General features: G+C 43.1%; 5 protein-coding genes across 9 annotated transcripts in view; 2 read left to right on the forward strand and 3 right to left on the reverse strand.

Moving 5' to 3' along the window:
• Nucleotides 1-19,446: 19,446 nt before the first annotated feature.
• On the forward strand, nucleotides 19,447-123,583 carry FHL2 (four and a half LIM domains 2). 4 transcript variants are annotated; one of them, XM_040336397.1, is made up of 7 exons: nucleotides 19,447-19,545; nucleotides 51,182-51,271; nucleotides 76,990-77,168; nucleotides 110,327-110,501; nucleotides 115,278-115,447; nucleotides 120,177-120,363; nucleotides 123,330-123,583. In XM_040336397.1, the coding sequence occupies exons 3-7, from the start codon at nucleotides 77,013-77,015 to the stop codon at nucleotides 123,479-123,481; spliced, it is 840 nt and encodes a 279-aa protein (XP_040192331.1). In that variant the 5' UTR covers nucleotides 19,447-19,545; nucleotides 51,182-51,271; nucleotides 76,990-77,012; the 3' UTR covers nucleotides 123,482-123,583. The 4 variants fall into 4 exon arrangements, with proteins under 4 accessions (XP_040192331.1, XP_040192330.1, XP_040192332.1 ...); XM_040336396.1 differs by lacking the exon at nucleotides 19,447-19,545 and adding an exon at nucleotides 39,899-39,991; XM_040336398.1 differs by lacking the exon at nucleotides 19,447-19,545 and adding an exon at nucleotides 39,920-39,983.
• A 16,301-nt stretch (nucleotides 123,584-139,884) lies between these two features.
• Nucleotides 139,885-167,374, reverse strand: C2H2orf49 (chromosome 2 C2orf49 homolog). The gene is made up of 4 exons (XM_040336401.1): nucleotides 167,221-167,374; nucleotides 148,644-148,807; nucleotides 147,366-147,705; nucleotides 139,885-140,774 (listed from the first exon to the last, which is right to left on the reverse strand). Exons 1-4 carry the CDS (start codon nucleotides 167,323-167,325, stop codon nucleotides 140,718-140,720), a joined length of 666 nt encoding a protein of 221 aa, XP_040192335.1. The 5' UTR covers nucleotides 167,326-167,374; the 3' UTR covers nucleotides 139,885-140,717.
• A 237-nt stretch (nucleotides 167,375-167,611) lies between these two features.
• Nucleotides 167,612-211,156, forward strand: TGFBRAP1 (transforming growth factor beta receptor associated protein 1). 2 transcript variants are annotated; one of them, XM_040336399.1, is made up of 12 exons: nucleotides 167,612-167,702; nucleotides 174,701-175,438; nucleotides 178,891-179,085; nucleotides 181,866-182,020; nucleotides 183,068-183,150; nucleotides 185,118-185,459; nucleotides 194,864-194,921; nucleotides 196,718-196,861; nucleotides 200,173-200,319; nucleotides 202,429-202,588; nucleotides 203,586-204,031; nucleotides 209,363-211,156. In XM_040336399.1, the coding sequence occupies exons 2-12, from the start codon at nucleotides 174,730-174,732 to the stop codon at nucleotides 209,546-209,548; spliced, it is 2,625 nt and encodes an 874-aa protein (XP_040192333.1). In that variant the 5' UTR covers nucleotides 167,612-167,702; nucleotides 174,701-174,729; the 3' UTR covers nucleotides 209,549-211,156. The 2 variants fall into 2 exon arrangements, with proteins under 2 accessions (XP_040192333.1, XP_040192334.1); XM_040336400.1 differs by having other exon boundaries at nucleotides 203,586-204,019.
• Nucleotides 211,157-235,645: 24,489 nt separating this feature from the next.
• On the reverse strand, nucleotides 235,646-237,284 carry GPR45 (G protein-coupled receptor 45). Its single transcript, XM_040336403.1, has one exon. It carries the CDS (start codon nucleotides 237,144-237,146, stop codon nucleotides 236,025-236,027), a length of 1,122 nt encoding a protein of 373 aa, XP_040192337.1. The 5' UTR covers nucleotides 237,147-237,284; the 3' UTR covers nucleotides 235,646-236,024.
• Nucleotides 237,285-267,076: 29,792 nt separating this feature from the next.
• MRPS9 (mitochondrial ribosomal protein S9) overlaps nucleotides 267,077-288,358 on the reverse strand; it is a 112,421-nt gene continuing 91,139 nt past the window's right edge. Inside the window, exons 6-11 of the mRNA XM_040336404.1 lie at nucleotides 282,990-283,075; nucleotides 281,261-281,336; nucleotides 276,748-276,916; nucleotides 271,485-271,593; nucleotides 270,285-270,454; nucleotides 267,077-267,253 (exon numbers count right to left, since the gene is read on the reverse strand). Coding sequence (XP_040192338.1) covers nucleotides 267,162-267,253; nucleotides 270,285-270,454; nucleotides 271,485-271,593; nucleotides 276,748-276,916; nucleotides 281,261-281,336; nucleotides 282,990-283,075 — 702 coding nt within the window. The 3' untranslated portion in view covers nucleotides 267,077-267,161. The remainder of the gene's footprint in view (nucleotides 267,254-270,284; nucleotides 270,455-271,484; nucleotides 271,594-276,747; nucleotides 276,917-281,260; nucleotides 281,337-282,989; nucleotides 283,076-288,358) is intronic.

A 288,358-nucleotide genomic window follows, 5' to 3' on the forward strand; every position in this document is an offset into this window, starting at 1 on the left:
CTCTGCAGTGTGCACCTAAAGCTACGTGGTGTGTGTACTGTCTGTGTCCTCTGTACCTTGTGCACCTAACGTAAAGCTGGTGTTTCACATATTTACTCCTAGAGGCAGGGATCTTCTCATATTAATACTACAGGCAGGGGATATTTCTGCAAGTACTTTCACGTGGTGTACTGTCTGTGTTCTCTGCAGTGTGCACCTAAAGCTACGTGGTGTGTGTACTGTCTGTGTCATCTGCACATTGTGCACCTAACGTAAAACTGGTGTTTCACATATTTACTCCTAGAGGCAGGGATCTGCTCATATTAATACTACAGGCAGGGGATATTTCTGCAAGTACTTCCACGTGGTGTACTGTCTGTGTCCTCTGCAGTGTGCACCTAAAGCTACGTGGTGTGTGTACTGTCTGTGTCCTCTGCACATTGTGTACCTAACGTAAAGCTGGTGTTTCACATATTTACTCCTAGAGGCAGGGACCTGCTCATATTAATACTACAGGCAGGGGATATTTCTGCAAGTACTTACACGTGGTGTACCGTCTGTGTCCTCTGCCGTGTGCACCTAAAGCTACGTGTTGTGTGTACTGTCTGTGTCCTCTGCACATTGTGCACCTAACGTAAAGCTGGTGTTTCACATATTTACTCCTATAGGCAGGGATCATCTCATATTAATACTACAGGCAGGGGATATTTCTCCAAGTAATTTCACGTGGTGTACTGTCTGTGTCCTCTGCCGTGTGCACCTAAAGCTACGTGGTGTGTGTACTGTCTGTGTCCTCTGCACATTGTGCACCTAACGTAAAGCTGATGTTTCACATATTTACTTCTAGAGGCAGGGATCTTCTCATATTAATAATACAGGCAGGGGATATTTCTGCAAGTAATTTCACGTGGTGTACTGTCTGTGTTCTCTGCAGTGTGCACCTAAAGCTACGTGGTGTGTGTACTGTCTGTGTCCTCTGCACATTGTGCACCTAAAGCTATGTAAAGCTGGTGTTTCTCATATTTACTCCTAGAGGCAGGGATCTGCTCATATTAATACTACAGGCAGGGGATATTTCTGCAAGTGCTTTCACATGGTGTACTGTCTGTGTCCTCTGCAGGCCATTAGTATGTCTGGAAGGACAACAAGGAGAGGCAGAGAGTCACGAGCCGATAAAGAGGGCAAGCAGGCTCTGCGTCTAGAGGCAACAGTGCTGGTCGTGGACACGGTGCATCCTCATCAGCACGTGGCTGTGGGACACGCTTGTCCTTTTTTTCGACAGCTGGCCGTGTTGAGCCGCAACATGCCGAAGACTTGGTAGAGTGGATGACCAAGCCGACCTCCTCCTCTTCATCCTCTCTAACCCAGGCTCAGGGTACTTTGTCTGGCAAAGCAGCTGCCAACGCGGCCTCTTCCCTCTGCTCTATGACATCAGTCACTCCTTCCGTAGCCCCACCATGTCCTGCTGAGGAGCCCCCCGAACTGTTTGACCACAGTGTTGGGTAAGGCTGCACTGATAAGGCGGCAATGATAAGGCGGCACTGATGGGCACTGATGAGTTGGCACTGATAAGGTGGCACTGATGAGGAGGCACTGATATGTAGAATTGATGGGCACTGATAGGCGGCACTGATATGCAGCACTGATGGGCACCGATAGGCAGCACTGATATGCAGCACTGATAGGCAGCATTATGGGCACTGACATGCGGCACTGATAGGCGGCACTGGTTGGCACTGACAGGCGGCACTGATTGGCACTGACAGGCGGCACTGATGGACACTAATAGATGACACTAATGGACAGCACTGATGATGAGGTACTGACAGGTGTTACTGCTGGGCACTGATTGCACTGTGATGGGCACTGATTGGCAGCTGATGGGCACATCTGATTGGGGGCTGTGCTGATTATCAGCACAGACCCCCCTCTGACAGGGAGAGCCACCTTCTCTCCCTGTCAGTGCAAACCGAGGAATGCCATTTACTGGCACTTCCAGGTTCACATGATGATCAGCTGTGATTGGTCACAGCTGATCATGTGATAAGAAGCTTCTGTCAGAGGCTCCTTACTTCAATAGAAGATGCAGTGTGTCAGACTGACACGCAGCACCTCTGATCATCATGCTGTGCGCCCCCGCGGGCGCGCGCCAGCATGTTATCCTGCAGGACGCCATATGACGCCCAGTCAAAAAAACTAAACCACCGCCCGGCCGTCATTCTCCTATAGGCCAAGCGGGAAGTGGTTAAAGAACAATTTCAAGTAATTTGAAACCAATTAGTGAACACTATTATCCAACAAACACTGAAGCTTTTTTAAAGTCAAATTAGATCGCTTTAACGTTCTTCAGCCAGAGCTATTAGAGGCACTTACATGTTCATTATTGGTACGGAAGCACACTAATGCTTGCATGGTACATCACTGCACATTGCAGTTACTGTGTCAACACAGTGTTGGCCTTGGGTGAATGGACTCCAAATATTTCTTTACCAGTTTTTCTGAAACAATGCTGGTGTTAAGTAGTTATTACTAACATCTGTTAAGATATAAAATGTGCAGTCATAAATGTGTAGTTTGCCACATTAAATAGGGATTACCTTGAAAAGAAAACCTCAGAGTCCGCGTTTCTACAAATAGCATTCGTGTAGCATTTATCAGCATTTCACCATGGATGTCAGCGTGAGATGTAGTGTTCTGTTAACACCTTTCTTTGTTAAAGCTATTGAAGTGGTTGTGTGCTGATGCCTCTTATGTCAAGTGACAATTCTGGGTATTACCAAGCTGTTGATGAAGCCCCAAACGTTACTATGAAAATACAGAAAAGCCATCTGATATAAAAGTAAAAACCTTTAATGCAATTTGTAATGTGCAAATGTTTTATGAAAATATGAATTCGAACTTTCGAGTCCCATATACGTCAATAGGGTTCTAAATGTTTGCGCGAACGTTCGGTCCGTTCGAAGGTTCTGGTGCGAACCGAACGGGGGAGTGTTCGGCGCATCCCTAGTGCTGATGAGTGTATTCTGACAGCAAGGAAGCCTCCTCTGCCCCCTCCGTGGTAGGGGTTCCCCATCCACCTCAAATCTGTGGATGGGAAAATCGGCTAATTTTCTTTTGTTCATGTATGGCTTGGCTAACACATTTCACTCGGTAGGGAACTTAATGCAATCATTGTGTGAAACCCTTGCAGAAATTTCAAGGAAGACAGGTGTTTCCAGAAGCAGGTAGTGACTGAAAACACAGTGGTTGGCCAAAAATACACCATACTGACAATGACCCCCACAAACATACAGCCAAAGTCATAAAGAACTTTAGAGAAAAAAACAAGTAGTTCTCGAAGAGACAGTATGGCTTCACGGTGCCCTGATCTCAGCATCATTAAGTCGGGGATCAAATGAAGAGACAGAACAACTGAGACAGCCTAAATTAACAGAAGGACTGTGGTTAGTTCCCCTATTTACCTGCTGAGCCCCTTGAAAAAACTGTGTGCAAGTATACCTAGTAGAGTTGTTTTAAAGGCAAAGGGTGGGCACACCAAATATTGAGTGACTATATAGATGTATTTGTAATATATACATATTTATTAAAAGCTACTAGATACTGGTGAGCATTTCTAGATACTGGGAGTAAGGGAGAGGGGTTTGGGCATAAAAAGCCCTTGATATCAGTGCCATATGGTACAAGAAACCCTTCAGGCCAGGTAGATATGGGCACAGAAACACTATTTGATAGGTGTGAATAGGTACAAACCCCTTTAGATGTCAGGAGTACACAGGTCTGATAATACTAGACTCTAAAGCATACAGGGAATGCCAACCAAAGACAGTGAGACTGGAAAGTTCTCTTTCCAGCCTATGGAGTTCTGAAGCCTCGTACACATGACCAAGGAACTCGACGTGCGAAACACATCGTTTTCCTCGTCGAGTTCCTTGTTAGGCTGTCGAGGAACTCGACAAGGCAAGTGTCTCCATTCCCGTCGAGGAAATAGAGAACTTGCTCTCTTTTTGGCTCGTCGAGTTTCTTGACAGTTTCCTAGACGAAAATGTACACACGACCGGTTTCCTCGGCAAAAAAACATCTCCCAGCAACATCTCCCAGCAAGTTTCTTCGTGTGTACGAGGCCTAATGGTCTGTGACAACACAATCTTCATCTTGAATAAGTGATGCTCTGGGATTCAATTTGCCGCATCATATCCATGTCATCTTCCTAAACATATGTCTTAGTATCATATATTTTCAGTATGGGATGCTGTGGTGAATTATTATGGTTTATACTGGCAGTAAGAAGTTGTATTATCATCGAATAACTGCACGTATTGTTTACTTTTAGGGAAAACCCATGTACGAACTACTCTCTGAAATAAGTTTCCTGTGAAATGCACTATTCATCATTTAGTCTAACAGGGTTTGTCATTGTATAGTTGACAATATTGGGAAATGTGTTAAGGAATGTTCTTTGTGATAGGGGCATATTATGTTATTTACTAAGAAAATTACCTTATTGACCTTGAACGGCAATATACAAATATGAGAAATGCTCAGTTCCATTCCCTGGATACATATTGCCTGCCAGCCCTAATGTCCTTGTAGATGTCATGATAGGGATTTCACAATGCTGCTTTTGAAACTTTAGCTCTTTTTATATAAAATAAAAATAATTACAACTCATGAATTCCCTATTTTCTCAGAAACAAACTAAACATTTTGCTGATTTATTTTTACCTGTTTTTCATACAGATTTTTATATTTATATAGCTTTTCTATGTGAATATTTCTGAAAAAAGCAATAAAGAAATCAAGATCCTTATAGCGGTGGTTCACCCTGCTGAACAACATTTCAGCATAAAATTCGGCATCGTAGCGCGAGCTACAGTATGCCGGTCTTACATTTTTTATCCCCGTACTCACTGTTTAATCGTACATAGACGATTCCGTCTGCCGCGGGGAATGGGCGTTCCTAGCAAGAGGGAGGGTGATTGACGGCCGACTCTGGCACGTCACGCTCCCCGAAGACAGCCGGAGTAGGTCTCGGCTCTTCACGGCGCCTGCGCACAGGCTATGCGCAGGCGCCGTGAAGAGCCAAGCCTATTTCGGCTATTTCCGGAGAAGCGTGGCGCGCCAGAGCCGGCCGTCAATCACTTTCCGTCTGGATTGAAACGCCCATTCCCCGTGGGCAGACGGAATCGTCTAGGTAGGATTAAACAGTGAGTACGGGGATAAAAAATGTAAGACCGGCATACTGTAGCTCGCGCTACGATGCCGAATTTTATGCTAGAATAAAAAATAAAAAATTTTTTTTTTTTTTAATAGGGTGAACCCCCGCTTTAATCTCTGTAATTAAATATTTGTTATACTTCAGCTTTTTTTTTAGTCTCTAGCTTTCAAACAATTTATTTTCAAGTTACTTTATGAAATTATCATCAGTCTAATTGTTGTCTAAGAAGACAGTACAGTACACAAAAGTCAGCTGTGCAGCCCCCCCTAAATAATTTCTGTAATCAAGGATAGTTTTCAAAATATATAAATTTGCATCATGCAAACCTACATGTTTGAGCCTATAGGAAGGGGGATATATTTCATACAAATCCTTGATGCTAGCACACAACAATTTTGTAAACTGAGTGGTGTCAGTTCTGCCCAGTGGTCTTTTGCTAAACTACTCAAACCCTCCCCCTCTCCTATTTTCTGTAACAAAGATATGAGAGCTGTAAGGACTAATCAGACTCCTTAAAGTGGAGTTCCACCCAAAAGTGGAACTTCTGCTTTAAGCACTCTTTGCCCCCTTTCATGCCACATTTGGCATGTATGTTTTTTGGGGGGGAGTGGGGGCTTCAGTAGAAGTTGGACTTCCTGCCCTACTTCCTCCTTCCGCCCAGGAACTGCCTCGGCGACTTCTCTTCTCGCCTTAGGCGGCCCCTCCCTTTAGGCGATCTCCAGGGCAAACGTGACAGGTCCCAGGAGATCACCTGTCCATTCATATAGTGCATCGCGACTCGCGTATGCGCAGTGAGTGCCCAGCCGTGAAGCCGAAAGCTTTTACGGCCGGGTGTCCACACTATGAATGGAGGCGCCGGCCGGGGAGGGGGTGAAGCTCCGGGCAGCTACCTGTTCTGTGATGTGATCAGGCTTCAAAAAAATAGTTTGAATGCTACTTGACGATCTGTGGTGTGGTGGCAAATATCCTCTTTGTGGCTTTCTGATCCAGTTTCCAGGTGGTGGTTGTTGCAGCACCCAAATCTTCTAGAGCTTTATCCAGGAATGTGTGCGATGGGAACATGGAGTATTCCTGAATTTTTAACATGATCAATAGAGATTGATTTTCACACATTTTGAGCACATATAACAAAACACTTTGAATTGAGTATTTAACGGACCAAAAGATAGCAAAAAGGAGAAGTTCATTGTAAGGGTTTAAATACACTTCAAACACTTGGTATTATTGAGGAGAGTGAACAGGCAAAAGAAGCTCCAATGAGCAGAGCCCTCCTAACCCTCTTGTTTTGAGTTGTATTGTTGCTGTATTGTCTCCCTTTATATTGTAAGCGCTGTGCAAACTGTTGGCGATATACTGTATAAATCCTGTATTATACTAATAATAATTTCTTAAATTTGATTGTAAACTGCCTAGTCAGATATCGGGTTATTGCGCTTTTATATCTAGGCTACTTAAAAGTTTATTTACTTATTTATGATTTTCTTCTCTTTCTATCTATCAAATCTCTCTCTCTATATAAACTCTATACTTGAAGAAATAATTATTTCTTACTGTTGCCCATATATTGTAAATTGTATTCATATCTGCACTCGGCTATGTTACTGATTGCAAACTTTTCTTTGTCCACAAGATGGCGATGACAGTTATGCCTTACTTAGCTTTGACTAACTTTACACAGGAGTTGGCTTAGAGATGTAGTCATGGAGGAAGATCTCAACTATAATCATCCCTGGACTGCAACTACAAGGCCCATAGTTACCTGGGAGCAGGAGGGGTCATATATTATTATTCTTTTTGTAAATTATTTTTTGTTGGATTTCAAAAGGCATACCCAAGGAGGGGTCATAGATAAGTGAATGACTGGGAAAGAGGCGGGACAGTTGGGGGAAATGCATCAACCAAAATGACCCCCAGATGATGATCGTTTAGATTGAAACATGTCGGGAATTTGCTGACAATACTGCTCTTTGTTACATGCCTGTTACCAATGCTGAAAATGTGAGTGTAACCCATTTTTTGATTTTGCTATCAAATAAACTTTTAAACGGATTTACACTATGTGCATTTTTGCCTTCTTTTTTCTAACTTCCGTTGTATTGAGTGTCTGAACCTCCATATGGACCCAAGTCTACAACCTAATACAAGGTGCTTCTGAACCGACTTTCACCTGATCCTGTGTTGGACTTCACCTCCTCGCTGGTATCATCAACTTTAAAGCGCAAATGACCCACTAGGTATATGCCTATTCTGGGTCCACAGCTTCTGGTAAGCCTCCATTCATTTTGGTGCTGGATTTATACATCTTTTTTACCTATGAAGATTTATTACCATTTCTTTATTGAAGTTTATTTTGCACATTTATCCACTGTGAACTGAATTTTGAGGATTCAGTTATTATTAATTTTTTCACAGTTTTTTATGGACTACTTTAATGTGTTTCATACGGACACTTTTCAATGATTGGTTAATTATTAATATACCCAATCCTTTATCTCACTTATAATTAGCGCTACACTTTATGTTTCATCAACCAAAATGGACTAAGGAGAGAGAACTGTGCTGTACCAAGCTGTATTGTGCCCAGAGAGCAGGCTGCTGTGCTGGATCCGCTGGATTCTAGAACCAGGGAGCTCAACCAGAAAGTGACTGCAGCCACATCCGTAACACCTGCATCTAGAATCTGCAATAGACGCCATTGCATCTGCTGACACTTTCGCTGTACCTCCAAATAAGGGGGCCCTCCCCCCGGTGAGATCATCTCTGGCACATAATTCAGTTATAACAACCTGTTGACCCTTCCAGCCCAGACCTAACTATTCAAACCAACTGCCGTTCTTACTTATAATACCTGTTGCTGCATTCACAGCAACTTCACGGCCAGCAGGGTTTTGTTATGTTAAAGCTCTAAGGCATATATGAAATTATATATCTGTTGAGCTCAACCTATATAGTTTACTGCTTTTGAACGCAACCCCCTGACTCATCCTCATCAGCTTGTGCACCAATGGTTTTAAAGGGCCCCAATGTAGCTGGCAGAAGTACATCATAAAGACTTGCCTATGTCGCTCCACTCGGAGGGCAGAACTGTGTCCTATTATGAAAGCTTAAGTGCAAAAGCCACTTGAGTTATAATATCTCATACAGAGGTCTACTGTTTATGCTCCTTGTATTACAGTAAAAGCAGGGGATTTGGCCTTAGAAGTGCCCTTGAGGAGTTTATTGTACTATTACTGTTGTGTTCATGTGTATTTACTTTTATGTACCAATCTGCTTTGTTATATTTTATGATATTATTCTGCCAATACAGTATACTTATCTTCTAAAAGGTGGTGCATATCATTTTTGTGCATCTGCTGGGTGTTTCCGGATGAGGTATTCTGGTGGTATCTACGAAAGTGAGGTCTTTAGACAAGAACAAAGGACCCAAAACTACTACGCTACACCACCTTATCACTTTAAAAATAAACATTCAAAAAGAAAATAAGAAATCAGATCGAAATAGAAAGCCTGTTGAATGTGAGACACAAATATTATAGAGATTTCGTTTTAAAGGCTTAGGGCCAGATCCACGTACCCTGGCGCATATTTCCGTCGGACGTAGCGTATCTAAGATACACTACACCGCCGTAACTTACTTTTTTTTTTTTTAATCCTCAAAGAATGCACGCCGTAAGTTACGGCGGCGTAGTGTATCTTTGGCGGCGTAAGGGCGTGCAATTCAAATCGATGTGATGGGGGCGTGTTTTATGTAAATACGTCGTGACCGGACGTAAACAACGTTTTTTTTTAATGGCTCATGCACCGTCCGTGGGGGGTATCCCAGTGCGCATGCTCGAAATTAAACCGGAACAAGCCAATGCTTACGACGGTGACGTCATTCTACTCAAATCCCTATTCGCGAACGACTTGCGCAAACGACGTAAAAAATTCAAAATTCGACGCGGGAACGACGGCCATACTTAACATTGAGTACGCCTCATATAGCAGGGGTAACTATACGCCGGAAAAAGCCGAACGCAAACGATGTAACAAAATGCGCCGGCCGGACGTACGTTCGTGGATCGCCGTATCTAGCTTATTTGCATACTCAACGCGGAATTCGACGGAAACGCCACCTAGCGGCCGCCGGAAAAATACTAAGACGTACGCCTGTCGGATCGAGCCCAGATGCAGTCGTATCTTGTTTTGTAGATACAAAACAAAGATACGACGCGGGAACTTTGAAATTACGTTGCGTATCAATAGATACGCCGGCGTAATTCTTCTGTGGATCTGGCCCTAACGCTGTTATTTGAATACAATGTTATTTTCTAGGATCAGAATTTCCAGGGAGCTAGACTTAAGATGCAGCACATAATTCACGCTAAGACAACATACTGAAGTCATTACTGTGTTGGGATATTTTTGGATAGCTTGTTTGTTGTCCTAGCAACAATGCTATTTTTTAACAAAAGAACATTGCTGTAAATTTCATTATCATTGTTACAGTTTTATCTCTGTGTGTTCACTGACTACATTTATCTCAGCTAAGAGGTTTGTGTAAGCTAGTCAGCGTAAGTGTTTTATTACATGATTTCCCTAAAGCTGACCATACATGGCTCGAATTTTGGCTGATTCATGCTGAATTGGCAGAAATCTGAGCCATGGGTGGGTGGTCATGTCGGCACCACCTGGCTTGACACATTTTGAATGAAGGAAGGAGCCCAGTGGAAAATTGCTGGCTAAAAAATAACTGCAGCCAATCAATTACAGACATTTCAGATATTCAGAGAGCTACAGGCACTGCCAGGGACATGCTAAATACATAGGATGCTCTGCCAGGGGCATCCTGAAAAATGTGCTTTTAAAAATCAGATACTTACCAGTACCAGCATTGTCGCAGTTTGTTCTTCTTGCCCGCAGTCCCGTGGGATCGCTATCCTGCTCATGGGAGCTAGCTATTGTTTCATAAGGAACCACAGCTGGCTCCCCTGATTGGCTGAAGCACACTGGCGGCATTTTATGGGGCACACTGGCGGCAATTGATGGGGCACACTGGCGGCAATTGATGGGGTACACTGGCGGCAATTGATGGGGCACACTGGCTGCAGTTAATAGGGCACACTGGCGGCAATTTATGGGGCACACTGGGGGCATTTGATGGGGCACACTGACGGCAATTGATGGCGCACAATGGCGGCAATTGATGGGGCTAAGTGGCGGCAATTTATGGGGCACAGTGGCGGCAATTCATGCGCATAGTGGTGGCATTTGATATGCTCACTGGCAGCAATAGATGGGTACAGTAGCTGCGTTTGATGGCACAGTGGTGGCAATTTATGGACACAGTGGCTGCGCTTGATGGTTTTTCTTTCAGTTTGTTTGCACCCCCCCCAAAAAAATGAGCACCAGCTGCCACTGGGGAGCAGGTACCAATAAATATCAGTACTCTCTTTCCCCTTTCCCATAAAAAAACCTGTAACTCAATTATAGGCTGGGGGGAAGGAGCAAACCAGTGGGACTGGCATTCTCTGCCAGGACAATATTGGGCAATAGGAACCACTTGCTAGGGATATGGTGAGTGCATGCAGCATTCATTGATAAGATGACTTGATTTGCTAAGGGGGAAATAGACTGTTTACTTTGCAAGGGAAGTTGCACTTTGCAAGGGATTTATCCCTAGAGCTCAGTAAATATGGTGAAGTTCTGTTGACCTCCACCGTTCAATCATGTGCAAGCAAAGGCAAAGCTGTTTATTTTCCTGTGTGAGGGGTATTCTTTGCAAAGTGAAATTTCACTACAGTCAATAAGCTCTGGGGAAATGTCCTTAAAAAGTGCAACTTCATTTGAAATATGAACAGCTTATTTGCCTTAAGTAACTCAACCCCGGTGTGTTCTGACATTTTAAAGCTGGCATCCATCTTGACTGTTGACATGTTCTGTTTTCTATCATAATTATATGCACTTCTCCCTTCTGACATACCAGCATGCTTTCATGGTGCCATATCTGGGGCACATTGAAAAAAATATATTTTTTCAATAATTCTGCTGTTTGGGCAAGAACTGTTGAGAAACCTGGGCAAGTAAACGTAAGTGTTAGAGATGAAGCTTGATTTCATTGTGACAAGTCCTGGGAGTGCCTCCATTTCCCCCATATTAACTACATATTAACCCTATTAACATGTGATGTGTAGATGTGGCGCAGTAAATGTGCAGGGGAAAGTGGCCAAGAGAAGGAGCCGGAGTTGCTGTTATTAAAGCATTTGTAAAGGCTCTGTTTAAAAAAAAAGCCTTTTTATACTAATCTGCTCTGTGGTATGGAATTGTACAGAGCAGCCCTGAACCCACTTTTCTGGGGTCCTCTGCCAGAGCTTCTGGCTCCTCCTATTCTCAGTGTGCCACTACAGGAAGCCACTTTTTATAGGTGTGCACATGCGGGCTCACTCCCAAGCTGGGCTGTGTTTATCTATAGACACGCACAGCCTGGTTTAGCCACACCCCCACTTCCTCTCTCAGCTCACAGGATCTGATAGACAGAAGCAGGAGCTAATTGCTCCCTCTGCTGCCTCTCTGTCCTGTGAGGAGAGTGAGAGAGAGACCATATGGGCCCAGCAATTGATTGAGATAGGACTCAGGTAAGTATGGGGGGTGGGGTTGGTGAGGGGGGAGATGTTTCCACTTGATAATTTTTTACCTCAAAGTTATTGTAAAGTCAGATTTTTTTTTATCTTAATACATTCTATGCATTAACATAAAAATCCTTCTGTATGCAGCAGCCCCCCTCAGCCCCCCTAGTACTTACCTGAGGTCCCTCTAAGTCCAGCAATTTTGCAGGAGTGTCTCGGCTGTGGTTCCTTATGACTCCCCTTCTCAATGACTGAGACAGCAGACATCAAAGTCAGTCAGCTAACGAGGAGAGAAAGGGGGCAGGGTGGGTTGTGGTTCTGTGTCTGAATGGACATAGGGAGTGGCGGCTCGGCTCGGGTGCCCCATAGCAAGCTGCTTGCTGTGGGGGCACTCAACAGGAGGGAGGGGCCTGGAGTGCTGAAGAGACCCAAGAAGAGGAGGATCTGGGCTGCTCTGTGCAAAACCATTACACAGGGCAGGTAAGTATAACATGTTTGTTATTTTGAACAAAAAAAAAATGACTTTCCAATCACTTTAATGCAGAGAATGCATTAAGGTAAAAACATGTTCTGTCTTTTGAACCACTTTAAGCTGGTCATATATGGTTGTAATTTTGTCAGATTCCTGGGAAAAGGCTGAAATTTGATCTATGGGTGGCCCTGTCGACAGCACCCAGCTTGAAGCTTGTATGGCCAGCTTTAGTTTTATAAAAAATGGAATTAGGCTCTATGTAGCTCAAAGTATTAAACCTAATTATTAAACTGAAGATGCCCCTAAACCCAATGCTTGCACCCAATATTAATATAATAATAATAAAAAAAAGGGTATCATAACCCAAAGAAGACCATCAAATGCATAACAATACTACCAAAATGACCTTGCGTCAAAATTCCAAACATTTGAAAATCCAAACCATCGCAAGTTTGGAACAAAAATGATAAATACAGCTAAATATGAAGTGTAGAAACACATCGGACACTTGTTAGTAACGTTCTAAAGTAAGTGACGTTCCCATTTGTGGAAATCCTTTTGGCTACAAGTACAGTAAGTCACAATGGGTTACATTGGACAAAGCCCACATAAGCGGCCAAGTAGGATGATACCTGCTTTGGTTGGTCTATGTAATTCATAAAATATGTGTAGTACAGTAGGCAAGGGGCTCACAAGATATGTACTATATATATAACCTATACATTTTTCAAAGAATATACCCAGCCTTTTGAGGATGTCGTGTGATGTGTCAGACTCTCTGTACCTGACAGCTTAAGAGACGAAGGAAAACCTTGTGTCATCATCAAAGCATTTGAGTAGTACCTATTTACAGGATAAGCGTGACTCTTGCATAAAGATTAAAGACAGATATACTGACCCTGTCTTTTTTATGTTTTACATATGGCTTAAGTCATTACCTTATCGTCCAGGCACCATGCCAAAAATTATTTCAAACTTTCTTTATACCTTGCTAGAGCTTAAAAAAATGCACTAAATATATGTGTTGAAACTCTGCAAAAACTATACTCAAAACAAGTCATAGCAGATTTCCTGGAGAGAATTACTACATTTAATTACAAGTTATTAAAGTACAGTACTATATATACATTTTCAACCCCCCCCCCCCCCTAGTGGTACAGCCTTGAATCAGAAAAAATATGTTTTTAATGGGAATTTTATGTCACTGTTTTTGGGCTCATTCAGATGCGTGGCTAGGGGGTGGTAAAGACAGGTGGTTCAACTTCCCCCTAACTGCCAACCTAAACATGGATGTGCAACTGCTTAGGGCTGTACACATGCATGGACCTTGATGCTTTGCTTAAACCCCTGTTGCACCTGGTGGGCAGTACCACCACTGAGCACTACCCATTGAGGTGAATAGGGCTGCATGCAATGTGCATGTGCAATACACACAGTTGTGAAGCAGTAGTTCTGTCTTTTCAGGGTAAAACAGACAGTGAGGAAGCAACATATCACCTTACAGCAGCCTGTCAACTGCCCTCTGAAGGTGATCCACTACAGATTACCTTTTTGGGGTGGCAAGGGCTACCACCTGTGTAGGTGAGCCGTTAGGAGCCAATTTAACAATTCGAAATTTGTTTGTTACCATGATATTTAACAAACTGTGTACAAAATAACCCATATAGCTTATTTAAAAGTAAAAAAAAAAGTTATGAGGAAATGCTAGATAAGCTCTGGTGCAACTAAGTGCCTTCAGAAGTCACATAATTAGCTGAATAAAGAATGGTTAAAAAATTAGATACAGTAACCTGTTACAAATGTAGTAAAGACTTACATCAAAAACTCACAGCTGTAAATGCCACCAAATGGTGCTCTACTAAGTACCAAATCAGAAGTAAGTATACTTATGCAACTATCAAATGTCTGCTAGCAAGGTTTAAATTTTACAACACAATAAGGCCTCATTCACACAGGCCTTCTTAAAGCGGTGGTTCACCCTAAATAACAACATTGCCATTCAGCATACTAGCGTCAGCTAAAGTATGCCTTTATTATTTTTTTTTGCGCCGTACTCACAGTTTAATCCCCTAGTTACATTTCAGACACCCGCTGGGAATGGGCGTTCCTATGCAGAGGGGAACATGATTGACGGCCGGCTATGGCGCGTCACGCTTCCTGAGAAGGGCCGGAGTAGGACTCGGCTCTTCACAGCGCTATACGGCGCCTGCGCACAGACTAGGAGCTGACTGCGCAGGCGCCGTGAAGAGCCAAGTCCTATTTCGGCTATTTTCGGGAAGCGTGATGCGCCATAGCCGGCCGTCAATCATCTTCCCCTCTGCCTAGGAACGCCTGAAACTTAACTAAGGGATTAAACTGTGAGTACGGCGCCCAAAAAAATAAATAAAGGCATACTGTAGCTCGCGCTAGTATGCTAGATAGTAGGGTAGAATTTTTTTTTTTTTTTTTAGGGTGAACCCCCGCTTTAAGCGTACACCCATGCTGGTGTCGTGTTTGCCCACAAATAGAGCTTTCTTTTGGTGGTATTTGATCACCTCTGCGGCTTTTATTTTTTGCGCTATAAACAAAAATAGAGCTACAACTTTGAAAAAAATGCAATATCTTTTACTTTTTGCTATAATAAATATCCCTCAAAAATATATAAAAAAAACTTTCCTCAGTTTAGGCTGATACGTATTCTTCGACATATTTTTGTTAAAAAAAATCACAATAAGCATTTATTGATCGGTTTGCGCAAAAGTCATAGCGTCTACAAAATAGGGGATAGTTTTATAGCATTTTTTATATATATATTTTTTTTACTACTAATGACGGCGATCAGTGATTTTTATCGTGACTGCAACATTATGGCGGACACATCGGACACTTTTGACACATTTTTGGGACCATTGTAATTTTTACAGTGATCAGTGCTATAAAAATGCACTGATTACTGTGAAAATTACAATGTCAGTGAAGGAGTTAACCACTAGGGGGCGCTGTAGGGGTTACGTGTGCCCTAGTGTGTGATTCTTACTGTAGGGGGCGTGGCTGGGTGTGTGACGTCACTGATCGTCGTTCCCTATGACAGGGAACAGACGATCACTGACAAGCCACTAGGAAGAACGGGGAAAGGTTTGTTTACACTCACCTCTCCCCATTCTTCAGCTCTGTGACCTGATCGTGGGACACCGGTGGCGATCAGGTCCACTGGCGCCGCACTCGTGACCCACGGCTTGGTTCTTAAATGGGACGTATTTTTCCAATGAATGTAATAACAAGTTAAAGCATCCTAAAGGTATAATTTACTATGCTATATATATATATATATATATATATGTATATATATATATATATAATAGTATATATATATGCAGACCATGCACGACCAATTTTTTAAAGCTGAAAACATTCACCAAACATTAACTGCAGGTAAATAATTCACTGTAGTTAAAAATATATGCAGTGAATGTTTGGTGAATGTCACAATCACTGCTTAATAAATACAATCCCAAATATGCTCTGGGATATATGTATTAACCCAAGATGGCCTTTTGTTGGATCTGAAAGCCCATGATGTTGATTGCACAGTGCGTTTTTAAATCCAATGGACAAAACTACATTTATGTATAGGGTGTTGCTAGAGTGGTAGAGGTGAGATTTTTGTTTAGTGTAGTGTACATAAATTTGTGCAGGCTTGGCTGGCAGCCAAGCCTGTCTGTGTTTTTTCCTGGGTTGGGCAGAGATCCAGGGAGAGCAGGATGACTCACAAACATCATCACTGAGACCCCCCCCCCTATTTCTAAAATGTACTACTGGAACCTTGTAGAAAGATGGGAGGGGAAGTAAGGTGGAGCTGCCTGGAGTATTTTGAGGGCCCTGACCAATCGCCAACTTGGGTTTGCAAATACTCTGGGTCAGCCCAGCTGGGGAGGAGAGTTTGGTTGGAAGCTGAAGATGGAGTGTAAGGCTGACGTAGCCTTTAAGGGAGCTCCCCAGTCTGTGGGGGGGGACCTTGGGCCTGGGCTCAGGTGCGGATGGGACCTTCCCAAAACCCACGGAGGTGTCCTGGCCCAAAGGCACTGGGAGCAAGGTGAGGACAGTGGGAGAACACTGCCGGGAAAGTCTGCAAAAGAAACAGGAACAGTCAAGAGGGCTGGTGAGTGACACACAGTCAGGAGAACTGGAAGGCACACCTGAGAGGACTGGGATGGAGCAGTCTGGGATGGATGCAGAGCCTTTTAGGAAGACTGTGGTGGCATGGGCACTGGAAAGAGGCATCTGCAGCCAGGAGGGCTGGCAGGGCCTGAATAGGTGGTACTGGGAGCAGTAGCCTCATATAGGACAGCTAGCACCAAAGACTTCCATTTTTGCTACACCATAGTGACCCACAATCCCTGCCTGCAAAGGGCATTTTCTTTTGGTCTGACAGAGCCAGTCAGATCTCCACATCAGTGCAAACTGGTCTTGGGAGTGATAGTCTGCAAGCTAGTGTATGTGCTGGAGGTCAAGGAGAAGAGATTGTATATAGTTAAGACTCTACTAATTTACTTCAATCAAGTGGGCATCCCATATGCACCCTATCACCATCCAAGTTCTATTCCCCTAATTAAACCAAAAAAGTTGCAATGATTGCTTACTGATTCTGTGTGACTGGAATTTGTGTGCCTGGCTCTGCAGGGTGGGAGACGAACCACATTCACCAGCGGCCCATATAGGGGTAGCGATACATTTACATTTGCAAAAAATACAGTAACCAGATACTTTGTATAGGAATATAAATTAAATTAAATAAAAAAATAATATAACATTTCTTAGTCTGCCAACACACATTTATTTTCAAACTACATAAATTAAGGAAAACAGGTAAATAAGGGGCTGCAACCTTCCCACATAAATGCTCCGCCCGGTGCTCAGACCTTGAGGCTGCTGACACCTCCAATGTACCAGAATAAGGAAAGGGATGGTCGGCACTTTGGATGACATCCAAAATAAATAAATAATAATCTATATATATATAACTCAACGTGTGTGTGTGTATGTATGTATGTATGTATGTATGTTCCAGCATCACGTCCAAACGGCTAAAGATATTAACATGAAACTTGGCACACATGTTACTTATATGTCAGCAACAAACATAGGATAGGTGGTTTAACCCTTACCCACCCCAATTTGCCATGGTCGGGGTTTTTCTTTAAAGTCCCATTCAACTCTATGGGAAATACATGTTACTTCATAACTTCCAAACGGCTGTACATATTTCGATAACACTTGGTCACATGTTACTTATATGTCCACTTAAACTATAGGATAGTTAATTTATCCCTTAACTACCCCCATTTGTGAGGGTCTGGGTTTTTGTTTAAAGTCCCATGCAAATCAATGGGAAATGTATGTTCCCACATAACTTCTGTACACCTGGAGATATTTCAATAATACCTGGTACACATATTACTTATATGCCAAATAAAAATATATGACAGTTAAATTAACCCTTACCTACACCCTTATATAAAAGATGGGTATATTTATATTACCATGATTTTCCTCCCCAAAAGGTTAAGATAGGAAGACCGGCAACGCCGGGTATTCAGCTAGTAATAAATAAATAGGAGCTGTGTATCAGATAGTATGAGATAAAGGGGCGTCTGGGGCGATGATGTATGCAATTATTAGCAGGAATTGTGTGATGTAGGTTAGAAATACATGCAATATATTAACTAGTGCACTATTGGCTTTTCTCTGGAAAAAGAAAAACCTTGCCAAGTAGATACTGAATACAGTTGGATTTTAACATCGTGGAGAATCACAGCCCAGAGCGATCGAGAGGAGCTGCTCCCTATTCATTGGGTTGACTAAGCGCACTTGACCCACCACCTTACGGTGTTCCCGGGTCCACCATATCCGGTAAGAGTATTCAATCTATTCTTACCTTATGAATTGGGAATATTTTGGAATTGGATTCCAGATACGGTGATATTGGGAAGATAACAGACATCATCTCTCATATATGCTCTGACGGCTTGATTACATATGGATGGACACTATAGAAATATATGTACCCATACACGCACTTCCTATTGTGTTTTTACGAATTTCATTATTTGATTACACTGTGGACTTTATTATTAGCACTAATTCTCACAAATTTCATTATTTGATTACACTGTGGATTTTATTATTAGTACTAGTTTTTGCAACCTTACATGTCAGACGCATGCCTGGATTTCTTGCAATGCTCTTTTTAGTTGTCTATAAAGGTGGCATTAATCCTACTGACAATCCCTGAATTATTTTTAGGGGTTTCTCTGGGGGAAGAGGTTGAGAAAAGCTGTTGTGAGGGCTCTTTTACACTATATGTGCATAGAAAACTCATTACGGCCCAGCCATTCATGTGGCCAAAGAATCTGAATCCGGAAGGAAGACTGGGAGAAGATGGATGCTCCCATTACTGCTGAGACTGCTGACACCACAGCGCTAGAAGGGATCGTTTGGCAGGCAAGTCTTCCATATTTTGCTAATATGCTGTGCATACTAGTATACATTATTATGGCATAAAGCTCACAAGGGACTTAAAAAAAATGTTTACAAGGGTAAATTCTGCTTTAAAATGACTTGTGTGACTGTGATATCGGATCTTGTTAGATTGATACTTGGCTACCCATTGAACAGGAGGAGGAGGCAACACAAGACAGCTGGGCTATGGGAACAGTAAGCATGAACCCAGTCCTGCTCACATCATCTTATCTGCATACTGCAAAACTAACGTGCCCCAACATTTTGAAGCCATTGGGTCATCAAAAAAGCTAGACAATAGCTGCCTTCTTTCCTTTAACTTTGTATGAAGTGTGTCTTCAATACACGTTATCTCCTTTAATAAGCCCAAGCAAATCAAAAAAGTTTGAAAATGTAACTTTCCATCAATTTACCATTTTTTTGCAGTCTTGCAAAATGATTACGTTAGCCTAAAATCCAAACTTCTGTGCAGCTCTTAGAATCAGAACAGAGCAACCGCTTGTGTAGTGGTAATTCTTTCCTTGATCTACAGTATCACATTGTTTTAGATGTCTTATTAAACTTCTGTGGCTTTGATGCCTTAAAAGGATGGTGACATTGAGGTGTTTGCATCCCTTATCTTGCATAAAAGATACAGTATTTATAGCTCAAACGGGCAGAAGAATGTCATCCTCCCTATTACTAGTGTCATTGTTGATAATGCGGACCATCAAAACTCTGCAGTAGTTATTTTCTCTCCCTCAGTCTGCTAGGAGAAGTGACCCAGCACACAGCAGGTGAGTGGTACCCAACTGTTAGATCCTTATAACACCTACCAGGTTTTCAGATGTCAGGATATTTTCTCCTGTTCAAGAACTGATTATTTGAAACAAAAGCAGCTTTTAATATTTTAATTTTATGGAGTATGCTTAATTTTGCTCTTGCGTTAAAGTGACATTAAACTATAGTTTAAAAAATATATATACTTAACTGAAAAAATACATCTTGTATTGCTCTCAACCTCCTCCACGTCTCCAAATTCTGAGTGTGGCCAAATTCATTCTTCTACTCTTAGCTACCATCTCTTGCTTACTCCAAAATTGTTTATGGAGTATGGGGTTGGTATTGTGCATAGAGTAGTGCACATGATCACAATTAATGGCCACGGCTCATTCCAAACAATACAGAAAGCTTTAGCAGTTACTCAAATTTTAGTTCACTGAAATGATCAGCGATACATGGAATTTTACTTCATTACAAGTTTTTTTTATTGTGCCAGTTTTTATTTGTACTGTATTCCATACTCTCTTCTTTGCTTGATTAAATAAACTTGAATGATTTGGAATATGGTACCATATTATGAAAATAAACCAGGTAAAAATGGACATTTTTGATTTTGCTCATCCAACCACCAAAACTTTATTTATGAGATTTGTACATTTACTGTTTTGTTATACTATACAAGCTCACAATAAGCTGTGGCTAGCTTATTCTCTTACCGGAATGCATAATGTGGTACAAAAGATAATCTGACAAAAAAATTCAATATGATCATTGAGCCAAATCAGATAGCTGCTATGATATATTTAATACCAAAATCAGATTGAGAGACTTTGGACCTGAAGCTATTTTTGTGCACAGTGTTCTATACATACAGAATATAAAAGTACTACATTAATTTATTGCATGCTGAAAAGCAACATTAGCCATGTTAAATGTTTCCAAGAATCAAAGAACAAGAACAAGGTAACAACGTTTAACATTATAATGTTGCAATAATATTTAAAGTACAGAGGTAAGATGTGCAAGGCCAATGAAAAATATATTGCCGCTTCTTAAACATTAAAAAGATAACTAAAGTAATATTAGGTATAATTTTTCACAAACTATTTCAGCATGGTTTTTAATTGTTCTTTTCTTTTCAGACTCTTATAACTTAATTATGTATTATCAAATATTAGAAATGTAAAGGATTTTTTTTTTTAATTAGAACCAAACATGCATACACATCACATTTTTCTTTAATCTTCAGAGTACACTACTGTAACATAGCATTACAGTATATGTAATCATTTATGGAAACTATAATGCTATATAAAAGAAACACACAAATGTAGCTTGACTGTGAGAGTTCACAAACTGATAACTAGCAGATTTTTGGCAAACCTGTAATTGGGATAGGCAAATAAAAGGAGTACTTGCTATCAGGCTTCATTTGAAGTCAATGGTTACCAATCGCACACTGTTTAGCTGCCCTGATCAGTCTCTAAAGATTCATGTGCAAGTTTTCACATTCAAAAAGTTGAAACTTGCTAAGATCATGCATGCTTACCCTCCTCCTTTCCTGTTCCCCAACACTCCTATTAATTTCCATGTGGCAGTGTTGGACCTGGCAGCTGACAACTCAGCAGGGCAGGACTTAGGGTGGTGGGGGCCCCTGGGCTTGAGTGTTGAAGGGGCCCCCTGGAGCCGAGAATTGGGGGGGTCGAATACATTGAGCGAGGGGGGGATCATAGTTGTTGAGCGGGGGGGTGCGCATTAAAGTTGTTGAGCGGGGGGGCCAATTGAAGTTGTTGAGCGGGTGGGTGCGCATTAAAGTTGTTGAGCAGGGGGGGTGCCTCTCACCTGTGCACGGAATGTGTCGGCTCTCTTCCCTTCAGCAGACATCCACACACCGCTCCGGTTCCTCCTGGGGGGGGTTTTGCAGTTGTTGAGCAGGGGGGAGTGCCTCTCACCTGTGCCGACAGCCGGGGCCACAGACTGTCATTAGCCCGGCTGTCGGCTTTCTTCCCTTCAGCAGCCACAGTCCTCCACAAAACGCTCCGGTTCCTCCTGCTTCCGTGCTGCCTCCTCTTGCAGTGCGGGAAAATTAATCCTTTCGCGGGACTGCGGGAAGAAGCCTGCGGGAAAGTCCCGCAGAATCCGTGCGTGTTGGGAGGTATGCGCAGGCCTGCCATCAGGAATTTTGGGACCCCTTACACAGCTTAAGGCATGGGCCCCCTGGAGCAGAGAACCGGGGGGGGGGCCTTTACAAAAAAAGAAGGAATAAAGAAAAAAAAAATATATATATATATATATAAAAGGGGGGTAGCCATCCGGGGCCCTGGGGACCTCTGGGGCCTTTAATAAAAAGAAAAAAGAAACCTCTGGGCCCTTTAATAAAAAAAATAAACATTTATAAAAAATACATAAAAAAGGGAGGTTGCCATCCAGGGCCCTGGGGACCTCTGGGCCTTTAATTAAAATAAATAAATAAATAAATAAACAAGACAAAAAAAAACATTTCTAAAATAAAAAAAAGGGGGGGGGTAGCCACATGGGGAACTGGGGACCTCTGAGCCCTTTAATAAAAAAATATATATATATATATATATATATATATATAAAAAAAATGTAAATTTTTTTATATAAAAAAAAAGGGGGGGGTTGCCATCCGGGGCCCCCTATTGGGTGGGGCCCATGGGCTTGAGCCCAGTGAAGCCCAATGGTAAGTCCGGCCCTGCAGCTCAGGCATCAGTACCTGGAACCAAGTAGGTGAAGTTGAACTAAAGTCAACAATGCTTATTTTTCCTTCAATGGTCCGATGTCTATCTTTGGTGCCAGCATCTTCTACATCCTTCTGGGTGCCGGACTGCAGCTGTCTTCATTATTGGTCCCTTACACATGAGTTCAGTTATTTAAGCACACAGAATCAGGGCATGCACAGCACAGTGTACATTCTAAAGAAGACTGCAAGCAGGCAGGTAGGCCGATTTTATTGCAGAAGGACATTACATATCTATATTGCAATAAAGAGCCTGCTTGCTCCCAGTTTTTTGTTAAAGACTTTAGTTCTGCTTTTAAGTGTTTGTAACCCTAAAAAAATGTATCATGTTCCCTTATAGTAGGTTAATGCTTGTGCTGTCTAACCTCCCCCTCTCTTAAATGTAAACAAACCTGGCTGATCCTGATTTTTTCTGCCCTCCCTCTGTAAACTGACCACAATTGACCACAATTTATCATGGCTGCTGAGCCCTGACACTGTGGTCAGTTTACGTGCCTCCATCATCTGCAGCTCTCCTCTGTCCTCTCCCCCACCCCCTCCCTGTCTGTCAGCTCAGTGTATCTGTGTGAGCTGTCTCCACCCTTCCCTCTCCTGTCACTATTCATAGTACATTCAACTTTAACAAATTTCACTGCCTGCCCCTCTCCTTTATCTAACAATAACTCACAGTGAAAATGTTTATTGAAAACAAAGCCTCTAAATAATTGTTTCAGATATCTTCAGGCCGGTCACGTGACTTCCGGCCACTCTGCTACTCAAATCCAGGGCTACAGCAGGAGGGGCTGAGCAACTAGCACGGCGGTCACGTGACCTCCCAACTGACATCAGGGGAAGAGCTTAGTACATGAGGTGACGTTCTGTGCTCTTCCATCATCCAATCATGCACAAGTAAATAATAATAAAATAAAATAAATCCCTTGCATGTTATTGGGTATTCTTTGCCAAGTAAGTTTTTGATACATTCATCAAGCTAAGGGAAAATTCACTGGCAAAGTAAAATTTCCCCTGCAAAGTGAACAGCCTATTTTCCAACTGGAGTGTAACACAAGTTTTGATGCAAACTACATCAAAGATGTAAACAGGGCTTTAGAGGGTAATTTTCACCAATCCCACAATATAATGGAAGAATAGGAGACCATAATCCAAAATATTTCAATGTAGTCAATTGAACAGATTGAAATGTGATTAATGAAATTTGACTGGTGCAGATGAAAAAAAGAATTCTAGGTGAAAATGTTTTGATCAGCTGTATATCCGTGTCTTGAGCAAGCCCTAAGAGAATAATTATTTTACTTCACTTATTAGTGTGCCCAATAGTTAAGAGACTTGTGCAGTGGTTATCTGAATGCCTAGCAAAATGTAGTCAATACATTATTGAAAAAATACTTATGTAGCCCCATAGGTGTGCACAGCCTATTGCATTGGGGTGTGCACCCCAAAGCAATAGGGCAATGAACAGTGTCGGTAGCACAGTGGACGATGTCAAAAGGGCAGAGACTGGTGTCAGTTTATTTTTTTATTATGACCTTTTTACAATTTTATTATTTTTTACAATATATTCAGTTTTTTTTACAATATTATTTTATTTTTTACAATTATTTTTTTTGGGAGCCTAGGTGAAATATAAGGGGTCAAAACCGACCCCTGATGTCTCACTTTTGAGACAGAGATTCCATAGTTACTTTCTCTGCAGCCAAGTAGCAGAGTGAATTTGCTCAGCACAGGGTCATTAGGGTGTGCCCAGGCACACCTGGCACACCCTGTGCGCACGCCTATGTGTAGCCCTGGTTATGGTTATGAGAAATGCCCCCCCCCCCCCCAGACAGGATAGTGTTCTAAACCTGTAAGTATATAAGAGTACCAGAACTTTTGCTAAGTGGAAGAGTAGGATTGATAATACAGTTGGCAGTTTCTCCACCTAGGACAAGGCCTCTGTGAACAGAGCAGATTCCTGTCCTGGGAAATTAACCAGCAATCTAAATAAAGTCATTAGGAGCAGAGAAACTACTACAACCAGCATATAACATTAATAAACAGACTCCCCTTCTAATATACTGGAAGGTGACCACTACACACATACAGTAGCACAAACCTAGCTATCTGGCACTGTGGGTGTGAGATAATAACAATAGGACAGAGATATGGCTTTTCAGAATGATTTTAAAACACACTGAAAAAGCTTTGGGCAGCTGCAGTTAAACTATTAGAAAATAGGAATATTTGCCTAATAGTCTCTTCTTGTGGCCTGGGTGAAATACAACAGCTCCTGTGTGTGTATATATGGGTATGTGGCTCAGCTCTCTGGCTCTAATTCCTGGAAACTCCCCTTTAAATTACATTGCATTTGCAAGGGTTGCAAGAAAGAAATGTGCGCAATTCCCCTATCAACACAGGCAGTGCTGACAGGGAAATCCTTCCTGCCGAGACATTGTAGGGGAAGCCACCCCTGTTGGGAGAAGAAAGTGATTATTGCTAGAGCCTATAGAAGCCACTAGTGTTAATCGCAAGTATAATTCGGCAGGCTGGTTGTTCCCCAGTTGATCCATCGATCAACTTGGTACATTCACATATCTCCCCCTGAGAATGAGGGACACCTAGGGATAGAGAGGACATGCGTAGCGCACCGTGGCAAAAATGGGTGTGGCTTAAATATGCTGAATACTGAGGTGGCTTAAACACTTGCTTACCGGGCACATATACCCCCCTCCTGCCCAGGTGAAATTTCAGCTTCCGGCACTGCGTCGCTTTAACTGACAATTGCGCGGTCGTGCGACGTGGCTCCCAAACAAAATTGACGTCCTTTTTTCCCCACAAATAGAGCTTTATTTTGGTGGTATTTGATCACCTCTGCGGTTTTTATTTTTTGCGCTATAAACAAAAAAAAGCAACAATTTTGAAAAAAAAAACAATATTTTTTACTTGTTGCTATAATAAATAGCCCAATTTTTTTTTCCAAAAATTTTTTTTTCTCAGTTTAGGCCGATACGTATTCTTCTACATATTTTTGGTAAAAAAAAAAAAAAAAAAATCGCAATAAGCGCTTACAAAATATGGGACAGAATTATAATTATTATTATTATTTTTTTTTATTTATTTTTTTACTAGTAATGGCGGCGATCTGCGATTTTTTTTATTGGGACTGCGACATTATGGCGGACACATCGGACACTTTTGACACATTTTTGGCGCCATTCACATTTATACAGCGATCAGTGCGATAAATATGCACTAATTACTGTATAAATGTGACTGGCATTCAAGGGGTTAACACTAGGGGGTGAGGAAGGGGTTAAATGTGTGCCTGTATTGTGTTCTCACTGTGTGTGGAGGGGGGGTGACTGGGGGAGGTGACCGATCTATGTCCCTATGTACAAGGGACACAGATCGGTCTCCTCTCTCCCCTGACAGGACGTGGAGCTCTGTGTTTACACACAGAGCTCCACGTCTTGTCCCTGTAGCCGCCGATCCCGAGTGCCTGGCGGACATCGCGACCGCCAGGCACGCGCATCGGCATCTCGGGGACGCGCCGGGCGCGCTCGCGCGCCCCCCAGTGGCCGGAGGAATCCAGCACGTCAATTGACGTCCTGTTGAATATTCAGAGCCACCGTGAGGCCGTCATTTGACGATGGCCCGGGGCTCAAGTGGTTAAAGAAGCATGGTTAAATAGATTTTAAGCCTACATATGGTATATACTGTACACAGTCTGAAATTCTTGTACCCACAAAATACTTCATAATTACTGTGTCTGTCTCAGTAACCCTATACTTCTTTTACAGCATTAGTCCCCTTCTTCACATTAAAAGACCCCTCACATCAGGTTTCCCCCTTTAAATTAGGAGCCCCCCTTCATATCAGGAGTCCCTCTCTTCACATCAGAGCCCCCTGTTCATGAGGAGTCTCCCGTTTCACATCAGAAGCCCCCTCCTTCAAATCAAAGCCCCCGTCCTGAACATCAGGGTATCTCCTTTACATCAGGATTCCAACCACTTGCATCAAGAGCCAACGTTTAAATCAGGTGTCCCCCTTTCACATCATAGTCCCCTTTGACATCAAGAGTCACCCCCTTATAACTAGAGACTTCCCTTTACATTAGAAGTTCTCCCTTACATCAGGAGCTCCCTTTTTAGCATCCGGAGTCTGCCATTAACTTACCCGCTTTACATCAGAATTCCCGACATCAGAGCCCTCTTTACATTATCAATGGTCATTTAAATGAAGGACCCCCTTTACATCAGAATTCTCCTTTTTCCCATTAGAGTCCCTCACTAACACCAGTAGTCCCCCTTTACATCAGTAGTTCTCCTTATCATTTTGTGTCCCTTCTTACATCAGGGGTCGTCCCTTCACATCTGGAGTTCCCCTTTACATCAGGAGCTCCCAACATTAAATTATCTCCTTAGGTCAGGACTTTCCCCCTTACATCAGGCACCCCCACTTACATCAAGAGCCCCCCCCCCCCCTTTACATTAGAGTGGATGGGAGCATTAACTAGGAGTGTTGGGAGGTGTGCTCCAGGATATGATTTAAATAGATAGGGGCCGCATTGTGCTGATTAGTAGACAGTTGGGGCATAGCTGGTCTGTGGATACAAACAGCTTGGTGCTGGAATGCAGGCAGAAAAAAGGGAGATTCTGGGGACTTGATTATAGTGCTGTGGACTGGGTGAAGTATCTGGGGAATAGAGGAGTCCAGCAAACTACTGGCAGGAAAAGAGAGCAGGTAGGTCATGGTGATTGAACCAGAGTGCCTGCTGGTGAGGAAATAGAGCAGGCATCAAGTGGAGAGGAAAGAGAGGTCTGGTGTGTCGGGACAGGACTTGCTGATGACTGGGAAGGGGAAATGTATATCAGGATCGGGGAGGAGAGCTGGAAACAAGGTAATTAATTGCAGAGAGAGGAGTAGCGGAACTGGAACTGTCAGTGGTGGGTAAGGAGAAGAGGAAAGCAGATAACAGAGTGGATACAGTGAATCTGGATAGGCCTCTCTCACCAGCCTAGCAGCCAGAGTGTCACTCTGAACTTTAGGTGAAAGTCTCTGCCACAGACCCTCCTAAAGGTGGAGATAACTTCAGTCCAAAATCCCTCTCAACTGGATTTAGCACCCGGATCTCCTTTAAATAGCTTCAATTGCATCAATAACTGACAGGGGACCATCGTCCAGCCTCTCAGGTACAGAGTGTCCTTTGATGAGCAGGTAGGCCTCTCCTGCTACACCAGCCTTGTACTTGGTATCCCTCAGACAGGTTCCCCATCGACCGTCTTCCTCCACTTTGGACGGACAGCAGAGGACCACTTGTAGGTTTGTAGACTCAGTCTGCTTACCAAGCCTACTAGGCAGGGGTCAAGTCCTGGGGGAAAAAGTGTGGGAACTCCCACCCAAGATCCACTCCCCCACCCAAAAAAAAAATTATACGCTCATATGCATAATTACTAAACCGCTTCTTTCTAAACCCCTTGATAACTCGCGCAGACCTCCACAATGTCTCCTGGGAACAATGACAAAAGCTCCCAGGAGACATTGCGGCATCGAGGAAGTGACGGAATACCCGCACACTACCTGATGAATCCATATACAGGAAGCGGCCAGTAACATAAAGGATTACTAAGGTTCGTCTGCCCCTGACAGTGACTCGAGCTGGGCATTGCCGATTAGTGAAGGATTGGCTCGGGCGGCTCGGCTGCTCTAGTCCTGCAAAGGGAACTGAGCCCTGCTACTAGGTAGATCAATGCTCCGGACCAACGTGGTCCCGGAGCCAGGAACACAGCAACACACGCACATACCCTGGCCAGGAGGGCCATTTACGGGGTGGGGGACGGCGTGGGGCGACGACAACCCACACCAATGGCGCCTGCCCCTTAAATACCCCTCCCAGCATGCACAGCAAGGCGATCAACCCTCCTGTTTGACTGCCGAGGAGAAGTATCCACAAAACCCGGAATTTACTGCTGCCCCCTACCGTCTGGGGGTGACTGAAGTCCCCAGACAGGAGGATATGCACACAGCACAGCCAGGGCTGGAACAGAGGCCTTAAATTTAGCCAAATTAACATGGTCAAGGTTAACTAACTCTCTGACCCCCTTTCTAAATTTACAATAGCACCTGCCATAAAAGTAGCCAGGCGCTACACACCTTTCTCTGCTCCTTTAGTATATCAACCACACAGTATAAAAACCATTAGGTGAATGCATTTAGTATAAGAATTTTGTACCATACAGACCCTCCTGTATGGTGAATACATTATGACAGATACAATTTTCTCTACTATACCATACCTGATGAAGGATGAAAGGAATCTGGCTTAATATAATGCAGCTTTTTTTCCCAGCTAATTGAAGTATCATTTTCTAAACACTGTAAGTATGTTACAATGTTAGCACTGGGAGAAATATTTATTTCTAAGCATCCGACTTTCTGAGATGGACACTCTTAGTGGCAAAAGGCTTAGACAAAAGCTTAACCCCCTCAAAGTTGTCCACCATGTAAGAAAATACAGACAAGACTTTGTGTTGAAAAAAATATATATTTTTTTTTCATACCCCCTACCATCCCCATCTTTAAAAATATGCATATTTAGAAATGCAAATTATTTTTGCATCGAATGGATGTGTAACTAAGTAACTGAAAAACACACTACTTTGTTTATAATATAGCTATGTAGCAAAATTCCACCATATTTCTAAAGTAAAGCTGTGTATACACACACATAGATTATTTTTATTCAAGCTAAGATTTACGTGTGGCTGTGGAGCACAGGGTTTAAGCAACACACATTTTCCTACTAGTACTTTCACACTGAGGCCCTTGAAAACTGACCCTAAAACGCCAGACGATTTTGCGGTGCTTTTCAAGGACTTTTAAAACGTGGCTCAAAAGAACCAGGTGCTGAGGAGGCTGCTACATATAGAAGGTTTTTTATCATAGAATGTATTAAGATAAAAATCCTTCTGCCTTTACAACTCCTTTAACTGCTTACTGACCGTAACCTCTACTGTATATATCCTCCTGCGCAGGTTCACATACCTAGTCTGATTGGACACAGTGGGAGCCAATCATTGGGTCCGACGGACTCCATTTCTGCCGGGACACGCCGTTTGTTCGGGACGCAAGCAGAACAGCAGTCTGCCTATATAAACAAGGCAGACTGCCATTCTGTCAGTAGGGAAGGTATTGATCCTGTATTTCTACAAAGCAGGAACACATATCTCTGCTTTCCCCTAGTACCAAGCACAGGTTAGCCACACATTTAACCCCTTGATCGCCCCTGATGTTAACCCCTTCCCAGCCAGTGTCATTAGTGCAGTGACAGTGCAAATTTTGTTCCCCAAAAAAGTGTCAAAAGGGTCACTAAGACCCCTTTCACACTGAGCCGCTCATAGCATCAGCGGTAAAATACCGCTATTTACCGCCGACGCTATTGGGCGGATTTGCGGCGCATTTTGGCCGCTAGCGGGGCGCATTTAACCCCCGCTAGCGGCCGAGAAAGGGTTCAAACCGGCCGCAATGTGCTGCTGGAGCAACGCATTGCCGGTGGTATAGCCGCGCTGATTTCAATGGGCAGCAGCGGTGGAGGAGCAGTATACACACCGCTGCTTCACCGCTCCAAAGATGCAGCTAGCAGGACTTTTTTTACCGTTCTGCTAGCGCAACACTCCAGTGTGAAAGCCCTCGGGCTTTTACACTGGAGACAATAGAGCAGCACTTTTGGGGCGGATTGCAGGCGCTATTTTTCACGCTATAGCGCCTGCAATACTCCCTCAGTGTGAAAGGGGTCTTAGTGTCCGATTTGTCTGCCGCAATGTCGCAGTCCCGCTATAAGTCGCTGATCACTGCCATTACTAGCAAAAATACAAAATAAATACAAAATTCAATAAATATATCCCATAGTTTGTAGCTGCAAACCAATCAATATATGCTTATTGAGATTTTTTTATACCAAGAATATGTAGCAGAATACATATTGGCCTAAATTTATGAAGAAATTAGATTTTTTTTTATTGGATGTGTTTTATAGCAAAGAAAGTAAAATATATATTTTTTTTCAAACTTGTTCTGTTTTTGTTTATAGCACAACAAATAAAAACGGCAGAAATGATCAAATATCACCAAAAGAAAACTCTATTTGTGGGGGGGGGGCAACATACATTTTATTTGGGTAAGCATTGCACGACTGCACAACTGTCAGTTAAAATAACGCGGTGCTGTATCCCAAAAAATGACCTTGTCATGAAGAGGGGATACCTTCCAGAGCTAAAGGGGTAGAAAGTGAAAACTACACCCAGAAATATCACTATAGGAAAACAATGTGAGATAAATACTCTCCTAGTGCCACTATTGTATTGTGACAGCTGTAGCTGGCACCTATCAGAATTCCCAAACACTGCTTGGATGAAGCCACTGTTCCATTGACAATTTTCCACCTGCCTGCTTGTCGGGCGGGAGGTGGCTGGCAGGACCACCCACATACTGAATTGTGGCCTGTTTTATCATCTATAATACCCATGAACATTTTACTGTTTACTTTGAGAGAACAATACTATTTATTCTTCTTCGAAAAGAGCAAAATAAAAATTGTATTTAATAGTACATTAATGTATATATTACATAAATGAGTGATCGTAGTGAAGGAAAGAAGTAAAGAGGATTTAAGGTGGACTTTGCCTCCAAAAGATGAACAGTTGGGAGGTGCGTGTAGAGAGTTTATTGGATCACACTGGTATTTAGGGCATCTACTATATTTATATTTCATGATGACTTTTAAGCTATGCTATGTTTGGAATCTTTTCTAGCAGTGAATAATCTTTGTGCATGGGCATGTATATATGCTGAATGTGTGTTTAACGTTTCTTTGACTAGCGGTTAACCTTGAAAAGAGTAATAACTGTACAATATCACACAGGGGTGATGGAATTACTCATTTAGAGTAGTATTTGTATTAGGAATATTTTAATGAGTCCTTCAGGGGATCATTTATTAAAGACTATTATTTAACTGAGCACAGCTATCAATGTTTCCTTTCAAAACCCCCTTAGAGTATAAAAAATTCTCATAGCCTGAATTCCTGTTTGCCTCTGTTTTATACTGGATATCTGTAAAGCAGGACAAAAAAGAATCATTTTATGGACTAAACTGCTCTTGCCTTAGTACCTCCTGGCTCTTATGTGCAATGTTTACCCCTGGACAGTGTTACATTCCCCTCCCTTGAAGGCAACAAAACAACCCCAACTTCAGGCACCCCCAGAGTAGGGTGACCACATGTCCTGGATTGCCCGGGACAGTCCCGCATTTTGCAAGTCTGTCCTGGGTTCCAGGCACCTTCAATACAGTGTCTTAGAATGAAACTGACACAGCCTGACCACCCCCCCCCCTCCCGGGCCGATCTGACGCCTCCAAAAAAGACCACCACATCCAGTGGCGGCTGATGCTCAAAATTTTTGGGGGGGCGCAAACGGAAAAAAAAAAAAAATTGCAGCCTCACTGTGCCCATCAAATGCAGCCACTGTGCCATTAATTGTCACCACTGTGCCATGCCATCAAATGCAGCCACTGTGCCATCAATTGTCACCACTGTGCCATACCTACCATCAAATGCAGCCACTGTGCCATCAATTATCACCACTGTGCCATGCCATCAAATGCAGTCACTATGCCATCAATTCGCACCACTGTGCCATGCCATCAAACGCAGTCACTGTGCCATGCCATCAAACGCAGCCACTGTGCCATGCCATCAAACACAGCCACTGCGCCATCAATTGTCACCACTGTGCCATGTCATCAAACGCAGCCACTGTGCCCCTCAATTGTCGCCACTGTGCCAATTGTCGCCACTGTGCCAATTGTCACCACTGTGCCCTTTAATTGTCGCCGCTGTGCCCATTGTTACCACTGTGCATGTCACTGTGCCCTTTAATTGTTGCCACTGTGCCCATTGTCACCACTGTGCCCATTGATGCCACTGTGCCCTTTGTCACCACTGTGCCCATTGATGCCACAGTGCACTTTGTCACCACTGTGCCCATTGATGCCACTGTGCCCTTTGCCACCTCTGTGCCCATTGTCGCCGCTGTGCCCTGTAAAATGCACTTACTTTACTCTTTCCACGTCCCTCGATGTCTTCTCCCGCCTTGGTGACGCTTCAGCCAATCAGGTTACCGATAACCAGAATCGGGGAACCTGATTGGCTGAGACGGCCGTCAGTCTTATCCAAGTTACGCACCCCCCGTACGTTCCGAGGATAAGACATCCGGGAGCCGAGGGCTGTACTCGGAAAGCCTATCAGAGCCGCTGGCTCTGATAGGCACTTCCGCACAGCCAACCAGCTGCCGTTATTCAGGTGGCCGGCGCTCAAGTTCCGGCCATCTCTGAATAGACCAGCGGCAGCTGGCAACAATAACATACATTCATGCAATGCATGAATGTATGTTATTAGACTCTGTGGCGGGCGAGAGCCAGAGGGGGCGGCGCTCCAGCACCCTCTATGGACGACCACATCGCCTCACTGACAGTACTTGTCCTGCCCAGTAATGTCTGGAGAGGCACAATCCCCTGCCCCCTGCTTGTGATTGGAGAAATCATAACCTCAGCCTCTTGTGTCTAATCACTGCAGGGCAGTGTAGAGCCAGAGTTGGAACAAGGTAAAACGGGTCTCAGCCAGGCCAGGATAAGTACTGTCAGCGAGTAAAGTGGCGATGTAGCGGCCTTTTTGGGGGCCTTATCAGTGTCTCTGGGTAGAGCATGCACCCGCTGCCCCAGCTGTGCTGTGATTTGTTACAGCTCAAGCTGATTTTTGGGAAGGGGGGAGTGTCCGTGAATGGAAGTTTGGAGTGTGGTCATCCTACCCTAGAGTCACAGTGTCACGTCCTCTTTCATCCCCTTTCTCACACTGCAAGAGTTAAATTCTTTTTAAGTCTAGGGGCAGAGAAATAAGGTGTAGTACCTTATACTTTGCTTCCCCCATGGTGTGCGATCAGTCCCTCAAAGTCTTTTCTCGAAGGTGCCCTGACTGGCAGTCAAACACTGACATTATCAAGTACAATGCAGGATCAATACTGCTGCATTGAATGTTGGGAAGGTCGGTTCAGCTTTAACTTTAAAAGCAAACCCATGCACTACTCATGCAGGGCACAGGTTTGCTTTACTGCCCCCCTCTCAGCAGCACATACTCCTCCTAGCTTCTTTTCCTCTCCTCTCGGTTCAGATGCTTATACACAATTGAGGACTGTCTTCCTACCCAATAAAACAACAGCGGGCCAATCACCATTGTTGTCTCATGGGAGGGATGGAGGTGTTACACCTGGTCCTCTATACCCGGAGGTAACAGATATTTTCTCTGTGCCTGAGGATGAACAGAGCAACAGAGGAGGGGGGGTAAGGTGGGTATGTTCCTGGGGACAGTGGCATTAAAGTGGACCTGTTACTTTACACTGCACGAACAAAGCAAATTAAACCATTCATGACAGAAGTATACTAACTGTCATTGCTGACCTCATTCTGAAAAGGTCGTTGCCAGGCTGATGAAAGAATTATGCAAATGAGGAAAGTTGAAAGATTTCACCTGCATTATTAATCCAGGTTGGAAGAAAAAGACCATTTATTTTGAGAACCACCCAGAGTGTAAATCGGACAAATTAAGGTGAATAAAGATATCCTCAACCGAACATCAACTTACTGGGCCTCTTACCGCAAGCAGTGGACCACTAAATTATAGGTGATCAAACAGGCATAGTATATCCACAAGATGGTCAAGTTTCCACCAAAGTAACAGGCACCGGGATCTTGTATAGCCCTCATGTATAATAAATCAGCAGGTTCATACATTAAATGAGAGAAAATTACATGACATGGTGCAGTATATCAAGCCAATATGAATTTATTCCAATAAAAATGTCAAAGTACTCACATTTTGCATGTAAAAAACGAGCATGTCATAAGGTAAAAATCATCATATGTGTCCAACCAACAAGATGGCAGTGATCAGCGCATGCATTGTTGTGATGTCAAACCCCAGGCTCCACCCTACGCATTTCGTCCAATGAGGAACGTCGTCGGGGGCATGGTTTACTGGTCATCACTTCCTCTATACACAGGGAGGAGGCAAGAATCGCCTACTCTCTGTTGTGTTCCAAGCCTCGGTTTCGACCATTGGAAGCGAAAATGGCATCATATTAACGAAGACCAAAAACCTAAGCTAGACACAAAAGACCGAACCAAATAATAAAAAAAAAAGAATATTAGGACTACAAGGAACCTAAAAAAAGATCGTTGATCAATCATTCATCTAAAAAGAATTCTATCAAGGACCTAATAAAGGGATAAAAATGTGCTGCCATCTTGTGGTTAAAAATAGACGTTACAACGATAATAATAAAGCAATAAAAATATATGAAACATAGCGTAGGGACGCATTTATTGTTAATTAAAGCGTTGATGTCCCATTCAATATTCAAACCGTGAGGTCCATAAGATTTTAAAGAGAAAATCCATCAGGTTTCCATCTTGGAAATTTTCCCCCTGGTGTGGGTTAAATCAATAGCCATAAATGTCGTACCTTTGAGACTTTTGCCATGACATCTCAAAAATATTCCAATTGCACACCTTCCGGAGAAATGGCCAATAAGTAAAAGGGTGCTGAAACGATCACCGGCTGAGAACCGGAAAGCAAATCATATATACATATTCGCCAGCACACCAGGGATCATTTAAAAAAACGTCCAAAAATTTAATGCATATCTATTGATCCAAAAGAGCAACGTTTCGAGGCCACGCAGGACCTCTTCGTCAGGCGAATATGTATATATGTTTTGCCATGACATAACACATAGTGCTTAGTCAGACTATGATTTAAAAAGCCCTTTCGTATATTGGCTAGATGTTCTTTAAAGCAGAGTTCCACCCAAAAATGGAACTTCCGCTTTTCGCATACCCTCCCCCTCCGGTGTCACATTTGGCACCTTTCAGGGGGGAGCAGATGCCTGTGTAATACAGGTATTTTGCTCCCAGTTCCGAGCACAGATACCCGAGCCACCTGCAGGGAACCGACGGTACTTCCGGCACCTTCTCTGTCCCACCCGCTGTCTTCTGGGAGACTTCCTGATTCCCTTACCCGAAGATGGCTGCGACAGCACCCGAGAGCCGAGCGATAGATCAGCTTTGGGTGCCGACATTGCGGGCGCCCTAGACATGTAAGCGTCCTTATTTTAAAAGTCATCAGATGCAGTATTTGTAGCTGCTGACTTAAAAAAAAAAATTGGCGGACCTCCGCTTTAAGTCTGACCTCTAGTTTATGAACAGTGCGGCCTACATGTACCCATTTCTTTACCCATGTTATTGTTACCAACAAATCTATGTCAGCTGCTCCTTGGAATCTAAGCGCAGTGAACACTTCTCGTTTTTATTGATCCAGGTTAGTGACACAAAAAATTAAGACAGAAGGTCAGCATTATAGCCAGGCAATTAACATGTTCAGAAAGAGATTTTAGCAGTGGGGACCTCCATTTTTTCTATTCTATTCTATTAATTTAGTCACCTTTAGGGGTGTTACTAGGACTGTAAAAAAAACTGAGGCACCCAGTGGCATACTGAAAAAAGGAATTCTCTGGCATGCATACCGCACTAAGGTGATTAGTGGTCATCAGGGCTGGAATTACATTTCAGGAGCCTATAGGCAGAGAATTCTGAAGCGCCCCCCCCCCCCCCAAAAAAAAACAGTACAGTAAAACCAACATTTTTTTCTTGATGAAATATTTATACTCCGAACAAAAATAAAATAAGTATTACAAGAGATTGCAGGGATCAGGAGTGCATTAAACTCATAATGCAGGGTTAAGCAGCGTGTTATGCTCGGGATGCAGGGATCAGGAGTGCGTTGCGCTCAAATTGCCGGGATAATGGGGTGTGTTACGCTCAGAATGTAGGGATCCTGGAGTGCGTTGTGCTCAGAATTCAGGGTTAAAGGGTCACTAAAGGAATTTTTTTTTTTAGCTGAAATGATTGTTTACAGGGCATAGAGACATAATAGTTAACTGATTCCTTTTAAAAATGATTAAAAAATAGATAAAAAACAATCATATAATGTGCCTGCAGTGTAGTTTCGTTTTTGTTGTTGTTTCCTGGTTCTCTGATGTACAGAGAGCCACTAGAGGGCAGTCAGCCAATAGAGAGCAGTGATACTTTGTCTAAAACTCCTCAGCACCAATCCAGTTTCGTTTTACACACAATAATCACATTAGTGACCACCGTGAGAAATCTCCCAGCACTGTGGTTATCAGGAAACAGGCAACCAGGAATTGTCCAGAACAGAGAGGATTTACAGCAACATTAAAAGCAAAAACGAACAATGAGGACATGAAACCAGGACTGCAGTAAGGTAAAGGAAGCTATTTAGCTAAAAAAAAAAATTCCTTTAGTGACCCTTTAAGGAGCGTGTTCCGCTCAGACTGCAGGGATCAGGAGTGCGTTACGCTCAGAATGCAGGGATTCTGGAGTCTGTTGCGCTCAGAATTCAGGGTTAAGGAGTGTTTTATGCTCAGAATGCAGGGATCAGGAGTGTGTTATGCTCAGAATGCAGGGATCAGGAGTGTGTTATGCTCAGAATGCAGGGATCAGTAGTGCAATACGCTCATAATGCAGGGATCAGGAGTGCGTTATGCTCATAATGCAGGATCAGGAGTGCGTTATGCTCAGAATGCAGGGTTAAGGAGTGCATTACACTCAGAATACAGGGATCAGGAGTGTGTTACACTCATGAGAGAGAAAGTACTGTTAGCTAGAAGGCACGGTAGAGGAGGCTGGAGGGGGGAGAAGGACCGGCAGCTAAAAGATGCAGCGGAGGAGGCTGGTGGAGTAGAGAGAAGGACTAGATGAAGATCGAGGGGGCTGCAGGCACCTGTTTGCAGTCTATCTGTCCGCTGGTCACTGAAAGAAAAACATGAGGGAAAAAAAACGTATACAGACATGCCAGGCACCCCTCTAGGAAGGGTGGCTGTTAGAGCCGATTCAAAAGGGACAAGTCAGTAGAGTCTGAGTCTTCTTGCTGTATACATATGCTAAAGTACTTGTGCCACACAATATGCCTTTTTTACTTTACTTCAAAGACACACCAACCTTAGCACACAGGCTTGTCTAAAAGTCTAGAAGTGCAAAAAATGTACTTCTTTCATTACATATGTTTTTCTGCAAAAACAATATACACAGAGTGCTAACTCTTTTTCTGATCTTTCCTTAACCTCTTGCCAACTGCCAACCGTCAAACGGTGGCAGAATGGCTCCCCTGTGCAAATTGCCATAGCTGTATGGTGGCCGCTTTAGGGGTATAGGGGGCGCATGCGCCCGCATGTCACGGAAGCCGAAGCGGGACCCTGGCGGCCGCAATGTCTGCCGTGCACCTGTGATTGTGAGAATTTACAAATGCAGCAATTTAGAAATCAGATGAAAGTTTAGTGCTGGGAAACACTTTTTGATAGATAAAAAGTGCATTTTATATACATCTATATCAGGGGTCTCCAAACTTTTCAAACAAAGGGCCACTTTTATGCCCTTCAGACTTTTGGAGGGCCGGATTGGGGCCAGCAAGGGAAGAAAATGTCATCAGTGAGAAGAAATATGGCCTCAGGGTTGGTGGTCAATAGGAAGAGGAGCATTCCCCCTATTAGTGGGAGGAATAGTGTCCCATCATTGGTATCAGTGGATAATATAGTGCCCCATTGTTGGTATCAATGGGAGGAATAGTGCCTCATATCAGTGGAAGGAATTGTGCCCCAAGGACCAGATAAAGGCTAGCAAAGGGCCACATCGGGCCGCAGTTTGGAGACCCCTGATCTATATAGATCAGACCAAAATGAGGGACAAATGAGGAGAATGAGGGACAGAGGGACATTGCTCCAAATCAGGCACAGTCCCTCGAAATCAGGGACAGTTGGGAGGTATGCCTTTGTGGGCGCTTTTAACCCTTTTTTGGCCGCTAGCGGGGGGTTAAAAGCGCCCGAAAAGTGCCACTAAAACGAGGGAAAAGTGCTGCTACAACTAGGGGGGGGGGGGGGCAGGCCTAAAGCTGTGTAAGGGGCACCAACATTTCTAATGGCTGCCCTGGTCAGTGCTCAGCAGACACCCTTAGGCCCCATACACACGAGAGGATTTATCCGCGGATACGGTCCAGCGGACCGTATCCGCGGATAAATCCTCTCGAGGATTTCAGCAGATTTCTATGCGATGGCGTGTACACACCATCGCATTGAAATCCGCGCCAAAATCCTCTGGCGATGACGTGTCGCGCCGTCGCCGCGATTATGACGCGGCGACGGGCGCGACGCTGTCATATAAGGAATTCCACGCATGCGTCAAATCATTACGACGCGTGCGGGGAATCCCTTGGGACGGATGGATCCGGTGAGTCTGTACAGACGAGCGGATCCATCCGTTGGGATGGACTTCAGCAGATGGATTTGTTGAGCATGTCAGCAAATATTCATCTGCTGGAAATCCATCCCAGAGGAGATTTCTCCGCGGAAACAGATCCGCTGGCGTGTACACACCATAGAATCTATCCGCTGAAACCCATTCGATGGGATTTATCTGCGGATAGATTCTATGGTGTGTACGGGGCCTTAGGCCCCGTACACACGATAGAATCCATCCGCAGATAAATCCCAGCAAATGGGTTTCTGCGGATAGATCCTATGGTGTGTACACGCCAGCGGATCTGTTTCCGCGGATATATCTCCCCTGGGATGGATTCCAGCAGATCGGATATTTGCTGACATGCACAACAAATCCATCTGCTGGAATCCATCCCAACGGATGGATCCGCTCGTCTGTACAGACTCACCGGATCCATCCGTCCAAAGGGATTCCCCGCACGCGTCGTAATGATTTGACGCATGCGTGGAATTCCTTATATGACAGAGTCGCGCCCGTCGCCGCGTCATAATCGCGGCGACGGCGCGACACGTCATCGCCAGAGGATTTCCGCGCGGATTTCAATGCGATGGTGTGTACACTCCATCGCATAGAAATCTGCGGAAATCTTTGAGAGGATTTATCCGTGGAAACGGTCCGCTGGACCGTATCCGCGGATAAATTCTCTCGTGTGTATGGGGCCTTAGAGTCGTTGTCACACTGGTCAGTAGTACTCAGTGTGCACTTTTTAATTGGCGGTCAGTAATTAGCGGGTCCATAAAGCTACTGAAATGGATAGCAAGGATTTTCAAATCTGGCTCAGACCATTTTGAAGGGTCGTACCACCAGACGAGTATTTTATTGAATTGCATTAACTGTGTCCTAGAAGCTCACAGTGAGCAGTAAAATCAGCGCCTTCCACTCTGTCCTCCATCAAACACCGAGCAAGCCATTGTCTTCATCCAGGAGGACCTTCACATGGAGGATCTTCTCTATGGTGCTCCCCTGATGGCTATACTGGAAGATGCACACCTATCTGATGTTTGTGTACAGGACAGTGACTGACCTACACATTCTCACCATGGCTCAGCAACCCACAATTTTCAGCTTTAAGTGATAAAATTGTGGGTTGCTGTGAGAATGTGTAGGTCAGTCACTGTCCTGTACACAGACAGACATCAGATAGGTGTGCATCTTCCAGTATAGCCATCAGAGGAGCACCATAGAGAAGGTCCTCCTGGGTGAAGACAATGGCCTGCTCGGCGTTTGATGGAGGAGGACAGAGGGGAAGGCGCTGAGGTGTGACGGTAGGACACATTCCAAGACACACGTCTATCTTTCCCATAATAAAAGGGGACAAGCTCTGCAAAAGAGAAAGTGTTAGACGGCAGATGGGATGTAAAAGAGTGAGAGAGTGGGATGCTTCGTCTCCTTATATGGGCAAATGATATGGAGGGCTCCCGGGGCGCTGCTATCCGAGTCTGCCTGTACACACCGCACACCCGCCCGGGACACACAGCCGACACCGCCAGTGACACCGCACCGCCGCCGCCACCGCCCAGGTATTGTGTCTATGATCGCACACAGGGCTGAGCATTTCACACCACCAGCTTCCAGCATCCGTGCTTTGTACTGCTGGCTGCACGTGGGTTGTGTCAGTGTGCTCCCCCCGTGTGTGTGTGCGGCTCCTGGGCATGCATGGGGGTATATATACTGGGCATACATGGGGGTATATGGTGAGGGCAGGTGACAGCCCTGAAGATCCATCTCATACTAGATGGCATAGGAGATTTAGTCATGATGATGGGTGTCATGCTGACATCTGGTTTCAATTCATTCCAAACATTGCACGGAGCCTGATGTGTGGAGGCTTCATTCATAAGCGGAGGATTGGTGTTGCAGATGGAGAAATCCATTGCTTTCATTTACAGACTTGTTATAGTATATATAATAGATCTACTGCTAGTTATATGCAGATTGCTTTGGCAATTGGGGTATTTAATGCAAGGTCAGGTGTACCCCAGGAGATCAGTGTACAGGAGGGGGTGATGGACTCAGGGAGGGCATGTGTACGTTGTAGAGGGCATCTTCGTTTACAGACGACTGAACATGGCATTTGTCATTTTAAACCCATACATGACATTTATTGTATATGGAATATACATGGTATTTGTAGTTTATACAAGACACCTCATTTATTCGTTTATTGTTTATAAAATATAAACAGAAATGATCGTTTATAGAATTTAGATGGCATTTATTGTTTATAGAATATCGATGCCAGTTATAGAATATAGCGGGCATTTATAGTTTATAGATGGCATTTATAGTTTATAGCATATAGATGCCATTTATAGTTTATAGACCATAGATGGCATTTATAGTTTATAGAATATAGATGGCATTTATTGTTTATAGAATATAGATGGCATTTATTGTTTATAGAATATAGATGGCATTTATTGTTTATAGAATATAGATGGCATTTATTGTTTATAGAATATAGATGGCATTATAGCATATAGATGGCATTTATAGTTTATAGACCATAGATGGCATTTATTGTTTATAGAATATAGATGGCATTTATTGTTTATAGAATATAGATGGCATTTATTGTTTATAGAATATAGATGGCATTTATTGTTTATAGAATATAGATGGCATTTATTGTTTATAGAATATAGATGGCATTTATTGTTTATAGAATATAGATGGCATTATAGCATATAGATGGCATTTATAGTTTATAGACCATAGATGGCATTTATTGTTTATAGAATATAGATGGCATTTATTGTTTATAGATTATAGATGCCATTTATTGTTTATAGAATATAGATGCCATTTATTGTTTAAAGACTATTGGCCAGATTTCCGTACGGCGGCTTAAAGTTGTGCGGGCGTAGCGTATGCAATTTACGTTACGCCGCCGCAAGTTAGAGAGGCAAGTGCTGTATTCACAAAGCAATTGCGTCCTAAGTTACGGCGGCGTAGCGTAAATGTGCCGGCGTAAGCGCGCCTAATTCAAATTGTGAAGAGGTGGGCGTGTTTTATGTAAATAAAGCATGACCCCACGTAAATGACATTTTGAACGAACGGCGCATGCGCTGTCCGTGGACGTATCCCAGTGCGCATGCTCCAAATCACGTCGCAAATAGTCAATGCTTTCGACGTGAACATAACCTACGCCCAGCCCTATTCTGAATCGACTGACGCAAACGACGTGAAATTAGACGGCGGTTCCGACGTCTATACTTAACATTGGCTGCGCCATCTTTTTGGTGGTTTATCTTTACGCCTGAAAACGCCTTACGTAAACGGCGTATCTTTACGGCGACGGGCGAGCGTACGTTCGTGAATAGGCGTATCTCGCTGATTTACATATTCTAGGCGTAAATCAGCGTAAACGCCCCTAGCGGAAATAGACAGCTAAGATACGACGGCGTAGTAAGACTTACGCCGCTCGTATCTTAGCAACATTTAAGCGTATCTCAGTTTGAGCATACGCTTAAATGTAGTACGGCGCAAATTCAGAGTTACAACGGCGTATCTACTGATACGCCGGCGTAACTATACCTGAATCTGGCTATATACATTGCATTTATACTTTAAGGATGGTATTGTTTAAAGACTGTAGGTGGGCATTTATCAATTTAGAATATACTGTAGATGACATTTATACAGGGACTATACATTACATTTTTAGTTTATAGAATATACATGGCATATTGTTTAGTTTAAAGATTATACATGTATCATTTCGTTTATAGAATAGAATATACATGGCATTTATAGTTTATGGAATATACAGGGATTTCAAGTTTATGTAATATACATGGTATTTATACCTTAAGGACTATACAGGAATATCTAGTTTATGGAATATACATGGAATTTTACAGGCATTTCTAGTTTATGGAGTATACATGGCATTTATACCTTAGGGACTATACAGGCATTTATAGTTTATTGAATATACATGGCATTTACACCATAAGGACTATAAAAAACGAACCCTCAAAGCAAAAAAATGGAGTTTACCAATCCTTAAAGCGGGAGTTTACCCGATTTTTTTTTTTTTTTTTAAAGATTAGATTGATGCTCATTTTGTCAAGGGGAATCGGCTAGTTTTTTTAAAATCCGAGCAGTACTTACCGTTTTAGAGAGCGATCTTCTCCGCCGCTTCCGGGTATGGTCTTCGGGAGTGGGCGTTCCTACTTGATTGACAGGCTTCCAGCGGTCGCATACATCGCGTCACGAGTAGCCGAAAGAAGCCGAACGTCGGTGCGGCTCTATACGGCGCCTGCGCACCGACGTTCGGCTACTTTCGGAAAATCGTGACGCGATGTATGCGACCGTCGGAAGCCTGTCGGAAGACTGTCAATCAAGTAGGAATGCCCAGTCCCGCAGCCCATACCCGGAAGCCGCGGAGAAGATGTATCTCGAAAACGGTAAGTACTGCTTCGATTGTAAAAAAAATCCGATTCCCCTTGACAAAACGAGCCTTAATCTAATGTTAAAAAAAAGGTTTTTGGGTGAACCTCCACTTTAATGTGACAACTACATGTGTTTTCCTTTTTAGACTGTTTCCCCCTGTATTTAACAAACCTAGCTGTCCAGAAAAAGTGTCAGTTAGAGGTTTGAGACAAACCATTTCACACTAGGGATGCATTCAATGGTCAGCCAACTTGCCATCAATAATGGTTGTGTCACAGAAGAGGATTATTTGTTTTGTCTGCCATCACATTCACTGTTTTACAACCTGCAAATTCTATGCTTATAAGTTTTGGCTTGCTTAAAGCAGTAATAAACTAAAAAACAAAAATGAAATATATTGTTTGCCAATTCTCACATGTGAAGCTGTCCAGCAAAAGTAGTAGTTAAAGGGCTGAGACAAACCATTGGGGTGCATACAATGATCAGCTTTTATAAATCTATGTTTATTTAACTGATTAAAATATTTTAGCAGGAGTCCACTTTAAAGTGGTTGTAAAGCCTCGATTAATTTTTAATTTTTTTTCACCTGAAAGGCAAAAGCCATAATGAGCTAGTATGCACCACTTACTACTTACCTCGGAACGAGGTGAAAAGAACTTACTGGTCCATGCCGAGCGAGATGTCATCTTGACTCGGCGTGTCTTCCGGGTATCGCCGCTCCATCGCTGTGATTGGCTGGAGTGGCGATGTCGTCACTCCCGCGCATGCGCACGGGAGACTACAAACCGGCAAGGTCTGGCGACTGCCGGCCCTTTAGCCGAGGATCCCCGCTGTGCATGCCTTATTATAGGCATACCTGTAAGTAAAAGTTACAAAAAACCCTATACAACCACTTTAAGGTGAAAAAACTTCTGTGCTGCAGCCAGGGCTGCTGTTTAAAATCATGGGGCCCCGTACAGGGCCCATCTTCCCCCTGAAAATAATAAATTTAATTTTCGCTAAAAATAATCTAAAATCATTATTAGTGGACACAAATACAACATAATTCCTGCTAAATCTAAAAGATAAAACTGTATTGAGTTAATAAATAAAGTCCTGTGTGCGAATGAGATTTTCATCCTAAAATGACCCCACCGTGCGCCCTTAGCAGCTGCCGGCAGGAGGGAGAAAAGAGGAGGGAAGCTGGCAGTGTTGTGAAGGGAAAGGGCACACGGGAGAGTACACAGGGGGATGGCGATGATCAGAGCGGTGGAAGGGGGGGGGGGGGGCGGGGTTGGAGGTGCCTTTACTAGAATTAATCCCTCTACTGTGAAATTATAGAGAGAGAGGAGGTGAAGCCGCCATCGCTGCATGGGGAGCCACAAGAGGTGTCAGCAGTAAGGCAGTAATTGGCAGGTGCTCGGGCCCCCTTTTGAACTGATGGGGCTCGGTACAGGAGGGCTGGTTGTACTGCCTTATCAGCGGCCCTGGCTCGAGGCACCCTTTAAAATTTTGGACACTCTTGAGGCACCCTCCAAAATTATGGACACTCCTGAGGCACCCTCCAAAATTATGGACACTCTCGAGGCACCCTTCAGAATTATGGACGCTCTCGAGGCACCCTCCAAAATTATTGACGCTCTCGAGGCACCCTCCAAAATTATTGACGCTCTCGAGGCACCCTCCAAAATTATGGACGCTCTCGAGGCACCCTCCAAAATGATGGACACTCTCGAGGCACCCTCCAAAATTATGGACGCTCTCGAGGCACCCTCCAAAATTATGGATGCTCTCGAGGCACCCTCCAAAATTATGGACGCTCTTGAGGCACCCTCCAAAATTATTAACGCTCTCGAGGCACCCTCCAAAATTATTGACGCTCTCGAGGCACCCTCCAAAATGATGGACACTCTCGAGGCACCCTCCAAAATGATGGACACTCTTGAGGCACCCTCCAAAATGATGGACAGTCTCGAGGCACCCTCCAAAATGATGGACACTCTTGTGGCACCCTCCAAAATGAGGGACACTCTCGAGGAACCCTCCAAAATTATGGACAGTCTTGAGGCGCCCCATTCTAAAATGTAAAAACTATTCTGATAGTTTTACATAATGCAGCAACATCAATACACGTAGGACACCCAACGTTAAAGGTGATTTATTCTTCCAACGCAATAATACTTTTGCACACTGGTACTGACTAGTATTCCAATATTTCTCCTCTTCCTCAGTTTTTCTCCATCACTTAGCTTATGAGAACCCAAAGCTGATGGAGAGAGGCAAGGGAGGGTCAAACAAGGATGATATACAGGCAACTGACACCCTCCCTCCATAGCAACTATTTCCTGTAATTGGTTGTGAGGAGGTTGGCAATTAGAAGGTTGCATAGGTGTATAATGAAAACCTGTGGCTTTGTGTAACTAAAAAGGCAGGTTTAATCCATCCACTGGCCTGTATACAATCCTGGGGCAACTGTTAGGCATTTTGCCAAGGCTCCCCTGAAGAAACCTCAAGGCACCCTGAGGTACCTGGGCACACTGGTTGAAAAAGGCTGCTCTAGATTAGTCCCTCAGAACCATAAAAGTATACGTAAAGGCAAAAATTGCTTTGTTTTTGGGGATAAAGTGGGATTAGAACACCTGGTTGGTTTTTATTGCTGTGTGTGTCTCTGTTGGGGTCCACCCTCTTTATTTGTCCTACTTACCATTATCACTGAGAGCGAAAGTCAAAGAAAATCCCACATTTTGGGTTGTCCTCAGAACAGGGATAGAGGAATAATCTTCCAATGGCCAGTTAGTTCAGTGTCCCTGGTGACACCACAGGCTTTCCTCACTTTGCAGGGATTTCCTTTAATTTCCTGTTCTGGCTATAAAACAGGAAGTGAAGAGAAATCTCTCAGGCCTCGTACACACGACAGAGTTTCTCGGCAGAATTCACCGAGAAACTCGGTCAAAACCCAGATTCTGCCGAGAAACTCTGTCGTCTGTACAGTTTTGGCTCGATGGAGCCGCCGAGGAACTCGACGAGAAAATAGAGAACATGTTCTCTATTTTCTCGTTGTTCTATGGGAAAAGGCGGCCCGCCGAGCTCCTCGGCGGCTTCATCCCAAAACTCGACGAGGAACTCGACGTGCCAAGCACGTCGAGTTTCTCTGTCGTGTGTACGAGGCCTGATAAGGAACACAGGTGGGTAAAGACTGTCCAAATTGCAATTATTTATTCAAGTCACAATTGATTCATCAGTTATGTTTTGAAAGCAAAATATTGCCCACAACAAGATGCTGTGCTTTAAATATTTTAAATATCCATGTCTTAAGCCCATAAAAATGTTGTGTGCTATAATTGCAACCATACATGCTCTTATATCTATCAAACACTGTGGATAATGATCACTGGGGATCTGGCTTTTAATGTGTCAGCAAGTATTATAAATGACTGATAGTAATACTGGCTGCCAATTTTTCTTCACTTTTCATGATGACACATTGAGGAGCCAAATCTATTATGTGTTAAACCCACAGCATTTTTAGCTTAACCTGCTGAGCACATTAAAATAAGCCTTCCTTAGTAAACTATTTGTAAAAAAAACCTTACCCCAGCACTTACAGTTTACAACTTTCAATGGTGCTGGCTCCTGTTCTCCTAGTGCTGCTTTCCTGAACGTCACAGGAAAGAGTTAACAGTGGACAGTGCAGTCTCCAGTCAGTCTGTTAGCTTTGAGAATGGGGGCGAAAGTGGAGGAAGGAGCAAGGGAGTACCTTGTCATACTAGGCTATGGGGCTATGTGTTTCTATTGATGTACAGTGTAGAGAGACACAGCTTTAAGCCTCGTACACATGATAGGTTAACCAGAGGACAACGGTCTGAAGGACCGTTGTCATAGGTTAACCGATGAAGCTGACTGATGGTCCGTCACGCCTACACACCATAGGTTAAATAACCGATCGTGTCAGAACGCAGTGACCTAAAACACAACGACGTGCTGAAAAAAACGAAGTTCAATGCTTCCAAGCATGCGTCGACTTGATTCTGAGCATGCGTGGGTTTTTAACCGATGGTCGTGCCTACTAACGATCGGTTTTGACCTATCGGTTACCAATCCATAGGTTAATTTTAAAGCAAGTTGGCCTTTTTTTAACCTGTGGTTAAATAACCTATGGGGCCCACACACGATTGGTTTTGACCGATGAAAACGGTCCTTCAGACCGTTGTCCTCTGGTTAACCTATCGTGTGTACGAGGCTATAGTCCCTGCATGTAAGGGTGACTCTATAGGATGTTGCAAGAGAGAGGAGCTAACCTAAAATAGGAACAGTCACTTGTAGCAGGGGGCCCGTGGAAACCCAGGTTCCCTTGAAGAGGTTGGGAAACCCTTGTCTCAGCTCCCCATGCCCCTCTTATGTCGAAGTCACCCTATTAGGGGCACAGGGTGGCCGAGAAAAGTATGGACAACTACTTAATTTGGATCAACTGTGGGTATAGAATTGGGTATATGGGATTGTACGATATTTTTTTTTTTTTTTTATGGTTGAACTGGATGGACTTGTGTCTTTTTTTAACCTGACTAACTATGTAACTATGTTAATGGCCCCTGAGAATTTGGTCCAGTAATATTTATCAACAATATCTCTCAAAAAACATATAAAGACTATTCCTGGTTTTGTTGATTCTGAACTATACATGTTCATTGAAAGAGCTGGTCACATTGGCCTCCGTTCCATGTAGGAGTCGGACAGTCTGTTCCCGGGAGTCTCCTGCTATTGTTTGAAGGTGCTATGTGTTTTCTGCTAAGTATGTCTGTCCCATTGTTAATTAGGTCACCTATTGTCTGAGTAATCACAACATTGTCTGGGTGGGCATTGAGTCACCTAGGCTGGTTTAAATGACAAGTTAATTAGCTTATGTTAATTATGTTCTTGGTTACAGTTTGTATTGTTAGGGTATATATATTCTGTTTCTATAAAAGTATTCCATGTTCATACAAGCTATTGTCAGCTAGTCTTGTATGATCGGCTATAATATCTGCTCTCTATGTTCAGACTGAAGAAAGCAGTATACTGACTGAAGCAATTAAGCGGAGTGTCCAAACAGGGGTCCTGAAAATATGTAAAAAAATAAAACAAAACAATAAAAATAAACAAAACAAAACAAACAATAAATAATCAAAAATAAAAAACACCAGTGATGGAACTACCAGGATCGCAAAGGTTGCACGGCAGGAAGTTGGCCCGCTACGGGACCGTAATAAAGGGTCCCACAATGGTAAAGGACCCTTGGATCAGTGGGAAAGGCTCCAGTTGGGGGCCAGGGTGGCCCTTCATGGTTTCTTTCATCAGGCCCTGAAAGTTCAATTTCTGATCCACGGTATCCATCTAAAGCCTTTTCCAATAACCAGTATGAAGCCTCGTACACACGATCGGATATCTGATGGAATCTAATCCGATGGATTTTTTCGTCGGATATCCGATGAAGCTGACTTTCATCAGTCTTGCCTACACACCATCGGTCAAAAATCCGACCGTGCCAAAACACGGTGACGTAAAACACTACGACGTGCTGAGAAAAATGAAGTTCAATGCTTTCGAGCATGTGTCGACTTAATTCTGAGCATGCGTTGATTTTTGACCGTTGGACTTCCACACAGACGATTGTTTTTTTCTATCGTTTTTTTATCCATAGGAAAAAATTAAAACATGTTCTATTTTTTATTCACCGATGGAAAACAAACCGATGGGGCCCACACACGATCAGTTTGTCCGATGAAAACAGTCTGTTTTCATCGGACAAACCGATCGTGTGTACAGGGCTTGAAGCTGTCACTTACAGTACCATTTCTGATTCTAGCTTTGTCCCTGAACTACCTGGGTAATGTTACAGAGGCTTAGGCAAGCCATAGACGATTCAAACCATGTATGGACAAGCTAAATATACCAAATTGATTAATCGATCAAATGGGTACAACCAGCCTGCTGGATTTACTTGCAATTATCGCTAGCAGCTGGTTTAGACGTTAGCAATAATCACTGGCTTCATCTGCCTTTGTGGTTGCAGGAAATAAATTTTCTCTGTGTGGCTTGGCGGAGGGAAGTGTCTCACAAGTACTTTTCTTAGCAATGCTTCCACGCTCGCCTTCCAGACAGAGGGTGTTCTCCCACACACTGTTGTAGGCATGACCTAGTATGAGATTTTATCTGGACTGATTTATTGAAACATTTATCTGATATTGTCAAACTTCCAGTATACACTAATTTATGGGGGCAGAACACAAGTAAAACACATATACTATATAAGGGTCCAGTGCTAAAAGACCAAGTGACAGTGCTTCTTTTACTGTTTTATTTTGCTTTGAAGGCCTGTAGACCCAAATATCTTTACCTATTTTCGCAGGCATTGTCACACCTCGCAATTCGGGATTGTGGGCAGAATTACAATCTTGCCTGTGATCCCAAAAGTTTGTTTCCTTTAAGAAGCAGCCATAACCTGAGTAGAAATGTCAGTTCCCTGTGTGGAAGCACTAATCTCTCTGCTGAGGTCTAGAACACCACCCTAATGAGTACCAACTAGAGATCTACATTTAGGGGTAAGCTTGATCTTTGCTGAATGCAGTGCTACAGGTTACAGGTCTCACTCAGTAGGGGGCATGATGGGCTTTTGCAGGAAGGGTCCCACCATGTAGTATTCTGACAGGCAGTGACGGCTCAATTTATTTGGGGGGGGGGTGGCAAACTAACCCCCCCCCCCCACTGTGCTGGAGATGGACGGGAATGCGGCGCTCAACCCCACCCCCCTCTGGAGAGGGATGGGAAGGTGGCAATCAGAGGCCTTACCTTAGGAGGGGGAGGAAGACCCAGCTGTTGCTTCTCCTCCCGGCTGAACAGAAAGTGTGTGCTGAGGCACGATTGGCAAGGGAGTCTTAGGACCCACCTCCTGATTGGCCGGGAGGAGAATCAGGAAGACTGAAGTGAATATTAATTCGCTATTGTCGCACAACTGGGTGGGCTCACGGCGCAATATTCTGTGCCCCGAGCCCTCCCTTTTTTTTAAGCAAATTAGAGCCTCGGGCTCTAATCTTGTGCTTCAAAAAAAAAACAACACATTGAATTCCATGCATCCCGCACCCTGCATGTAGATTGGAGCCAATGCATTGATTAGGGGGTGGTGCCCCTGTGCCCCTTTTGGATGGCTGACAGGCTTTCTACTCTACTTGGAAAGAAACACCTTTTGATTTAATGCCCTTGCAAACCTCCCAACTTTTTAAGATGGGAATGAGGGACACCTATTACCAAAAGTATGTAGGCACAAGACACACCTTCTGCCACGCCCCCTTAAATTGATTGTAAAGTTGTATTTTTTTTCATTAAAATAATAAACATGTTATACTTACCTGCTCTGTGCAGTGGTTTTGCACAGAGTGGCCCAGATCCTCATCTTCTTGGGTCCCTCGCCGGCTCTCCTGGCTCCCCCCTTCTGTCAGGTGCCCCCACAGGAAGCAGCTTACTATAAGCCAAGCCACTGCCCTGTGTGTTTATAAACACATGGAACCACAGTTTGGCCTAACCCCCTCCATGTTCTGATTGGCTCACTGGCTGTGATTAACAGCAGTGAGAGCCAATGGCTCCCACTGCTGCCAATAGCCAATCAGGAGTGTGAGTCCCCAGAGAGGCAAGGCTCTTGTGGACATCGCTGGATCGGGAAGGGGCTCAGGTAAGTATTAGGAGGGCTGGGGATGCATGAAGGTAAAAAAAACTTGTGCCTTTACAACCAATTTAAAGAAAAAAAAGATTAGTTAAACCCACAAGTGCCTTTTTTTTACCACTACTATTCATGTATACTGGCTTTTAAAATTTACAAATGCAGCAATTTAGAAATTGGATAAAAGTGCATTTTATATACAACTATGTAGATCAGACCAAAATGAGGGACAAATGAGGAGGAAAGAGGGACAGAGGGAGATTGTTCCAAATTAGGGCCAGCCACTCAAAATCCGCCGCAGTTGGGAGCTATGCACCTGGAATGTGTTCAACTGATTTAAATGGAAGTTTCAGTTGTGTTTTAACTTTAAGTTTCCATTCTTCTTCAGGACAGAACCACTGAACACAAGGGGGACCAGGAAATTGACACTCCTGGAAGAGTCTTCAGTCGATTATTTCCTTTCATTAGAGTGGTAGAAGTGAGTACTGTATTTACTATCTCCTTTGAAAGGCACTGTTTGCACTTTTTGTAGCAAAAGATGTTAGCAACTTTTCCGGAAACATTTGCTAATATCTTGTGTTTTTAGGTAGATGTACATGTCCATGTAATTTGTAAAATATGTCATAAGTATATTCGATTTTTTTTATTAGGTTGTATACCGGGAGGGATTTTTTCAAGCAGACTTTAGATCACAGACCTCTGTAAAATGACCATGCAGCCGTCAATGTTCAGTGTCTAGGAAACTACAAAGCTTTCATTGTATAGCCATACCTTAGGCTGTGGAATGTGGTGTGGTCACCGTAAAATAGTAACCCCCACATAGTTCCACAGTGGAGAAAGGGAGCTGCCTTTTATACATTCTTTTATACAAGCTAATGCATGAATGGCAAACATATCCACATCTGCACTTTCTGTATTACTTTCATTCATTGCACTCTGCTTGGGGAAAAAAATGCAGATTCAGCAAGTTTAGAAGCTTTTTTTCCCTGTATTTCCAAGGTTCTATTTCCAAAGCAAACAACCCATTTAGTCAGTTATGTCACAGAATTTCAGTTACCTCTGGAACACATTCCACAGTCTCATTGTTCAAGTGGTTAAGGGGGCTGTTGTGGTTTCCAATCCAAACTTCTCCTTCCCCTTTCTAATTTCAATGTATATTCTCAGATTCCTCCTATATAAACAGTGTACTTGTTCTTCGTGATTACAACCATATTTTTAAGTTCAGTGCATGGAGTCTGGTCACTAAAGTGCTACATACATAGAATAGTCTTTTGTCGCTGTTTATGCTGGACAACTGCTTTCAGTGGAAAATATCCTGGGACTAAAAATGTAGCAATACATTTTGGAATGTTGTCACCTTATACAGCTCATTCTTCATCTTCCATGGTGGTGGATGCCATCAGATTCCTTGGTGGATATTTTGGCCATTCACTAAAGTAGGCTTCCCTACTTCTCTTGCGTGAATTGAGAATAAAATGACTGCTAAAGCCAACGCTGTATCCTGGCCTAAGCCAACAAAGCCCAGGCTTAGGGCAGCACGGAAAGAGTCCCCGCCAGCTTGCAGTCTTATGGGGTGAACTGGGCTGAGAGGCAAATTAGTCTAGCGCCCCCAAAAATCGGCTACACTGCAGCTTCTAATTTTGACTTTCCTATCAGCCTGGACCACAAACCTTCCTCACTTTGCTATATGTTTTCTGCTGCACCATTGGCATGGTTATATCTTCTTAGTCCCCTCAATAAAATGATCAGAAATTTGTGCTTAAAGTAGAACGATATGCAACACTTGTATTTTCCATTCTGGATAGAGTAAGGGAGGGTTATAGCCCCTGTCAGTTTATTTTTTACCATCCCTGTCCCATTGCAGAGATTTCCCTTCACTTCTTGCCCCATAGACACACAGGAAGTGAGAAGAAATCTATGCAAATGAAGGGAATTCATTCCCCCCCCCCCCCCCAGGGCCTCAGAACTAGTGTCCCCACTCGAAAATGTCTTTAACAGCAAAGGGTGTGGCCTTTGTCAGGAAGGGGTGGGTCATATTTAAATTAGGGGGTGCACGAGTTTAGTCAGGCCTGGGGCAGCACAAAACCTAAATACACTACTGGCTAAAGCAACCGAAGCATACATTTGCAAAAAGCAGCCTTTTTTCCATTACAAAATGAATTATCTGTTTCTAATTGGCACACTCTGTGGTTGGGACCATGGCACAGAAACCTGAAGTATCTATAAAAAAATGTGCTGTGCTCCAGTAAAATAAAGTACTTATTTTGTGTATACAAAGTAAAATTTTAAAATGTTATCAAAATATGTGAAGAAAAAATTGGAAAAATGTACAGGGTGGGCCATTTATATGGATACACCAAAAACAAAAGTTGGATTCAAAATGGCCGACTTCAAAATGGCCGCCACCCATCTTGAAAAGTTTCCCCCTTTACATATACTAATGTGCCACAAACAGGAAGTTAATATCACCAACCATTCCCATTTTATTAAGGTGTATCCATATAAATGGCCCACCCGGGTGGATACATATAAATGGCCCACCCTGTATTTAAAAAATCCACTTATAACTCAATATCCACTTATCAGTCTCGATATTCCACTCTAGGAATGAGATTGAGCCCAGGTTCACACTGGGTACGATTTCCTTCGATTTGAGATGCGATTTCACATGTGAAATCGCATCTCAAATCGGCGGCATTTGCCGGCAATTGTCGGCAATGACACTGTCCTAATCGGTGCGACGCCGCATCTGCGGCGCTGCACCGATTTCAAAAAGTAGTTCCTGTACTACTTTTTGCGATTTCTGGCCGCGATTTACATTGACATCTGTGCAGAAACCTGCACAGATGTCTCTTAAATCGCGGCCGAAATCGGGACTGCCAGCGGGAGTGAAATCATGCGAGTTCAGCTGAACTCGCACGGCTTCACTCCCGCAGCCCAGTGTGAACCAGGGCAGAATAGTGCATCCCACAGCAGTGAAATAAGCCACCACCAAGGATAGATATACAAAGGCTTACCAGAATTCCACGACCCTCTAATTTAATAGAAAGATCATAGACCGCATGAGTTAATATCCCTGGCACACTTCAAGTCACACAACTTAATTGTAGATTAAGCCCGGGCATACTCAACACATAAAGGTGTTCAATCACTTCCACATAAAGCCAAAAAGGAATACCAATAGTTGTTCAGTAAGGCCGGGTACTCACGACCAAACATGTATGGTGAAAGCGGTCCGTCGGACCGTTTTCACCATACATGTCTGCCAGAGGGCTTCTGTACGATGGTTGTACACACCATCGTACAGAAGTCCGCGCGTAAACAATACGCGGGGCGTGTCCGCGGTGTCGCCGCGTCGATGACGCGGTGTCGCCGCGACAATGACGCGGCGACGTGGGCGGCCCGCCTTTAAAATGCTTCCACGCATGCGTCGAAGTCATTCGACGCATGCGAGGGACGGCGGGCGCCTGGACATGTACGGTAGGTCTGTACTGACGACCGTACATGTCCGAGCGGGCAGGATTCCAGCGGACTGTTTTAAAACAAGTCCAGGAATATTTGTCCGCTGGGAAAAGGCCCGGCGGGCAAATGTTTGCTGGAATTCGGCCCGCTCGCGCCCACACACGACCAAACATGTCTGCTGAAACTGGCCTGCGGGCCAGTTTCAGCAGACATGTTTGCTCGTGAGTATGGGGCCTCAGACTTCTGATGGTTAATACTGATGGCAGACATCCATACGCAAACACACAGAGGAAACACAACAGGGGATCCACGCTCCAGTGTAAATCAGTCGCCACTCTTTTATTATAAACTAAAATTGCACTCACATGTAAAAAAGGATAAAATACTGCTCTGCACAAACACATCAATCCAAATTCCATCTTGAGGACACTTCCAGTGCAAGCTGATTGTTATCCCATAAATGTCTTTCTTCTTCGGCAGTCAGTTCATCATTTATAGACCCGTATGTTGTCTTTATATAAACCTATGCTTTCAGCGACCTATACATATGTCCCATTTTCTTCCTGCTTGTGGACCTTCTATTTTGTCCCTGTTGTAATTTTTCACTTTGTCATGTTAAAAACATAAAAAAAAAAAAAAAAATAAAACTTTTCTAATGCTAAGGTTTAAAGACAGGGCCAAAAAAAAGTTAAAAGCAAAATACAGCAGCCAATTGGAGCCAATCAACATTGCTCTTTTAATGATCTGACTGCAGAAAACCCATCTAATCTGCTATGCAGTACTTCACCAAATTAAAAACACAAACATTTAATATAAGTGGTGGGTGCATTGTTTTTTCTTTTTATATTTTTTATTTTCACCTGCTGATTCTTGCACCCTGAAACCATTTTCTTGTTTGATTTTAAACGCTCGTTTGTGAGTATATTTTACCCTTTTTTTAAAATAAAAGTGTATGTCACAGAGTCACGCTATGTGCGCCTCTTTTCTTATTTACATTTAAACGGTGGAGCTGAGTTACATCACGCTCAGGGGACGGAGGGCTTCCTGGTGGAAACATCCGAGGATTAAAGGCCTAGGCTGGGTTATAGCCATCTGCCCTAACCGCTTGCCTTCTGGTAAGCGGCTTTCCTTTTTCCGGTGGAGGGTCACTTCATGTATATGTGTCACTGGGTGGTGTGGAACGTAGGAGTTGCCAATTCAAGGATTGTATCCGAATAAACCTGTGACCGTACAAGTGCCGTCTAATCAACTACGGACCAAACTACACCTTTATTGATTGTGACTCAATAGACTGTCCGTGGCGCGGCTTTCTTGTGTCCATTTTCTTGTTTAGTCTATTCTAATGTACTTTGGGACAATTAAGACTTCCATTAGCAGATTTTAAAAGACAGATATTTATTTTTTAATTGGACGAGGAAAAGTCAAAATTTGAGTCCAAATTTTACATCGTTATCACAATTCTGCTTATATCCCCTAACATTTATTAAAGAAAGTCTGCCGACAGCAAGAAACCACAATTCATACATAGCAAGGTGGAGTGGTAAAGCTCAGTGTCAAAAGTTTGCATTTTTCCCTTACATTATGATGCATGCAGGAAAAATAATCTGTTTGCCTAAATCATGAGTGTGACATTGGGATAACACCACCAAGTCAGGTTTGTATAGGCAGAAATGAGAATGATTCGATTATTTTCAGAAGTGCGCAACTGAAAAAATTCTGAATTACATTGTACAGTCACACACTACTGTAAATGTTGATTTTATTTTTTTAATTTTCTTCATGGGGGGCTGGATTAGGTCAGAGGGATAAGGGGAATTTGCTGGATGTCTGCTTGAATGGCTCCTAAAATAGGATAAGCTTTAGGAGTCTAATGGGTTCACACACACTTTTTCAAAACTGTATAATTGCTGTACTATAATAGAGCAGGAAGAATTTTTAATTTCCGCAGATACCTCACTTTATATAATTTTATACCTATTATAAACCTTTCACTGTAGTAGACAATTATAGGGCTATGATTTGGCAACAATCCATTCATTAACAATGTATATTTGTCCACTATATCCCTTGCGCCATCTGGATATTATTATTATTATTATACAGGATTTATATAGCGCCAACAGTTTGCGCAGCGCTTTACATCAGGGAAGACAGTACAGTCACAATACAAATCAATACAGGAGGGATCAGAGGGCCCTGCTCGTTAGAGCTTACAATCTAGATATGTTACAATAACCACTTCAGCCCCCAAAGGATTTACCCCCTTCCTGACCAGAGCATTTTTTGCGATTCTGTACTGCGTCGCTTTAGCTGAAAATTGCTCGGTCGTGCGACGTTGTACCCAAACAATATTTATATCCTTTTTTTCCCACAAATAGAGCTTTCTCCTCTAGTAACCATAATGATCTTAGGCCTCGTACACACGATAGGTTAATCAGAGGACAACGGTCTGATGGACCGTTTTCATCGGTCAAAACCGATCGTGTGTGGGCCCCATAGGTTATTTAACCATCGGTTAAAAAAAAGCCAACTTGCTTTAAATTTAACCGATGGATTCCTTACCGATAGGTCAAAACCGATCGTTAGTAGGCACAACCATCGGTTAAAAATCCACGCATGCTCAGAATCAAGTCAACGCACGCTTGGAAGCATTGAACTTCCCTTTTTTTAGCACGTCGTTGTGTTTTACGTCACCGCGTTCTGACACGATCGTTTTTTTAACCTATGGTGTGTAGGCGCGACGGACCATCAGTCAGCTTCATCGGTTAACCGATGACAATGGTCCTTCAGACTGTTCCCATCGGATGGACTGATCGTGTGTACGAGGCTTTAGTATTTGCACAGTTTCAGAATACCACACCCCTACATCTTGTAACCTCTCAATTCCAAGACAAAAGCCTATATAGTCTAAAAAAACATTACCAGTTGATTTTGAAAAGTCCATCTGGGAGGAAATGTTTGTAAAATGTACAAAACCTCATTTGAGTGAATGTAATCACCCTACCATTCAAATTGGATTATTTTTTTTTGGGGGGGGGGGTTAGTAAATGACCTACATTGAGTATTTGTGATTCAGAAACATTCATATGGTTTCATTTAGCATTATTTTCTGGTAGGTTTGCAAATGCTAATATTTAGCAGTCTGTCTGTGACATAAGTTCTTATAGCAGTTGTGGATAGGCTAGCCAAGTAAAGTGGCAATACAGAAGAGACCTAGGAAAATTAGGTTTTATTTTTGGCTGTGATCTCTGAAAGTGACAAAACAGGAATAGAGGAAAGGGAGATATCTCGAGGGCCTGGAAGTTAAATCATTTCCTTGTGTAATTCCTGTAGTATTTCAGTGAATATCAGGGTGTTAAAGTAGAAATCAAATTCTTTCTTTGGGTAGAATAAGGAGGTGCTGGGACCCCATATAGGGACTGTTGCTATGACAGGGAGGCCTTGTTTGGCTGCAAATCATAAGCATAGACACAGAGATTTCTCCCAAAGCCAGGATAAGTATAGGAATGCCTAGGAGTAATTATCTGTTTCAAAATGAAAGTGTCTGATGATGATGATAGCACACAGGTTTGAAAGATCAACTGAAGATATATAGTTTGTCATATAGGACCATCCCACAGCGTGCTAGCCAAAGAGTTTATAAGCCAAAGATCCATATAAAAACAAAAAAGGAGACACCCTAAATACTGCTGCACAATTTTATTCATAACTAAAAATAAAATCCTAACCCATAAAACCACTTAAAACAGGAGAACAACTTCCCCATATGCATTATATAGGAACAAAATCTCCAGGGATATAAATGAATAATTAAGAGGAGATATGATCACAATATACAATTATCTAAATGGTGATTCTAGCATAGGGAGAAACCTATTTGGTCTCTGGTTACTTAAATTGACACTTGCCACTTAAAGTGGAGGTTCACCCAAAAAGTTAATTTTTAACATTAGATTGAGGCTCGTTTTGTCAAGGGGAATCTGGTGTTTTTTTTTAAATCGAAGCAGTACTTACCGCTTTAGAGAGCAATCTTCTCCGCCGCTTCCGGGTATGGGCTGCGGGACTGGGCGTTCCTATTTGATTGACAGGCTTCCGACAGGCTTCCGACGGTCGCATACATCGCGTCACGATTTTCCGAAAGTAGCCGAACGTCGGTGCGCAGGCGCAGTATAGAGCCGCACCGACGTTCGGCTTCTTTCGGCTACTCGTGACGCAATAGATGCGACCGTCGGAAGCCTGTCGGAAGCCTGTCAATCAAATAGGAACGCCCAGTCCCGAAGACCATACCCGGAAGCGGCGGAGAAGATCTATCTCTAAAACTGTAAGTACTGCTTCGATTTAAAAAAAAAAAACACCCGATTCCCCTTGACAAAATGAGCATCAATCTAATGTTAAAAATTTTTTTTCGGGTGAACTCCCGCTTTAATGTAGTTGGACAGAAAGAGATTTAAGCTGAAATTGTGTAAGAGGTTCCTTACTGTTAGAGTTGTAAGGATGTGGAACGCCCTTCCACAGTTGGTGGAGTCAGCAGGAAGTGTCGATAATGTCAACAAACTTTTAGATGGACATCTCAGTGATGGGACATGGGAAACGGTAGCAATATAAATTCAAACATACACACCCACACAGGTTAAACTGAATAGAATGATGTCTTTATTCAACCTTACCAACTATGTAACTATGGTGTACAAAACTTTCTTTTAGATGGAGAAACTAAACATTTTCAGGATGCAGGCCAGATTATCGAAATTCAATACCAGAACATTAGATAAGATTGTAGTCAACAGGCAAATCTGACGCCAGTAACAGGGGTGAGAAATCAAGATACCTAATTATCAGACAAGAACAAAGTCATTAGGAAGGCCAAGGTGACAAAAGGGAAGTCAGAAAAGGCAAATAATGTAGGAAATACAAAGGATAGGGCAATATGAAAAAAGGGGCAGGTTCACTTTTTAAAAGTTGGGGATACAATGAATGAGGAAGAGGTGCAAGGCTTGTTAAAGGGGTTGTAAAGGTTTGTTTTCTAAATAGTGTGAGGGGTTAGCTCGGTAGCGGGGTGTGTGACCCCTTGGATGGGTTCACCACACACTGAATTTATACAGACTGGCAGTCGAAGATAGGTGAAAACAAAGTTTTTGGTTTATTTTTCCATCTTGCTGGAAAACAATTGCAAGCATCCAAACAGCATAAACAAAATCAAACATAAAATAAATCCTAGCCACTTTGGGCGTCTACCTTCCACACAGGAACCTATCTATGAAGTCTAACACAGCCTACTGCTGGGTAGACAGTGCTGATCATACAGCACAAAACAATAGTCTTTTGATTTTTATCACACAGAAAAATCAATCCTCTCCTCACCTCCACAGAAAACCTTCTGGCACTGCTCTCCTACTCACAAAGCCTTAGGAATGATGCAGCCATTCAGTGGTAATCCTTTGGGCTACTTATAGAGGCCTTAATTGCCTCATTCTGAACAGCTGAAGTTTTTCAACGGCCTTTAGCCTTTCCCTGGCTACGTTTGTAGCCGACGCCCGATAACCATCTGTGTATCGTCTAAACAAGGCAGAAATGTATGTCCCATCAGTGACAACACCCACAGATTTACCTGACTTCCTGTCACAATAGGTTCCTTTAAGCTAGTGCATTGTTGGTTCACTTACCTAAATGTTTTCTTTCTTTGTCTGAATTTCTCACTTCCTGTTCCTCCTCAGTAAGCTGTTCAGTAAGCTGTTCTGGCTGACTAACCACCGCTCGGATGATTAAGCACTAGCCAATAGTGCGAAACGCGTCAGTTGTTTTTCCTTGTTGTTCTGCTGCGATTTTGTAGTGCCGTTTCGTCCTTTTTTTTAAAATAAAGACAACTTCAAAAGGTTTTTTGGAGTGCGGCTGTCCATACATTTTCCTGTCTCATTGATTGCCTAGTGCAGGGATATGCAATTAGCGGACCTCCAGCTGTTGCAGAACTACAAGTCACACAATGACACCCAGAGGCAAAGGCATGATGGGACTTGTAGTTTTGCAACAGCTGGAGGTCCGCTAATTGCATATCCCTGGTCTAGTGTATTGCCAGCACCCTTGCTTTCCTGGGAGGACATTGATCACATAAGCGGAACCACCTGGAGCGGTAATTCCCCTTCCCCACCACTCGGATGATGGTGGCAAGCTTACTGAGGAGGAACAGGAAGTGAGAAATTCAGACAAAGAAAAAAAAACATTTAGAAGGGAAATCGAAGGAAAAGGTAAGTGAACCAACAATGCACTAGCTTAAAGGAACCTATTTAGAAAATAAAAAACCGAACCTTTACAACCCCTTTAAGGCAAATAGTTGATACACAGGTGCTGGTAAAACCAGACACTACAGTATTAGTAATGCCAGTTAATAACGAATGTGGCTAAAGCCAAACTCCCCAGCATCATGCCAAAAGAAACCTGGGTTTGAACCTAGGTGGCACCATTTGGTGTGTAGAGAACTGCATATAAATCTGTGTACCTACACTAGGACTGTTCTGTGTCCTGTTCCAGTAAGGATTGTATGTACGGTACTGCTCAATTATGGCATGTTTGCATGAGCATTAGCTGACTTAAGTTACAGTGGCACTGTCATACAAAGTACTCCAGCTGGGATTATGTATCCTGCACATCTGTAAAGCAAAGATATTGCTGCAAACGGGTTACTGGTTTATCCCATTGAAGCTTTGCAATAAACTTGTTAAAATGGTCAAATTTTTCTGTGTGTGCATGTGTCTCACACCCTTCAACATCCACCAACACCTCATAACATATATAGCCTGTAAATACTCTTATCAGTTATGATACCAAAAGTTTTTTTTTTCCTTCAGAATTTTCAGTTGTGAAACTAAGGAGGTGACAGAATGATATCTAACATCCAAAATGAGTGCCTTATAGATTTGAAGCTAAGCGGACATTCCTGTATGACATAATGTTTGTCAGAGCATGCCCACACATCTGTAGATACAAAAATGTTAACAGTTGCATCTTGTGTCATCAGAAGCGTGGGCCTGTGATGACACACTCTGTCATGTTGGAACCTCCAGTCATCCTGGGGATTAAGAAATATCTTCTGACATCCAGCTACCACTGTAATGCCGCGTACACACGATCAGTTTGTCTGATGAAAAAGATCTGATGGACCGTTTTCATCAGACGAACCGATCGTGTGTGGGCCCCATCGTTTTTTTATCCATCGGTGAAAAAACGTAGAACTTGTTTTAAAATGATCTGATGGTTAAAAAAACGATAGAAAAAAACTATCGTCTGTGGGCACGTCCATCGGTTAAAAATCCACGCATGCTCAGAATCAAGTCGACGCATGCTTGGAAGCATTGAACTTCATTTTTCTCAGCATGTCGTAGTGTTTTACGTCACCGCGTTCTGACACGATCGTTTTTTTATCTGATGGTGTGTAGGAACGACTGATGAAAGTCAGCTTCATCGGATATCTGATGAAAAAAAACATCAGTCCGTTTTCATCGGATGAACCGATCGTGTGTACAGGGCATAAAAGTAGGTTTATGTTTCTGTATGTTGAGCTGACACATTTTTCAATAAAGTTTTGTCTTATGTACTGTTTAACCCTTAAAGTGTAACTGTGGCCAGGGTATGGACATTCAAGTATTTACATATTTGTAACAAGCAGTAAATTAGCCCTCACTGACCAATAAAATAAGCCCTCACCGACCAATAAATTAAGCCCTCACTGACCTTTCTACAGTAGGTGCAGGTATTGTTAAACAAGTTTTCTCAGCAGCTCAACTCACCCTGCTTTCCCTCCCAGCAGTGACTCAGCAGCCTATCGGGCTTTAAAGCGGTAGTAAACCGCAGCATTTATAACACGAAATTCCCTGCCAGGCAATGGCATAATGTGCTCTCCACTGGTGCGCTGTCAATAATGACAGGGCATTCATCTTCCCCTGGTCTTCCTTCCGGGGTTTGCAGGTCTCGGCTGTATGAGCGGGAGCCCTCAGCTGCGGCATTGAACTCTGAAGGTCCAGTGCGGTATGCCGGACCTTCAGAGCACATGCGTTGGTGACATCACCAGCTGTATCCCGTGTGGATATCTACTAAACACAGCAAGTTTAGGAGATATTAACTGTATCTACAGGGGTAAGCCTTATTATAGGCTTACTTGTGTGTACAAGTTAAAAAAATTACTTTACTTAAATTTTAAGGAAACCATCACATGGGGTGATTCCTTGCATGCCCTGTGCAGGGCCACGTTTTTCTGGCAAGGGAATGTGCTGGTGTTCTGTGCATCCCTATGCCGGCAGTCCCATAGATGTCTGCTGAAACACAAGGCTACATGGACACAGCCGCTGTGGCCTAATATGAAATCTGGACAGGCACAGGTGCATGGCCTCGAGCACACTCAGGGTGAGGTCGGGGACAATCATTTGTGCCCACATGGATGTCACATTGGGACAAAGCAGCTGTGTCTGTGCAGCCTCATGTCCCAATAGACATCTATGGGACTGCTGAAACAGGGATGCAAAGAACACCAGCATATCCCCTTGCTGGAAAAACATGGATCTATACAGGACACGCAAGTAATCACCTTGTATAATTGGGGCCTATATATCAGGTGTAAACACAGGCCAGGGGGAGCAGATTGAGCTGCTGATGTCTTCAGTGCTTCTGCACTAAACTTTTGGACTGAATTGCTCCATAGTGTCTGCAGCTACAAACCTCAGTGAGGCCTTACTGCAAGAACTATAAATATTCACAGCCTGGCCACAGTTACACTTTAAAAGTGGTATGACTAAATCGATCCTTTAATAGCTGCACAAAGTAAAGGAACATTTATTTTTCCTTATCTTTTCAATTTCCCTAAGCTTTTCAGGATGTAGTAAAAATAAGAATATCAGAGGGCTAGGCTAGCAGCCTTACAGTATAGATATACATAATGTGAGGGTAAGCTCCTCACAAAGCCCACATTACTTTTACCCTGCTTACACCCTGATGGTGCAAACAGCTCTATGGAACACCATTTTACCTTTTGTGATGACTTTACATAGAACACAAGGCAGCCAGCATGAACCCAGTAGACACCAGACTGTGGTGGACAAGCTCAGGAAGTTTACCCACTTGGAAGCCCAAATTGGTCGCCGTATCCCTGCCAAAGTGGATGGCACGAAAGCCTCCTCTTCTTAGCAACAAAAGGAATCTGAGCAGGAACCTACATTAAGGCAAGTATCCAAACAACTTCTTACAGCAATTAGGGTATGTAAAATCTCATTAAGCGGGAAAACAGAGGAAATTAAAATTGACGCTGGTCTGTTGTGCCAAGATCTGCAAAACAGGGGAAAGAATTACTGCTACGTAGGATGAATGGAATTTCAGATCTGAAGTATCAGTTTATCCTCATACCTGCTAAACTTTTCAAAACCTAAGTCAGATCGATATGACCTATAAAACAGGCTTAGAATAAAGATCAGAATTTTCAAAGTCCTTAAAAGGGGTGAAGGGCAACACCAAGACAGCTTTGTGTAATATTGGTTAAAAAGCACTTTCGAACAAATGACTTTCTTCACAACCTTCACTGTGGAGAATAGCTTCCTAGGAAGGACTCCAGGAGTCCTTCCTAGACCCTTGCTAACTAGAATATTCAACAACAAGGATAGCGACCTTGTTCTCTACTTAACAAGACAAAAATGAGAATTGAAAACAAGAGTTTTTCTAATTTCCTGTATTTTTTTTAATGAAATTGAAGTTAAACATAAGCTTTGTGAAACAAATACCCAATACACTATGGCTTACCCAGCATGTCTTTGCATAGTGACAGATGGGGAATCACTGTTTTTCTCTAATCTCTAATTGGTAAGAGGCATTGGATTGGCTACAATTCAGAAATAAAGCACCTAAACGAGTTAAAGAGTATTCCTGTAGTCCATTCTAATCTGGACATTTGATAACCATGTTTTGTTAGCATGGTCTCTCTTTTGTTCCCTCCCGCATTGTTTATACTCCTACGTGCAATGAAATTCTTTCTTTAAGCTTCACAACTGACGTACCTAGTTGGTTTATGAATCAAGGGACACCCCTTTTGTTGTTTATCTTTTGGTGTACAGTATATGCCACTTCTTAATTTGACTGGCTTTTGCTCACATGTTTCATTAGCAGCTCTTCAAGTACTGTATATAATTCACCCAGCGGGAGTCACCTGCATTTTGCTACATTGCACAGTCATCTATGAGTTGTTCTGGGAGAAGGCAAGCTGTTTTGTATTATTTCTATGCAGGTTTTAAATGATCTCCTCCACTGGATGACCTGGTTGGATTTCATATTTGGGTTACTACTCAGTAATACAAGATGGTGCCACAGTTCATAGATCCTTCAAAGTGCTTTATTTTACTTATTGCATACAGGTTTCTGCATTTAGATTTTTCTAATTCCCTAGTTCCATTTTCCTTTACTTGGTGTATATCTACTGCAAGAGCTAAGCTGGTATTCTTCTCATTTACTCTGAGCCAAGTACCTTACCCTTTTCTTCTCTTTTTCGAAGACCCATATGTCTGTACCATTTTCACCTTAACTGACTATTGGGCTAATAGAAGGACACAACTTACTTGACTTGGCAATGGCCCTATGGGATTTCACACTATGTTACCGTGTGTGAGCAGTAGGGCTGCAACTAACGATTATTTTCATAATCGATTAGTTGGCCGATTATTGTTTCGATTAATCGGATAATAGCCTTTAAAAAAAAATTGCATTTTTAATTTTTTTTGGGCCAATTTGTTGTTGGGCAGATTACAAAACACAAATTGCCGCAAAAACACATCACATGCTTTTCTGCAGCTTCTCCATTGAACCAGAAAAAACAAAATGGCACCTTTTGCGTTAAAACGTCCTTGCCCTTTCCAAATACGCAGCAGTTGAAAAAAAAACATGGATGTGAACGTGTCCCATAGGAAAACATGTAAATGAACTCTAGAGTGTTTCTGCAAAAAACACCAAAAAAGAGGTGTGACCCAGACCTGAGATGTTTAGTAACATAATGGGGGGGTTAAAAAAACTAAAATAAGTACAAAAAGAGCAAATAATCGCTACTGTAAGGGGTTCATTTATTTACTGTGGGACAGTGAAAGTGATATTTACAGGAGCGATTTGCTTTTTTGTACTATAAAGGGCTAATTTTAGTTTTTTTAACCCCATTATGTTACTGGCCGATTAATCGATTATGAAAATTGTAATCGATTATTTTCATAATCGATTAGTTGCCGATTAATCGATTAGTTGTTTCGGCCCTAGTGAGCAGGTACCAGCAAAGTTTGGAGGGTCAGGTTGGACCTTGATTCTGTTTATGGTGAACATGCATGAATATTACTGCATGTCTATGTAACTATTTGGCACCCAGAATATTCTTGTTTACTAATATTTGTAGAATATACACATGGCTAATCCAACATAAGGAATTATGCCATGGAATGTTCAAAGTCTTGGTACCTTCCTAATAAGAAAATGGGTTATGGCCAAAATAAAAAGTATTCACCCACAGATTGTCAGTATCTATCAAACTCATCTAACCAAGATCACTTTCCGTTTTGTTAAATAAACAATGGACACAGGAGACTGTTAACTCTGGTCTGTTTTTGAGGAGTCTAAATCTAGAACCTTCATAGAGTTGCTATAGATACCAGTGGCACATTCATCTTTGTCTATGCCATGACCCAAAATGTACTGTTTGCAATGCTGTGTATTTACAATCCTTCTCCAGCATTCATAGAAGTATGCCACAAAGTGTCACACTTTCCCACTGACTAGCTTGATGCTAGATTGATATGTATGAGGCATTTCAGTATGGTTTTGTAATAAATCGCCACCTTCCACTCAAACCCATACAAATATTTACATGTTTTTACTGGATGAATAGATATTTGGAGACAATTAGGCCTTCTTCACACAGTTGATTACCTGCAGTTATCTGCATACACTGACTATCTGTTGGGACTGTTAGGAAATATTACTTATTTTAAGTCATGTTCTTCCTTTAAATAATGTTCTTTCTTCTTCATTCTTCTTCTCATATACAAACTGGCAATTTATGTGTGGCATCAGACCTACAGTACACTATAATATTGAATAAGGTTCAGCTGTGGGGAAACCCAGGACTACCTGAACCTTGTCAGATTCTAGTTGGTGGAAAAAAATGTAGGACAATGGTTTTCTAGTGAACACACTGTTTAAAGTATCATTATGAAATCATTGTGTAAGTATTGAAACCGATTGGACAAATCACAAACCCAAAGCCTAATATTGTATACTCAGCTTTATTATAATCATTATGAGAATTTGTTTTCCATAAATGTTTATTGATTATTGACATAAAAAATAGAATAATAACTGTTGGGGTTACATATGAAGAGTGAGATCCTATCCTCAACCTTCATATCTACACCACAATGGTAGAATGACGGTTATACCTTAAAAACTACTACTATAACTACAATATTTCTTTATATTATTATTGATAATATAATCTTTATTATCATTCATTATTATTCCATATGATTCATATTAATTACCATTTAAGATTTTATGTGATTCTTTAATTTTCCATTATAAATGTACAATTATTGTTTGAATTTTCCATATTCATATACACTATATTACCAAAAGTATTGGGACTCCTGCCTTTACAAGCAAATAAACTTTAATGGCAACCCAATCTTGGTCCGTAGGGTTCAATATTGAGTTAGCTCACCCTTTGCAGCTATAACAGCTTCAACTCTTCTGGGAAAGCTGTCCACAAGGTTTAGGTGTGTCTATGGGAATGGTTGACCATTCTTTGTGCTTTGTGCACTGGCGTTCTGTCGCGCGGGAACAGGAAGGGGCCATCCCCAAACTGTTCCCCCAAAGTTGGGAGCATGAAATTGTGGTATTGGTATGCTGACGCCTTAAGAGTTCCCTTCACTGGAAATAAGGGACCAAGCCCAACCCCTGAAAAACAACCACACACCATAATTCCCCATCCACCAAATGATTTGGACCAGTGCACAAGGTCCATAAAGACATGGATGAACAAGTTTGGGGTGGAGGAATCTGACTGGCCTGCACAGAGTCCTGACCTCAACCTTTGGGATAAATTAGAGCGGAGACTGCGAGCCAGGCCTTCTCATCCATATCAGTGCCTGACCTCAAAAATGTGCTTCTGGAAGAATGGTCAAACATTCCCATAGACACACTCCTAAACCTTGTGGACAGCCTTTCCAGAAGAGTTGAAGCGGTTATAGCTACAAAGGGTGGGCCAACTTAATATTGAACCCTGAAGACTAAGACTGGGATGCCATTAAAGTTTATGTGCATGTAAAGGCAGGTGTACCAATACTTTTGGTAATATAGTGTATATTACCTTATAATTCTGAATACTGTGGATCTTCAAAAACAATCTGATTGTTTATTGCACCATGGTTTTTGGTTTTCTTAGAAGATTTTATAGTTTGCATTCAGCCTACTTAATCTATTATAATACTTTTAGTAGTCTCATGCATCCTTTATCTATTGTTCATCTGCACCAGCGATGCTCTTAATAACATGTTATGATGCATTACCTTTCTCTTAGCATGCTTTTACCAATAGCTATGTCTTTTAAACCCTGTTTACTTGTAGTTTGTACTGATGGTAAACAAAATAAGTTAAAAAGAAAGGTAATATCAAGCAATAGAACTGCTTTCAACTTGGAAAGGTATGAGGTAGACCGTAGTAGACTTTCCTGGACCTGTACACATTGTTATAAGTATAACAGGTTTTATATTTTAAAAATGATTAGGCTCTGTTAACATACTGCCAATCTTAAATTGCTGGAACAGAACCTAATTATTTAAATATCATGTACACGGGTTTATATATACTGTATATATATGTATATATATATATATATATATATATATATATATATATATATATATATATATATATATATATATATATATCAAAGCAAAACTGGGCAATTCACCCAATGTTCACCCTGGAGCATGTAATCAAATAAGCCCCTCCTTATTAATGCTCAAGTGGTAAAGTAAATAGGGGCTAAGTGGATTAGTGAAGCCAAGGAGAATTTACACAGCAATGACAGTGTTAGACTCCATCTGTATGCTTCTCTTGTAAATATTTAGGAGGAGTGTATGCCTTTAGCTCACATGCCACTGTTTTTATTCCATTAGTGTGTGTGGAAAGTGACAGAATCCAGAATAGATATGTTGATAATGAGTTGGTATTAAATTATGAAATAATATACAAGAGCGTGCGGTCTGTATAGATATGACATATGACATTCACATGGCAAGGTCTGCAGAGGGGCCATTATTTATACATACACCAAGACCTTCTATCTGGACAGAGAAGTCTAGATCTGGTAATCTCACCTAGCAGTATCTCCTGAAATAAGAAATCGGATCTCTCTCTTTCCTGTAACAACATGTCTTGGATATTTTGTTTTCAAATCATACTTTCATCTCCTCTCTGGGAAAAATGTGAAATATTCCAAATCAATGATGGACTAAGAAAAAGAACTTCAGTGTATTCATGTGGAACAACTGGCTCAGTGTAACATAAAAGGGAATTAGCTCAAATATACAAGAATGCATGAGAAAATATACAAACTCAAGATGTAAAGGATTTATTTGCACAAAATTAGTATAGCAGATGAAGCATCCAAACTACTTAAGATATAAAAGGTTGAAAATTATTGCTTTGGGACTCAGCATATAGTGTGGACAGGGAAGCAGTGTTTGCTAATTCCATGCCATGACTGTATGAACTGTGAAGGGCCTAGTCCAGGGCTCAAAATGTCAAGTCCTGAGCTACTAGCCAGGCCTCAAGAGTTACTCGCCACCAGTTACCCCACCTAATTCATACACTGCCCTAATTGCACCCGTAAACACGCCCTCGTAGATTATCTCATGGAATGACAATGTTTTATGCAGAATCAAGTTACAAAATTAAATATTACCAACAACAACTTTAACAAAATGGGACAGGGCACTGGGGGCAGACCAGAGGTACAGGGCACTGGGGGCAGACCAGAGGTACAGGGCACTGGGGGCAGACCAGAGGGACAGGGCACTGGGGGCAGACCAGAGGGACAGGGCACTGGGGGCAGACCAGAGGGACAGGGCACTGGGGGCAGACCAGAGGGACAGGGCACTGGGGGCAGACCAGAGGGACAGGGCACTGGGGGCAGATCAGAGGGACAGGGCACTAGAACTGGGTCTCTTCCCCATTCTCTTGCTGTCTCCTCTGCAACTCCCATCCATCCTCTCTCTCTCTCCCATTCATCTCATCATCAGGAGCCTGTGTGTGCGGCTCCACGCTTGCATGTCCCCACTTCCCCCTTTTATTCAGGCTGGCAGAGAGGAGAGGAGCTGCAGCACAGCGGGAGGGAGTACAATCCAGCGCTGAGATCCACACAACTTCACAGCCATTGACACCATAGCACAGCGCACACTGACAGCGCACAGCACACATTGAGACCAGTCTGTTCACAGTGCTCAGGCTAAACTGTTGGACACTTACATAGAGCACAAGGAGAAGAAAACTGCACAAACTAGAAGGCTGCCGCTCTCATGTCAGGGCAACTTTCAGTGAGCGCTGCACCGGAGTGGTAATTTTCGCAATCCTCCACCTCACTCATTACTTTCTGCTCTCCAGCTACATTGGTCGGGGCCCGGGGGAGGGGGACAGGCTCAGAGAGGTCATACTGTTGGGTCCCATGGCTTAATGAGAATTGTAAGTAGAGCACCTGTGTACTGCTCTGCCTGTGCGCGGCTCACCAGACTACTTTTCCCGAGCATGCACCTTTCCTCTTCGGCCGCCAATCTCATCGGGACTCTAAGTGTAGGCACAGATTGGAGGGAGATTGGTCATGCAGCCCTGTCATCACTCGCCCCCAGCTTAAATCCACTCGCCAAATGCTAGTAGGCGAGTGGAAATTTTGAGGGCTGGCCTAGTCATTTCTAATAATTTAGCAAATATAAGAGAACCATACATGTGTAGCCAGGTGCTGCCCATGACTTTGTATGAAGAGCAGGCTTTGCATTATTGTACCCACTCTCCTCCTTAAAGGGGTTGTAAAGCCTCGTGTTTTGTCACCCTAATACATCCTATGCATTAAGGTGAAAAAACACCTTGCTTTATTTACCTGAGCCTTGAATTTCCGTGGGCGCGATCCTGCGTCGCTCTCCCCACTGCTTCTCGGCTGTGCATTGTATAGATTGATAGCAGCGCATCCATTGGCTCCCGCTGCTGTCAATCAAATCCAATGACGCGGCCGTCGGGGGGCAGGGCGGAGTCATACACTCTGCAGCTATGGATGCCGAGTGTATGACATGAAAGTGCACCCGCAAGTTAACCCCCTCAGGATAAAGCTTCCCAGAGGGGGTTGTCTATTGCGGGGAGGAGCCGAGAGAACCGCCGTGGGACCCCAGAACAGAAGGGTCAGGGCCACTCTGTGTAAAACGAACTGCACAGTGGAGGTAAGTATGACATGTTTGTTATTTAAAAAAAAGAAAAGTGAACCCATAGTATCACTTTAATCCCCCTCTGCCGCTGAGCTCTGTGTAAACAGAGTGGGCTGTATGTGTTCAGCTAGCTTCTCACTTTTCTGCTGCTGTTAGGAGTGGATCATTGTAAAATCTCACACTCACTCCTGCCCCCCCCCCCCCCCAGCAGCAAGGCGGTGAACCAATCATATATAATCAGAGAGGATTTTGGGAGATGTAGATGTAGTGTAGAGTGCAGTGCAAGTGAACAGTGGCGGCTGGTGCTCAAAATTTTTGGGGGGGCGCAAACGAAAAAAAAAAAAATTGCAGCCTCACTGTGCCCATCACATGCAGCCACTGTGCCATCAAACGCAGCCACTGTGCCATGCCACCAAATGCAGCCACTGTGCCATCAATTGTCACCACTGTGCCATGCCATCAAACAGCAACTGTGCCATCAATTGTCACCACTGTGCCATGCCATCAAACGCAGCCACTGTGCCATCAATTGTCACCACTGTGCCATGCCATCAAACGCAGCCACTGTGCCATCAATTGTCACCACTGTGCCATGCCATCAAACGCAACCACTGTGCCATCAATTGTCACCACTGTGCCATGCCATCAAACGCAGCCACTGTGCCATCAATTGTCACCACTGTGCCATGCAACACAGCAACTGTGCCATCAATTGTCACCACTGTGCCATGCCATCAAACGCAGCCACTGTGCCATCAATTGTCACCACTGTGCCATACCATCAAACGCAGTCACTGTGCCATCAATTGTCACCACTGTGCCATGCCATCAAACGCAGCCACTGTGCCCCTCAACTGTTGCCACTGTGCCAATTGTCACCACTGTGCCCTTTAATTGTCACCACTGTGCCCCATGATGCCACTGTGCCCATTGTCACCACTGTGCCCCATGATGCCACTGTGCCCATTGTCACCTCTGTGCCCTTTGTCACCACTGTGCCCCATGATGCCAATGTGCCAATTGTCACCTCTGTGCCCTTTGTCACCACTGTGCCCCATGATGTCACTGTGCCCCTTTCCCTGTAAAAAGCACTTACCAGCTATGAATGCCGAGTGTATGACATGAAAGTGCACCCGCAAGTTAACCCCCTCAGGATAAAGCTTCCCAGAGGGGGTTGTCTATTGCGGGGAGGAGCCGAGAGAACCGCCGTGGTACCCCAGAACAGAAGGGTCAGGGCCACTCTGTGTAAAACGAACTGCACAGTGGAGGTAAGTATGACATGTTTGTTATTTAAAAAAAAGAAAAGTGAACCCATGGTATCACTTTAATCCCCCTCTGCCGCTGAGCTCTGTGTAAACAGAGTGGGCTGTATGTGTTCAGCTAGCTTCTCACTTTTCTGCTGCTGTTAGGAGTGGATCATTGTAAAATCTCACACTCACTCCTGCCCCCCCCCCCCCAGCAGCAAGGCGGTGAACCAATCATATATAATCAGAGAGGATTTTGGGAGATGTAGATGTAGTGTAGAGTGCAGTGCAAGTGAACAGTGGCGGCTGGTGCTCAAAATTTTTGGGGGGGCGCAAACGAAAAAAAAAAAATTGCAGCCTCACTGTGCCCATCACATGCAGCCACTGTGCCATCAAACGCAGCCACTGTGCCATGCCACCAAATGCAGCCACTGTACCATCAATTGTCACCACTGTGCCATGCCATCAAACAGCAACTGTGCCATCAATTGTCACCACTGTGCCATGCCATCAAACGCAGCCACTGTGCCATCAATTGTCACCACTGTGCCATGCCATCAAACGCAGCCACTGTGCCATCAATTGTCACCACTGTGCCATGCCATCAAACGCAACCACTGTGCCATCAATTGTCACCACTGTGCCATGCCATCAAACGCAGCCACTGTGCCATCAATTGTCACCACTGTGCCATGCCATCAAACGCAGCCACTGTGCCATCAATTGTCACCACTGTGCCATACCATCAAACGCAGTCACTGTGCCATCAATTGTCACCACTGTGCCATGCCATCAAACGCAGCCACTGTGCCCCTCAACTGTTGCCACTGTGCCAATTGTCACCACTGTGCCCTTTGTCACCACTGTGCCCCATGATGCCACTGTGCCCATTGTCACCACTGTGCCCCATGATGCCACTGTGCCCATTGTCACCTCTGTGCCCTTTGTCACCACTGTGCCCCATGATGCCACTGTGCCAATTGTCACCTCTGTGCCCTTTGTCACCACTGTGCCCCATGATGTCACTGTGCCCCTTTCCCTGTAAAACGCACTTACCTGAGGATTCCATGTGCTCCCTCGATGTCTTCTGCCACTGTGGTGAAGCTTCAGCCAATCTGGTTCCTGATAACCAGAATCCAGGAACCTGATTGGCTGAAACGGCCGTTTGTCTTATACAATGAGCGCAGATTGCCTGCGCTCAGAGTATAGACAGCTGAGAGCCGGAGAAAAGCCTATCAGAGCCGCTGGCTTTGATAGGCAGTTCCCCTCAGCCAACCAGCTGCCGCTATTCAGGTAACCGGCGTCCCGCATCCGGTTATCTGAATAGACCAGGCAGCGCTGGCAACCAACAATAACATACATTTGTGCATTTATGCACGAATGTGTGTTATTTGCGAGAGGGGGTGGCGCTGCAGCGCCCTCTATAGACGGCCGCCAGAACTGCGGCTAAAATGTCAAAATGACATTTTAGCCGAATAAAAGTTCTTAAAGGGCCCGTTTTTTTTTTTTTTTTTTTTTTATTGTTTTTTTTTTTTGTGACTGTGGGAGGGGGGGCGGCGCCCGTGCGTCCCTATGGACGGGCCGCCACTGCAAGTGAATAGAGGCTAATGGGCTGTGGACTTCACTACCTAGAGATCTCTGCACCACAGAGGAGGAGAGGTAGGACTCAGCAGAGGGCTGGGTCTTTTGGAGGAGGATGCCAAGTTGTACAGATATGAATATGATGCTTATGCTGGGACTGTGCAGAGACCAGAGGGCCACAGAAGTTTTTGCCAAGAGGAACCAGGAGAATGCAGGCCTATCGCTGGGATGTCTGTGCCCACACCAGATACCAGAGACTGAGTTCTCCTGCCAAGCTAGGATTCAAAGCTGGAGGGACCCATTGCCATGTGTGCCTACAGTCAGAACTAGTGAGAGTCTGATCTTGAGGACCTGATTGTGGGCACTGAGCCTTCTGGGATAGCTGACCACTAAGCAGACGGGACGAGATCTATTGCATACCAGGAGTGCCAAGTACTTTGTAGCCAGTTCCAGTGGTATCCCTTGTCAGGAACGCATACAACCACCTACTAAAGGGCTGTATTTGCAGAATGCACTTGAAGACAGCTTTTTTGGGTTAGTCTTAACTGTTTGTTTATACCAGTTAAAATTTGGTCAGCCTGTCGCAGTATGGTAATTGCCAAATTATAGGCCAGTGTTCACCTGATTTTAGCATCTTTAAATGTTTTCAGTTGCTTGTTTTCTGATTCATGTATTGTTTATCTGTTTTGCCATAATACATCTATTTAATCTACCACTCAGTTGCTTGTGGCCTATTTTCTGTGTACTGTTATAGAGTGGTAGCATTGTTGTAACACTTGAGTTACACAGATGTGAGCAGCCTTCAACCAGGTGTGCCATTCTGGAACAAATATCCTTGAAGAGTGCAACTATACTTGCAAAGTGCACATTCTATGTTAGGTATCTACAGCAGAGATGACTAGATCTGCGTGGCTAAACTCAGAAACCGAGACCAGACTATTTATGCTTTAAGTGAGATTTATTTACAGTGCAACAAAATACATGCAAACACCAGCACACAGCAAACATAAAAATACAAGTGAACAAAAAGTCCAGGGACAGAATACATGACTTATTACTAACAAACAGAATCCTAACTAACAATTAAACACCAAAAATCAGGAGAAAACTGGAGATGCATGGATCAGAAGGGAAGGGGAAGCAAAACTGGGATTAGGAACAAGGGAGAGCAGGTACAAGGCAGAGTGGGTACAGGGCTTGTGCATGATCAGGATAAATGGCAACAGGCTCTAGCAGCAGCAAAGCAGAACACTGGAGAAAAACTTTACTGAAAGGACCTAAATACCCTCCTAGCAGCCAGCATCAGGTGGAGACTGATTAGTGGAAAAAGGCTGGCTCCTCTGAGACTCCCGCTGGTGGACACTGTAACTACAGCCCAGGGAACCACAGTGTCACAAGCAGACAATACAGGTCTGGACAATCTATTTTCCTTTAGTAATCTATTGGTCAGCCCTGGTTGACTTACAGTGCTGCCCTTTGTTCTCCCAGTCTAAAACTGTCTACACCTCTGCTTAAATCTGCTCTCTACAGCAGGAGTATCTAATCAGCCCTTTAGCCAATTTAATTTATGATTTATACAGTTTCTGAGACTGGTGGATGCAAAACATTTGAAATTTTAGAGACTGCTTCTCACCATTATGCCTGTTCTCAACCAGACAGTCCCTGAATCTTTGTTAATCATATTTTTCCATGAATACAAGAATAGGGTGGCCACTCAGCAATTACAAGATCCTTATCAGTTGGTGAAGTCTATGAACTGCAAGAATAATGAAAGTGCAGTGGTAAGTAGCAGGACATAGGGCCCTGGATGCATTTTACTTTTGAAAAACTGACCATACATTCTACATATACAGTGTGGATAGACAAATCCCCTGCTGTGCCTATATTAACAGCTGTCACAGGAAGCTGACAGGATGCCTAAACAGTGGCTGCATCTGATGTTGTTCAGATACTGTTCGCCAAAAATTATTCATCCTACTCCTTCAATGGCAGCTGTCAGAATGCCTAAAATTTTTCATCCAGCCCCTTACATTTTATGAAGGATGCTGGTTTTGAAGGACTGACACAATTTGTGTATCGTATGGCCAACTAAAAGTGGCAAGTAGGAGTAGAAAATTTCATGGTGTTAGTAACAATGTCCCATCATTGGTGTCCGTGAGAAGAATAGTCCCCCATCGTTGGTGTCAGTGGGAGGAATAGTGCCCCATTGTTGGTGTAAGTGGCAGGAATTATGCCCTATTGGTAATGTCAGTTGGAGGTATAGTGCCTCAGGGGCTGGATAAAGGCAAGCAAAGGGCCACAGGAGACCACTGCTTTAGGGCAATATTATATGCTACTTTGTATACTAGTTACCTGTTTGGTGAATGTGCAAAATTACAAACTAACAATATACAATTTGCTAACCACTTATATGTATTTGGTCCCGTTTATGTTGCCTAGGGTTATTCCCAATTTCTTCTACTGAGCATAAAGAATTTCAAAGGCACCACCTCCTTTCCCTTTAGTTGGAAACCATGGCAAATACTAAAAAGTGTAAAGATTATTTCCGATCAAAATGTAAATTACATATTAATGTGGGACTCCAGCTAAATATTGTGTCTAGTTTAGGATAGCGTAGGGAAGACTTAGAACCTTTCTCATTTTATTTATTGTTGTCTGCATCCCAATTTGGGAAATTTAAACACACTTTCTGCCATGGCTCCTGTTGTCCCTGGTACAGGAAGTGAGGGAAATCAAACATGTTAGTTATTATGAGAACAGAATAGTGGGGAAACTCCCAACGGTAAAACATGGTTCAGTGAAAGTGTGACAAAAAGATGGAAAATTCATCAAAGTTTGGGGAGATCTCTTGCCACTTCCTGTTATGACAGAAATTGAGAGTGAGCACTCATACATCAATACAAAGCTGACAAAGGTTAAAACCCTGCCTTGCTGTATAAAAGAATAATAAATGAGTTTTGGCTTCAGTTCCACTTAATCCAACTACAAGTACATGTCCTAAAACAGCTGTAATAGATTTGAAGGATCTTTATGACTTTACAATTTAAAAAAGGAATACTGCCATGAATGGCAAGCGATATTTAGGGCCTATTAACACTTGTCCATTTTGATGCAGCAAAACTCTTGCATTTTTCTGCAGGAACATGCATGTCAAGTAGAAGTCCAATTTTATGAGACTGGTTCACGTGTATTTAAATGCATATAAGTCCAGGCCTATGTGAATGAGGCTTAATTTAAAAAGATAAAAATAATCAAAAAATAAATAATAAAGAAAACAAGCGGCAAGAAGGAAGGCAATAGGGGAAGAGTAATACATGTGGCAAATTATCTCCAGAAACATATATGAATCAAGTAAAAGTAGACTCTAAGAGAAGTCATATGTTTTATTTTTTGAACAGTAGCATAAAAATGATACATGTAATTTCTTTCAGGTTAAAAAACTATTACATTGAAAATGACCGAGCGCTTTGACTGCCATTACTGCAAGGAATCTCTGTTTGGAAAGAAATACCTGCTGAGGGAAGAGAACCCATACTGTGTGAAATGTTTTGAAAGCCTCTACTCCAACACATGTGAGGAATGCAAGAAACCCATCGGATGTGATGGCAAGGTATGCTGACACTTCCTGTTCATCTGATCATGCCTCCACTGACTAAACAGAAAATTCCATTAGTGAGCTGGTGGTATTAACATAATTGCAAGTCAAGTGGGGATCAGATGCAACTCCAGCATTTAAATCATCTGTGGATATGTTTGAGATTATATACACATGCATCTTTCTTTACATTGGAGAGAATAACCTGAAACATTCATAGCTGAAGTCAACTTTTTCATGATATGTTCTTATTCATAAAGCGTTTTATTGACCTATTTAGATATATGCCTGATAACAAGTTATTGTAGTTTGATGATGATTGTCCATATTTATAACTGAAAGTCATTGGAGAAATCCAAGATGAACAGATCCACTTTGCTTTGCCTAATGGCAAACAGCCACATCTAACTCATGATTTATGCAGCGTACACACGACCGTTTTTTTCTAAAAAATGACGTTTTTAAGGGTCTAGAAAAAACAAAGTTTTTTCAACCCGATCATTAAAACGGCCTTGCCTACACACGATCGTGAAAAAAAAATGCTCTAGCAAAGCGCGGTGACGTACAACACGTATGACGGCACTATAAAGTGGAAGTTCCATTCGGATGGCGCCACCCTTTGGGGCTGCTTTTTCTAATTTTGTGTTAGTAAAAGACGATTCGCGCTTTTCAGTCTGTTACTGCGTGATGAATGTGCTTACTCCATTACGAATGCTAATTTTACCAGAACGAGTGCTCCTGTCTCATAACTTGCTTCTGAGCATGCACGTTTTTTTCACATCGTTAAAGCCCACACACGACCATTTTTTACAACCTTTCAAAATTTTTAATGTCCATTTTTTAGATCGTGAAAAATGCTCTGGAGCCCACACACGATCGTTTGTAATGACATAAAAAAAAAACCTCAAATTACCCTTAGAAGCTAGCGCCTTTGGAAAGATTTTGAATTTTTAGAAAGTCAAAAGGACTGTTTACCACTTAGAATATCTGGATACAAGTTTTTCTGAATGTGGTAACTGGCCATGTTTTTGAATATGGCAATACGATCTGTCCCTTTCCAAGAGATGAGATTTGCATTTGATGTAGATGGCAGTGTCCAGTGGTAAACTATGCCAATTCATTAAAGTATTCTACCTTGATAGGCCAAATCACTGTGTTTAAAGAAAAACATACAATTTTAACATCATCTAAAGCCCTGTACACATGGCCAGGAATCCCGTCAGGAAAAAAACTTTGGTTATCCTGACAGGATTCCTGGCAAGCTCAAGCTGTGCATACAGAAGGCCATTCAAAAGAACCGCCGTTCTTTTGAATGGCAAGAACGCGGTGACGTCATTGACTACGACGAGCCGGCGCTCGTCACATTCGATGCCGTCGCCGCCATCTTGCTACACCCTACACTACCCTTGTATGCTACCCTTGTAAGTCTCATCGAGCATGCGCGGGTTTACCTGGGGACAGGTAAGCATACTGACGAACGGTTTTCTCGGCAACACTTTGCCGAGAATCCCAACGAGAAAATAGAGAGCAGGATCTCTATTTTTCTCATCGGGATTCCCGGCAGTTTTCTTGCAGAGAAAGCATACACACGCATGGTTTTCACAGCAAAAAGGGTCGTGTGTACGAGGCTTAAGAGATATTTCTGGAGGATTGAAAATAAGTGGTACAAACCTATCATGACATTGCTACCTGAAAAAAACTTGCAGACTTATTAAACCAGATATACTGGCAAACAACCCTTCAGATTGTTCTTTTCTGCATTTTGTATAATACTGTCCCATAATTGGGCTATCATGGTCAGAAGTCATGAATGTTGGTCAGTTTCCTTATAGATGCCTACCATGGGGGTTTCTTATAATTACTAGTTTAGAATGGTGTTACACATCAGTCCTGAATAAAGAATAACATTTGCAAACAGTACTTTGTTAAGCACAGTATGTGTTATAGTATGTGTTATATAATGTAATTATTATTGCTGTTTGCATCTGTATATTAAATCAGATCTTAGGTCAGGTTTTTGTATTGTAATCCTATACACAGATTGGAACATGCCCATCACATGTGGCTGCTATATGCTAAAAAAAAAAAAAAAACCTTTTGAATTAAAAGCAGCCTCTTGCTAAATGACACACTTACACATGTCAATATGTAAGGGAAACACAATTCCACAAAAAGGACTTGCAGAAAACAGTAAACCAACTGGGAACTGATGTTTAGATGGCACTACTGCAACTACTGGGAACTGATGCTCACAGACAGCGTAGGAGTTATATTCTTTTAATATTCATACATTTTAAGACATGATCAAAGTTTTAGACCATAGGTTATAAACTGTCTTCAGGTGACTGGACACTGGCAAGCAACGGATGTCTTTTCTCTTTTCTGAGAGAAGCAAACCATTTCCTTTTGTCATTTTTTCATAAATAATCTACTACCGAAATTCCTGACTGCTACATAGCCACTGCGGCTTTCCCTTTGTAGCTTTCCAGAGTTTTGGCAGACCATACCCAGACCATCAACAAGAAGTTGTTGTATTTTTGTTTTGGGCACTGGATTCTACATTCATTGCTCATCTAAGCATGTAGTGCAATGTATTGAGCTAGCCACAGGGTGCTATACAGGTCCAGGACCATGGTCATAGTGTCATATCCAAAGATTGTCTTTGGGGAAAAAGACGTATGAGTGCTACCAGCATTGCTGCAAAGGTTGAAGGGGTGGGGGTTCAGCCTGTCAGTGCTCAGACCATACGCCATACACTGCATCAAATTGGTCTGCATGGCCGTCGTCCCAGAAAAAGGAAGCCTTTTCTAAAGATGATGCACAAGAAAACTCACAAACAGTTTGCTGAAAAAAGCAGACTAAGGACATGGATTACTGGAACCGTGTCCTGTGGTCTGATGAGACCAAGATAAACGTATTTGGTTCAGATGAATGAATGAATGAATGAAAAACTTATAAAGCGCGGCGCATGCGAACTGAATAGCTTCTGGGCGCTAGTTGTTCGTGTCTCATGACATCAAAAGAGCAGAGTTTTGATCTGTCTTCTGAAAGTCAGGTGGTTTTCCTCCAACCGAATGCTGGTTGGTAAAGCGTTCCATAGTCTAGGACCCTGAAAAGCAAACCTTCTTTCTCCTTTGGACTTGTATTTGGTTTTTGGTACCCTGACCAGATTTTGGTCGGTGGATCGCAGAACGCGATTCGAATTGTGAGGTTCTATCTTGTCGCAAAGATATTGCGGAGCCTTCCCATGGATGCACTTATGTGTCAGGCAGAGTGCTTTAAATGCAATTCTGTCTTTTACTGGCAGCCAGTGAAGGGTTCTCAACGAAGGTGAGATTGATTCCCATTTTTTTTCCCCAGTCACCAGTCTGGCGGCCGTATTCTGAACGACTTGCAGACGGGAGATTTGGTACTTTGGGAGTCCGAGGTACAGGGCGTTAGCATAGTCCAGTCTGGAATTCACGATTGTTCCCACCACGACTGCTACGTCTTCTTTGGGGATAAATGGAATAAGTCTGCGTAGTAGGCGCAACAGATGGTGCGCTCCGCTGACTCCTGACCCTATTTGTGCGTCCATTGTCATGAAGGTGTCGAAGATGACCCCGAGACTTTTGACTTTGGAGCTAGGGGTGATGATTTGGCCCAGAATGGGCGGGGGTGTCCAGGTTGTTGCCAGTTGACTCTTTCGGCTGGCGTGAAACATAAGGAGTTCTGTTTTTGAACTGTTGAGTTTAAGATAACTCTTTGTAATCCAGTTTTCTATCAAAGAGAGACATTTCTCTAAACTGGGATGATGATCCTTTTTGTTGCAGATGCGAAAATACAGTTGCGTATCGTCTGCATAAGAGTGATAGAGTAGTTCTTGGCTACTGATAATATCAAAGAGAGGGCGAAGATAGATGTTGAAAAGCACCGGTGACAGGGGGGATCCTTGGGGGACTCCACATGACACCGTGCGCTTTTCCGACGTGAAAGAACCCAATTTAACTGTTTGTGATCGGTTTTCAAGAAAGGAAGAAAACCATGGTAAATCACCTTCTGCGACTTCTGCTACCTTGGCTAGTCGCATCAGTAACAGTTTGTGGTCTACCGTGTCAAAGGCTGCGCTTAGGTCCATCAGAACCAGGAGACAAGATTCTCCTTCGTCTGCGGCCTCGAGGGCATCGTCCCATATTTTGAGTAAGGCCGTTTCTGTCCCGTGTCCGGGACGGAAGCCTGATTGTAATGGATCCAGTAGATTGTGGGTATCTAGATGCTGTTGCAGCTGTTGTACCACTACTTTCTCCATTATCTTGGAGAGAACATTTAGGCCTGTTATGGGACGGCGGTGAGTTGGGTCCTTGGGATCCAGGTTAGGTTTTTTCAAGATGGGCTGGATTGTGCCCTCTTTCAACAGGGATGGCACTGTGCCTTCCTTAAATGACTGGTTTATAAGCTGTGTGATGGGTGGTGCCAGGATGTCGGCACATTCCTTCAGCAGTTTGGTGGGGATGATATCAGATGGCCTCAAGCGTGTGTGGCGGCAACCAGGTGAGGAGTACAAAGACAAGTGTGTCTTCCCTACAGTCAAGTATGGTGGTGGGACTGTCATGGTCAGTTCATTGAGGGAAACATGAATGCCAACATGTACTGTGACATACTGAAGAAGAGCATGATCCCCTCCCATTCGGAGACTTAGCCGCAGAGCAGTATTCCAACATGATAACGACCCCAAACACATCTCCAAAATGACCACTGCCTTGCTAAAGAAGCTGAGGGTAAAGGTGATGGATTGGCCAAGCATGTCTCCAGACCTAAACCCTATTGAGCATCTGTGGAGCATCCTCAAATGGAAGGTGGAGAAGCACAAGGTCTCTAACATCCACAAGCTCCACGATGTCGTCGTGGAGGAGAGGAAGAGGACTCCAGTGGCAACCTGTAAAGCTCTAGTGAACTCCATACCCAAGAGGGTTAAGGCAGTGCTGGAAAATAATGGTGGCCACACAAAATATTGACACTTTGGGCCCAATTTGGACATTTTCACTTAGGGGTGTACTCATTTTAGTTGCCAGCAGTGTAGACATTAATGGCTGTGTGTTGAGTTATTTTGAGGGGACAGCAAATTTACACTGTTATACAAGCTGTACACTCACTACTTTACATTGTAGCAAAGTGTAATTTCTTCAGTGTTGTCACATGAAAAGATATAATAAAATATTGACAGAAATGTGAGGGGTGTACTCACTTTTGTGAGATACTGTGTATTTATATATATATATATATATATATATATATATATATATATATATATTACAATGCTTTATTTGTTTATTAATTTTTGAAAGGGGGGGGGGGGGTGGACAGTCAGTGTCAGTGTTTTTTTTATTTTAATTCTTATTATTTTTACAATTGTATTTAACCCTGTTGGGGGGTAGGGGGGCTTTGATAAGATATCAAAGGTCTAAACAGACCCTTGACACCTCTCCTTTGAGACATGGAAGGGGACTGAGGACAGAGATTCCCCAGTCCCTTTCTCAGTAGCCTCAGCAGCACTGAACATTAATGGACAGTAGATAGCGGCTCCTCTCCATTCATAAACAGGAGAATTGCAAACGCAGTTTACAATGCTCAGTTATGAATGGACAGAGTCAGTGATCACTGACTCTGTTCATTCAGAAAAGGAAGTAGCCGGTAAATTACATATTTAGCGGCTACTTCCTCTGCTCTTCATCCTGAAAGATCTGGGACAGGGAGGCGGAGGAGGATGCGGAGAGAACGGGACCAGAGGAGCACACAGAGGGGGACCGGAGCAGGATGCGGGGACTAGGAGGACGGGGGGGGGGAATGGAGGATGGGGAGGGACTGGAGGAGGACGGGGGAGGGGGACTGGAGAAGCCCACGGAGGAGCACAGAGGAGGACACAGAGGGGAGCCAAAGGAGGATACAGGGGACACTCAGGAACAATCAGTGCAGTGGGGGAAGTTGTAATCACCGATCTCCCTGTGTGGCTTTCAATAAAGCAGCTGAAAGCCACAGAGGCTAGAGGAGGAGAAGCGGCTGTAAGCTGCTTTATTAAAAGCCACACAGGGAGATCTGTGATTATAACTTCCTCTGTCACCACTCTGATCATCCCTGAGTGTCCAGGTATCAGACAAGCATTTGCAGGAGTACAAGTACTAGCATCGGTATCGGTGCAAGCCCTACAGAAGTTTAGATGGATTCTAACATTCCATGACCCAACCCACTGCTTGGAGCATGATTTTGGATACACCCCTCACCAGGGTGTACTTTGTCATCAGCAGAAGCCCAGCTTTTGGTCGATATTCTGGAACTCAGGGCAATTCCATTGTCCCTTCAATATAGGACCTCTCAGCTGCAAGTTCAACCAACCAGGATTTAGCTGAAAAGTGTCATGACTGTGACCTACATCAACCATCAGGGAAGAACCAGTTGTGCGGCTCAAAGAGAAGCAGATATAATCCTAGCTTGGGTAGAACTTCACATTCTGCCATCAGAAATTAGCAGTCGGACTTCCTCAGTTGTCAGTGTCTGGATTCCGAAGTATGGTCTCTGCACCAGAGGTGTTTCCAACACTTTGTCAAGGTGGAAGACACTGAACAGGGACCTTCTGGTGTCCAGGTTCAAATACTAACCAGGCAAGTTTGTCGCTAGGCTCAGGGATCCTTAGACATTCACTGGATTCTCTAGTGAACCTGCAGGATCAGTTCACCCTTTTCCCCATCTAAAACTCCTTCTTTTTCGGATTCACAGGATTGAGACGCAGGACGCAGGATGTGGTACTCAGACTCCTGATGGACTTTCCTCTGGCCCTCGCGGTTATAATATTAGCTGTATATTAGATATAGATATAGGGCCAGATTCACGATGGACTCACGACGGTGTATCTCCACGTATGCCGTTGTAAGTCCGAATCCGAGCCGTCGTATCTATGTGCCTGATTCATAGAATCAGTTACGCATAGATTTGGGCAAGATACGAGCGGCGTAAGTCTCCTACGACGTTGTATCTTGGGGTGCATATTTACGCTGGCCGCTAGGTGGCGCTTCCGTTGATTTCCGCGTTGAATATGTAAATTAGGTAGATACGCCGATTCACGAATGTACTTGCGCCCGCTACGCCGTTTACGTTAGGCTTACGTCCGGCGTAAAGTTACCCCGCTATATGAGGCGCAGCCAATGCAAAGTGGACTTCGGCACAAGTGTATCTTCTTACGTCGTTTATGTAAGTCGTACGTGAATGGGGCTGTGCGTAGGTTACGTTCACGTCACAGGCATTGAGCCGGCGTAACTTAGGGAAAAAATTTGACATGATACTGAGCATGCGCGCGCATGCGCCGTTCTTTAAGCGCATCATTTACGTGGGGTCACGATTGATTTACATACAACACGCCCACCTCTTCCACATTTGAATTAGGTGAGCTTACGCCGGCCAATTTACGCTACGCCGCCGCAACTTACGGAGCAAGTGCTTTGTGAATACTGCACTTGCCCGTCTAAGTTGCGGAGGCGTAGCGTAAATAGGATACGCTACGCCGGAAGAAAGATACACGCTCCTACGTGAATCTAGCCCATAGCTGACAACACCATATACTGTCCTAAATTCTATAAAAGACATAATTTATGTATAAGCTATCTCTACAGGAGTGATAAATCTATGCAAAATATCTGAAAAAGTACTGTATATTTTTCCTAGTCCTGCCGAGAAAGATTATAGACATCAATCCTACATTCCTAAAATTGAACACATTTTGCTCATCTGTGTTTCACAATACAGGAACGGACATAAAGGACTTTTTCCTTCTTTCATGTGTCACTGCAATAAGTTAGCAGTGATTGCTATTGCATAAGAGTTACTTCAATACCAAGCATAGCCTTTATAATGGAAATTTGGCATTTTTCCATTGTAACATATTCCTGATTTCTAGATTCATGTGATCATAAATTATTGGTAATCCTGTGGTAGGCAGATGTGTTAAAGTTGTATTACTTTAATAACTAACAATGAAGTCAAATGTAATTTTTTTTAGATAGGACTAAATTAGAGATTAGCTAGAATTTAGTATGCCTGCCCATTTTTTTATGGTCTGTTGGGTAATTCCTCTTAATTTTCTATACTGGTGACATAACAAGAATTAAAAGAAAAGCCTCTTTAAAGCGAAAAGAAATTGTTGACCAGAAAGTTGTTACTGGTACAGTATCTCTATTGTAATCTTTCTGTTTCTATGTCTCTCCCTCTCAAGCCTATACCTCTTTTGATACAAGAGAGTTTCATCCTCACTCTGGAAGCTGTAGAGCAGGGGTCTCCAAACTTTCCAAACAAAGTTTGAAAAGGCCAGTGGGAGTAGAAAATGTCCCAGTGTCAGTAAACAATATCTGTGGTTAGTAGGAGTAGGAATAGTGCCCTATCATTGGTGTCAGTGGGAGGAATAGTGCTCCTTTATTGGTGTCAGTGGCGAGGAATAGTGCCCCTTTTGTTGGTGTCAGTGGAAGAAATAGTGCCTATTGTTGTTGGTATCAGCCAGTGGAATACTGCCCCATCATTGATGTCAGTGGGAGAAATAGTGCCCCACTGTTGTTGGTATCAGCTAGAGGAATACTGCCCCATCATTGGTGTCAGTGGGAAAAATAGTGCTTCATTATTGGTGTCAGTGAGAGGAATAGCGCTCCAACATTTATATCTGTGGGAGGAATGTTGAATCATTATTGGTGTCAGTGGGAGGAAAGGTGCTCCATTGCGGGTGTCAGCGGCTGGAATAATGCCCCATTGTTGGTGTCAGTGAGAGGAATAGTGCCCTATCATTGGTGTCAGTGGGATGAATAGCGCCTCATGTCTTTGGAAAGAATATTGCCCCAAGGGCCAGGTAAGCAAGCAAAGGGCTTCTTCTGGCCCACAAGCCACACTTTGAAGACCACTACTGAGAGCATTGCATGCTGTTATTAAAGCTTTACACTGGCTACATTATAAATATTCAAAATTGCCCACTTCCCAAGCTGATGAAGAAACTATTGTTCATTTTTGCAAGGGGTGGCCTTGCACACTCCTCTGTTTCAAAGCCCTGGAATATGGATTTGAATCTGACCAGTTTTGGGACAAGGTCATCTAGTGCCCAGGGTGGCAAAAATAGTAAACTGTGCCCCCCCCACCCAGGATCGAAATGCATGTAATGTCTATGGTATGTGCATAGACATCAACAGTAGTGCCGCCTTATTAGTTGGTTGGCACTCAGTTTGCAACCAGTGTCCATTGAGTTCCCTTTCCTTGTCCCAATCCCTGGGGTGTACAGTGCAATAGCAGATTGTGCAGCATTATGGCAAAGGGGAGTTGGTTTATGTGGTCACCCATGGCCGGCCCATCTAGGGGCAATGCCGTGTATATGACCCCTCCAAGGTATCCTGCTAGGGCGGAAGACACATATGTGGATACCGGAAGTGGCGGGTGGAACGCATATCCACCGCCGCTTGCGGTTTACATACTGGTACACGAACAGCGCATAGATGTGGCGGAAGTGACGCTAGCCGTCACTGGAAGTGGCGGGTGGAATGAATATCCACCGCCACTTCCGGATGCGTGGTCGGCATGCGTCCCACTGCGAGATAGGAAACAGCTAGGGCACTGTGCAACACCGCTCTGTGGCATGTAGCAGTATGGGATCCCTGAACATTGGCCATCCCCACTCACATATTGAAGGTATATATAGCCAGTCCTTATTTATTTTTATATTGGTGATGAACTGTGGGGATAGAACAGTGGTTTATGGTGTAGTGGGGCTAAAAGGATTAAGCGAATGCCCCTGTGTAATAAGGGGTGTGGTGGCCTGTGGTGGGCGTTGATCTAGACCTGTGACTGCAAACACACACGTATATAAAGGGGATCTGGAGAGGTCTGGATGCTATTGCTTTGGCTCAGAGGAAGAGGGTGCGCCCTCGTAATGTGTAAGCCGTATTTTATGCCGTCTGGACTCCCGGCGAACTGGCCCCAGTCAAAGGCGTTTGGAGACATCTATTTCCATTGACGGAGTGGTGTAAATGCTAGCTTTTTAACTTGTTTGTGAGTAGCCATTATCTCTCTACATTTTAATCAAACCTTGCTATTGGTAAGGCACAAGGTCGCCCTTCTTTTTCTTTTGAGCAGGGGTCTCCAAACTTTCCAAACAAAGTTTGAAAAGGCCAGTGGGAGTAGAAAATGTCCCAGTGTCAGTAAACAATATCTGTGGTTAGTAGGAGTAGGAATAGTGCCCTATCATTGGTGTCAGTGGGAGGAATAGTGCTCCTTTATTGGTGTCAGTGGCGAGGAATAGTGCCCCTTTTGTTGGTGTCAGTGGAAGAAATAGTGCCTATTGTTGTTGGTATCAGCCAGTGGAATACTGCCCCATCATTGATGTCAGTGGGAGAAATAGTGCCCCACTGTTGTTGGTATCAGCTAGAGGAATACTGCCCCATCATTGGTGTCAGTGGGAAAAATAGTGCTTCATTATTGGTGTCAGTGAGAGGAATAGCGCTCCAACATTTATATCTGTGGGAGGAATGTTGAATCATTATTGGTGTCAGTGGGAGGAAAGGTGCTCCATTGCGGGTGTCAGCGGCTGGAATAATGCCCCATTGTTGGTGTCAGTGAGAGGAATAGTGCCCTATCATTGGTGTCAGTGGGATGAATAGCGCCTCATGTCTTTGGAAAGAATATTGCCCCAAGGGCCAGGTAAGCAAGCAAAGGGCTTCTTCTGGCCCACAAGCCACACTTTGAAGACCACTACTGAGAGCATTGCATGCTGTTATTAAAGCTTTACACTGGCTACATTATAAATATTCAAAATTGCCCACTTCCCAAGCTGATGAAGAAACTATTGTTCATTTTTGCAAGGGGTGGCCTTGCACACTCCTCTGTTTCAAAGCCCTGGAATATGGATTTGAATCTGACCAGTTTTGGGACAAGGTCATCTAGTGCCCAGGGTGGCAAAAATAGTAAACTGTGCCCCCCCCACCCAGGATCGAAATGCATGTAATGTCTATGGTATGTGCATAGACATCAACAGTAGTGCCGCCTTATTAGTTGGTTGGCACTCAGTTTGCAACCAGTGTCCATTGAGTTCCCTTTCCTTGTCCCAATCCCTGGGGTGTACAGTGCAATAGCAGATTGTGCAGCATTATGGCAAAGGGGAGTTGGTTTATGTGGTCACCCATGGCCGGCCCATCTAGGGGCAATGCCGTGTATATGACCCCTCCAAGGTATCCTGCTAGGGCGGAAGACACATATGTGGATACCGGAAGTGGCGGGTGGAACGCATATCCACCGCCGCTTGCGGTTTACATACTGGTACACGAACAGCGCATAGATGTGGCGGAAGTGACGCTAGCCGTCACTGGAAGTGGCGGGTGGAATGAATATCCACCGCCACTTCCGGATGCGTGGTCGGCATGCGTCCCACTGCGAGATAGGAAACAGCTAGGGCACTGTGCAACACCGCTCTGTGGCATGTAGCAGTATGGGATCCCTGAACATTGGCCATCCCCACTCACATATTGAAGGTATATATAGCCAGTCCTTATTTATTTTTATATTGGTGATGAACTGTGGGGATAGAACAGTGGTTTATGGTGTAGTGGGGCTAAAAGGATTAAGCGAATGCCCCTGTGTAATAAGGGGTGTGGTGGCCTGTGGTGGGCGTTGATCTAGACCTGTGACTGCAAACACACACGTATATAAAGGGGATCTGGAGAGGTCTGGATGCTATTGCTTTGGCTCAGAGGAAGAGGGTGCGCCCTCGTAATGTGTAAGCCGTATTTTATGCCGTCTGGACTCCCGGCGAACTGGCCCCAGTCAAAGGCGTTTGGAGACATCTATTTCCATTGACGGAGTGGTGTAAATGCTAGCTTTTTAACTTGTTTGTGAGTAGCCATTATCTCTGTACATTTTAATCAAACCTTGCTATTGGTAAGGCACAAGGTCGCCCTTCTTTTTCTTTTGTGTATGTGCGTAGACTGCAGTGAATAGAGGATTTTAAAATTAGTGCACAATAATAAGGGTTAATAACAGTGACAAAGAAAAACATTTCCCTGTGTCAGTGGTGTCCCTGAAAATAGCCCTGCATCAGTGGTGTAACTGGAAGGAAAAAGGTCCTTTCTTCGGTGGTGCCTGTGCAAGGGAAAAGGTCCCAGCGTCCTGGTGTTACTGAAAGAAAAATGTCCCTGCATCTGTGGTGTCACTGAAAGAAAAATGTCCCTGCATCTGTGGTGTCACTGAAAGAAAAATGTCCCTGCATCTGTGGTGTCACTGAAAGAAAAATGTCCCTGCATCTGTGGTGTCACTGAAAGGAAAAATGTCCCTGCCTTGGTGGTGTCACTGGAGGTAAAAAATATCCCTGCTTCAGTGGTATCACTGGAAGGAGAAAAGGTAATAAGGTCTTTTTTAAGGCCCGTACACACGATCAGATTGTCCGATGGGAATTGTGTGATGGGAGGATGTTGTCGAATAATCTGACCGTCTGTATGCTCCATCAGACAATTGTCAGGCCTCGTACACACGACAGAGATTCTCGGCAGAATTCGCCGAGAAACTCGGTCAAAACCCGGATTCTGCCGAGAATCTCTGTCGTCTGTACAGTTTTGGCTCGATGGAGCCGCCGAGGAGCTCGACGAGAAAATAGAGAACATGTTCTCTATTTTCTCGTTGGCCGCGTTGTTCTATAGGAGAAGGCGGCCCGCCGAGCTCTTCGGCGGCTTCATCCCAAAACGAGACGAGGAACTCGACGTGCCAAGCACGTCGAGTTTCTCTGTCGTGTGTACGAGGCCTTAGAATTTCCGACAACAAATGTGGGATAGCATGCTTTAACCTCCCTGGCGGTATGATTCTGTCTGGAATTACGTACCAAAAGCGGTACAATTATTTTGCAAGGAAATTTTGCGTTTTATACTGTAGGCCTGTAATTCTTAGGAATAACTCACTTAAATCTGACCAAACAAGAGTTTTGTAGGCATCCCGGGTATGATTTTTTTTTAAAACAAAATTATAAATTATAATATAATAAATAATTATAAATAATTATAACAAATAATAATATAATTATATTAAAAATTATTCAATAATGTAATCAACTCAAAATCACTGAAATTTGCTCAGTTGCAGAATTGTCGCTGTCATTACTTTTATTTTTTTATGACGTATTTCCCCACAAATCGCTATCGCACAATTCTGCAAGTAATTATAATTTATTATCGCTGTTTTCTAGCTGCTCTAAAACCATTTTTGACATAAAGGGACACTTTTGGACAATCTACAGTTTTCAGGCAGAAAGAACAGTTTTTATTATATAAAAGTACATGTAGGACACTGGGCAGACCACTAGGGACAAGGGGGGTGTGTATTTTTTACATACAGTACTGTAATCTATAAGATTACAGTATACTGTATGTATTGTGTTTGTTTACTTTTTTTAATTTGGCGCCGTTCTCCGCCCCCGTGCGTCGTAACGTTGCAGGGAACGGAGATCGGCGGCACACGGGGAGACTGTGAATCGAGCGAGGAGGACCCGCTCGCTCACACAGCGGGGATGCATCGCAGGATCCAGGGACAAGGTGAGTAACTTGTCTGTGGATCCAGCGAGAAGGTAAGCCGCTGCACGCCGCTGCACACTCTGCACATCCACCCCGAGCGTGACTCGGGGATACCGATAATAGCATAAAAAAATCCACCCCGAGTCACGCTCGGGTTTACCGCCAGGGAGGTTAAAATTTGCCGACAAACACGCATGCTCAGAAGCAATGCAAACCATCAGACAACATTAGCAGAAGTTGCCCAAAAGGGTGGTGCTAAAGAGCTGAAAAACCACTTAGTTTTGTGTTTGTTGGACGAAAATACTTTACCCTTTGTATGCAAGACATGGCCAATGCCTTCGGACAAAAGTCCTACGCTTTGCCCGCAGAAAATCCGATTGTGTGTACGAGGCTTTTGTTACATCTGTGGTTGGGGGTGGTAAAAACATTTGGCTAAGCCTTGGTTTTAGTGCCCCCCCCCCAAGTTGCAAAGACGGCAATCACTCCTCGTCAATGATGCATGAAGGCACAGAAAAAAGATCCCAGTGCACCATCCCTCCACATATTACCACTGCACCCAGGGCACGTACCCATTCTGCCCCCCTCCTTTTTGTCCCGGCCCTGATTCATACTATGGACATTTTGAGCAAGTTGTGTGTGTGTGTGCCCATATGACAGTGCCAATGATATTAAATTGTAAGCTTAGTTGAAGACAAAAAGATGGAATTCTTGTTGCTAAAAATGTAGATATGAGCTCCCATGGGAGTCCTGGAGTCTGCTAAAGCCCAGCTGTATCACACATGACAAACAGAGACTAGAAGAGTGTGCTCAGCTGTAAAACACACGACTAGCAGAAATAATAGAACAGTATGCTCTCTGCATTGACATAACCCAGTCCAGACTGAAGTCACGTAGCCCTCTGAAATAAACAAAATTCTTTCTGTTTTCTATCAGTTTCACAGTTTAAGCAGTACTCTCTATGTTGGTTTTATATGTTTTAACCGCAAATCATATTCTTTTTTTTTTTTTTTTTTTTTTTAATACTGAAGGAGGAATTTTTATAAGCCATTTGTTAAGAAAAGAGGATAGAATAAATAGACAGCTTTGCTTTTTCTCCCTGGGAAAGCAGACCGTAAATTATTTTCTGGAACTTTGTCTGATTTTTCTGTATAGGACATTAGGAATTTCAAAAGCTGGAAAAGAGTCAATACATCAGAGTTAGAAATGTATTTAAGCATTAATCAGGCTGAACTTTTAAACTCAAGATTTATGGTTTGTTATTTAATACAGTCACATACCATTTACAAAATATGTTTACAGAAAAAAAAAACCTTTGTTGGCAGACAGATTATCTAATGAGGACATAAAATGACAATCTACAGGAATTGGACCTATTTCACAGTATCAAATTAGATAATAGAAAATGTGTTACTATAAAATTCTGAATATCTCTTAATCCTACTTTGACAGAGTCGTTTTTATGTCCGGTCCCTTTCCAGGGAGAAACAAAGAAGCTTTCGTTACTGACTTCTTATTCTAAAAATGCTAGTTGTATGGTTATCCTGCTCTCGTACTTCAATATTTTAAGTCTCTGCCCAAAGAAAACATAAAGATAAGGGGCCAGATCCACGTAGCGCGGCACTTTTTTACGTCCGGCGTAGCGTATCTCAGATACACTACGCTGCCGTAACTTACAGCGTATTTCCCGTATCCACAAAGAATTTGCGCCGTAAGTTACGGCGGCGTAGTGTAAATGTGTCGGCGTAAGGGCGCACAATTCAAATGGCTAAGTTGTGGGCGTGTTTTATGTTAATACGTCTTGACCCGACGTAAATGACGTTTTTTCTGAACGGCGCATGCGCCGTCCGTGGGGGTATCCCAGTGCGCATGCCCCAAATTAACCCGCAACAAGCCAATGCTTTCGACGTGAACGTCATTCTACGCAAAGCCCTATTCGCAAACGTTTTACGCAAACGACGTACACAACGGAACATTCGACGCTGGCCCGACGTCCATACTTAACATTGGCTACGCCTCATATAGCAGGCGTAACGTTACGCCGAAAAAATCCGCCGGCCGGACGTACATTTGTGGATCGCCGTAAATAGCTAATTTGCATACTCGACACGGATTTCTACGGAAACGCCACCTAGCGGCCGCCGAAAAATTGCATCTAAGATCCGACGGCGTACTAAGACGTACGCCTGTCGGATCGATCCCAGATAACGTCGTATCTTGTTTTGAAGATTCAAAACAAAGATACGACGCGGGAAATTTGAAATTACGCCGGCGTATCAGTAGATACGCCGGCGTACTTTCTTTGTGGATCTGCCCCAAGGAGTTCTGGTATACCTTTGATCAGCATTATTGTTTTAGGTTGGTGATTTAGAGTATTGAAGTCAGAGGGTCAGAATGACAGCCAGGCAATTAACGTTTTCAGAAGGAGGTCAGCAATAGGAATAAACAAGTAGATCCATGAAATGCTTTTTGTTTTCCCACTGGATTTAGCCACTCCTAAACTTGATCATTTTCAGGTTTTATCACAGTTTCTGCAAGATTCAGGTTTTCATCCTGTCACTTATTCTCATTAGTCCTCCCTCTACTAGTCAGAGTTGGTTAGCATCAAATCAATAGATTCCCCCATCCACGGTGGATGAATCTCCACTGCTGGCTATTATATTCAGGCAGCCGCTGCATCTTGTGGAAGCTGATGCCACGGTGCTACTACAGTGATTGCTTTTGGATTCTGTGCCAAGTTTCGGCCCTTTCTGCACACTGGGGTCTCTCATTCTGCACTGCCACCATTCCCAAAATGCCTTGTATTTTTGTTGTTCTATGATTGGATGAGATAGAGATTGTCACATCACAACCCTGCCTCTCCATCTTGTCTAATCAGAGAACACAGTGAACAATCCCTGTGCTCAGTGTGCAGTGGAACATCCACATCCACTTCCAAGTGGCTATCACTGTGATAGCAACAACTGCTATAATTGTCTACTACCACAGCTGTCCATCAGACATAAAATACGCATACCTACGATGTTCTAAACTAGGGAAATAAATTCAGTGCAATAATGTGCAACTTTTAACTCAATAAATATACGAACAATGTACTGCCACTGATACTGTATGCGTTCCCATATATGTATTGTAATAGTAAATCAGTGCCGCACAGTACTTCTCATTAATCCACCTCTGTTTTAGACCTCATATACAATAATCCAATATAAAATAAAATAAATCCCCCCCAAAAAACTGAAAGAAATCGAAATAAACATCCTTAAATATATCCACCACGTGCTCCTTTAAAGTGGATGTCCAGTCTAAAACTAAAATCTCTAAATCTACTTGAAGCCACAATCTAAGATTAACCTATCTAGCCCTGTAAAGCAAAACTCGCTATACATACCTTTTCTGAAGCCGATGTGATCCAATGCGATCTCATGCTGAGCTGACAGTGGCGGCTTCTCTGTGTAGGCGGGTGCAGAAAAGGCAGTGACGAACAAGGCGGTCTAGGTGTGCCTAATTTGATATGGTACTACCAATCAGCGAGATTAGCGCAATTATCAGAAATTTTTCTTAAAAATGAACGTCCTGATTGGATAGACATCGAAGAACAGGCGATTCCGAATCTAACGATAGAGGATTTAATGTGGAGTCATACCAAGAAAAGGCCTTCTATATTATCTCCGACTCTATCTCAAACTTTAGTTTTATGGGATTCACTTAAAAACAATCCCTCTCTAATCTCTAAAGGTAGGCCTTTATCGAATATTTTCATAGACCCATTCTTTACTTCTAAAATTGATAAAGATTCCTTTAAATGGTGGCATGATAAGGGGTTGTATCGTATAGGACACTTCTTTTCTCGTTCGGGTCCCCTCCCCGAGCAACATTTTATTGACAAGCTAGACCTTCCTGTTTCAGAAAAACTAAGATTTTCTCAACTACATGACTACGCTCAAAGCCTATGGGATAACGACTCGATATCTGGACTTTTGACACCCTATGAAAGTAAATGTGATCAGGGTTTGTCCAGGAAGGGGAATATTTCAATTATATATAATTCACTTGCTACTAATGACACCAAATTGCCGCATATGCTGGCATGGGAAAAGGAACTTAAAGCGGGGGTTCACCCTATCGACAGGAAAAAAAAATTTTTTTTATCTTTTACCTTTAAATCAGGCACTGTAGCGCGAGCTACAGTATGCCTGTCCCGAATTTTTTCCCCCCATACTCACCTTGTAGTCGTCCATCGAAGATACCGGGGAATGGGCGTGCCTCTGGAGACGGAGGATGATTGACGGCCGGCTCTGGCGCGTCACGCTTCTCCGGAAATAGCCGAAATAGGCTTGGTCTTCACGACGCGTGCGCATAGCCTGTGCGCACGCGCCGTGAAGAGCCGAGACCTACTCCGGCTGTCTTCGGGGAGAGTGACGTGCCAGGGCCGGCCGTCAATCATCCTCCCTCTCCATAGGCACGCCCATTCCCCGCGGGAGCCGGAATCTACGATGGACGACTACGAGGTGAGTACGGGGTTAAAAAAATCGGGACAGGCATACTGTAGCTCGCGCTACAATGCCTGTCTCGATGGTAACATCATGGGATTGTGGGTGAACTACCGCTTTAATAACGAATGGGATTTGTCGGACTGGTATAAGAATTATACCAGATCCATTAAAGGTTATGTGAATGTCTCTCTTATAGAAGCGAACATAAAAATTTATACTAGATGGTATTTAGTTCCCGTCAAACTGACCTCTATGTATCCGACAACTTCTCCCCTATGTTTCAGAGGCTGCCATGGATTGGGGTCTATGATACATATTTGGTGGGAATGTCCCAAAATTCGGGGTTACTGGAATAAGGTGTTCAATATAATCAGACGAGTCACAGGCTGTAACCTGCATCAATCTCCTACTATTGCTTTACTTAACGGAATGTTACCTCTAACTTCTAAGGTTACCAGAAAACTCATCTTATATATTATGACAGGTGCCAGAATTACACTCGCAGCTGCATGGAAAAAGACTAATGTTTCCATCCTATATATGAAAAGAAAGGTCACATGGATTATGGAACAAGAGAAAAGGGTCTGCTCCATGTTGGATAAGTCTACTCTTTTCTATGAAATCTGGGAACCTTGGTTGGAATACATGGGGATAACTTATACTCCGTGAAGGTTTTGATGACATCAGTGTCTTTTGGACGATGCTGGTAGATGGCAGGCAGGCTAATTTTCTATCTCTCCTGATTTTCTTCTGGCTTTCTTTTTTCACTTCCTCTCTTGTCTTTTGTCACTCTTTCTTTTTTTCTTCTGATTCTTCTTAGGTTTTATCTCATTATTTTATCTCTGGGGATAGAATCCTTAAGATTTTTGGTCCTCAGTTTGTTTTATTTTGAAAAGATAAGTTTATGTTTAAGTAATTGAAGGATTCTACCAAACCTTTGAAATAATTAGATTTGATGGGGATTCCGAAAATTTGTTTTCGGTTATCGGAGAGTTCCAGTAATAGTTATTGGAGGGAGGGAGGGAGGATTGGAGGTTTTGCTCAACCTCTTGGACACAGAAAGTTCCCGTTAGGGGTGTCGGAGAGGTTGATGCACTTCGGATATCTTATCCTTTAATTATTCTAAGTAATTTAATCTGGTACACTCAATTAGTTTTATCCCTTATATAACTTATTGTGTGATAACGCTAGACCTAGGAATTCCTTGATATATGAAAATATTCTGTTTCTCTTTCAAGTTTAAAGTATTACTTTGAAATAGTCTTTTAATTTAGCTTATGTGAACTGCCTTACTTTCACCACATGGTGTAGAGCATATAGGATGGATAGATATAAGTGGCAGTTAATAAGACAGGAATGATTATTATGAATTGAAATGTATTTAAATTATTATATTTCTGCGTGCTATTGACTTATTTCTTGCTAATTTAATACAAATGTATGTATTTATTTTATTGAAAATAAACTTAAATTTGAATGAAAAAAAAGAAAAGGCAGTGACAATGGAAGCATAGTTACCATAGTAACTTTATGGGTGACGTCACTTCCCAATAATTTCACAACCGTTGCCGGCTTTGTCCGACACAGAGCTTCCGCCACTGGAGACTGGACTGGATCAGCTACAGAAAAGGTATGTATAGTGAGTTTTGCTTTACAGGGTTAGATAGATTAGTCTAAAGCCTGGTACACACAATTGAATTTTCCACGGAAAAAGCGTAGGATGTTGGCCATGAACTTGTCTTACATACAAACGGCTAAGAATTGTCGGCCAACAAACACAAAACAACATGGTTTTTCAGCTCTTTAGCGCCACCCTTTGGGCAACTTCTGCTAATGTTGTGTTATATTTAGCATTTGTTCTGAGCATGCATGTTTGTACTTTGGAGTTTTGTCCGAAGGACTTGTGTACACATGATTGGATAATCCGACAACACACATTTGTTGGTGGAAAATTTTAACGCATGCTATCCAACATTTGTTGGCGGAAAATCCGACAACAATTGTCCAATGGAGCATACAAACAGCCTGCCATCAAACAATTCCTGTTGGAAAATCTGATCATGTGTGTGAGGCTTTAGATTGTGTTTGCAAGTAGATTTAGAGATTTTAGTTTTAGGCTGGACTTCCACTGTAAGTGTCCATATATGTTTTTTTTACCTATAATACTTGGTCCACTTCAATTTGAAAATATAGGCCCGGATTCACAGACACTGGCGCATATTTATGCCGCCGTAGCGTATCTCCTTTATGCTACGCCAACGTAGCGCAGAGAGGCAAGCACTGAATTCACAAAGCCAGTGCTTCCAAATCTGCGCTGGGTTTCCAAGGCGTAAGTCAGCGTGAATGGAAGTGGGCGTGAGCCATGCTAATGAGGCTTGACCCCATGCAAATGATGGGCCGAGCGCCAGACATATACGTATCGCCAACTGCGCATGCGCCGTCCCGTGGACGCATCTCAGTGCGCATGCTCACAATCGCGTCGGAACTGCCTAAGATACGTCGGACCACTGCCTACGACGTGAACATAACCTACGCCTAGTCATATTAACGTCCTACGTAAACGTCGTAAAATACGTCGGCTTGTGTTCCCTGGTGCAGCCCTTTGCATGGATGCTGCTGAGTTACACCTCCTTTATGGGGCATAACTTTACGCACTGCGTCGGACGGACTTTTGTGAATCGGCGTATCTCCCTCATTTGCATATGTGAATAGAAAATCAATAGGAGCGCCAAATACGTCCAGCGTAAATATGCGCCCACTCTACGCCGGCGTAAGCAAGTTACGTCGGTCGGATGAAGCCTATTTTCAGGCATATCTTAGTTTCTGAGTCCGGCGCATAGATACGACGGCGCATATTTGCACTTACGCGGCGGCGCAAGTGCTTTGTGAATCCAGGCCATAATCTTCATGTGATGTCTTGTTAAAACTAACCAAACCGGGTGCAATCTTCTAATGCAATTGTGTTTCAATTCATCCAACACAGTGTGCTCTCCATCAACATTCAACAATTGCCCTACCTTCTGTATTTTAGATCAAATGCACTTTTCCTCTTTTAACCGGGGTCAGTATAGCCATGACAAGTTCCTCACTCTACAGTATCCATATGTTCTCAATCCACCTTCATTCTCTTCACACCATGGGTAAATCCGAGCTAAAAAAGAACAAGCCATCATAGCGCACTTCATTTACTCGTCAGTAAAATATCCACTTACATAAATTTTTTTATTAAAAGCAGCAAGCTCTCCCTTGAGAGATCGTATCTCTGGTCACTGAAAAGATGGCGGCCCACTCATTTCTGATTGCGGCATGACATCATTGGCTCCTCTCTACGCGTTACGTCACAAGTCATGTTACTTCAGCAGGGGGTGTCTTTCAAGACAATCTGTGAAGGACGGTAGTGCCAAACAAACAACCCCTGTGGTCAGTGTGCAGTGGAACAGCCACTTGGCACAGAACCCAGAAGAATGTGGCAATGATTGTCTGCTTCCACAGTAGTCCATTGAGTATAACATTTGCATACCTACATTGTCCCAAGCTGGATTGTAACTATGCAATTGAGATCATACCTGGAGCTAAGCTTTAACGTCATAAGGTAAAGCTCTCTGGCTAATGGAATGGCTGATTTTTACCATTTCAGAGTGAGAACTGTTGACTAAGAGCTCTGTTCAGGTAGGTAAAACGTGTTGTGTTCATAGGGAGTAGGAGAATCAATTTAGAATATGTACTGGAGGCATCATGCATCCTCGCTTACCAAAAGTCAGAAACACACCCACAATCAGCATTCTAGCCATCCTTACATCAGATTTTATTAACAAAATAAATAAGAAATCACAGAGGATTTCAAGATTTATAATAAAAGACTGATGCAACGATGAACGATTTTTAAAACTAGTTTATTCCTGTTTTCTTTTATCTTTCTGTCTGATGAATAGCAACTGCATGTGGTACTAATAACATAGTTGGCAAAAAGCCACAGCGTTGCATGTAGTCATTTCAAGTTGTTGTTTGTAAAACCAGTGAGTAAATTACAAACGCTTGCATTTTTTGTGGTAAAATGATCTGGCATAAATTAGTGAAAAATGCGGTTTATCTTGGAATCTGTATATGATACATGACTTAAAGGTTTATACAACTAACTGCACATCCCAAAGGTATGGAAGAAAAACTTTTTCCATTTCTAAGTAAATATTAACAAAGGAAGGGCCCCCATTTTACAGACTACAAGTGCAGTACACATTTGCATGATCATGCTACAAATAAGTGCAAATGCATTCTCCTGGCAAAACCAACACTCACAATAATTTGTTGTTGGTATATGACTCATTGTGGTCCCTTAGGGAGAACAAACAAATGCGCTATGTAAACTCTGCCATCTTGTGCACCTCTGCTTCAAGGTCTTTTCCTACTGGTATTTAAATATGAATTTATTAAAGATTTTTATATAAACAAGATAAAGCATGGTAACAAAATACTAAGAAAATAGATAACAAATCTAACCCAGAACACTATTTCAAGTACAAAAAAAAAAATGGTATCACTTACTCTCTAGACTTATAGAAATTGACTGCATGTAAAGGTCGGGGAACAGAGCTGACCCCGCATAGGAGCACATATGTATAAATTACAAGACCAATCAATGTGGGGCAGTTAAAATTGATTGAACATTTCCAACGGGTGTAAAAAAAAATAGGAAATGGAAGAAGGAAAAAAAGAGGGGGGGGGGGGGAGATTGAACATGCATGCAGAGGAAAATGTAATACTAAAGAGGGCGATTGATTCCACTTCAGCGTGCTATGAGGAAATCTTTTAATTCTTGAGAAAGTCTAAAGACCTTCCAGAAGAGCCATGTTTAATGATAATAGTCATAGGTGCCCAGTTCACGTGCATTGAGATCCTCCATACATCCAATATAGTCCATCTCAGAAACCCATTCCAAAAGAGTTGGAGCCTGTTTTGATTTCCAGTGGCACAGGATAACTGCCTGGGTCGCTGTTTAAAAATGCAAGTATCAGGAATAACAGAGAGCAGTACGAACTGGGAAGAGTTTGGTATAGTCACATCAGTGATTTTCGCTTACTCCTCCAAGAATGACATCCAAAACCTATGAACAGGAGGGCAAGCCTAGACAGAAATTTGCAGCTGGACAGACGGTCCGTCTGCATCCGATCCCCCATAGGGGACAGCGGAGCAGAGACAGGGCGGTCCCTGCACTGTGTGCGGGGACCGCCCTATCCGCCGACAGCTCAGCGGGGATCCCCGCTAAGCTTTGGCGGACACATGGAGCGGACCCAGAAACGGTCCGCTCCGTGTGAAAGAGCCCGAAGAGCGATAACAACAAATTTAACACACCTGCTCCCCATTCACACCTGAGACCTTATAACACTAACGAGTCACATGACACTGGGGAGGAAAAATGGCTAATTGGGCCCAATTTTGACATTTTCACTTAGGGGTGTACTCACTTTAGTTGCCAGCGGTTAAGACATTAAAGGCTGTGTGTTGAGTTATTTTAAGGGGACAGCAAATTTACTCTGTTATACAAGCTGTACACTGACTACTTTATATTGTAGAAAAGTGTCATTTTCTTCAGCGTTATCACATGAAAAGATATAATAAAATATCTTCAAAAATGTGAGGGGTGTACTCACTTTTGTGAGATACTGTAGTACATAAAGGAGCTTCTGAGTTATTTTATTTAAGAGTCATAAATCAGCTGAACCCTTCTAATAGGAAATCTTTTTCATTGCAAAAGTAATCTTTATTAATACATCTCTGATCTCTAAAACATTTGCGCAAACATTTTTTATTTTTCATGATTAAAAATATTCACATTTTATTGTGGTTTAACAATTCAGTGGAATACAAAATACTCTCCACTGGGCTATTAGCAATGACAACACATTGAGAAATATCCTGTTTAGTCACTTTATTATTTATGAGTAGTGCTAGCTGCTCGCTTTGAGTTTGCCAAGTTTTGTGTTGCTAAATCTCAGTTCATGCTGTGACAGATTTATTCTGTGTGCTGGAAGCCCTAATGAATTACAGAATAAAAGTGTCATAGATATAAAGAGATGATTTCCATGTGCTACCAAATAACAACTTAAAGTGACACTAAAGGTTCGCAGATAACAAAATTTAAATAACAAACATGTCATACTTACCTCCAATGTGCACATCATTTTGCACAGAGTGGCCCCGAATTAATGTCTTTTGGGGTCCCACGGCGTCTGTCTTGGCTCCTCCCCACCTCAGATAACCCCCTCTGGGAAGAGCTATCCCAAGGGGGTTACATTTTTGGGGGCGTGCTCCTGAGTTCTGTTGGCGGCGTATATTGTCGCTGAGTACAGGACTTGGCCTCCGCCGCCCGACACCCGCGTCATTGGATTTGATTGACAGCAGCATGAGCCAATGACCCGCTGCTATCAGTCTATCCATTGAAGAGCTGAGAAGACCGGGCAAAAGAAGGGCGCGTTCGCGACGCGGGACTTTCCATGGTTTAGGTAAGTAAAAGGGGGGGCTGGGGGGCCAGTAATTGTAATATGTTTTTGAACCTTTACAACCCCTTTAAGGCAACAAGTCAAAACAATTCTGTGAACAGCTAAGGCAAATTAGGAATCATTGCCAAAGAACTAAAGTCTTTCACTTTTTTATTTCAGACCAAGAAGGGCTTTCACAGTGCCTGTGTCTACCTTCTCTCCACCATTGTCAGGGGGGACTTGTTGATTTTTTGTACTTGTTTTATGTAGGTGTAATAAAAGTAATAAAAAAGAAAAGCTTGCAAAGGGACCCTGAGTGGGAACCTGTTGTGCTTCCTGTATAGTTCAGGGTAATGGAACAGTTACCTCCCCCTAAATTATCAGAAGTGTGCATAGTGAAGCTGCATTGGGGGTATGTGTTTAGACTGTAGAGAGGATTGATTGGACAGGTCTGGGATTCGCTGATCTGCCACATTGGCCTTACTGTAGCAAAAAAAAAAAAGGAGCCAAGTTGCATTGGATACCCATCATCCACTGATGAGTATGTTTTATTAATTATCTCACCCGAAACACTGCAGCTAGGCTACAGGGACGATGATAACCAGTAGTGGAAAAGGTAGAGAAAGTTGCCAAGGGTGTTGCAAGTAATGCAAAAGACTGAGGCACTTCAATGAGAGTAATGACATAGATGTGCATAGGGTGCTGTAGTGAATAATGTGTTTTTAAAGATTGCCCTAACATTGTAATGGGCTTAAAGTGGAATGGTGCAGGGATCAGGATTGTGTAACATGCAAAATGTGGGAGTCAGAGGTGTGTTTCCCACAGATTGCAGGGGCCAGAAGTGTGCAGTAAGAGTCAGGAGTGTAAAACATACAGAGTGCAGGAGTCAGAAGAACATAAAGCACAGTGTGTAGGGTCAGGAGTACATAACACACAGAGTGCAGGGGTCAGGAGTATAAATGCAGAGTGTGATGTTTAGCCCCCATTTACACTATTAAGTGCAATATCAGATGTTGTACATATGCAAACTTTTTATGTGTAGGGCAGCCATTCAATTCATTGAGCCCTACATGCGACAAAAGTGGAACTGAAGCTCAAGCACCCTTTTGATCTTTGAGCTTCACATGTTTTTAATTCAAGAGTTAGGAGTACATAATGCACAAAGGGCAGGGGTCAGGAGTACATAACACACAGAGTTCAGGAGTCAGGAGTATGTAACACGCAGAGTTCAGGAGTCAGGGGAGTGTGAGGCCCCGTACACACGACCAAACATGTATGCTGAAACTGGTCCGCGGGCCAGTTTCAGCATACATGTTCGGTCGTGTGTAGGCGCGAGCGGGCCGAATTCCAACAAACATTTGCCCGCCGGGCCTTTTCCCAGCAGACAAATATTCCTGGACGTGTTTTAAAACCGTCCGCTGGAATCCTGCCCGCTCGGACATGTACGGTCGTCAGTACAGACCTACCGTACATGTCCGAGAGCCCGCCGTCCCTCGCATGCGTCGAATGACTTTGACGCATGCGTGGAAGCCTTTAAATGGCAGGCCCGCCCACGTCGCCGCATCATCGCCGCGTCATCGTTGCGGCGACGACGCGGACACGCCCCGCGTAGTGTTTACGCGCGGACTTCTGTACGATGGTTAGTACAACCATCGTACAGAAGCCCTCTGGCAGGCATGTACGGTGAAAACGGTCCGACGGACCGCTTTCATCGTACATGTTTGCTCGTGTGTACCAGGCCTGACAGCTAGGGGTCAGTAGTATGTAACACACAAAGCACAGGGAACAGAAGTATGTAATACACAGAATACAGGAGAAAGCAGTACATAACACACCTAGGGCAAGCTATAGCAGTGTATAAAGGGGTCAAGAAGTATGTAGCACACAAAGCATAGGGGTCAGGAGAATGCAATGCAGAGCGTTTGAGTTTAGCAATATGTATTACACAGATTTCAACATTCAATAGTATGCAATGCGCAGGTGACTGTGATGCACAGAGCACATCAATCGGGTGTACATACTGTACAGAACGCAGTGGTCTGAACGCAGTGGTCTGGAGTACATTATGCACAGAGCACAACAGCATGCATAGAGTTCAGAGATCAGGAATACTTAAAGAGGAAGTAAACAGACTTAAAATCTAGAAGAAAAAAAAACACCTGCAAGAGAAAGGCATAATGAGCTAGTATGCAGAGCATACTAGCTCATTATGTGGCACTTACCTGAAATCGAAGCCTCCGAAGTGCTCCTCGTTCCCCTCCGCCGCCGCTGCCATGTCCCCTCGGAGCTTCTTCCAGGTATCGCCGCTCCGAAGCTGTGATTGGCCGGAGCGGCGATGACGTCACTCCCACGCATGCGCGCGGGACCGGCATAATCCCGGCATGATCCCATTCATTATGCCGGGACGCTCAGTGCGGTATTTTCTGCAAATATCTCCTTAACCGTGTAGGTTAAGGAGATATTTCTTGCACCTACAGGTAAGCCTTAATCTAGGCTTACCTGTAGGTGCAAGTTGTTAAAGTGGGTTTAGGCCGATACGTATTCTTCTACCTATTTTTGGTAAAAAAATATCGCAATAAGCGTTTATCGATTGGTTTGCGCAAAATTTATAGCGTTTACAAAATAGGGGATAGTTTTTTTTTTTTTTTTTACTACTAATGGCGGCGATCAGCGATTTTTTTCATGACTGCGACATTATGGCGGACACTTCTGACAATTTTGACACATTTTTGGGAGCATTGTTATTTTCACAGCAAAAAATGCATTTAAATTGCATTGTTTATTGTGAAAATGACAGTTGCAGTTTGGGAGTTAACCACAGGGGGCGCTGTAGGAGTTAGGGTTCACCTAGTGTGTGTTTACAACTGTAGGGGGGTGTGGCTGTAGGTCTGATGTCATCGATTATGTCTCCCTATAAAAGGGATGACACGATCGATGCAGCCGCCACAGTGAAGCACGGGGAAGCCGTGTTTACATACGGCTCTCCCCGTTCTTCAGCTCCGGGGTGGCTAGAAACGAATAGCCGCGCCCTCATCCCGGATCGCTCCCCGACGATTTCCGACCGCCGCATGTAGCGCGGGGGGGGGGGGGGGGGTCCCGATCGGACCCACGGAAAGGCAGGGACGTACATGTATATATGCCTGTACGTGCCATTCTGTGGACGTACATATACATGCGGCGGTCGTTAAGCGGTTACAAAAGGCAGTGGTCAGGAGTGAGTAATGTAAAGCATAGAAGAATGTTAAGCACAGGGGTTAGAAGTATATAATGTATGGAGGACATGAGTCAAGAGCATGTAACACACAGAGTACAAGGGTCAAGCACATCTAATGCACAGAATATGGGGTCAGGAGTAAGCAACTCAGAAACTTTAGGGTGTGTAAAGCACAGAGTACAGGGGTCATAAATATGTTAGGCACAGACCACAGTGGTAAGGAGTATGTAATGCAAGTGCAAGGGTGAAGAGTATGTAAAGCCCAGCATGTAGGGGTAAGAAGTATGTATGTCACAGTTTACAGGGGTCAGGACTATGTAATGCACAGAGTGATGCAGGATGTATCACACATAGTTCATAGATCAGGAGAGTGTGATGCATGGTGCACAAGTGTCAGAAATGCTTATGGCACAGATTGCAGAAATCAGGAGTATGTCACACACAGAGCACTGGGGTCTGGAGTGTGTGAAGCACAAAGTGCAGGGATCAGAAGTGTGTAAAGCATATATGGTAAAGGTTAGGTGTACTTATAGCACAGAGTGCAGGCATCAGGAGTACATAACCCACAGATTGCAAGGGTCACGGATACATAAACCACAGAGTGCAGGGGACAAGAGTACATAACTGACAGAGTGCAGGACAGGAATACATAACCCACAGAGTTCAGGGGTCAGGAGCACATAATGCACAGAATTCAGGAGACAGAAGTAATTAATCCACAGTGATAAGGGATCAGAAGTACATAACTCACAGAGTGCAGGGTTCAGGAGTATGTAATGTACATCCATCCGCTGAAGAAGTCCTGTACCTTGGGACGATACGCGTGCGGGGGGCTTCCAATTTTGATGTCAGGACAGCCACCTACTTGGTATTTTATCGATATATGCTCATATTCTACGCACTAGGATATAGTGCCTCTTTTGTGAGTACTTTTATTTTAAATAAACTTATTGTATTTTGGTTACTATACGGAGAGCACTATGTGTCTACTTTATACTTTTTCATGCCATTCAACTACATGAGAGTATACCAGATGACCATCCGCCACTGAAAGTCGGTTTGGAGAAAAGGATCGACCGAGGAGGCACCGTTATCATCTTATAATACCCCCTTATTAAGAGGGACAGCGCATTCGACCTGCTGCTCACCCACAGGTCCATCTGCTAAGGTGAGCGGCTTGTACTTTTATCTAAGGATACTTGACTGTTTTATAAGGAGTCTTCATCCGATCACCTATTGAGGTTCCAGAAGTCACCCTTATCCTCTCTTCATTTTGATTAATTTTTTTTTTTTTTTTTTTTTTTTTTTTTTTTTTGGACTTTCATCATTTTGTTAGTAGCGCTGCACTGCTTTTTTTTACATACTCTGACTAAGGACTTATTGACCCTCAGTGTTCAGCAGCTTTGTTATTGTTTTGTCCTTTGCGCAGTCTGCTCTCTCTATTCAAAATGTAATGTACAGAATGCTGAAGTCAGGAGTATACAATGCATAGAGTGTGATTTCTAGCCCCCATTCACACTACTATTGCGAGCTATCAGACGTTGCGCATATGCACGCCTGTCATGTGTAAGGCAGCCATTCATTTTATTGGATGCCCTACAGGTGATAAAAGTGGAAATTAAGCTCAAACACCTTTTTGAGCATCAAGCTTCATACATTTTTTTTAATTGCCACACATTCTTGTGCGTGTAAAATCATGATTCTTGCTTTGCATGTTTTGAGTGCCATTAACAATAAGTTTCACCACAAGCGTGATATAAGTTTTTTTCATGCATTTCTTGGACAAGTGCAAGATGGCGTCATGCTACACTAGTGTATATGTGGATTAAAGTGAAATATACAATTTCTTAACTATACGACTACTTTTTTTATAAACCTTACAAAAAATTATTGAAATAGAATGTGGGTTAAAGATGAGGTAGCGCTCCTCCGTCATTCACCCTTCTCTAGCACAAATTCCCTTCATAACCCAAATTCCTCCCCCTTTTTACAAGTGCAAATCCTCCCCCACTAAGCTTAAATCTCCCCTAAGGTAAACCCCCCTCCCTATCCTTGCTGAAATGTATTCACAGACTTCAGATGCAATGGTGCCCAGTAGAGAGGAAAGTCTCTAAAAAAAACGAAAAAACAGGTGATCACTGCCCTAAGATCAGGGGGGGGGGGGGGCACCAATCAGGGGGTGTGGGGCAAGTGCTCTCTAAAAGCCTGTACAACAAAATACACCACTGTGGGCAAATAGTTTGAAACTAATAAACCTTTAGTATGACTAGGGTCAGATTTCTGCATAGCCAACATAGGCCATGGGCAGTGATGGCGAACCCTTTTGAGCCTGAGTGCCCAAACCGCGACACAAAACCAACTTATTTCTTTCAAAGTGTCAACACAGAATTAAACCTACCAGCGGCTCTGTACAGAGGATGGAACTGATCATCCCTCACTGAATGAGCCCTAAGAGACCCAAAACGTACCATTCTGCCAGATTCGCTCAGACTGCAGGGATCAGGAATGCATTGTGCAACATACACTGACCTACCTGACCATTACACTCACTTACCTAACAATTACACTCGCCTACCTGACACATGCACTCACCTACCTGACCATTACACTCTCCTACCTGACCATTACACTCACCTACCTGACCATTACACTCACCTACCTGACACATGCACTCATCTACCTGACACATGCACTCACCTACCTGACACATGCAATGACACCAATAATGAGGCACAATGTTTCCCAATGACACCAATAATGAGGCACAATGACACCAATGATGAGGCACAATGTTCTCTAATGACACCAATAATGAGGCACAATGACACCAATGATGGGGCACAATGTTTCCCAATGACACCAATAATGAGGCTGAATAACACCAATGATGGGGCACAATTTTTCCAATGACACTAATAATGGGGCTGTTATTTTTGCACAATTGATTGTTTGCAGAGCTAGCACCTGATATCTGAGAGTGGGACAGGCCTAAAGCGGTGTGAACCCTTTTTTGCTTAGGACTGACAAGCTAACTGGACTGTACACTCCACATTAACACCTGTCTCCCAGTGTCTCACCTTGCTCCAGCAGCTCATTCCCGCCCGCAAGTCTCCTCTGATTTCAGCCACGTGTGCTCCCAGTCACGACCAGCACGTCACCGCTGATTTGTTTAATGGTGGGTGCGGTGTGGATGAGATAGCTTCTTTGATTGGATAAGCGTGCGCACACACGCACGCTCATCACCCCCGGGAGCTTCTTCTTTGTCACTCCCACTCGGACACGTCATTGCTAGCCTAGAAAACTGTGTAAGATGTCGTTGTTGATTTTAGTGTGTGCTTTTCTAATTTTTCATGGTGTGCCCACAGACAGGGCTCGGCGTGCCGGCAGCGGCGCGCGTGCCACGGGTTTGCCATCACTGGTCTAGGGAAACAAAGCTGTCAGCCCACAGCAACCCACACAATGATTCCCGACCACCCCAACCGCAGGCTCCTAGCATTCTCTTACATACAAAAATCCTGATGTAATAAAAATCCTGATGTAATAGAAATGTCAGCAATCAAATTAAAACATGTCATTGAAGTTTGTGACTGGTAGTGTAAGAACTGTTATGCCTAGTACACACGAGAGGATTTATCCGCGGGAAACGGTCCTCCGGACCGTTTCCGCGGATAAATCCTCTGGCGGATTTTGATCTCCTGGTTGTACTAACCAGGAGATCAAAATCCCCGTGGAATTCCGTCCGCGGTGACGCGTCGCGCCGTCGCCGCAATGATGACGTGGCGACGTACGCGACGCTGTGATATAAGGACTTCCACGCATGCGTCGAATCATTACGACGCATGCGGGGGATGGATTCGGACGGATTGATCCGGTGAGTCTGTACAGACCAGCGGATCAATCCGTTGGAATGGATTCCAGCGGATAGATTTCTTAGCATGTTAGGAAATTTTTATCCGCTGGAAATCCATCCCCGGGGACAAAAATCCGCGGAAACAGATCCGCTGGATTGTACACACCAGGGGATCTATCCGCTGAAACCGGTCAGCGGATCAATTTCAGCGGATCGATCCTCTCGTGTGTACGGGGCCTGACAGTAAGGCCTCGTACACACGACCGAACATGTCTGCTGAAACTGGTCCACGGATCAGTTTCCGCGGACATGTCCGACCGTGTGTACGGCCTAGCGGACCGGATTCCTGGGCTAGCGGACAGGTTTCCAGCGGACAAATGTTTCTTAGCATGCTAAGAAACATGTCCGCTGGAAGCCTGTCCGTCGGACATGTCCGATGATTAGTACGACTCATCGGACATGTCCGCTGGGCCGAAATCCCTCGCATGCGTCGAAGTGATTCGACGCATGCGTGGAAGCATTGAACTTCCTGGGTCGCGCACGTCGCCGTGTCATCGTCGCCGCCACGTCACCGTGTATTCTGTCCGCGGGGAATTTGGTCTGATGGTGTGTACACACATCAGACCAAATGATCCCAGCAGACATGTCCGATGAAAACGGTCCGCGGACCGTTTTCATCGGACATGTCTGGTCGTGTGTACGAGGCCTTCGAGGAAGTTACCTGACTCAGGCTTTGCTACATACACTCTCAATGACCCTGTGAGTTGTTGTCCAGACTGCGTCTGCAGTGGATTACAGATAACATTTATTTAAATTGAGAAAACCTTGTCTATAGCACAGATACATTAGCTTTACTAGATCATTGATTGATTTCACTTGTTGCCTGGAATTGCTCTTTAATTGTGTCAACAAAGACTGGTCCACCATGCACAGTCGATAACTGCATGACCCACCTACTCAACCTTATCCTAGTGATGCATGCTGGGTGATTCCTCTCAACCAATCCCTTTGGTCACAAACACTCATTTATATATATATATATATATATATATATATATATATATATATATTACTATTTAATTGTCTTTCATGTCTTTTCATTTAATGGGGAGAGATTTAGGTATCTGTTTTTACCTCTAGACATGAGACAGTGTGCATCGGGCTTCTAACCGATTCTTTGGTCACATGATCTTTCATAGGAAAGGTTATAATATAAAAATGTCAAGCGATAGCTTTCAAATAAATCATATGTTTAGTTAATTTTTTACAAGGATGCCAGAATCATGCATCCAGGTATAAGAAACACACATATGTATTGTGTATGATTGGACTGAAAAAAATGATTTATCCAATGGAAAACTGAAGATCTTTCATAGACAGAGCAGCTTACAGCTCAAAATTTCTAACAATGCTATTTTATGCTTATGGGTAAGCATAATAACATGAAGGACTTTGCCTCCCTTGCATTCACCCAAAGGCACCCAGAGCAGACCAACAGAATTTGGAAAAATATATGGGGTGTACGTCATATATACGTTTTAAGACATCCTACCAAATGGATATCATGCTCATCATGAATATTTGTTGTTTCAGGATCTTTCGTACAAGGATCGTCACTGGCATGAAGGCTGCTTTCATTGTTTCCAGTGCCAGCGCTCGTTGGTGGACAAACCCTTTGCAGCAAAAGATGAACACCTAATTTGTACAGACTGTTATTCTAATGAATATTCTTCCAAGTGCAATGAGTGCAAGAAAACAATAATGCCAGGTTAGTAGATGAGGAAATAGGGGTACAAGTGTATACAAGTAGTGTGACAAGTGACTAATGGTGACCGTAAACGTAACCGTACAGTAAGATATTCACACAAGATCCAACCATCATCTTAAAACCTGTTTTGGCACATACATACATGCATGTTTGGACACCTGAGTGTGTAGGAGAATGCATGGCATACAAAATGGTGAAGAAATTAAAAATGAAGGTGATTACCATGTAGATAGCACTGGCTTCAGCATATCTGAGAGAAAACCAAATAGACAAGGTTTTCAAAACCTTTTAGATGGATGCTTTATCCAAGACTACTTGGCCAGCAGATGTCTGTTGCTGCCATACACATATGATTTTTGTTCAATCCAAGTGAAAACCTCTGTATCAAGCAACAATCATGGCATGTCTAGGCCAGTTTTACAATGTTCTTCATTATCTGCCCCATCTTTTTGAATGCCTAGGTCAGACTGCATTTACACTCATGCCCTGTACACACGATAGGTTAGTCTGATGAAAACGGTCTGATGGATTTTTCCATCAGATATCCGATGAAGCTGACTTTCATCAGTCGTGCCTACACACCATCAGTTAGAAAACAGATCGTGTCAGAACGCGGTGACGTAAAACACAACGACGTGCTGAAAAAAAATGAAGTTCAATGCTTCCAAGCATGCGTCGACTTGATTCTGAGCATGTGTGGATTTTTAACCAATGGACGTGCCTACAGACGATCGTTTTTTCCTATAGGTTTTTTATCCATCAGATAATTTTAAAACACGTTCCTATTTTTTTAACCTATGGATAAATAACCGATGGGGCCTACACACAATCGGTTTGGTCTGATGAAAACGGTCCTTTAGACCGTTTTCATCAGACTAACCTATCATGTGTACGCAGCATTATAGGGATATATACATCCAACATCTTCATACTTGCACTCCTCTGCTGACTTTGACAACCATCAGTATCTGAGCACAGGTGAGAACATCCAAAAAAAATACAAGTAACAGGAAAAAGTAATTATTTCTTCTACTAAAAAAATTATATATATATATATACAGTATATAACAGGCTCTATATCAAACAGGGTTGGAAATGTTCACACCCCTGATAAAAGCCTTAAGCCTCCCACAAGAGGTATCATACTGTATATTTACACATACTAAGGTGGTAGCAAAATTACCCAACTTACGTCTAGTTATTAGTGTAGAACCTAAGTTTGTATAATGGGACCTGATTGTGCTACGAGCAAGGTCTGTAATTTTAAACGAAAACCGTTCTGTAAATGTTCAGAGTAATAAAAGCTGATACACCAAAAAAGAAAAATGTCAGTTACATATTTGGCACAATAGCAAAGTAATAAATCATTCTTCAAGTAACCACGTTCCCAAAATCAAATCTGCTTACAGCTACCAAATCCATTTAGAGTAGTTACATCCTGCGCAGTTTGTATAGATATCCGCTTATTTCAAACTATTCCCCTTGAGGTGGAAAAGAGGCAAAAGGCAAGGCATTGTTAGCATGTGGAATTTCCAAAATGTTCAGTCTCAAGTGTTTCTAATTTGCGCTGACCACCAGTACTGTTTCTGCATTTATACACTGACTTGGATTTAAATAGCACATGAGATTACAGTTTAGAAACATTTTTAAACCTGAAACTGCATTGCTTGAGAAGGTATTCAAATGCCCATCTAATATCTGTATATTATGCCTTCATAACTTAATTCCTACCCTGGTGATTATACTACATAATAGAAATTGACCTGTGTTATAGTGAATCTAAAGCTAGAACTTTTTTCTTAATTTTAGATACAGTACAGAAGGCTATGAGTTAGTTTTTTATTACTGTCTGTTTACCTATTTGAAAGATTGGTCCCCATTTCTTCTCATTGAGACACAACAGGAGGTGAATGGGAAACTCTTAAAAGTGAGGGAAAATATCCATCTATAAAAGTTGTCACTGGAACAGCAAAAAAGTAAAAAAGAATCATAGTATAAAGAAAAGGCTACGTTGGTTGTCACTGGAACAGGTGTCACCATCAAACGATTTCTAGGTGGTCACCTAGAAAAAATAAATCACCAAACTTGGATTCAGATAGCAATAAAATAATTACCGGTAACAAGAAGGGAATAGTGCTGCAGGAGAAATTTCCAGATCATCTGAAACGTGCTTAATTATTATTATTAGGGTAGACAGTACACATACAATACACTTTAATACAGTAGGAATCAGAGGGCCCTACTCATTAGAACTTACAATCTAAGAGGGAGGGTCAAGAGATACAAGAGGTAATAACTGTGGGGGATGTGTTGGTGGAGAAAAATAATATACAGTTTTTAGGTGGGGGCCATATAGGCTTCTCTGAAGAGATGAGTTTTTAGGGATCGTCTGAAAGTAGACAAAGTAGGAGATAGTCGCACATATTAGGATAGAGCATTCCAAAGAATGGGAGAGGCTCAGTAGAATCCATGGCAATTCTAATTAGAATTGCAGTATTACTATTGTTATCCAGGAGTTTTTGGGTAAGCCAATGCTGAAGCCTCGCATCCACTATATGGGCTGTGTACAGAAATTCATGCAGGGCAATAGGTTTATTATTGAGAGATATGGAACTCTCCTTGGCAAACCAAATATTCCTTAAATCCTTAGGGTTTAGACTGAGCATCCAATATCTTTATAGAGGAACCTAACAACCTGCTGCCAAAATCTTTGGTGCAATTTATTTAACAAGTTGTGACCAGATGAATCAAATATCCTAGTCAGATTCAATGAAGATAAATATATATATATTGTGTGTGTGTGTATATATATATATATATATATATATATATATATATACACACATACACATAAATTCACCTAGCTATGCTTGCTACAAACCTCCAGATGCTACAATGTTCTGCAAAGACTCATTTGCTTTGAGGTCTGCCTTTTTTTAACTATAGGTATGGGGAAAGGCAAAAAAGGAGATTTTAGAATTTTCTTTCTAAGTCTGGTAAGGTTAGGTCTTCAAATGTTTCTTTAAATCTAAAAGTAGGTTGGTCATTTAAGAATACATAAAATAATACATAATCCCCACACCCCATAAGTTACATAAAATTGGACTGATGTCTGAACCAGCTTGCTGCAAATGTAAGAATAACAGAGGAGATCTCAAACATCTCCTTTGGCGCTGACTGAAATGACACCGCTACTGGCTGGCTGCCTTAACCACCCTTAACAGAGTGTTTCAAACCACAGTTCCTCTTGACCCAAAGAACTGCCTTCTTGGTATTCTAAGTGATTGTGTGCCTGAGGGGCTGACTGGAGTGGAGATTTCTTGCTCCCTCTTTCAGGCCCACAAAACACTTTTAATGTTTCAGAAGTCCCCTGATCCCCCCTCAGTTAAACAATGGGTGACTCATATGGGAAATACTCTTATTTTTGAATGATATGTGTATCAACATAGCGGTTGCCTGGGTAAATCTGAAAGGCTATGGGCCCCCTGGCTCCATTCTCTGGGTTTGAGCCCTATAGAATTGGTAAAACAAGCCTTCTGCAATGTTTTTTCAATAAAGTTACTATATGATCGGAGTAGACTGTGTATCATTGACAACATTTTATTTGATTAGCTGTTGGTGAACATTGAATTCTTGTATAGACACCAGATTGACAATGTTCTATTTGCTTCAATAAAACCTTTTGATTAAAAAAAAACACATTGCCCAGAAAAATTCACCTGCAATATTGGGTGAATGTCACAATGACTGCTTTATACAATATATATATATATACATATATATATATATATATATACATATATATATATATATATATATATATATATATATATATATATATATATTAGGGCTGTGGAAATTAACTATTAATTCATCGATTAATCTTTAATTTTTGTTGATCGGTACTCTCCGCCGGCTTCCGGCCCTTCAGGGCGTTCCGTTGGAGATCCGGTGACGTCACGGACACCGGCGGGGCTTGCCGTGTCCATCTGAAGGGCTCCTTTGCTCTGCCTTCATATCTGCATGCTGGCGGGACCTTACTATCTGCCACACGCAAGGGCTGTTACACTTCCCTCTATCACTTCCCTTTATCACTTCCCTCTATCAACCTGGGATTCTACAACCATCCACTGGGAGTTGTGATAGTTCCCTTCATGGGACATATACATGCCGACAGACTGATGTTAACCCCTCCTCATCTGGATTCAGCAGTGGTATCGTTGTACACATTTTTATACCAGTATCATACTTAGCTACATGTTTTTATGACTGCTTTTAGTACCGTTTGGTATTACTCACACCATTTTTACAGTTTATGTAGCTACATCGATTTTATCTCGAGTGCAATATTTATTTTGTTACCTACTTGAAGACTATAAAAGTTTTAATGCTATTCCCATCGAGCGCTGCCTTGTGTGTGTTTTTTGTGTCCTGCTATCCATTTTTCCAGTGGTTGGTAGCTGCACTGGGAATCAGCCTGCAAGGAGATCAGCTAAAAGTAGTTGGATCTGTATGTGCGTTCTAATTAATCGAAATTAGTCGATTAATCGATTTAAAAAAAATCGATTAATCGAACACAAAAATTTTGATCAGTAACAGCCCTAATATATATATATATATATATATATATATATATATATATATATATATATATATATATATATATATATATATATATATATAATATATATGCCCCATACTTTACAGGAACAATGTACTTGTAAGTCTTGTCAAGTGATGATGACTAACCTTTACAATCTTTGGTTTGCTAAACAGGAACACGTAAGATGGAATATAAGGGAAATAGCTGGCATGAGACCTGCTTTGTGTGTTCCCGCTGTCAGCAACCAATAGGAACGAAAAGCTTTATCCCTAAGGAGAACCAGAACTTTTGTGTGCCATGCTATGAAAAGCAGTTTGCAATGCACTGCATCCAGTGCAAAAAAGTAAGTGACCACTAAGCCATCTGTTAAAGATTCCAAGCAATATTGCATGCTTTAAAAATATGAAACACACTTTTCTGACATCCACCTCCTTTGCTTTGGACTATGGAACTTATTGAGCAATACACTGAAGATAAGAATTATGCACAATAATGAAGAAAACATTTTTTCGGTAACTGATGCCATAAAAAAGTGCACATTGTTCAAACCTTTTCTCATTAGCTATAGTTCAATGGAAGGCAAAATCTTTGTCAAAGCTATGCAGGAATAGCTTCAAACCTTTCAGCAGACAGGAACTTTATATCTTCTACTTTTTGTAGACAAATGTAATGTCTAGTAATCCCTACCTCTTTTATTCCGATTACAATGTGGAATAAAGTCTGTAGTAGCCTAAAGCTGAACTCAATATAAACAGCTAAATACAGTCGATAATATAAGGGAGCCGTTTTACCTGCCAAAAGATATGTATTTTTGTCAGCCCAGTCCCATGATTTTCATGGTTGATCGCTGCCCCTGCGGGATCTTGTCATTGTGTAGGTAACCACTGACCACCAGTGCTGTGGGGTTAAATAACACTGTCTCTTACTACTAAAGTGTGTGTGTGGGGGAGTAGGGGAATAACACTGCCACTATACCTCTTAACAGTCTTGAATTTTGCAGAACTGTCCTGCATTTTGAAGAAAATCCCAGGGTCCCAAAGACCCCAAGATGTCCCTGCTGTGCCCTGCTTATTTGAAGCAAGAGTCCTGCTGCTGGACTGCAGGCACAGGGAATGAGCTCAGCCTCTCAACTAGTAGAAAATGAATAGATGAGGTCATGTTGGCGAGCAGAGTTAAAGAAGTAGAGCCCTGCTGCCCACTTAAAAGGACCAGCAGTGGGACTCTACATCTCAAACTCTGCCCACCAGCATGACATCATCTATTTATTCCTTAATTATTTCATTACTAGCAAACAGGTGGAGCTCACTCATCATGCCTGCAATGCAGCAGCAGGACTCTTGCCTCTTAAGCCTCGTACACACGACTGGTTTTCCCGGCAAGAAAACTGCTGGGAGAGCTTTTTGCCATGAAAACCGGGCGTGTATATGCTCCCTTGCCGGGAAAACTGCTGGGAATCCCAGCGGGAAAAATAAAGAACCTTGGGCCAAATTCTCAAAAACGCTGCCTAACTTAACTTTCAGCAGTTAAGTTACACAGGCGTTAAATTTCTACCTAAGTGCCCGATCCACAAAGCACTTACCTAGAAATTACACGGCGTGTAACCTAAGTGCCTCTGTCGCAAGCTGGTCGTCTCCTCGAGGGGGCGATTCCTATTCAAATGAGGCGCGCTCCCGCGCCGGACGTTCGGTGCATGCGCGTGACGTCATTTTTCCCGACGTGCATCGCGCGAACGTACTTTATGCCGGGCTTTGTGGATCGCGACGGGACAATAAAGTTGTGTCGGGAAAAAAAAAAAATACGCGCCGGGAAAAAAAATTAAAAATTAAAAAAAAAACGCGGCGATCGAAAAAAAGGTCTGGTTTTACATGGTGTACTAACTTTACACATTGTAAAACCAGCCCTAATTTTACGCGTGCAAATCGTAACTTACGCAGAAAACACAAAGCTTAAAAGCTTTGTGGATCTGCTTAAGTCCTCATTTGCATACGCAAAGCGGCATTTCGACTCGAAATGCCCCCAGCGGCGGATGCGGTACTGCATCCTAAGATCCGACAGTGTAAGTCTATTACAGATGTCGGATCTTCTGACTATCTTTGGAAAAATCCTTCTGAGGATCGTTTCCAAAGATAGCCACAGGGATACGCAGGCTGAACAGCAGTTCCGCCTGCGTATCTCCTTTGAAGATTTGGCCCCTTTTCTTTATTTTCGCGTCGGGATTCCCAGCGTTTTTTTCCCACCAGATTTACTACACTTGCCACTGGCAATTACTGTGAGGCAGTGTCGAGGTAGCATAAGCCCTGTACACACGGCTGGGATTCCCGGCCAAAGCTCTCCCCGCAGTTTTCCCATCTGGATTCCCGGAAGACTTTATACCGCCGGGAATCCCGGCCGTGTGTACAGGGCTTCAAACTTTGCCTAAATGATGTCACTATGTAGGCAGAGCACTGACGGTTTCTACTAAATCTTGGTTGCTTTTTGGGGAAGGAGCAATTCCAAGTTAGTGAAGGGTTAGGGACGGGGTAGTGCCAGGTTAAGTAGGGAAAATAAGTAGAAGTATTGGCCTGTATTTAAAGCAGAGCATCCAGGGCTTTTTTTTCAGAGGGAATGTTGGGGAATGCAGCACTGATGTATGTAATGGGAAGGAGTGCTTGAGGGTCTATTGATGTAGCCCGCAGATGTATATATTGTCATGTGTGAGGCTTTATTGTTGCTCTGGGGTCAACTGTTGCTGGGAGGGATCTGTTGTTACTCTGTGGGTATTTTTTGCATGGGGGTCTATTGTTGCTGTGGGATCTATCGTTGCTGGAGGCAATATATTGTTGCTAAGGAGATCTATTATTGCTGGCTGCAGGGATCTATCTTACTGCTTTTCTTGTTAACATTATCTAATACCATATAAATTACTTGGCACCACAAAATGACACTTGGCTCTTTATTCTGTAAAATGGGAGGTACTTGGGGGGGGGGGTGGAACCAAGGGACGGTGTGGAGAGGTAGGTAAGGGGTGGAGACAACGGTGTCTCTGAAGGGGAGTACCTGCACCTATTTCCTGAGAAATAAAGTCCTGAGAACATCCACAGAAAAAAATTATGAAGAAAGTGTAACCTGTAAAATATTTTCCAAGCCATTATTGGCCTGCCTTTGTATCATTGCTGAATTGTCCTTTCTCCCTGTCAGTTGAATTACCATGAAAAAAGTGTAAGTGGGGCCCTTTACAGAGACACTGTTCCGCATGGGCAAGATGATAAAAATGTCATTAAACATAAGGTTGAGAGCAATAAGGACACTTTTGATACCACATTTACAGTATCTCACAAAAGTGAGTACACCCCTCACATTTTTGTGAATATTTTATTATATCTTTTTTTATGTGACAACACTGAAGAAATTGCACTTTGCTACAATGTAAAGTAGTGAGTGTGCAGCTTGTATAACAGTGTAAATTTGCTGTCCTCTCAAAATAACTCAATACACAGCCATTAATGTCTAAACCACTGGTAACAAAAGTGAGTACACCCCCAAGTGAAATGTCCAAATTGGGCCCAAAGTGTGAATATTTTGTGTGGCCACCATTATTTTTCAGCGCTGCCTTCACCTTGGGCATGGAGTTCACCAGAGCTTCACAAGTTGGCACTGGAGTCCTCTTCCACTCCTCCATGATGACATCACGGACCTTGCGCTCCTCCACCTTCCATTTGAGGATGCCCCACAGATGCTCAATAGGGTTTAGGTCTGGAGACATGCTTGGCCAGTCCATCACCTTTACCCTCAGCTTCTTTAGCAAGGCAGTGGTTGTCTTGGAGGTGTGTTTGGGGTCATTATGCTGGAATACTGCCCTGCTGCCCAGTCTTCGAAGGGAGGGGATCGTGCTCTGCTTCAGTATGTCACAGTACATTTTGGCGTTCATGGTTCCCTCTATGAACTGTAGAGCTCCCCAGTAGCGGCAGCACTCATGCAGCCCCAGACCATGACACTCCCACCACCATGCTTGACTGTAGGCAAGACACACTTGTCTTTGTACTCCTCACCTGGTTGCCACCACACACGCTTAAAACAATCTGAACCAAATAAGTTTATCTTGGTCTCATCAGACTACAGGAAATGGTTCCAGTAATCCATGTCCTTAGAATGTTTGTCTTTAATAAACTGTTTGCAGGCTTTCTTGTGCATCATCTTTAGAAGAGGCTTCCTTCTGGGACGACAGCCATGCAGACCAATTTGATGTGGCGCGGTGTATGGTCTGAGCACTGACAGACTGACCCTCCCACCCCTTTAACCTCTGCAGCAATGCTGGCAGCACTCATACGTCTATTTCCCAAAGATAACCTCTGGATATAAGGCTGAGCACGCGCACTAAATTTTTTTGGTCGACCATGGTGAGGCCTGTTCTGAGTGGAACCTGTCTTTTTAAACCGCTGTATGGTCCTGGCCACCATGCCGCAGCTCAGTTTAAGGGTCTTGGCAATCTTCTTATAGCCTAGACCATCTTTATGCAGAGCAACAATTCTTTTTTTCAGATCCTCAGTTCTTTGCCATGAGGTGCCATGTTGAACTTCCAGTGACCAGTATGAGAGAGTGAGAGCGATAACACCAATTTAACACACCTTCTCCTCATTCACACCTGAGACCTTGTAACACTAGCGAGTCACATGACAGCAGGGAGGGAAAATGGCTAATTGGGCCCAACTTGGACATTTTCACTTAGCGGTGTACTCACTTTTGTTGCCAATGGTTTAGACATTAATAGCTGTGTGTTGCGTTATTTTAACGGGACAGAAAATGTACACTGTTATACAAACTGTACACTCACTACTTTACATTGTAGCAAAGTGTAATTTCTTCAGTGTCGTCATATGAAAAAATATATTCTATAACTATTTACTATTTACACCATATTTTAAGAAGGACAGATGGTTTATGTTCAAAAGAGGAACTGTTCCAAAAGAGGGACATCTGGGAACTTTGATCTATGCAAAATTCTTTTGACTCTTAAACTTTAATTAATTATGCTTGCAAAAATAAAATGGATAAAGTAATGAACGTTTTGGTGAAAATTATTGTTTCTCTTAAAGGCCATCACCACTGGAGGTGTCACCTACCGAGATCAGCCCTGGCATAAAGAATGCTTTCTTTGTACAGGATGCAAGAAACCTCTGTCGGGACAACGATTTACTTCTAGAGATGAATTTGCCTATTGTCTGAACTGCTTCTGCAACTTGTATGCCAAGAAATGTGCTGCTTGTACTACCCCCATAAGTGGTATTTATTTTCTAAATATGGATTTTGTTCTGTTATTCATAGTTATGCATTGCTTAAAATACACACTGCATTTTAAATTCTTTAGCTTTATTTTCTTTCATTATGAATATAAAACAAAATATTCAGATTAAAGTAAAACTAAGATTTGGATAGAGTTATGAGGGGTTAGAAACGCTTTCGTTTTTTTTTTTACTGTGCTTTATCATTGTGTCTCCTTTGGAGATTCACTCTTTCTAATTGAAGCCTCGTACACACGACCAGTTTACCCGACAGGAACACTGCCAGGAGAGCATTTGGCCGGGAATCCCGACCGTGTGTACGCTCCCTAGCAGTTTTCCCGTCAGGAAAACTGCCCGGGAAAAATAGAGAACCTGCTGTTTATTTTCCCGTCGGGATTCCTGGCAGTATTTTCTGCCGAGAAAACTGGTCGTCTGTATGCTTACCTGTCCGAGGTAAACCCGCGCATGCTTGATAAGACTTCAACGCATGCGCGGTATCATACAAGGTTAGTGTGGGGTGTAGCAAGATGGCGGCGACGGCATCGAATGTGGGATGACGTCACGGCGGTTCTTTTGAATGGCCGTCTGTATGCACGGCTTTGTAAGGCAAGCTTGCCAGGAATCCCGTCAGGAAAACCAAGGGTTTTTTTCCTGACGGGATTCTCGGCCGTGTGTACAGGGCTATTAGGGCAATTGTCCATGCCCATTGCTTCTTTTGCAGTGTAGTTTAGTTTCTATGTATCCCGGCTGAAGCCTGTGCCATTTTAGCCCTTTTCTGCTTCCTGCCCTCAGCATACTTCTGCCCTTCTTCTGTGTCTCGCGCATGCACAGTGGACTTGCTCACTCCGTTGATGCTGAACACTGATGTTACACCCCCTGTGACGTAGCAAGTCACATGGGGTGTATCAGGAAAATCTCAACGGGTCCGTAATCTCGTGAGATTACCCGCTGATTATGCAGGCACGGTACAAGAGGAATAGACTGAAGCCCATGAAGCATGCCGTAAATGGAGGCAAAAATGTGCATGCGCCGGTGACGTCATTGAAGTAAACATCGGTGATTTCTTCTAAAGGGCGCACATTGGAGCAATATGAAAGATAATCACGTAGGCTACTCTAGGCTGCTTTACATGAAAATGTTTGAATTCGAGTTTACTTCCACTTTAAGCTTGGTATCCACTAGTAGATTTTCAAATGAAAATTCTCATTTGATGGCTTGACGATTGTTGTTTGAAAGTCTGTTTGCTTTTAACATTCGATTTTAGAATGAATGTACTTTCCCAAACCAAAACCACATACACTGTTCGAAAAATGTTAGTTGGGGAAACATTTTCCATTCTGTTCCTTCAAATTTTCTCATTAGTTTGGCTGAAAACTAATTTTGATTTCAATCCACTAATAATTAGAAAATAAAATGAATGTTCTTAAAACAATTATTTTCATTCAGAAATTTTCTAGTGTTTACCCAGCTTTTGACATGCAGGTTTTGGATTTGACTAACAAATTGAAGCTGAACTCTTTTTGTACCGGTGACAATAGTCATCAGGAAAATTGAGAGGGTGACTCTCCCTAGAACAGTGTTGATTAACATACTTGATATAAGGGGACCCCAAGAACAGCTACTTACCTGGGGCTGCACATAATGTTCATGTATACAGTATAATGCTTCAGAAAAAGGGGCAAAACACAGTAGTTGTCTAAAGACTGTAAGGCCCCGTACACACGACCGGATCGATCCGCTGAAACTGGTCCGCTGGACCAGTTCCAGCGGACAGATCCGGTCATGTGTAGGCCCCAGCGGACAATTGTCCCGCGGATCGGACAGTTTCCAGCGGATAAAAATTTCTTAGCATGCTAAGAAATCTGTCCGCTGGAAACCTGTCCGTTGGACGTGTTCGGTCGTCTGTACAGACTCACCGGACACGTCCGACCGACCGCCATCCCTCGCATGCGTCGTACTGATTCGACGCATGCGTGGAAGCATTGAAATTCCAGGGCCGGGCACGTCGCCGCGTCATCGTCGCGGCGACGGCGCGGCCACGCCCGCGTATTGTTTACGCGCGGATTTCTGTCTGATGGTGTGTACAACCATCAGACAGAAATCTCCGGGCGGACATGTCCACTGAAAACGGTCCGGCGGACCGTTTTCAGCGGATTATCCGTCCATGTGCACGGGGCCTAAGAGACAGGGACACAATACAAGAGACTGCTAGAGATCGCCATCATTACAGACCCTTTACAAATTGGTGCCTCAAAAGTCCCTTAAAATTTGCCACATGTCATATCCATTCATCAAGATACCTTACAAAAGGTCAGCTGAAAAAAAAAAAAAATACACAAAAAGAGAATGAAGAGCAAAAAAGGGTAAGAAAGTGTAATTAAAATTAAACAACTGGTTAAAGCATATTCTCATTCACTGTCCCTTATTAAGCACATAGGCAAACAATACAGTCACTACAGGTTACTGGGCCCATTGATCTCACAGTAAGTAACAAGGGGATACATGTTTTTTTAGACCACAGGCTATACACCAGGGCCCTAGTGGGACACAGACATTAATAAAAACCTGACAGGGGTTCTAACATTAAATGAAAATGTTTTGCCCCGTGTTGACCTTTAAAATAGTCATAAAAGTATATGTCTCTTAAAGTTATTCTAAAGCCTGAAGGTGTTTTACCTTCATTGGATTCTATGATGAAGGTAAAAAACCTTCAGTGTGCAGCTTCCCCCTCAGCCCCCCCTAATACTTACCTGATCCCCGTCTCGATACAGCAATGTGCACGAGAGCCTTGGCTCGCTGGGGAGTCTCCCTCCTCATTGGCTGAGATGCAGCAGCATGAGCCATTGGCTCCCGCTTCTGTCAATCACAGCCAGTGAGGAGGGAGCAGGGGTGGGGGTGGGTTTGAGCCATTTAAAAAAAACTTGCCTAAACAAACACTTAATTTTCTGTTATGTTTTCATCTTTCAGGGCTTGGAGGAACAAAATACATATCCTTTGAGGAGCGTCAGTGGCACAGCGATTGTTTTAACTGTAAGAAGTGCGCCATCTCCTTGGTGGGCCGTGGCTTTCTTACAGAAAGAGATGACATTCTGTGTGCTGAATGTGGCAAAGATATATAACAATCATATGATGGATCAAAAGCAGCAAGTTAACATACACGCGTTTTCCTAAGACATATATTTGACATGTCCTTTTTCCATAATAAAAAAAAAGTTATGGCACTTTTTAGTCTTTAAATATCTATACTTATCAAAATAGATTGTATATAATAGATGATTTTCATGAATATCCTTCTAGATTACTGAATGTAACACAATCTGGATTCATATTTTATAGCAATTATATTTTCTTATATTATACATGCATGGTACATGGCTTATGTACAATGCCTTATGCTTTTCTTTGTCCTTTGTTACAATTATATACTTTTCACTTGAGAAGGTAACAGTAAGTCAGCTCTTGGAACTAACTTGTGTATGCCGTCTTCTGTGCAACCAACTGATTTGGAAATGTACCAGAATTAAGAAAATTCTACCCAAATTAGTTCTTCTTTAATAAAAAATAAATACATTGTTGCAGCTAAATTAGCATATATAATTTTATTGAATGTAGTAGGATGGTTCTTGACCTACTGTGAGTCAAGAAACAGTGACATTAGTATCACCATTATTTGAATGTTATACAAAGAAACACTATTGCACATCACATCAGTGAGCCATTGTGGAGGTTCTACTAGACAATATACACTATATTGTCAAAAGTATTGGGACATGTGCCTTTACAAGCACATGAACTCTAATGGCATCCCAGTCTTAGTTCGTCGGGTTCAATATTGAGTTGGCCCACCTTTTGGAGCTTTAACAGCTTCAACTCTTCTGGGAAGGCTGTCCATTAGGTTTAGGAGTGTGTCTATGGAAATGTTTGACCATTCTTCCAGAAGCGCATTTGTGATGTAGATGAGAAGTCCTGGCTCGCAGTCTCTGCTCTAATTCATCCCAAAGGTGTTCTATCGGGTTGGAGGTCACGACTCTGCAGGCCAGTCAGGTTCCTCCAACCCAAACTCGCTCATCAATGTCTTTATGGACCTTGTTTGTGCACACATTGTTAGAGTGAGAGCAATAATTCTAGCACAGGACCTCCTCTGTAACTCAAAACTGGTAACCTGTAGACATTTTTAAACGTCGCCTATTGAGATTTTTAAGTGCCAGAGTTTGTCACGATTCCACGAGCGGGCGCAATTTTAAAGCATGACATGTTGGGTATGAATTTACTCGGCGTAACATAATCTTTCACAATATAGAAAATTGGGCTAGATTTACTGTATTCCTATTTTTTAACTTAAAGTGTATTTTTTCCCCCAAAAAAATGTTTTTGTAAGACCGCTGCGCAAATACGGTGTGACATAAAGTATTGCAACGACCGTCATTTTATTCTCTATGGTGTCTGAAAAAAATATATAATGTTTGGGGGTTCTAAGTAATTTTCGAGCAAAAAATAATAATATTTTAACTTGTAAACAACAGGGCCCCGATTCAGAAACAACTTACGATGGCGTATCTCCAGATACGCCGTCGTAAGTCTGAATGTGAGGCGTCGTATCTTGGCGCCTGATTCAAAGAATCAGATACGCCCGAATTTGTCCAAGATACGACTGACGTAAGTCTCTTACGCCGTCGTATCTTGGGTGCATGTTTACTCTGGCCGCTAGGGGCGCTTCCGTATATTTTTGCATCAAATATGCAAATGAGGTAGATATGCCGATTCAGAAACGTACTTGCGCCCGTCGGGTTTAGCTACGTCGTTTACGTAAGGCGTCAGTCCGGCGTAAGTTTACCCCTCATAAAGCAGGGGTAAGTCATGTTAGGTATGGACGTCGGAAACGTCGGAACAGCGTCGTATTTTACAGTGAATGGGCGTAGGTTACGTTCACATCGACTAAACATTGAGCCGGCGTAACTTTGAGAGAAAATTTGACGTGATACTGAGCATGCGCTCGCATGTGCCGTTTGTTAAGCATGTCATTTACGTGGGGTCACGATTCATTTCCATACAACACGCCCACTGCCTGGATTATTTGAATTAGGCGGGCTTACGCCGGCCCATATACGATACGCCGCCGTAACTTCGGGCGCAAGTTCTTTCTGAATACGCTACTCGTCTGACTAAGTTATATGAGATGCGCTACGCCCGCCTAAAGATACGGGATTCTTTCTGAATCCGGGCCCTGATGTCAAAAATAGGCCTGATCCTTATGTGATAAAAAAACAAATATATCATTTTTTTTTATATTTTTTTTATATTGCATACTAATTCTTATCCAACAAAATAGAAAACTTCACCAAGTTACTGAAATCATTTGGAAGAAGTGTGGATGTGTGAAATGTCTAATCTAATGTTAGGTATGGTGCAACATTTTTATCACGTAAAGAATTTTTTTTTGCACTTATGACAAGTGACATGTATGTAGTAAAGCGTTTATCTAAACTTACAGAAAAAAAGAACCTAAGTCTAATGTAGTACTAGATTTTACATTTAAAGATGTTTTATTGCATGATAATAGCTGGCATGAATTGCAACACGGTCAAATAACACACCATCAGTATTATATCTTTTGGAATTACATTGCACTACATTTATGTCTGTAAAAATATAAAAATAAATAAAACTATTTTTTAAAAAGTTGTACTTTTTGGAAATTTGAATATTTTCCCCTTTTACAACCATATGTGGAATATAAACTCAGTTTTTACTCTGTTGTAAAGGTAAAGAATTGTTCATGGTGATGAGTATGAGGCACTACTTTGTTCTGACTTCGGTGCGACTTGTTCTCACATGTTTTTTACAGGTCGCATGACATCACATCAAAAATCGCATTGCAAAGTCGCATTGTATATCACGTGACTTTGGGGTTGCAATAGTGGAAACAGAGCCTTATACTTTGTTGCTTTTTATCCTGCTGCTTTAGGTATAATTATTTATATTTATTTGCAATATATCATAAAGTCACTGACTTAAAATACACAAATAGCTGGATTCAGGTAGGACGGCGTAATTTTGACCCGTCGTAGCGTATCGTATTTACGCTACGCCGTCGTAAGTCAGAGAGGCAAGTGCATTATTCACAATGCACTTGCCTCCTAAGTTACGGCGGCGTAGCGTAAATGGGCCGACCTAAGCGCGCCTAATTCAAATGAGGAACAGGGGGGCGTGTTTTATGTAAATGATTCGTGATTGACGTTTTTAACGACCGGCGCATGCGCCGTCCGTGGACATATCCCAGTGTGCATTGCTCCAAAGTATGCCGCAAGGACGTATTGGTTTTGACGTGAACGTAAATTACGTCCAGCCCCATTCACGGACGACTTACGCAAACGACGTAAACATTTTCAAAATTCGACGCAGGAACGACGTCCATACTTAACATTGGCTAGGCCAACTATTTGTTCGACTAACTTTACGCCTGAAAACGCCTTACGTAAACGGCGTATCTTTACTGCGACAGGCAAGCGTACGTTCGTGAATCGGCGTATCTCGCTGATTTACGCATTCTAGGCGTAAATCAGCGTTCACGCCCCTAGCGGCCGGCGGAACTAGACAGCTAAGATACGACGGCGCAGGCAGTCGTATCTTAGCTACATTTAAGTGTAACTCAATTTGAGAATACACTTAAATGTACGACGGCTTAGATTCCGAGTTACGACGGCGTATCTACTGATACGCCGGCTTAACTCTTTGTGAATCTAGCTAAAAGTAATTTTTGTGACAATTAGTCCACCTTGACTACTCGAAGGAAAACTCCATATTTGGAGTATATACAGTATGTAATTGTTACACAGGAGTTCTCATAATATGCTGCATTTCAGTCTACATCCAGGCTCTATTACATTGTGGGAACAATACGCTGTGTAAGAACAAAGAATTTGAAGTCAAATTAATAGCATCCCATGCAACAGAGGTTTAGTGCTACCCCTGCTGGTAATTTGAGCCTATTTCTCCCAACTCAAAGCATACAAAGCCAGGCACACAGCATTTTTGGCATTCTTCCTCTTGCTCAATATTTAGTCTAGGGGTTTATTTTTCTGTTTTTATTGGAGAACAATGAACTTGGATAGATTTAAGGAGCATGGGATACCTAGAAAATGGTAAAATTTGAACAACTTAAGGACCACTCAATTTCTGGCTGCCCTGCACAATTCTGGAGAGCCTAGCACAAACTTGGCTGCACTTACACAACTCCTGGCTGTATTCCACAACTGCTTGGCTGTATTGCACAACCTCTGGCTGCACTCTCCCAGAATCTCCAGCTGCCTGTACCTGTACTTCACTCACAGTCCCAAATACCTCACTGTCAGCCTTGCAGCAATGGGGTCTGGTACTCACTCAGCCTCCCGCAACGTCAGTTGATTTCTGCCAAAATCCTTCCAGGCTCTTCCTAGTGATGGAGATGTAGAGTCAAGCCGCCTCTGGACAACTTGGATTCTCTCCTACAGCTTCCCTCTGGTTCTATCCTGTGATCTATCTCCTGACCCTCTGGATTCTTGGGTTGCTTTGATAATAGGCCTAGCTGGGACCTCTGTTGCTTCAGGCTGGCTTCCTTCCCTGGCTTTTGCCCAGGAGGGCAAGGCCCCTCAACAGGGGTCTGCTCCTGCATTCTGGCACTGACACTGCCCCACACCCACATACTGCAGGTTGCCCTTTCTGCACAGGTGGTGGAATATTTACGGGCCCACCCCCACCTTCTGGGCACACACCTTCCCAGGGATTGGCTGGAGTTCCATACATTTTCAGGCTGCAGGCTCTGCCCTCCCTCCCACTATGTTCTAGAAATCTCTAGAAAACAGGGGGAACAGTAGCAGAACAGCAGCCTGTGAAACTGCACAGCCCCAATTGATCAACCGTGCTCCACTGACTACAGTAAAACCCAAACTAAATTTGGCCTAGCAGCCTTCTCTAGTTACAGAGACTATATACTTTTCATTACAGACAGACCAGGTTTTTATAAATAAGGCAGACCCCATAAAGTTCTGCCCATCCAACAGGTGCAGTGGCTGTGAACTCTGGGAGACTAGTTCCCCATCAGGTCTGCGTTGCCTGTGATTGACGGCTATGAAGTCTGCCCACTGCCACCTGCTGTCAATCAAAGGTAAGTTGCTGAAAGTTATATCCAGGTTTTAGAGCAGGCTATGCTCCCATGCAGACAACAACTTTTTCATGGCAGGCCTTGCAAAAATGTAGCAAGACAGTGCTAAACCGCATACTGCATCTATGATAACAGTATGGCCCCGTACACACGACCGGACATGTCTGCTGAAACTGGTCCGCGGACCAGTTTCAGCAGACATGTTCGGTCGTGTGTACGGCCGACCGGACAGGTTTCCAGCAGACATTTGTCCAGCCGACCGTTTTCCAGCAGACAAAAATTTCTTAGCATGCTAAGAAACATGCCCGCTGGAAGCCTGTCCGTCGGACATGTTCGGTCGTCTGTACAGACTCACCGTACATGTCCGCTCGGCCGCCATCCCTCGCATGCGTCAAAGTGATTTGACGCATGCGTGGAAGCATTGACCTTCCAGGGCCGCGCACGTCGCCGCGTAATCATCGCGGCCACGTCACCGCTTATCGTGTACGCGCGGATTTCTGTCTGATGGTGTGTACAACCATCAGACAGAAATCTCCGGGCGGACATGTCCGCTGAAAACGGTCCGGCGGACCTTTTTCAGCAGACAGTCCGTCCGTGTGTACGAGGCCTCAGACTTTATAGTAGAAGAGTCCAGGTTCCTAACTGGCCTGCCTGCAGTCCAGAGCTTTCACCAATTGAAAATAATTGGTGCATCTTGAAAAAAAAATATGACTAAAGAAGACCCAGAAGTGTTGAGCAGTTAGAATAGTATATCAGGCAAGAATGGGATGTTCCTCTCCCAAAACTCCAGCAACTGGTCTCCTCAGTCCCCAGACATTTACACAGTGCTATTAAAAGAACAGTGGATGCTACACTGTGGCAAACATGGCACTTTATTTTTTATTTTTTTGAGAAGTGCTTCTGCCCCTTAATTTCAAAATAACCTTTTTTCACCTAAAATTATGTTTTCTCAGTTCAAACATTCAATGTATTTTCTATTGTGAATAAAATATGTGTTTAGGAGATTTTATAAGATTTGCAAATCATTGCATTCTGTTAATATGTAGATTTTACACAGCATCCAACCTTTTTTGGAATTGGGGTTGTAATAAAGAAATGGGTCTGTACCAGAGACTCATCTGTTATTTCAAACAGATGCAGGTTTTGGGCCTTTCCAACCTCATATTAAGTCCCCACCCTTTGCTGCCTCCTTTATCTATACTCACTTTGTGAGTGTTGGTGTTGAGCCAACCACATAATCCATAGTAGGGTTGTACAGGGAAATAGTTCTGGGCTGGCTCTGGGACTCTTTCCAATGCATCTTTTATATTTGGATACAATAAGTGTAGCGCTGAAAATGAATCGTATGTTACCAAATAATTCAAAATAAATAATGTGAAAGAAGTACCGGTATATAAAAAACTAGTAAGTATACAATAAATCTCTAAAAGTTCAAAAGTGAAGGAACCCGTGAAGAAAAACGGGGTACGGTGTATTCCTGTAATTCTTCAGTGTTAATAAGTGGGCGAAGTCCAGTCTGTGAAGAAACCCACCACCAATGGAAGAAACGGAGGCTTACCGACTAGCCTGTGACCGCCCTTCTCAGGGGGGTCAGAACAGGCTCAGCAGAAATGCAGGTGATCCTCGATAACGCCTTATGGAGACCCTCCAGAAACGATCATTCACAGTTGCCACTGCAGCGGGGACGCTTCCCTGACGGGTCAGTATTTGGCGCATTACAAATCCATTAAATCAATCAATCAGCTGGGTGTACCGGATGTATTCCAAAAATAGATCTCCAAGGTAAAGAGCAATGATCATCTGATATTGGGGGATGGTGTGCACCCAGTGAAAAAAAAGGGAAAAACACTTCTGATGCAGACGTATAAAGGATTATTTATTAAAATGTACAAAACCATAAAAATAAAATTAAAAACTCTCATGTGTGGAGTAATAAACAAAATTCCTTGCAAGGATAATGAAAGAGCTCCCTAGTTTGTCAGTGCAAACATTTCCGGTTTGCGCGTGCGCACTGCGTGACGCCCTACGACCGTTTCGTCACAACTGACGTCATCAGGTTGGGCAGCTACCTTTTTTTTTTTGCAGTCAATGCACCCTTTAAAATTAAAAACAATCTCAAGGCACCCTTCAAAATGATGGACAGTCTTAAGGTACCCCATTCTAAAATATAAAAAACGATTCTTATAGTTTTACATAGTGCAGCAACATCCACATGTAGGACACTTTTGCACACTGTTACTGACTAGTATTCCAATTTTTCTCTTCTGCCTCAATTTCTCTCTATTACTTAGCTAACGTGACCTCAGTGCAGAGGGAGAGAGGCAGAATAGCTGAAAGCTGGTTTCACCCTCTCTCCCTCCTGCTGGCTTTCAACTGCTGCAGGGAGAGGCATATAGAGCTTTGTCCCTTTAATAGCCCCCCCTGTACCGCTGCATCAATCCCCTTCCCTGTCCTGCCTACATTGGATTCCCTCCTGTGTGCCCGGCTCCCTGCAACTCTGCCAGCTTCCCTGTCTCACCAGTGGCTGTGGGTACACAGGAGCATCTGTCAGGATGGAGAGTTGTGGAAAGGGCTAGTAAATATGTAATTTACCAGCCCCTTCCTTTAGTGAATGAATGGACATAGTGTGCAATCAATTGTTATCGCTCCTGTGTCCATTTATAACTGAGCATAGTAAACTGTGTTTACTATGCTTCAGTTTATTAATGACTAGGAGCATCTGTCTCCTGTTCATTCATCTGTAGTGCAGCTGAGGCTACAGAGAAAGAAATTGAAGGATGTGTCCTCAATTCCTTTCTCTGTCTCAAAGGTGAGATGTCAAGGGTTTGTTTAGACCCCTGATATCTCAGCAAACATCCCTAAAAGCATTGTAAAAAGAAATGGGCTCTGAGTGTTTACTGCTGCTGCATCACGTCGCACCTACCAACGTTTATTGATGATATATAGAGGTTGGAATCAAGGGCTTGATTTCAGTGTTTGCAGATGATTCCAAATTATGCTGGGAAATACATTCATCACACAATATAACATCATTACAGGAAGATCTTGAAAAAATAGGGGGTTGGGCAGCTACATGGCAGTTGAGGTTCAATACTGAGAAATGTAAACTCATGCATTGTGTGCCAAAAATACACAAACAAAATACACTTTAGGAGGGAAGATCCTGGGAGAATCAATGATGGAAAAGGATTTGGGGGCCATGTAGATCACATACTTCGACCCCATACACACTATACAACTTTTGTTGTCTGATTTATTTTCGATTTACCAAAACCATGTAGTGCAAGGGCCTGCCTGATTGCATACAAATTTAAACTCTTAGGGCTCGTACAGACCGACGGACTGTCCGCTCAAAACGGTCCACCGTTGTACCGATGGTTGTACACACCACATGGCCGCGCCGTCGCCACGACGATGATGCGGCGACGTGCGCGGCCCTGGAAGTTCAATGCTTCCACGCATGCGTCAAAGTGATTTGACGCATGCGAGGGATGGCGGCCGCTCGGACATGTACGGTGAGTCTGTACAGACGACCGAACATGTCCGACGGACAGGATTCCACCAGACATGTTTCTTAGCATGCTAAGAAACATTTGTCCGCTCGAAAACGGTCGGGTGGATAAATGTCCGCTGGAAACCTGTCTGCTTTGCTGTACACACGACCGAACATGTCTGCTGAAACTGGTCCGCGGACCAGTTTCAGCAGACATGTTCGGTCGTGTGTACAAGGCCTTAAGGTTTGACCTCATATTTTATGGATTTAGTAAATCTGAAGGAAAAAATCTACAGAAAATCGTACAGTGTGTATCCAGCTTTAGTGATAGCATGCAATGCCAAGCCACGAATAACAAAGCTAGAAAAAATACTGTCATGCATTGAAGAGATAGATCATAGATAGCAATTAATCAGTGAGCAGTATTACTGTACAGTAATCTCTAGCAACCAATCAACAAGAAGAAATCATGTGCTGTAAAACCTCTAGCAACTAATCAGTGAGACGTAATGTGTGCTGTAACCTCTAGCAACCAGTCAGTAAATGGTAATGATATGCTGTAACCTCTGGCAACCACTGCCTGATCTGATACAGTAAACTGATTTTAAGTCTAGCTGATATTTATTGACAAGATAAGATTTTGTTTGCCCAGGGTCCAATCAACATTAAAGACGGCCCTGAATATATACGAAAAACCTGTTGCTAGGAATAATAGGTACAACTGCTCATGAAATAGGTCTATGTCAGACAGGCAGTCGGGGGGGTGGTAAAAATGCATCCGAACTGTAAAATAACAGCCGGACGAGGCTGGTTACATGCAACGACCACGGCATTTTCTAACTTGAGGTCGAGAGTTTGACAAGCGGCACCACTTGTCAAACTCACCCACTAAGTTCAGTGGGGCCACGCTGCAACCAGGGCCGGCCTTTGGGGTGTGCGAGCTGTGCGGCCGCACAGGGCGCCGTGCGGCCATCACAGCTTGCAGAATGTGAGTCGCAGTCAGTTACTCACATGATCATCACAGGAGTCCGAGTCCTACGAGTCACAGCAGCAGGCGCTGCCAGGTCCCCCTGCCCAGGGACTGGGTAAAGAGCAATGCATCAGTTGCAGCACCTGAAAAAAATGTCTTCTGCCGGCCCCGACAGGCACACTGCACATCCACAAAGCCAGAAAACGCTTGGCTATTCTCGGGCAGACGGCGCATGCGCAGTGGCGTCTAAGCGCCGGGCGGCGCCATTTTTAAATGCAAAGCCGCACCGTCCACCGAAAGGTAAGTCAGTTTAGGTGACAAGGGGTGAAGATGGGGGGCACCACAGGATTAGCTCGCACAGGGTGCCTGAACACCCAAGGCCGGCCCTGGCTGCAACCACATGCAATGCATGGGATTGCAGAGTGGCATTATACGGTTAAATCAGGTGGTGGGAAGTGTCATAACACCTTCTCACCACCTACAAAATGCCCTCTAAAAAGCACTGTGACTGAAAGGAGAGAGCCTGAGATTGTCACAGCAGAGATTTCTGCCCATCCTGACCTGGAGTGAAGAACAGTTGCATAGCTCCCGGGGTTTACAGTGTGCAGGTGCTGAAACAAAAAGAACATGGCTAGATAGCAAAATGGCAGGAGAGTGTTGGGATGTCTCCTAGGCAATGCTCCCCCTGCCAGAACTGAGCATACCCACTGTATCCATCAGTTCCTTAGGCCCTCTTCTTCCAGTTCTTGTAGCTCTGCGCATGAACATCTGTGAGGATCTTAGTGAGAAGAAAACAGGCTCAAGGGCTGGGTAGGGGTCTGGGGCGCAATTTGCCCAGGCCTGTTTTAAATTTTGCAACTACTGTATGCAACTGCTCAAGCACTCCTGGCATTTGTATAGTTTATTACAACCCCTGTTGTATTTGCCTGTAAACTTGCATTTAAATATGGAAATACAAATAAAGGCATATATATATAAAAAATGAGGAATACAGTGAATATATATCATTAAAGGTATTTCCCACTTAAAGTTGTAGCAATACGATATTTTTCATGATACCGATACATGTTTATTCCATAGAAAATAAGACCACTTCCATGACAAAACTTGGATTGATTTACGTTACAAAGACTCCCCCTAGTGAAACTAGTGAGGAAATACACACATTATTATTTAGGTCCCGGTCACACCTCTCTGCACAATTGCTGCTGCAACAGCACCTGATGGTGTCTGTACTATCATAATACATTGACTTTTATTCTCATGTATTTTTTTCCATTTTATTTATTAAAAGTCACATAAGGACCATTTTTCCTGCATTTTAACAAAACCACATCTGCCACAGAGATGAATGGAATTGCAAAATGCATAATAACAGCAAGTACCCCATCTCCACAAATAGTGAGCTTTAGGGCTGGTTCACACCACAAAAACGCAGTCCAGATCCATTCCAGATGTGTTTCTGCATGCGTTTCCAGAAGCATTCCAGATGCTTTTGTTCTTTTTTTTAATGTACTGGTGCGTTTTGGATCTGTTGTACTGCTTTTCAGTACAGTACAGGAAAAATGGAAAGCCCTGGAACTGGTCTAGTCCTAGTGTCTGACGCGTATCGTCACTGTCACGTGACTTCATTTGCACTTTGTAACAATTGGACAATCTTGCGGTTGCACCCACCATTCATACAATGTGATTTTACTTACATTATACAGTCACCTATTCGTATTTATTTGCACTCTTATTTAGTTCACCGTTTTATTCATCCATCATTGTTGTATATCAGTTATGTCCAGTCATTCATTTTGATTGGAGCATAACACCACCCTGCAATTTCCTCTGCGACTGCATATACTATTATCTTTACGTTGTGATTTTATTTATGCACCTGAGTCGCCTTATCTGCACTGTTTGTACATTCATTCAGTACACCTTTGGATGCACCTTATCTTAGCATTTATATAGATTTTATCTTTCAGTCTATTTGCACATTCATTTATCAATTATACTATTTTGGTTATTTATACATTTTACCAAGTACACCATTCTATGCTATTGGAGCGCAACACAATCTCTTGATTTTTTCCATGCATATCGCACAGAAACGAATATTTTCCTGAATTCGGCCCTGAAACTACGCTAAAGACGCACAGCGTTTCTGTGCAGTGCACTCCACAGCTGCCCCGGAAATATGTGAACTGGCTCCATAGAGAGCTGGTCACATTCTCCTGCTATGCGAAGAAAAAACTGATCCAATTCGCATAGGAGTGAACCCAGCCTAACGTGCTTATTATTTTCTATAAGGGGGAAAAAAAAAAAAAAAAAGACTTTACAATCACTTTAAAATGCTATTAAACCCAAAAGCAAACATTTATTATATTGCAGCTTACCAATTCTTAGATGTGATGGCTGCATTTTGTTTTCATTTGTAGGCTTTCTTTCTTTTATGTGTACCTGGTGGTCTAGCCAATGGGATTTATTTTACTAAAGGCCGTTTTACTTTGCAGGTTCAGTTGCACTTATTTTCCCCAGAGATTAGTGAATGTGGAGTACATTATTTATATCAGTGATCGTTACTTGTGATCTGCCCAACTTGTTCAGCTCATCAGCTATCCTTGTTAGGGCTCTTTCACACGTCCGCTCCGCTTGTCCGTTCATTAAAAGTCCGTTAACGGACTTGTAATGAATCCCTATGGGAACGCGTCCGTTAGCGGATGGAGCATCCGCTAGCGTCCGTCGGGATCCGGTTTTCGGACGGAAGAAAACCCTATTTTTCTTCCGTCCGGCGGAACGGAACTGATGCAGACGGACAGACGGTCCATCTGCATCCGGTTCCCCATAGGGCAGAGCGGAGCTGAGACAGGGCGGTCCCTGCACAGTGTGCGGGGACCGCCCTATCCGCCGTGAGCTCAGCGGGGATCCCCGCTGAGCCGACGGAGCGGACAAAGGAAACTGAAAGGACGTGTGAAAGAGCCCTTAGTGTATTTTACGTGTGGCCCAAAACAATTCCTCTTCTTCCAATGTGGCCCAGGAAAGTCAAAAGGTTGGACACCCCTGCCGTAAATGCTCCTCTTCTAATACGTCTTTAAATGCCTATGTGTGCATGGACACACAGGGGGTTATTTACTAAAGGCAAATCCACTTTGCACTACAAGTGCAAAATGCACTTGAAATTGTACTTGGAAGTGCAGTCACTGTAGTTCCAAGATAAGGGGAAGCTCTGCTGATGTAATTATCTAATCATGTGCAAGCTAAAATAGTTTTTTTTTTAATTTTCCTTGCATGTCCCCCTCGGATCTACAGCGACTGCACTTCCAAGTGTACTCTCAGTGCAATTTCAAGTGCAAAGTGGATTTGCCTTTAGTAAATAACCCCCATAGACTTTAATAGAGGGGCTTGTAGAAGCTGAAAAAAAAGGAAAATGCAATTTTTACATCCTGTATGCATGAAGCCTTACAATGAATTAGTTAAACCATATTATTGTTTTTTTTTTCATACAGCTGAGAAGTAATCTCAGAAATGCAGCATATAAATATAATTTATGTTGTAACCGCATATACCGGTATATCTTTAATAGTATATACGGTAGATAAAAAGTAATGCTAAACTCATATAGTTAAAATAAATATTTGTTGAATATGCATGAGTTCATTCACACCACAACACGTTGCGATTTTTGGAATGCGCTATGATGTATTGACGGATGTTTTAAATGGATTGCATTTTTTTTTTTTTTACCTTGCAATGCGTTTTAGCTCATGTCTGTTTGCTTGCATTTGAATGCATTACAATGAAAATAGCAGTGCATGCCGTACTTTTTCCCCCAGAGCTGCACAGATGTAATGTGCGCTGGTGTGAACTGCATTCACAGGGGACCATTATTTTTTTGGTTGCCATGCATTGGGAATGTATTCACAAACACACTCTAGCTCATCTGGTGTGAATGAACCCTAAATGTAAACTCTTTTTTATATCTCGGGTGTCAGATTTCATGATCTTCACTGAAATATTCCAAATCGAAGGAGAGGTCTCCTTGCGATGTGTTATTAATTTTTACATTAAAAACACATATTCCAAATGTTTTGAAGTTTGATTGGGATAGTTCCTAATTTTATGATTATTGACATGTTGTAAAGCTTGTTGTGGCTCACTGAAAATTAAAGGGGAGTGCCGCTTATGCATTTGAATGTCTGGAGGGTAGGAGGCATATCCTGGTAAAGCCCATGTGCCCGCAGCAGGCCGCTGCATGTGCTTGCCTGAAGTGGTGTCATTTATACACTTTTTTTTCATTTTCTTTCAGTAAAACCTCCAATGTGCAGTAAAATCTCCAATGTGCATGTAATCAGTAACTGTGATCACATGATTGGGAACAACTCGGATTTGCTCCCAATCATCAGTGGGGACCCTAGAGACAGCTGGGATTGAAGGACAGCAGCTGTGCAAAGTGGCAGCTGCTCGCCCTCAAAGGGGGGAGGGTTATTAACGTTATCCCAACATGGCAACATTCACAAATAGATATTTGCAAAGACAGGGTGAGCCGGACCTAAAAGCCCACCTCCCTCCCAAATTACATTACACTAACCCCTCCAATTCAGCAGTGCAAACTACTCTGACATTTACATCCCTTCTGAAAAAAAAAATCCTCCCCATAGACTTAATTGGGCTATATTTTTCAAAATTCAATACAAACCTATAGAGAGAAAAAATAAATACAAATATTGCTGCCAATGCCCATGTATGTGTTGGGTTTAGCACCTACACAAAAACCAAGTCTAAAAAAAACAAAAAACACCAGTGGCCACACTGATTGTTCCCCATTGCATCCATTGTGATGGTACACAACCTCTGGGGATATGTAGTGAAATCTTCAACGTGCGGAGACTGTTACACCTATTAGTGTGGGTGACGGTAGAATAGAGAAGTGTAGTAGGGGTCCAGGAAAGCGGTGGAATGGGCTAGTTCACCCTTTTCATATTTATGAAAATATGCATTTAGGATTCAATAGATTAAAAGGCTAAAATCATTTTTTATTGCTAGGGCGCACATTGTAGAGACATGCAATGGAAGAATATATATATTCAAATGTTATATTACTGTGGTAAATAATTTAATTTGTAAAATTAAAAGGTGATTGGCCATGCAATTAAGATGGTAATACTGCAACTCCAAGCATTCTGACCCTCTGGTATGTCCACAAAGAGGAACATTTTTGCTTGGTTAATTATTTAAATGAATAAACAGAGGGCAAGGGAGGAGATGAGTGGCACAAGCACATGGTACCAACATTACAACGCAATGGCACATCAGCAATCAATCAGGTTTTCTAACCTGTCTGATTGATTGTTCCCCCATTCTGGCAAAAGACATCTTTAAAAGTGGTTCTAAAGCCTAAACAGTTTTACCTTAATGCATTCCTTGCATTAAAGTAAAAAATGTTTAGGCATCAGCATCCCCCTCTTATTACCTGAGCCCTCATTCGTTCCAGCGCCGTGCACATCTGCAGCTCCTCTCTCCTCTCACTTCTGGGTCTTGCTGGCTTTGCTGGGGCTCCCAGTGCTGTCAATCAAAGCCAGTGAAGAGGGAGCGGGGGGTAGGGGCCGAGTCCCGCTGTCTGTGTCAATGGATGCAGCAGAGTGACTCGGGCCACGAACCTCCTCTTTTCAAGTCCCCTGCAGGCGCTCCTGGCCCCTCCTCTCTGTCCAGTGCCCCCAAGGGAAGTCGCTTCCCATGGGGGCACTGGACAGATAGGAGGGGCCAGGAGCGCCTGCAGGGGACCTGAGAAGAGGAGGTTTGCGGCCGCTCTGTGCAATTTTATTGCACAGAGCAGGTAAGTATAGACAAGTTTTTTATTTCACATATTACAATCACTTTAAGTACCCATAAAGTGTGAGACCTGACCAAAACACATCAACCACCTATTATCCCATGACCATGGATAGTTTAGCACACAAACCAGAAATTTAACATAGACAGGCTTAATTCATATTTTTTTTTATTAAAATACTGGAAGACCTCTTTGAATAAACCACAATGAAGATTATTCGTACATGTAGTAAAACATATACCATTGTATGTTTTAGGTCAGATTCTGGAGCATACAGCTGGTCAATTATATCAACAAACTTCAAAAAAACTATATTAATGTGGGAGAACAGTCATTTCCAAGGGCCAATCCGTCTACTGGCCAAATTTGTGCTCCTGTTGCAGTTCCTTATTGCTTCTGGACAGTCACTTCTAGCACCTCCAAAATTCAATCCAACGATGAACCATCTACAGTCCACGCTTTCACAACCTTAAAGTGGATGTAAACCCTCCATACACCCAGTGATGTGAACAACCTCAGATGATACACAGGGATGAACCAAATCTGCCTACACATTTCACATTTATATACTGTTTAGAAAGTTCAGATCTTGTTAAGAGATGTTTTCTTCCTGCTGGGCATATAGCCAAGATAGCTAAAACTGCTGATTGGAGGAAAATGCACACACCCCCTCTCATCATAGGCAGAGACTCTCAGAGAAGTTTTGTAAGAAGGCCAGCTCCCTGCTAATCTATTTTAGCAACCTCCTCTGAAAAGAAATGTCAAGCTGCTTTTATCTGATGTGTCCGAGAATTTGTCAGGAGTTATCAGGCTGATAACAGAGGAATGGGTCAGGAGAGAGATACAGGATTTAGCTCTTTGATAACAAAACACTGCAGATATATGTGACCAGCTCAAATTTCATGAAATCGGGTTTACATCCACTTTAAGCATTTGTACAGACAGCTAGCATTCAGGACATGATAAGAAAACAAATCTGCATCAGGACATGTATATACCATTATCCCCCTGCCCCCCCAACCACGTCTAAAAAAAAAACCTTACCTGCTTGAAGGGATTTATGACCCAGTGCAGGTATATCTGCAGCTAACCGAAAAAATGTTTTTAACCTTCCTAAACTGATATCGCAAGTTTTCTAGTGACCTCCCAACTCATTTAAAATCCTCTATGCAACATTTACTTTAATCAACTCAACCCACCTTCTACGAGTACCCATCAAAGCCAACTTCAATTTGAAGCATTGACTGTAATTGGCAAGTTCAGCCTGTAATACAAGTTAAATCTTCAATTAGTGCATTATTAAAAAGTTAAATAAATCATCTCTACTTGACAGAATCCCAAGGGTGGTTCCAATTGGAAAAGAATGGTGGTAATGCTCCAAAGCTAGGTGGTTCATCAAAAGACACTGCTGGGTAGAAAGACAGAAGGTCTGCTTTTGAAGACAAGGTTGTCCAATGGCAATGAGATCTGTAGGCAATTCTACAGGAATATGGCATTTTACCCCCTCTAAATCATCATAGTCCTGAAAGAACCCAAATTAATCAAAGGACTACACATGACACAGCAATCCAAAACCATTTAGAATACAAAAATAATATAATGAATTCTAAACACGCAAAATAGGTCTACTCTGTACAATTTTCCAGAACACAAACACCAGGAACAAACAGTCACACAAAGACTACTTAACGGCTCTGAAATGTAAAGAAATGAATATGTGAAGATGTGATCCATGTGAAGATGCGCGTTCCTGGTCCTGTAATGTCTCTGTGTCGACCAACCACTTTCTCTGATCCTCCATCAAAAAGTCTGAATTTTGTACTGCATGGCAACAGTTCTGTGAGGTTCTAAGCAGAGGGACTAGATCCAAACATCCCAGTGTGCTCTGTCCCAAAGTCCTTTTTTAAAAAAAGACACGATTCACCAAGTAAAAATCAAGGCCATGTAACATGCGTAATCTTCTTCTTTGCTTCTGTTGGTTTTACGTCACTCTGGAAGAGATGAAATTAAACAATTGTTTTACTGTTCCATACCAAATAATATAAATGGCCACTAGTAGGTCATTTTTTTTTTATTATGATAGAGTGGGGAAGGGTTAGAACCCCTGACAGACTTTTATTGCCATCTGTGCCCCACTGTGTAGTGTCATCTTCTCATTTTGTCCTGGTAACCATTTTCCAGGTGACAAAAAAAAAAAAAGACAAATGCAAAAGTGTTCTAACTGTCACCAGAACAAAAGGTGAGAGAAAAAATTCCAATGAGGACCCTCTCTTCAGGTGGCAACGGTGTAAAAGGGATATTTCCCTCACTTTGGAGAGACTTCCTCTCACTTCCTGTTGGACCACCAGAATAGTCTCCCTACAAAAAAAAAACTGAGAACAATATAGACAGCGATTTTATCCACTACCTACTTTATCCAAAACTAAATAAAACATTTTTGGCTACATGCACAGTTTAGGCTCAACAGAATTGTCTTAAATCTGTATCTGGACTTGCTTCGAGTCTGAATCCAGTTTACCATCGCCTTAGTGGTTGTACACCCTGTACAACCACCTTTACCTACAGGTAAGCCTATATTAAGGCTCACATGTAGGTGCTTAAAATATTTACTAAACCTCCACAGTTTAGGAAATATTTACAAGAAAGCCGTTCACATACCCCCTTTAGAAAGGGCAGATCGTGCCGTTTCTAAAGGGTTCATGCCGTGACTGGCAGCACGTGCGGGAGTGACGTCACGCGACTCCGACCAGTCACAGAGCCGGAGTTCACGGCCCCGGAAAGAAGAGGGGTAAAGATGGACGCTCGCTGCTAGTGGGGACAGCAGTGACTTCGCAGGCTTCGGTTTTAGGTAAGTGACACATAATGGGCTACAATGCGATGCATAATAGCCAGGGCCGGACTTACCATTGGCCTTGACTGGGCTCAAGCCCAGGGGCCCCACCCAATAGGGGGCCCCCTTTAAAAAAAAAAAAAAAAAAAAAAAAAATTTTTTTTTTTTTTTTTTTTTTTTTTTAGGGGTCCGGAGGTCCCCGGGGGCCCCCAGGGACCTGGACGGCAACCCCCCTTTTTTTTATTTATTTTTTGTAAAAAAATGTTTTTTTTTATATATTTTTATATATATATATATAATATATATATATATATATATATATATATATATATATATATATATATATATATATATATATATATATATATATATATATATATATATATATATATATATATATATATATATATATATATATATATATATATATATATATATTTTTTTTTTTTATTATTATTATTAAAGGGCCCAGGGGTCTCCAGGGCCCCCGGATGGCAACCCACCTTTTTTATTTTTTTATAAAAAAAATTACATTTTTTTTTATATATATATATATATATATTTTTTTATTAAAGGGCTCAGAGGTCCCCAGGGCCCCATGTGGCAACCCCCCCTTTTTTATTTTTTTTATAAATGTTTATTTTTTTATTTTTGTTTATTTTTTAATTTTTTATTAAAAGGCCCAGAGGTCCCCAGGGCCCCGGATGGCTACATATATTGATATATATTTGTTTTCTTCTTTATTTCTTCTTTTTTTTGTAAAGGCCCCCCCGCTTCTCAATTTGCGGCAGCCCCCACGCTTCTCAATTTCAGGCGGCAGCACCCCCACCCCCCCTAGGTTCTCTGCTTCAGGGGGCCCATGCCTTAAGCTGTGCAAGGGGCCCCAAAATTCCTGATGGCGGCCCTGCGCATACCTCCCAACACGCACGGATTCTGTGGGACTTTCCCGCACAGACAGCTTCTTCCCGCAGTCCCGCAAAAGGGTTAAATTTCCCGCACTGCAAGAGGAGGCAGCACGGAAGCAGGAGGAACCGGAGCGGTGTGTGGAGGACTGTGGCTGCTGAAGGGAAGAAAGCCGACAGCCGGGCTAATGACAGTCTGTGGCCCTGGCTGTTGGCACAGGTGAGAGGCACTCCCCCCTCAACAACTGCAAAATCCCCCCCGCTCAACAACTTTAATGCGCTCCCCCCCGCTCAACAACTTCAATTCGCCCCCCCCCCCGCTCAACAACTTCGATCCCCCCCAATTCTCGGCTCCAGGGGGCCCCTTCAACACTCAAGCCCAGGGGCCCCCACCACCCTAAGTCCTGCCCTGATAATAGCCTATTATGCTTTACCCTTGCAGGGAAATAAGGAGGAAGTAAACTGGAGAGTGCGAAATCTGGTGCAGCTCTGCATAGAAACCAATCAGCTTCCAGGTTTTACTGTCAAAGCTTAATGGAACAAGCTAAAGTTAGAAGCTGACTAGCAATGCACAGCTGCACCACATTTTACACTCTCCAGTTTTAGTAAATCAACCCCAATGGGTCCGACTTTGCAGAAGGACAACAAATCACATCCAAATGGCACCCATCCAAAGTTGCATAAATTGTTGCACCAAAGTCGCACAATTCTGCTTTGGAGTTGTACAAGTATGAATGGAGCTTGAGGAAATCATAAAAAATGCCTTATCTTGGATCATCAAAATGTTTAGATTGTGTCAAGCAAAGTATTAATTGTAATCAATATAAAAAATGTGGTAAGATGGCGCACGATTATTAGAGCATACACAATAATGGTCGATAGGATAATATTGTATGGTCCATAAATAAATAAAAAAGGCACTAAACGTTAATGTCCAATAAAAATCCAGTGGAGAGTCCAAATACATGTATATCCACAAGCAGCAGCAGCCCTGAAGCAGAAGCAAGCTCTGCAATATATTGTAAAAAGAGAGAGAGAGATGCGCCAATCTAAGTGCAGTAAATAGAAAATTTAATTGGGATGTACGTCACATACAGCCAAATGGCTACGCACAAAACATGAGAGGTACAGGGCATATAGCTGGTAGTGCAGGCCCAGTGTCACTACGGGTGGTCAGCGATCCCTGGTCCCGATCCACAATTCTCGGCAGACAGGAGAGCTGGATGAGATGGAAGTCCAGTGTTACTGGGAGCCACGGGGAACAGGAAACCAGATGCACAGATTGAGACGGCGTGCGTGTCCGCGTGGAGCGCAGCGTGCCGTTGTCGCACCGGAAGTGACGTGGAACACTGAGGGAGCCAATGGGATGGGACGCGTTTTACAGCCTCCGCCGTTTCTTCAGACCCATCCTGAAGAAACAGCAGGGGCTGTGAAATGCGTCATCCCATTGGCTGGCTCCGTGTTCCACGTCACTTCCGGTGCGACAACGGCACGCTGCGCTCCACGCGGACACGCACGCCGTCTCGATCGGCGCATCTGGTTTTCTGCTCCCCCGTGGCTCCCAGCAACACTGGACTTCTATCTCATCCAGCTCTCCTGTCTGCCGAGGATTGTGGATCCGGACCAGGGATCGCTGACCACCCGTAGTGACACTGGGCCTGCACTACCAGCTATATGCCCTGTACCTCTCATGTTTTGTGAGTAGCCATTTGGCTGTATGTGACATACATCCCTATTAAATGTTCTATTTACTGCACTTAGATTGGCGCATCTCTCTCTCTTTTTACAATGAATTGTAATTTATTCTTTCCTAAGAAGCCATTTACACTTGTGCGACGTGTCATGTGTCTTTGGACATGAAGTTGTACCCCATGTTTTCCAATGATAACCATTCATACATGTGCGACTTAAACTACTTTGGTCTGACTTTCATGCAATTTGAGGGCCATAGACTTCAATGCTAATCCTCAAAAGTTGCATGAAAGTCGTACCTGAAATTTTTACATGCAACAGTGGGTCCGACTTTGCAGAGGGACAACAAGTCACATCCAAGTCGCATCAAAGTTGCACCCAAAGTAGCACAAGTGTGAATGGAGCGTTAAATCATGCATGTTTGTTTATAGTCTACTATGTGTTTCTATGTAATGTTGTTTATATCTGGAAATGGAGACAGGACAATAACTAAACTTTTCACCAGATGACTCAAATTCAAATTTTCCCTTAAAGTGGAGTTTCACCAAAAAAACTTTTTTTTTTAACATTAGATTGAGGCTCATTTTGTCAAGGGGAATCGGGTGTTTTTTTTAAAATCGAAGCAGTACTTACCGTTTTAGAGAGCGATGTTCTCCGCCGCTTCCGGGTATGGGCTGCGGGACTGGGCGTTCCTATTTGATTGACAGGCTTCTGACAGGCTTCCGACGGTCGCATACATCGCGTCACGATTTTCCGAAAGTAGCCGAACGTCGGTGCGCAGGCGCCGTATAGAGCCGCACCGACGTTCGGCTTCTTTCGGCTACTCGTGACGCGATGTATGCGACCGTCGGAAGCCTGTCGGAAGCCTGTCAATAAAATAGGAACGCCCAGTCCTGAAGACCATACCCGGAAGCGGCGGAGAAGATCGCGCTCTAAAACGGTAAGTACTGCTTCGATTTAAAAAAAAACACCCGATTCCCCTTCACAAAATGAGCCTCAATCTAATGTTAATTGTTTTTCGGGTGAACTCCCGCTTTAAAACTATAAATTTGACTACATTTTTTTTTTTTCAGATTTGGAAAAAGAAGTCTCCTGGTGGATTGGTGAGGGGCTCGTTTGCAGTTTTCAAAATCTCATTGATGAAATTACTTTATCTACAAACCAGATTTTATAGAATAATTGACCCTAATTCCCTCAAGTAAGACCTTTCAATTTTTTTAAGTTTTAAAAAATCAATAACAGTTGTGTATAATTTTTTTTTAAAACATTTGATCCCAGAACCCTTGGATATAATAGACAATATTCAAGTTTCACTAAGCCTTCAGCTGATAGAGTTTTTTTTTAAATGAACAAACATGTCATACTTAGAGGAATAGTGTTCCGTGCCAGGAAATTAATTAACTGCAGCCCACCCCAGTTGTACCCACTGGTGTGGGATCAGTGGAGAAGAGTATATGGGTGAATTGGCACTGCTAAATGATAACAGTGTGACAAAACTTGATAAAGAACATTTTTAAAAATGATATAACGTGTGCTAGCTCTTTAAAACATCATCATATAAAACACATATGTGTTATATGTGCAAACACAATGTATAAAGTGTTCTGGTGCTATACCATAAAAATGTGTCCATTTCTTCAAAAATTCCAAAGCGCAAAAATCATCAACATATCAGCAAAAAATGTTGTTAAAAAGTCCACTCAATTTCTTAAAGGGGTTGTAAACCTTCCTGTTTTTTCACCTTAATGCATCCTATGCATTAAGGTGAAAAAACATCTGATAATTACCGGCCCCCAGCCCCCCGTTTTACTTACCTGAGCCTTTGAAAGTCCTGCGTCGTGAACGCGCTGAATCTCGGCCCGGGCTTCTAAGCTCTTCATTGGATAGATTGATAGCAGAGCAACCATTGGCTCTTGCTGCTGTCAATCAAAATCCAATGACTCGGACGCCGGGGGCCGAGTCCAGCATTCGTGTCTATGGACTCAAGAGCGTGCCCACAAGGTAACCCCTTTGGGAGAGTGCATCCCAGAGGGGGTTATCTAATGCGGGGGAGAAGCTGAGACAGCTGCCGAAGGACCCCAGAAGATGGCGTTCGGGGCCACTCTGTACAAAATTAACTGCACAGTAGAGGTAAGACATGTTATTTTTTTTTTTTTATTTGAACCTTTAGTACAACTTAAAGTTCATAAAAAGTGATGGTAAAGTGAAGGAATTGAGTCAGCTCTTTATCCGGTGTACTCACCCATCTACTCTTCTCAAACATGTCATACTTACCTGCTCTATGCAATGGTTTTGCACAGAGCAGTCCTGATCCTCCTCATTCACTGGACCCAACCTCATCAAAACCCCTGGCTCCTCCCCCCAGCCTAGTGCCCACCATAGCAAGCTGCTTGCTATGAAGGCACTTGTGCAGGCTTGTTCTAATGATGGCTTTGTGTGTCCATAAAACACACAGAGAATGGCTGCCCTCTCGCTGACTGTGATTGATAGCAGCAGGAGCCAATGGCTGCCACTGTCGTCACTGAGCCTATGAAGAGGGAGAAAGCAAAGAGAGTCTCTGCTGTAGTGCACATACAGTTTATAAAGCACTGAGCGGCTGCACCAGTTAATAAAGGGAATAGTTAATTTAGGCCAGCTTGGAGCCGCCTCTTCATACAAAAGGTACCAGGTCAGGCATCTGGAGCATTTGCCCGAGTACAAGTACTCGGGCAAATACTGGGTATCGGTGCAACCCTAGTTTGACCTGTGACATAAAACCGCCTTCTACAACCTCACCTTAGTAGCCAAGTTTGGCTGTTCCTCACCCAGTTTTAAACCTACACCTGACTCTAACCCTACAAAATTCCTGACTTTGTGCAAGTGTACAAAGTGTTCAATTGTAAGAATTGGGGCCAGTATGGAAGCCAAAAGGTAGTCACACCAAATATTGATTTGGATTTTTCTTCTGTTTACTCACTTTTTTGTAAACTGATTTAAAACCAAACATATTTTTGAAGGCATTCTTACTTTACAACATGTTTTCCCATCTGCCTAAAACTTCTGCACAGAACTGTACATATTAGAATAGATATTTGAGTTGCCAGAGCAAAAAAATATGTCTGAAAATAAAACAATTAAGTTTGCCTATTGCAATCAAAACCAAGAATGCGTGTACTTACTGTCACATCAGGGTCCTCCTTTGGAGCAGCTCTTTTTATTTTTACAGCACTTGCAGGTGTTTCAGTTTTTACTTTGCCTGTTGATGCATTGGTTCCTGGGCTTCTGGCCTGCTGTCCATTGTTACCAGTGTTGACTGCTTTGGCAGAAGGAGAACAAAGTTTGGACACTGGGCTGGTTGGCTGTTCTGTTAGGATAGTACTGTTTGCTTTTTCCATATGCAAGGGATCAGGTGTCTGAGCTGTGTCTCCATTTTCTGTCTTTTTCACTTTTATGCTAGTGTTAGTAGAGCTTCCATCGAACACTATGAGAGGTCGTTTTCTTCCACTCTCTGCACTGAAACTTAACAAAAAAAAATATATATATGTCAATGAATGTGGAAAAGGTTGCTGACCCCTGCTATAGAACCATGTCACTTGGGAGACAGCTCTGAGTCTGCTGGGGCAGCCGACAAGGAAGGAAAGGAAATATTTTACAAAAATATACATCATATATTATTGGAAGATTGTTGTTGAAATTAATAGTCTCATGACAAGGTCTAAACTTTTTTGCATGTAACCGATTTTTTTTCTAATGGTAACCAGAGCACAAAAACCTCTCCTCATCACCAATTTTTTTTCTCATTGATCTCCGGTTGCCATTACTTGTGTGTCCATTTTGGGACAAATGAGATTGGATGTTTGCACTTATTTCCCTCTACACTCTGGCTGCTTTCACACTGAGGCTACAGCGCCTGTAAAGAGCCCCTCCCCTCTCACTCAGATGTGAAAGCTTGAGAGCTGTTGTGTTCCGACAGGGGGACAGCCCACCGCCAGAACACTCCGATCAGCGCTCTCCACCATTGGCGGAGAGTGTTGATCGGGAGCCAGTCGGCTGCTGGTTTTCCAGCATGCTCGCCTGACAGAAGCCGGTCAACTCCAGCTGCTTTCTCGGGTCCTCATTGGATAGATTGATAGCAGCAGGAGCCATTGGCTCCCCGCTGCTGTCAATCAAATCCAGTAACACGGGAGCGGGGCCGAGTCCTGCCGTCTGTGTCAATGGACACACCAGCAGGACTCGGGAGCGTGCCCCCATGGAAAGTGGCTCTCTGTGGGGGCATTCGAGAAGAGGAGCCAGGAGCGCCGCAGGGGGGACCCCATAAAAGGAGGACTGGAGCCGCTCTGTGCAAAACCCTTGCACAGATCAGGCAAGTATGACAAACTTTTCGTAAGGGATGTGTGGGGATAAATATTCAACTGGAGACTTTATTGTGCCCCAATACAGTAGAAAAGACGCCATACCTTTTCTGTGGCTGGGTGTGCTTTTTTTCTCCTTTTTTACTTTCCATCATTTTACCCCACCGACTCTTCGGCAAAGCTCTTTGAGGAAGGGGCATGGCGTGCTGGACGAAGATTTCAGTTAATTTCTCCTTGTCCCTCACGGAGTCTTCCACTAAAATATTTCTCTGTATCAACAAAAAACACAATTCAGAACTTATTGTTATCAAACTACATTACAAAAAAAACAACACATTGTGGGCATCTCGCAGTAGTAAAAGAAATACAAATTAAAAAAATTGAGGTGGGGGGGGGGGGGGATTGGTTATGATCGCAAACTTTGGATCAGATGATGCAGTGCAGCTTCAAAACTCAAACAATGCATACCTATGGGAGTGCATTACAAGTAAATACTTGGTGCAATTTCCTGGACTGTTACATACATAGTTACATAGTAGGTGAGGTTGAAAAGAAGACAAGTCCAACCTTCTTAATAAAATATAAAGACGTTTATCATGACAGACAAATCTTTTATCACTTCAAGGCACTTGCACTTGAGGGGGTTAACATTTCAGTTTGAGAAAATTACCAGTTACACTTACCGGTAACTGTGTTTCTGGGAAATCTTCCAGGACAGTACACCTGAGAGATGACAGGTCCCACCTGACAGGAAATACAATCAACAAATGATGTTAAAAACCCCTGCACCTCAATTCTGCCAAAGTATTCATTTATCCTGGTGCAGGAGGGAAACGGTTTCCAGAGTAACTACACCAATGGGTGGGAAGTAGGCCTGCCGCCCTGGAAGATTCCCCAGAAACGCAGTTTCTCTCATTTTCTCTAGCCATCTTCCAGGATGGCACACCTGGAAGGAGGAACAAAAAGCTAAATGCCTACCTTAGGGCGGGACCACTGCTTGTAAAATTTTTTCTGCTAAATGCCAGATCATGAGGTGACAACGGTTCCACTCTGTAATGTCTCAAGAAGGTATTCTGCTTTACCCATGTGGCTGTTCGACAGATTTGTTCTATTGAGGCTCTGGCAAAGAGGCCGCCAGTGATCTTGTGGAATAGTTTTAAGATGGGCTGGTACTGGGGACCGCGATTGCTTATAAGCTATTCCAATGGTATCACTAATCCACCTGGCCACTGTTGGTCTAGAAGCCTTCCCTTCTTAGAGCCACTAAACAGAACTAAGGTGGTTTTACTTCCCGAAATCTTTAACCCTAACTAGGTACATCAGCAAACACCTTCTGACGCCTAGTAAAATTAAAATTTTCTTCTATTTCGTTCCTCAGATTTTCACAAACGGAAGGCAAAATGATTTACTGTGATCTATAAAATAGGGAGACCCCCTTGAGGAGATAAAGCGGGGTCTTGCCTCAGAGCTTCCATCAGCGCCTCCAACATCAGCGTCAGATTCCAAGGCGGGAATCTGTTAATCCTAATGGGAGACAACCTCTACCTAGCTAACAGAAATCTATTGATTAGTAGATTCAATGTGAGCCTCTGGTCCAAAACAGACAGAGCCGCTACCTGTACTCTCAGGGTGTTCAGGGCTATTCTCTGGTCCACACAAGCCTGTAAAAATTCTAGCACTACTGGTACCAATGGCCTGGAGATCTCTCCATCCTGGCACCAGCGTGAAAAAAAACTTTCCAGATCTTTGCATAAATCTTTCTAGTGACTGCCTTCCTGTAGTTGGAGATCCTGCCTGGTGGGGAGGTGCTGTGGATGGGAGACTGACCATTTCTTCAAACCCGACTCCTTTCGACCACCAAGATGAGGTTGCATTCTAAACTGGACTAACTTCTGTAGGACACAAGGAATTAATGCTAGTGGGCTAGTGTATTGATACACTAGGTTGCATTCCCAGTCCTTTGCCAGGGTGTCTACCCCCTCCAATCCCCATTCTCGGGTGAGAGAGAAACCGTTCCACTTTCCTGTTCCTACTGCAAGCAAAAAGGTCTATATCCAGAACCCTAAAGCGCAGAATTATCTGAAAAAAAGATTTCTCCCATTCCACCCTGATGGATGGGCTGCCGACATGGAAAGTCTGCTTCTATTTTGGTGGTCCCCTTTATGTAGACCGCTGATATAGATGGAAGGACCCCCTTGGCCCAACCCAGAACTTTCAGGGACAACTTCAGGAGACTCCTGGACCTTGTCCCGCCCTGACAGTTTAGGTAAAAGATAGTTGTTACGTTGTCCGAAGACACAGACTTGGACTTCTTGCCCCTGAATCCTGCCCTCAGGGTCTGTCCTACTGCCAAGAGTTCTTTGCTTGAGCCAGGATACCTGAAGATCCTCCAGGTGATCATTCCAACTCCAGGAGCTTGCGTCGGTAGTTAGTTTGACCGGGTTCCACTGGGCCAAGGTTTGACTTGATGCCAATCTGTCCTCGTCTAGCCATCATCTTAGAGAGGTTCTTACATCTCCTAGGACATAAATCTTCCCGTCCAATGACTCCCTCTTCCTGTCCCAGGAGATAAGCAGGAAAAACTGCAGTTTTCTGGAATGAAGCTCTGCCGAATGGACCACTGGGATTCAAGAGGTCATTAGTCCTAAGACTCGCATGACGTGTGTGCAAGAGCAGTCTCAGAGTTGCATCAACAATGAAACTGCAGCCACCACTTTTGCCTTCTTTTCCTCTGTGAGAAAAGGCTTTTGAGCCCTTGCGTCTACCAGAAAGACTTGACTTGGAAGGTTCGAGGGATGACTTTTCCCAATTTACTATGCATCCTAGGGTTTCTAAGGTGAAGATAATTTTTTCTAAGTCTGCTCTCACCTGCTGTAGGGAAGGACCATAAATTAGTAGAGATCCCCTGAAGGTGAAGGTAAGCCACTGCCCCTGCTAGGATCTTGGTCAACTCCCCTGGGCTCACTGCTAGGCTGAAGGGGAGGACTCGGAACTGTCAATGCTGGATCCCCTGTTCTGTAAGGGCCGCAAACCTTAGAAGGGACTGATGTTTCAGGGCGATCGGGATGTGGAGGTTAGTATCCCATAGACCCCTTTTCACACTGGGTTGATTTGCAGACACTATAAACGCTAAAAATAGCACCTGCAAACCGACTCCTGCCCATTGAAATCAATGTAGCACCGCAGCTATACCACCGGCAAAGCGCTTCTGCAGAGGTGCTTTGCGGTGGTGTTTAACCCTCTCGGCCGCTAGTGGGGGTAAAACCGAATAGAGCTGCTAAAAATAGTGGCGCTTTACCGTCGATGTTACCCCCGCCCCAGTGTGAAAGGGGCCTTAAAGCGGGAGTTCACCCTAAAAAAAAAAAAAAATTAAGATTAGATTCATGCTCATTTTGTCAAGGGGAATCGGGTAGTTTTTTTTAAAAACGAAGCAGTACTTACCATTTTAGAGAGCGATCTTCTCCGCCACTTCCGGGTATGGTCTTCAGGACTGGGCGTTCCTTCTTGATTGACAGTCTTCCGACAGGCTTCCGACTGCATCTATCGCGTCACGAGTAGCCGAACGTCGGTGCGGCTCTATACGGCGCCTGCGCACCGACGTTCGGCTACTCGTGACGCGATAGATGCGACCGTCGGAAGCCTGTCGGAAGATGTATCTCTAAAACGGTAGATACGGCTTCGATTTAAAAAAAACTACCCGATTCCCCTTGACAAAATGAGCATGAATCTAAACTTCCTTTACATTATCTGATGGGTTTGCTAGTGTGTAATGTCAGAAAAGTGTTGGATCGCATGCGCAGTCAGTTTTTGGTCAGAACGTCATAGGGCCGAAACAACTAATCGATTATGAAAATTATACAAAAAGAGCAAATCTCTAGTGTAAATATTACTTTCACTGTCCCACAGTAAAAAACGAACCCCTTACAGTAGCGATTATTTGCTCTTTTTGTACTCATACTAAACATCTCAGGCCTGCTTTTTGCAGAAATACACTACGTTCATTTACATGGTTTCACATCCATGATTTTTTCAGCTGCTGTGTATTTGGAAAGGGCAAGGACTTTTTTTTTTTTTTTTTACACAAAACGGTGCTATTTTGTTTTTTGGGTTCAACATACTTCAATGGAGAAGCTTCAGAAAAACATTTTTGTGGCAATTTGTGTTTTCTAATCTGCCCAACAACACATTTTTATTTTTTTAAGGTTATTAACCGATTATTCGATTAATCGAAACAATAAATCGGCCAACTAATTGATTATGAAAATAATCGTTAGGTTAGGATGAAGGAAAAAAGCTGGGACAGCCGCACTCCAAAAAAACTCCTCCTTTAATTAAAAATCACAAAATACATGCCACAGCAAAAAACAGCACAACAAAAGAAAAGCTGACGTTTCGCACTATGCCTTAGTGCTTCTTCATAGCTATGAAGAAGCACTAAGGCATAGTGCGAAACGTCAGCTTTTCTTTTGTTGTGCTGTTTTTTGCTGTGGCATGTATTTTGTGATTTTTAATTAAAGGAGGAGTTTTTTTGGAGTGCGGCTGTCCCAGCTTTTTTCCTTCATCCTAACCTGCATTTTGATTGCACTGCCTGCACCCTTGGCTCGGACCACAGGAATCAGATTACCTGGTTCTCTTTGAGCGGTTACCCACTCATGAAAATAATCGTTAGTTGCAGCCCTAGAACGTCACTTCCGTTACCTAATCTGACGTGTTGCCGATCCTGACGGAACACCGGCCTCAAGGCCGAGACTCCTGCCGCCATCTTGCTCAAGTCCGGTCGCCGAAACCTATGCTCGCCTTGCAAGGATGAGGCCTGGAGCACCACACATACGTGGAAGAATCCCTCCACGCCGTATGACCAGGAAGTATGGCGGTTCCCAGCCAGGAGACTCCTGTGCTTTACCTGCTGGCCCCTTCACCCCCCGAGCCCTGCAACTAGGATGGAAGGTGGGGGGAGGGGGGAGATACATCCACAGGAGCACCAGGAACACTTCCCCTGTGCCTGGAAAGCTCCTCAGAGGGGAACCCCTGGAAGTGGGAAGACCAGCAAAGGGGGGGGGGGGGGGTATTGAGGGGTTGAAACCTTCCGCTATCGACTTCAGGTCAGGAAAACAACAAAATGTTTCGCTGCCAGGAAAACACAATCAAGAACTGAGCTGCAGGGGGAAGGACGGGGGTTTTTAACCTCATTTGTCCATTGTGTTTTTAGTCAGGTGGGAACAGTCATCTCTCAGGTGTGCCATCCTGGAAGAGGACTAGAGAAAACATTTTTTTTGGGAGTAGGAAGAATTATTACAAAATCATAGAATTGTTAAGCCATTTTGGAAAAATACTGATGTGAATAGATTCATATACTCTGTAAATACTGTATAACAAGGGTAAGCAACCTTTTCAGAGGTTGAGATCTACCTGGACAACATGGAGGAAATAAAGATCCCCAGGGGAGAAACTACCTTTAAAAAAAAAACAAAAAAAAAACTATCAAGCCCCCAATGACACCACAGCATAGTGTCCTGCCCCCTTCATCCCCCCCCCCCCCACACTCACTGTAGTGTCCTCTACTCCTCCCTCTATAGCAGTGTCCTGTGTCCCCCTTCACATCACATCATCACTCCCCCCCCCCCCTCCCCAAATGAAGTGTCCTTTGCGCCTCTGCCCCCCACCTTCCATAGCAGTGTGTTCTGCCCCCTTAATATAACACCCCTCCCCTCCCCCATCGTACTCTATTCTACCTTATACTGGTGTACCCTTTGCAACAGAGCGGAGAATGAGAGCTGTCACAATACTAGATGGAAGGCAGGAGCTGCTGGAGTTAACTTTCCACATTAACAAGCTGGTTATTGGTTGCTACCAGCTTCCTAGCAACCAATTACCTGCTGGTTCATGTGAACAGTTCACTCCGGCAGCTACCGCCCTCCATCCAGTACTGTGATATGTCCCACTCTCCTATCTGCAATGAGGGGGGGAGAGCTGCACAGGCTGGAGAGGGACATTGGCAATGCAAGGCCGTGTTTGTGATTTACCTGTCAGCTGCCAGCGGTTGACTAGTAGATCGCGATCAATGGCTTTCCGACCCCCGCTATATAACATTAGGATGAGACAAATCCAATAAACCATCAACATTATCAATTCATTTCATACAATACCCCTATTTTGGGAGGTTTCTTTCTGATCTCTGACCAAAATGTAATAACAGCAGAGGATCAACCGGCAAAACCATATGTTTAAGTGCTATACATTCGATGGTTGCTAGGTTATTATACATGAAAGGAACTTTAGTGGGTGGAAAATATGCTCTACGCGATTTATCACACGACATGCCCTAGAAGTTGCGTGTGACAAAACGTGTAGGTCAGAGCCAGGTGCTGATGTCCTTGCACAACAGCAAGTGACCCGAAGATGTTTTTTAATGCGCAATCACATGATATTACCTGTAGGTGCAATACTATTTTAATAAAGATTATTTTTAAAATTTTACACTATGTGGAGCATATGCTCTTCTCTTTTTCTATGAGTGCAAGTGGATGGTGGCGGGGGGTGATGTTTAATTAACTGGGTTTCTTTTTGGGCTCTATGAAAGAGCAGGAGATGTGATGTGAAGTAATACCATACATGCTTTACTTGACCACTCTTACCAGAGGGTCATATTCCTCAAGTAAGCCCGCAGTCTTGATCTTCCTGATGGAGGTGTTTGATTTGACATGGCACATTTATTAAAGATTTTCTCCGTGGATTTATTTTTCAAATTCTTGCACTTTCACATTATTTTTGAGACGTTTGCTTACTTATATCAGTATAAAATATATATAAATTTAAATTACTGAAATAATACAACAGCCCTACTCAAAGGCAATAAGTGTCAGGGAAACAGGGTAAATGGAAAGCAATCGAGGAGGGTCAGATCCCATAAAACAGTAGGCATATTTTAAATCTTCAGAAAGCACAGGAAAAAAAAAATTCTCACAGCATGTACAGTATACTATGATACTCAAAGATCAAAATAATTAAAAGCAGATGGTATTAGGGCAGGGCTCAAGTCCTGCGGCAACGGAGTTCCTGCACTTTTTTCACAGCAGGAACGTAGTTCCCTTTGCAGGACTAGAGCAGCCGAGCCGCCCGAGCCAATCCATCACTAAGCGGCGATGCCCAGCTCCAGTCACTGTCAAGGGCAGGCGAACCTTAGTAATCCTTTATGTTACTGGCCACTTCCTGTATATGGATTCATCAGGTAGTGTGCGGGTATTCCGTCACTTCCTTGATGCCGCAATGTCTCCTGGGAGCTTTTGTCATTGTTCCCAGGAGACATTGCGGAGGTCTCCCGCAAGTTATCGCGGGATTTAGAAAGAACTTGTATTCCGTCACTTCCTCGATGCCGCAATGTCTCCTGGGAGCTTTTGTCATTGTTCACAGGAGACATTGCGGAGGTCTGCCGCAAGTTCAATGACAAAAGCACCCAGGAGACATTGCGGCATCGAGGAAGCGACGGAACACCCGCACACTACCCGATGAATCCATATACAGGAAGCGGCCAGTAACATAAAGGATTACTAAGGTACAGTGGATCGAAAAAAAAAACATGCAGTTTAGTAATTATGCATATGAGTGTATCATTTTTTTTTTTTTGGTGGGGGAGTGGATCTTGGGTGGGAGTTCCCACACTTTTTTCCCCAGGACTTGACCCCTGTATTAGGGGTTTGTTGGGCAGCAGTCTAACGTCCAGAATTTCTGCATTTCTGAGCTTCCAGAAGGCAGGGGGCGGGGATCTGATGTCACTCTCTGCACAGCTCAGTGTAATTTGAGACCTGATTGGAGGGAAGGGTCACACCTCCTCTACACAATCTCATAGGAAAACATGCACAGCTGTGGCTTGCAAACCCAGGCTGTGTGCTGGAGTTCCCCTCCCCTTCTCCCTGGGAGTCAGCATAACCTCTGTCAGAAATGACTCAATCAGATAGAAGCGCAAGGAGGCAGCAGACCGGAATCATATTCAGTGCTTTGCATTAAGGCAAGTATACAGTGGAACCTTGGATTCCGAGAATAATCAGTTCCAGGAGAATGCTCGTAATCCAAAGTACTTGCATATCAAAGCGAGTTTCCCCATTGAAGCCAATGGAAACGAAAATAATTTGTTCTGCATTGACTTTAATGGCATGCAATACCGCATATGGCCAGAGGCGGGTGGAGCCGGAGAACCTCGGAAACAGAGGAAAGGCCCGAGGACAGCTCGGCTGACCTTGGCAAAGGAGCATTTCCGTGTCTTTTCGAGCATTTACAAACGGCTCTTCTGACCCCCCCCCACCTCAGGCCAAACGCGGTACTGCACACCGCTTTGGCCTGAATCCTGCTAATTTTGCAAGAAAACACTCGCAAACCAAGTTAGGATTTTTAAAAACACAGTGCTCTTATTGCGAAACACTCGTTAACAGCGCTACTCGCAATCTGAGGTTCCACTGTAGGATATGATTTGCTCATTGTTCATGTCAGAGATTTACAGCCACTTTAAGAAACTAGGTTGCATCAAAATCCTACACAAGGTAAAGGATGAATCATATGGGGTATATCCCCTGAAGAAAATATACCTCACAGTATATGTCCGTTCAGGGTCATATATCATCCAAAAGATATGTCCCCTCCTCACTGCCTGCTTTAACCCTAAAAATGCTGACCGACTGCAGAGCAGCTGTGCGCACTGCATGCGGTTGCAGTGTGGCCCCCTACCACGTGAATGAGTCACGTTTGGCAGCGGTTTCACCTGCTGAATGCCAAAGGCTGTTTAACCACTTTAGCACTAGAAGGTTTTACCCCCTTAATGACCAGGCCATTTTTTGCAATACGGCACTGCGTTACTTTAACTGACAATTGCGGTTTTATGTAGCTGTACCAAAATAATATTGATGTCCTATTACCCCACAAAGAAAGCTTTCTTTGGGTGGTACCTGATCACCTCTGCGGTTTTTACTTTTTGCGCTATAAACAAAAAAAGCACAAAATTTGGAAAATAAATATATGTTATTGACTTTTTGCTATAAAACATAGCCAATAAAAAAAGAAAAGTTTCTAAAATCGAATTTCTTCATCAATTTAGGCCAATATGTATTCTGTTACATATTTTTGGTAAAAAAAAATCCCATCTAAGCATATATCGGTTGGTTTGCGCAAAAGTTATTGCGGAATATGGAATATTTTTATGGTAGCGATAAGCGCTTTTTAGCAGGCTTTTGCAACATTGCAGCAGACAAATCAGACACCTGACTGACAGTTTTTTGGGAACCAGTGACATTATTAAAGTGATCAGTGCTAAAAAATATTCACGGTTACTGTACTAATGACACCGGCAGGGAAGAAGTTAACACCAGGGGCGATCAAAGGGTTAAGTATGTCCCTGGGAGGTGCTTACTAACTGTGTGGGGGATGGACTGACTGGGGGAACACAGAGATCTGTGTTCCTGCTTAGATAGAACAGAAGATCTCCGTTCTGCCTCTCTGGGGGAATGAATGCGGGGGGCCGGCAGACATTAGGTCCGCCGGACCCGCCGATTGGCTCCCCCTCCTTGTGAGTGCGTGTGCCCCCATTGCAAAAAATCACGTACAGGTACAAGTTGTTCAGGGGGTGTGGTTTGGGGGGTCCTCATTTTTTTTTCTTTTATTGGGTTGTGTCTTGTTTAATGTGATTTTGTTTGTATAATTTGTATGTATTGTTTCAATGTTGTTTGCATATAAAAATAAAAAAGATCCAATTTAAAAAAAAAAAAAGTTTGGTTTTAAAAAATATATAAAAAATAAACAAAACATGTCATACTTACCCGTTTGTGCAGTGGTTTTACACAGAGCAGCCCCAATCCTTTTCTTCTCAGGCTCCCCTGCTTGTGCTGCTGGCTCCTCCCCCGTGTCCACAATAGCAAGCTGCGTGCTCGTTCCTGAGCCCTGCTCTATGCATCCATAAGACACCCCCTGCTCTTTCCTCATTGGCTCACTGGCTATGACTGACAGCAGTAAGAGCTAATGAGGAGAGGAAGTCCCAGGACAGCCGAGGCTCTTGTGCACATCACTGGATCAAGAGGGGGCTCAGGTGAGTATTAGTGGGGCTGTGGGGGGAGCAGCACACAGAATGTTTTTTTACCTTCATGCATAGAATGCATGAAGGTAAAAAATATTCAGCCTTTACAACCACTAACATCTTACTATTTTCCCATTTTCAGGTCCTGCGCCCTTGAAAACACTTTATGTGGGCACACATTTGGAGGCATTTCACAGATGTGGACTAATATGTAAAGTATAACAGAGCCAAGAATAACAGTTAAAAAAAAATATTACCTTTTTTCAGACTACTCTGCCAATTTTGATCAAATACACTAGTTTTCACTACTAGAAAATCACTGCCAGCTGACCTATGTCATTTTAAATATCTGACAGTTCCAGCAGCACATGAGGTCAGCCCCAAGACTCATCTGAGGTCTTGCCAAACATTATCTTGAGTAACACATGAGCAACTTCTTCTAATGGTTGGGTTGCCAAAGCCAATGTTTGCTAAATAGCATGATGTTCTTTTTTTTTTTACAAAACCAGCTCAGTAAGGCTAGTCTACATTTGCAGTTGGGGGCTGTAAAAAAAAGTGTTTGGGGCACATTTTTACTACACTCCCAACCCCCCTCAAAATCAGTTAGATAGGGGTGTACACATGCTGCAGCGGCACAAATTACCCCACTCATTCCTGTACAGTGGGCAGTACTGCTTCCTCACACAACATAACTAAGTGATTGGAGCTATGCCACAGCTATGAGCCAAACACTAGGCTTGGGGTTATGGCGTCGTATTCCCATTCGAAAAGTCCATTCAGCTGTAAAAAAACGAAAAAAAAAAACCACCACATTCAGGAGGTGGCAGTATCACCTTCAGAATGACAGTCTGCAACACCTACACGGCTCTGTGAAAAGCAAGGAAGGGTTATAACCCCTGCAAGGTATATTTTTGCCATCTGTGTCCCATTGGGAAGATTTCTCTTCACTTCCTGTCCCAAAACAGGAAGTGAGGGAATCCCTGGTTGTCACCAGAACTAATGTCCCCACTGGAAGATAATCCCCATTACAGTATTCCTGTTCTGGGGACAATCCAAAATTTGGAATTATCCTTTTCTATCACTTTTGTTGATAATGACAAACATGACAAATATAGAGTTGTCTTTAGCTGTACTTTATAGAATGATGCCAGTGTAAACAAGCCCTAAGGCTGCATTCACACTACAGCGGTTTGAATCGCGGGCAGATTTGCTACGAATCTGCCTGCGATTTGACAGCGTGATGTGTGAATGACAAATCGTGGGTCTCGCATTTTAGATGCCATTTGAATGTCACCTCAAATCGCGGTGCAGGTCTGTCGCGCGAAAATTTGCACTGCAATCGCAAAAATCTGCATTGTGGGTAGCACGTCGCCCAAAAAAGTTAATGAGCTACTTTGGGGCAACATGCTTACCGCGATGCAGAGTGCAGTGCAAATTATAGCGTGACAATCGCGGGAGACCCGCACCGTCATTTGAGGTGTCATTCAAATGCGAGTCCCGCGATTTGTTATACACACACATCAGCGTGGTCAAATCACAGGCAGATTTCCCGCGAATCTGCCCGGGATTCAAAATTGTCTAGTGCAAATGCAGCCTAAGAGCTCACAAGTAAATTTTTTTTTTTACTGGCTTGGGGGCACTATGGTGGTTACTTCAAATGTAGGCCTCCTGTACATGGGCAGAACAACCACTGCTTTTAAAAGCATTTATTTCGTTTGACATGCTTCGGAATGCTGCCCCATTTTAGCCAATGTATCTATGCACATGTAGCATTTAGATTCATCTTTTGAAGCAGTACTAAACATCCCAAACCTGCATTTAGATCTGAGTGTACTGACATCATTTATACACATGTATGTATATATTCATCCTAGTGGCTTGTAGAAATGAAAATTCTAGCCATTAGAATGAGTTTGCTTCTAAAGGGCATATGCCGTTACGTGCATGTAATTACGAACCAAAACACAAATATTTGTCTGAACCCATTTTTTTGCTTTCAAAGAAACGCTGTTAAACACAACTGCCTAAATCTGCAATAAACGAGACTGTGTACATGGTCACATAGGATAACATTGAATGAGTTCAGGAGAAGTTGAAAAAAAAGCATCCAACTGCCTCTGAATATACGTTTAGCAGCGTCCTGTGTACATGGGGCCTTAGATAAATACTGCAAAAAAAAAAAAAAAACAGGAAAATCATAAGGCCTCATGCACATGGACGTTTTTACAGCTGCTGTTTTTGGCTTCAGGCATTTTTTTTTACAGCCAGTAAACTCCCCAGCATGTCAGCGACTCGCTAAGAGGCTGAGCCAGGTGTCGGTCCAGGGATCGGGCAGATCCTGACTCCATGGTCGTGATGATGCCGAGCCTGGACTGGCAGAGAGTGGCCTTCAGCCTTTCAACAATCCTCTCTGCTACGTTAAACAATGTCCCTAGTGTCTGTTTATATTTTAAAAACTGCCGCTGTGAACTTTATTTTATAGCGCCAATCGGAGTTCACGTGGCCTCTCTCCTCCTGACTGACGTCAGTGATGTTTCCCAGCCCCGCCCGCTGGAGCTGTCAGCTCGAGAGAGGAGAGAGGCAGCGGGTCACGTGACCCACCACCTCTCTTCTCCTGACTGATTGTCAGTGATGTTTCCCAGCCCCGCCCGCTGGAGCTGTCAGCTCGAGAGAGGAGAGAGGCAGCGGGTCACGTGACCCACCACCTCTCTTCTCCTGACTGATTGTCAGTGATGTTTCCCAGCCCCGCCCGCTGGAGCGGTCAGCTCGAGAGAGGAGAGAGGCAGCGGGTCACGTGAGCGCCGATCGGTGTTATAAAATAAGGTACAGAGCGGCAGTTTTTTTAAAAGAAATACACCAGGGACATTGTTTAACATAGCAGAAGGGATTGTTGAAGGATTGTTGCATGGCTCGACAACCTCTTTAAAGTTTCATAATATTGCTGTGTGCCTTCTGGTGCAGTGTTTGGCTCAGTTCACACTTGTGAGACCCCAATTCGCATGACATGTAAAAAATCCCATGTTAGTCAATAAGAGCTATCTTAAGGTGTTTGTTACCCCAAAGAAAAGAAAATGGATCCTGTTCCCTTAAAGCATGAACAGCACAGCACTGTGTGTTTTAGCCCCCTGTATCGCCTGAAAAAACCTGGCTGATCCTGCCAGTTTCTACCCTCCCCTTTGTACGCTGACCACCATATATCGTGGCTGCTGAGCTCTGACACCATGGTCAGAGTACGTGCCTCCGACAGATGCTGTGCCTCCTGTCAGATGCAGCTATCTGCAGCTGTCCCTCTGTCCTCCTCCCACTCCCCTACCTGCCTGTCAGCTCTCACTAGTGCTGCTCTGCTCCTCTCCCCACTGCTTCAAAACTATCTTTATATCATCCCCTCTGTCAGATAAAAAGCTGTGTCCTAGTGCCTGTGCTTTATTTAAAAAAAAATAAAAAAATAAAGCAGATTTCTACCTGATTTAGCAGTGTCTTCCAGCGATCACATGACTCCAGTCTCTCAGCTCCTCGCCTCCCTGGCTGATGTCAGCAGGGGAATCTTGGCCCCGTCCGCTGGAGCTAACACACGGGGAGAGCAGACAGCCTGGAGTAATGTTATCGCTGGAAAACACTGTTAAAATGGGTAGAAATCAGCTTTTTATTTTTATAAAGCACAGGCACTAGGGCACAGATTTTTATGTGACAGAAGGGATGATATAGCGATCAGTTAGTGGCTTAACAAACACTTTAATTATCACTACTGAAGTCACTCCTACTTTAGAAAAGGTTGCTGTACTACTTCAAGGCGATTTCTATTCGACTTTAATGGAAGTCGCCTCCAAGTTGGAGCTTCACCTATATTGATGTGATTTGGATCCGACATTACAGGAAGATTATCCAGGCATTCCCGCACCGTAGGTCGCAGTAGTGTGAACCGAGCCTTAGCAAAGCATATCAAATTATTATGAAAAATCGACGCCAAAAACACAAAATTTAAGCTCTAAATATCTTAAAACATAAACATTTAACGCATTCAGAAAATAATGCATTTTTACTTTTTACTGCACGAGTTATTTTATCTAAAAAATTCAAGCGGTATTTATCTGTTAGTTAATTGACACCAATGTTCTTTAGCAAGGAACATACATCAAACATTAATAATTATGCTACCAAAATGAGCGTGTGCTGTAAATTGCCTCCAGCATTGCTCCTGTTTCTACTTGCTGGAGGCTGCCATTTTGCTGAAGCCCAGAGCACCCGAACAGTAAATCTTAAGGCTGTCAGCAGATCGGCCTCTACAAATTTGGCATAGTGCCTAAAAATAGGGAGCAACTGAGCATGCGCAGAGGTGAGACAGTGTATTACTGGATTTTAAACAGTATAGACACTTATTTTTAATGTTTTACATAGTTACACCTACAAACGGGGCCAGCCTGAAGTGATCTAGCAGGACTTAATTTTTTGACTAAAGTTCGACTTAAAGGGGAGTTCCAGCCATTTGTATGTTTATTAAAAGTCAGTAGCAACAAAAAGTGTAGCTGCTGGCTTTTAATAAACAGACACTTACCTGCTCCAGCGACGCGCCGGCCGGGGCTCCGCTCCTCACCCCCCCTCCCCGGCCGGCGTCTTCGTTCTCAGTGTGGGCACCCGGCCGTGACAGCTTTCAGCTTCACGGCCGGGCACCCACTGCGCATGCGCGAGCGCCGCCGCGCCGTGTAATTGGCCAGGAGATCGCCTAGGACCTGTGACGTGTCCTAGGCGATCGCCTACAGCAGCCCCTTCCTGAAGGCGATTAAGCTTAGTCGCCTACAGGATGGAGGAAGTGGGACAGGAAGTCCCACTCGTGCTGAAGCCCCCACTCCCCCCACAAAAAAATTACATGCCAAATGTGGCATGTAAGGGGGAGAGGAGTGGGTTAAGAGGAAGTTCCAAATTTGGGTGGAACTCTTCTTTAAGGCTGCATTTTTCTGCCAACTCTTGGTACAAAGATCCAGCAAAGATATCTGTAGTTGAATACACCTGTGTACATAAAAAACTTAGGACTGGTTTACACTGGAAAGTTTGCGTCATTTCAATGCGCTGCCAAATGCACAAATGCAGGCACCACTTTTGCAAATAAACCCGCACCAAGCCACATGGTACTGTATGTTATCTGCAAAAAGGCTACGTTTTAGGGTGCCACTAACAATTAATGGCACCTGCACATGTCACGGTGCAGGAAACATGTACGAAACGCACCTTTCTCGCACCGCGTTCCAATGTGATTACGCCCTCAGGCAAATTCTTGCATTGCCAATTTAGTGAACTTGTAAATATATCAAATTAGTCTCCTGATAGAATATTTGTGTAATAAAACATACCTGGAAAAGTTTAGAGAAACTGAATGTGGCAGAGCAGCCGCTATCTACATAGCATTGTCACACCTTCCAGGTTTCTGCGATGAGAAAACGTTTGAGAACAAAGTACGTAGTCAAGGGACACACTCCTGTCAAGAGTCACCAGACAGGTTACAATCTGATCATATATACTTTGTACAATCAAGTTTAGACTTACCAAAACAATGTAATATGAGCACCTACCTAATCGTTCTAAACCATCTTTGTCCAGGCAGGCCCTGGCAATACACACTGCTGGTAGTTCTAAAGGAGGTTGTACAATCAGATTGTAAAATGTGTGGTGAGCCTATGCAAATCATGAAGAATTAATCATGAACTTCTAAATTTGGAAAATGTATCAGACAGACAATGGGGGTTATTTACAAAAGGCAAATCCCTTTTGCACTACTTGGAAGTGCAGTCGCTGTAAATCTGAGGGGTAGATCTGAAATGAGGGAAAGCTCTGCCGATTTTATTATCCAATCATGTGCAAGCTAAAATGCTGTTTTTTATTTTCCTTGCATGTCCCCCTTGGATCTACAGCGACTGCACTCCCAGAGTGGATTTGCCTTTCGTAAATAACCCCCAATGTGCATGAGTGGCTAAATGGCAATGCAAAGAAGCATCAGCATTTGCAAGAGCATTGCCGCGTCAAGCCATTCACTTGCATGGCTTGATGTACACTGGCAGGTGCGGCTCCCAGGACACATGTAACCTTATACTGTTTTCAAAAAAAAAAAAAATGCAATCATTTAGTGGGGTGGAACTATGTGGTGAAGCTTGCTAGCTAATTCAAGTTGTGTGGCTTTTCTTCCAGATTAGACTGAGTTATAATTGGAAGGAGTTGTAAAGGAAAAAGGTTTTTTATCTTTATGCATCAAGATAAAAAAACTGTGTGTGTAGCAGGCCCCCCAGCACACCCCAATACTTACCCTGAGCCCCTTCTCTATCCAGCGATGTCCACAATTCCCTCGGCAGTCTGGGACTCACCTCCTGATTGGCTGGGGCACAGCCACGGCTCAATTGGCTCCCATGGCTGTAAATCAAAGTCAGTTAGCCAATCAAAGGAGAAAGGGGTGGGGCCAGGTCAGGGGTCCGTGTCTGAATGGATACAGGGAGCTCTGACTCGGGTGCCCTCATAGCAAGCTGCTGGTCTATGGGGGCACTCGTCAGGGAGGGAGGGGCCAGGAGCAGCAAAGATGGACCCTAGAAGAGGAGGATCTGGGCCGCTCTGTGCAAAACCAACTGCACAAAGGCGGTAAGTATAACATGTAGTTTATTTATTTTTTATTTTCTTAAAGAGAGACTTTCCAATCAATTTAAAGGATAAGTTCACCTTTGCAAAAAAATAAACCCTCAGGTAAAAAAAAAAAAAAAAAAATGTACATTTAATATTTGTATTTAATTTATTAAGAGCCTGCAGAGCATTGCATCAGCAGATCACGGGTGCAATAATCTCAGGCTCCTGCAGACTGTCAGTATAGCTGAACAGGAAGCATCAATGCTTAATCAACCTTAAGCTCTCATTCAAATTAAATGCAGCTTTGAAATTGTGCGACTTCAATTGAAAAAGCACAATTTCAATGCCGCACGTCAGTGCTACTTTGAAGACATCTGTGTGGCTTCATGCACAAATGTCTATGCTGGTCGCACTCCAAATCGCCAAAAGTAGTACAGGAACTACTCTTTTGAATCAATGTGGCATCGCACCGATTTGAACAGTGCCATTGCGGACAATAGTCATGCGATTTGACCTGTCAAATTGCTCCAATGTGAACGAGAGTAGAGTGCTCATCAGCGCCCTGGTAGTTCATTGAGAACTACAAGCCGCAATGGCTGAAGGTAGTTGTAGCCCCCGCCCCCATTCACAGAACTTTGTGAATGAATGATGTGGCTGAGTGGAGCCTCGCACAGCCACAGTGATTTAAAATTGTGGCCATGGGTATAGGGAGAAGATCCCTGGTCTGCTGTCACAATGGGGACGGGGGATTGGAGTGCAAGGGCTGCTGGACAGTAACATGTTACACCCTGGATATGAATGAAACATATTAGGAAGCATTGACTTAACTTATCCTTTAAGGCTGAATTTAGACTGTTGTCGGCTGCGGTAGGAGGCAGTGTGGTGCGCAGGTCAGTGCATCACACTGTCCCCCCCCCTTTTTTTTGTACAAACTTTATTTGAAGCGTACAAAATGTACATTTCATTTAAAGCAACATACAGCAGTGTGATGCGTTTCTGTGTGCTGTGATAACGTCCGCATTTAGGCGCAGTGCTAGGCCGTGTTGCAGTGTGAATGGGACACATCGGAAACAATTGTTCCCCGTGTGTCCCCATGGTGACAGACATTTTACAGTGCAATAGAACATGTCACACAATGTGAATGATCCCTTAGTGGATTGCATACAGGACTTAGTGCTGCATTGCAGTTCAATTCGATGATTTCTCAAGGTGTATACATTAGGGGGGACAGGGGTGTTGTTAGTGAGGGACAATCTTAATGGATTGTAGTGCCATTTGATGATTTCTCTAGGTTTATACATTAGGGGGGACAATCATTATGCATTGCAGTTCCATGTGATGATTTCTCTAGGTGTATACATTAGGGGGGGACAATCAATATGCATTGCAGTTCCATGTGATGATTTCTCTAGGTGTATACATTAGGGGGGACAATCATTATGCATTGCAGTTCCATGTGATGATTTCTCTAGGTGTATACATTTGGGGGGACAATCATTATGCATTGCAGTTCCATGTGATGATTTCTCTAGGTGTATACATTAGGGGGGACAATCATTATGCATTGCAGTTCCATGTGATGATTTCTCTAGGTGTATACATTAGGGGGGACAATCATTATGCATTGCAGTTCCATGTGATGATTTCTCTAGGTGTATACATTAGGGGGGACAATCATTATGCACTGCAGTTCCATGTGATGATTTCTCTAGGTGTATACATTAGGGGGGACAATCATTATGCATTGCAGTTCCATTTGATGATTTCTCTAGGTGTATACATTAGGGGAGGACAGTCATTATGCATTGCAGTTGCATTTGATGATTTCTCTAGGTGTATACATTAGGAGGGACAATCATTATGCATTGCAGTTGCATTTGATGATTTCTCTAGGTGTATACATTAGGGGGGACAATCAATATGCATTGCAGTTCTATTTGATGATTTCTCTAAGTGTATACGTTAGGGGAGGTTGCTAACGAGGGACAATCATTAGGTTTAGGACACAACAGTCACCAGCCTCACCTGCTCTAGAGACAACAGCAGGAAATCCCTGGAAAGCAGCTCTGGGTGCAGGAAAAGATCGCAGTCCTGCCCCATAGCCACTGATCGGCCACCAACCTGAGCCATTACCAGCACCTCCCACAATGCCCTGCGCCTCGGCCGGAAGTGACGGCTCAGCTGCAGGGCCGTAGAGCGAGGGTATGTTAGAAAGCCTTGGTGGGTTTTTGATAAAGCTATTGTTTCATTGAACGGAAATAAACAAAAGGCTGTTCCATAAAACGAGTAATGGGTGGATTCCCAAGTGTGCCGCCTTGGTGTATTTTTCTATTGCACGCTTTACGTTGTGATACCCAAACAAAATATGGCGGAAGCGGCCTCGCTGACATGTCACATGGTGTGCGCTAGAGTAAGGGCGACGCGTCATGTGTGTCCTGAGCCCGCCCCCTGTCGGTGGCACGTGACCGTGGCAGAGAGGAGGCCCAGGGCTGCCAGAGCATAAGCAGGTACTGACCCCCACCCCTTCCCCTGCATACCTGTACACAGGGAACCTTTCCCCGGGTGTGTGTGTGTCGTCTATGTCCCTGTGTACAGGGCAGTCTAGTGTCCGCATTCATAGGAAGTTGTATGTGTCTAGTGATTCCTATAGGAGGGGAGTCTATGTATGTCCTGTGTGCATAGGAAATGATTCGCCTTAGAAGCCAAGCTACCCTCACCATCCACTTGGCTTCTTCCTATAGGGGCGAATGGCTCTGCCTCACCCACAACACTATGACAGCTTCTGCTAGTGGGGAAGGAATTGCTGGTGGGACTTTTCATTAGGACAGCCAATGAAGAACAGCCATTGAAGGAACAGCCTTTTGCTATGCTGCAATGAGCTCAGCCTCGGTGACAACCACACTGCTGGTGACATGCATAGGGGGTCATCATTAGGACTGACGCATAACTAATATCCTCCAGTCCCTTTATTATCTTTGTTGCCCTTCTCTGTACTCGCTCCTTTTCCAGTACATTCTTCCTGAGGACTGGTGCCCAGAACTGGACAGCATACTGTAGGTGCGGCTGGACCAGAGTCTTGTAGAGTGGAAGAATTATCGTTTTATCTCTGGAGTTAATCCCCTTTTTAATGCACGCCAATATTATATTGACTTTGTTGGCAGCAGCTTGGCATTGCATGCCAGTGCTGAGCCTATCATCTACTAGGACCCCCAGGGTCCTTTCCCATCATTGATTGCCCCAGAGTTTCTCCCCCTAGTGATTAGATTGTATTCATATTTTTGGCACCCGAATGCATCATTTAAAATGTTTCTACATTAAAGCGGTGGTTCCCCCTTAAAAACAACTTTTTTTTATTCCACTGCTCCCCCACATTCCATCACGATTAATGCTCTTAATATTTTTTTCCTGCTGTACATACCTGGGTACAGGATCTTCACCCGTGCATCCGGGTTGCGAGTCCCGTGGGAGTGGGCGTTCCTCACAGGCTGTTGATTGACGTTTTGCCCAAAAACGAGCTCTCCCCCCGTCGCGTAAGCCGCGTCACGATTGGCGAAAGGAGCCGAACGGCGATGCGCATGCGCAGTATAGCGCCGACTCGCCGTTCGGCTCCTTTCGCCAACCGTGACGCGGCTTACGCGGCGGGGGGGGGAGCTCGTTTTTGGGGAAAACGTCAATCAACAGCCTGTGAGGAACGCCCACTCCCACGGGACTCGCAACCCGGATGCACGGGTGAAGATGCTGTACCCAGGTATGTACAGCAGGAAAAAAATATTAAGAGCATTAATCGTGATGGAATGTGGGGGGGCAGTGGAATAAAAAAATGTTATTTTTAAGGGGGAACCACCGCTTTAATCTCGTTTGCGATGTAGTTGCCCACCCCATTAATTTGTTTAGATCTTCTTGCAAGGTTTTCACATCCTGCATAGAAGTTATTGCCATGCTTAGCTTAATATCGTCCAGAGATTAAACAGTTTTCCGAATCCAGGTCGTTAATGAATAAGTTAAATGGGATTGGTCCCAGCACAGAACCCTGGGGTACCCCAAACATTCTCCAAACATAAACAATACACATCCACTACCTAATAGTCCTTTATTCTATTTGTCATGTTTCTTACTGTGCTCCTTGTAATATCTTCTATGAGCTCCCAAACCTCCCCTTTAGGCCCCTTTCACATTGAGGCGTTTTTCATGCGGTACAGCGCTAAAAATAGCGCTGCTATACCACATCAAAAATCATGCCCTGCAGGCTTCAATGTGAAAGCCCGAAGGCTTTCACACTGAAGCGGTGCGGTAGCAGGACCACTCCAAAAGTCCTGCTAGCCGCATCTTTGGAGCGGTATAGGAGCGGGGTGTTTATCGCTCCTATAACGTGCCTTCCCATTGAAATCAATGGGAAACCGCGGTAATACCGCCCGCAATGCGCCTCTGCAGAGGCGCATTGCGGGCGGTATTAACCCTTTTTCGGCCGCTAGCGGGGGTTAAAACCGCATTGCTACCGCCCGAATATCGCGGTAAATACGACGGTATAGCGGTGCTACAAATAGCGCGGCTATACCGTCACCGCGCCTCCACTGCCCAATGTGAAAGCAGCCTTACTTCTTGGCTTTCATTTGTTGGTAGACATTGGGCGTGTTCAGTATCTTAGTCCCAACCCACCTGCCCAATCCGGCCAGGAAGCTGTCACTGCACACGGGCAATTGCAGACAGTGAGACGTTTCCGCAGCTGCACAGATCAGGAAATGTCTCGCTGCCTGTGATTGGCTGTGTGCATTGTCGGCTTCCTGGCCAGATCGGGCAGGAGGGTTGGGACTAAGATACTGAACACGCCCGTGCCCATCTCTATTTATTAGGATAGAGCTGTTTAATTGTGGTCACAAAAATTGGAAAACTTGGGACTTTTGGAGGCGCATCAACTTCCTCAGAGACAGCAAATTTTATGCAAAAATATTTAGAGGGTTGATCTGCCCTCAAAACGGGTCAGCCATTTAGAACATCTTCTCATGATTGTCCAGTGGACTAGACTGTTTAGAGCAGGGGTCTCAAACTGGCGGCCCTCCAGCTGTTGCGAAAGTAAAAGTCCCATGAGGCATTGCAAGGCTGACAGTTACAACCATGACTCTCACAGGCAGAGGCATGATGGGACTTGTAGTTTCTCAACATCTGGAGGGCCACCAGTTTGAGATGCCTGGTTTAGAGCATTCTTTGATGTACCTATTTGATGTTGCAGTTTGTGAGTATACATCTGCAAAACCGCAAGTGACAAAAATTCTTGGCGCTTCCGGTATCCAAACTATGGCCCTCCAGTTGTTCAGGAACTACACTTAGCCTTAAATGACTTGTCATGTCTGTGAATGTCAGAGTTTTACAAAGCCCTGTGGGACATGTAGTTCTGCAACAGCTGGAGGGTCATAGTTTTGAGATTCCTGTCCTAGACCATAGAGGTGATCAGAGACGATCCGGTCTCCGTTCATCTCTATTGTAATCCGGCGTAATTGTCGGAATCGGGTGGCGGGCTCCCCACAGGGACCAGAGAGGCGACGGGGGCCCTCATCCTTTGCACCACCTGTAAAAGCAATTCAGCGGCTTCACAAAATGTGAAACTCCTCTCCTGGTGGTACAGGGACTCTCAATCTCTACACAAAATATTTCCGACCGTACCTCCCTCGTGTTGGAGATGCGGCTTTCACATTTGGTGGAACTGTAAGGCCCCTTTCAGACGAACGGCAGTTTTACCGCAGCTAAAAGCATGTTTATGTTTTGCTGGAATTCAAGACTCCAGGCACAGCGATCAGCTGCATTTGTACAGTGCTTTTAGCTGCGGTTGCGTTTACCCGCGGCACGATATTGAACGGGGATCCGACTTGGATCCCTGCCAATACCAAGCACTGTGTCTAGTATGAATCTTGAGGGGGAACTCCACGCCAAATTTCAACTAAAAACCGGCATGGGTCCCCCCTACAGGAGCATACCAGGCCCTTGGGTCTGCTATGGATTTTAAGGAGACACCCCCTGCGCCGAAAAACCGGCGTGGGGGGGGGGGCCCAAAATCCATACCAGACCCGTATCCGAGCAGCGGCCTGGCCGGTCAGGAAAGGGGTGGGGACAGGCGAGCGCCCTCCTTAACCGTGCCAGCCCGCATGCCCTCAACATGGGGGGTCAGTGCTTTGGGGCAGGGGGGTGCCCTGTGGCCCCCCCACCCCAAAGCACCTGTCCCCATGTTGATGAGGACAGGGCCTCTTCCCGACAACCCTGGCCGTTGGTTGTTGGGGTCTGCGGGAGGGGAGCCCCACACCCAGATGTTTTACTCCCCAACTCTAATAGTTATCCCTGCAATACTTACCCGTTTTAACCACCTGAAAGACATCTATAAGTTAGTTCTTCACCTGGGATTGTATCATAAAGTGTACTAGATACGTGACTTGCATTGTAATGCCTTCTGTATTAAACATCTGGTCATTAATTACTTAAAGTGGAGGTTCACCCAAAAAGTACATTTTTAACATTAGATTGAGGCTCGTTTTGTCAAGGGGAATCGGGTGTTTTTTTTAAATCGAAGCAGTACTTACCGTTTTAGAGAGCGATGTTCTCCGCCGCTTCCGGGTATGGGCTGCGGGACTGGGCGTTCCTATTTGATTGACATGCTTCCAACGGTCGCATACATCGCGTCACGATTTTCCGAAAGTAGCCGAACGTCGGTGCGCAGGAGCCGTATAGAGACGCACCGACTTTCGGCTACTCGTGACGCGATGTATGCGACCGTTGGAAGCCTGTCAATCAAATAGGAACGCCTAGTCCCGAAGACCACACCCGGAAGCGGCGGAGAAGATCGCTCTCTAAAACGGTAAGTACTGCTTCGATTTAAAAAAAAAAACACCCGATTCCCCTTGACAAAATGAGCATCAATCTAATGTTAAATTTTTTTTTTCGGGTGAACTCCCGCTTTAAGTTATTTTATTCTGTTAAACATAATAAAAACATATTTGACTCTAAATTTGTAAAACTTTAATAGACAGAATAAACAAAAAACAGACACAAAACTGTATCCTTTGAAGCCAACAAGCTGAGATGTATTGTTAATTTCATGTCCGTTAAGTTGTACATGGGTAGTAGTATGTGGCTGCGGCTGATCTCTTCTCTGTTAGTAGAGGAAAATGAGGAATCTGCTGACTCTTTGTAATCAACCTAAAAAGGCAGGAAATGTATGCATGGCACCTCTTGCATGTGCTAAACAATGAATGCCTGTAACTGTGTAACAAATCTACCAGGCTTGATCTGTGTATCCATGAACAAACAATTTTAAGATCAAGCCTGGCAGATTTATTACACACGTTGCTTTTAGTGAGTGCAAGGTGTTCCATACATTTGTTGGCTGTGTTTGTTTTTGTTTTGTGTTTGTTTTTTGTTTTTTATTTATTGTTAAAAAAAAAAAGAATCTCCAGTGCAACTTATGTACAAATACTTCACAGAAACTTGTAATGGGGTATCAATTAAAACAAACTAAAAAAAACCTCTAAGGATCTTACTTCACGATGTGACCTATGTTTCTAGATTCCATAGTTTCATTTTAACTTGCTGGCATGAGGAATGAGTTTGTTTGTTTTATTAAAGATTGTTTTTCCATCATGTTAAATCTTTCAACAGTGCAGTAACCATTGGCTCATGTAAGCTATGTACACAAGGATTGTTTGCCACTGTTATCACGTGCTATGCTGCCTAATGTAGGTTTACTGCAGAGATGGATTAGAGCAAGGTGGCAGAGTTGTCTCTCCACCCCCTAGATTGCATTTATAAGGATTGTAATGGGATCCAAGAAGCTGCCCATCTTCATTGTCTGTTCTGCCATAGTATGTCACATGAGAGAGAATTGGCAAAAAAAATATTCACCCTCCCTTGTGAAGTGGTGGGCAGGTGCACAGATTTGACCAGTTGGGATATTCCCCATGTCAGAGCATAAAGCTTGTAGCTGGACTGCCTGGGTACCCATTGGGACCTAGGCTCCTGTCCACACTGCCGTATACATAATCTGGCTCTGGTTTTCCTGACATAATGTTGAAAGCTGAAATGTGAAAATATTTGATTGCTTAAAGTGGATGTAAACCCAAAATGATGTCACAATGTACAGAATAAGATTTCCTATCATCTGTGCCCAGTCTTGCCACACAGAGTTAATCCAGCTCTGAGCAATCCTCTTTTTTATTGTTCAGGGAAATAAAAGAGACTTCCAGATAAAAACCAAAGTCCTTGCTTGAGTCACAGGTTATTTACATATCTCGTGCACTAGCTTGCAGACATACACAGCTTCTGTAAAAAGTGCTTAATTCACATCCCCCTCCCCTCTTCCCTCCAGCTCTATGTATATTCTGATGGCTGTTGCATTTTCTCATGGCACTGAACTGTGACTCACCCCATATTTTGAAAACATTTAATCAAAACACAGGGGAGGGGATGTGAATTGTGCACTTTTTTCAGAGGCAAGGACTTTGGTTTTATCTGGAAGTCTGTTGTATTTCACTGAATAATAAAAGATGATTGCTCAGAGCTGGATTAACCCTGTGTGGCAAGACTGGGCACAGATGATAGGAAATATTATACTCTACATTGTGACATAAAAAAATAAAAATAAAGTTTGGGTTTACATCCACTTTAAGTTAAAGGGATGGTAAATATTCTGTTGTCTTTATTTTTCTTAGGGTCTATGTACATCATTGAGTTGTGCTAATTGAACCACATTAATGAGAAATGTGTTTTTTGAAACTGTTAAATCGATGGGTTTACTTCTGCTTTAAAGCGGAACTAAACTTGTCTCCTCTCTAACGGCCTGGGTCCCTCATCGCCATCTTTTCCCTGGGTGCTGGTCATCCCAAGTGGTTGGGTCAGATGTAACTCCTGTGCATACACTCATCCTGGCACATGCCAGCGATGTAAGCAGAGCTGCACATGTCCAGCTTGGTTACATACCACAGAAGAATTTGAGCAGGCAGGTAGGAGTATTTTATTGCAGAAGGGACATTGCATGTCTCTTCCTTGGAAAGCCTGCCTGCTTGCAATCTTTTGTTAACACCTTCATTTCCACTTTAAATTATATCTAGAGCCCCAAACTCTTTTATTTAGTTATGAATATTGTGGTGAATGGTTATCCATAATATAATAATAATAATGTCAGTTTTTACCTTCTGTGTCCTCTTTAGGGGACTTCGCTTTTCTATCCTGGCCACAATGCTGTTACTGTGGCAGGAAGTGAGAAAAAAATCTCCTTAGGAACACAAAAAAACATTTGTTCCTATTGTGTCCCTGTTAGAGATTTGTTCTTGTGTCCTTGTGAAGACATGACTGCTAAGTTGTGAGACATTCATTTTTAAATGTTAAAGTATTACTTTGGTCTCCTCTCTTTGTGTCTGCTTTGAAAGGATTCCACAAGCCCTGCATTTTCCCAATCAATGTGCAAAGATGACATTTTGTGACTATGAATTTTTTTTTCTGATTGTGTTTCCTTTTAACTTTACAGGACGCCCTGGGGCTCTCCCCTCCTTGGCCATGAGTGTGCAGGCATTCAGATTGGTGTGTGCATCTGGGAAGGATCACCTACCTGCTGGGATACAGATTGAGTGCTTGGAGTGCTCTGGACATGATCTGTACATTGGCAGCAGTGATGGCTGCATTCACCATCTTCTGCTGGTGGAAGAAAATGGCACAGAGTCAGCTGGACTTCCTCTGGGTCAGCAGTCAGATTATCCTAACACTAGTTTTACTACCAGCCGACAAAACCAGAGACAGCTAGGTGTAAAGAAACCAATATGTGACTTAAGAGCCTCCTCCGCCCTTGGCCGGTTACTTGTGCTGTGTGATAATACGATTTTCTTGCTGTGCAGTGACTCTCTGGAGCCAGTACCAGGGACTAAGATCAGGGGTGTTCTCAGCTTTACCCTAAATGAGAATCCAGTAAGCGGAGACCCGTTCAGTGTAGAGGTTTGCTTGATCTCCTCCAAGAAACGCACAGTGCAGATCTTCAGCGTGGGACAGGAGCGGGTACAGATAGTTCGAGAAGTGGCTACGCCTGAACAGCCATGTTCTCTTGCTGCTGATGGATATTATCTGTGCCTGGCGCTCAGCAGTCGTTATGTCATCCTAAATTATAATACAGGGCATTGCCAGGATCTCTTTCCTTATCCCAGCGAGCAGAAAAGACCAATTATTAAGAGAATCAGCAGAGAGGAGTTTCTGTTGGCAGGGCCTGGAGGATTAGGTGGGTACACTGAATAGATGTTTCTCTTTAGATTGAAATGAATGGTTGTATTATCATATCAAGTAATGTTTTATTTTTTTTTTGTTAATGAAACATAGTGATTTACTCAAACGAGAGAGTGCAAAATCGAATGCATCTGTGCATGGTAGCCAATCAGATTTTAACTTCAGCGTGTTCAATTAAAGGATAGGTTCACCTTTGGGAACATGTTGCGTGTTCCACCCAATCTTAGGGTGGAACATGTAACATATTCCCAGTGCTGCAGCCACTGCATATGGATCGCTGTGGTAGTTCATCTTCCTGTCAGGGGGCATCGGCTTATGTGTATTGGATGTACAGTCACACAGATACACTTAGGCCCCTTGCACACTGGGGCATTTTTCATGCGGTACAGCGCTAAAAATAGCGCTGCTATACCGCATGAAAAACCTGCCCTGTAGTGTTCAATGTGAAAGCCCGAAGGCTTTCACATTGAAGCGGTGCGCTAGCAGGAGCGCACCAAAAGTCCTGCTAGCCGCATCTTTACCGCGGTATAGGAGCGGTGTGTTCACCGCTCCTATACCGCGCCCTCCCATTGAAATCAATGAGAAAGCGCGGTATTAAACCTTTTTTGGCCGCTAGCGGGGGTTAAAACCTCACCGCTAGCGCCCGAATATCGCGGTAAATACGACGGTATAGCCGCGCTACAAATAGCGCGGCTATACCGTCACCGCACGCCTCAGTGTGAAAGCAGCCTAACCATGTGCAGGAGGTCTGCATGGCATCCGTGATCTTCTGATCTCTGGTGCAATGCTTCACAGGCTCCAACTACAAAAAATAATAAATGCACGTTTTCTTTTTTTTTTTTCTTTTTTTTAACCTGCAAAAAGCTTTGACAAAAAAAATCCCGAAATCTGATTGGTTTCTATGCATTTTGCACGCCCCAGTTTTAGTAACTCAACCTCCAGTATGTCCTATTGTATTTGATTAATTATTTTTACTTTACTGGGCTGTTGTAAAGGTGATAGAAATTTACTTAAAATAGATGTAAGCTCAAAGGCTAAAATGTCATAAAATATTTAACATGTTAATGTAATTTCAAAATTTATATTCAATATTTTAAAAACTGAAGCTTTCATAAAAAACAAAAACTGTAGTTATTGTGCCATGTAAGCCCTTGTGCAGAAGCTGCTGGTATAGGGTGACGATGCTCTGTCACAACTGTGCTTCTACATTAGCACGCTGTTCCGTGGATTGTAGAGACTACAAGTGGTCATTTCCACACACATTATGCAGGCATGATCTACTGTTGTCACCATCAGAAAAACTGGCATGGGAAATGGCAAGCAGCCATCACTGGAATGCATAGATGTAGACCGAAAGTGGCTGCAAAGAGACTAGGAGATCGTAAGCAATGAGATGCAACGGTATAGGAAAAAAGTAGTGCAATATATTGATGGATTCCCAGAAAAAAGTTATGAGATCTACTTTAACATATTGTTATTAAAAATAGGCCCTGTTGCTAACATACCCATTCTGCGGCTGCAGCCGCTGATTGAGAAAAATCTTCCAACAAGCCTGTTCGACAGAAGTCAATGGTTAGCGGCCACACATCAATCGAAAATTTGGCCAGTCTCTGCTGACCCAGCTGAATTTCCATCCACCTATGGCCATCTTAGGCAGTACTTTCAACTCAAATGTGTCTTGTAAACGTACTATAGCTTGCTTAGGTAGCCTAACCGGCTTTTCTGGACCGTCATACACATGGGAGTGGTTAGAAAGTGGATAAGGCCAATAAAATGGGTGTGGCTTGAAGTGTCATTCAGGCTCCATTCACACTTGTGCGACTTGTCATGCAACTATGGACATCAAGTTGCATGACAAGTCGTTCCCCCATGTTTTACAATGATAACCGTTCGTTCATATATGCGCAACTTAAAGTTGCAGCAACTTCTAAGTAGTTCATGCACTACTTTGGTCTGACTTTTATGTAACTTGAGGGCCATAGACTTCAATGTTAACTCCTCCAGAAGTTGCATGAAAGTCCTACCTTAATGTTATACACTGTAACTTGTGTGGCACAGTTGTCTATTATCTCTGGTTAAAGCCAAAGTCATATCCAAGTTGCACCCTTCCAAAGTAGCATCAAGGGTGCACTCCAAAGTCGGTTCAACTTTGCAGGTCTTACAAGTCTGAATGTGTCCTAAACCCAGAACCTAAACTTTATTTTAAGATGCAAAATGATATGTCTGATTGTGTGCGCTGCTATGATATGGGTTTTAGGAGAAGCCCCACACCCCAAAAAATAAATGCTAGCATAAAGTTTATAAGTCAGGGCTCCTGAAATGCATGAAAGTACTATGAACCCCAAAAACGAACGTTTATTATATTGCAGCTTACCAATTTCTTAGATGTTAGATCACTCTTTCTTTAATTTTCACTTGGTGATCCAGCTAGTAAGTCTGTTCTTTTTCAACAGAACATGCTGTCCTGCTAGTGTATCAGTTAAGACAAACCATTTACCACTGACAGGGAGTGCTTACAACGATCAGCTTTTATTCATGTAAAACCTTTATCTCAAAAAAAAAAAAACTTGCTTTACCACTTATGGCCCACCCACTTGATATTTACTGTGGCAGGATGGCAGCTCTGTGCCAGATCACGTGATCTGACACTTCTGGGTCTGGGGCTTGCACGCCACCGGCGACCTGCTCCCACTGTGATTATACACTGCGGGTGCCCAGTGCTGGGTACCACGGTCTCAATGTCTGCCGGCGCCCGCCGCTTACACAGGCAGAATGGCAATCTACCTATGTAAACAAGGCAGACTGCTGTTCTGTCAGAGGGGAAGGTATTGTTCCTGCTAAGCAGGATCATGGATGTTTGCCTTCCCTTAGTCAAAGTACCCCCCCCCCCCCACAGTGAGTAAGCACAACCATACATTTAACCCTTTGATCGCCCTTGATGTTAACCCCTTCCTTGCCAGTGTCATTAGTACAGTGACAGTGCATATTGTTAGCACTGATCCCTGTATTAGTGTCTTTGGTCCTCCAAAAAGTGTCAGTTAGGTGTCCGATTTGTCCACCACAATATCACCATCCCGCTATAAGTCGCTGATCCCCGCCATTACTAGTAAAAAAATAATGCAAAGAAAAAATTATTAAAAATGTCCTATAGATTGTAGACGCTATAACTTTTGTGTAATATAGCCTTTTTGGTATTTTTAACCAAAATATGTTGCCGAATACATATTGGCCTTAATTGATGAAGAAATTTTGATTAAAAAAAGAAATATTATTATTGGGTCTGTGTTTTTTTTTTTTTTTTATGGCAGAACCCCATAGTTACGGGTAAAATTAGCGCAGTGCCGATTTAAAAAAATATATTGCTAGTATAATTGTTATGCATTTTGCTAGTACTGGTATTTTTGCTTACATTTTGCAAACTGTTAACAGCCTTTGTTGTTTTGGCAGGGATGTTTGCCACAGTAGCCGGGATCTCCCAGCGTGCCCCAGTTCGATGGTCTGAGAATGTAATTGGAGCTGCAGTGTCTTTCCCTTATGTGCTGGCTTTAGATGAAGAATTCATCACAGTGCACAGCATGCTGGACCAACAGCAGAAACAAAGTCTGCCCTTTAAAGAAGGAGTTATTCTGCAAGATTTTGAAGGTACTGGTTGTGAATTGGGGTTTGTGATATAGAGTAAAAACTAGGGTTGCACCGACTCCACTTTTTTTAAGTATAAGTACAGATACTTTTTTTATTTTTTTTACTCCCTAATACCAAAACTTTTTTTTAATGTCGTGTGACAGTGGCACTAATATGCAAAACTGATGGGCACTGATGAGGAGGCAGTAATATGCGGCACTGATCAGGCTCGGACAAACAGTAGTTTTTTTTTTTTATCAGCCCTGTTGGGGAGTGGCTCTGATAAGATATGTCTGATATCTCTCCTTTGAGACAGAGAAAGGGACCGAGGACAGATTCCCTTTCTCAGCAGCCTCAGCCTTGATGATGAATGGACAGGAGACAGAGGCTCCTGTCCATTCATAAACTGAAGCATTGTAAACACAGTTTACGATGCTCAGTTATGAACAGACAGTCAGTGATCACTGCTCCTTCCTCCGCTGCCCATCCTGACAGATCTGGGACAAGGACCGGGCCAGAGGAGGACACAGGACAGTCGAGGGTGATCGGTGCGGTGGGTGCAGTTACAAGCATCGATCTCCCTGTATAGCTTTCAATAAAGCAGCTGACAGCCGCAGAAGGGAGAGGAGGAGAAGCGTCTGTCACCTGCTTCATTGAAAGCCGCACGGGGAGATCGGCGCTTGTAACTCCCCCCACTACTGCACCGATCACCCCGACTGTCCCCTGTGTCCTCCTCTGGCTCTGTGTGTTCTACCTCCTGCTGGGAGGTATCGAATTATACATTGGAGCATTTGCACAAGTACAAATGCTCTGTATCGGCAAGGATAATAGTATCGGTACCAGTGCAACCCTAGTAATAAAAAACTGTTCTATGTATTTATAATATTCCAGAATATGATGGCCCTAAGACCTTGCATGCACAGGCGCATGAAGCCAGTCGTACAGCCTAAAGTGATAATAAAGGATGTTTTTATTTTATTTATTTTTTAAATAAGAAAGAGGTCATACTTGCGTGGTCTGTGCAATGACAGTGCATAGAGAGGTCCCTTCCCTGCTCTACTGGCAGTCCCCTGGAGTCTATGGCTATGTTACCTGTGAAAACATGAAGTGAAGGGAACGATGCTACAGCTAAAACAGCGCTGAAGTGGGGACAGAAGTAAATTAAGTGTTTAGAGATGGTGGTGGGTAGGACAAGTAGTGGGGCGTTTTTTACTTGAATGCAGAGAACGCATTAGGGTAAAAAACCTTTCGATTTTTAGAACCACTTTCAATTGTGGTCGTATTTTGGCACCCAGGGAGACACAGAATATTATAGTAATTAATGGTTGTAAACAGGTATATGCCATAGTTGCATAAACGTATGCATGGGTGTAAATCCCTGGATGCGCCTATTATACATGTCTGCTGCATTCATTCAAGTCACTGGCTGCAGAAAATGAATTATAATTTATGTATCTTTCTACACAGTTATGTAAATGGCAGCTTCACTTGAAATGTTATGGTTGTTTCATGTTGGAGAGCAGTTAGCATTTGAATATTCATTGAGCTTTAAAGGTCTTTGGGAGTTTGATGAAAAAACGTATCCCCCCTACTCCTGCTTTTGCTCTATACAGCCAAAAAATAGTGTGTGTGTGTGTGTGTGTGTGTGTGTGTATATGTGTGTGTGTGTGTGTGTGTGTGTGTGTATATGTGTGTGTGTGTGTGTGTGTATATATATATATATATATATATATATATATATATATATATTAAACTATAATTGTATTTTTGCATACAACTAACCTGTACCATAATATGTCTTATTATTGTCTTATTGTAATCCTCTTCAAAACTGCAATCGGATTGGGGTGGTGAGCACTAGGCACCTCTCTAGGCTATGTTACATCAGACAGCTCTGTGCCATTAACACAATGGCAGAGAGGGATTTTGTTCTTTACTGTGGACAGTGAAGATGCTTGCAAACTAGGGACATAAATGGGGAACGTATAAGTAAGATTGTGGTGTTGACTTTTGCATGGAATCCCATGTTTTTATCCATTTCTTGTGAACAGAGTTTCATCAATCGCAGGGAAACTCAATCAGTCAGCACTATAAACAAACTTAATGAACTCTACCGGAAATGTTGCAGTGTACGTGAGCAATTGGAATAATCACTGAATGGACGCCAATAAGACATTTTCTTGTCTGTTGCTTTCCTAATGGGATTCAGTGATAGAAAAAAATAAAGAATAGACAGAGTCAAAAATATGGACATCTCTAATATTCATATTTTTTTTTTTTATCTTTTTGTTTTTTACATATTGTCAGCATTTGCTTGTTTCCTTCCTTTTATCAGAACAGGAAATGCCTGGGAACAGTTCAACAGCATATATATGCACATAGCCTTAGTGATAAGAGTGGACATAGCAGACAACAGGACAGTGGAATAATAGCATAGATTGAATTTTAGACAAACTTTTTTAGTTTGGGTGGATATAATGTAGAGATTCACAGTAGCAGAATACTGATAAATGATTACAGAGGAAGTCATGTTGCAGGATTGCACATGGCTGACACTGTTTAACCCCCCCCCCCTCCCCCAAAACTTGTTTTAAAATCAGTTTAGACCATTGGCATCAGTTAGTGTGCTGTGTAGGTGTCGCACATCATTCTTTTCTGTATTGTTTAACCGCTAAACGACTGCCCCATGGCAAATTTACTGCTGCTGTAACTTTTTTTTTTTTTCTGTTAGAGACAGGGTCAATTAAGTATTGTGTGTTTTTTTTTTTTTTTTTTAATGATTATTTTTGCATGTTTTACAGGGCGTGTGATTGTAGCAACTACAAATGGTGTGTATGTTTTAATTCCCTTACCTTTGGAGAAACAGATTCAGGATCTACTATCAAACCAGAGGGTAGAAGAAGCACTTGTTCTAACTAAAGGAGCACGGCGCAATATTCCAAAGGAGAAATTTCAGGTGTGCTTTTAAACTTTAATTTCTAAAATATAGACAAACTACATGCTGCTTAAAACCACTGCAGTCGTTAAGAGAAGGAAGCATGTGTGTTGTAATAGAATGGATCTAAACAGGTCTAAATGCATCTCAGTTATATATCTGTAATAAATTACCGTAAAATCTTTGTGCAATAATACATTACAGCAGCGGTCTCCAAACTGCCGCCCAGGGGGGCGGATGCAGCACCTTGCTTGCCTTTATCCAGCCCTTGGGTCACTGTTCCATCCACTGACACCAACAGTGTGGCATATTTCCTGTCGCTGACACCAACAATTGGCCCCCCCCCCAACTGACACCTTCAAAAGGGCACAATTTCTCCCACTCATGCCACCCATAGGGGCACAGTTCCTTCCATTAATACCAATGATGGGGCCAGATTCCTTTCATTGATACCAACGATGGGCCTCTATTTCTCCCACTGACACTAACAATGGGGCACCATTTCTTCCAATGGCACCAAAGATAGGGCATTGTTTTTCACTGGCCTTAGTCCAGCCCCCCTAAAGTCTGAAAGGACAATACATTTCCCTTTGTTTAGGAAGTTTGGAGATCCCTGTATTGGAGTAAAACATTATTGGAAAGAGAATATTACCATGCTTCTTTTTTGCATTTAGTTATGTTTAAAGAGGAACTGCAGTCTGCTCACATAGTTTGTAAAAAAAAAAAACATCTTTGCCATTCTAAAGCTTCCCTCCAACCACTTTGCATATTCTTTTATATATACTGTGATTCTGTACTTGCCAAATATGCTGCAGAAATCTCCCTCCACTGAGTCTGGCTGCAGTTTAATAAATGGAAAGATGAAAAAATTATTGAAGTTACGCTTTTAACTAGTTATGGTAGTTGAAGGGCCACATTATAGTAGTTGCTGTATTACATTGGGAATGTTTCTGGTATGTCGGCTCTGTTGCGAGAGTTGTAAGCCGTAAATGTAGACCTTTCTGGCTTTGCCAAGGATAAGCTTAATCTACTAGTATGTAAATCACAAACAATAATATTTTTCTACAGGTTATGCACAGAAGAATCCTGCAACAGGCTGGATTTATACAGTTTGCTCAGCTTCAGTTTTTAGAAGCAAAAGAATTATTCAGGTAAATCTTTTTATATCCGTTTGTTCTCAGATTTCTATTTGAATTAACTGCATTACTATGTTAAAAAGTATGCACTGGTGTATACATGGTTATATCCATGCTCATATGAGAATTTGTTCGAATGAGGTTGTAGCACATTTGGGTATATGCATTTTTTATTTTGTTTGGATCAAACAATACAATAATGAAAACATACTGTACAGGACATATACCGTATTTTTCGGACCATAAGACGCACTTTTTTCTCCAAAAAATATGGGTGAAAATGTGTCTGCGTCTTATGGTCCGAATATACATCAGGCACTGCCCCCCCGCCGCCGCTGGCAACACCCCCCTGTCACTGCCGGCGCCACCCCCCCCCCCCGCACTAAAAAAAAAGCCCCCCCACATGTTCCGACGGTCGCCCATTATGCCGCATACAGTGAATGTCCTGGGGGGGTCCCCATTTACCTGGGCTCGGCTTAGTTTCCTCGGGCGGGAGGGGTGGGTCCTGGCTCAGCTGGGCTCGGAAATATGCTGCACAGGAAGAGGGGCGGTCCCCGCTCGGTTCACTTCGGCTGTGCTCTTCCCTGCTCAGCTCACTTCGGCTGTTCTCAGCTATGCTCGGGCGGTCGGTCTTGATAGCTGACAACAGCCAACAACAGTCCGTGTCCGCAGTCCCTGGTCCCTGTCCATGTCCGCAGCAAATATTTTAGTACACCATTTGGTTCAGAATATTTTTTTCTTGTTTTCCTCCTCTAAAACCTAGGTGCGTCTTATGGTCAGGTGCGTCTTATAGAGCGAAAAATACGGTAGATTATAGAGAGAAATTGTGAAGGCATTATTTGAGTTTATCTTCATTTTCCAAAACTCATAGCATGACCAAAAGTAATGCTTTTGTATTTAAGGGTTCGTACAACTGGGCATATTGGAGACAACAACTTGAAGTTCTGGGTTTTTTTTTTTTCCCGTGCCTGGGAAGCCCAGGTACTGCATGCAGCCTCCCATAGACATGAGTAGCATGAACAGGTATACACAACTACTTGTGTATAGCATGTGGATGTATTTCCAGAACACAGACTTTATGCTTTCTGGCAATACATCCACACACAGACACTCATGTCTATGGGCAACTGTATGGAGTATCTGGGCTTCCTAAGGGGCAAAAAAAGCTATAAATTTACTTGCACATGTTCATAGGGCTTCTAAAGTGGCTGTAAACTTCCATTAAAATAAGTAAACTCTCTAGCACCATTTAATAGCTTATACTATATTAACCAAAACCATATTGTTGTTTTTACTTAAAAAAAAAAATTCTTCCCTAGCTTTTTTGCAATACCTTTAATGTTGCCAGTCCATGGGCATGGCTTAGGATCAGAGACTTGTGATGTTATTTCTCTGCCTCCCAAGTTCCCCTCCAGCTATAACCGCCCTCCTAAAAACAAAAAAAAACAACATGCATAGGCTCATTAGCGTGCACGGCACAGCTACCAGAAGGTGCCTGCATCACTATGGACTAGGCAAGAGAGCATCAGGGACACCCCCTTTACAGAGTATTACATGCTGAATATACCCAAGTTGATCTGCAGTTGTCGTGGTGCTGCACATGTGATCAGTTATGATGTTAGCTATTTGATGGTTTGACAGTTCAGTTAAGCACAAGCAACTGTGATGGTCATCTTTCACGGCATGCCTTGAATGTAACTGTCTTTTATAGCAGGACTTAAGTTCCGCTTTAACAATTAGGTTCATGTTAATTAAAGTTATATTGTCTGAAAAATAATAGTTACAAATGTGCACATTAAATAAAAAAACTAAATATGTATGACATGGTTCTGAATCTCTTTATGTGCCATCTTATGTAGTATTTTTTTTTTTCACAAGAAGTTCTGTATTATATTTTAGTTTTCTTTCTCATCATGAAATATACAAATATTTTCCTGACTATTGTATACAGTTTTGTAACTGATTTGTTTTGGTCATTGTAGAACTAGTCACTTGGATATCCGGGAGTTGATTTCTCTCTATCCCCTCCTGCTGCCATCATCCTCTGGATTTATCCGTGCACATCCTCCTCTGCACGAATATGCCGATCTTAACCAGCTCACCCGAGGAGACCAGGAGAAGGTTTCAAAGTGCAAACGTTTCCTCATGTCTTATTTAAGTGAAATCCGCAGCACCGAGGTGGCTAATGGCTATCAGCAGGATGTGGACACGGCCTTACTGAAACTTTATGCAGAGGCAGATCATGAGAGCCTACTTGATCTGCTGGTGTCGGACAATTCTTGTGAAGTGGGAGATAGTGCAGCATGGCTGGAAAAACACAAAAAGTGAGTGATTTAAGTAGATGTGCAGTCATGTGACTTCCAAGATACACATTTTAATACAGCTTTTTCACCCTAAATTCCTTAAACCTAATGTCTACAGCTATCCGTCTTGTTGGGTCATTTTAAATCGTACAACGATTTTAAAAAGTAGTTCCTGTACTACTTTTTGTGATTTCGGCCTGCGATTTACATTGACATCTGTGCAGAAACTGCACCGATGTCTCTGTAAACATTAGGACTGACACGCAGGTGTGAAATTGTGCGAGTTCAGCTGAACTCGCACGGCTTCATTCCCGTAGTCCAGTGTGAACCTGAGCTTAGTGGCAGTGATAAGGATCTGTGGAAGCCTTGTGCACACATTATAGAGTACCAGTAGACCAGAATATACATTACATACATGGAATAAGGGCTTATTATAACATCCACAAATATGTAAACATTAAAATTTTTATACAAAAATGCAGTACATTCAGATAGTTGATACAGAATTTGACTTTACTGTGCATTTATAACATGTTGTAGTCCATTTCTGGTTTAAAGAAGAAATACAGGGAAGCTGGCAGAATAGAAGTATGGGAGCTTCTTTGCTCACTCAGTTGTAAAGGTTAAAGCTTTTAGGTCTTTACTGCATAGAGAATCACTGGTCTGGAAACAAGCCTGCCAGGAAGTTGGCAACGTCAACTTTACTGACCGAATACCTGGTGTAGGTCATTGTTTCTTAAGGGTCCTTTCACACGGAGCGGACCGTTTCTGTGTCCGCTCCGTGTGTCTGCCAAAGCTCAGCGGGGATCATCCGTCATCCCCGCTGAGCTGTCGGCGGATAGGGCGGTCCCCGCACACAGTGCAGAGACCGCCCTGTCTCTGCTCCGCTCTCCCCTATGGGGGATCGGATGCAGACGGACCGTCTGTCCGTCTGCATCCGATCCGTTCCGCCAGACGGAAGAAAAATAGGGTTTTCTTTATCGTACATCACGGGACACAGAGAAGCATAGTAATTACTATGTGGGTTATAGAGAGTACCTTCAGGTGTGGACACTGGCACGCCCTTAAGGCAAGAAGTTCCCTCCCCTATATAACCCCTCCCATACCGGGAGTGCCTCAGTTTTTTGCCAGTGTCTAAGGTGTTGGTCACGAGTGAACATGTGCTCCAAGGAGCTCCACTGGAGGGATCCATATTGGATGTAAAAAGCCTCCATGAAATCCGGATCCGTCCAAAGTGCTTCTGAGCCAAAGTGGACGGTACCCGGGCCCCGGTTAAGAAGAACGGGGTTTGGCCTGTAATGCTTCTCTTTGAGAGCTGGATCCTGGTTATTCAGTACTTTGGTCAATTTCCTAATACCAAAAGTTTACTGACAGGGTGCGATATGGGTCCGATATGGGTCCAGGGGTGTGGTGTTCCTGTCCATGGACCCCGGTCCCTGAAGGTCTATAGACGCTGCTCTCCGTGATGGGTGAAGATTGGACTGTCTGTTATGCAGAGTCCTGCAGCGTTGGATCAGGTAAGTGAAGGTGCTTCAGGACTTGGTCCTAGGAGTAACCTTCCTTTATTTGAGCCATTATGTTTGCCTAAAGCTAACTGTCTGTGCTTCTCCTATATGGTCCTGTGTGTTGTGGGGAGGAGGGGTATCTCTAGTCAGGTAGTTAGCCCCTCCTGTGCAGGTTAAAAGCAGAAAAAAGTTGTCCAAAATGTTTGGCTTCACTTGGCTTACCTGGTTCTCACATGGAGCTGTGGTGTTCCATCCTCATGCATGAGCGCGTAGCGTCATGCGCGCGCGACATTGATGTGTCTTAGGCGCACGCGCGCGCACAAATGAATTTTTTGTACGCTGCTTCGATGCGCACGAATGTGCGCGGCGTGCTCCGTGAGATGCGTGTGACGACATGTGCGCGCGTAGCCTCGTGGTGCACGCCTAACAGCGGCGCGCGCGTGCGCATGCGCGCAGGGGGTCTATCTCAGCTGTTCTCTATGAGACTTGAGATTACAGGACAGAGCAGGTCAGGTGATACACCTAGTCCTTATATGCTCCAGTCCACCTAACTGGTTCTGGCTGACGGTGGACACAGAGATCTTGTGCACATACTTCAGTATTTAGTACTGGTGGTGGACAGTGACATTTGCTTAAGGCGCATAGTGGGCTCTGCACCTTGCCAACCATCAAATAGCAGCGTCAGTGCTGGTCTATAGGTTCGCAAGTAGTTGCAACTATTGTGAGTACCTCAGCTTTATCATGGCTAAAGGCTCAGGGACTAGAAGCAAAAAAGCAAAGGGATCGCCATCTGGCTCAGAGGATCTCGGGCATGCTCCTACGGCTGCTTCCTCTCCTGAAAAATTGAAGGAGGCCCAGGGTGAACCATCAGGGCTGTCAGATGCCTGTTCTGCCCTTGTCCCACTTGCTCCAGTTTTTGTGACACAGGAGGCTCTGGCCTCAGCTATGGGGGGTCTGGAGCAGAGATTAGCGACCTTGATTGCATCCTCTCTCTCAAGGGAAAAACGCACAAGGTCCCCCTCTCCCTCTGAGGAGTCCCTCGATTTGGGGCATGCATCCTCAGAAGAGGTTGATTTACCCTCTGGAGATCTGGCAGAAGGTCAGCTGGAAGTAGTGGACTCTGAGGATTCCACTTTGGGAGAACCCTTTTCGGCGTCGCAATCCGAAAAAATTGTTGGTCCAGTCACTCACTGAAATGGTCCGTTCGGCCTTCAAGTTGCCACTTTCAGAGCCAGCTTCAAGTGCAGTCTCATCTTTAGGCTCCTTAAAAGCTCCTCAAGCTAATTATTCCTTCCCGGTTCACCCCCTGCTGGAAGGGCTTATCTACAAGGATTGGGAACATCCAGATAGATATTTTCTTCCTCCTAAGAAGTTTTCGGTTTTATACCCCATGGAGGAACAATTCACTAAAAAATGGGCCATCCCCAAGGTTGACGCAGCTGTGTCCTGCGTAAACAAATCTTTGACCTGTCCAGTAGACAATGTTCTGGTATTCAAAGATCCGACAGACAAGAGATTAGAGACTTTATTAAAAACCTCTTTTGCTTCGGCGAGAGGAATAACCCAGCCTGCAATTGCGGCTATTGGGATTTGCCAGGCCTTGAAGGACCAGTTTAAAGGGGTCTTAAAGGAATTGCCGGCACAACAGGCCCAGAATTTGGCTGAGTTTCCCAGAGCATTATGTTTTGCCATAGATGCTATTAAGGACTCCATTCAGCAGTCCTCACGTCTCACTCTCTCGCTAGTTCATATGCGCAGGTTACTCTGGCTGAAGAACTGGTCTGCTGAAGCCCCGTGTAAAAAATTACTGGCGGGGTTTCCCTTTCATGGAGAGCGTTTGTTTGGGGAAGATCTGGATGCTTACATTCAGAAAATTTCCAGTGGCAAAAGTACACTGTTGCCAGTAAAGAAAAGGTTTAGGGGTCCCCCCTCCTTTAAGCGATCCTCCTCTCCTATCCCTAGTACTTCCGGTACCAGGCAGTTCCGACGGCCTCCTGGACGATTCAATGCAGGTGGGAAGCCACAGGGCCAGCCTCGGGCTTCCAAAAAGCCTTGGAACCGTAAGCCACAGGCCAAGCCAGCAACTAAGTCAGCATTATGAAGGTTCTCCCTCACTCACCCGGGTGGGGGGAAGGCTTCAGCTGTTTGCGGAGGCTTGGCTAGACAGGATCCAAGACAGGTGGGTCCTCTCTACGGTCTCCGGGGGCTACAAGCTGGAGTTGAGCGAATTTCCTCCGCCGCGCTTCTTAACCTCGAACGTCCCAAAGGACCTCGGCAAAAGAAGGTCCTTAGCATTGGCCTTAGATCATCTGTTATCCCAAGGGGTAATCAGAGAGCTGCCAGTGGAAGAACAAGGTTTGGGGTTTTATTCCAATCTCTTCACCGTCCCCAAACCAAACGGGGATGTAAGACCCATCCTGGACCTCAAGGCCTTAAACAAGTTCCTAAGGGTCCAATCATTCCGGATGGAATCGATCAGGTCAGTGGTGGCCTCCCTGCAAGGAGGGGAACTACTAGCGTCCATCGATATAAAGGACGCATACTTGCACGTTCCTATCTTTCTCGACCATCAGAAGCTGCTTCGCTTCGCGGTAAATCAGCGCCACTTCCAGTTCGTGGCCTTACCTTTTGGTCTGGCCACCGCTCCTCGTGTTTTCACAAAAGTATTGGCTCCACTGTTAGCCTATCTAAGGTCTCAAGGCATATCCATAGTAGCCTATCTAGACGACCTATTGGTAGTAGACCGGTCAGTGGCCGATCTAAACTCAGCGGTACACAGAACCGTAAAATTTCTGGAATCCATGGGTTGGGTTCTCAACCTGGACAAGTCAGCCTTAATGCCTGTGCAAAGGCTCGAATATTTGGGTCTACTCATAGACACAAAGCTAAAAAGGGTCCTCCTGCCCCAAAGGAAGTTCGAGGCTTTAAGAGAACTAGTTCAACTAGTCAAAGCAAAGCGTCAGCCTCCCATTCGCCTCTGTATGAGGTTACTGGGAAAGATGGTAGCCTCGTTCGAGGCCGTCCCATTTGCGCAGTTCCACTCAAGGGAGCCTCAACATGCCATTCTGTCCGCTTGGAACAAAAAGGTTCAAGCCTTGGATCTCCCTATGTCTCTCTCCCGGTCAGTCCGGCAGAGCCTTTGTTGGTGGCTGGTTCCCCGGAACCTGCTAAAGGGGAAGTCCTTTGTTCCCGTGACATGGCAGATTGTGACCACGGACGCCAGTCTGCTAGGCTGGGGTGCAGTCCTGGGAGGTTTGTCTCTCCAGGGGAAATGGTCAGCCTCCGAGAGGTCTCTACCCATAAATCTGCTGGAAATTCGAGCAGTCTATCTAGCCCTGTCAGCCTGGTCAGACAGGTTGAAGGGTCTTCCGGTCAGGATTCAATCAGACAATGTCACTGCCGTGGCATACATAAATCACCAGGGGGGCACAAGAAGTCGTGCAGCCCAAAGAGAGGTGAATCGAATCCTGACCTGGGCAGAGAAATATGTCCCATGCATTTCTGCAGTGTTCATTCCGGGAATAGACAATTGGCGAGCAGACTACCTAAGCCGCCAACAGGTGCTTCCAGGGGAATGGACTCTTCACCCCGACATCTTCCAGAGCATTTGTCAGAGGTGGGGAACACCAGATGTCGATCTCTTTGCATCAAGGTTCAATGCAAGGGTGGGCAACTTTCTGTCCCGGACAAGGGATCCACTTGCTTACGGCACGGATGCACTGGTGTTCCCATGGGACCAGTTCTCCCTAATGTATGCGTTTCCTCCGCTGCAATTATTACCCCGTCTTCTTCGCAGGGTAAAGTCGGAAGGAAGACCAGTGATTCTGGTGGCTCCAGCGTGGCCCAGAAGGGCCTGGTTCGCGGACATTGTAAGGATGTCCGTGGGGCAACCGTGGTCCCTTCCGCTTCGGCCAGACCTATTGTCCCAGGGGCCAATATTCCATCCTTCCTTACCGTCTCTCAATTTGACGGTTTGGCTATTGAGTCCCATATCTTAAAGAAAAGGGGTCTCTCTAATGCGGTGGCATCTACTTTGATTAATGCCAGAAAACCGGCATCCAGACTTATCTATTACCGAGTTTGGAAATCTTATGTGGCCTGGTGCGAGACCAGGGGTTGGCATCCCCGGAGGTATCTCATTGGCAGAATTCTGGAGTTTCTGCAGTTAGGGGCAGACATGAAGTTGGCCCTAAGCACCATTAAGGGCCAGATCTCGGCCTTATCGATTTTTTTCCAAAGGCCACTAGCTACACATTCCCTGATCAAAACCTTTTTGCAAGGTGTGATCCGGCTTAGTCCACCAGTCAAGATTCCCTTGTGTCCATGGGATCTGAATCTGGTCCTTTCTGTCTTACAGAAACAACCATTTGAGCCCTTGGCTCATATTCCTTTGGTCCTTCTGACCAGGAAGGTGATATTTTTGGTAGCCATAACCTCCGCCAGGAGGGTTTCGGAGTTGGCGGCCTTGTCTTGTAAGGAACCGTACCTTATATTCCATAAGGATAGAGTGGTCCTACGGCCCCACCCGGCTTTCCTACCTAAAGTTGTTTCAAAATTTCATTTGAATCAGGATCTTGTTCTCCCGTCTTTTTTCTCAGAACCTAGTTCTGCAAGGGAGAAGTCTTTACATACGCTAGACGTATTAAGAGCAGTTAAGATCTATCTTAAGGCTACTGCTCAGGTCCGGAAAACTGATACATTGTTTATCCTGCCAGAAGGTCCCAGATGTGGGCAGGCAGCGTCGAAGTCCACTATCTCCAAATGGATTCGGCAGGTCATTACTCAAGCCTATGGCTTGAGGGGAAAGGTTCCCCCGTTTAAGGTTAAAGCACATTCCACTAGAGCGGTGGGTACTTCCTGGGCAGTGCATCATCAAGCCTCCATGGCTCAAGTCTGCAAGGCCGCGACATGGTCGTCTGTCCATACTTTCACTAAGTTTTATCAATTGGACATAAGAAAGAATGAGGAGAGCGCCTTTGGGCGCAGTGTGCTGCAGGCTGCAGTTTGATTCCTCATGTCTGATGGCGCCCGGCTTATTTCTTGGGGTCTCCCTCCCCTCATAGCATTGCTTTAGGACGTCCCACATAGTAATTACTATGCTTCTCTGTGTCCCGTGATGTACGATAAAGAAAATAGGATTTTTATAACCGCTTACCTGTAAAATCCTTTTCTTGAAGTACATCACGGGACACAGAGCACCCGCCCCTCTTTTGGGGTATTTGGGACACTTATTGCTTGCTACAAAACTGAGGCACTCCCGGTATGGGAGGGGTTATATAGGGGAGGGAACTTCTTGCCTTAAGGGCGTGCCAGTGTCCACACCTGAAGGTACTCTCTATAACCCACATAGTAATTACTATGCTTCTCTGTGTCCCGTGATGTACTTCAAGAAAAGGATTTTACAGGTAAGCTGTTATAAAAATCCTATTTTCTTCCGTCCGCAAAAGCGGATCTTTGCGGATGGTTGCGGACGTTAGCGGATGCTCCATCCGCTAACGGACGCGATCCCATAGGGATTCATTACAAGTCCGTAAACGGACTTGTAATGAACGGACGAGCGGAGCGGACGTCTGAAAGGGGCCTTAGGTTGTGAAATGAGGATGATGGACCTCCAAGCTTGCATCTTTAAATCAAAGTTCCCTGTGGCATCTCTAATATTTCAGCCCTGGCAGGTTTCAATTCAAAATGGCAGTTATATGTTAATATGTTGATTTAGTACACAAATCGGAATATCTTCCACTCCCCAACAAAAGTTTTTTTTCAAATATTGTGATTTTATGGTAAGCTTTAGAAATGTATTCATTTTGTGTGAATGTAATTACAAATAGAACTACACAAATTTGTTATTATTTACTGTTAGCCATTTAAAGAAGGATTGTAGGTGCTTCTATTTAGTTGAATGGTGAACCCTACTCTAACTGCTTATGTCAAGAAGATATGGTGCTCAAAATATAAAATATATATGCTGTCTCATGTGAATCATTAAAGTGAAGTATTGTGAACAAACACAAAAATGACCACCATGCGATTAAATGAACATAATATGAAACCAAATTCATTAGAAAATTATTCATCAAAAAATATATTATTCTTCCCAAAAAATTTTTTCATAAATGAAAATATATTTTTCCTTTTTTTTAAATATACATACTTTCTTTTTTTTTAAATATTTTTCTGATGAATTTTGTTTTATATTAGGTAATTATGTTACTTTAATCACATGGTGGTAATTTTTGTGTTTGTTCACAATACTTCACTTTATTGACTCACATGAGACAGCATATATATTTTTATATTTTGACCACCTCATATTCAAGGACTATTAAAAGTGCAGCAGTCTTACCTAATATTTAGCACAAGGTTTTTCTATACTAGTCAAGGAGATGTCCTGTTCTGAGCCACAGCAATCCTCCGTGCTGCCTCTTTCCATGCAGCGAGCATTTATAGACTTATTAACTGAGACTGGAGATAATTGGAAGATGGCTCTGTACAAGTCTATAAATGCTTCCTGTACCGGCGAGAGTGGGATTAAGGCCAGAGAGAATGCAAACAATACCGTGGCTAGACGCAGGATGTTTCTTTTTTTTAAGGTAAGTAATCAACTTTGGTAGGGTTGATATAATTAAATCATAAGTTTAGTCAACAATTCTATCTCCCCCCCCCCCATTTAGCTGCAATCACATCATTTACCTGTAATGACGTACATGTATGTCCAATGTTGAGCAAGCAGCTGTTTCATGTAGAAATCGTATCTTATATGAAGGGAGCCTGGTCTTCTTGGTGCTGAATTTCTGTCATGGCAGGGATTATAAGCTTTGGGTCTTCAAGCTGAGCTGCATTTGAGACGGTCTGACGGAGACCCACCCGCTGCTGCCCTCTCATTCATTGAGAAAAGCTTGTGCATATTGTACATTAATTTTAACCCTGAATAGAGAAAAGTCAAATAATTGACAGGATTTTTTCCCCATTAAAAGATTATGTTCTAGTCATTTTAAACAATGCACAGACAGGGGTTCCAGTTGGACTACTTTGAATGCAGTTCAGCCCAAAGGCTGAAAGCTTTCACCCCCACCATTCCAGAAGTTCAGTGCCAGAAAGAGGACCAAGCACCTTGCAGAAAAGATTTCTCCAGTGCCTTGAAAAAGTATTTATACCCCTTGAAATTTTCTAAATTTTTGGGATGTTATGTGATCGACCAACACAAAGTGCCACATAATTGTGAAGTGGGAGGAAAATTATATTCCATATTTTTTACAAATATGTGAAAAGTGTGGCGTACGTTTGTATTCAGTCAATACCTTTCACTGCAATTACAGTTGCAATTCATTTTGGGTATATCTCTACCAGCTTTGCACATGAGTGACATTTTTTCCCATTCTTCTGTGCAAAATAGCTCAAGCTCTGCCAGATTTGATGGAGAGCGTCTGTAAACAGCAATTTTCAAGTCTTGCCACATATTCTCAATTGGATTAAGGGGGTGTGAATACTTTTTCAAGGCACTTTACTTCTTAACAGTTAACTGCAGCTATAAGGGAAAAATGTCATTTTTGAGTAAACTTCAGTTGTTAGTTTAGCAAGGCTACAGAAGGTGGGTTAGGGCCCTTCCATACATCTGCGACTTTTCCTGCGCCTTGGGACTGCAAAGTTGTATGCCATGATTTCCAATGAGTACCATTCATATCTGTGTGACTTCAAAGTAGTCTGATCCGACTTGAGCTCCATAGACCTCAAGATTACACAGGCATTGCTTCAAGTCACGACAAAATTGCATGACTTTCAGGTGACACAAGTGTGGAAGGGGCTTTACTGTAAAGTACACATTTTTTCCTCTTTTTAATACTATATAAGGTGCATTATTAAAATGATTGCTTATATCTTGAAGTGTAAAATATGTTTATTACATGCTGCATTTTATTTTAGGTATTTTGCACTTGGCCTACTGTATCGCTATAACAAGCAAGACGCTGCTGCTCTTCAGGTATATTACATTTTGTTTAGCCTACTAACATTCATTTTGTCTTGCTACAAAAGCTTGAAGGCTCCATTGGCTATTTTGTGTGTGTTTGTAGTTGACTAAAATTGTAAGAATGGAAGTAGATTACTCAATGTATGGCTTTGTATATTTCATTAAAGGATGGGCATAGGTGCAGACAAGATAAACTTTCTGACAGGTCTATTTATTAAGAACCTATTCAAACTGATCTGGTGTGTTAAAAGATAAGTTCACCTTTTAACAAAATATAATGCACATTTTTTATTTTTTTTGCAGGTAAACAAATTAAAATTTTATTTTTTTTGCTCCTAGAGCCTCTAAAGCGTTGTACCAGCAATTGGCAGATCGCTGGTGCCATACAGATCTGCAGACCTGTGAGTGTATCTGTGTGCCTGTACATTGTATGGGCAAGCAGATACGCTCTGACAGGAAGACTAAATTAACTACCACAGCGACATGGTAGTTCATTGACGACCACAAGCTGACAGCCACAAAGGCTGTCGGGACTTGTAGTTTTCCATTCACAGAGGTCTGTGAATCAGTCACTCAGCTGCGTTTTTTTTTTCTTTATAATTGTGACAGCTAGCGGGGGAGAAGATTCCCACTAGCTGTCAGTGGGGGGTCTGGGGGGGGGGGCCAGTCTGTTTGCAAAATGTTACACCCTCATCCCTGACATAACTCCACAAGCACCACATATAGAGCTGTGCATTGTCATGCATTGTAGTAATAGGCTTTTTCACAGCACAATGGTCTGAATGGGCTCTTGGTGTACTGATTTTCTGGCCAGCTTAAAGTGATTGTAAAGGCAGAAGTTTTCATTTTATTTTATCTTAATGCATTCTATGCATTAAGATGAAAAGCCTTCTGAGTGCAGCAGCCCCCCCTAACACTTACCTGAGCTCCCTCTCTGTCCAGCGATGTCCACGAGTGCCTCGGCTGTCTAGAACCCCATCTCCTGAGTAGCCGGGACACAGCAGCGGTGCCATTGGCTCTCACTGCTGTCAATCAAACTTAGCCAATCGGGAGAGGGGGGTGGGGCTGAATCGCAGCTCCATGTCTGAATGGTTACAAGGAGCTGCAGCTTGGGTGCCCCCATAGCAAGCTGTTTGCTGTGGGGGCACTCGACAGGAGGGAGGTGCCAGGGGCTCCAGCCAGGGACACAAGAGGAGGATCTGGGCTGCTCTGTGCAAAACCACTGCACAGAGGACGTAAGTACTGTATAACATGTTTTAATAGAAAAAAAACAAGACTTTACAATCACTATATCTAGAGAAAATGAGGGTTTCAGTAAGTAGATCCAACACTATCAATTTCTATTTCATTCAGATTGCCTGACTGGGAATGTTTGTGGAGGTGTACTAGTGCCCATGGTCTTTGGGACCATCAGCAGATTCAGTTGAGGCTATCCTGAGTTCAGGCTAAAGAGCATTCCATTTTAAGTACACATGTACTTTCAACAAGCTTTTGAATCGAAAAGATAATCAAAGTAACTTATCACTGCAGTTCTGGCCAATACTGTTAACTAATCTGTTGGCAGTGGGTTGAAGAAAAAAGTGCACAGACATATAACTATGCTTTATCATATTATACTTACTTTTAGCTAATACTTATTTTCTGTAATTGACGGAGATTAAACTCTTACTACATATTTTCTATATCCAATAGGCATATGTAAATCAGTCAAACTAATGTTTATACATATTTTCTGTCATATATTTTAAAGCCTTGGATATCCACTATGGCGTTTTATTGTTTTTTTTTTTTTTTTTTATAAACTACAGATCTGGGTTAGAATCGTGAACGGTGACCTGGAAGACAACACTCGGACAGACCTGTTTGAGTATGTGGTAGATTTTCTGACCTTCTCCAAAGACCAGCAGTTGGTGTGGCAGTATGTGGATTGGGTTTTGCAGAAAAGTGAGCAGGTTTGTGGTTCTTGGATTAGGCTTAGACCATGTCAGCCGTTGTGACAGTGTATTATTCATGCTGGTTTATTATTCCTGGACATATACAGTGTTAGAATGTTTATGATCTATACATCTTACTTTATTTGAGTATCTGGATTACATGACAGCGTAAAGATATTATCAGAAATGCTTAAAATTCTCCATCTCTCTGAGGAATATTGTTGCAGACAGTATAATTGGATATATATATAAAAACCACTACAGGACCTGAGTATTTCTACTGATGTTCAGATTGGTCAAATTATTAAAGTAAACAGAACATAGTCAGAACTTTGGTTTAATATATATATATATATATATATATATATTACACATTTTTTTAAGGAACGATTTTAGAAAGTACTAAAAACCAACAACTTGCACTGTTGCATACTTGCTTAGCTGTAAGGGTTTAACCCATAAATGTATACCCTTAAAATTAGATTTGCTTGTACTGAGCCTATCCACTACATTGTACAGACTGATGACAGTACAGGTGTACAGAAAGCAAAGTAGAGGAATCGCTCTTTCCTCTATGGTAGCTGAGCCTTTTCTGGTTCATATCTACTCCGCAGTTCCATACTGAATCACAAGTGACTCTACACAGGTCCTAGCTTTTTCTAACCCTTTCAAAACCTCTGCCAATGGCATGGGATTGGGTGAACAGTGCGGGGGTGTGTGTGTGTGTGTGTGTGTATGTATGCCATTAAAGTTCATGTGTGCGTGTAAAGGCAAACATCCCAATACATTTGGCTGTGTGTGTATGTATGTATATATATATATATATATATATATATATATATATATATATATATATATATATATATATATATATATATATATATATATATATATATATATATATATACACATACACACACACATTGCCAAATGTATTGGGATGTCTGCCTTTATACACACACACATGAACTTTAATGGCATTCCAGTCTTAGTCCGTGGGGTTCAAAATTGAGTTGGCCCACCCTCTGCAGCTATAACGGCTTCAACTTTTTTGGGAAGTCCATCCACAAGGTTTAAGAGTGTGTCTGTGGAAATGTTTGACCATTCTTCCAGAAGTGCATTTGTGAGTTTCAACCAAAACTCGCTTATCTATGTCTTTATGAACCTTGCTTCGTGAACTGGTCCAAATTTTTTGGTGGAGGGGGGATTATGGTGTGGGGTTGCTTTTCAGGGGTTGGGCTTGGCCCCTTGGTTCCAGTGAAGGGAATTCTTAAGGCATCAGTATATCAAGACATTTTGGACAATTTCATGCTCCCAACTTTGTGGGAACAGTTTGGGGACGACCCCTTCCTGTTCCAACATGACTGTGCACCAGTGCACAAAGCAAGGTCCATAAAGACATGGATGAGTGAGTTTTTTGGGGTGGGGGAACATGACTGGCCTGCACAGAGTCCTGCCTTTAACCCAATGGAACACCTTTGGGATGAAATAGAGCGTAGACTGCGAGCCAGGCCTTCTCTCCAACATTAGTGCCTGACCTCACAAATGCGCTTCTGGAAGAATGGTCAAACACTCCCATAGACACACTCCTAAATCTTGTGGACAACCTTCCCAGAAGAGTTAAAGCTTGTTACAGCTGCAAAGGGGGGCCAATTCAATATTGAACACTACGGACTAAGACTGGCATGCCAATAAAGTTCATGTGCGTGTAAAGGCAGGTGTCCTAATACTTTTGGTAATATAGTAATTTAAAAAATATATATAAAACCTGAACGTCATTTAAATGTTACAAAGAATATAACAGAATATGTAAAAAGGAAATCAAGGATGCAAAAATTGTAAATGAAAGGTGTATTGTATTATGCATACCATGCTACTTTTGCTGTTTACTTTATTTCTGATTAAACATAATAAAGGGTCAGTCCATGTTCAATGATGATATTTCTTTCCTTGTATTCCCAAATATACATACTGCAGCCATTACTAGGAAGTACTATTTACCATTTTGATTTAAATGGCATCATGGAAAAGCAAATGGGGGGGGGGGGGGGATGGGAGCACCCCAAGGTGGGTGGGGGTACTTGTGGGTGGAAACGGAGAAAAGGGCTGTCAGAAACATCCTGTTGAGGCCTAAGGCGGGCAGTCTTTTTCCTCTAACTATGGGTTGAAGGAAAGAATCTTTCCCGCAGCAGAATACAATTATCGCTGCTGGTAACTATAGCCCCACTCAGTGATTGGGTGGAAAAAAAACAGACAGGCTGCTTGTGTTGAAGTCGATTAATGAATCAACTTCAGTACAACCATGCCGTGGACGGATGGAAATGCGGCTGGTTCCTGATTAACCAAATTTCGATCTGTATATGGCTAGATTAGGCGCTATGAGCTTCATGGATAATGCAACCTGCTAACCCACTGCAGGAGGACAGACTTTTCAGCTCGCTTCACACCTATGCAGTTTGCTTTTGAGCGTTTCTACCTTTTTTTTTAAAGATTTTGCAGTGTTTTGCATTTTTCTTTTTGGGCAAATTTGTATTAGGGCAGATTAAATAACACAAAAAACACACCTCATTTTTTTTTCTCCAGCTTCTCTATTGGTCTATTGAGCCATAAATGACAAAACAGCACAGTTTTGTGTTTAAAAAAAGTCCCTGACCCTTTCAAAAAAAAAAGCAGAGGCACAAAATGCATTGGTGTGAATGTATTTCATAGGAACCATGTTAAAAAAAAGCATGTGTGACTAGAGCCTTGAGGACTGACTTTAACCCTAGCTTATTCTGAAAAAAATTATGTCACTTGGATCACATCCCTCTAAGATTTTTTTAAGAATTGTTGATCATAATATTTTTAGCACAGGTAAAGGTGATGTTAGCATTTATTTCTGTATGGAATACATTCACAGCTTTATCACTTTGTTTCATATTTTGTTCTTTTCAAAATCAAGGCCTCTTTCACATGCACACGTGCATCACGTGTACACCTTTTGTGAGGGCTTAGTTTGCCCATGTCCCGACAGTGCCATTTATGTTAATTGGGATGCAGCGGCTGCATGGACATTTGACATCCTTGTTGGTGCAGGAGTGTGTCCCTGAACACGGACCCTATGAGTTCCGAGAGACACACTTGTACTCGCACAGATGCCAGATTAATCACAATTATTATGAATGGGACTGCCAGCATGTGGATGCACAGGAACTTCTATGCATTCAGTGTGGGCAAACAATGCCCTCACATGGGCTGTTGGTTTAAGTATGCCCGTGTAAAGAAAGCCTTAGTGTTTATATTCTGTAAGATTGTATGGTAATGTGTTTTCACTATAATCCATCTTCCAGGTTGGGGTCCAGATCTTCACAAAACGTTCTTTAGACGAACAGTTGCAGAATGGCTTCTGTCCAGATACAATTGTGAGCCACCTGTGCAAGTACCGGCGGGCTTTGCTCCTCTACTTGGAACATTTAGTCATGGATAAGATGATCCAGGTAATGGTTTTCTGAATCTTTCATAATGGTTAGGCATATAAGCCAAGGGAGCAGTCTATATGTGACCACTAACTGCTTTTAATAATTGGATGATTTTCTGTATTTCTAATTGTAAGCTCGAATTGTAACTGTACTGTCTGCCCCCATGTTGTAAAGTGTTGCGCAAACTGTTTGTGCTTTATAAATCCTGTATCGTAATAATAATACATATACCGTCATTATGTCCTATAAAGCAACAAAATTTGGTTGCAAAACATTTATTGGGCGTAAAGGTACAGTGGGGAAAATAATTATTTGAACCCCCTGCAGGTTTTGTAAGTTTGCCCACCTACAAAGAAATGAAGGGTGTACAATTTCTATCATATGTGTATTTTAAATGATGGAGACAGAATATCAACCAAAAATCCCCCCCCCCCCCCCCCCAAAAAACAAACAAACATAAAACAAATGCTATAAATTAAGTTGCAGTTCAGTGAGTAAAATAAATATTTGATCCCCCAAGCAAAACATGACTTGGTGGAAAAACCCTTGTTGGCAAGCACAGAGGTAAAACGTTCCTTGTTGGCAAGCACAGAGGTAAAACGTTTCTTGTATTTGGTGACCAGGTTTGCACACATCTCAGGAGGGATTTTGGTCCACTCGACTTGGCTTTCTCTGGCGTCAGTACTCAATCAGTCATTCATTCCTGCTTTGCATAAATGTTCCTTGCATACCCGTTCCTTGTCAATGACTCAAAGTACAGAAGCCAGTGAATTGGCATGACAACCCAGCAACTAGCACTTTCAGAAATAAAAGTTAACAATTAAATGAAAAGCCCATGTATTTCTCTCAGTACACGTTTCCTTTAAAAATGATAAAATCTACAAGTTTGAACTCGCCCAAAAAAAAAATGTTTTATGTTTTTTTTTTTTTTTTTTAGATGATACTTTTAATAAGCGAGGTATCAATAAATTAGAAATATTAATACGTTGAATTAATCAAACAAACCATCAATTGCCGTATTTAGGCTCCATTCACACTAATGCTTTTTTTGGTGCATTTTGCAGAAATGCAAGGAAATTTTTTAACATGGTTTCCTATGGAACATGTTCACATCAATGCTTTTTTGTGCCTCTGCGTTTTTGGAAAGGGTCAGGGACTTTTTTTCCAGCAAAAAGCAGCGTTTTGCATGTAATAGAATTCAATGGACCTGCATCCAAAACGCATTTTGCCGCGATTTGCGTTTTTTTTTTACCTGTTTATAGCTGGTTGTTAAAGGAAATGTAAAAAATAAAAATTACTGGCAAAAAAAAAAAAAACGCAAATCGCGGTAAAAACGCACGTCAAAAAAACGCAGCAAGCACTGCAAAAAGCATTGCAAAAACGCTTAAAAAGCAACATGCATAGGTGTGAATCGAGCCTTACAGCTTACTGACCTTTACATTCTGGCTGTCCATTTTCGAAGATATTCGGAATACATTTAAACCCACAAAATCCAAAGTTTATCCCAGAGTGGGCATTTTTCTAAGGCATGCAGAGCTGTTTTGTGTATTCTGACAGGGAGAGGTCTTCCCATTGTCAGAATACAGACAAAGACAATGGAAAGGATTCCCCCGTCCACCTCAAATTGTGTGAATGGACGAATCGGTCAGTTTTTCTTTTTTTGGTTGATAAGGAACTGACTTCTTGATGTCATCCCTAGCAATGAGCTTTTACCCTGCTTAGTGGAGCTTTTTTACTCAGTTCAGTCACATTTTTCAAAACAAAAAATAAATGAAGTTTGTCATTCGTTTTTACAGCCTTTTTTTGTTACCATTTGACTCCCGGAACCATTTTCCCATACAAAAACGAACCGTTTGTCCGTTTTACATCAGCTTTTTTTTGTCCGATCCAGTTAGGGCTTTGATCCATTTAAAAAAAGCAGATGTTGATGGAAGCTGATGTAAATGGATGATCATCTTTTTACATCCATTTTTTCATAGAGATGCATTGATGTCTGTTTTTCACCCATCAACAGATGGATAAAAAACGGACAATTGGTCCGCATGTGTGAATGGATCCTAACAGCCATGTCATCATTCCAAGTTCTCTATTCTAAGTAATCAAATTATTTTTTCTCCTCCCATCCAGAAGGAAAAGTATCACACACACTTGGCTGTGCTATACCTTGAAGAAATCTTAAGACTAAACTCTATGGACTCTTCAGACCACACTGAACTGGAGGAGCTGCGTCGGAGATTTCAAAGCCTTTTGCGGCAGTCAGACCTTTATCGGGTCCTCTTCCTCTTAGGTGTGTGTTTTTTAGTTTTCCCCTCACTCAGTTCAATGGAAATTTACTGGCTGTGTGCTAATGGATGATTATGTGTATGCTTTTATTTGTATAGCTTTTTAGTTTTGTTTCTTGTTTTGTAAGGCTGCATTCACACCTGAGCGATTATCAGCTTAAATCTCAAAAACGAGGAGAAAAATAAATAAATTCAATTCTCTATGGAGATGGTTCACATCCCCACTCCATGTCGCCTGAAGCGCAAACAAGTTCTGGAGATTTTTTTTCCGCTCAAATCGGGCATATTCTGTCTTTTTTTTGCACATTTTTATTCTCATAAAAATTAATGGAAACGTGCCATTTGCACATTTTTGTTTTGTATTCACTCGTTTTTTTTTTTTATCAAATAAAAAATTTAAGAAATGAAAATGGTAATAATACATTAATAAATAAATACACAAATGAGTAAAACAAATTAATATGTAATAATACATTAAATCTCTAACCGTAAAAAATATTAAACACATTTATTAATAATAATTTAATTTTGTGTTGGGGTGTTAAAGTTAGGTGTTTAATTATTTATTGTTACTTAGTATTCATTTACTGAATTTTTTATTTATTTTTATTAGTGTATTTATTTTACATTTAATTATTATTATTATTATTATTATTATTCATATAATAATAAAAAATAAAATAAAAACCCCAACTTCTAATCTTAAACTGAACTCGAACCCCTTACACTAGCGAAAAACATTTTAATAAATGCATACTAATAAAAAGAAATAAAAGCTAAAAAAAATATGAAATACCTAGCAACAAATGATGCAACAGATAATATTTTTCTCTATTGGCTAATAAAAACCGCCTAAGCGTACAAATGCACAGAAAAACGCTCAGCCGCTACGCTTTGACGTGAATGCAGCCTAATGGAGGTGGAGCTTTTTAAGTAAATCTATTTTGTGTTTTGTTGTGTATCTTAGTTTACGCAGATTTGTTCTGTTATTTCGTCTATCAGATAAAATCAAAGACACAGATATGCATATGGAGCGAGCAATATTACACGGGAAACTGGAAGAGCATGATCAAGCCCTGGATATCTTAGTTCATCATTTAAAAGACTTTTCTGCAGCTGAGAGTTATTGTATGTGGAACTCTGAGGGCAAGGAGGCTCCTTATCGCAAGAAACTTTTTCAGCTCCTTCTTTCCTCCTACCTCAGTCCGTCCACACCTGCCAACACTTTGACAGTGGCTGCTGTAGACTTATTGAATAACCACCCTACAGAATTTGATGCTGCCACTGTTTTGCACGTGTTGCCACAAGAATGGTCTGTGCAGCTTCTTTGCCCATTCCTGGCAGGGGCCATGAGGGAGCATGTTCATTCTTTAAGGATGTCGCAGATAGCAGTAGGATTAGCAAGGACAGAGAACATCATCTATAAAAGAGAGAAGGTGAGTGAAAAGGTGTTTTTGTTTTTTATTTTTATAGTGACTTCAAAAATGTTTTTCTTTTACCAGATATGATATACCGTATTTATCGCGGTATAACGCGCTCCCGCGTATACCGCGCACCCCTAAAGTGGCCCCCAATCCTGTGGAAAAAAAGTTTTATTTTGTACTTACAGTTTTGGTGTCATGCGCGGCGGCCTCGTTGGGTCCGGCGTCCGTCTGCGGCTTCGGGTGTCCTCTTCGTCGGGTCCGGGGTCCGTCTGCGGGCTTCGGGTGTCCTCTTTGTCGGGTCCGGCGTCCTTCTGCGGCTTCGGGTGTCCTCTTCGTCGGGTCCGGGGTCCGTCTGCGGGCTTCGGGTGTCCTCTTCGTCGGGTCCGGCGTCCTTCTGCGGCGCCCTCACGTCCTCCCCGCTCGTTTCCCGCGCCGAGTTTGAATACTGCGCCGACATATACAGAGCGCAGTACACTCGTGTATTGTCGGGCAGGCTCGGCAACACTCGCGCTCACGTCCTGTACGTCCAGGACGTGAGTGCGGAAGGAGCCGAGACTGGCCGACTATACCTGAGTGTACTGCGCTCGGGATATGTCGGCGCAGTATTCAAAACTCGGCGCGGGATAGCGGGTATGGCGTATACCGCGCACCCACGATTTTGCCCTGATTTTCAGGGCAAAAAAAGTGCGCGGTATACTCCGATAAATACGGTACATAACTCCTATCCACTTATCATGCAGTTACAATGAAAGGAGGTCAGGAGAAGGGTTTTAAATAATCTGAGAGATGCTAGTGTCTATACTTGCTAACGCAAATCCACGCTACATTTAGCATATGTTCAGTTTTAGCACAGTGCCAGCAAGGACTGAATTAAAGAGACTCTGTCAAAGGTCAACACGGATGTTTCAATTTTGAAAAGGCTAGTTGCCTGGCTGTCTTCAATTTTTTTTTGTGAGACCTATACATGTATGCGGTAAATAAAATCGGTCAATTCTGTCTCTGGCTTTAATACATCCTGACCAATCATTAGCCCAGAACAGCCATGCAGAAAGTGCATTCCTAATGACCTGCACATTTGTTCACTGTTGTTGACTTGATAAGCGTGAAACCACTAGAAAGCATTTCTGCCATCCCTTTACAGCCAACATGATCAGTACTACATTGTAGCTGAGATGATTTTAAAACCAAGCTCACTGCAGCCATAAAATGTATTTTAATCTTTTCGATGCCATGGTGTGTGGTACATCACTGGCAGTAAAAGGGTTAAAATAAACCTAACGATGGCAATACTAGAAATGCCATTACGGACTTGTTTTTTTTTTTTAAAGGGATACAGTGCCTTGAAAAAGTATTCATACCCCTTGAAATTTTCTTGCAGCCAAAAACGTAAATGTATTTTATTGGGATTTTATGTGATAGACCAAGACAAAGTGGCACATAATTGTGAAGTGAAAGGAAAATGATGAATGGTTCAACATTTTTTACAAATATGTGAAAAGTGTGGCGTGCATTTTTATTCAACCCCCCAAGTCAATACTTTGTAGAACCGCCTTTCACTGCAATTACAGCTGCAAGTCTTTTTGGGGGATGTCTCTACCAGCTTTCCACATCTAGAGTGAACATTTTGCCCATTCTTCTTTGCAAAATAGCGCAAGCTCTGTCAGATTGGATGGAGAGCGTTGGTGAACAGCAGTTTTTAAGTCTTGTCACACAGTCTCAATTGGATTTAGGTCTGGAATTTGACTGGGCCATTCTGACACATGCATATGCTTTGATCTAAACCAGTGGTCATCAACCCTGTCCTACAGGGCCCACTAACAGGCCAGGTTTGCAAGATAACTGAAATACATCACAGGTGATATAATTTGCTGCTCAGTGATTGCAGTATTCTAGACTGCATCTCCCCAAGGTAATACATAAAACCTGGCATGTTAGTGGGCCCTGTAGGGCAGGGTTGATGACCACTGATCTAAACCATTCCCTTATAGCTCTGGCTGTATGTTTAGGGTCGTTCTCCTGCTAGAAGGTGAACCTCTGCCCCAGTCTCAAGTCTTTTGCAGACTCTAACAGGTTATCATCTAAGATTGCCCTGTATTTGGCTCCATCCATCTTCCTATCAACTCTGACCAGCTTCCCTGTCCCTGCTGAAGAAAAGCATCCCCACAACATGATGCTGCCACCACCATGTTTCACGGTGGGGATGGTGTTTTCAGGGTGATGTGCAGTGTTAGTTTCCACATAGCGTTTTATTTTCAGGCCAAAAAGCTACATTTTGGTCTCATCTGACCAGAGCACCTTCTTCCACATGTTTGCTTTGTCTTCCACATGGCTTCTCGCAAACGGGACTTTTTAGGACTTTCTTTCAACAATGGCTTTCTTCTTGCCATTCTTCCATAAAGACCATATTTGTGGAGTGCACGACTAATAGTTGTCCTGTGGACAGATTCTCCCACCTGAGCTGTGGATCTCTGCATTTCCTCCAGAGCTACCATGGGCTTCTTGGCTGCTTCTCTGATTAATGCTCTCCTTGCCCGGCCTGTCAGTTTAGGTGGATGGTCATGTCTTGGTAGATTTTCCAGTGGGCCATATTCTGTCCATTTTCCAGTGATGGATTGAGCAGTGCTCCTGTGAGATTTTCAAAGCTTGGGATATTTTTTATAACCTAACCCTGCTTTAAACTTCTCCACAACTTTATCCCTGACCTGACCGGTGTGTTCCTTGGCCTTCATTCTGCTGTTTGTTCACTAAGGTTCTCTAACATTTCTCTGAGGTGGACTTTAATGACTAATTAGGTGACTTCTGAAGACAATTGGTTCCACAAGATTTTAGTTAGGGGTATCAGAGTAAAGAGGGCTGATGAATACAAATGAACACCACACTTTTCACATATTTATTTGTAAACCATTTATCATTTTCCTCCCACTTCACAATTATGCGCCACTTTGTGTTGGTCTATCACATAAAATCCCAATAAAATACATTTACGTTTTTGGTTGTAACATGACAAAATGTGGAAAATGTTTCAATGCATATGAATACTTTTTTTTTAAGGCACTGCATGTAGCTTGTTCCAGGTCAATGACTTACTAGATTGTGAAACACACATACCAGCCCTGAAGCCTGGCCCATAAAAAAGTTAGTAGTGGCAAATCCTATATTTTGTCTTCTTTTGGTGACTTTGAAAAAGGTATTCCTTTTTAACCATAAACATTTTTGCATGCTTTAACTATTTCCTTACTGGGCGCTTAAACCCCCTTCCTGCCCAGACCAATTTTCATCTTTCAGCGCCGACCCGCTTTGAATGACAATTGCACGGTCATACAACGCTGTACCCAAATACATTTTTAAAAAATTTTTTTCACACAAATAGAGATTTCTTTTGGTACTATTTAATCACCACTTGGGTTTTTATTTTTTTGCCAAACAAACAAAAAAATAGAAAATTTTGCAAAAAAAAGTTTCATAGTTTGTTATAAAATTTAGCAAAAAGGTAATTTTTCTCCTTCATTGATACGCGCTGATAGGCTGTACTGGTGGGCACTGATAGGTGGTGCTGATGGGCGGCTCTGGTAGGCACTGGTAGGCGGCACTGTTGTGCACTGGTGGGTGGCACTGGCAGGTAGCACAGATGAGCAGGTGGCTGCTCTCCTTGATCGGGACCGCTATCAGCAGGAGGAGAAAAAATTGCCGATTACTGGTTCTGTTTACATCACACGATCAGCTGTCATTGGCTGATAGATGATCACGTGGTAAGGATCGACCCCTTACTCCGATCTGTGATCAGCCGAGTTTCATAGACTCGCTGATTACAGAGTGCACCCTGCAGGTGGGGTGGGGCGCAGGCCGCTCAAGCACGGGAGGAGGTCCATGGACGCCCTCCTGGCAAATTAGGTCCGCGCTGTAGCCGTCTTTCGGCTATAGCGCGGATCTGAAGTAGTTAAACCCTTCTTTGTTTTGTCCAACCTCTTCTTATGCTGCCTCGCTTGCAATACAGCTATAAAAAGTTAACCCTTTAAAAGTTTAATATCGGAAGGCCGGTTGAGTTGCATTCCTTTGACCTATTTTTTTTTCTAGTAATAACACAAGAAAAAAGTAGAAGCACCGATTTTTTTTTTTTTTTTTTTTTTTTTTTTTTTTTTGACATGCCTGAAAGTAAATATCCACTTGACCTCCAGAAGGTTTTTACCCCCTTCATGACCAGGGCATTTTTTGCTATTCAACACTGCGCTATTTTAACTGGCAATTGCTCGGTCATGCAATACTGTACCCATAAGGTTTAGGAGGGTGTCTATGGGAATGTTTGACCATTCTTCCAGAAGCGCATTTGTGAGGTTAGGCACTGATGTGGACAAGAAGGTCTGGCTCACAGTCTCCAATCTAATTCATCCCAAAGATGTTCTATGGGGTTGAGGTCAAGACTCTGTGCAGGCCAGTCAGCTTTATGCACTGGTGCACAGTCATGCAAACTCCAAATTGTTCCCACAAAGTTGGAAGCATAAAATTTGTACAAAATGTCTTGGTATGCTGATGCCTTAAAGTCCTGTTCACACGATCGGATATCGGATGGAATCTAATCCGATGGATTTTTTTGTCGGATATCCGATGAAGCTGGCTTTCATCAGTCTTGCCTACACACCATCAGTCAAAAATCTGATCGTGCCAAAACGTGGTGACGTAAAACACTACGGACAAGCCAAAAAAAGTTCAATGCTTCCGAGCATGCGTTGACTTGATTCTGAGCATGCGTGGATTTTTGTCTAATGGACAGACGATCGGATTTTTCTATCGGTTTTTGAAAAATTTTAAAACGTGTTCTATTTTTTTTTTCACCGATGGGGAGAAACAAAATGATGAGGCCCACACACGATCGGTTTGTCCGATGAAAACAGTCCATCGGTCTGTTTTCATCCTGACAAACAGATCCTGTGTACACCGCTTTAAGAGTTTCCTTTACTGAAACTAAGGAGCCAAGCCCAACCCCTGAAAAACAACCCCACACCATAATCCACACTTCATCAAATGATTTGGACCAGTGCACAAAGCAAGCATAAGAAACAGCTGTTGGTTAATTCATTCATAACAGCTTTGTTGACATTGTGATTACTATGCGATCACATGATCCCCCAGCTGATTAAAGCGGCCGAGTACAGACAACAGCACACGGTGGTTGGGGGAGCGGTGTGCATGTGTTTATGGGTTTGTCACTTAGCCTGTAGCTGCACTCTGCCCATAGTATATGCGCTGTGGGTAGTTGGCAACTGGATATCGTAAGAGTTTAAATTGTGTTCAGCGTTTAGCTGTTTTTTCATACTGAGGTTTAAACAGAAACCACTAATGCATGTTTTCTATTTTCAGTTGAGCATGAAGGAAAAGCCAGTAATTCTGTCAGAGAAGAAGCTATGCCACATGTGCCGGAAGCCATTCCAAGAACCAGTATTTGCCAGACAGCCCAACGGTCACATTGTTCATGCCCACTGTGCTACCAATCAGCACGTCAACAGCAGCATTGATCATGTGCCCAGTCAAAGCAAAAGAACTTGATTAAAGTGATGAAACATAACGGTGACTACAGTAGCCTCCCCCTGGAGACCGCAAAGGAACAGGAAAGCTGGAGGCTTCAGTGCAATGAAATGTGAAGAAAATGCACTTATCGGCAAACCTGTAGAATGATGATAGTAATTTAAATCTGCAGGACCTGGCATAAAAAGGATACTGGCTATATCTCTCTTCGCTCAGCTATGTAAACCATGGCGGAATCAAATGTCCATCTGAATTCTTGACTGGGCTATTTGCATCTTTTTTTTTTAAAGATATTTGCACTGAGGATATTTTGCATATACTTTAATAGGCTGGATAAAGGAACGTGAACTGTAGGAGACGAGATGTGGTGAATGTGTTTGTCTCCCTAGCTAAGATGGCAGTCATTGTGGAAGTTTATGGTTTGGGTCTATTCAATCATGGATGTTTTATGTATTGCACATTCTATCAATCTCATGGTCATAGTCAGCATTCCAGTCACGTAGATGATCCTTTTCCATGGACAGAGAACTGGCTGTACCACACTCTTCCAAATGTAGCCCTGGGAATGCAGTACATCTTCAAAAGGCTTATCATCTCTGTCATACCCTCTGATTGGAGCTGAAATCCACTAAGCATTTTAAAGATTATTTCAGTATACAGCGATAACTTGATTTAATATATTGATTGATTATAAAAGTCCTGTGTTTTTTACGCTTTTTTTTTTTTACTGTTTCCGTTTTCTGCTACATGTAGAGGTTCGCAATCAGGGGGAGCCACCAATTCACTGCCTGCAATACCCACACCCCTGTATTTTTAACCTTGGCGTGTACATATTGTTATATGGTTAGCTAGGAACACCTTGCACATAGCTGAAAAGTGGTTGGACCAGTGGAATAAGGATTTTTTTTTTCTTTTTATAAATAAGCGTGCCCATTACTGTTCATGTCCTGTATCACATGAAACAACAATAATGTTTAGGGAAATCTTAAACAAGTGATTTTTTTACAGCCACTTTAGTTCTTCAGAATACATGTACCATGCAGCTGTAAATCTCTTTGGCAGTGAAATTCTACTAATGGTCGATGTTATTCAGTTCTCTTAATGGGGTAAATGTTCAAAGGACGGTGCTATTGTACAGTTTTGCAACTCTGGACGTTCTGCTGACACCACTGCCCCCTGTGTACTCCCATGGCAAATAGTGCATGTTGAATTTCTTGGCAGTTGCCACACAACTGGCTTGTGCTAGAAGAGGCATTTCCAACTCATTGGCCATTTTACGAACCCCCTCCCCCCCCGCGAGATCCATACTAAAGATTTAGTATCTGCTGTATCAGCTGTGCTACCAGTGCATTCTTTTAACATATGAGCTGGTTGAAAACCTGGTCAGATATGAGTGACATTGTCAGGACAGGGAGGATTTTTCTACCTTCTTGTGATCTTTGTCACCATAGTTTTACATTAAAGAAGTAAAAATGAAAATGGCATGAGACAGATAAGTTTGAAAGCAAGAAAATAACTGAAATAGTCAGATCATAATGGTTAAAGAAAAAAATAAATCGGATGTAATGCAGCAACTTACTTTATTCCTAATAAACTCCGTCTTGCTCTGCCTCTGCAGCTTGGTCCCGTCTTCTGTCTGTTTCTTCTCCTTTCCCTGTCTTTTGTAGCCGTGGTAAATAGAATGTGTGCCATTAAGGCTGTGATCTCACTAGTGCATCTTTTGTCGCATGACAGGTTAAAAACCATGTGGTGTTTTTTTGTTTTTTTTAACTTAGTTTTATTGTAAGCTTTACAGAGTAGAATGTACAAAGTTGAACAGTAGATTGTCAGGGAATTCCATGTATTTCAATGGCCACCCTTCTAATTGCTGCGGCACCAAAAAAGGTTCCTGCACTGTTTTGATGCAAGTTTCTTTAGACTTGAATGCCATGCATGGGCGCTCAACCTGTGGCCCTCCAGCTGTTGCGGAACTACCAGTCTTGTGAGGCATTGGAAGACAGAAGCATGACTCCCAAAGGGCATAATGGGACTTGTACTTCTTCAACAGCTGGAGGCCCACAGGTTGAGCGCCCTTTCCATAGAGTGTATCCAGTCTCATTTAAGTTGCATGGGAGTCGCACTAGTGAGAGCAGAGCCTTAATATTGTATTTGTGTTTATTTTCTATTTACTATTTAGAACAAGTTTCTAGAAATTCAGCCACTTTGCAAAATATGCTGGCATACTAGGACTTAAAGTGTTGGTAAACCCAGGACCCTGCATTCCCTATATCTGGTCTCCCACAGTACACGGAGATACAATCATTTTTTATTAAATCTAAGCTGCTAAATACCTTTTCTCATTTGCAGTTACAGCAGTTTAGTGACTTCTATCAGTGTCTGGTTGAAACTTGTAGGAGGAGTTTTCATTCGCCCATGATTATCCTATGAAGATGCAGGACCCCTGACCCTCTGGTTAGTGCTGATCACATGCCCTCTCCCAAAACATCAATAAAATAGCAATACACACCAAACCAAGCATGTGCAGCTTGTCCCCTAGCTTCTGTATTATCTGGTTTTGGGACTCTGGAAGAAGGGGAGGATCATTCCTTTTTACACAATGCAGAGGATTAACACCTTTGGTTCCACAGTGAGTATAACGAGCATGCTGTACTGCATATGCACACTAATTCTACTGTTGTGGGTATAGTAACATGTATGCCACCTTGTGGACTTGCCTCTTGAACTTGCATCTCACAGTTTTGCAAAGCTCCGGGGGTGCAGCTATAACTACACCTGTAAAGCTCTGACAGGAGAGACTCTTGTGTTCTCCAATACAGCATCTCTGCCCATCCCTCCCACCCTGCCATTAGTTCACTTAATACAAAGCACTTTGTGGGTGGGCAGGAGGAAAGAGGGGAAGGTTTAGAGGCCGCGTGTAACTCTGCAGCCTCAGGAGCTGAGACCAGAGGGTCCAGTGTTAGGAAATAAAATGGAAACATTGTAATAGTTATGCTCCCTGGTACTCAAAGAATTAATAAAAATGTAAGTGGTAAATAAAGAAGTCCATAAGGTGGCATGCACCTCCGTTGGATTTAACCACTATTAATCCAATACATTTTGCAAAGTTGCATAATTCCTGGAGTTCAGCTTTAACTGGTTCTCTCTCTGAAATGTCCTAAATGGAGCCCTCCAAAGCGGGCATTTCCAGTTCAAACATTCCTTCTAGCCACCCACTTGATTACCAATCTGAAGCAAAGAAAACTGTTGATGCTACAGTATCATCTCACTGCTTTGGACAAGAGGTAACCAGAAGTCTGCACATGGTTCAGCATGGCCTTGCTAAAGGGCAGAAATATATGGCTCATGGCACAGTGCCGGTTCACTAATGTACTGTGGCATTGAAGATCTTACATTGTAGAAGAGTGCTTTCAAATTTATTTTTCTTTCATAAAATACTGTTTTTAACCTTTATCATCCTTATTTTTATCTTTTGTGCTGCTTATCTTCTCTAGCCTCTTTCAGCCACTTCGGTCTACATCAGGGGTGCCCAACCTTTTGAAGAGCGAGGGGCCACTTAAGCGGCTTGGTAACTGGTCGTGGGCTCCACTCCGCATATGCAGACTGGACATCGACACAGCCCACTCGACTCCATGGGCCCTCCGATCTGCCCCTTCAGTTTTTTTTGTTTTGTTTTTAAGCGGATCGGATTAAATGTAGGCGGGTGTAAACAGACACAAGTCTGTTCACATTTTCCACTCCTTAGAGGTGAATGGAGGGTCTGATTGGGTCGGACTGATCATGTGAAATGGGCCTAAGGATGCTTTCACACTGATGCCCTGTGGTTTACTGCCCCCATGGGTGCAGAGCAGTGCACTTGTGGCTTTCCTGCGAGTTGGCTGCACTGTGCATAGACTTCTATTATATCCTGCAGGTGTTGTGCACTTTCTGAAAGCGCACCAAACCGTAGGGAATAACAGAGTTCTATGGCTCAACCAGCCATGTCAGAGCAGGAGGTCGTGGGCCACATCAGAGGGCTCCGCGGGCCATAGGTTGGGCACCCCTGGTCTACATGCACTCCAGTAATGGCTGAACATTTCTCTGCAGCTTTGTGATAGTAGCAACAGTGGACCATTCCTGCTAACGTGACAAAACACGAGTACAATAGGGACATGGTTGTCACAGAACAGAAAGTGCCTGGATGGCAAGAACATTAAGTGTTCTTTTAATGGAAGTAGCTCCTTTGCTCCAACCTAGAATGGTGAATGAATTATTTGACCTATTGGTTTCTGAGGACCATAGTTGAAAATTCCTGATAACTGTTGATGTACCAGAGTTTTGTGCTTCAGATTTACATAACTTATCCTAAGTTGAATATGTTACTTCAAAATATAACTGTAAAATAAAACTAGCTAAATTTATGCTCCCTGTCAACTAGGACATAAAGTTTGGGAAAATCTCAGTTGCTGCATAATATTTCCCTAATTTCCAATCACACTAATATGATTGTTGGACATCCAATTCCGAAGCCATGATCATTAACCAGTAAGGATCGTCCTCTAGCAGGTTTGCTGCGCCAGGGCAGCCCCTCTGTGCAGAATCGTGTGTATGTACAGTGGGGCAAAAAAGTATTTTAGTCAGCCACCAATTGTGCAAGTTCTCCCACTTAAAAAGATGAGAGAGGCCTGTAATTGTCATCATAGGTATACCTCAACTATGAGAGACAAAATGTGGAAACAAATCCAATCACGTCTGATTTGGAAAGAATTTATTTGCAAATTATGGTGGGAAATAAGTATTTGGTCTCCTCTACAAACAAGCAAGATTTCTGGCTCTCACAGACCTGTATCTTCTTCTTTGAGAGGCTCCTCTGTCCTCCACTCATTACCTGTATTAATGGCACCTGTTTGAACTTGTTATCTGTATAAAAGACACTTGTCCACAACCTCAAACAGTCACACTCCAAACTCCACTATGGTGAAGACCAAAGAGCTGTCGAAGGACACCAGAAACAAAATTGTAGACCTGCACCAGGCTGGGAAAACTGAATCTGCAATAGGCAAGCAGCTTGGTGTGAAGAAATCAACTGTGGGAGCAATAATTAAAAAATGAAAGACATACAAGACAGCTGATAATTTCCCTCGATCTGGGGCTCCACGCAAGATCTCACCCCGTGGGGTCAAAATAATCACAAGAACGGTGAGCAAAAATCCCAGAACCACACAGTGGGACCTAGTGAATGACCTGCAGAGAGCTGGGACCAACGTAACAAAGGCTACCATCAGTAACACACTACGCCGACAGGAATTTAAATCCTGCAGTGCCAGACGTGTCCACCTGCTTAAGCCAGTACATGTCTGGGCCGTCTGAGGTTTGCTAGAGAGCATTTGGTGATCCAGAAGAGGATTGGGAGAATGTCATATGGTCAGATGAAACCAAAGTAGAACTGGTTGGTAGAAACACAACTCATTGTGTTTGGAGGAGAAAGAATGCAAAGTTGCAACCAAAGAACACCATACCTACTGTGAAGCATGGGGGTGGTAACATCATGCTTTGGGGCTGTTTCTCTGCAAAGGTAAAGGGACGACTGATCCGTGTACATAAAAGAATGAATGGGGCCATGTATCGTGAGATTTTGAGTGCAAACCTCCTCCCATCAGCAAGGGCATTGAAGATGAAACGTGGATGGGTCTTTCAGCATGACAATGATCCCAAACACACCACCCGGCAACGAAGGAGTGGCTTCGTAAGGAGCATTTCTAGGTCCTGGAGTGGCCCAGCCAGTCTCCAGATCTCAACCCTATAGAAAACCTTTGGAGGGAGTTGAACGTTTGTGTTGCCCAATGACGGCCACCAAAACATCACAGCTCTAGAGGAGATCTGCATGGAGGAATGGGCCAAAATACCAGCAACAGTGTGTGACAACCTTGTGAAGACTTACAGAAAATGTTTGACCTCTGTCATTGCCAACAAAGAATATATAACAAAGTATTGAGTTGAACTTTTGATATTGACCAAATACTTATTTTCCACCATAATTTGCAAATAAATTCTTTCCAAATCAGACAATGTGATTGTCTGGATTTGTTTCCACATTTTGTCTCTCATAGTTGAGGTATACCTATGATGACAATTACAGGCCTCTCATCTTTTTAAGTGGGAGAATTTGCACAATTGGTGGCTGACTAAATACTTTTTTGCCCCACTGTATATGTGTGTGTGTGTGTGTGTGTGTGTGTGTGTGTAATATATACGTGATTCTACACTTCTGCCTAGGGGGCATGCGCATTGTTTCTGTTGTGATTGCAGCAAAAGCCGGTCTGCGGGCAATAGTGTCAGTTCGTGTCCAACTGTCTGCCACAGTATAGCAGTCTCATTATAAGTTGCTGATCACCGCAATTACTAGTATAAATAAAAATTCCAATATATACCCTATAATGTAGTTGCTAAAACATTTTCACAAACCAATATATTGTTTATTGGGATTACATACATATTAGCCTAAATTTATGAAGATTTTTTTTTTTTATTTACTTTTATTGTATATGTAAAATACAGTGGGGAAAATAATTATTTGATCCTCTGCATATTTTGTAAGTTTGCCCACTGACAAAGAAATAAAGGGCCTATAATTGTTATCATAGGTGTACCTTAAATGAAAGTCTGTCTCTATCGACCAAAAACCCAGAAGAAACGCATGATAAAAATGTTCTAAATTGAGTTGCATTTCAGTGAGTAAAATAAAAATTTGATCCCCCCTGCCAACCAACAATAATTCTGTCTCCCACAGATTGGCTGCAGTATGTGCTCATGTGGTAAACAGATTAGTCCTGTCAATTTAAGAAAATGCTCCTAATGACAACATGTTATGTTTATAAAAGACACCTGTTCACAGAATCTTTCTTCCATTCAAACTTCAAAGACCAAAAAGCTGTCAATGGACATCAGGGACAAGATTGTAGACCTGCACAAGGCTGGAATGGGCTACAAGACCATCGGCAATAAGCTTGGTGAGAAGGAGACAACTGTTGGAGCGATTTATTCGAAGCAATACAAAATGACCATCAATCACCCTCGGCCTGGAGGTCCATGTAGGCTTTTCCCCCCATGGGGTAGGGATGATCATGAGAAAAGTCAGGAATCGGCCCAGAAGTACATGACAGGATGATCTCAAATAGTAAGAAGAGCCGGCAAGACTGTAATCCTTGAAGTGTTGTTTATTGGTACATCAGAGTGACAATAAAACAATAGCGCTAAATGCCCCCATTTTGGAAAGTAGACACCCCAAGGAAATTGCTGAGAGGCATGGTGAGTATTTTGCAGCTCTCATTTGTTTTTGAAAACGAAGAAAGAAAGAAAATATTTTTTCAATTTTCAAAACTTTGTGAAAAGCGAGATCTGCAAAATACTCCACATGCCTCTCAGCAAAATAGCTTGGGCTGTCTACTTTCCAAAATGGGGTCATTTGGGGGGGTTGAACTGTCCTGGCATTTTATGCACAACATTTTAGAAGCTTATGTCACACATCACCCACTCTTCTAACCACTTGAAGACAAAGCCCTTTCTGACACTTTTTGTTTACATGAACAAAAAAAAAAAATTTTGCAAGAAAATTACCTTGAACCCCCAAACATATATATATATATATATATATATATATATATATATATATATATATATATATATATATTTAAAGCAAAGGCCCTACAGATTAAAATGGTGGGTGTTGCATTTTTTTTTTTTCAAACAATATTTGCGCAGCGTTTTTTTTTTTTGGTTTTTAATGCACTAAAACACTATAATGCCCAAATGTTTGATGAAATAAAAAAGATGATCTTAGGCCGCGTACATGGATACCAAACACAACATGCTTTAAAAATACACACAAATGTGCAGCGGCGACAAACTACATACATTTTTAAGAGTCTTTACAGGTTATCAGTTTAGATTCACAGAGGAGGTCTACTGCTAAAATTGCTGCCCTCGATCTGACCTTTGCGGTGATACCTCACATGCATGGTGCAATTGCTATTTACATATGACGCCAGACCGACACTTGCGTTTGCCTTTGCCTGAGAGCAGGGGGGGACAGTGTGCTTTGTTTTTTTTATTATTTTTTATTTTGCTTTTTTATTATATTTTTCAATTTCAATGTTCCTTTTCATATTTTTGTATTTATTTTTTATTCATATTTTTTTTATTGTTAATATAAATATCTCCTATGATAGCAATAGGTAGTGACAGGTACTCTTTAAGAAAAAATTGGGGTCTACTAGACTCTAAATCTCTTCTCTGCCCTCAAAGCATCTGACCACACCAAGATCGGTGTGATAAAATGCTTTCCCAATGGTGCTGTATATATCTGGCAAAATCTAAGTTGTGAAATGCTTGTAGCTTCAGGTTTCTTAGGCTATAGAGATGATAAAAGCCGGTCTGGTCTCTGATCAGCTCTATGGTCAGCTGGCAGAACCACCGGCTACATTCTCAGGTTCCCTGTTGGGACAGGAGAGACAGAGAAATCCGTGGAAGATGGTGGGGGGATGGGGACCTTCCCTCCCACTGCTTGTAAAAGCAGTCTAGAGGCTAATTGTTTTTACATGAAAGCTGACCGCTGGTTGAAAAGAATGATACCTAAACCTGCAGGCATCATTCTGGTATAACCACTCAAAGTCCAGCAACACACCAGTACAATACCATACCAGTACGTTGCTGGTCCTTGTTGGTCATATATTGTAATCTTTTTTTTTTTTTCATACAGCTTGTGAGCTGAATGAAAAATAGATTGATTGGTGGGTATGCCCACCATTAGAATACCATCCTTCATCCAGCTAATGATGGGCATACATGCACCATTTTGTTTTTAACTGTGGTGGTGAAATCACCTCCTACAGCGCTGGAGTCGCTGATTTACGTATCGTGGGAGCAAATGCTGTCAAAATAAATAAATCGGTGCGGAAGCTGAATGGCGTACCTGCTAAGAAAAATAACATTACAGTATAACAAAGCATGCTTCAGCATATATATAGTTAAAGCAATCTGTGCCTAAACTATATATATGCTGAAGCATGGAGGCAATCTGCCCCTAATTTTAGGAGCAAATCGCTCCTCCCCCCTTCCCCCATGCTTCGACATATATGCTCTTCTTTTTTTTTTAACTGTGGTGGTGAAATCACTTCCTACAGTGCTGGAGTCACGGTTTTATGTATCGTGGGAGCAAACGCTGTTGCTGTCAAGATAAGTAAATCAGTGCTGCAGCTGAATGGCATACCTAAAAACGAAAAAATTGTTAACAATAAAACACAGTAAAGTATAAAATAATTACATACCTGAAAAGCAAACCCGATAAAACATAATAACAATAAAACATTGCAGTTAAGCATAGAATACGGTAAAAAAGAGCAGAACAATAAAAATGACAACTATTTTTTTATTTTATATACAAAAGTATGCGAAAGTATTCGGCCCCATTGAACTTTGCGACCTTTTGCCACATTTCAGGCTTCAAACATAAAGATCTAAAACTAATTATTTTTGAAGAATCAACAAGTGGGACACAAACATGAAGTGGAACTAAATGTATTGGATATTTCAAACTTTTTTAACAAATAAAAAACTGAAAAATTGGGCGTGCAAAATTATTCAGCCCCCTTAAGTTAATACTTTGTAGCGCCACCTTTTGCTGCGATTACAGCTGTAAGTCGCTTGGGGTATGTCTCTATCAGTTTTGCACATCTGGAGACTGAAATTTTTGCCCATTCCTCCTTGCAAAACAGCTCAGTGAGGTTGGATGGAGAGTGTTTGTGAACAGCAGTTTTCAGTTCTTTCCACAAATTCTCGATTGGATTCAGGTCTGGACTTTGACTTGGCCATTCTAACACCTGGATATGATTATTTGTGAACCATTCCATTGTAGATTTTGCTTTATGTTTTGGATCATTGTCTTGTTGGAAGACAAATCTCCGTCCCAGTCTCAGGTCTTTTGCAGACTCCATCAGGTTTTCTTCCAGAATGGTCCTGTATTTGGCCCCATTCATCTTCCCATCAATTTTAACCATCTTCCCCGTCCCTGCTGAAGAAAAGCAGGCCCAAACCATGATGCTGCCACCACCATGTTTGACAGTGGGGATGGTGTGTTCAGGGTGATGAGCTGTGTTGCTTTTACGCCAAACATAACGTTTTGCATTGTTGCCAAAAAGTTTGATTTTGGTTTCATCTGACCAGAGCACCTTCTTCCACATGTTTGGTGTGTCTCCCAGGTGGCTTGTGGCAAAATTTAAACGACACTTTTTATGGATATCTTTAAGAAATGGCTTTCTTCTTGCCACTCTTCCATAAAGGCCAGATTTGTGCAGTATACGACTGATTGTTGTCCTATGGACAGAGTCTCCCACCTCAGCTGTAGATCTCTGCAGTTCATCCAGAGTGATCATGGGCCTCTTGGCTGCATCTCTGATCAGTCTTCTCCTTGTATGAGCTGAAAGTTTAGAGGGACGGCCAGGTCTTCGTAGATTTGCAGTGGTCTGATACTCCTTCCATTTCAATATTATCGCTTGCACAGTGCTCCTTGGGATGTTTAAAGCTTGGGAAATCTTTTTGTATCCAAATCCGGCTTTAAACTTCTCCACAACAGTATCTCGGACCTGCCTGGTGTGTTCCTTGTTCTTCATGATGCTCTCTGCGGACCTCTGAGACTATCACAGTGCAGGTGCATTTATACGGAGACTTGATTACACACGGGTGGATTCTATTTATCATCATTAGTCATTTAGGTCAACATTGGATCATTCAGAGATCACTGAACTTCTAGATAGTTTGCTGCACTGAAAGTAATGGGGCTGAATAATTTTGCACGCCCAATTTTTCAGTTTTTTTATTGTTAAAGTTTGAAATATCCAATAAATTTTGTTCCACTTCATGGTTGTGTCCCTTTTGTTGATTCTTCAAAAAAAATTACAGTTTTATATCTTTATGTTTGAAGCCTGAAATGTGGCAAAAGGTCGCAAAGTTCAAGGGGGCCGAATAGTTTCACAAGGCACTGTATGTGTGTAATATATATATATATAATTACAGTTTTATTTGTAACTGTAATCGTTCGGGTCTCTCAAAATGCGATGGCATCTTGGGAGACCCTGTGAAAGTGTGTCCTAGTCTGTGCAGTGCTGTACCCTACGCTAATTCTCCTCTAGTGTATGGTAGCATTCAAAATGTTCAAAGACCGGGATTGCCAGGACAGAAGGGACAATAATAGCGGGTGTCATGCCTATATCCACGCTTGCTACAGACACATTTTCTTTGGGGGGCTCATTGGGTAGGGGTACCAGGGAGGACATATGGAAAATGCCTATCGTGCAGCCGGCTTACTGCATTTGCGTTGGGAAGGTGGGGTGCAGCACTGTCTGGAAACAGAAGGGCTGTGACAATCTCTTCCTGGAATTTAAGGAAAGATCCAGTCCGTCCTGAAGCTTTGTATAACACAAAAGCATTCAGCAAAGCCAATTGAAATAAGTATACAGACACTTTTTTGTACCAGCATCTGGCCTTGCGGGCAACTAGGTACGGCTCGAAGAACTGGTTTTTGAGGTCCACCCCTCCCATATAAAGGTTATATTTGTGGACACAGAGGGGTTTCTCCACAACACCAGTCGCCGTAGAAATTTGGACCGTCGTGTCTGCGTGAAGGGAGGACAGAACAAAGACATTCTTATTATCCCTCCACTTCACAGCGAGCAAATTATTACACTTCAAGCAGGCTCTCTCCCCCAGCCTAAGACAGGAATCTACAAGCTGCTGGGGAAAGCCCCGGCGATTAGATCGCACGGTGCCACCTGCGCCAATTTGATGATCAGCCAAGTGACTAAAAAGTGGCACGCTCGTGTAATAATTGTCCACATACAAATGATACCCCTTTCCGAATAAGGGCGACACCAAGTCTCACACAATCTTGCCAGTGCTCCCTATGTAGTCTGGGCAGTTCTCTGGCTCTACATAACTATCTCTTCCCTCGTAAACAATAAAACCCCATGTATAGCCTGTTGCCCTGTCAGCTTACACATCTTGACCCCATATCTGGCACGCTTGCTGGGAAAATACTGTTTAAAGGACAAGCGGCCAGAAAACTTAATCAGGTACTCATCAATGCAGACAACTTGTTCGGGAGTAAACAAGGCTGCAAAACATTAGTTGAAGTGGTTTAGATCTGTATAGATCTGGCTTGGCCCTCGGGATGGATCGCTCCTGAACCGCAATTCGACCGCCTCAGGCACCGACCGTGTCCCCCGCCCGCAGGGAGGCGGTAATGTACAGGTACGTTACTTTGCCTGCCCGTGCCATTCTGCCAACGTGTATCGTCGTGAGTCGGTCGGCAAGTGGTTTAGGTTCTCTAACAAACCTCTGAGGGCTTCACAGAACAGCTGTATTTATGCTGAGATTAAATAACACACATGTGGACCCTATTCACTAATTAGATGACTTCTGAGGGCAATTGGTTCCACTTGATTTTAGTTAGGGGTATCAGAGTAAAGGGGGGCTGAATACAAATGCACGCCACACTTTTTTCAGATATTTATTGGTAAAACAAATTGAAAACCATTCATCATGTTCCTTCCACTTCAAAATTATGTGCCACTTTTTGTTGGTATATCACATACTGTTCCAATAAAATACATTTACAATTTTGGTTGTAACATGACAAAATGTGGAAAAGTTTTTAAGGCACTGTATATATATATATATATATTCACTCATTGCACAGTTGATTGTTTAAATTTAAACGAGCTTCAACATACTTTTTCTTCAGCAATGGATTCTTGCATGGTGAGCATGTGTAAAGGCCATGGTGGTTGAGTGCATTACTTATTGTTTTCTTTAAAACAATTATTAATTCCAGGTCTTTCTGAAGCTCTCCACAACTGGTCCTTGGCTTTTGGACCACTCTTCTGATAATTATTTTCACTCAGAAATCTTACGAGGAGCACCTGGTCGTGGCTGGTTTATGATTAAATGTTCTTTCCACTTTCAAATTATAGGCCCAACAGTGCTCACTGGAACATTTAGACGTTTAGCAATCCTTCTGTAGCCAACGCCATCAGTATGTTTTGCAATGCTAAGGTTGCAAAGGTCTTGAGCGAGCTCTTTGCCTTTATTCATCATGGGATGTTTCTTGTGTGACACATTGGTAATAAGACACCCTTTTATAGGCCATTAGTTGAGACTGAACCAGCTGATATTAATTTGCACTGACAAGGTGCATGATTGCTTTCTAATTATGATAGATTTCAGCTGGTGGCTTTCCTTGCCTTTTTGCACCTCCCTTTCTTCATGTGTTTTAATACTTTTTCCCTGTGCAATTCCATTTTATTACACATAACTTCATTTCTGAACTTATTTGTTTTGGGTTCTTTGTATGTATGGATTGCATGGGCTGTTACAGATGTGGCAAAAATGTCATGTTAATAGCACTTTTAGAAATATATTTACCTCGAAAAATGGTGACATGTTCAATACTTATTTTACCCGCTGTAGCTGTCTACCTGTACCTCCCATATGGGCAGACGGTTACTGAATTGCAGGAAGAAACCATGAACACAAGAGCACTCATCAGCACCCTTGCAGTTTATTGAGAACTACAAGCCGTCTACCGCAGTTGGGTTGGAAATATTTTGTTTGGGCCAGCTTGTTAAAGTGACAGTAAAGCTGTAAAGTAACTCATTCACTATTAAATAGCCATCAACTAGTCCCAATGTATGAAATAGGGCACCTGCGTTATTTTTGGCACCAGATATTTACATCAGCACACTGTGGTGTTCTATGACTCTAGTATGCTTGTTTTTACTATGTGTGTTGTAGTATTAAAGTGGTAGCAAACTCTATGTATATTTTTACCTACAGGTAAGCTTATAATAAAGCTTACCTGTACGTAAAATGAATATCTCCTAAATGTGCACCTTTTGGGAAATATTCTAGTGATCAGCAGTCATCACATACGGTTCCTTCAGAGCTCTGTGCCAAGGCCATGCATGTGTGGGAGTGACGTCATGGCGGCTTGACCATTCAAATGGCTGCAGCCACGAATTCTGCGTGAAGATGGAAGCCTCTGCAGTGGTCACAGTGCACCGCTGAGAGCTTTGCTTCAAGGTAAGTTTTTCATAATGCGCTAGTATGCAATGCATACTAGCACATTTATATGCCTTTACCTTGCAGGGAGTTTTTTTTTCCCCACACTTACTACCACTTTAAGAATAAATGTTAACATTTACAGCTTATGACCTTGGTGGATGTTAAAATGTGGGTTTTACTGAGTGTTATTGCATGCAATGCGCAAAGGTGTGAATCCAGCCTATAAAAACTTTGTGTAGCACTGCAAATCAGAAAGCAAAGATTGAGTATAGAACGAGCAAATATAGCTACCCCCATGTAATTACAAATCATACACACAAACTTTTTGCTACAATTTTTTACATCAATATCTTTTACATGTATTATCTATAACAAGTTTTAGGTAGACAAAACTGCCCATTTAAGATACACATTATATCCAACTTTATTTTCTGCTGAACTCTACAGTAAAAATACTAGCAATCTGTCAAGTGCTCTGAAGAGTAAAGTATAAGTAGCCAGTGAGGTACCTGAGCATACAGAGTGTAATTTTGCTTTCTATAAAATCCGATATCAGATGTTGGTCACTTGGATACTAAAAATACTAGCTGTCTGGTTGTCATGCTCATCCAGTGGTTTCACTGCTTTGGGATACTGACCCAGAACAAGAATTTAAAGCATGATTTTAAACTTGCTTTCATACTGAAGCCAAAAGATTAGCATGACAGCCAGGCACCAAGCATTTTCAGGAGAAGGTCCAAAGTGGCATTTTTATCAGCTCAGAGTTGTTTTAAAAACACAATCATAGGTAAATGTGCCCAAAAGGTGTGTACTGAACCAACCTTGCACAATTTCATAAAGAGCATTTAATATTTTTCAGAATTCATTTACAGTGGGTAAAGAAAAGAATTACCCCCTTTAAAATAATCACATTTTGCTGCTTTGCAGCCTGAAATGAAGACAAAAACAGTTTTTGTTTTATCCAGCTGTCTTTACTCCAGTTGTGCAACCTATAACACCAACATGTCAGAAAAAAAAAAATCAGAATCACAGAGTTCGAAAAAGGAAAACCCCCCCTCCTAAAAATTACTTAATTACTTGTAAACTCAATTAGGTGTAGCTAAACACCTTCTCAATGGGACACAAAGCCATTTGACTTTCAACTGTGATCACTTTTATTAGCTCAGCATGAAAAGAGCTTTCCTGGAGCATTTCAGTGCCTGGTAGTGCAGCTGAAGAAATCACTATGTAAGGCAAGGCACTGTCAAAAGATCTCCAGGCACAAGTGGTGGAAGGTATTTGGTACAACACAGATCCTCCTTGGATCAGGACGTCACTCCAAACTGTATGAAAGAGAAGGGAGGAAATTGGTCAGAGAGGCTACCAAGAGGCCTACAGCAACTCTGAAGCAGTTGCAGGAATTTATGACAAAGAGTGGCCATTGTGTGCATGTGACAAAAATATCACTAATTCTCCACAAATGTGACTTGTATGGGAGGGTTGCAAGAAAGAAGCCACGCCTTAAAAGACCACATGCAGTCACCACTGAGCTTTGCCAAAACGCAGCTTGAAGATTCTGAGGCAACATGCAAAAATGTATAATGGTCAGATGAGACTAAAATTAAATTATTTGGCCTCAACACCAAACAATATGTCTGATGGAAATTCATCCAAATAAGACCATTTCTACATTAAAGCATGGAGGTGGTGATATTGTGCTGTTCTCCTTATAGTTATTTGTACATTACATTATTAATCTTTATTTCTACATGTTTGTTTTCATGCATTTCTTTCACTGCTGCCATCTGCTGGCCAGAATTTGCATGCCACACGTCCCTGTTCTTGTTAGTAAAGTTTTTTCTATTCGGAGGCGTGGACTCTTGCTGGGCAGGTCTCTTCACTGGGAGCAGCCATTTTCAGTATCTCCTCATGGCTGTGTGACTAGACACTCCACATTTTTGGGCTCGAGTGAAGGCATCAGTTTTTGACCACGCAGAAGTCAGCAGAAGTCAGCAGTAGTTAGCAGCAGCTCAGCAGCAGCTCTGCAGCCACAGCAGCTAGCCTCAGGACATATTCTAACAAGTCAGCATTGATACCACTACTACAGAACAGTATTGTATCACCGTTTGTTGTCTTATCTGGATTGAATAAACCCACGCTGATTTCATCTTCATGTCTGAGTCTGGATCCATCTAACCTGAACATCTGCCGGTCCTGTCTGCCCCACTGCTTGGATACGAAGGTAAGAAGTCACACAGCTATTACCAGTTATACCTTCATTCGCCTTCATGTGGGAACAGAACAGTCAAAAACTGCCTTAATGTCCACACCGAAGTCACAGATTCCCTCAGAGTTACCACACTAAGGAATCGCCCTGCAACAGGCCTATCTGCAGCGAATCTGCCCAGCTACAGTGCATGTTCCACAAGTCTAAGGGCAAGCACCGCATGTCCACAGTATCTTTACTGTTGCCTGAAAGCCCTCCACAGCTCATCAAGCCGTTTTCTATATCCCATATCAATCTTTGCTCGCATAGCAGAACTGTTAACGCACACGGGGTCCCTCTCTAACCTAAACCCCCGCAAATCACTTAAAACACCTGAGGAACCTTGCCAGAGTGCCCCAGCGCAGCCACACTGCAATTTTCAGCCCCCAATTCAAAAGTTTATTTTCTTAAAGAGACAGCGCACCTTAAATCAAAATGGACAAAAATGACCTTGCACAGTTCCCCAGTGATGAAACAGAGCTAATGCAGCCTGATACTGATCACCAAGAAGTACAGGAAGCAGAACCCACACTTCCAGCAGACCAAGTCGTGCGACCAAGACGCTCCCTCAAACCGACAATAAAGGTCAGGGAAAACTATCAAACCACAAAAGATGAGCTATGCGATAACCTGGAAGAGCTATGGGATCGAGTTTCCTCCCTCATGTCAGGACTTAAATCCTCTGGTGATACCTCAAGCTTACAAGTTGGCATCAGGCGGCTGAACACAGCTCATGAAGGATACAAGAGACTGTTCACAAGGTATATAACCTTTCTAAAAAACGTTAATAATGATGAAGCCCTTTCAGAACTGAGCAAGGCAGAATCTATAGACATTCAAAGAGACACCATGGTGCTGCTTGCTAAAGATAAAGCGGAACTCCGCATCTCCCATTTGCAAGAAACTAGATCACACAGATCAAATTCATCCAAACATTCCTCTCGGTCATACAGATCATCGTGCTCAAGAAGCTCAACCCTAAGCGACAGACTACTAGAGGCCCGCATAAATGCAGAGCAATCCAAAGTCAGACGTTCCTTCACTGAAAAAGAAGCTCTGGCAAGAGCAGAGGCCAAGAGGGCAGACGCAGAAGCAGAGGCCAAGAGGGCAGAAGCAGAGGCCAAGAGGGCAGAAGCAGAGGCCAAGAGGGCAGAAGCAGAGGCCAAGAGGGCAGACGCAGAAGCAGAGGCTCGAATAAAGATTCTTGAATCAGAGATGGAAGAGGAAGTTGCATTAGCTAAAGTAAGACTACTTGAGCAAGCATTAAGCCAAGGTCTTGATCCAGTCTGCTCGCTACCACAGGAGGTAGAAGATTCAGCTTACCGCACCAGCGACTATGTACTGAAACAATTATCTGCATCACCCCCAGTATGCAGTACCGTCCAAGCTGACAACGCCGAAACCTCAAAGTCATCTCCACCTACAGTGCCAGTGTCACTTACAGCACCCGAGAAATCTGATGGTGTTCACCCAGATGTGCCCTCTCAAGGACAGTTATTACGAAACTACAAAAAGGGCCATCAGGCGTTTCCTGGCCTACCTCCACAGCTCAAGCAGCAGTCCTCACGATCTACAGAGACTAGATCACAGCTCAACCCTGCAGCAGCATCATTCTACCTGGATGCATCTCACCCTTTCACGCTGCAAAGCCTACACGCCCCGGCGGCACCACAGGTTGTCGTGGCAACAAGCAGTGAGAAATCAGATATGTCTGAGTTGGCCAGGATTATGGCGAGCAGAGAGCTAATTAACACAAGTCTCTCAAAATTTGATGACCGTGCAGAGAGCTACAGAGCTTGGAAGGCAACTTTCAAGGCCACCATTGCCAACCTCAAACTAGACGCAGAGAAGGAGCTCAACCTCATGATCTCATGGCTGGGTCCAAGCTCCACAAATCGCATCAAGAGCCTCAGAACTGTCTATGTGGGACAAGCAGAAGCAGGTCTCGCTGCCGCCTGGCAGAGACTCGAACGTACCTTTGGCAGTGCAGAAGCTATAGAGAAGGCCCTATTTAAGAGATTGCAGAACATTCCAAAGATCAATCTTAAGGACGTCCATAAGCTTCAGGATTTGAGTGACCTGCTCATGGAACTAGAGCTTGCCAAAAGAGACCCTCGTCTGATCGGGCTATGCTACCTGGATACAGCCCATGGAGTGAACCCAATTGTCGTGAAATTACCATACAGCCTGCAAGAAAAGTGGGCGGCATCCGTCTCAAGGTACAAAAGGGTGCATGACATCACCTTTCCCCCATTTATTCATTTCTGCAGATTCATTGAAGAACAGTCCCAGATGAGGAATGACCCCAGCCTCGATTTCCTGGAGTTCAACACTACAGCTCCAGCGACACCATCACCAAGGTATGAGAGTGCCATGCATAAACACAGAGACTTTAAGAGCAGCTTGAGTGTTAGAAAGACTAACCTACCATCTTATGCAGCACCCACGGGTAAACAGTACAATACCTCATCAGGAGACAAGTCCTTCAATCGTGAATGTCCCATTCATAAAAAACCACACTCACTGAACAAATGCAGAGGGTTTAGATCCAAACCCATACAGGAGCGCAAGAAGTTCCTCAGCGAGCTTGGGGTATGTTTCAGATGCTGCGCTTCATTGGAGCACATGGCTAAGGACTGTAAATCCATCATCAAGTGTGAGGAGTGTCATAGTGAAAGACATGCCTCGGCTATGCACCCAGTTCCACTGCACAGAGACTCACCAGCTGCCGTCGCCACCAGTCCCGCTCCAAGTCATGGCGGGGAGCCCCAGAACCACGCTAACGCAGCCGCCGCTGTTTCCTGCTCATGTTTGGAAGTATGTGGCGAGGGCCAGGGTGAGAAATGTTGTGCCCGAATATGCCTAATCAAGGTCTATCCAGAGGGACTACCAGAAAAGGCAGTAAAAATGTATGCCATCATCGATGACCAAAGCAACCGGTCCCTAGCAGGACCTAAATTCTTTGAAGCCTTCGGGATAAAGGGACCATCAGAACCCTACATCTTAAACACCTGCTCAGGCCGCATTGAGACTAGCGGCAGGAGGGCGCAAGGATTCATTGCTTCCCCCATCAGTGGGAATACCGAAATACCCCTACCAACACTGATTGAATGCGATCAAATACCCAACCATAGGGATGAGATTCCTACCCCAGAAGCTGCGTTTCACCAACCGCACCTAAGGCACCTAGCCAACGTTATCCCACCTATGGACAACAATGCTGAGATTCTACTCCTGCTTGGCAGAGACAATCTAAGGGTGCACAAGGTGCGCCAACAGTGTAATGGTCCCGACTACGCACCATATGCCCAGAGGCTGGACCTGGGATGGGTAGTCATAGGAAACGTATGCCTGGATCAACCAGAAATCGACTCCTTCAAAACGTACGTGCGTGGAGACGGACGCACAACTTGTATTAAGCCGTGTCCTCATCACTATGAAGTGAAGGAGAAGTCTCCAGACCTCGTACAACCACCCGACATCATTTCTCCCCTCTTTGCTGACGACTCGGGGAGATCAGTCTTCAACACAACCAAGGATGACAATAAGGTATCCTTATCAGTAGAAGACAGAGAGTTCTTTAAAAACGAAACCAATCACTGTGTTTCTCCATTACCCTTCCGAACCACCAGGGTAAGTCTCCCGGACAATCAGGAGCAAGCGCGATCCAGATTTAACTCTCTTCAGCGCACCATGGACAGCAAGCCTGAGACGAGAGAACACATCGTTGTACCATTCGAACTTAATCCAGCAGATCACGCCACCAGGCCTACGTCTGTGGGTTCCTTTGCTAAATCTACTTGGCTTACAGGCCCAGAGTTTCTGCTAGGACGGGCAGACAAATGTGAACAGGAAGTTTACAGCATCCAGGATCCGGATAATGATCCAGAAATCCGCGCCGAAGTTAGCGCATTAGTCACTGAAACAAAGCAGACCTCCAGGCTCGACTGTCATCGTTTTGAACATTTCTCCAGTTGGATGAGACTTGTCAGAACCATTGCAAGGTTAGTGCACATCGCCAGATGTTATCACAACACTCAAGAAGATAAAGATTGTCACGGTTGGCACATCTGTCATAAACCATTCTCTGCTGAGGACATTTCTCATAGCGAGTCTCTCATAATACGTCATGTCCAGCAGCAGGAATTTAACGTAGAATGGAAGTGCTTGAACAACAGACAGCAGATTCCTATAAAAAGACCTCTTGCTAACTTAAATCCAATTATGGACACTTTTGGCCTGCTCAGAGTTGGTGGTCGTTTGAATCAAGCCCACCTAGGAGTTGCGGAGCAAAATCCTGTCATTATTCCCAGCAAACATCATATCACCACGTTGCTGATCCGACATTACCACAAAAAGACTGAACACCAGGGCAGACAAATCACTGAGGGCAAGTTAAGGTCTGCGGGTCTTTGGATTATAGGTATGAAGAAACGTGTAGCCCAACTACTGCATGACTGTGTGCACTGTCGTAAAGCCAGAGGAAAACAGCTACACCAACAAATGGCCGACTTGCCCGCGGATAGACTATGCACAGAGCCGCCCTTCACCTACACTGGCCTAGACGTCTTTGGACCATGGATGGTGTCCGCACATAGAACCCGTGGTGGTCACGCAAACAGTAAACGTTGGGCTGTGCTATTTACTTGCATGAGTGTGCGAGCCGTTCATATAGAGGTGATAGAATCTATGGACACATCCAGCCTCATTAATGCCTTAAGACGGTTCTTCGCCATCAGAGGACCAGTGAAACAGTTGAGGTCAGACCAGGGAAGTAACTTCATCGGCGCCTGTAGAGAACTGAACATCGACACTAAGCCTATCCAAGATCAGTTGGCGGAGAAAGGTTGCACCTGGATTTTTAATCCTCCTCATAGTTCCCACATGGGGGGTTCCTGGGAGAGAATGATCGGGATCTCACGCAACATCTTAAATTCTATGTTGATGGATGTAAACTCTTCAAGACTTACGCACGAGACTCTCGTCACTCTTCTCGCTGAAGTTTCAGCTATCATCAATTCAAGACCCCTTGTGCCAGTATCTATGGATCCTGAAACACCAGCCATACTGTCTCCGGCTATTCTACTTACCCAAAAAACGGACAATATGCTCACGCCTAGTGGAGAATTTACCCATGGGAATATCTACCAAAAACACTGGAAACGTGTACAACACCTGGCAGATTACTTCTGGAACAGATGGCGTAAAGAGTATCTCAATATTCTTCAAGGAAGGAGGAAATGGCAACATCAAAAACCAAACTTGAAAGAAGGAGACCTTGTATTAATGAAGGAGCAACAAACCGAAAGGATCACCTGGCCTATGGGACTAATTACAAAGGTTCTTCCGAGCAAGGATGGCAAGGTCCGAAAGGTGGAGCTGAAGATCTTCAGGAAGGGTGAGCTTAAAACTTTTGCAAGGCCGATTAACGAACTCATTCTAATATTACCCATCGAGAACGTTCCTGAAGGATGAAAAAGGACTGAACTCGAACTTCACAGCTTTACCCGCTATGGGTCAGCCAACCCACTATGTCATGTTTATTGCATTTCACATGTTCTTTGTTACAGGTTGTATTATATTTTTATGGACATTCGTCATAGTGAAATCTCCTTACGTAAATTTCAGACGGGGAGTGTGCTGTTCTCCTTATAGTTATTTGTACATTACATTATTAATCTTTATTTCTACATGTTTGTTTTCATGCATTTCTTTCACTGCTGCCATCTGCTGGCCAGAATTTGCATGCCACACGTCCCTGTTCTTGTTAGTAAAGTTTTTTCTATTCGGAGGCGTGGACTCTTGCTGGGCAGGTCTCTTCACTGGGAGCAGCCATTTTCAGTATCTCCTCATGGCTGTGTGACTAGACACTCCACATTTTTGGGCTCGAGTGAAGGCATCAGTTTTTGACCACGCAGAAGTCAGCAGAAGTCAGCAGTAGTTAGCAGCAGCTCAGCAGCAGCTCTGCAGCCACAGCAGCTAGCCTCAGGACATATTCTAACAAGTCAGCATTGATACCACTACTACAGAACAGTATTGTATCACCGTTTGTTGTCTTATCTGGATTGAATAAACCCACGCTGATTTCATCTTCATGTCTGAGTCTGGATCCATCTAACCTGAACATCTGCCGGTCCTGTCTGCCCCACTGCTTGGATACGAAGGTAAGAAGTCACACAGCTATTACCAGTTATACCTTCATTCGCCTTCATGTGGGAACAGAACAGATATCCTGTTATAGAAGGAAATATGGATGGGGCAAAATACCGTCAAATTCTTGAGGAAAATTTGTTGCCCTCATGTTCTTTTTTTGAGTTTAGGGCGTTTTGCTTCAGGTAACAAAATGTACAGATGTGAACAGGTGCCATTGAAATGAATGGGATTTTGCTTTTTGGGCGTTTTATGAGCTGAAAACGCCCAGGTGTGAATACAGCCTAAAGCAAAAGGTGGTCCAACAAAATATCGACACAAGTGATTTTGTTTTCAATTTTTATTCTGGCATAGTAGTATTATTTTTCACTTGGAAGTTATACGTTGCACTGAGTAAATACAGCTGGATAAAGCAAAAACTGTGGCCCGGATTCACAAAGCACTTGCGCAGACGTATCTCAAGATACGCCGCGTAAGTGCAAATGTGCGCCGTCGTCACAAACTAAGATAAGTCTAAAAACAGGCTTCATCCCGCCAACGTAACTTGCCGGCGTAGCGTGGGCGCATATTTAGGCTGGACGCATTTGGCGCTCCCATTGATTTTCTATTCAAATCTGCAAATGAGGGAAATATGGCGATTCACGAACGTATGTGCCCCCGACGCAGGCTAGCAATGTGCGCGCAAGTTGTACGTCCGGTGTAAAGTTAAGCTCCATAAAGGAGGTGTAACCCAGCAGCAGACATGCAAAGGTCTGCACCAGGGAACACAAGCCGGCGTATTTTTAGGAGTTTACGTTGGACGTGTGTGTGGCTGGGCGTAGGTTACGTTCACGGCGTAGGCAGTGATCCGGCGTATTTTAGGCAGTTGTGAGCATGCGCAGAGGGATGCGTCCTCGTCTCGGCGCATGCGCAGTTGGTGATACGTATCTGTCTGGCGCTCGGCCCATCATTTGCATGGGGTCACACCTCATTTGCATGGCCTACGCCTTCGAAACCCAGCACAGTTTTGGCAGCACTGGCTTTGTGAATTCCATGCTTGCCTCGCTGTGCTGCGTCGGCGTAGCGTATATTATTTGCGCTACGGCGGCGTAATGTGCGCCCGCTCTCTGTGAATCTGGGCCTGTGTGTCTTCATTTCAGGCTGCAATACAACAAAATGTGATTATTTTAAAAGGGGGGGTGATTTTTTTTATATACTCACTGTATTATATTCAACGATCATCATTCTTCAATCTGTCTGCATTTATCTAATGCGAGGTAGATAGTTGTGGCCAATTAGATGTCCAAAATAGCCACATGAGTACAGTACAGCGTTTGCTTCCTAAGCAATGTTACAAAGGCACCTGAAGAACACAAAGTTAGGAAAGAAATGTATTGAAATGCTACTTTTATTCCTGGTTTTATTGCAAATTGTATTATATACCCATTTCTTATATTGCTTAAAGTGATAATTTCCTGTTTTCGTTGAGAAAAAAATATGTACAATAATTCAGTGCAATACAAACATTTTTCATCTGTTGCTTCTGGAGCATACAAGTATATAACCTCACATACAAGTTGCATTAGATTCGATTATTCATGTACAAGCAAAAACTTCATTATGAAGGGCAGGAAACACTGCACATTACCATTAAATAATGCATGTGAATGTCAGCAGCAGTAAACTTCTGGATGGACCGTGTTCTGATATTAGAAGACCAATATACATACAGTACATTTAAACAATAAATAAAGAAACCTAGAAGATTTTTGGCAAACAAACATGTAAAAGTAGTGTTCTGTGTTCGAATAAAGAATATCTAAAGATAAAACTGTTTTTTTGAATAGGAGTACGGGAGGGTTAAGATTTTTAATTTTTTCCCCATCTGTTGGAAGATTTCTCCGAACTTCCTTACCAAACTCAACAGGAAGTGAGAGCATACCTTTCCAATGTGGAGGATATCCTTTCTGACAGTGGTTATGGAAACAAGCGTCCCTATTGGAAGATTTCCCACATTATTGCTGTTCTGGTGCCAGCCTTCACTTTCATTCATGATGACTTTAGTGATCAAACAATTAGAGAGAGTGAATCCTCCTTAGGCTTGATGTACACTAGCAGCTCACAAACTTGAGTTTAGGAGCTTTTAGTGTTTTTGTTTTTTGCCAAACTCCCAAAACTCAACCCCATAAAAGCCTGTGTGTCAATGTACACATAGGGCTAGATTCACGTAGCTGCGCCAATTCGTACGGCGGCGCAGCGTATCGTATTTACGCTGCGCCGCCATAAGTTTGAGAGGCAAGTCCTGTATTCACAAAGCACTTGCCTCCTAACTTACGGCGGCGTAGCGTAAATGGGGCCGGCGTAAGCCTGCGTAATTCAAATGTGGAAGGGGGGGCATGTTTTATGCTAATGTGTGATGACCTGACATGAGTGATGAGTGAATGTAAATTACAACCAGCCCTATTCGCGAACGACTTACGCAAACGACGTAAAAAAATTTCAAATTTCGAAGCGAGAACGACGTCCATACTTAACATTGGCTGCGCTTCCTAATAGCAGGAACAACCTTACGCCGAAAAAGACTAACGTAAACGACGTAAATAAATTGCGCCAGCCGTACGTACGTTTGTGAATCGGCGTATCTAGGTAATTTGCATATTCTCCGCCGAAAACAACGGAAGCGCCCCTAGCGGCCAACGTAATATTGCACACAATTATACGCCGCCGCACTTAAGTTACGTCGGCGGAGGAAGCCTATTTTTTGAGCGTATCTGCCTTTGAGAATCGGCGTAACGATACGCCGACGCAGATTTGAAATTACGGCGGCGTATCTCCAGATAGCTACCTGAATCTACCCCATAGGCTTTTAGTTTAGGAGCTGCTGCGTTTAGGGGAGCTTCAACCTCCCTCTCCTGAATGCGGAAGAATCACATTCAGGATGGGACCATTTGACTGCCAGTCTCTGAAAAATTGAAACAGTGGCAAAACGCGTTTTGTGTTTTCCCGTGTCCAGCTGTCAAAGAATGCATTGTTTATATGAAGCCCAATAGGGACACAGACAAAAAAAAGAAAAAGAAAAAACCCAATAGTGGTTCTAACCTCTCACCACTCTATCCCAAAAAGTTTTGACCTTAGTTATACCTAAACAGTTATCCCTGAAAATCTCTTCTTTAACCACTTGAGCTACGGAAGATTTTACCCCCTCCATGACAATGCCCTATTTTGCCATTTAGCGCTGCACTACTTTAATTAGCAATTGCACAGACATGCCTGTACTCAAACACGATGTGTATATATTTTTTTCAATCAAATAGAGCTTTCTTTTGGTGGTATGGGATCACCACAGGGTTTTTTATTTTTTATTATATAAACAAAAAAAAACAAAAACATTTTTACTTTCTGCTATAAAACATATCAAATAAAAACATTTAAAAAATCTTCCGAAATTTTGGTAAAAATGGATTCTGCTACATGTCTGGTAAAAAAAAAAAAAAAAAATCCCCCAAAAAATTTATATTAATTGGTTTGTTTGATAGTTATAGCATCTACAAACTATTTTTTTTTATTTACTTTTTTTATACTAGTAATTGCAGAGATCATGGACTTATAGTGGGACTGTGATAGTGCAGCAGGCAATCTGACACTAACTGACACTTTGTGGGGACTGACTAACTGCATCTGACATCACCAGTGAAACCAATACAGTGATCAGTGCTAATAATATACACTGTCATCGAACTATTGACACTGGCGGAGCAGGGGTTAACATTGGCTTTGCAGGGAACAGAAACAAAGCAATTATTCCCTCTGTATAGAGCCCTGTGTTGTTTATCAACACAGGGCTCTAGGCTGTGATTTGACACATGAATCATTGGCCGGGATCTGTTGACGAAATCCCATTGTGTCAAATCACAGGGGATTTGGTGGGCACGCAGTTGAAACTCAGAAACAGGAAGCGTTGTACCAGTACATCACTGTGCCTGTAACTGATGCAGTGCTGCAGTATATGTACTGTGGTGGGTTGGCAAGGGGTCAAACAGCAGACTGGTGTTCACTACAAACATAGATAGTACTGGGACGTATCCTCCTCCTCGTCCTCCCCCGTATTTTAGGAAGAATCTTAAATGTTTTGGGCATGAACTCCATACAGGCCTCCCGGAATTTCTTGATTCTCCAACAGTATATAACAGGGTTGAATACAGACTTGAGGTAACTGAGCCACAAGATGCAAGTGCTGATCACATAAAATGAGTTACTGTAGTAGAAAGTCCTACTAAACACTGACAATAGACTGAACACAGAGTGCGGAAGCCAGCAAAGAGAAAATCCAATGAACAAGATCAGTATAGTGGTGAAGGCCCTTGTCTTAAAACTCATGTCAACATTCATTTGATGAGGCCTCTGCAGTCCCATCAAGCCTAGCTTGCTTACTTGACTCAGACAGAGGCTCTCTGCATGGTTATGAATCCTGACCGCATTTCTTCTGACAGTGTTTAAGATGCATAGATAGGAGTACAGCATTACACTGAAAGGGATAAAGAATACTGCTACAACCAACATGACTGCATACGCCCTATCAGCTAAAAATTCTGTGTAGCCCAAGACACATTGAGGTGCACGTGTTGGAATCTTCACCAACGTCCAGCCGACTACAGATGGAAAGGAGATACAGAAGGACAACACCCAAGAAGAAGCAATCATTATCTTGGCACGGTGTGGATTTAGTTTATCTTGTCTCTGTACAATGATCAGAAAACGGTCAACGCTGATAATGAGTAGAATAGCAACTCCTTCCAAGACAAAAAACCAGTACAGCATGGCTGAAATCTGGCAGAATTGGCTGCCAAAGTGCCAACTTCCAGTGATAATTGTAACTGCAGTAAAAGGCATGCAGAAAAGGGAAAGCATGATGTCCGAAAATGCCAGCGTTGCAAGTAGAAGATTGATTGCAGACCGCATAGCAGGCTTCTGGTAAACGATAAGGCAAACAATAGCATTGCCCAAGAAAGCAATGGCAATCATTAATACCATAATTATTGCCAATAATATCCTGAGTGGGGTAGGGAATGCAGCAAATCTGGAATCTGGGTTCGTTATAGTTACATTCTCACTGGAAACCACACAGCTGCCAAAGGCTGTGCTATTGCAACCCATGGTTACAGCTATGGCACGGAGAATCCCGTTTTCATTTCTCCTCAATGTTCACTTATTGCAAGTCACGCATTACTGCACCATTCTTTCAGGTTAGTAGAAAGATCTTCCAAACATTCTGCATCTGAACAAACCTGGCAAGAACAAAAAGACAATAATAAATATAATTGCATAGACTATACTTGGCCACATACAGCACACAAAAATGATTCATCTGCTACAATCAAAGGTATTTAACCACTTGGTAACCGCCCCATAGACAATATACGTCTACAGGGCGGGTGGTTAACTCTAGGAGGGCGTCAATGTACGTCCTCCCAGAGTCCGTCTCCCGCGCTTCCCCTGGGGCGCGCACACGGGCATTCGCTGATAGCGGCCGTTTACCATGTGATCGCTCCGTCCAATGACGGAGCGATCACATGTAAACAAACCGGCGTCTTTTGATGACGCCGGTTCCTCCCTCCTCTCTCTGTACCGAGCGGTACAGTGTGAGAGGGGGGAGCGCGGGTGTCAGCAGCGCTGTGGATGGATCTGTGACTATTGCAGTCACAGATCCATCCATCCCTGCTCAGCCATCCCTGAAACCCCCTGCAATACTGTGCAATACCCCCCCCCTACAATACTCTGCATACCCCCTACAATACTCTGCAATACCCCCCCTGCGCAATACTCTGCATACCCCCGGCAATACTCTGCATACCCCCCTGCGCAATACTCTGCATACCCCCCTGCGCAATACTCTGCATACCCCCCCTGCAAAATACTCTGCATACCCCCCCCTGCGAAATACTCTGCATACCCCCTACAATACTCTGCAATACCCCCCCTGCGCAATACTCTGCATACCCCCGGCAATACTCTGCATACCCCCCTGCGCAATACTCTGCATACCCCCCTGCGCAATACTCTGCATACCCCCCCTGCAAAATACTCTGCATACCCCCCCCTGCGAAATACTCTGCATACCCCCCTGCGCAATACTCTGCATACCCCCTCGCGCAATACTCTGCATACCCCCTCGCGCAATACTCTGCATACCCCCCCCCTGCGAAATACTCTGCATACTCCCCCCTGCAAAATACTCTGCATACCCCCCCCCTGCGAAATACTCTGCATACCCCCCCCTGCGAAATACTCTGCATACCCCCCCCTGCGCAATACTCTGCATACCCCCCTGCGCAATACTCTGCATACCCCCCTGCGCAATACTCTGCATACCCCCCCTGCTCAATACTCTGCATACCCCCCCTGCTCAATACTCTGCATACCCCCCCTGCTCAATACTCTGCATTACTCCCCGGCAATACTCTGCATTACTCCCCGGCAATACTCTGCATTACTCCCCGGCAATACTCTGCATTACTCCCCGGCAATACTCTGCATTACTCCCCGGCAATACTCTGCATTACCCCTGCACAATTACTCTGCAATACCCCCCGCACCAATACTCTGCAATACCCCCGCACCAATACTCTGCAATACCCCCGCACCAATACTCTGCAATACCCCCGCACCAATACTCTGCAATACCCCCGCACCAATACTCTGCAATTCCCCAACACCAATACTCTGCAATACCCCGGCTAATACTCTGCAATACCCCGGCTAATACTCTGCAATACCCAGAAAATACTCTGGGGAAAAAATGCGTTTTAACCACTTCCCGCCCGCCGGCCGTCATGACGTCCTTGACTTTGTGCGGGGATATCTGAATGATGCCTGCAGCTACAGGCATCATTCAGATATCATTTTTTCAGCCGGCGATTCCCTACACCATAAGAACGATCATGGCCGCTGTTCCGCCTCTTGATTGTTCTTACGGGAGGCGAAAGGGGACGTCTCCCCTCCCTTCTCCCTCCGGTGCCTCTTCTGACTCACCGCTACGATCGAAACCAGGATCGTTTTATTTTTTTTTATTTTTTTTCAGGCTTCCCAGCCTAGAGGTGAGATGTGGGGTCTTATTGACCCCACATCTCACTGTAAAGAGGACCTGTCATGCTATATTCCTATTACAAGGGATGTTTACATTCCTTGTAATAGGAATAAAAGTGATCAAAACATTTATTTTTGGGGAAAAACGTATCAAACTAAAATAAATAAAGTGAAATGAACAATAAAAATAATTTTTTTTTTTAAAGCGCCCCTGTTCCTGCATGCACGTATACAGAAGCGACCGCACACGCAAGTCCCGCCCACATATGAAAACGGTGTTCAAACCACACATGTGAGGTATCGCTGCGAACGTTGGAGCAAGAGCAATACTTTTGGCCCTAGAGCTCTTCTCCAACTAAAAAGATGTAACCAGTAAAAATATTTAAAGCGTCGCCTATGGGGATTTTTAAGTAGCGAAGTTTGCCGCCATTCCACAAGCGTGTGCAATTTTGAAGGGTGACATGTTGGGTATCTATTGACTCGGCGTAACTTCATCTTTCATATTATGCAAAAACATTGGGCTAACTTTAATGTTTTTTTTTTTTAAAAGCACAAAACCGTTTTATTTCCAAAAAAACACATTCGAGCAATTGCTGCGAAAATAACGTGCGCGATAAAAAGTTGCAACGACCGCCATTGTATTCTCTAGGGTTTTTGCTAAAAAAGCATATATAATGTTTTGGGGTTCTATGTAATTTTCTAGCAAATAAATGATGATTTTTCCATGTAGGAGAGGAATGTCAGAATTGGTCTGGGTGTTCCAGAACGCCTGATGGTGCTCCCTGCATGTCGGGCCTCTGTATGTGGCCACGCTGTGTAAAAGTCTCACACATTTGGTATCGGCATACTCGGGAGGAATAGCAGAATGTGTTTTGGGGTGTAATTAGTGTTATGCATATGCTGTGTGTGAGAAATAACCGGCGAATATGAACATTTTGTTAAAAAAAAAAAATCTTGATTTTGCAAAGAATTGTGGGAAAAAATTACAACTTCTAAAAACTCACCATGCCTCTTTCTAAATACCTTGGAATGTCTTCTTTCCAAAAAGGGGTCATTTGGGGGGTATTTGTACTTTTCTGGCTTGTTAGGGTCTCAAGAAATGAGAGAGGCTGTCAGTACATCAGATGTGATCAAATTGATCAATTTTCAGTAATTGGTACCATAGCTTGTAGACCCTATAACTTTCACCCAGACTAAATAATAACCACATTTTTTTTTTTTTTTACCAAAGATATGTAGCAGTATACATTTTAGGCCAAATTTATGAAAAAAAAATACTTTTTTGCAAAATGTTATAATAGAAATGAAGAAAAATTCATTTTTTTTACAAAATTTTCTTTCTTTTTTCATTTATAGCGGAAAAAATAAAAACCGCAGAGGTGATCAAATACCACCAAAAGAAAGCTCTATTTGTGGGGAAAAAAGGACAAAAATTTCATTTGGTTACAGTGTTGTATGACTGAGTTATTGTCATTCAAAATGTAAGAGGACCAAAAGCTGAAAATTGGTCTGGTTATTAAGGGTGTTTAAGTGCCCAGTTGTCAAGTGGTTAAAGAAGAAGTATGGTCAAAGCTATTTTAGCTATGTTTCTCCTAGGGATCATAGTGGGGGAAGTTTATTCGGGTCACTTCTGTGGCCTGTTCGACAGCGGGCCTTTTGCAGTCAGCTGATGTTACTTTAATGTCTGGATCCACCCAGATGCCTGGACCAGAAGCTGTATCAGCTTCTCAGTGAGCCACTGAGAGCCTGCCCCCCCCCCCCCCCCCCACTGGCCAGCTCCAGTGAGTGCTGAAGGGGTAGAGAAGAGGCTCTCTGCAGGCTCAAGACCAAAGCTGAGTGATTAGTGTTTGATCACTCTGTTCTCAGTCTTAGCAGGGGACAAGTCATAAACAGCAACTATATATGTCATATAAGACAGATATGATATGTCTCTTAAAGGGGTTGTAAAGTTTTGTTTTTTATTTTCTAAATCGGCTCCTTTAAGCTAGTGCATTGTCGGGTGTCCTTCTGCGGCGGGTCCGGTGTCCTCTTCGGCGGGTCCGGCGTCCTTCTGCGGCGTCCTCACCGCTCGTTTCCCGCGCCGAGTTTTGAATACTGCGCCAGCATATACCGAGCGCAGTACACTCGAGCAGGCTCGGCAACTGTCGCGCTCACGTCCTGTACGTCCAGGACGTGACCGCGGAAGAAGCAGAGACTGGCCAACTATACCCGAGTGTACTGCGCTCGGTATAGGTCGGCGCAGTATTCAAAACTCGGCATGGGAAAGCGGGTATCAGCGTATATCGCGCACCCACGATTTTGCCCTGCGCGATATACGCCGATAAATACGGTAATTCCACATGTGTTCATTTATAGTTTTGATGCCTTCAGTGTGAATCTACAATTTTCATAGTCATGAAAATAAAGAAAACTCTTTGAATGAGAAGGTGTGTCCAAACTTTTGGTCTGTACTGTACATATACGTCCGTACTTTAAAGATGGATATCTCGGTAACGGCAGCAGCTGCTGCCACAACCAAGATATCCATCTTTTGAGCGGTCCTGTAAACATTAACGGTGGTCTCCGCGAGATCACCGTTCGGCGGCGGGAGAGGGGCCCCCCTCCCGCCGCTTACCAGAGCCTTTGGCAGAGGCGGAGGCGATCGGGTCCTTTCCTCTCCTCGGATGGGATACGAGTGAGGGCAAGATGGCCCCCACCCGTCCCCATAGCATAGCATGGCGGAAGTGACGTCAAAACGTCACTTCCGCCCATGCTTCTTAAGTGGTTAGAAAATAAAAAACAAACCTTTACAACCCCTTTAACCCAATACAGTAATAGTGTAATGATGGGTATCTCACCACAGAAAAGTTCCACAGACTATATAACTTTTAATGAACAATAATTTTATCATTGCAACTTCAACATGCTTTATAACAAAAAAAAGAAAATGTTTTACCTGCATGAACAAAAGCGCAGGATTCACCAGGAGAGAAGGAAGAAAAAGGCCTGTGAATGAAAACAGAAATACATATCAGTGTACTAAAACATCAAAAGAATGCATACTAATACTTAGGTCATATGACCATGGGCATATGTAGTTACAGCAGGAAATACAGCTGCCTACAATATCCTGTGTAAACACTGGTCCACACGCATCTCAACTCATACATGCATACACATGCTTATGTCCATATGTGCTGGAATGCATACATAGGGGCTTGGTAATGTACTGTATATATCTCCCCCAGCCCATGAATGACTGACTGCACATGTGCACAATGATCTCAGCCTCCAGTCACTCATGGGCTGGGAGAAATGTAAACATCAACATTGAATGCATGAAGATAAAAAGCCTTCTGTACGGAGCAGCCCCGCTAATAGTTACCTGAGCCCATCTCTATCCAACGATGTCAAATGCCTCAGCCGCCCGGGACTCTCCCTCCTGATTGGCTGAGACACAGCAGCTGCGCCATTCGCTCCCGCTGCTGTAAATGAAACTCAGCTAGCCAATCAAGAGAGAGATGGGGTGGAGCCGAAACGCGGCTCCATGTCTGAATGGTTTTACAGGGCTGCAGCTCTGCTCGAGTGCCCCCATAGCATGCTTCTTACTGTGAGGCACTCAATAGGAGAAAAGGGCCAGGAGCTCCAGCCAGAGACCTGAGAAGAGAAGGATCAGGGCTGCTCTGTGTAAGACCACTGCACAGAGCAAGCAAGTACAGTGCCTTGCGAAAGTATTCGGCCCCCTTGAACTCTGCAACCTTTTTGCCACATTTCAGGCTACAAAACATAAAGATATAAAACTGTAATTTTTTTTGAAGAAACAACAAGTGGGACACAATCATGAAGTGGAACAAAATTTATTGGTTATTTCAAACTTTTTTATCAAATAAAAAACTAAAATTATTCAGCCCCCTTAAGTTAATACTTTGTAGCGCCACCTTTTGCTGCGATTACAGCTATAAGTCGCTTGGGGTATGTCTCTATCAGTTTTGCACATCGAGAGACTGAAATGTTTGCCCATTCCTCCTTGCAAAACAGCTCGAGCTCAGTGAGGTTGGATGAAGAGCGTTTGTGAACAGCAGTTTTCAGTTCTTTCCACAGATTCTCGATTGGATTCAGGTCTGGACTTTTACTTGGCAATTCTAACACCTGGATATGTTTATTTGTGAACCATTCCATTGTAGATTTTGCTTTATGTTTTGGATCATTGTCTTGTTGGAAGACAAATCTCCGTCCCAGTCTCAGGTCTTTTGCAGACTCCATCAGGTTTTCTTCCAGAATGGCCCTGTATTTGGCTCCATCCATCTTCCCATCAATTTTAACCATCTTCCCCGTCCCTGCTGAAGAAAAGCAGGCCCAAACCATGATGCTGCCACCACCATGTTTCACAGTGGGGATGGTGTGTTCAGGGTGATGAGCTGTGTTGCTTTTACGCCAAACATAACGTTTTGCATTGTTGCCAAAAAGTTCGATTTTGGTTTCATCTGACCTGAGCACCTTCTTCCACATGTTTGGTGTGTCTCTCAGGTGGCTTGTGGCAAACTTTAAACGACACTCTTTATGGATATCTTTAAGAAATGTCTTTCTTCTTGCCACTCTTCCATAAAGGCCAGATTTGTGCAGTATACGACTGATTGTTGTCCTATGGACAGAGTCTCCCACTTCAGCTGTAGATCTCTGCAGTTCATCCAGAGTGATCATGGGCCTCTTGGCTGCATCTCTGATCAGCCTTCTCCTTGTATGAGCTGAAAGTTTAGAGGGATGGCCAGGTCTTCGTAGATTTGCAGTGGTCTGATACTCCTTCCATTTCAATATTATCGCTTGCACAGTGCTCCTTGGGATGTGTAAAGCTTGAGAAATCTATTTGTATCCAAATCCTGCTTTAAAGTTCTCCACAACAGTATCTCGGACCTGCCTGGTGTGTTCCTTGTTCTTCATGATGCTCTCTGCGCTTTAAACGGACCTCTGAGACTATCACAGTGCAGGTGCATTTATACGGAGACTTGATTACACACAGGTGGATTCTATTTATCATCATTAGTCATTTAGGTCAACATTGGATCATTCAGAGATCCTCACTGAACTTCTGGAGAGAGTTTGCTGCACTGAAAGTAAAGGGGCTGAATAATTTTGCACGCCCAATTTTTCAGTTCTTTTATTTGTTAAAAAAAGTTTGAAATATCCAATAATTTTCGTTCCACTTCATCGTGTCCCACTTGTTGTTGATTCTTCAAAAAAAATTACAGTTTTATATCTTTATGTTTGCAAAAGGTCGCAAAGTTCAAGGGGGCCGAATACTTTCGCAAGGCACTGTATATGTTTGCTATTTTTAGGGGTGCACCGAATGGGTTTTTTGGTGCCAATACCGAAAAATACACTAGGCTGAAAACCGAAACCGATAACGAAAATGACCGTTTCTAAAAAATATTGTTATTTTTATATACTTTAAATAAAATGTATTTTTATATTTTAAATAAAAAGTATTCATTTTATATAACACATTGCTAATAGTATTCGCAACATTTCCATGTGGTGCACCTCTAGCAGATATGATGCAGGAGGTGGTCAGAGACTTCAGACATTGTACAGGAGATGGTCAGAGACTGCAGACGTGGTACAGGAGATGGTCAGAGACTGCAGACGTGGTACAGGAGATGGTCAGAGACTACCCATTGGACACTCATACATATATGGCTGTGTGTGTGAAAATGCCAGGTAATCAGCAGTATACAGTATAACTTCACAGGAAAGTGAAGATGCTTTCACTAACCTATTAGATTCCAGGTGTAATTTTTCTGCTGTAGGTTACAAAATGGAACAAAGGGACCTTTTCAGTAAGACAACACAAAGGACAATTGGAAAATGCAAAGAACAGCAATAACAGCAAGATCAGATTTCAGTTTACTGAAGTCAGATCAGTGAAAACTTAATTCTGCTTATTTGCTATGGATTACCACACTTTGAACATAGCTCTTTGGCTTACTGGACAGACAGGTATGTACCGTATATCATTGATCGTTGTCAAAAGCTTGCTCTTTTCATACTATATACCACCCTCACCTTGTGGTTAAGAATGTTATTCATCCTTCTCATGGCCTCTGAGTTGTGAGATTTAGGCAAACATTTCTCACCTCCAGACTACACTGCCCACAATGCACCACAGCCTCCTCCCGCCCGCCCGACTCTCACCGCGGACAGCCTCAACTTCCACCGCAGGGAGGTTCAGAGTGCCCGCCCTGTCACACACATCGAGGAGAGGAGGGAGGGGAGGAGGAGGGAGCGGAGGACTGGGCGCGCCAGAGGGACACTCCAGCAATGGGTGGCACCCGGGGCAGAACACAGTTTTTGGACGATAATTTTCGCTGCACCACTAGCTATTATAATAGAAAAAAAAACAAGACTTTACAATCACTTTAAGTGTGGCCCCTGACACTTCCAGGAGGACCACACAATAGCATTGCATTTTTTGGGCAAGTTAGGCAGCCCATTCAAAATGAAAGGGCTAAAGCGCACCTCGATGCCTATAAATGTTGGTCCTGTGGCATTTTTTTTGCAGAATACCACACTGAAGTGGTTGGAGTACAATAGCCACAGCATTGGTGTCAGTGAGTGCAATAATACACACCAGTATTGGTAATAGCGAACATAATAATAACCGCTTATCATTGGTGTCAGTAGATACAATAATACCCCATCATCGGTGTCAGTGGACACAAAAGTAACCCTTAACATTGGTGTGAATGAATGAAATAACCCACAATATTGGTGTGAAGGAATGAAATAACAACCCACAATATTGGTGTCAGTAAGTGCAATAATAACCCCCAAAAGTGGTGTCAGATGCCACACTAATAGCCCCCTGCATTGGTGTTCATTGGCAGTGAACGCTAACACACACCCCCTCCCCCCCTGCATTGGTGTTCATTGGCAGTGAACGCTAACACACCCCCCCTCCCCCCCTGCATTGGTGTTCATTGGCAGTGAACGCTAACACACCCCCCCTCCCCCCCTGCATTGGTGTTCATTGGCAGTGAACGCTAACACACCCCCCCTCCCCCCTGCATTGGTGTTCATTGGCAGTGAACGCTAACACCCCCCCCCCCCCCCCCCCTGCATTGGTGTTCATTGGCAGTGAACGCTAACACAACCCCCCCCCCCCCCCCCCCCCCCCTGCATTGGTGGTCATGGCAGTGAACTTTAAAGTGGTTGTAACCCCTTCTATATACCCAGTGAAGTGACTAGCCTTAGGCGATACACAGATTAAACAAAGCCTCCTACATAAGTTTTACCTGTTTATCTGCAGCCCTTTCTTCTCTACATCAGATTAAAGTCCAGAATGTAGAAAGCTTGTCTGAGCTGTCAGGAAAAAAGGATGGAGAGCTGAATTTACACTCTGCAGAACTCAGTGAGGCGAGGTCTGATTGGAGAAGGGGACATACCCACCTTCTAATTGTACACAGGAATAGAGCTGAGGCTATCAAACAGCTGGAGTTCCCTCCCCTGCCACCATTTTTCTCTTGGTGTCAGGAAAACTCATCAGAAGTGATTCATGTTGATAGCAGAGGAATGAAGCAGCAGACAGAAATGACACTTTGGGCTCTTTCACACGGGTGGACCGTTCGGGTGCGCCTGCCAGTTTTTTAGGCGGACCTGAACGGGCGCTCCGTGCTCCTCTATGGAGCCGCGGATGTCAGCAGTGACATGCCCGCTGACATCCGACCCGCTCTGCCAAAGTGTGACGGAGGAAAAACCTACTTTTCCATCCATCTGGCGGATCAGATCGGGTGAACACGGACAGACGAGAGAGGAGAGAGCGGAGAAAGGAAAGTGTGCGGGGACCGCCCTGTCATCCGCCGGCTCAGCAGGGATCAACGGAGTGATCCCTGCTGAGCAAGCGGAGGTTCATGGGGCGGATCATTACTGATCCGCCCCGTGTGAAAGGGGCAATAGTGCTCTTAATTGAGATAAGTACACACTATAGCGGGATATACTTTGTTCATATTTTTAATGTATGAGGTTTACAAGTATTCAATACAGATAATTTTTGCAGTTCAGCTTTAGCCCTGGTTCACACCAGTGCCACCTGTCATGCGACTTGACAGTTTAAAGTTACATGACAAGTTGCACCCCATTTGCGGCAATGAAACCATTCAAATAACTACGACTCAAGTTGCAGCGACTTTGAAAAAGGTTTCTGCACTATTTCTGTGTGATTTCAGTGCGACTTGCATTGATATCCGTTAAATGAATTCACACAGATATCAGCAAGCTGCACATGAAATTGCACTGCTTTGAAGTCACGCTAAAGTATCAAAACCGCAGTTGTGTGAACCAGGGCTAAAAGTTAGTGATTACAATTATTGGCAGCCCCGCTCCAATAACAAGATAAACTGTGCAGTGTCTTTGTTTTTTTAAATTATGCAGCTAAATACCTACCTTTATTCACATCGCTGGTGTGCGGTCACGTGACCCTCTGACATCAGCCTGAAGGTCACGTGACTGTACACCGGCGATGTGAAAGACAGTATTTAGCTGCCTAACTTAAAAAAACAACAACACAATATATCTTGTTATTACAGAGGTGCTGCCAGTAATTGTAATAACCAACTTGACAGACACATGTTATAGTAGCCAGTGGACATCGCGGCTGCCGGGCACGCACATCGGCTCCCCAGGGATTGCGCCCCCTATATCGTCGAGGACGTTATATGACGGGAAAGGAAGTGGTTAAAAAGCTGGGGTCAGGGGGTGGGAAGGGGTTAAGGGACACAATAATAGTAAAAATGTATGGACAACTGGGTTATATATCCACCTTAAGGAAGTTTGATACAATCTAGTGGTTTAACCACTTGCCAACTGGGCACTTTTACCCCCTTCCTGCCCAGGCAAATTTTCAGCTTTCAGAGCTGTCACACCTTGAATGACAATTGCATGGGCACTAATGAAGCGGCACTGATGAGGTGGAACTAATAGATGGCACTGATAGGTGACACTAATGAGGAGGCACTGATTGACAGCACTGCTGGGCAAAGATTGGCTGCACTGGTGAGAGTGCACTAATAATCAGTGCCCTGATTATCAGTGTACATGCTCATTTTACACAAGCCTTGTCTTCTCATCATGCTGTCAGCATGAGGAAAGGAATGCCGATAACCAGCTTCTGTTTACATCATGGTCAACTGTGATTGGACACAGCTGATCACGTGGTAAAGAGCCGCTGATTGGCTCTTTACCTAAATCTGTGATCAGGACACTGAAATCACAGAGCATGCCACCCGTGTCCCGCGATCACAATAGGACATAATCCCTCCCATAACTGGCCAGCTGTACCTGTCATTCGGCTATAGCACGGTCGGCAAGTGGTTACATTAATCTCCAAACACTGGGCCAGATTCTCGTACAGCGGCGTAAATGTAGCCGGGCATCGCGCATCTCATATGCGCTACGCCGACGTAACTTAGTGAGGCAAGTACAGTATTCACAAAGCACTTGCTCCCTAAGTTACGTCGGCGTTGCGCATATGAGCCGGTGTAAGCCCGTCTAATTCAAAGTAGGCTGGTAGGGGGCGTGTTGTATGTAAATGATTCGTGACCCCACGTAAATGACGCGCTTAACGAACGGCGCATGCACGCGCATGCTCAGTATCACGTCTAATTTTCAAAGTAAATTATGCCCGCTCAATGGTTAGTCGACATGAACGTAACCTACGCCCAGCCCTATTCACGGACGACTTACGCAAACGACGTAAAACATGACGCTGTTCGGACGTTTCCGACGTCCATACCTAACATGACTTACCCCTGCTTTATGAGGGATAACTTTACACCGGTCAGACGCCTTACGTAAACGACGTATCTTGATACGCCGGGCGCACGTACGTTCGTGAATCGGCGTATCTAGCTCATTTGCATTTTCGACGCGGAAATCAACGGAAGCGCCACCTTGCGTAAATATGCACCCCAAGATACAACGGCGTAGGAGACTTACGCCGCTCGTATCTTGCCCAAATCTATGCATAACTGATTCTATGAATCAGGCGGATAGATACGACGGCTCGGATTCGGACTTACGACGGCGTACGTGGAGATACGCCGCCGTAAGTCCGTTGTGAATCCGGGCCACTGTGTCCCACCATGGAGGATAAAGAAATACACACTTTGTGGTAGTGACTCCCATTGTATACTGTGATATTTGTCACAATAAGGCTCAGGCTGCCATGACACTACAAAATCCCACCATATGGATTGTTCATATTTGGGGAGCCGTGCATTATGAGTGTGTTTAGTATTCATCTACATATTAGGGCACACTAGGCCCAAAACACACTATACCCAGAGCTACAAAGAAATCAGACCATTGCCATCACTCTGTAGGTGTATGCGAGGCCTGCTGTACACAGCACATTGTACACGGCTCGGCTCGGCTCATCACTGAGGTGCACTGTGTAATGTCTGCTCCTATGTACATCGCTCTGCACATCCACGGACTATACTGACCACATAGAAGAATATCACAGCGCTCCCCCCTCCATCATATCACTGTACCTGGTAGGATGCAGCTGTCCTCCCTCCTGTGCGCTCTACATACTCCGGAATAGATCACCTCCCTCGTACGGGCGCCCACACCTGGCCCTCCACCTCCTCTCATATACAGCCGGCACACCGACACAAGCCCCCTCACAGCTGCCATGAATCCCCGCTCTACAATGTCTGCAAGGGGAGGGCCGAGGATGTGCACACTGCGCTGCGCCTGCTCCACTTCTGTATGAGGGGACGAGTACTGTTTAGTACCGGTCCGTAACCATGGGGACATGCCCCGTGTATTGTGACCCTGTGTATGACGAGACATGCCCAGTGTACCCTGACTCTGTAAGATGAGGGGACATGTACCCTGAGCCTGTGTATGAGGGGACATGCTCTGTATAGGCTGATCCCATGTATGGGGGGACATGTCCCATGTACTGTGACCCTGTGTATGACGAGACATGCCCAGTGTACCGTGACTCTGTAAGATGAGGGGACATGTACCCTGAGCCTGTGTATGAGGGGACATGCTCTGTATAGGCTGATCCCATGTATGGGGGGACATGTCCCATGTACTGTGACCCTGTGTATGACGAGACATGCCCAGTGTACCGTGACTCTGTAAGATGGGGGGACATGTCCCATGTACTGTGACCCTGTGTATGACAAGACATGCCCAGTGTACCGTGACTCTGTAAGATGAGGGGACATGTACCCTGAGCCTGTGAATGAGGGGACATGTGCCGTATAGGCTGATCCCATGTATGGGGGGACATGCCCCATGTACTGTGACCCGTGTACCGTGACCTGGTGTACGAGGGGACAGGCTCCGTGTACCCCAAGCCTGTGTATGAGGGGACATGCCCGTGTACCCCAAGCCCATGTATGAGGGGACATTCCCTGTGTACCCCAAGCCCATGTATGAGGGGACATGCCCTGTGTACCGTGAACCTGTGTATGAGGGGACATGCCCTTGACCCTGTGTATGTGGGGACATGCCCCCTGTACCCCAAGCCCGTGTATGAGGGGACATGCCCCGTGTACCATGACCCTGTGTATGAGGGGACATGCACCTTGTAAGGTGACCCTGTGTATGAGGAGACATGCACCTTGTAACGTGACCCTGTGTATGAGGGGACATGCCCCGTGTAACATGACCCTGTGTATGAGGGGACATGCCCCCTGTACCCCAAGCCCGTGTATGAGGGGACATGCCCTGTGTACCGTGACCCTGTGTATGAGGGGACATGCACCATGTAACGTGACCCTGTGTATGAGGGGACATGCACCTTGTAAGGTGACCCTGTGTATGAGGGGACATGCCCTGTGTAACATGACCCTGTGTATGAGGGGACATGCCCCCTGTACCCCAAGCCCGTGTATGAGGGGACATGCCCTGTGTACCGTGAGCCTGTGTATGAGGGGGACATGCCCGTGTACTGTGAACCTGTGTATGAGGGGACATGCCCGTGTACTGTGAACCTGTGTATGAGGGGACATGCCCATGTACCCTGACCCTGTGCATGAGGAGACATGCCCTGTGTACTGTGACCCTGTGCATGAGGGGACATGCCCTATGTACTGTGACCCTGTGCAATGTTGAGGGGACATGCCCCGTGTACCCTGACCCTGTGTATGAGGGGACATGCCCGTGTACTATGACCCTGTGCATGAGGCACATGAGAGGAATGGTGCCCCATCATTGGTATCAGTGGAAAAAACAGTGACCCCTCATTAGTGTCAGTGGGAGGAATGGTGCCCCATCATTGGTGTCAGTGGTAGGAATAGTGCCCTATCATTGGTGTCAGTGGGAGGAATGGTGCCCCATCATTGGTGACAGTGGGAGGAATGGTGCCCCATCATTTGTGTCAGTGGGAGGATTGGTGCCCCATCATTTGTGTCAGTGGGTGGAATCATGCCTCGTCAATGGTGTCAGGAGGAGAAATAGTGTTTTGTCATTGGTGTTGGTGAGGAACGGTGCCCCATCGTGTTATTGGAAGGAATATACCGTCATGTCTTATTCTCCCACTATACTGTATAGTCTAGTAGTGCTGCCATAGTCATTTCCAAAAGGTACACAGAAAAAAAATCTGACTATGTTCATATAAGCCCTTTCACACCATAATAAGCTATTTTTTCTTTCAGTGTTTCTATTTTAATGACGATTTGGATTACAAAGTATTGAGATATAAACCTCACTAGTAGTGGTGAGAACTGTCATCCTCATCCATGTAAAAAATGAAATCGTATTTTTCGGAATCTGAAAACCCAAACCATTTGCAATGATAAGCAATAACCACGTTTTCTCTTCTCAATGGTCAAAAAGCAACAAAGCAGAGACACAGACTTTTTTTTTTTAAGCAAAAGTGATTAGTGATTTCCCTTTATGATTAATAAAGTATTTGGAATCTGATTGTTTTTGCAGTCTTTATAGTAACCTATTTACCAAGCATTCTTCAGTTTCTCAGCGTCTCGTCTTGATTCTTTGACGTGTCCATCTGGCTCTGTTTAACAGAAATTCAAGTTGCCACGAATGCATCACATGTTTTTTTCTTTAGGGCCCTTTCACACGGGGCGGATCAGTAATGATCTGCCTCTGTGTATCCGTAAGCTCAGCAGGGATCGCTCCGTTTATCCCCGCTGAGCCGGCGGCTGACAGGGCGGTCCCCACACACTGTGCAAGGATCGCCCTGTCTCTTCTCCGCTCTCCCCAATGGGGGATCGGATGAACACAAACCGTTTGTCCGTGTTCATCCCATCCGATCCGCAGACGGAAGAAAAAATAGGGTTTTTCTTTGCGGAGGCGGGTGATTATAGGTGTCAGCGAATGCTTATTCGCTGACACCCGCAATCACATAGGGACCAATGTATGTCCCTTTTTCATCCGCAAACGGATGGATGAAAAAGCGGACATACGGTTCGCACATGTGAAAGGGGCCTTACTGTAACCAGAATATAATGATCACTGGAATTGTCCAATCCCTGCAGCAGGCCATACAGGCCCATACTGAATGCATGTTTTAATAGCTGCACTCGCACAACACCAGAATCAGAGAATTGTAAATGTAGAACTGTACAATTACATAAAATGACAAAAGTAGGAGGTATTTTCTGCAAGGCAAGCTCTAGAATAGTACACACTATATTGTCAAAAGTATTGGGACACCTGCCTTTACACGGACATGATCTTTAATGACATCCCAGTCTTAGTCTGTAGGGTTTAATATTGAGCTGACCAGGGGCGGACTGACAACTCATGGGGCCCCCGGGCTTACAGATGGCCACCATGCCAGGAGGCAGTGCAGAGGTGGGGCAGCTAAAATCTCAGGATTTTCACATCAAAAGCATGTTGGTTTTGGACATATCAGGGACAGATGTAAAAAAAAAAACAACACAGGTTTTTACATACTGTCCCTGGTTTTACTGAGCCTGGCAACCCTGATGGGGCCCCCTAGTGGCATGGGGCCCTCGGGCAGTGCCCGGGTGCCTCAATGGTCAGTCCGCCCCTGGAGCTGACCCACCCTTTGCAACTATAACAACTCTTCTGGGAAGGCTGTTCACAAGGTTTAGGAATGCTCTTAAGAGAAATCTTGTGAGCTATGAAGTGTGTATACCAATTAATAAAACGACTCAAAGGTATTACAGACGAGCTGCTAGCACTAATCACATACACATAATCATGTGCAAATAAGTTACAATAGTATTACAAGGTGCAGCGCTAGGTCAATATTCATAAGATAAATTACATATTCATAAAATAAATCAGTTCATGTGCACAGATCAATGTTAAAACAAATATATGTGTTACGAAACCCACAACAGTAAAATCAGTCTGTATATGCAGCATAGCATGCTAGTTATACCGACTGTGGAACTTAAGGGGTTGATCCTTTGCCAGCTAACACAGGCAGGGTAGCCAACCTACACATGCTCATTTGTGTCTTTTATGCTGTAGAGAAAATGTCCTTGTTGAGCTGAACTAGCCATGTCACATGATATTGGCATTACACATGTGGGCGTGTATACAGGCTGAAGAGGAAATCTCCTACCTGAATTCTTAGCACTGGAGAAACTGTGCAGTTTATCATGTAACCATGGTATACAGATCAGCCAAAAATGTATAGATGAACTATTTTCATACTACTGGGTTTAATAACACTTTAATCCCATACAATATAAGTCCCCTGAGGAAGACACGTGACCATGTGTCAACACGCGTAGGGGAGGGGCTAGGACTGTGAAGGCACTCGGGTTCTAACAAGGTGTTCGCAGCTAGTTGGGAGATAGTGGATGTGCGGCTCTGCGGGATACATTAACTGCCTATTTGTTAGCCACAGTTGGGTGCGCTGCAAGCACCTATATTATGTGAGTACCCTGCACTATTTATTAAACATTTGGAAAGTTTTTAAACAATACAAGCACTATTGGAGTTTTTTTTCTTCATGCACTTTGAGCTGACTACTGAAGAGGAGATGGTTGGAGGAGCGTACCAGCCAGCTGATTTGGATTAATCCCATTGAGCCCCTGGAGTGGCTCACAAGCGCCCTTTGACCCAGCTTAGTTGAGGGGTCACACTCCAGAAGTGAACCTACACGGGGGGGCTTTTCACGTGTGAGGTGATCCAACGGTGGTTGAACGCATTGATATCATCCGGTGTAATCCATTCATTCATCAAGTCACATATGGGAGATCTGCACTGCACTTATAAATGAACTTTGAGCACTTTAATATTGTATAGGATTAATGTATATGTTATAATAGATTTGTTTTAACATTGATCTGTGCACAAGAACAACCCCTGTTTATTTTATGAATATTGACATAGAACGGCACCTTGAAATACTAAGGTTTAGGAGTGTGCCTATGGGAATGTATGACCATTCTTCCAGAAGCACATTTGTGAGGTCAGGCACTGATGTTGGAAGAGAAGGCATGGCTCTTAGTCTCTGCTCTAATTCATCCCAAAGGTGTTCTATCAGGTTGAGGTCAGGACTCTGTGTAGACCAGTCAAGCTCATCAATGTCTTTATGGACCTTGATTTTTGCACTGGTGTGCAGTTATGTTGGAACAGGAAGGGGTCATCCCCAAACTATTCCCACAAAATTGGGAGCATGAAATTGTCCAAAATATCTTGGTATGCTGACTCCTTAAGAGTTCCCATCACTGGAACTAAGGGGCAAAGCCAAACCTCTGAAAAACAACCCCACACCATAATCCGCCCTCCACCAAATGACAAAGCAAGGTCCATAAAGACATGGATGAGCGGTTTGGGGTGGAGGAACTTGACTGGCCTGCATAGAGTCCTGACCTCAACCTGATAGAGCATATTTGGGATGAATTAGAGTGGAGACTGCGAGCCAGGACTTCTCATTCAACATCAGTGCCTAACCTCACAAATGCGCTTCTGGAAGAATAGTCAAACATTCCCATAGACACACTCCTAAACCTTGTGGACAGCCTTCCCAGAAGAGTTGAAGCTGGTATAGCTGCAAAGGGTGGGCCAACTCAATATTGGACCCTATGGACTAAGACTGGGACGCCATTAAAGTTTATGTGCATGTAAAGGCAGATGTTAACTAGGGTGAGGTGGGGTTTTACTTTTTTTTTTACATATTTTTTGTGCTGTCGTGTTTTTTTCTTCTTTTTATCAGGTTAGTATATGCTGTATTATTTCCCTACAATGTGTCGAATTTTAAAATTGAGAATTGCTTTACAGTATTTCCAACAAAACATGGTTATTGGTTTCCATCTAGTGTTCATTATGGTAACTGCAACTTACTGAGATTCAAGGAAATTTAGGAAAGCTTACCGCATCAAAGCCTTCTTAAAACAAAAGATATTCACGTGTCTCATTTTATGCCATAGCTAAGAAATGGGAAGATAATTCCTCATTTCAGGGCATTGGATGGAGCCATACAGATTATTCCTTTCTGCCCAAAACAGCCAAATGCACTGGTATATAGTGCAATTATAGCCTAATATTAAAGAGCCAGACTACATACATCTGTTTCAGGCTTTTTGGCCATCATACATTCAGTGTATGGAAACCTTTGCTTCTCTGGAGTAAGGCTTGGAATCCAACAAGTGAATGTGCTGTGCACTGATTGGAATGAGGCTAGTTGACTTCTTAAGCCCCTTCTCACTATAGGGAAGTGCCAAAAACTGATTTTTAAATGCTATGCAAGTTTGTCTAACATTTATAGCAACTTTCTGTAAAAAAAGAAAATGGCCATGTCTTATTCATTTTACTCATAAGTAAAATACTTGAAATAATCCAGGCCTGTTTATATAGTAGCGAGGTCTTAACCCAGGTTATGCTTATGAAAAACACAAAAAAACTCTTGTGCACTTTAAAAATGTACTTTCTGCTTTGATTGCTTCAGGACGCCGAAGACAAAGTTCCATGCATTCTTTCCTTATCAGTTTTCGTAAAGTACTAAGAAAAAAATACAAAAGCGTTTGCTTAACAAAGTGCAGAGTGGTAAGGTACGTCAATGAATTTAGGTAATCGTCTTTGTATCAGGATATTGTGATACCTATGAACAGTTAATAAGTGCATAAGACTCTCAATCAGCAACAAAAATATGTGAGAAAAAATATGAATCAATATTTGGTTGTCCTGACTTCTGATAATGAACATAAGATACAGTTATTCAGAACATCCCATTAGGAGGATTTTTTTTTTTTTGGACACACCGTTAGTACATACAACTTGAGTTTTTGTAATGTTAAAGGGCAAAAATCTAAAAAGTATCCTGGGTGGGCAGTGCAAAAATAAATTGAAGATAAGGTGTGCATAATCTAAAGGAACTGTAGGCAAGGAAAGAGGAGGAACTAGGAAAAGTAAGGGGTTAGGGAGGGGGAGCCAGGGTGCAATGGTGAGAAGAGCATGTCTGTCAAACTACGAATGGAACCACAGTGTGGTCCTTACTCAGTTAGGCAGTCTAATAAATGGATCATAAGATTAAGTGGACATCAATTGTTTAAAGTCATCTGTTTGACAAAATTCAATCCAGGCAGACGACGTTGCTATACATTTTGAGTGTGTATTCTTTACTAAGCACGTAAGACTCCCCATTATCCTAATGTCTATCACTCGTCTAATCCATTGTTGTACAGTGATGGGAGAAGAGGACTTCCATAGTGCTAGAATACATGAATGTGTGACGTTTATTAGATGTCTGGGCACTGAATTCCTATTTATCTTTACTGAAAATTAGTTGTGATGCAGTAGAAAAAACGCAGGCGATATAGGAGTTGGCATGTCCGTAAGCATCTGGATTACACTATGCACTTGGGACCTGAAAATGTCTCATGCTGGGCAATGCTCTTTTGGCCTTGACCACAACACCAGCAAGTATCTGGGACAGAAGGGTACATGGCATGTAGCAATGCTGGAGTACAATACTAACGGGTAACAATTTTGTACCCAGATTCCTGATACCTATTGATTATTTGTAAGATAAATCTTGAATTGTTCTTCAGAGGTGACAACAACCCCCAGATCTTTTTCCTATTGTTCTATGAATCATGGTGGGTGTTTCGAGACCTCCTGGAAAAGGGATCGATGGGTCCAAGAAAGAGCTTGATGAAGAGGGAAAGATGATTGACATACCACTTTGAACAGAGTGACAGCATGAAAAAAGTGTTGTGGAGCAGGAATGGAACAAAGAAAGTTAGTCAATTGTAGAGTTTCAAATGTACTCAATGCAGAGAATTCTGGGTCTTGGAATAAATTGAGTAGCAAGGCAGACCTATGTATAAAGTGTTTGGCATAGCGTTTATTATTGTGTCATAGTAAGAGAAATGGTTAATCCCTGATGCCGGGGATACAGGCAGGATTGCAAAGTATAGGGAAAAGAGGAGAGGCAGCCAAGGCAAGGTCTGAAGTATGCATGATTGCAGTGCACGAATGCCACTTCAGACCTATAGTGGAATGTTTCCTTAACGCTGGAATAGGAAGACTAGCTGACTAAGCAAAGTGTCTAAGGGGATAAAAACAATATTCTGTTAAAGAGAGATCACTATTATTGCATTCTTGTGTTTCCCCCTAATTCTGAAATTGCTGCACTTCTCTCCTATGCCACTGGGTGGCATGGTAGCTGGTGACATTGGGTACGACAAGGGCATAGCAATGACAGACTATGAATAAATGGGGTGTCTCAGCCAATTGGCAGGGGTTTCTTTATGTCCCTTGGCCTGCTGGAAGAGCCTATTTATTTAGGTGGAGTCAGGTGATTGGGGTTCTGTGACACCTGGATGGCTGTCTGGGTGGACGTGTGTTGTGTACTGCCCCAGGCTGCTAGGCTGGAAGCCTATCCCGGGGCATCTGGCTGCTAGGCAGTCTGAGGCCTATCCAAAAGCAGGAGAGCAACATAGGGTTGGGACTGCAGGCCTGCAGTCCAACCAGAAGTATTAGTTCTGCCGGAAGGGGAACCATTCACCTTGTAACTGGTGACCACTGTGAATAATCTGCAGTCAGTACCACAGCAGTCTTCTCATCAGCCGGGGATGGTGATGAAGTGGGAAATCTTCAGTGAGTGCCAAGCACAGGCGGAACGGACATGTGAAAGGGGCCCAAGGGTGTCCTGGGCCTAACCCCCTCTCCTCCAGTTATGTTCAAGAGACAATAAGGCCCCTTTCACACGGTGTGAAAGTAATGATTCGCCTCCGTATGCTCTGTGGGGATCGCTCCGTTGATCCCCACTGAGCCGTCGGATGACAAGGCGGTCCCCGCACACTGTGCAGGGACCGCTCTGTCTTTTCTCCGCTCTCCCCTATGTGGGGGATCGGATGAACACGGACCGTATGTCCGTGTTCATCCGATCCGCAGACGGAAGGAAAAATAGGGTTTTCTTCCTTCTGCAGAATCGGATCATTGCGGAGGCGGGCGAGATCGGGTGTCGGCGGATGTTCATCCGCCGACACCCGCAATCTCATAGGGACCAATGTATGTCCCTTTTTCAACCCGCAAACGGATGGATGAAAAAGCGGACAAACGGTCCGCACGTTTGAAAGGGGCCTTAATCTCTTTTTGCATTCTAAAAGTGCCTGGCGCCCACCATTTCATCTTGCATTACACCCACCATGCCTTGTAACCCACTCTACACAGAAGGATGTCAGCTTTCCCTAACTCTGGAGGCCACCATTAGGCCTTTCGGGGTCCCGGGACTTTTCTACACTGGTAAGAAGAGTGGCCATATAATATAAGTGAATGTCTAGAAGAGCCTTACCTTTCAGGTGTTTTTTTCTACGCAGGATAGAGTGTTTTAACCATATGAAGATATTTATAGGAGATTGAAAGGGATCTGGGAAAGTATCCAGGGATGCAGATCGGGATTGTTTGGAATAGGTACAGGATATGGGAAAAGATGTTCTATTTAACCAAACTGCATCTCTATTTTAGGACCATTTGGTCATTTCTAAATGGAGAGAGGTGGGAGGAGGTTCAAAACTGAGTGAGAAAAGATGCACGGGGTCTCCAGGAAGTTGGATTCCTATGTATTTAATATGAGAGCAGACCCATTTAAATGGGAAAGCAATTTGTAGATCATGGAAGGTGGAATGTGAGAGGGTTGTGTTCAGAGCTTCAGACATTTGGAAATTCATATGAAAATTAGCTAGATCATATGTAGAAAATCTTTAATGAGATTTGGGAGCGTAGTTTCAGGACTGCTTAAAAAGAATTGTAGGTCGTCTGCATATGCAGAGACCTTGTGTATGTGGTTCCCTACTCCAATACTTCCAATATTTTGATTAGCTCGAATATATTGGATAATAAGTTCTAATGTCAAGATGAAGATTGGGGGGGGGGGGGGCAGCCAGTTTTGAATAGGGAAAGGTGAGGAGAGGACCATTGGCCTTGTGTGAAAGTGAATTTATCCAGTTCTGCATGCTGGGACTGAGGCTGATGGTTTTAAACTCGGCAGAAATTAATGCCCAATTGACCCTATCGAAAGCCTTTTCGGCATTAGTAGAGTAGAAATGCTTGCATAAGGCTAGATGGGGCCACATGAATTATATTTATGGCTATTATAGTGCCATTGTGTGCGTCCTGCATGGGCATAAAGCCTACCTGATCTCAGTGATAGATGTAGACGTAACCTATTTGCTAATATTTTTGTAAAAACATTTAGGTCTAGGTTGAGGAGGGTGATAAGTCTGCAGCTTGTTGCAGAGTTGATGGTCTTTTCCTTCTTTTGTAATAATAGAGATGTGGGCTGTCAAAACGGAAGGATGAGATGTTTGGCCCTAATTAAGGGAGTCAATGCCCCTTACAAAGTGAGTGGTTAGACGATTGCCACCCGCCCACTGTACATTTACTGCGGACGGGTGGTATAGCCAGGCTACATGATGTACTGGTACGCTGCCTAGCACATGCGCCCCCATCCCGTGATCATGGCTGCCGGGATATCATGATTGCTATGACTGGTTATTTACACTGAAGTGGTATGTTTGGGGTCGTTGTCCTGCCACAGAATAAATTTGGGGACATTCACATACCTCCCTGATGGTATGGCATGATAGATAATTATCTGCCTGTATTTCTCAGCATTACGGACACTATTGGTCCTGACCAAATCTCCAACTTTACCGGTGGTACTTGAAAAATTTGAATATCGTGCAAAAGTTTATTTATTTCACTAATGCAACTTAAAAGGTGAAACTAATATAAGCTCTATGGGGACGCTGACTTCATTTCCAGTAGGACTTGGCACCTGCCCACACTGCCAAAAGCACCAAAACCTGGTTCAATGACCGTGGGTTTACTGTGCTTGATTGGCCAGCAAACTCGCCTGACCTGAACCTATGGGGCATTGCCAAGAGAAAGATGAGAGACATGAGACCGAACAATGCAGAAGAGCTGAAGGCTGCTATTGCATCCTGGTCTTCCATAACACGTCAGCAGTGCCAAAGGCTGATAGTTCCATGCCACGCCACATTGAGGCAGTAATTGCTGCAAAAGGGGCCCAAACCAAGTACTGAGTACATATGCATGCTTCTACTTTTCAGAGGTCCGATATTCTATGTACAATTTTTGTTTTATTGATTGCATGAAATATTCTAATTTTCTGAGATTGTGGATTTGGGGTTTTCATGAGCTGTAAGCCATAATCATCACAATTATGACAAATCACGGCTTGAACTATCTTGCTTAGCATGTAATGAGTCTATCACATATATTAGTTTCACCTTTTAAGTTGCATTAGTGAAATAAATTAACTTCTGCATGATATTCAAATTTTTCAAGTATCACCTGTATTTGCAGAAATGCAGCCCTGAACCTGTAATGAACCTCCACCATGATTCACGGTTGTATGCAGACACGCATTATTGTACTGCACGCAGCCCTTGGCTGAACAAACTACCTCTTGCGACAGCCAAATATTTCAAATTTTGATTCATCAGTCCAGAGTACCTGCTGCCCAGTTTCTGTGCATTATTGAGCAACTTAACCCGGTTTCCATGTCAGAGGTATGGCTTTTTGGCTGCAATTCTTCCAAGAGAACCACTACTGGACAGACTTCTCCAGACAGTAGATGGGAGTACCTTTATTGGTTTCTGCCAGTTCTGTGCCGATAGCACTGCTGGACATTTTCCAGTGTTGAAGAGACGTATGATGTGTCTTTTATCTGCTATCCTTGGCTGACCACTTCACCTACAGTCCTCAACCTTGACCGATCAATGGTGTCCTCACCGCTGAGAGATACAGGCAGATATTTATCCATCATGTCATACCGGCAGGGAGGCGTGTATTTGACCCCAAATGTATTCTGCAGCAGGACAAAGACCCCAAACATACATCCAATTTTATAACTATCTTCAGCGTAAAGAAGAATAAGGAATCCTGGAGCCTTGATCTCAACATCGAGTCTGCCTGGGATTACATGACAAGTCAGAAGGATTTGAGACATACATGATCATCCAGAGATCTGTGACTAGTTCTCCATGGTGTTTGGAATAACCTACCTGCTCAGTCTCTTCAAAAACCGAGATGCTGCTTAGAAGCCAAAGGGTAGTCACACCAAATATTGATTTGAGAAAAATAACCAATAAATATATATTTTGAAAGTATTCTTTACACCTGCCTAAAACGCTTTCATCAGGTTTGCAGGGGTCAGTGCAGTGGCAGGAAGAAGGAGCCTGGGGGCGGTACCGCCCAAGGCAGATGCCTTGTTTGCCTCGCCACAGATACGCCCCTGCAGTGGGCAGGCAGCAAGCAGTTAACCTTACTTTCATGTAATGAGCTAAACAAATGTTCTATAAAATCTATCTATTCGGCCCACTTCCTCTCTCATTTTTGGTCTCCTTCTTAAAGGGTCACTAAAGGAAAAAAAAATGTTGCCTAAAATTAATGTCTGCAAGGTAGACAGACAGAATAGTGTAATGATTCTGTTAAAAAAACGAGTTAATACCTATTAAATTCCTTCATCTATATCACCTCCGGCATTCTAGTTTCTGTTCTCTCATTCACTTTCTGGTTTGTGGCCCTCGTTCATGTAAGAACTACATTTTCCAGTATGAATTGCGGCACGCCCAGTAATTCACACCTCCTTGAAGTCTCTAACACGTAGAGAGCGTCCTGCCACACAGATGTAGTTCCCAGGAGGGGGTGAGCACGTTACTGACCGACCACAGTAAACCCTCCCATCACGGTGGTCAGTAAAATCAGACAAGCAGGAAGTGAACAGAGAAGAAATAGAGCAACAAACGAACAATGAGGAAGTGAAAAGAGGAATGTCTGCAGGTAAAGGATGCTTATTATGAAAAAAAAAAAAAATTTCCTTTACAACCCCTTTAAGCTTCCTACAGCCTGGGAAGAGGCGACTTTGTCTCCATACTCATTTTGGTACCTTTTTGTAAGTAACTAAAGATTTTCTTTATGTCCCCCCCCCCCTTCTTTTTTATTTGTTTCTCTTTTCTGCATGGGATAGTTTCATTGAAATATTGACAATGTATACTTAGGCATGGATTTATGTTCACTGCATGTGTTTTTCTATTGTTTGTAAGATTGTTCATACTGGATATCTAATGTATAGGAACACAAAGACATGAAGAAGAGGGAATAACTCTGGGAATAACTGTGACACGCACCACTAATTGCATGCATATCGATAGCATTTCTTTGCTTTATATTTGTACTAAATATAGAAAAATTGCATATAAATCTAGTGAGCTGCCAACATTTCACTAGACATAATAGTGTAAATACAGATAAAAATAATGTGGCGCTCAAAATAGTGACAAAATGTATTAGTGACAAAAAGATAGCCGTGGGAAAAAAAAATTAAATATGCTGAAAACAATATCTTATAAATTAATATAACAATATATGTTGTGTAAAAACAAAATGAGCTCAAAATTTATGTTCCAAAAGTTCTTGAAACAAGATACTGCAGCTCAAAGGTGAACCTTGTGTTGGGGAAAAGTCTCTCAAGCCTCGTACACACGATCAGTCCATCCGATCAGTCCATCCGATGAGAATGGTGTGATGAAGCCGACTGATGGTATGTCGCGCCTACACACCATCGGTTAAAAAAACGATCGTGTCAGAACGCGGTGACGTAAAACACAACATCGTGCAGAAAAAAACGAAGTTCAATGCTTCCAAGCATGCGTCGACTTGATTCTGAGCATGCGTGGATTTTTAACCGATGGTTGTGCCTACTAACGATCGGTTTTGACCTATCGGTTAGGAATCCATAGGTTAAATTTAAAGCAAGTTGGCTTTTTTTTAACCTATGGATAAATAACCTATGGGGCCCACACACGATCGTTTTTGACCGATGAAAACGGTCCATCAGACCGTTGTCCTCTGGTTAAACTATCGTGTGTACGAGGCCTCACACTCCCCCCAGTGAAGTGAAACTGAATCTTGTGTATAAACAAAGGATAAGGTGGCACGCATACCAGACTTCGTGGACTCGTATAAAACAGCATATGAGTCAAACAGGCATTGATGAGGAATAACCTCAACAGGATTCAGCATGCAAAGTTGATCTGCAAATGGGCCACTTCCGATATCGACGGAGGGGTTCCACCATCAGAAATTGAGCTGCAGTGATCCACATAAAAAACACACTTAAACCCACTATTCGGTGTTGCACTATTTTAAAAGACAATCCAAAAAGGGTCCATAAAGGCTAGTAACATACGGTAGTTAAATAGCAATGTGCAGTAATTTCAAGAGCATCTTGGGTGACGCTCTAAAACTACTGCACATTGCTCTTTTACAACCATTAGTAGCCTTTATGGAACTTTTTTGGAGGTAGTTCCCAATGTTGGTCTACTCACTAAGTCTTCAGAGACAGGGCAAGCTTAGGCCAGTGTTTCTCAACCTTTTTCCAGTCAAATCACCCTTTAAAATGATGGACAATCTCAAGGCGGCCCCTTCTAAAATGTAATAAACCAAACTACAGTAATAGTTTTACATAGCAGCATCCACACACGTAGATCAACAAACATTAGAGATGGCTGAATACATTATGTGTGTAAAAACTAAAATGCGATTCAAAATCTCCTAATTGGCTAAACACCTTATATAATGAAAAAATACATTTATGAAAAAATGTATCCAAATAATAAACAGAAATGGACATCCACGTGACAGTCCAAAAAAATGACACTTTTACAAGCCAGATGTAACTGTATGATGCACAGATCTGACCAAGACAAATGTAGCTTGCAATAAAAGAACAATAAATTACAGTCAGGTAATAATGTTTAGTCTCAATAATTAGTCTAAATAGTCTCAATAATTTTCAAAATTTTTTAAGCGAGTTTATCAGAGTTTGGGAGTTTAATTTATTAATTAGCCAGAATTAAAATTTAATCTGACCATTGAAATAAACAAACGCTGAAGTCCTAAATGTGACTATAGTTTATCAGCGTTTTTTGTGGTCAGAAGAACTGCTCTTGAATGCAGCCTATAAACTCTGCTGCTGATAAACTGCTAAAAAAAAAAAAGTCCATATGTGCAGGAAATTAAGGGGAGTTAAAAAAAAAAAAAAAAAAAAAAAAGGTGATGCATTAAGGTAAAAAAAAAAAACTTTTATGTGCAACTCTTCCCCAATTCCCCTCTAAATACATACCTAATCTCAATCCAGTGCTGCAGCTGTCAATCCATTCTAGTGATGAGGGAGCAGGGCCAAGCTGTGCTGTGTGTCAATTGAAACACACAGCGCCACTCGATATCAAGCCTGCACATGTGCCACCATAGGAAGAGGCAAAGAAAAGGAGCCCAGAGTGCCAGTGGGGGATCCCAGCACAGGACTATTGGGGCTGTTCCCATTGAACAGCGCAGATAAATAACTTTTTTTCGTTTTTTCCTTAAAAAAAATTGCCTTAACCTTACACAGTTCAGATGGACCACGCTGGTCCAAGATTATTTACAGGTCAAAAAGTCAAAATTCCTCCCATCTTAATCGTACAGTGCAGGAGCTGAACATTTGTAGACCCTTGGACGATCCCCCAAGCATAGAAATGCTGCCAACAACTAGGCAAAGGCACAGATTAGCCTAAACTGGGACCAGTAGAGTTTCAAAGCATTCAGTGCTAGTGCAAGAGGACCTTTTTGACCTGGCTCCAAACAGAGGTTGTTTGTTGGTAAATCTATATGCTAGGATATCCACATCTCGGACCCCCCCATTTCAGACATAAAAAGATGAGGATGTCTGGTTGAAGGGCCCATTTTCCTTGATTTAGGCTGCTTTTCAGATGTTCACTCCTGTGATGTGGGTTGCAGACATTGGTGGACACTGAGTTTCTGTGAAGGATGATCAGGCATGCTTCTTTCAAGGCTGCATGACTCCTGGTGCCCTCTTGGTGGTTAATGTAGGCCATGGTCGCGATACCGTGAACAGATTTGAACAAAACCCTTTTACCCTGTGTCTGGGGGGGGGGGGGGGGGGACTGGCACAACTACTACATGGGACAAAATATGGTTTAGGGCAATCTGCAAATGACTGTCCTTAGGCATATTTTGGTTGCTCGAAGAGAAGAAAATGGGGAGGGGGTAAAGTTTTGTACCTGTTTAAAACCACCAATTGAACCCACAGGTAGGGCTGGGGAAAAAATCAATTTTGAATCTTGAAATCGAGTTGCAAGGGCAAATCGAGTCAGATTTTTACCAAATCGATTTTTTTTCCATAGGACCGGCGCTCTGCTGACTAGGTTGAAGCCGTGGCCTTGCCTAAAAAATCCTGCCCACAGCTCGCCGCGGCCTTTTCCCAGGATCGCGGCAAGCTGCGGGCAGGAATTTTTAGGTGAGGCCGCGGCTTTACCGGGATCGCGGCGGACTAGGCCGAGGCTTCGCCTAAAAACGTAGGACCGGCGCTGTGTCCATCAGGAAAAAAAAAAAAAAAAACTTGATTCGAATCGTGAATCAAGTTTTTTTGGGGGCCAAAATCGCCCAGCTCTACCCACAGGTCACCATATCTATAACCTAGAAAGGGTTAAAGTGTACCAGACGTCCCCTCACCCTTAAGAGTCTTCAGAGTGAAAGTGCCCCTTCATTGGGAAGAGGGTTTGTGGACTTGGTGGTATTGTGGGCCAAGTTTTATGTCGAGAAGAAGGGCCAAACCTTTGAAGCCGAAGCCTGGGAGAGGGATTTTTAAATCTTTCATTGTGGAAGTAGAACTTTCTCTCCTGTGACATCTGTAATGAATTTGTCAAGTGAGACTCACCATAAAAATGACCTCCTTCAAAGGGCATATTTGTAAAATGTCTTTTACAAGCAGCTTCAGCTGACCAGAATTTGAGCCACAAGATTCTGCACATAGGGGTTGAAAACAAAGCCAATCCTATAAATGCGTGTCATAACTAGTACTAGAGCATTAACACAAAAGGAGAAGTGCAGGAGATCATTGCTGCAATTGCTCAGTTAAAATAGTAAAAACAAGACTAATAGTTGTACATGGCGCTCAAAGCTAAGAGGGTACGATCTATAAATGAACAGCCCACAGCATCTGAAATTCTTTTTCACTGAATAGAGTTTGGCAAGAATTTTCAAATGAGTGATAATCTTTTCAGGACGGACCCAATCATAACTAGCCATCATTTTCCTTCCAGTCTTTTTATGTATAGCGGATCTCTTTGTATCCAAAAGGTACATGGTGAGACACAGGAGGATCAAGTGCGACATTGTCAAGGCTTTGACATTGGGAAGTGAGCATATCAGTGTCGGCAATCATCTTGGTTGAAGGCATAACATTAGGTACATAGAAGCCTGTGGAGAGGGATTTTCCACTGCCTCCTCAGGCTTCTTTTTCCCCTTCTATGTCTGCCTCTTTGCGGTGGGCATATCGAGATCTGACAGCGCGAAAAAAAATAAAAAGTTCAACACTGAGATGGCTGTATTAAAGCAAACATGTGCGGAAGGCGAATACAGTAAATGGGGTGAAGACTGTGCTGTAGCAAAGTCCTTATGTTAAAGCAGTTGTATGCCAAAAAAGGCACAGTGTAAGAAATGTCTGAATCTGGAAATCATACAGTCCCTTATCATTATGTATATATTACACTTTTATTAGAAAAAACATCTATTAGAAAAATCAATTATACAGCAGTCAATCCCATCCTTAACAGATCAACGCTTCCTCCATGTAAACTTTCTTCGAGCACCCTCCTGGCCAGGTTTCTTTCGTTCCCGTGTACGTGGATCTATAGTGAGAAGTCCAGCTAAAAGACACATCAAAACTCAAATCAGCTACAGAAGCAAGGGAAGCAAGTTATTTTTCCATTACACTTTTTTTTATAATGATACAAAAGGTTGAAGGAAAGAAAAGAAAAGTGCTTGATCCCATCCTGCTGTGCTACTATATTCTGGAGTTTTGCCAGCCATCAGAATACAGTGATCACTGCTGAAAGTTATAGCCGCCGGCAGCATTTGAATGACAAAAACCTGACAGGCTGGTTGTACTGAAGTCGATCAATAGATCGACTTTAGTACAACCAGCCTGCGCATAGACAGATTACATTTTTTCTGCTTCCAGCTGAACTTACTAAATTTAGATCCGTCTATGGCTGGCATTACTCAGGCACCAACAGTTGGGTGCGTCTAGGACAGAGTTGTAGCTTAAGGCAAGATTCTATGTGCAGGAAAAGCAGCCGTTTCAGGATTATGTTTATGTTAACCACTTAAGGACCCGCCTAACGCCGTACAGGTACGTCGCCTTTAAGAGCCCAGCCGTGGGTCGCCGGCGCGCTCGCGACCCGGTCTGAGCTCCATGACCGTGGACCCGATCGCCGCCGGTGTCCCGCAATCAGGTCACAGAGCTGAAGAACAGGGAGAGGTAAGTGTAAACAAACCTTTCCCCGTTCTTCCTAGTGGCAGTGTAACTGATCGTCTGTTCCCTGTCATAGGGAACGACGATCAGTGACGTGTCACGCCAGGCCACGCCCCTCTACAGTAAGAATCACCAACTAGGGCACACTTAACCCCTATAGCGCCACCTAGTGGTTAACCCCTTCACTGCCAGTGTCATTTTCACAGTAACAGTGCATTTTTATAGCACCGATCGCTGTAAAAATTACAATGGTCCCAAAAATGTGTCAAAAGTGTCCGATGTGTCCGCCATAATGTCGCAGTCACAATAAAAATCACTAATCTCCGCCATTACTAGTAAAAAAAAAAAATATTAATAAAAATGCCATAAAACTATCCCCTATTTTGTAGATGCTATAACTTTTGCGCAAACTGATCAATAAACGCTTATTGCGATTTTTACCAAAAATATATAGAAGAATACGTATCGGCCTAAACTGAGGAAAAAAATGTTTTTTTATATATTTTTGGGGATATTATAGCAAAAAGTAAAAAAAATATATATTTTTTTTCAAAATTGTCGCTCTATTTTTGTTTTTAGCGCAAGAAATAAAAACCGCAGAGGTGATCAAATACCACCAAAAGAAAGCTCTATTTGTGGGGAAAAAAGGAAGCCAATTTTGTTTGGGAGTCACGTCGCACGACCGCACAATTGTCAGTTAAATTGACGCAGTGCCGAATCAAAAAAATTGGCCCGGTCCTTTTCTCTACAAAATGGTCTGGGGCTGAAGTGGTTAAGATAAAATTGACGAGGCATTTACCTGTCAGCTTTAATTGCATGGAAATGTCATCTACAATATAGAAGTATGCCTATATCAACAACCATATTTTCATCTGTCGCCATCGTTAACTTCTCATTGTTTAGCCACTTCTTTGAGAGGTTTTCTGTAATGTTAAGGTTTTTTCTTTAAGTCATCACAGTAATGACTACCAGTATCATAGGGACCGTTTAAATGGTCTGTGTGTGCATGTAAAATGAGACAAATGGACATATCTATCACTTGGTTCTATTTTTAGGGCTACTGACAAGGGAGAAGAGAGGTTTAGTGCAGCATACAGAATATGCTGAATCCAGCTATTATAATATAAACACTTGTGTTTAACCACTTCAGATCCGTAGGACGTCCTGGGACGTCCTCCACTTTGAGCGGTGATATCTGAATGATTCCTGCAGATGCAGGCATCATTCAGATATCGCCGTCTTCAGCTGGCGATTCTGTGCACCAGAAGAATGATCAAAGCGGCGGTTCCGCCGCTCGATCGTTCTTCTAGGCAGCTGGAGACGACGTCCCCCCCTCCTGCCGCCATCCGGTGCTTCTCCGGGCTCTCCCGTGCCATCGGGGGCCCGGAGAGCGAATCGGCCGGCGCTCGTTGGTGAACCATAGAGATGACTGGTGACCAGACGGTCACAGTCATCTCTATGACCGTCGGAGGGCCGGGCGCGACGTTATGACGTCACGCCCGGTACCCGAAAGTAAACAAAGCCGCTATCGCGGCTGTCGGCATGTAATCGGTGAATTTTTTTTCACCGATTTCATGCTTGTAAGCCTGTAGGAGAGATGTGGGGTCTTATTGACCCCACCTCTCTCCATAAAGAGGACCTGTCACAGTGATTCCTATTACAAGGGATGTTTACATTCCTTGTAATAGGAATAAAAGTGATCAAAAAAAAAAAAAATTTCAAAAAAAGTGTAAAAATAAAAAAATGAAGTAAAAAAAAAAAAAAAAAAAAAAATTTTTTTTTTTAAATTGTCCCGGTTGCTCGCGTGCAGAAGCGAACGCGCATTCAAGTCCCGCCCACATATGTAAACACCATTCAAACCCCACATGTGAGGTATCATCGCGTGCGTTAGAGCGTGTGCAACAATTCTATCACTAGACCTACTCTAACTCAAAAATAGTAACCTGTAAAAAAAATTAAAGCGTTGCCTATGGGGATTTTTAAGTACCAAAGTTTGGCGCCATTCCATGAGTGTGCGCAATTTTAAAGCGTGACATGTTAGGTATCTATTTACTCGGCGTAACATCGTCTTTCACATTATACAAAAAAATTGGGCTAACTTTACTGTTTTGTTATTTTTTAATTCATGAAACTGTTTTTTTCCCTAAAAAAAGGAGTTTGAAAAATTATTGCGCAAATACCATGCGAGAAAAAAAGTTGCAATGACCGCCATTTTATTCCCTAGGGTGTCTGCTAAAAAAAAAAAATATATAATGTTTGGGGGTTCTGATTAATTTTCTAGCAAAACAATTGTGATTTTTACATAAAGGAGAAAAGTGCCAAAATAGGCCCGGTAACGAAGTGGTTAAATTGCAATCCCCATGCTAAATAAGCATTATGAAACTATGGTGTTCCTTTTCCAATGAAAAGAATGGCTCCTGTACCTTGCCTCATAGCTTCCACATAACCCTCTGAGACAAAGCTAAGCAGGGCCCTTGAAATGGCCAGTCGGATGGCTCCAGCTTGTGATGATCTTCCCCCTTCAGAAACCGTGCACTCTGCATCATATTTTCGCAGCCCGTCAACAAACTGAAATGGAAACATAAGCTGCTCCCTGAAAAAAAAATAAGAAAATCCTGCAAATAAGTAAATGAACTTGCAATACAATAAATGAGAAAATTAAATTTTTTAAGCAAGCCAATCTCCAACCTCCACTGTCCAGCATCTATTTAATTGCAAGGAGTACATTTTTAAAAACTAGCCAAATATTTGACCCGTTTCATGTCAGATCATGTGACTTCAACAGTAACTGTCCTGAAGAAATAAAGGAGCTTATATATTATGCGTTTATCCTTGCCAAGTGCTACCATATTAATGTACAGTTATACCTGCCAAAAGCTTGTGTGGCCAGACTGCATGTCAATTTAGTCAAGAATGCGCTGTTGGGTTACCGACTCCTGACAGAACATATTACAGGCAAAACATCGTAAAAACACTTTCATATTATTCATATTCACATGTCTGATGGTCATTTGTAAAACAACATCTCAGACTATGTTATGCCATTTAATATTCCTTTATATACATGTACTATGTTTGCACTGCTCTTTAAAACTTTTAAATAACATTTATCATATATACACATAAACTGTATGATGCATGCGAGTTTTTTTGAAACAGACGCTACAGTTTGGACAAAGATGATGCATTAGCGTGTTTTCTCCAACAGGGGGTGCTACAGAGACACAAACAACAGAAGTTTTGATATCACAGCAGCTGGATGTGTTCGTAATTTGAAGGGAAAAAAAAAACAGTTCTCTGCTTTCCATAGTAGACTTCGTGGTCACCATAAATTCATCCTTCAAATTGCCTACCAACTCTCCATAGGAATTGTTTTAAGCAAGATAAAAATGTTATTTGCAGGTACTGTTCCAAGATTTATTTTTGGAACTAGTGAAACAAGGAAATAAGGACAATTACAAATAAAGCTATGCAAAATGAATCATTTTCTAATTCGAACAATTCTAGAGTATAATTGATATTTTGATTTTGGTAAACCATACACTAAACTTTGGGCCTAGCACAGTGATATGCAAGGAAAAAAGGCAAGGTATTATATTACATTGATAACTAAATCATTTTACCTGTCTTGCAGCACTGTGAAATAGTCCAAATAATCTTCTCCATTTATGATTATGTTACCCTTTCCATTATCCTTAAGTATAACTGTTGCTTGTGATGTTTTTCTCCTGCCTAAAGATAAGAATTTAGCGTCAAAGGTGAATGAAAATGTCATGGATAGTAATACTCTTAGGGTATATTTTATATGTCTGCATTCTGGTACCATTCCCCAGAAATATAAAAAGGCATCTAAATTGCTTGGACAGTTCTGCAATGGTTTATACCAGGGATATGCAATTAGCGGACCTCCAGCTGTTGCAAAACTACAAATCCCATCATGCCTCTGCCTTTGGGTGTCATGCTTGTGGCTGTTAGAGTCTTGCTAGGCCTCATGGGACTTGTAGTTCCACAACAGCTGGAGGTCCGCTAATTGCATATCCCTGGTTTATACCATCATGCATATGGCAGTTTACCTGTGGTTCCTGAAACCTGCACTGTCTATAGCAGGGGTTGCCAAACTTTTGACCTTCCTGGGCCACATTGGAAAAAGAGGTGCAGTTTTGTGCCACACAAAAAAAATACACCAACAATAAAGATAGCAAATGAGTAGAAAGTCAGGAATATCACAAGATAATGATCACCGATATAGATAATATACCTATTTAAGTAATAACATTTTTGTTTTTTAGTATAAAAGTAAAATAGGGCAACATAAAACTAGTGCGATATTTGACACTGTTTTTGATAAATGAACACATCAATATCTGGTTGGATGGATGGAGTAGCAATTCTCTTTTTTTTCATTCAAATTTAAGTTTATTTTCAATAAGGAGTAGCAATTCTCAAGGTGCTCATCAGATATTTGGGTTCTCATTTTGCCCTTCGTGTGCTTCCTCATTGAAAATAGTTTCTCATAAATATAGTTGTTGCGGAAAACGGATTACATGAATAAGGCGCGATTGTAAAGAGTGGAATATTTTTCTTTGGGAAGATAAAACTTATAAAAGTCCAGTAAAGAGACACCGTAAAATTTTTCATCGGCTGTATATGTTCACTAAGTGTAAACACATTTTTACAAAAAGGTGAATAGAAAAAAATTATGCTTCCTAAGTACGTTCACAATTTTGTGTCGGGCCGCACTCATAGTGGTCTTGGGCTGCAGGTTGGACACTCCTGGTCTAGAGAGATGAATGGTACCGCCTGTGGATACTTGTTAAAATCAAAAAAACAAAACAAAAATACTGTAGCTGCTGACTTTTAATATAAGGACACTTATTTGTGATTCCGCAATACTTTGACCATCAGCTCAGGTGCAGGTGCCGACATTGCAACCAAGGGAAACCAGCAGTGAAGCCTTCAGGCTTCACAGCTGGTTTCCTGCTGCACTTTCTGAATGACCCTGTCGTCTTCTGGGACACACAGGTCCCAGAAAGCAGCAGGGGGGAAACGAGGGGATGATCGATTGAGACCTGGTTTCAATTTAGTCTGGAACCCTGCTTTTACTCTACTTGTGTGGAACAGAGCACATGCTGAAGAAGAGTACAGAATCATCACCTAATATTTTGAGTACTGAGTGCATGAGCACAGAACAGTGGGCAAACATGGCTTCTTGATTTAAACAGACAGATTATCCAGAGCTGCAGTATAGTTGGCAGTCTGGTCTTTATCAAGTCGGCTAAAAGTTTTTAATACAGAAAAACAAATCTTATATCTTAAACCTGGATCTAAGGCCCCTTACACACAGGGCAGGCTCCATTTGAGTCCAGTCCACCTGCCCAACGGGAAATAGGTCCTCTGATCCCCACTGAGCAGGCGGATGGCTGGTGCGTATCCGCTCCAATTATGCAGCGTGGACACAGACACAGCCCACTCTCCTCTATGGGTGGTCGGATGTAAACGGACTGGATCTGCTAGATGCATGGGGAACGGATTCCCAATCATCTGTTTTTAGCTGAGAGGATCAGATCGGATGTCGGTGGGCATCAATGGACATATGGAAAGGAATCAATGAGGAAGGGGATAGGAATAATGCATAATGCAGTGATGGTATCAACTTTCATGTATAACAGTATGTTTTATCATGTTACCAATTATTATGCGATTACCAATCACGTGATATTATAAGTATGTGATTACCAATCATGTTGACTGTTATGTTCTGAATTATACATTGAATTTTTATTGATACCATCACTGCATTATGCTCTATTATACCTTTTAATAAATTAAAACATCTCTGTTTGATTCAATCTACCTCAGTTTTGTGATTCATACAAAGTCCCATCGCCCATTCTATCCCCTTCCTTATTGATTCCTTTCCATCAAGTATTAGGGATGGAGATCTGTGTACTTTTCAGTCACGGTCTCATTTAAAGTCCCACCTTTATATATATATATATCATATTGATATATATATACTTTTTTACAATCAATGGACATATGTCTGTTGAAACCTGCCACTCTATAGAGGAGACTGGGTCTGCCTAAAAAACTGATTGGGCCACATATGTGAAAGGGGCCTTATAGACACAGAAGTCTAGGAAAAAAAATGCTAAAATAATTTCTCCAAATTAGGTATTTACACCCAGGCTAGTTACTCCAGCAAGCTCTTAAAGAGTAGCAACAAAAAAGTACTCTCAAAGGTAAAAAAAAGCCAATAATAAATATATATATATATATATATATATATATATATATATATATATATATATATATATATATATATATATATATATATATACACACACACACACACACTATATATATATATATTACATATACACACACACACACATACATACACACACACATTATACACACACACACACACACACATATATATATATATATATATATATTACACACACACACACACACACACACAGTGCCTTGCGAAAGTTTTCGGCCCCCTTGAACTTTGCAACATTTTGCCACATTTCAGGCTTCAAACATAATGATATAAAACTGCAATTTTTTTTGAAGAATCAACAAATGGGACACAATAATGAAGTGGAACGAAATTTATTGGATATTTCAAACTTTAACAAATAAAAAACTAAAAAAATTGGGCGTGCAAAATTATTCAGCCCCCTTAAGTTAATACTTTGTAGCGCCACCTTTTGCTGCGATTACAGCTGTAAGTCGCTTGGGGTATGTCTCTATCAGTTTTGCACATCGAGAGACTGAAATATTTGCCCATTCCTCCTTGCAAAACAGCTCGAGCTCAGTGAGGTTGGATGGAAAGCATTTGTGAACAGCAGTTTTCAGTTCTTTCCACAGATTCTCGATTGGATTCAGGTCTGGACTTTGACTTGGCCATTCTAACACCTGGATATGTTTATTTGTGAACCATTCCATTGTAGATTTTGCTTTATGTTTTGGATCATTGTCTTGTTGGAAGACAAATCTCCGTCCCAGTCTCAGGTCTTTTGCAGACTCCATCAGGTTTTCTTCCAGAATGGTCCTGTATTTGGCTCCATCCATCTTCCTATCCATTTTAACCATCTTCCCTGTCCCTGCTGAAGAAAAGCAGGCCCAAACCATGATGCTGCCACCACCATGTTTGACAGTGGGGATGGTGTGTTCAAGGTGATGAGCTGTGTTGCTTTTACGCCAAACATCTGACCAGAGCACCTTCTTCCACATGTTTGGTGTGTCTCCCAGGTGGCTTGTGGCAAACTTAAACGACACTTTTTATGGATATCTTTAAGAAATGGCTTTCTTCTTGCCACTCTTCCATAAAGGCCAGATTTGTGCAGTATACGAGTGATTGTTGTCCTATGGACAGAGTCTCCCACCTCAGCTGTAGATCTCTGCAGTTCATCCAGAGTGATCATGGGCCTCTTGGCTGCATCTCTGATCAGTCTTCTCCTTGTATGAGCTGAAAGTTTAGAGGGACGGCCAAGTCTTCGTAGATTTGCAGTGGTCTGATACTCCTTCCATTTCAATATTATCGCTTGCACAGTGCTCCTTGGGATGTTTAAAGCTTGGGAAATCTTTTTGTATCCAAATCCGGCTTTAAACTTCTCCACAACAGTATCTCGGACCTGCCTGGTGTGTTCCTTGTTCATGATGCTCTCTGTGCTTTAAACTGACCTCTGAGACTATCACAGTGCAGGTGCATTTATACGGAGACTTGATTACACACGGGTGGATTTTATTTATCATCATTAGTCATTTAGTTCAACATTGGATCAATCAGAGATCCTCACTGAACTTCTGGACAGAGTTTGCTGCACTGAAAGTAAAGGGGCTGAATAATTTTGCACGCCCAATTTTTCAGTTTTTTTTTTTGTTAAAAAAGTTTGAAACATTCAATAAATTTCGTTCCACTTCATGATTGTGTCCCACTTGTTGTCGATTCTTCAAAAAAAATTACATTTATTTATTTATATCTTTATGTTTGAAGCCTGAAATGTGGCAAAAGGTCGCAAAGTTCAAGGGGGCCGAATACTTTCGCAAGGCACTGTATATCACACACACACACACACACACACACACACACACACACACACACACACACACACACACACTGTACATCAGCTTTTTAAACGACCTGAATTTGTGTTGACAGCTGTTATTCTGTGTACAGTAGAACTTAGACTAGCACAGGGACAGAACATGTGCAGACACAGACATGCTAACAGAAGAGGCTAGGGGTGTATTTTTGACCACCTTTTTTAGCAGTGAATGTAGAGTATCTGGCTGTGCTCTCTGTCAGGACTGCATGGAACGCAAGAGTGGGCTTCTGCAGGAGTAAGTCCTTTGGTAAATAAAGCAATTGTCTCATAAATATCTACTGTGTATTTAGGCTTTTTCCCTGTAGATGAGCATTAACAAGACCAAAACCTAGTACCATTCTATTTTCCCAGTAACAGAAGAAAATTCTTTGCATTATAGGCAAGACTGCAGTACTTACAGAATATACAAAACTGTATTATGTCATACAATGCAGAAGCTGCTCCTTCAAGTGTGGTAGGTAGAATATGCCAATTAAGCTAAATGAAGCTGAACACATTTGCTTTAGTTGTGCCATTATGTGAACTTTTCCCTGGTTAAGCTATGACCCTACAGAAGTCGATTGCAGTGTTTAGTGAAAAAAAGCACAGTTAATAATCTTTTAGAACTTTACAAATCACAATAAAAAAACGACTCTAGTATGTTCTATTAATGTTTAGCTTTTAGATAAACAGTAGAAGTTCTCCAAACTGATGTTAAAATAAAACGTTACCTAGAGTTGCAGAACCCTGCCTAACTAAGGAACTGATAAGATCTTGGGGTGATTACCTTCGGCGGTGCTAAATGCTCTGCCATGCTCATCATACTGTGGTGGATTAACCATCTGTTTTTTGCTCTGAATTTCAAGCTTCTTGCAGAATTTTTGCACATACTCCTCCTCAATGCTGCTGTGTGGCAGCCTCACCAAGCGTTCCATCGTTTGTATAAAATACTGGTACTGCAAGCAAACAAAAACTCATTAGGAGGTGTCAGTGTAATTGCTATAGTCCTAGGCTGGAGCTTGGCAGAGCAGGCCTCTCATTGACATTCCCTGTCAGACTGACACTTTGGCATATGGATGTTCATTTTCAAACAGTGTGAGACAATACATTTCTATGCTCCACAAAATCCCTCAGACCTATTTTGCAGACAACAATGAATCAAAGCAGTTTTAAGCTACTCTTTTGTAATTGAAGGGATCTTGTCACAAACCGCTGCAAATTATATGAGCCTTCAAGAATTTCTCTCTACTTGCCAGCTGATTACATTTGCATTTCCTTTTGGCACTTCCTACAGATGGTGTTTAGTAAGGTTTCCCACCTTTGACTTAAAAAAGCTCTTTTTAAGAGGCGGCTATATTACTTTGTTTACAGGGTAGAGGTTTCTTGTGAGTAGCACAAGGCTATATTACTTTGTTTACAGGGTAGAGGTTTCTTGTGAGTAGCACAAGGCTATTTGATGGTCACCTTTAAATGATATAATCACAATGGTCACCAAATTTTTGTTGCCAAGTTTAGGACCCTGACAATTTTTGTGACAGCATATGCTCACTTTTTAAAGACTGGCTCATAAATCTCCAGTTAAAGTGTACGTTTCCTACAGACAATGAAAGCCGACACCGCTTGAATTAATATTCATAAGAAAGTAGTGTACGCTTTCTTTCTTTTCTAGAAAATTAGAAGCGTACGTTAATCATGAAGCACCTAATCCATTAGAAAGTAGAGTAAGGAATGCACCAAGAGCCAACAATATCCGAGACAAAGTATGTGCTTCCTCCTCAAGAGTGGTATAAAATCAAAATGCTTGTCATTATGTGGTGTAGCAAATTACTTTAGTTTACAAGGAACCTGTAAGGACAGAAACATGGGATGCACCAATGCTGACCTCTATTCAAAGGTAGGTTTACAGCCTGCCATTTTAACCTTGCTTTACTACTTAAAGTGGAGGTCCGCCTAAAAAAATAAATGTTAAAAGCCAGCAGCTACAAATACTGCAGCTGCTGACTTTTAATAAAAGGACACTTACCTCCAGGGTGCCCGCGATGTCGGCAGCTAAAGTTGGACAATCGCTCGGCTCTTGGCTGGCCCCACCACCATCCTTGTGAAGGAATCGGGAAGTGAAGCGGGGGTCTATGCCCAGAAGTGTATTATACAGGTATCTGCACCCCCCCTAAAATGTGCCAAATGTGACACCAGAGGGGGGGGGGGAGGGTTCCGAAAAGCAGAGGTTCCATTTTTGTGTGGACCTCCGCTTTAATGAATCACTGACCCATTTGAAGTAGATTTCCTACCTGCTGGCTCCAGGTCAATTAATTACAAAATTAAAGAAGCGCTATCATCTTGGCCATTCAGGAAAAGTAATCATGTCTGTACACCTCCCATCCCCAAGCACTCTATACTCGCCTCTTCACCATTCCTCTGGTGCTCTTTTCTCCATGGCAATCACCACCAAATTGCCCAAATTGGAGCTCAGGGATAGCAGCAATGGCAACCCCTCCACCATGTGACAGTGGTCAAGCTTTGCATTTGACTGCTGGGCAAGAGCACTGCATCATGGAAAGAGGTCACATGCTTCCCCATACCTTGAAGCCCTAGATATTTTACAGTTGCAGCCAGGGGGGAAGGAATAGTAAGGCAGTGCTGAGGAGGCAAGTATAAAGTGGTTGGAAGTACAGGCTTTACAAGGATACTCTCATGTTGCCCCAAATGTGCAGAGTGACTGTCTCTTCGGGGATATTCACTTGTTGCACTTTTTAAATTATGTCCGCAGTGGTAGCTCCCCTGTTTTGACAGATTCCCTTACAAATAAATTATATTTAAGGCCAAAAGATAGAGGGAAATGTAGAAAGCCATCTTCTTTTTTTGTTGTGCATGTCTACGTTGGGAATATTCACCCCATATGCCCTGACGACCATTGTCACGGGGACAGAAAATCAAAGAAATCCAAAACTTTACAGTGCTAACCAGGAAAATATTCCAATGTAGACACATGCTACAAATATAAACGTCAAATAAGGGACTTCCTCTCACCTAGAAAGATTTTCTCTGACTTCCAGTTGTGTCTCTGGGACAGAGAGTGAGGGAAAAAAAAAACCCATGGGCTCCTAATGCAACTTATCTCTACTTAATTCAACACAAAAAAATAAAGTTTATTCATTTACAAGGAGCGATTTCTATCACGGATACATGTTTCTGGACAGAAAATGAAAAAAGGATTGTACGTTAACAGGATCTACAAAAGAACATAACCAAGAAATGTATAAAAAGGCACCTCACTCGCAGGCAATCTTTTTTTAAAAGTCTGTAAATACTGTATTTATTGGCGTATAACACTCACTTTTTTCACCCTGCAAATAGTGTGTGCGTGTTATACACCGATACTGCAATTTGGGCTGCCTCGGAGAAAACGGGGAGGGGGGCGGGACGAGCGCCGTCAGGTTATATACAGCGAGAATCTCCTGTTTACTCAGCAGCCTCTGTAATAGGAAGTCCTGTCTCCTGGGCCGGCATTGGACCAGTGTTCTGTCCATCATAGAAGCCGGTCCAGGAGGTGGGACGCTGAGTAAACTGGAGATTCTCCCTGTATGTAATCTGATGGCACTCATCCCGCCCCCCTCCCTGAGATGGGCAATGATGGGCAATGATCACACTGCATTCATGGCAATGGGGAGGCTGCAGATGGGCAATTGTGAGGCTAGAGATGGGCATTGATTAAGCTGCATTGATGGGCAATTATGAGGCTGCGGATGGGCATTGGTCAAGCTGCAAGGGCAGCAGGATTGGGTTTTACACGTGCCACAGAACACAAACAATTCAAGTGAATAGGGTTTCGCCACAACCCCATGTAATGCATGCAGCTGTGGCATTGTATGGTGGCAAATATAAGGTTAAAACAGGCTGCCACAACAAACATCTGAGAAATTAGCCACCGTGGATTGCTTTTTTAGAGGGGTGGCAAGGACTGCCGCACATAAGCATAAGGCCATTTACAGACTGAATTTAAAAGGCATCTAACGGAAATGCATCTTAGAACGTAAAGGAGCTTTCCTTTGAGTTTTACAAATTCCCTCCGTCTTTGAGGCATCATTATTAACTTTAAAAATGTTAAATGTATGTGCAGCACTTTTTGGCTCTCTTTATGGAAGAAGGAAAAAGGTGAACTGTGAGATATCATGGCTTGATATGAAGGACAACAATTATCTAGACAGAATGCCATCAACTGAGGTTTGTGGCCCTAGATTACAGGGGTGTCAAAACTTTTTTCAAAGAGGGCCAGATTAGATGAACATGCTTGAGGGCCGACCATTTTGCCCGACATTCTTTAAACCATTAAAATTTGGTCGAAGTGTGTTCGTTCGAGCACTAATAACCTGCCCAACAATAATTCTCTTGCCTTTGTGGCTGTGTGTGGTGAAGAGATGAGCTTAGGCGTGTTATTTGTATATACCGTATTTTTCGACTTAAAACACGCACCTTAACTTTAAAAGGAAGTTTCAAGAAAAAAACTTACATTTTAAATAAAGAACTGTGAAGCAAAATAAGGGTCAATGCCCATGAATGCAGCACCCGCCGTATTGCCATGAATGCAGCACCCGCCGTATTGCCATGAATGCAGCACCCGCCGTATTGCCATGAATGCAGCACCCGCCGTATTGCCATGAATGCAGCACTCACCAATTGTCAGTGCAGCCTAATTCATGTTAGTCTGCAGCCTTGAGGAGACAGGGAGGGGGCAGGACGAGCGCCGATAGACATAAAGGAGAAACGCCTGTTTTCTCGGCAGCCTCTAATTGAAAGTCCCGCCTCCTGTGATGGACAGAACATTCGTCCAATGGCAGCGCAGGAGACGGGACTTCCTTTTACAAAGGATGCCGTGTAAACAGGAAATACTCCTGTATGGCACTTGTCCCGTCTCCTCCAAGGCAGAAAGCATTTATATATTTTGTGGCCCCCGGCGTTGGGGGACACACAAAAAAATATATGTCAAAATTACAAGGCCGGAAACATGGGCCGGACTTTGGACATGCCTGCCCTATAAAAAGAGTACCACCACATATAGCCATTTATCAAAAGAAAAAAAAGCTATTAAAAAGTCAGAGGAAATGCGAGCTTGCACTGAAGCAAATTATATGAATTACACACAACAATGTATGGCCCTGGCAAGGAACAGCTTAAATATTGGTGTTGCCGATTTTCAACAAGCACTCTAAAACTTAAGTTGTGCATTATAAGTCGTAACGGTAATCATCTGCTATACAAAACATTCTTTTGATTATTAAGATGCAAAAACATTAAACACTTACGTCTTTGTCAGACACCTTTTCTACTATCGCTTGTTCCAATTCTTCTTTACTCATCCAATTCTGACCAGTCATTTCTCTGTTGAAAACAAACACACAGCATTATGCATTCTCTAATTATGCAAGCAATTAGAGACGCATCATCTGATATCACTAATACTGGCATCCGTAGCTTTATGATAGACCAAAACAGTGCAGAAAATCACAATTTCAACTGCGATCTATTAATAGAACCTATTTTATATTAGGAGCAGTTCAGCGTCAATGAGAACAGCAGTATAAATACAAAACGACACACTAATAGAGGGAAACGGCACTAAGGCAATGGGTGTATTTCTTGGTCATGTTTGATAACCAGTCCTAATATTAACAAAGAACAATTCTTAGCTGTGGCATCACACTGCATCATGAAAGATAAACTATTTACATTCAGTCTAAAGATGGCACACATCAGGACAGGAAGATGTAATGACAGCTCCAGAAGCCAATGTCCCTAACCAACACAAATGCAAGAGGATGAGAGATCCCATGCACTAAAATCCACAAGTCACCCCAAAAAACAAACAAAAAAAAAACTAGTGAATAAAACAGTCACAGGTGTGAGAGTGAAAAGTGCTAGCTTAGTGGCAGCCGCTGCGGAAGAGCTAGACGATACACTGCAGGGGAGAAAAGAAATTAAGCAGCTTCATCCAAAGTGTAGCTATTAGGAGCTTTATTGACAGCAATAAGTTAGCAACTCACAGAAGTGAAGTGGGTAGAAGTGCTTGTCAAAGTGGATAAAAGTCCTCACTGCAGGTAGCCTGAAGGAGCATGCATGCCCTGAACACGAGACACGCCCACCGCCGGCTCGACCTCCGCCCACCTAGGATCCCTGGACAGGTAGTGCTGAGGTTCACCCACACTGCCGAGGGCCCATCTGGTTTCCCTTTGGAGGAGAAACGCTGTCCATCCAGCTACCTGCAGCAGGGACTTTTATCCACTTCACTTTTTGTGATAGCTGCTAACTTTTTGCTGTCATTAAAGCTCCTAATCGCTACACTTGTGTCCCCAACGAACAGTCTGCTTTAAGGTAGAATGGATCCAAAGCAAGCATAAATTGCATGCAAAATGAGAAGTCATTGGGCGGGGGGGATTTACTAAAACTGGTGCACAGAGAACATGGTGAAGCTGTGCACAGCAACCAATCAGCTTCTAGGTTTTATTGTCAAAGCTTAATTGAATAAGCCGATGTTAGGAGTTGATTGGTTACTACCAAGCACAGCTGCACTAGATTCTATGTGCACCAGTATTAATAAATCTCCCCCATTTTGTTTAAGAATCTATAGACACATTTGATCGACGTTTCCAACATGTAATTTCAACACTATGGGACAACAAGCATCCATGGGGTATGCATTTAGGAAACTTTAATGTTCCCCCAGAGTAAACATCTGTTGATTAAGCAGGAACTGTCATATACGAGTGTACATATGTATTCAAGACTGATATATAGCAGTTGGCTCGATTTCAAATGCCTGGCTGCCATATATATATATATATATATATATATATATATATATATATATATATATATATATATATATATATATATATATATATACATACACATACACATACACATACACACACACACACATATATATATACACACACACACACATATATATACACACATACACAATCCCGATTCCATGTGCTCTACCAATAAAACAACAAAATGTGAAACACTTACATTTGTCCAGTGCTTTCAGCATTCGGGCCTTTACTTCCAACTTCGCCTTCATAAGCCTGCACTTTTAGGAACTTTTCATGAGTATTCTAGTTAGAAGAAAAAAAAATGAATACGATTAGGAATAAATAAAAGAAAGTCTAGCAAATAGTTACCACACGTTTTGTGGTTTATTAGATCGAAGTATCAATTCATAGCAACAACTTGGAGCACACCATGGCTGAATTATCACACTGCTGATTTACTTATAGGAGTTAGTGCTGCTTTACATGGACTGTGTGTGTGTATATGGAGTTATGACTTGCCTGTAAATGCCATATCTTGGGAGTACAGTGCAGGACACAGTCTGGATATGCATAGACCCTGGGTTATAGACTGGTACTTTGAGGTGACTGGACACTTGAAAAGCTTTGCTGGACATAGCCCCCTGGCTGAACCCCTTCTGTGAGACCTCCGTTTTTTCAGAAAGCAATGAGGAATAATGAGGGGGGTGGCTTGCACCTACTCCAAGATATGGGTTTAAAGTGGAGGTTCCATCAAAAAAACAATTTTGCTTTAAACTGTAGCTTACGACTAAAAAATAAACATTTTTTTTTACTCATCTGGAAATGCCTGTTGCTATGCGGTCCCACGAAATCTGCCTTTGAAACCACCTAGGATTCTGACATCTCCCTCTAATGCTCCTGGGAAATGTGTGTCATCAGTTCCCAGGATGCAGTGCGCTACCCAATTATCACTCCCCATCCAAGACTTCCAGGAAGTAAGTGCCTGTAGGCTTCACAATGCCCACAAGCAAAATGACAACAGTGTAGATATAGTTTTATAAACTATCTTTTTTTGAATATCTATGCAGATCGGCGGCGGATTGTAAAATAGTAACTGACCAGATTTATATTATAAAAACGCAGGATGAAAGGACATAAATTAAAAAAATGCTAATTGTGGTTGGAACTGCGCTTTAACAGGCAAGTCAACATTTCTCTTATCATAATCGTAGAGTACAGGACACAGGCTGGAAATACATAAACCCTGGAATGTACTGAATGCAAGAAATTGGAAGGGTGGCTCCACCTGTCAGAACTCAATAGCTCAGCGGGGGGAGATTGCAGTACCAACATCGGATTGTTAGCACAGCAGCTCCTCCCAAGCCCTTCAGTTGCCTGCTGGTTGAAACAAAGAAAAAAAAAAAACTTCTATTGTGTACCAGGCTTTACCCTTTAAAGTGTAAATGTTTGAGATGAGTTGTCTTATCCACCTAGCAATAGTAGCTTTTGAAGCGCGTTAGGCCTTGATGACAAGACAGAGAATCAGTCCTTGTAAAAGCTGTGGCTTTTAGATACACTCTGATTTCTCTTCATTGTCTAGACATTGTCAGAGCTATCTCTTTGGGGTGCTCTACTACGGGGTTCATTTACTAACGAGAGGGTGTGAAAGCTGGTGAAGCTTTGCAAAGAACCCAATCAACTTCCAGATTCTTTGTCAAAGCTTAATTGAACAAAAGCTTATTGGCTGCTATGCACAGCTGCACCAGATGTTGAAATCTACAGTTTTAGTAAATCAATCCTTATGTCTTCATTAAGGCATACCATCTTAGGCAGAAAGACAAGTCTTGGGTGCAAGGCTACTTTGTCTTTGTAAGGGGTCAGGAATGGCTAAATACAAGAGACACTAGATCAAATTCCAATGTGACAGCAATTAAGAAGGCCACTTTGCATGAAAGATTATTCAAAGTTTGCCGATGGGTTGAAAGGGTAATTTCTGTAGTGTAAAGAACCAAATTAAGATGCCAATAATGCACAGTGTGCTGTAAGGGTGGTCTGATCCAAGAAACACCTTGAACAAAGGCTTTTAAAAAGGGGAAAACAAACTCTGAGTTTGTTGGAACAAAAAGAACAAGGGTGAAATTGGTCCCATTAAAGCACTTAAGGCCAAAATTGTCCTGACTGTAGGAAGACCAGAATGGGAGAACAGAGCAATCTCTGGAATTCCTGTATTCACACCAGACAAAGGAGGAATTCCAGGTACAACAGTATTTTTCAGAAAGCAGCCTTTCTTGCATTGAGCAATGTAAGAATGACAGAATCAGAGGCACCCCTGTCCCTCAAGATCTGGGCCATGCCATTAAAGCCAGTGACGGAAAACAGGATGGAACATGGAGCCCTAAGACACAGTCTGGCCTATTTGTAAGAGGCCAGGGATCATCTTCTAGAAGTGTAACCACTTAAAGTCTAGACTGTTTCACACCCTTTCAGATGCAGGCCATTTTTTACGCTTCAGCTTTGTCCAAATTTTAATGACAATTACCCAAATATATTTATATATATATATATATATATATACCGTATTTATCAGGGTATTGCGCGCTCCGGCGTATGGCGCGCACCCCTAAAGTGGACCCGACATTTCTGGGAAAAAATGTTTTTATTACATTTTACTACTTACAGTTTTGGTGTCTTGCACGGCGTCCATCGGCGGCCTCGTCGGGTCTGGCTTCCGTCTGCAGCTTCGGGTGTCCTCTTCGTCGGGTCCGGCGTCCGTCTGCGGCTTCGGGTGTCCTCTTCGTCGGGTCCGGCGTCCGTCTGCGGCTTCAGGTGTCCTCTTCGTCGGGTCCGGCGTCCTTAGGCTGCGGTGTCCTCCCCACGCCGAGTTTGAACACTTCAGGACCTGGAACGACTTACTATATATATACCTGGTCCTGGACGTGAGTGCGAGAGGGGCCGAGCCTGCCCGACTATACACGAGTGTACTGCGCTCGGTATATGCCGGCGCAGTGCTCAAACTCGGCTCGGGAAACCGGGTATATATATATAGCAAGTCGTTACAGGTCCTGAAGCTGCCCCAGACCATCACGCTACCACCCCCATGTCTGACTGTTGGTATGATGTTCTTCTTATGAAATGCTGTATTAGTTGTATGCCAGATGTAATGGGATGCACACCTTCCAAGTAAAATTTTTGTCTCATCAGTCCACAGAATATTTTCCTAAAAGTCTTGGGGATACACAAGATGTTTTTTTTTGTAAATATGAGATGAGCCTTTGTGTTCTTTTTGGTCAGCAGAGGCTTTGGCCTTGGAACTCCCTCATGGATGCCATTTTTGCCAAGTCGCTTTCCTATTGTTGAATCATGAACACTGATCTTACCTGAGGCAAGTGAGGCCTGCAGTTCTGTAGATGTTGTTCTGGGTTCTTTTATGACCTCCTGGATGAGTCGTCGTCATGCTCTTGGCGTAGGTTTTGAAGGCCGGCCACTCCTGGGAAGGTTCACCACGGTTATCGCAGTGGTACACTGGAGTTCCAAAGCCTTAGAAACGGCTTTAAACCCCTTTCTAGACCGATACATATACATTACTTTATTTCTAATCTGTGCTTTTTTTTTTTATTGTGGCATGATGTGTTGCTTTTTGTGATCTGTTAGCGTGCTTCACTTTGTTAGACAGCTTCTATTTAAGTGATTTCTTGATTTAACAGGTCTGGCAGTAATCAGGCCTGGGTGTTGCAAGTAAAATTTAACTTGGCAAAATTGTGGTTAATCACAGTTCATTCATCATTCAGCATGGGAGGGGGCAAACACTTTTTCACATAGGGCCAGTCAGGTTTAAACAGCTTTTTTCCCTTAATAAATAAAATAATTTAAAAACTGCATCTTGGATTCACTCGGGGTATCTGTGTAATATTAAAATTTGTATGATGGTCCAAATCATTTAAAGTATGAGAAATATGCAAACATGTTTTTTTTTTTTTTTAGACAGAGCCATTGGTGATATTCAATCACTATTTTTTTTTCTTTAAATATCAAACATGTTATACTTACCTACACTGTGCAGCTCGTTTTGCACAGAGTGGCTCCGAACCAATGGCTGCGCTGCTATCAATCCGTCCAACCTAGCCAATCAACGACCAGGCTGGGAACCGAACAGGATGACAGAGGGCGCGTGGGACTTTCGAGGGGTGAGGTAAGTAAAACGGGGGCTCGGGGAGGGGGGGGGGGGGTGCTGTCGGATGTTTTTTCACCTTAATGCATAGGATGCATTAAGGTGAAAAAACATTTACCTTTACAACCCCTTTAATGCATAGAATGCATTAAGGTGAAAAAACATGTGCCTTTACAACCCCTTTAAGGCCTTTGTGACACTTGAGATCCTGTCAACGCGCTAGTGACACTATTGCTAGAGAAAGCAGGGAACGCGTCTCCTCCTCATTGGCATCAATCACTGAGGAGGGAATTCCGCCTTCAAAATATCTACTGATCCTTGTGAGTGACGGGATCGCAGGCGCAACGTAGGACTAAGCAACAAATAAAAGACCAGTTCATTTGCCCATAGTGCAACAACGTTTTTGAACACAAAACAGCGCTTAAAAACACACGCACACAAATCTATTATGACACATATATAGTCCATTAAATGGGTGAGATGGCTTGCAGATATTAATCCTTGGTACGCTTGACCAGAAAAAAGACCTAAACCGCATGTCTATGGCTAGTACCAGTTGTAATATTTTTCAGATTTAGTACTCAGAAGCAGTTTTCTATCTACAGTCCAACCCTCCAGTGAGCAGACGACAGACAAGAGCAATGAGGCTGTCATTAGATGGAACTCCAGCTGAGCCAGGCCAGCAAAATGTGTCTGTATGACCATATTACCCATAACATTGTGTGCCATTTATAAACCAGGAAAGCACAGCTGTGTTAAAGCTGGCTTCAGACTAAACTTCCACAAGTCACTGGAGCATAGAAGACATATTGTAAAACACAACTAAATAAATGACAACATTTATTTATAGAGTCAAGGGTGAAAAGAAAGGTCCCGCAACTGTATAAAACGACATAATAAATACTGTGAGGATGGCAAAGCTCACTCTACCCATAATTGCTAAAGTCGCCTCTTGGTGTCATGTAATATACTTCCTGCTCGTTCCTCTTAAGGTATGCTGAGCTTTTATTCCATATTTATAAAGCTTAAAGCGATAATAAAGCCAAACCCAAACCGTTTTTAGCCTATTTTACCTCAGTTTTCACCAGGTGATCTGGCCAGTAACACAACCTCCTGTATTAATCTAGCCATGTGAAATTCGGCCTGTTCAATCTATCTATGGTCACTGTGGTTGAACACAAGTCAATCTACTCGTCAACTTCTGTTCAGCTGCCCTGGTTGAAAAAAAAAAGCAAAAAATAACGGACGGATATATAGCCAGCTTTAGAGTGCCTCAACGCTGGATGAAGCAGCACAGGAGCACCTTTTGACAGCAGCTTTATTAATCTGGGGGAAGGCGAGAGCTAGATGTACTAGCAAGTTTCAAAAACACTGACACATTTGAAGCTGAACTCTAGCTATCACTTTATAAGCAGTTACAGCAAACAAGGACTTTTGGG

This window comes from Rana temporaria, chromosome 2 (genome assembly GCF_905171775.1).
Source record: "Rana temporaria chromosome 2, aRanTem1.1, whole genome shotgun sequence".
In the NCBI taxonomy this organism is placed as follows: domain Eukaryota; kingdom Metazoa; phylum Chordata; class Amphibia; order Anura; family Ranidae; genus Rana; species Rana temporaria.

Excerpts from the sequence above, each read along its gene's own strand:
- TGFBRAP1 (XM_040336399.1), top strand. The coding sequence starts at position 174,730 with ATGAGTGTGCAGGCATTCAGATTGGTGTGTGCATCTGGGAAGGATCAC. Across the intron at positions 185,460-194,863 it reads TGGCTGGAAAAACACAAAAA|GTATTTTGCACTTGGCCTAC; the intron begins GTGAGTGATTTA and ends ATTTTATTTTAG. Across the intron at positions 196,862-200,172 it reads TTTTGCAGAAAAGTGAGCAG|GTTGGGGTCCAGATCTTCAC; the intron begins GTTTGTGGTTCT and ends TCCATCTTCCAG.
- GPR45 (XM_040336403.1), bottom strand. The coding sequence starts at position 237,146 with ATGGGTTGCAATAGCACAGCCTTTGGCAGCTGTGTGGTTTCCAGTGAG.
- FHL2 (XM_040336397.1), top strand. The coding sequence starts at position 77,013 with ATGACCGAGCGCTTTGACTGCCATTACTGCAAGGAATCTCTGTTTGGA. Across the intron at positions 115,448-120,176 it reads ACTGCATCCAGTGCAAAAAA|GCCATCACCACTGGAGGTGT; the intron begins GTAAGTGACCAC and ends TTTCTCTTAAAG. Across the intron at positions 120,364-123,329 it reads TTGTACTACCCCCATAAGTG|GGCTTGGAGGAACAAAATAC; the intron begins GTATTTATTTTC and ends TTCATCTTTCAG.
- C2H2orf49 (XM_040336401.1), bottom strand. The coding sequence starts at position 167,325 with ATGGCTCAGGTTGGTGGCCGATCAGTGGCTATGGGGCAGGACTGCGAT. Across the intron at positions 148,808-167,220 it reads TGCTGTTGTCTCTAGAGCAG|AGAAATATTTTAGTGGAAGA; the intron begins GTGAGGCTGGTG and ends TTGTTGATACAG. Across the intron at positions 140,775-147,365 it reads AGGAGGACCCTGATGTGACA|AGTGACGTAAAACCAACAGA; the intron begins GTAAGTACACGC and ends CATCTCTTCCAG.